The 257,317-nt window shown below is 42.4% G+C and overlaps 2 protein-coding genes across 6 annotated transcripts; one reads left to right on the forward strand and one right to left on the reverse strand.

Annotated features, from left to right (window-relative positions):
* Nucleotides 1-110,829: 110,829 nt before the first annotated feature.
* Nucleotides 110,830-227,673, reverse strand: MTRR (5-methyltetrahydrofolate-homocysteine methyltransferase reductase). 5 transcript variants are annotated; one of them, XM_074945060.1, is made up of 16 exons: nt 227,544-227,673; nt 225,582-225,695; nt 216,243-216,397; nt 211,969-212,122; nt 210,188-210,305; nt 208,572-208,953; nt 204,744-204,866; nt 196,524-196,677; nt 174,407-174,492; nt 153,107-153,287; nt 149,580-149,622; nt 147,891-148,077; nt 136,877-136,995; nt 112,915-113,007; nt 112,643-112,825; nt 110,830-111,242 (listed from the first exon to the last, which is right to left on the reverse strand). In XM_074945060.1, the coding sequence occupies exons 3-16, from the start codon at nt 216,384-216,386 to the stop codon at nt 111,098-111,100; spliced, it is 2,112 nt and encodes a 703-aa protein (XP_074801161.1). In that variant the 5' UTR covers nt 216,387-216,397; nt 225,582-225,695; nt 227,544-227,673; the 3' UTR covers nt 110,830-111,097. The 5 variants fall into 5 exon arrangements, with proteins under 5 accessions (XP_074801161.1, XP_074801160.1, XP_074801162.1 ...); XM_074945059.1 differs by lacking the exon at nt 225,582-225,695; XM_074945061.1 differs by lacking the exons at nt 225,582-225,695; nt 227,544-227,673 and adding an exon at nt 224,705-225,400.
* A 47-nt stretch (nt 227,674-227,720) lies between these two features.
* FASTKD3 (FAST kinase domains 3) lies at nt 227,721-242,101 on the forward strand. Its single transcript, XM_074945064.1, has 7 exons — nt 227,721-227,856; nt 231,989-233,458; nt 234,153-234,238; nt 236,263-236,437; nt 238,767-238,836; nt 240,222-240,336; nt 241,191-242,101. Exons 2-7 carry the CDS (start codon nt 232,018-232,020, stop codon nt 241,287-241,289), a joined length of 1,986 nt encoding a protein of 661 aa, XP_074801165.1. The 5' UTR covers nt 227,721-227,856; nt 231,989-232,017; the 3' UTR covers nt 241,290-242,101.
* The last annotated feature ends 15,216 nt before the right edge of the window (nt 242,102-257,317 follow it).

The following is a 257,317-nucleotide window of genomic DNA, read 5'->3' on the forward strand; positions in this document are numbered from 1 at the left end:
ATGATAATGCAAGAAGTTCCAGCTACTGTGCAAAGTTAAGCCCTGCTGGGAGCCAGTGCAGTCTCTCCCCTCCACTCTCAGTGTTTGCACAGGAGGGGAAGGAAGAGGAGAGAACAAAGAGTCGAGAAGCCCAGTAGCCCCTGAAGTTGCCCCCCCACCCCACCAGCCTGGGAAAGTGGAGATGAGAAGGGAACCCACTGCAAACCCCCACACCTGAATGGTGGTGAAGAACCCAAGGAGGATCAGAGCTGAGGTGTGGGGTTGGGGCTGTGGAAGTGGGAACAGATGGAGGGGGCTTAACTAATAATGGGGGTAGGCGGATGCTGCTGGATTCAGGGAAGGAACGATGCCCTGGAGGGTATTGGAGGGAAGAATAATTAAAATAAAAATTAATTATTTTAAAAACTAAAAAAAATTCTCCTTATTGGATAATGTATCTATTTATGTAGTTATCAAAATTATACAAAGAAAGAAGAATGATATACAATTACTTTTGAAATACTTTGAATGTGGCTGAATTATTTAAAAATAACCTTTAGGGATTACAAATATAATTACTGCACTGAAATATGCAAAGCTCTGAAAGATGGTTGATGTTGCCAAGATACTGCTGCACGTAAAGATCATTGCAGCTCAAATAAATCTTTACTGAAAAATAATTGGATAATGTGATACATAGAGAGGGTGCTTTACAATTATATTGTATTATAGTTATATTGAAATGAGTCTCTTGTTACTTAGGACTAGCCCAAATAAAGACTTAACTATTTTGCATCTTCTCCATTCTAATTCTCCTTAAATATGTTTATGAACCTCAACATTCACTGAGTCTCCATTTGACCAGCCAGAGATAGGTATTTGTGTATTAAAGGTTGACTTTTCCACCTGAAATTATCATACACACATTGCTAGAAAAGTAGAAGGTAATTAAAAAGTCAAAAGACAGACTAAAAAACAGGGCTTGATTGTGTTTTTTTAAATCTCATGATTTGTGGAACCAACCTCATTATTTTTTTTTAGGATCCTACTCATTATTTTTGATTTCTTGAGGTTGGCAATATTGCAGTTCACAAACTGACCCCATTTTTTACTTTGAGACTGAAGAGTGTGTTACCAACAGGACTTGCCTAAAGAGGGTTTGTAATACAGGAGATTGGGAAGGTGCTAAAATGTCATAAGAGACTAAGGCTGTGTTAAAGCAACCTGACGGGTTGTTAGGTCAGTTATTATATCTGTTGTAATTTGTTAGATTCATTTAATAGTGTTTTTATCAGTCAGTACATTTAGAGAGGGCCTTTAAAAAAAGGAAGATGTGCTATAGTGTCAGTCCTACAGGAAGTGTAGAAATGCCACACTGCCTGTACATTCTCAATGTAGACTTTGATTTCTTGGGATACACCTCCTGATGAGGACAGAAGCAAGGAAGCCCAGGACAGGGCAGTCGCCTGATGTAGCTTCACAAAGCAGTAGAAAGTTTATTTCCTTGTTGCTGTATATCAGTGGTGGGCCAGTGGCTGGCCGCCGCTCCCAAACAGCTCCCATTGGCCGGGAACTGCAAACTACAGCCACTGGGAGCTGTTGGGGGGGGGCTGTGCCTGCGGATGGTCAACGTCAGCAGAATGTCTCGTGGCCTGCAATCAGATTACCCTGATGGGCTACATGCAACCCGCGGGCCGCAGGTTGCTCACCACTGCTGTACTTAATTCTGTTCATAAATGGCTTATCTTGACGCTTGTCTGTTTGACAAAGGTAATACAATATGTAGCCCATCCAGAAGGTTTTAGGCATCGTTACCAGGTTTTGTGAAGCTCCTTGTGGATACAAGATAAGAAAGAAAGCCCTCTTTTTCTAGGGAGTTTATATAAGAAAAAATTGACATCAAAATTATACTGTCCCAAACCTATTTGCCCCCAAAAGACAGCTCACAGGATCTCAAACCCTCACCCCCAACCCGTTCCCAATGAGAATTCCATTCTCCTATATCTGGTATTCAATCTTCCAGCCTTCTTCCCATATCTATGTGTCATTACCCCAAAACATACCTTCCTCAGTGCTAACTGTTTCGCATGCACATCCTGAAGAAGGTATATATAAGCATGCTGTGCAATCCACTATTAATGTCTAATGGTTTTATTCTCCCTCTTATGACCACTTTTCTCTTTTTGCTCTTCTCTGTATCACATTTAAATAACCATACCTTTGTGAGCTGATATGTCTTCAAATTCAAATATTCACACCTGAAGACATTCAGAGAGATGTCTGATGTGTTATGAACATGCTTGGTATACAATTTTCAAATGGCTATACTTTTTTTAATTTCAAAACCAACTTTATTTAAACAGGCAAAGATGCTGGTTCTCATTCAGGGTCTATGTATGCACCAATTATACAAGAAAAATAAAGTTAGAAAATGTCTTAACTGAAAAACACTTTTTTCTTTATCCCCCTTTTTTATGTGCAGGTAACTCAAAGTGACTAAACACAAATTTATGAAATTATAAAATAATTCACTTCTAAACTGAAACCAAACATAAGAAATTTCAACTGAAAACATAACTGTTTGTGGAAGTTATGAACTGAAAATTTCCAACTGGAAATAGATGTTTAGCATGACAGTCCCAACTCAACCTTACCTGCAGCATTGCTGGCATGATGCTGCAATAAACCTGTGCTGCTGCATATTGCCACTTGGATTAGTGTAAATACTCACGTGCTGGGAAAAGTCTAACCTTCTCTTATAGCCTTTGTATTTTATTTTTTACTGCAGTTGAGCATTATGAATTCTGATGCAGTCTCTTGGCATATGTGCAGCTGTGCTGCAGTCCCACTTCAAAATAAAAATTTAAATAATATTGCCGTTAGACTATTAATTATGGTTTATAATAGTAATAATGCCTTCAAAGTCTATGGAAATTATTGGTTTTGTTGCAGCATTGAACTCCTCTTGGCTTTTTCTCAAGATGGCTAAGTACTGTACCAAACAAACAGTTCCTTGGGGAGCACTGCTTTGTTGAACACACATTAAAGGAACAAAAGCTTCTAAGTTAAGATAGCTCTTTGATGCCAGTTCATTTGAAGGCATAAGCACTCTCACTTTTATGGATATCACACATCACAGTACTGTAGAGGTCATGGATATGTTGGAGATATTTTAGTGATCTGGCAAGGAGTGCAAAAATTAACCCATGTTTTTTTACTGAACTATGGCCATCTGCGTTACAAACGGCCTTGTAAATGCTTTGGTTTTGCATTGGCAAGTTATATAACTGTTTTAAAAGAAAGAAAACAGCCATCATCCAAAAGCTTTTAGTTTCTTTGGGATTAGCTACTATAGAACTCAGTACTTTCGGACCAAAACGGCTAATGGAAGATCATTCCTTCAGCTGACTGAAGCAAAGGAACATTAAAACTACATAGTAATCCACCGGCAGGCTGCGAGACAGTTTGTTTACATTGACCATCCACAGGCATGGCTTCCCGCAGCTCCCAGTGGCTGCGGTTCACCATTTCCAGCCAATGAGAACTGTGGAAAGTGGTGTGGGCCGCAGGGACATGGTAGCTGCCACTTCCTGCAGGTCCCATTGGCCAGGAACGGTGAACCGCAGCCACTGGGAGCTGCGAGCAGCCGTGCCTGTGGATGGTCAGTATAAACAAACTGTCTCGCAGCCTGCCAGCGGATTAACCTGACGGGCTGCATGCAGCCCACGGACCGCAGGTTGCCCACCACTGCTTTAAACCATGACCCGTTTGCTGGGGAGGAGCAGGGGTGCCAGTTTGAGCAAATTGCACCCATCTTTGCTGGACCAGTGACATTGACTGGTGAAGATAGAGCTGGAATTATAGTCCTATCAGCACCACATCACTCCTTGCCTTCTTTCAAGAAGATAGGCCCTGTGCTGTTGTTAACTCTGAGCAGGGTCACCTGTGCTGGGGCACAAGGGGTTGGGGCAAAGGCAGCTGGTCACAGTCTAGCTATAATTTTACGGTTTTTTGCTATTTTATTTCTCAGTTATGGTGGGAAAGAAGAGACCTTGCTGTATTTCTATTAACAAATTACTACCTTTTCAGTTAGATTTATTATTTTAGCTGTTTGCATGAGAAAATGAGCATAAGAAAACAATTCAACAACTCCAAATTCAGCCATGTAAAGTGTCCCAAGTTGTGATGGGTGAACTTGCAACCTAAGGTTTTACAAGCCTCTTGGGCTATTTGTTTCTAAATCTCAAAATCAGTGTAACTTGAGCCCAAAGTCAGGTCCCCCATCATTTTGCTGCAAGCTGCACCTAACTTCTGTGGAAAAATATCCTAGTTTACGCAGCATTCTAGTTCTCCCAGGCAGAAACTGTGCAGCTGGACATACGTTCCAAAATGGAGGGGTTTAATTAACTAAAGTTAAAACTGTATAACACAATCAGCACAACATCCACGGTGTTCTTTATTCTAAAATTAAATTCAATTTGTTTTAAGTTTTCCACAAAGTTTTGTGTCAAATAATTTTGTACTGAAAACACAACTGCATTGTCGAGAAGTTTTGCAGCTTCATGGGATTGTGGTTCCCAAACTGTGGGACCAAGAAGATCAATGAGATGTAAAAGCAGGGCAATTTGAAATTACACACCTTTACTTGTTGTTGAAGTATCTACATGCAACTGCTGATCAAAACCTAAGTGGAAGAGCATTGTGTATCTATGTCGGTCTGTCTTTGTGTGTATAATTTGTTTTATTTTTTTAATTTAAGTATTGATCAAAAATGCCTCAACCAAGTTTGCTTAAACTTGCAAGAAATTTTAAGTCTATATTAATATCAACCATAGAAACTATGAGTGCCAAAACAATTGGGAAAGTCATAGCAAAAAAAAAAAAAGAAGAAAAAAAAAGAGGGTTAGAATAGAAGTTGGATCTTATCCTAAACTATCATATAGCCTGCTGTAAAACATAATCCAGTCTTCATGGCCAACAGTCACAAAGCTCAGCTGTCAACTCTTGGACTCTAGACTCACCAACACTATAAAGACAAGAGCATCATAAATAAAATGAACTAACACCCACTGAAAATTAAACCCCTATAACCTGGCTGTTCAAGACAAGATACTTTAAAAATTATTAGAATTATTATTCAAAATTCCACTGAAAGCATAAAAATTACTATGAAAATCCAGATACAAGGTATATTGTATTGTAATGCTATTGGGTATCCTCTCCTTTCTCAGATTACACCCCAAGATAGCCTGTTGCTATGATTTCTTCAACTCTAAAAATAATCAACTTCTTCAGATAACCAGTCTATCTGATTTATCCCCATTCAAATCATACCAAAGACATAACAGGGTAAAAACAGAGTTAAGACTGAAAAAACGGATCTGTTTCTTAAAGGGACTAAAACTCTTCCTGCTCTCAAATCAAATCTAGTATAGAATATTGATTGTATTACCACTGTTATAATAGAAAGCTGGTTTATGACCCTCTTAAAGCCAACCCATCTATAGCTGTTGAAGTTTTCAAGACCTTGTTTTTTACCAGAATGAACTCCCAAATTAGCAGAGCTATGACAGAATCCAGTGAAGTGGAAATCTTCTTGTTAATAAGGCAGTGAGCCAACAAAGGGGAAAATAAAGTGGCATTATGGAGACAGATCCTGATTTAAAGAGCTGACTGGAAAAATGTCATGCTCTGCATCATCATCCCGTTCCCATTCAAATTGGCTAAATTGTCAAGAATCCAAACAACAACTAAGTGTCCAATTCCGCTCCCACTGAAATCATTGTTGGTAGTACCACTGGAATCAGTAGGAGAAGAATCACTTTCTGGGATATTAAACTCTGCTTCCCGCATTATCCACCATTTGTGGTGCATTTGTGATCTTGACTATAATTTCAGTTATAGCTCAGACTGCCACTTGCACACTTATACCATTCAGCCTTCCAGAGGTAAAGTCCATACTCAACATAAAAATTGGCAAAGTGATGAAAATTGAAGAAGTTTGTGGAGAAAATAAAACTCTTACCCTTTACTCTATGTGGCTTTTAATTTCATAGACTGCTTTCCCATCTGTTCCTAATTGGAGCCCCAAAATACCAATATTATACTGAAGTCTTTAGAACAGAAGTTAATAACTCACATTTATACAGCATCTGTCATCCTATAGTATCCCAAAGTGCTTCACACAGTTTTTATAACAGAGATCACTCCACTCAGCAGTAATCTGCTGTCTCATGTTTGAAGTAGAATATGGCAATTATCCTGTACAAGCAACATAGGAATACATAGGAATAGGAATGTTAAGGAGAAAAACTGAAGACTAATTTGTGAAATTACAAGGGGATTTTAGATCGAACTATCCAGTTTGGAATTTGGTCATCACCACTTGATATTAACTTGCACAATACTGGGACATGAGTTTCAAGCTGACACAGAGGAGCTCCCCCTAGTGAATCACCAGCACCACTTCCTGTAGCACTGAGTTTTCCCTGTTTCTCTCCCATTCACTACTAATCATATTAACCCTTCTTAGCATAGGGAAAGCATTTTGAGTAAATCAGACATTATGCTGTCAGATAACAGTAGTTTTGTAAGTGTCCCAAATAGAAAGAAAAAGACCCCATCATCGGTACATGTTCCAAATTTAAGTTCATCATCGTCATGTTCCTATTATGCCTCTGACTTTTAGGGCAGTGATGAAGCTCCTCCACGCCTGTCTGTTTCTGGCAAGTCTTTCAATGCTTCCTCAGCTATGCCCCAGGTTTTTCAGCTCAGCTTCCACAGCTCTTCACCATCTTGTTTTCGGGCGACCTATGTTTCATAGAGTGAAGATCTGGTCTGTGCATCCACGCCCTTTCCAAAAACCAGCTTGCTCTTTTCTGAGAACGTTATCGACGGCCTCTGATATATGCTGGACTACGATTTTACACAATACTTTGCTTGGCACATATAAAAGTGTGATACTACACCAGTTATTACAATCACTGAGAGTTCCTTTCTATGGTATCTTCACTATAACCCCATTGGTCCACTCATCTGGCACTGTTTCCCTTTCCCAGACTGATGTATTTAGAGGGGCCAGGATAAATGTTGCTAACTTAGGGTTTACCTTGAACAATTTTGCATTCAAGGTATCCTTGCCAGGAGCTTTCCCATTTTTTAAGGATTTGATGGCTTGAATGATCTCTTCGTTAGTTGGGGTATCTGTGTTGATATCAAGATCTTCTTTTGTCCAGCGCATTTCTTGTTCTTTTTCGGTTGTTAGTGGTGTCCTTGTTTGTTCCTGATTAGAGTATTTCTTGGTGTCTGCCGTTTACCACTGATAAGCCACATCATTTTGTAGACAGTTCCTTGTTCACCACAAGCAGCTGCATCCTCTGCTTGTGTTGCCAGATTACCAATATAATGCCGTTTGTCCACTCTCACAAGGCGTTTGAACCTCCCAATGTGCCTTGCTATACTACTCGCAGTATTTGTCCTTCAGCTTCTGGGATTTTGTGTCTAAAACTTTTTTCTTCAGGTTTGTCTGGTTTCTATGGTGTTCCATGTGCTGGGTGTAATCCACTCCTTCCTTCTCTTCTGCCTGTAGCCTAGACAGGCTGCACTGCTCTGTTTGTAAATTGCTGTTACTTTGTCCCACTTCTTATTGATCTCCTCATCTGCATTCCCCTCCTCTTCACCAAGGTCTGCAAGTGCTTGAAACCTGTTCTTTAACTGCAGAATGAAGGCTTTCTGTATTTCAGGGGACTTTAGCTTGTCAATGTCATAATGTCTATGTCTATTGGAGAACACCATGTCAGCTTGTGAATTTCACAATGCTGAAATAGGGTTCCGCCAATGACCAGGTCATTCATATTACAGAAATCAACAAGCCTCTCTCCGTTTTAATTCATGGTGCCACACCCATGTCTTCCCATTGTTTGTGTTGTACTTACTGACCCTGGCATTCATGTCTCCCATGACGATAGTTAGGTCACGGCATGGTACTCTCTCTAACTTCTCCTGTAGTGTAAGGTAGAATTTGTCCTTTACGTCTTCATCACTGTCATTTGTCGGAGCATAGCACTGAATCAGGGTGATATTATGTCTCCCTTTCAGACTGACTCTCATAAGTCTGTTGCTGATGGACGTCCATTCAAGCAGGGAATGCTCCACTCCCTTCTTCAAAAGGATGGCAACACTCTCATGGTGTTGTCTATCATCCCGCCCAGACTACAGCAAAATTTCTCCCGAGGCTGTTGTTAATCTTCCTGATCCCATCCATCTGCTCTCGCTGACACCAGGATGTGTAAGCTGTAGCATCTCATCTCTGCTGTGACCAGAGCTAGCTTCCCTGTTTCGTACATTGTCCATATGTTCCAAAAACCAAGTTTGGTTTTTGTCTTGGTGTTGAGCAAATTTAAGTTGCATTGATCTATTTCATGTTAGGGTGCACATCGTTATGAAAGTTGTCTAAATATATAATTTAATTCCACTTTTCTGATAAAAAGAAGAAAGAGGGTTTTGCAGTATTTGCTGGTGTTATTTTTTAAATTTGTTTATACTATACTTGATTACATTTGAAAAGGGAATGTATAAAGGACATTTAATTAATGTCAATAAAAGTGTTAAAAAAATCTTTAAAATGCCCAACAGAAAACACTTCAGAAGTCAGGCTTCAATTATAGACACACTTATTTTACCACTTTCCAAGCCGACATGCAATTGTTTAATGCTTTGAGACATAAGAACACAGCAGGATTGAGTTTATCCATTGATTTCCCCCAGTTCCTTACATTTTCCTGCAAAGCAGTTCTCGATATGTGACAGACAGGGATGCCTTTAAAAAACTACTTTAAAAAAAGCACATAAGCGTAAAGCATGACATTTGAATCATTTTTTTTAAATCAGACTTTATCTAGTGAGGTTATTAAATATAAAGGTTGATTAATATAAAAGGTTTTATCAAAATGGCGGTCCAGGACAGCTCTAACATTTAGAGTAAATAGGGTTATCTTTGGTGCTGTATGACAGGGATGATTACAATAGGAGACAAAGTCCCCAAGTGATTAACATAACATTTAATTTGGAAAAGCTATTAACCTTTTTTAGGCTTGTTAACTAGGAGGGTTTATTACCTTTTTCTTTCAAATTTGAGCCCAGCACAACTCCCAGCTGATAGATATTAACATGTATCTAACAATATCTCAATACATTCCCATGAACTCTTGGCCACAAGTCACATGTACAGAGCTTGGGTAAAGCTCTCACCTAAGAGTTTAAATCCAATCATTGTTTAAAATGAAATTTTCCTGACATTGGCATTTACTTGAAGAAAATGCATTTGTACTATCACAGTTTAACCTTCTTGATGCAATCGTTCTTACTTTTCTTGGAAAGTAAGAACTACAGTGTGGTAAGATATAAATTAGATAAGAGAAAGAAGGATAAGATTAGTGGTAGTCATAATTTTAAAAAAATCATTTATCAATAGTTACAAGGTAGGTACTGGCTCTCCCATTATTTTACATAATTATTTTAAATAATTTCCTTCTCCATTTTTCCCTCACCAAAAAAAATTAATCAATTCCATTCTCAATCACATTCCTCAAAATCCATTAATTCCATATTATTTCCTCTCAGACCCACCATTCCTTTCCTCCTACTCTGAGCCCAGTACCTCCTGAACCATTGCCATACATTCCCTTCCCAGCACTTCCTGGAAGGTTCCCCTTTTGGTTCCACTACCTGGCAGTGATAACTCACAAAAGCAAATGTGCTGATAGGTGGAAGTTCTGTGGCCTCTACTGATGGCTGTGATAGCAGGGAATTGTCCTGCAGTGGCTGCCTCTGGAGTCAGGAACAGCTCCTCTCCAGTGATGGGCAGGGAGGGTGATTGGGAATAGATTTCCATTGGTTCTTGAGGCAAGGGAATCTACTCTGCCCAATGGTAGTCTCTCCTAGCTGGTGATATGTTGAGCTAGTGGGTTAGTCTCCAGTGGACGATGGGGGCTCCAGGTCCCACCTCTGCTGGTTCTTCAAATTCTAAGGCAGGGCTGGACAGACAGGCACTGGCAACAAGAGGTGACTTGTAGCAGTTGTAACACTGCTGAAGTGGCTGATGAGGGGAAGAAACTGGGACCACATGGTGCATCCTTCACATATTCCTTGCAACACTAGTGGGGGATGCTGCAGTAATGTTCATTCCTCTTTTTAGCAGCTGCTGGGGCTGTGACAGTAGGGGGAAAAACCAATATCTCAGCAGCTGCCTGAATGATCAGCTGCCTCAGAGAAGGGTGACAATATTACCAACAGGAGGAGTAAAAATGCTTGGGTTTTTTGTGCAGGCCTTTGAAACAATTTCACCCCACCCTTCCAAATCAAAACCAGTTCTGTCCACCATGGTTATACCACTGTGCACAGGGCCTAGTGATTTTGGGGAGGTTCACTGAGATGCTTCTTTAGTTAACCCCTTAATACAATAAGTCAATTAATTAGAAGAGTCAGTGGAGAGAGGGAAGAAATGTATTGCTTCCTCCCAGTTCCCTGTCAGCGTCCTGATGCAGAAGCAGAGCCCAGCTTCTTTTTCTTTCCAGCCCTCACAATCAGTTTACATCTTCACAATGAAGAGGGCTAGAGACTTACTATGATTTTAAAATGAAAGCTTTGATTCTCCTTCAGGGGAATAAAAGACTGTTCTGTTAGCAAGGGACATATGTGAGTCCCCATGAGTTCCCTCCAGCTTAAAAGTGCTCTATGGTATATTTACATTACTAAGATCAAGGGCTAGAATCAATGAAAACCCTGGGGGCCCAGTTTTCATGAGGCCGCAGAGACTCTTGCAGAAATTGTGAATGAGGTGGATTTGGTATTGAATGTGAGCGCAAGGGATCATTTCTGAAAAAACTAGAGGAGACTTTCACAAAAGAAAAAAAATCAGTAATATTCATTTATTCATGCACAGCTTTTGGGACCTGCTATTTTGCTTTGTCTAAAGGAACTCAAGGAGACCCTGAAAAAGCCATGGGGAAGGATTATTAAATTACTAGAGAAAATCAAAGTGGGCAAATATATTAAATGAACAGAAAATAAAACTCAGACAGAATTACACCCAGTCCTAGAGATGAGCCCAAACCAAAACCCCACATATGAATATCCCCAACTTTGGAGATAATCTGAATGTTGCGACACCCAAGCTTTGTAACAGTATGGTACCCCTCAGGGTTGTGAGGCACCTCTCCACCACCTGCCCTTAGCATGAGGAAGGCTTGTCTGCACCTGCTGTGGATCAGCTCCCTGAAACCAACAGCCTCTGGCCACACAAGCACTGCTTTCCAGACCTCTGCAGACCTCACTCTCTTTGTACAAGTAGTGACAGGCACACACCGACCTCATAGTCCTTGGAGCATTTCCTGTAGTGTCCAGCCCCTTATCCACTGAACACTCACAGAATTACTATCTTCTGTTCTCAAAGGAACTGCATACACACCAGTTTGTACGATTCAACTCAACACTAACACATGGCTTAATACCACAGCACTTAATATATTTATAGTGAAAACAAGTATAAGTTTATTATCAAAGAGCAGAGATTCAAGTGATAGTGAATGAGAATATTGAAAACAAACAGTTACATATAAAACAAAATCATAACATGCTTTCCAGAGACTAAACTTAACTAACGTTACCCTCTTCTCTAAAGAATCTTATCTCACCCAGCGTTCTCTCCAGTGTTTTCAACCAAACATGGCTGAGACCCCTCTTTCATGAAGCAAAGATGTTGTCCTTTTACTTCATTGGTGAATGATGCCAGGCTATTCTCTTTCTCCTCCAGATATACCAGAACAAATCTTTGGTGTGCACCTCAAAATAGACTTCCCCATTTCTACCACCACCAGTGCTTGCTTTTTTTTCTGTTATTTATCTCTCTCTGAAGTTTTCATAAAATATAATCACAGAAATATAGAACTGGAAGAGACCTCGGAAAGTCATCTAGTTCAGTCCCCTGCATTGAGACAGGACTAAGTATAATCTAGACCCATTCCTGACAGGTATTTGTTTAACCGGTTCTTAAAAACCTCCAATGACAGAGATTCCACAACCTCCCTAGGTAATTTGTTCTAGTGCTTAACTCCCTGTACAATTAGGAAGTTTTTCCTAATGTGTAACCTAGGACTCCCTTGCTGCAATTTAAGTCCATTACTTCTTCTCCTGTGCTTATTGGTTAAAGAGATCAATTTATCACCCTCTGTTTATAATAACCTTTCATATATTTGAAGATTGTTATCATGTTCCCACTCAGTCTTCCCTTCTTTAAACTAAACAAACCCAGTTATTTGAAGCTTTCTTTGTAGATCATGTTTTCCAAGCCTTTAATCATTTCTGTTGCTCTCCTCTGGACTGTCTCCAATTTGTCCACATTTTTCCTGCAGTGTGGTGCCCAAATCTGGGCACAATACTCCAACTGAGGCCTCATCAGTGCTGAGTAGAGCAGAAGAATTACTTCAAATGTCTTGCTTACAACACTCCTGCTAATGCATCCCAGAATGATGTCTGCTTTTTTTGCGACAGTGTTACATTGTTCACAGTCCTTCATTAACATTCAGTTCAGACAGGGAAGAGGAGACTCGTGAACCAGACAATACATAATTTACATGTAAACAGCCAGATAGATAAGCAATTCTTGTCTGACAGAAAGCCTTTTTTTCATCTTTGCTGCTGACCAGTCCCTAAACACAGACCTTAGTAATATAATTTTCATTGTATATACATATCTCCTTACAGAACAACTGTACATATATTTCACAATGATGTTAATGAACAATGTGACACTGGCTTTTATTTCAGACCTCACGTGATATTCTTTGGTGAAATAGAATGTACATACCACATACAAGTGGTTCTTGTTAATCCCCTTAGATCTCCTCTGTACCTCTTGTCTGTTGGCATTACTATGTTCCTGGGTCACAAACAGGCAAAACTAAAGATCCATATCTGAACATCCTGCAACTCAGGTTGTTTCAGACCTGCTGAGTCCCGCCCCCGCCGGCAGATGGTTACCAAGGTGTTATAACTAGATCCAGCCTATGGATCCCATATGCTTTCCAACCAGTTGGGTCTGAGCAGAGTCCAGTCACTGTCTCTAACTCTGGGCCTCTAGGGGATGCTCCTGGGTGCAGACTCCTTCTGCCCCCCTCCTTTGAGATATGGGATCCTGCAATTCAACTGCCCTAGGCCCTCAGACCAGTGCCAAAGCCCTTAAGCCTCCCTAGTAGTTTATGAAAGGTTCCCCCAGAGCTCACCCACGTGGACACTCTGCTGTACAGTTTAAGTCTCTGGGGACACATGGCAATCAAAGCAAGAAACACAAACTTTGCAAAGGAACTTCTTAAATACCTACACACAGGTACTTGGACAGCATATGAAAGTTACAGAGCTATGGAAAAACAAGACACATGAATGCAATTTTCCCTGCCCTGAGAGTTCTCACCACTCTTGAAAGTTTTTGAGTTTTGGTCAGTGTTCTTGGTAGACAGCTAAAGCCACTCCTGCTACCACTCCTCCAACTGTGTCTTCTCTTCTGGAAGTGGAATAACCATTCCTGCTTATAAACACCTTCTTGATTATAAGCTCCCAGTTTGAAACCCCATGTCATGCTGTGTTCCTGTGCACATCACCTTTCTTTCACATGAGGCTGTAAAGCAGAAAAGAGTCATTAGCAAGAGTCATCTGGATGATTTTCTGACGGTACACACCATATTCTTATGGAAATATGCTTGTGATATGGATATGGCATAACTGAGATATACTTTATGCAAGATGGCTCATGTAAGATATGATTTACTTAATGTGATTATCCAATTTATTTTCCTGCATCATTTCTGTATCTGAAGTTAGGAATGCAGTACAAATTTTTAACAGTGAAGGAAATTAACCCTTGGAAGAACTTACAAAAGGTTGTGGTGGATTCTCCATCACTGGCAATTTTAAAAGCAAGATTAGACATTTTTCTAAATGCTATTCTCTAGTTCAAACAGGAATTAATTCAGGGAAATCCTATGACTTGTGTTATATGACAGGTCAGACAAGATGATCAAAATGGTCCTTTCTGACTTTATAACCTATGAATCTGGCCCAATGACTTATCAAAACTATAGCTATTGAGTATAATTCTTCTCTCATTTACACTAGTTGTACATTGAGTTTAATAGATTTATTCCAGATTTACATGTAAGATGTCCCTTAAGCTAAATTCTGCTCTCAGTTCCAGTGGTATAAATTTGGAGTAACTGTAACTGAAGTAGCTCTGGCTTTACACATAGAAAAGCAGAATTTGACCCAACCTTTTTGCACAATCTATCATCCATGGGTGTTTTAAAGTTTTTCAATGGATGATTTAATTTCTGCCTCAGATGCCTCAGTTCTTGCTTCCCTCGTTACTAAGTAAGAGTTCTATAGCATCATAGCATCTATTATCTAGGTAGCCTGCACAACAGACTCCGAAGAAACTTCAGACAGACATACTAATCTTTTCTTCGGTCTTATTTCTGTTGAGTAACCAATCATGGGGAAAGTAAGAGGCTACCAACACTGAAACCTTGTCTTAGAACTCCCCTATCCCACCATCCATACACTAAATCTGTGGCAAGAAACTTCCAATATGCTTTTCCCCCATGATCTTATTGCTTGTGTCTCACTGAGAACATTATTAAAGGAGAGGGGGAAAAGACACAATCCTATTCCCCCTCTCCCCCACACAAACAGCAATGAACAAAACACTGAACTGACTGGTGCTGCATATATTAAAAGGTCATAACCTCAAGAGAAAATTACCAACAGGCACAAAACAAAACTGAGGCAAAAAAAAAAATTCTGCTATAATCTGCAGCAAATAGAGAATAGCCCTCAAAAAGAAGCCAGCAGAGACATTAAGCAGAACAACACTGAAGAAACTGCTACTATAATGCAGCACGTAAAACCAAAAGACACAAAGACCTGATCCTGACCTTACTTAAACTGGGGTGACATCACTTTGACTCCAGCGATTTCAGTGTACATCCATGTTAGTGAGATCAGACTCAAGTTCAAAGTGTCTGCTTCCAGTTTCTCCCCTCTCCTAAAACATTCTCAGAAATATAAACCACAAATATACAAAAGAGAGGAAAGAACAGAAGATTACTTTTACTCAAGAATGCCTCTGCAACTCCCTAGACACAGGGCTTGATTGTGCCCAGCACCACATTGGTACACAACCCAGTGAGAGAATGGAAGGAGCTTTCTTCTTGCACAGGGGCTGACTATACTACGGTGAGGGGAAGTGGCAATGCTCTAGGTTTCTGCTGTTGCCAGTGCTTGCTCCTACAAAGGACACAAAGTTGGTGGCAGTGAGAACATAATTCATCTTTTCAAAGGATGTGAGGATTGTCACTCAAGCAAGGAATCCTTGCTCCTGTTGTGATAGTGTAGCCTATACATTTACCCTAATTGTGAACTCAAGTGTAAAAAGTGAGTGAAAGTTTATCAGATGTCACAATAACCTATAACAAATGTTGATGGGAAAGGTGCAAAAGGGGGACGAGACTGAATTAGTCCAAACAGAAAAGGCCGAACAATATAACTCAAGGTCTTGCATTAAGATCATGCCTGGTAGACAAGAGAAGTGTGGGACCAGAAATCAATGGATCGAAATTGGTGTTTTGTAAATTAGTCCGAATTGATTAATGAAATAATGAGGGGACAGACTATTCCATCCACCAATCTCTTTTGGGGTCTTAGAAAAAAGCCTTTTTGGGGCGGGCGAGATATGTGCTGGAAGCAGATGCTGTCTGACTGAAAGAGGGGGAAGGAGCTAGTTTTATCATCATGGCTGCCACCCTCATGATCTTATAGCACCCCCGGATTTACACAATCAGACCTTCTTTGTCCTGATCCTGAGAGATGTCCTCACAGACCAGGCAAAGAGAGGGACCCCGGTGCTGTACCGCCTCTGGCTAAATCCCAAACACTACCTGGGATGTAATAGTCATTCTCTTTCTCTCTCTCTAACACACACACACACATACACACACCATGCATCCTTTTTCTTCCCCAACTTATTTCTTCTCCTTCCTATTCTTTTCTTTTGCTTTCTGTCTAATCAGTCCCACTTACGCAGCCAAGACTGTATATTTTGCATCACTGCTGTAAGCCTGTGAGCAGAGAGGCAGATAAAAACAATACCCTAACTAGCCCGATCTTGGTACAAGTTTGCCAGGTCTTAGAGTGGCTAATAAGACTGTGTGCCATGCCTGTGATTTTCCAAAAGCAAGGCTGCAAGTAGGAATCAACACCAGAGACAGAAACTATGCTTTCTATCTTTGCTGTCCTTTACTCTCTCCTTTTGTGTGTATGTTTGTTGTTTTGCCTTCTTGAAAATGGGATCAGACTTTAACAACAACAGCAGCTCCAGATCATTTCAATTAACTTCTTCTCTTTTCCTCAAAAGGACAGTTATTAGCATCTTTAATACTATACAAAATACTGTCATATGAGGAATGGAGGGGGCAGGTTGGTTCTAAAATCTCTCTCCAGCTATGGGGAAAGGGAACAAGGGATGATGCTAAAATAAAAGCCTTACTTAATACTTTACATTTAAAATGCTTTAACTGTTTTTCCTTCTTTTCCTGTATCTTTAATAAAGGGCTTAAAAGATTTTTAATGGTGCGTTTTCCATAGTGCTAAGCAGCCTGTGGTCTCTGTGCACCAAACCCCAAACCTTGGTTAACACTACTTAATGTTGCACAGTTTCAGGGTCAGGTTAGCACCTTTAAGTCTTTGGGCCTATATATTACACCTAAACTAATACAACACTGCACTTGCAGGAATTCTGCATGACTCAGCCAAAGATCCTCTTGGGGCTCCTGTTGCAATACCCTTCCTCTAAAGTCCCATGGCTGATAGAACAGGAAGCTGAACCAGGGAGCAGTTTCCATAGCTCTCCTCTCTTCTGGCAGGAGGAGGTGGTTCACAGTGGTTAAGCAGAAGGAGCAACTGCTGAATATGGCCTGTTTAATGTAAACATTTAAGGAAGTTTATTGAGGCTGTTGCTTCATAAACACTATAGCTGTAAAAACCAGTGATGGCTGCTGGAATTTATAGACCTTGGAGACTACAACCTCATTCCAGGTAGTTCACCAATCACAAAGGTGATACAAGAAACTTTGCTAGTTCATCCTGGGACAGGTTGCCTTACAAAGGGCAAGACAGAACTTGGGAGGACATAAGATCTCCCTATAGATAGAAGGGAAAGTTTGTATTTGTTTCTGGCACTAGCTTTCCTGGTGGATAGCACTAGACTGGTAGCGTGAAAGCTATGCAACACAATATTGAATAATGTAGCACAATTCTTTTCACAGATGTTGTTAATAGTGCAAGTTTTTCAACCCACACTGGAAACCTCATTTGCTAAATTGCTCACAATAACCAGCTGGTATAGGTGGTTTCATTGTCTCTCTCATTCAGAGCAATTTGAATAGGCCATTAGCTTTATGGCCTGATATTTGGCAGCATTTTTGACTCACTCCTTATGTCTCTAACAAGGAGTTTAGGAGAATGGAGGTAAGTGTGTTGGAGTTTGAATTTTTGAGGAAAACTTCCCAGCAGCTTGAAAATAAAAACTGTAAATAATTAATAGGTAGATTTTCCATTTGTGAGTATAAAAGGAACAGTCAACGATTTTATCCAGGGGCCAGAACCTGCTCTCAGTTATACTGTTGTAAATCTGGAGTTACTATACTGAAGCAAATGGAATTACTCTGGAATTACATGATGTAATCACAGTGTAATTTGGCCGTAAGCCTTTAATCTTGAAATGGTAATTTAGGCAGTTCCCCATAAGAACGGCCATACTGGGTCAGACCAAAGATCCATCTAGCCCAGTATCCTGTCTTCTGACAGTCAGCAATGCAAGGTGCTCCAGAGGGAATGAACAGAACAGGTAATCATCAAGTGATCCATTCCCTGTCACGCATTCCCAGCTTCTGGCAAACAGAGGCTAAGGACACCATCCCTGCCCATTCTGGCTAATAGTCATTGGTGGACCTATCCTCTGTGAATTTATTTAGTTCTTTTTTGAACCCGGTTATAGTCTTGATCTTCACCACATCCTCTGGCAAATAGTTCCACCGGTTGCCTGGCCATTGTGTGAAGAAATACTTCCTTCCCCACCCCCTTTTTTTGTTTGTTTTAAACCTGCTGCCTGTTCATTTCATCATTTAATTTTATTTGGTGACCCCTAGTTCTTGTGTTATGAGAAGGAGTAAATAATGCTTCCTTATTTACTTTCTCCACACCAGTCGTCTCTCTGAAAAGCCCCAGTCTTATTGATCTCTCCTCATATGGAAGCTGTTCCATGCCCCTAATAATTTTGTTGCCCTTTTCTGTACCTTTTCCAGTTCTAATATATTTTTGTTCAGATGGGGAAACCACATCTGTATGTAGTATTCAAGATGTGAGTGTACCATGGATTTATATAGAGGCAATAAGATATTTTCTGTCTTATTATCTATCCCTTTATTAATGATTCCCAAAATTCTGTTAGCTTTTTTGACTGTCGATGCACATTGAGTGGTTTTTTTCAGAGAACTATCCACAGTGACTCCAAGATTTCTTTCCTGGGTGGTAACAACTAACTTAGACCCCATCATTTTCTATGTATAGTTGGGACTATATTTTCCAATGTGCATTACTTTGCATTTATCAACACTGAATTTCATCTTTTATTTTGTTGTCCAGTCACCCAGTTTTGTAAGATCCCTTTGTAACTCTTCACAGTCTGCTGTGGACTTAACTATCTTGAGTAGTTTTGTATCATCTACAAATTTTGCCACCTCAATGTTTACCCTTTTTTCCAGATCATTTCCAGATCATTTATGAATATGTTGAATGGGACTGGTCCCAGTACAGACCCTTGGGGGACACCACCATTTACTTCTTTCCATTCTGAGAACTGACCCTTTATTCCTACCCTTTGTTTCCTATCTTTTAACCAGCTACTGATCCTGAGAAGACCTTCCCTCTTATGCCATGACAGCCTACTTTGCTTAAGAGTCTTTGGTGAGGGACCTTGTCAAAGGCTTTCTGAACATCTAAATACACTATATCCACTAGATCCCCCTTGTCCACATGCTTGTTGACCCCCTCAAAGAATTCTAGTAGATTGACGAAGCAAGATTCCCTTTACAAAAACCATGTTGACTCTTCCGCAACAAATCATGTTCATCTTGGTGTCTGATAATTCTGTTCTTTACTATAGTTTTACCGGCCTGTAATTGCCAGGATCTCCTCTGGAGCCTTTTTAAAAAATTGGTGTCACATTAGCTATCCTCCAGTCATCTGGTACAGAAATTGATTTAAATGACAGGTTACATATCCTCATTAAATTATAACAGCAAGACTAGGTTCAATATAATAAAGATTGTGCTGGACTTATCTTTAATGCTGACAATTTTCTTGTTTTAGAAACATCACACCCAGTCTCAACTCTGATCCATAATTTATTTTGTGTATGTGTTCAAGCTCACTGTGGGAACGTATGAAACTCTCAAAATTTATTGATCTTATATGCTGTGAGAAATGTTACCAGTTTTATCAGCTATGCTGTTAACATAAAAATTCATGTACCTTTTATCACTGGGGCATATTATTTATTATTGTTCTTTTAGTCCATTGTCTTTTCCTGGTAGCATCAAATTCCAGTGAAGCTTTTATTCAGAATGTCTTTTGTTTCTTCTTGGAGTCGGGTTGCTTGGGAATGCAACCCAAAGCTGGTGGTAAACTCCATCTAAGGCTAAATACTGGCACGAGACCGACAGTCAACAAGTACCATAAGGGAAAGTTTAAAAGAATTTTGTTTCTACTGTAATTATCTTTTCTTTCATCAACTATAAATTGAAAGGATACCCACGACACTAACATTATCATACTACCTAAGTTTCATGGTTGGTAAATCTAAGGCCTGGTATACACTACATTGTTAGGTCGATGTAAAGCAGCGTACATTGAGCTAATTGTCAGTGTATACACTACAGTCTTGCTCCGGCCGCTGTAAGTGCCCTACTACACCAACATCATAACCCCAGCTCCACGAGAGGAGTAGGGCTTATGTCAGTGTAGTTAGGGTGATGCAGTGTCTGTGTAGACATTGTGTTACTTACATCAGCTGTTGTTGGCTGTCTTGTCAATTTCACAGCTCCATGCTAGAGCTGTGAAATTGACAAGAACGCTGGGCAGCTACAGCTCAGCAGTCCCCAGCTCCCCGTCCCTAGCCAGGCTGCTTCCAGCTCAGGGAGGGACGAAGCCTGGGCGGCTGATCCCAATTCCCAGCTGAGAGCATGGAGCCGAGAGCTAGTGGGGAGGGGGGGAAGCTGGGCTTCCAGCAGGGAGCTGAACTGAGGGTAGTAATTTTTGGGCTGATGTCTCCACTATGGGGCTGTAGTGTAGACAGGCCCTAAAATCACTCCCCTTGTCCATGTGGATTATTTGAGATGTATTTGAGGTAGTTGCATCCTTTATCTTCTGTTTGTTGCTTTTATAAGAAAAACAATTTATTATTGTGGTTTCTTGCTGAAAGATTCCCTCCCTGTCTGGAGGATTGAGTTTAAAATCTGTGTGCCTTTATGAAAAATACTGCTTGAATTAAGACATTCAAAAATATCTGATATTGGTATATTAAGTGAAAATATTCCATTGATTTACTTCCTCTTTTATCCCATACTCATTACTGTCTAATAGGGTTGCCAGGTGTCTGGTTTTCATCCCTGGCAGCTCCAGTCAGCACTGCCCAGCTGCACGTGGCTCCCAGAAAGCTGCTGCCATTTCCCTCTGGCTACTAGGCTTAGGGGCGGCCACAGGAGGTCTGCACGCTGCCCTCCCTCCCCCAGCGCCAGCTGCACAGTTCTCATCGGCTGGGAACCCCAGCTAATGGGAGCTGTGTGGGAGGCACCTGCAGGCAGGGGCAGTGCACACAGCTGCCTGGCCATGCCTCTGCCTAGGAGACAGACAGAAATGCCGGCAGCTTCCTGGGAGCCACCTGAGGTAAGCGCTGCCTAGAGCCTGCACCCCGAACTCCCTCCCAAGACCCAACCCTCTGCCTGAGTTCCCTCACTCACCCAAACTCCCTCCTAGAGCTGGCACCCCAACCCCCTGTCCCAGCCCTGAGCCCCCTCCCACACTCTGTACCCCTCAGCCCCAGCACAGAGCCTCCTCCTGCACCCCAAACCCCTCATGCCCGGCTCCACCCCAGAGCCCACACCCCCAGCCAGAGCCCTCACCCCCTTCTACACTCCAAAACCCTTGGCCCCAGCCCAAAGCCCCCTCCTGCACCCCAAATGCCTCATCCATGGTCCCACCCCAGAGCTTGCACCCCCAGCCCAGAGCCCGTACCCTCTCCCACACCCCAATCCCCTGCCCCAGCCAGGTGAAAACGAGAACTGATAGAGGGTGGGGGAGAGCAAGTGATGGAGTGGGGGATGGAGTGAGCAGGGGATGGGGCCTTGGAGAAAGGGTAGGGCAAGGGTGGTCAGTTTTCTGCAACTAGAAAGTTGGCAACCCTACCGTCTAAACAGTTGCTATCACATCTACCTAGTCATCTTATTCCCTATATGGTGTCTGTTATGCATCAGTGACCTTAAATTGAGCCCATACAAGGGAAGTAAACAGTAGCTGAAAATGATTTGCAGCAATGGATCACCCCACATCAGTATGAATATGATGATGGGCACTACACAAACAAATTAGATAGAACTATAGATAAGTAACAGTGTAAGTGCTAATGTAGCCTGCAGAAAACTGTTTTTAATGTTGTTTCAGAAGGCACAATTAAGGATAATGCCTACATCACAAATAATCTGTGGGAAGCGATGTTTGTGAAGTGCTGTAACTGGGCTCAATCCAATGGCCAACAAAGTCCATTGGAGTCCTTCCTCTCATTTCAGTGGGCACTGTATCACGTGCTTAGTGCTAAAACCCTCTGGCAAACAGGAAACCTGTAGCTCCCAAGTCCCCTGGCTTATTAGAACAGATGACTTTTGAAAATCTTTTCTAAAACTGTTGGCAACTAGGCATGGAAAGAACTGGACTGTATGTTTGCAGCAAGACCCAAAGGGTAATCTGAAGATTAATTCAACTCTTTTATATTAAAACAAGTCAGATAAATGGAGGGGTGCCCTAAGGAAACATCTTGAATACCCTCCACAAAACCTTTGGTCTGATCCTCTTCATAGATTACAAGGCCAGAAGGGCCCCACTATGATCATCTAATCTGGCCTCCTGTATAACACAGGCTATACAACTTCCTCAAAATAATTCCTTTTGAACTAAATAATTCCCTTTGAATTATTGGAGTCACAGGGAGTCTCAGAAGAGGGAAATAACTTGCAACCCTAACCTTGCTAAGGGTGGCTCTGTCGGATCCTCCCAACCTTAATAATTTGCTGCTGATACTTCGCTGTTGCAGATGGAGATCTTCAGGTGGACAGTCCAAAGACCTCTGTAATGGACATTATAATATCCACGTCCAGTTAATGCCTTTATAAGATTACCCTGCACTGGCATCCATTAGAGGTTGGAAAATACTTCCTGTCAGGGAAACTTCAGCAACATCTAGTTTAGCAGTTTAAAGAACTTGAGCACCTTAATTACATTTCTCTTTTTTTTGTGACAGATCCACTGCTTTGAAGAGAGAAAGCTCCCCTGACATGCTGGTATGGTGATTTTCTTGTGGGGGAAATTAAAATCACAACCTTTTTCTTAATGTAATTGACCTTAGCTAACTGTTCCCTAGTTAATTTACAATGCCAATTTCTATCAAAAGGCTGATAGGCGTGTGTAGCTTCAGATTCTGCACTCACTCTTCTTTTTAAATTAAAATTACTAATTGCCAACATGATGTCTCAGCTGATATATATGCTAATATGCTGAGCTTCTGCATACGTTGCTTGCAAATGAAATATTTATGCCCATAAGAAAAAAAATAACAGGCTTCAGGTCTCAATGTTTCTCTTCATGATGTATATAGAAAACTGAGAAATTTAATATAATATAGTCCAAGGCAGACTTATGTTACTGTTGCAGTAATGACTAACTTCCATGAAGTGGCACTTACTTAATGTAGTTCTCAGAAGGGATAGGGAGACACCTGAGCAAGTACAAATTAGTGGGGGGAAATCTGAGTACACATTTATATCATTTGCAAAATTGTGATAAAAAACTATATAGTGCCATCTTCTGGAGTATGGCTATGATTTTGACCTAAAAAAACCCACTATTCTTTTTATATTTGATGCTACATATGAACCACATTATAAGGCTGAAATCTTTTTTACTGAACGTTTTGTGTTGTACTACAAAAAGGACAGCCCCTGAGCACTCCAAATTCATGCAGAGCTACTGCAGAAATGTGGCCTTTCAAAAGTCCTTTGAAAAACAATTTGAAGTTACGTCCTTTCTCCTTCATAGTTCTAGGAACCTTCAGTTTCTTGAGAATTCAAAACATTCCAGGAGCCATTGTAAAAAGACTTAGTTTGATTACAGATGATAGCGTCATCTCAAAGCAACCCAGCACGCCTAGGAATCACAGACTCCTCCCACAGCATGTGAAAAGTGGGTTAATATGTAATGTTTCCTTTCACAGCTGCCGGCTTCCACTGAAGAGACACTCAAAGGAAATGATCATTTTAGCACAATAATACTCTTAAAGAGCTCTTTTATGTGTACTAAATTCCCTGGGGCAAAGCCCTAGCATTTTTATTTATATTTATAATTAGAGAGGCTGTGACTGGACATTTTCACTTACTGCTTGTTGCATGTCCCCAGTGACAAAGTATTGCATTTCTAACACATTATCTCAAACATGATAAAAGGCATACATAGGATAAGTTATTAGAAATCCAGATACACTTAAAAAGCATTTACTGCCACACTGATCCAGCAAAAGTATAAGTCAGGCACAATGGTGATACAGTTACATTCTGAGAACTCAAATCCGACATACAACCGACGGGTTTTTATTTTTATACTTGAAGCATAGGAGAATAAAAGCTATATAATCTCACTTACAGTAGTCACCTTTAAAACTAATAGGTTACCTCACTCTTTGCAGTATTCCTTATATGCTTACTATAGGGACTTCTGCAAATATTGAGGCAACACACATCAGTAGCAGAAAATGGAACCTTAAAAAAAAATTACAATTCCTCTTTCTATGCTCTGAACATCAGTTTCTCTTCGCTCAATTTCCTCCTTTCCATTGCACCTCCATCTCTGTCCTCACTTACCTTTTTACTCCTCTCTCTCTCTCCATTATCATATAGGAGACAAATTACTTATCCAGAATTTTTGTTCTCTGGAAGTAGTGATAATAACAGACCCTCACTCACACACGCTCCCCACTCAGAGTTGAAATGATAATATTGCTTGTAAGTTTTCTTTTGACCCATCATGAACAGGTATTTAGATACTTTTCAATAACACCATCTAATTTGCTTACAGTTTCAGGTGCAACAAAATACAGACAGATGACAGAATTTAGACTTCTACGCCCAGATCCTCAAAGCTATTTAGGTGTCTAACATCCATTGGGGGGGAAAAATGGGATTTAGCTATCTAATTACTTAGGACCCAATCATGCACCAGCAGAGAACCACTTCGAAGCTGAATTAATGAAATTAAGAGGGTATTTTGAAAATATAGCCCTGGATGTTCTAATTTCATTAGTTTACTTTTAAGCTTGTGAAACTTCTGCCTGGGATTTGAAACCAGAAGTGTGAACCAACTATATAATTTCCACTCTCTTTTTCTTAGCCGATAGCATTGTATTGCATATAAGTGAAAATTTACAAAAATACTTGCCTACTGTTATGCTTCCAAATTCTCATTTAGACACATAAAGAGAAGACTACATATGAATTTAGGAGCCTAACTTTAAAGCACCAAGGTTTCAAATTTTGGCCTTTAATTAAAATAGAGGGTGCCACAACTTTTCCTTCTTTAAACTAAAATTATGAATTTTATTAATTTTTAATGATGAACAATCAACTTTAGTAATATTAAATAGAATGTAGAGTTGTGCAGGAACCAAAATAGTCCCCATTTGTTTTTGTTCCAAATCAGGAAGGAAACAAAATGTGAAATTTGCCATGAAATAATATTTTCAAAAAAAAAAATCTGGGGTCAATCAGAATATTTTTCTTTGATAAAATCAAAACACTTAATGCTTCTTTTGACTTCATTTTAGATATTACAACCTATAATGTAAACTAAAATAAACTGCTAAATGAAGTCCTTTCAAACTGAAAAATTAAACATTTCACTACGACATAATCAACAATAATTCATTTAGATTTCTTTAAACAAAATTTTGCCAAAACTGACATGTTCTCACAGAAAGTTTAAATTTCACAGAAAGAGTTTTTCTGATGGAAAATTATTTTGTCAGAAAATGTTTGACCAGCTCAAATATAATGAATTGATTATTTTCCTCAGTAGTTATAGACTTCAGAATTACTGTTTTATGTGTCTCTTCAGTTGATTGGTTGTCAAACAAAAGACTTTGTTAGACAGAGATAAGCTTAAAAATACATATGACTTAAAGGAAAAAACCTCATTGGAACACAGCAGTATGAAAAACTAAGCATTTAAAAGGCAATTTGGATTAGCTCTTGAAGCCATATCCTATCTCACTATCCCCCTGTTGTTGTAATACTCTAAGTATTACAACAACTTTAGAAACATTTTATTGTCACAAGTGAGCATGTATTGAAATCTGCATATATACCGATTCCTGCCTCTCCTTCCAAGGAAAGAAGTCTCTGACCTGCTTGGGTGAACTTGGTACTCTGGCATCTACTGCCAACATTTTTAGAGTGGATGGATGCATATTTGGAATGTAGGATCTTATGGCCCTACCCAGAGTTGTGACTGAGATAACTATCGAGTGGATACAGGGTTTGCTAGCTCATTCTAAAGTGTTGGATGGAGAAGACTGTTGGCTTTCATTTTGTATTAGTCCTGGATATAAAGGAGAGGGTAAAATGTGAATATGCTATAAAGCAGGAGGATGGGCTGTGGAAAGGCTGTGTTTCCAGCTTTTGCGTAGAAGGTAGCTGTAAAGTGTTGGTATTTCTGGTCCACGGTATCAGGTGACCCAAAGGAGGATCGGGTTTGTGGCCAGTAACTGGTGATTATACGGTGGTTTGCAAGTCAGTCTGTGCAGAGTGGGAACAGATTGTGCAAATCTATAATCCAGACTGGAAACGTAGGGGGAGATTAGAGAGTTTTCTCCCCTGTGAGAAAAAGGCTCCAAATTTAAGATGCATCAACAACTATTTCTCTCCTAGAAGGGAGCATCTGTACTCAAGAGTACATATATGTTCCTTAAAAAGGAAGTACGTGATTTCTGGAGCTTACAAATTCCACACAGTATGTCTGCAGAGCCTCCAAACTCCTGATCCAAAGCTATTCTTGCTATGTAGTTTACAAATTCAGTCTTCTTCACCAGCAAAGTGAACAGGGAGGCAATGTAGTTGAGTGATTAGAATACTAGACTGGGATTCAAGAGATATGGGTTCTGCTTCTGGCACTACCTCTGACCTGCTGTTTTATTTGAAAGTCACTTCTCTTTCTGTCACTGCTTCTTCTCCCATCCTTTGTCTTGTCCATTGAGATTACAAACTCTTTGGGCAAGGATTGTGTTCCAGTGCCTGGCCTCACTCTAGCGCAGAGCAGCTGGGAGCAGCAATTACAGGAAATGTCCTTCTGAGGCAAGCATAGTCCTATGCTGGAGAATCCTCACTTGCTTTGCGGGGATGGTTCATGTGCAGGCCACATGCTGAAACATGCTCAGTGAGGACAGAATCTTTAGAGATTTTAGTTGCTAAACTCAAAATCTCTAGTGAGCATATGTGAACTGCAATCTTTCAAAGATAATTAGTAATCCCCCCCCAAAAAAGAAATACCATATTGACTAGATCACGACTCTTGAGTCTTTTAGTACTAGTATGAGACATGATCTCATTGGCTCCCAAAGGTTTTTGGCCCTTTGATGCCCCAGTAGATGTGTCTCATGCACAGACCAACCACCAGTGCCTAAGTGCTCTCTGTAATGTTCCTTTGGGTTCCTTTTAGCATGCTCAGCAGAGGAGATTCAAGTCAGAGCTATCCAGTTCTCGGCCTGATCTTCTGGATATGACAACTTGTATGTGGCCTCCCTGTATTATTAATGGTTTTCCCTGTTTGACTCTGCAGAAAAGAACCTGGGGATTACAGTGGACGAGAAGCTGGGTATGAGTTAACAGTGTGCCCTTGTTGCCAAGAAGGCTAACGGCATATTGGCTTGCATTAGTAGGAGCATTGTCAACAGATCAAGGGAAGTGATTATTCCCCTCTATTCGGCACTGGTGAGACCACATCTGGAGTATTGTGTCCAGTTTGGGGCCCCCCACTAAAGAAAGTATGTTGTCAAATTGGAGAGAGTCCAGCAGAGGGCAATGAAAATTATTAGGAGGCTGGGGCATATGACTTATAAGGAGAGGCTGAAGGAACTGGGCTTATTTAGTCTGCAGAAGAGAAGAGTGAGGGGGGATTTGTTAGCAGCCTTCAACTACCTGAAGGGGGGTTCCAAAGAGGATGGAGCTCAGCTGTTCTCGAATAGACTGGGAGTGGCTAAGTCATTATGCAAGGTAACCTATTTCCCCTTGTTTTTTCCTACCCTCCGCTCCCCCCTCAGACGTTCTTGTTAAACCCTGGATTTGTGCTGGAAATGGCCCACCTTGATTATCATACACATTGTAAGGAGAGTGATCACTTTAGATAAGCTTTTTTTTAAGGTCAGGCTTGACAAAGCCCTGGCTGGGATGATTTAATTGGGGATTGGTCCTGCTTTGAGCAGAGGGTTGGACTAGATGACCTCCTGAGGTCCCTTCCAACCCTGATATTCTATGATTCTAAGCTATTACCAACAGGAGAGTGGGTTTGGGGGGGGGGGGGAGAAAACCTGGATTTGTGCTGGAAATGGCCCAACTTGATTATCATACACATTGTAAGGAGAGTCATCACTTTAGATAAGCTATTACCAGCAGGAGAGTGGGGTGGGGGGAGAGAGTAGCACTTTTGTAGTGGTAAACACCCATTTTTTCATGCTTTGTGTGTATAAATGATCTTCTACACTTTCCACAGTATGCATCCAATGAAGTGAGCTGTAGCTCACGAAAGCTTATGCTCAAATAAATTGGTTAGTCTCTAAGGTGCCACAAGTACTCCTTTTCTTTTTGTGCATACAGACTAACATGGCTGTTACTCTGAAAACAGTTTAAAAACCACTGCTCATTACATTGATACGAAAGTCATATAGTAAGTTATCACAAGGGATCTTAAATTTGAATCTAAGGCAATCTTCTGTGGGGTGGCATTTGAAGAAACAGATCTTTGTAGTCAATAAAGCTATGCCAGTCTACACCAGCTAAAGATCTGGTACATTCTGTATAGTATTTGACTTAAATACTTGCTTGTTTCTGGTGTAGGATTTCCCAACTGAATTGTTTTGCTTGATTTATAGTTACCTAGACAGACTAGCTGTCTGCATGGAAGTGATTGTAATTCTGGAGAGAGAAACATGGCAGTGACTAACATGATTATTTATGAATGGTTAATGTAAACTGCTTAAAATGTGTATTCACTAATTCACCCCTTAAACAGATGTTTTAACATTCTGTAAAGTAAAGATTCAATTGAATCTTAGTTCTGCACTAAGTCAAAATTATGTTCAGTTGTATCCAATGTTTGGTTTTATCTGCCTGCTTCTTGTGCTGAAATCAGTGTGGCTATTTTCAGACTTTCTGTTGGATCTCTAGATTCTTTGAAGGCTTCGTGTCCATGTTCTGATACTTGGAAAACCTTCAGGTAGTATGCTTGACTTGCACTAGTGACTTAAATCTAACGACAGGATACATCCCCTACATAAAACAATGAAGATGACAGGCTCTAAGATTGTTACTCAAAATAATTGACTAGAAAATATTAAATAGCTTTTCCTATTATCTCTGGGATAGAACTCTGATAAAACCTTTTAGTTAAATATTTATACAAGAGGGAAGATCATTTTACTAGATTTATTCATATTAAGTTTTATTTACAACTTACTTGTCAGGGACAATGGGTCTTGGACCCTAGTCTACAGGGCTCTTCAGAGCTAGCAGGTGCTAACTTGCCACACAGGGACCTACTAACTGTTGTCAAAGTAGAAACTGGCTTCAAACAGAAGACCCCAGTCCTTGGAGCCGAATGGCAGAATGCTGGGGGCCCTGACTGGTCCACAGCTGCTATTTAAAACCAGCACAGAAATGGGAAGCTGTTCATGCAACAGGGATCCACCTTGCTCTGGACTGTGCCTTATGCTTCCTGCTCCCGCTCCCCTGGCTTGGTCTTCCTGGTCTCCTGACCTGGCCTGACTCAGGTTAACATCCATAGTTCTGCTCTCAAGTTTGCCTCCTGGTAACTGGACCTGCCTGCTTCCTGACACTTGACTTTTGGTATGCCCTCTGGCCTGTCTTGGACTCTGACCTGCTGGTGTCTGACCCAAACTGCCTCGTGCTTTGACCTTTAGGTCAGACTGCCCACATGCTGGTCATGACACTTACTTGAATGAGGATAATTCCCTTCTCATAAAAAAAAATCCATTTTTACTTTTCCTTCTTTTCTTTCCATATAACTCTCACTTAGAACATAATTGTTCTTAATCTTCCAACCCAAACTTTCCTTTTTTTCCCCTTTGGTCTCCTCTGTCCCTGGTGAGACTGTGCCCCTCAGAGAAGGTAATCTCACTCTCCTTTGTGCTTCAGACTCCAATTCTACACCACTCAGTGGGGAAACATTCCTGTCACTAGGAGAATCCTACCTCATCCTGATGCCTGCTTGGCACTTAGTGACACCTGCGGTTCAGCTACTCAGCATAGTAAATCTGGCTGGGCTTTGAGCCCCAGCATGTTTCTTCATACTACTGCTGCCCAATAGACCAATGGGAATGATCCTAAGTTTGAATGGGACCTCACTATCCTGTCCTATGGCTGTTCTGTGTTCATAGATAATTACTGCCTCTTCATTTCTCTTAGGAATTCTAACTAATTAAAGGAACAGCCTCCCCATAATCTGTGCAGATTAGCTGATGCACTATTAGAAGTCCATGGTTATCAACTACCATTTACCCTCAGGCCCGCTCTGCTTCATTTACAACTTTCACTAGCCAAGTGACCATCTAGGGTATATTCAAATCCGCTACCAATTATGTTATGCTGAGCACAGAAAGAAAAGTAATGCTTTCTCCAAAATGAAGTGGTATTTCTCGGAGCCACATTTTCCAGTGGCTCCCCTGCATGTGAAGCTTCATCTAACCAGCACTTCTAAGCCTGTGTAAAATCGTAAACATCTTGTTCCCCCAAGCTGCAGTAAAGCCAACAAAATCTTCACTATCACTGGGGATAAAAACTTCTGAGGCTTGATTGTTGTGCTTGTTTGACAGATGTTAACAGTAATGTTTGACATCACAGTCTGAAGTGAGCATACTCCTTTCTTTTGATCCCTGAAAGTCTATTTGAATTGTACCTCTGCTGGGCCAAAGGAAGTGGGCACTGCTACTAATGGAAATAATTAGTGGTGGTGCTGATGTGTTTGCTGTCTCTCCTGCCTTTTCCACCCTAGAAGCTGAAACAACACTCCTTCCTCCTTGTTTCATCACCTAGTGGGAAAGCATCATAGCAGTCTCATTAATAGTGGGTAGATGTCTTGCTTTTAACCACGGGAGTTGGCACTTTTGGAAGAATGTTAATTAGTAGAAACCCTGCATGTTGCCAAGCACTTGGGAGGGGGAGTGGTTAAAATAAATTCTGTCTCAAAATTTAAAGTAGAAAGGAGGGACCTGGAATATGCAGAGAGTAACTTGGATCTAGGGGAAACACCTAGCCTGATTTCATTTTATTCAAGGTTGTTGAAGTGTTGTTGTTTTTTTTTTAAACTCCCTTCCCTTGTATTCACTTGGTGCTCCTAAGAGGAACCCAGAATTTTAAAAACAAAGTATTGCTGCTAACATCTGCCAGTCTTCTGCATGATTTGTGTATTGTGGCTTTATTGAGCCTAGTGGATGCTGGCAAAGCCTGGCATTCTCTCTGGCTCACTAACTGCTAGACTGTACTATCTAGTGCTGCCACACAGGTTATCCCTAAATCTTGGCCTGGATTTGAAAAGCAGTCATGGAGTGGATTGCTGACTACACCACTGTATCCAGTTCTCCTGTTTTTGTTTTCTGTCATCTCCTCTTTTTCTTCACAACTTTTTGTCTTCACATCTTTTCTCTCTCATTTCTCCCTTCTTTTCCATTATCCTTGCCTATTTGTTCATTCTAATTTCTCTGTTCTCTTCCTGTTGTCTATCATCTTTCCTCTCATTGCTTTCCCTTAACATCTTTTATATTCTGCTCCCTAATTGGTGCACCTCCCCGGACTAAATCATTTTGTCCTGTCTGTTTCCCCATCCTCCCCCTACCATTGACTTTTTTTCTTCATCTATCTCACCCTCTCTTGTGTCTTTATTTTTTCCATTCTTTATGGTGGTTCTTATCCCTCAACCCTGCCCAGATTCTCTTTGCTTCTATGATCTGTTCTGCACGTGCCCTCTCCACAGAAGGAAGGAGCAATGTACCACTTGTCACCTCTTCTTTTCCTTGTAGGAGTAGGGAAACTGCTGGACTCCCTCCAGTGCACCTGCAGCCTTCCCAGAAGCAACAGAGCTGGTAGCTACCTGGCTTCAATCTCTTTGAGCAGCTGCTTCTGGATCCCATAGAAACATAAAGTGATGTTCAGGGAGGGAGAAACCCTCCAACGGAGGCAGCCATTCTTGGGCTCCTCCTGCCATAACCCCTTCGCACATCCTTGATATGCCTGATGGTGTTTAGTTGTCACATCACGGCTGGGGACAGCTATAGCAACCAGAATGCTGCTCCACTTCCTTGTGCTTCTCATTTAACCACTGCTTTAGATCAATGAACAGAGATTAAAGATATGGCATGATGAAGATTTGACTCTCACAACAAATCAACTAAAACCCAGGAGACTTGCTGCAGTAGCAATTAATTTGCAGCACTGATGCAGAATTCCTGTTTTCTGGATAGGCTGAAGGAATGAAATCCTTTTGAAAGGTGATGGTTCTGAAAGAGTATTTCAAAAGCTCTTTGAAAGACCAAGAAATCACTGGATCACGAAAAACAGTACAAACCTGCTTGTCAGCACAAATCCCATCAGTTGCAGCTTGTTTCTCTGCCCCGTCCTCCCCTTTCTGTTAACTTGTTCCAAAGGTGCTCAGAAGCCATATAGGCTTTTGTTTTCCTTAACAATATCCCCTGCAATCTACTGGTGTCCTGAGCTGCATAAAGGGTTTGAATGACATGAGGTAATTATAGCAAGCCTTATCAGCAGATTTCAAGTCTAGTGGGCTGTTGAAGATCAAAAGACTGTCATAGATATGATCAGTTCCATTTATCATATTATCAGCATCTCCATTTTCACCTTGTACTTCTCAGTGTTTTTAAATTCTGGTCTCTAACTCCAGCTGTGGCACTTATTATTGTTATTTCTTACCTTTTGAACCTTTGAGTTTTAAAATCTTACTAACTGCATCACTTTTATCTGCTCAGTAAAGAAATCCTGGTTAACATGTTGTTACAATAGACTGAAGCTTAAAACTGTTCCTGATATCTTGAAAGGCTGATCAGCTGCCTGGGTCTGTTGCTAAATTTAAGTTGGATCTGTACCTTTTGAAAATAAAATCCTTCAGTAATCAGATTTCCTCAGATCCTTACCATATTGCATTTTTCCCTCAAGGATTAAGAAGAAACATTTGTCAGCCCATCAAAAATTTCAAAACTATAACCAAATAAAAATTAGAATTTGCAGTAAAGCACACATTTCTCCCCCTCCAAAGTGTCACCATTGATATATTTAACCCTAGCATTTTGATTGCAGTACTGGGGTACTGCTGAAGTGAAGGATGACTTAAAGGGATTAATGCAAATGAGAGCTTGTTCAGCCATCTATAAAACATACTCTGTGTCGAATAAGTTCTTTGCCTGATGTGAGGCAAATATTAAGTGAATTCTGAGTAACTGGATTTTCCCTTTGCCCTAATTCTGCTTTTTATAGTTACAGACAAGATAATTTCAGGAGGAAATGATCACCTTGAGTGCATACTGCTCTATGCCATCACAGAGTGATCGGGGGACACATCTCATGTCTAAGCACTTTATACAAATAAAATAGGTGTCGGGGGTGTTTTTTTTTTTGATAACAGCATAAAATATTCCTTCATAAATTAACCGTAATAAAGGAAATGCTGGTTGGGTTTTGGATCCACAGGAAACAACTGTTCCATTTCCATACACCCAGCCACTTGGGTTTGGATGAGTTCACAAATCCCCTGCTGTGTACATTACGTCATACACTGCACAGTTGCTGAGCTGCCTCCATGGACAATAAACTCTGCACTGATCCAGGAATGACCCTTGACTTATCTCCACATTTTTGTTAATTTTTGTAAACATAATCAAATAATATGCTGCCAGAGGAAAGCTGTGGATACTGCTAATGCTGCCTTAATACTACTGCACAGGTGAATGGTAAGGATTGATTAGTGAATATCTGTAAATCACTTTGAACATGTAAAGTGCTATCTAAGTGGTAAGCATTATTGTATTTGCAGCAACTGTTTAGTGATGGTCTACATGAGGGCTGTAAACCAGGCACTTGTGTACCCATCAGAGGTGACCTGTGTGTGTGTGTCTGGGGGGGAGGGAGTGGAGGGATATGGGGTCACGTTCCCCACACAGACACAGTTGCTGCTTGGCTGGTACTGAGCATGCTCAGTATCATCTGCTGAAGCCGCTGCCCTCATTCTGCCTCTCCCATTGTTGGCAGGTATAGGTCATCTCTGGTACCCATGATGCAATTAATTATAACTTACTACCTCCATATTTAATGTGAACTGCGGAATCCTCTTTCAGAGTGACTACGTTTGATGCCCTTGAGCTAGTTTGGTCTATTGCCTGTGTGCATGCAAAGCTGCTGTGCAGTACTTTGGGAGCCCTCCAACTGCTACTCCCCACTGCTTAGCAGGCAACCATTCCTGGCCTGTCTGGCTATCTGTGTGCCCTCTGCTGGTCTGTGGTCAATTTGGTGGCAGGTCCCATCCCACATCTGAAAACTGGCTCAGGGCCAGCATTTATCCATTTGTTCTTGGATTCAAATACATCAGCTTTGCTGTGATAGTGCTCTAGAAGCCACCCAGAGCTATCCTGAGACCCTAGATCTCATCTCCCTCTGGGGCGATATGTCAGTGAAGAAACTCTTTTTGTGGACTTTGCCAAACAGAGACCCTGAGGGGCCACAGCTCATGTGCCAACGAGTGTAGGATAAAGAGCTAACAGCTCAGGAGAACTTTACATTCAAGTTAGGAATGGCAGGAAAGGTGGAAATGTGATTAGTCCATTAGTTTGAGGAGTTGTACAGTATTTTGATCAACTACAAAACATCCCAACCAAGGATGGTTGTGGTCCCTGCTGCCTGCTCTGTTAACACTCTCCCTCACCCACCAAAGACAACCAGCAAGGCTCTTCGGAGGGTGAGCATGAGGAGGCCAGGGAAGACCTGTTCACTGAAAGCCAGGATCTCTTTGGGACCCAGGACACTGATGGCTGCCAGGCAGAAGGCAAGCCTAATGTCTCCCATGCAGCAACACAGCCCAGTTTCCAAACAGAAACCCAGGCCAGATCCTAGGAGGCAGATCCTCTTGAGGAACCTTGGCATGTATCTATTATTATTACTGTGCTACATGGCTCTGATAGCTTCTGTTCCAGTTATCCTATGGCCACCATCATTTAAGTGGATGTGAGCTAGGAGCCTTTCTGAGTGTCCAACCCCCACTTCTCTCCTCCCTCAGTCCAAATTATCTATTCACTCTGCCTTCCCCCCACGGTACACATTTTCAGAATGGCGGCTGCTCTGCCTGGGCAATTGCCCTCTGTCTCAGGCTAAAGCCTTGACTACTGACCATTTTCAGGCCCATGCCACGGAATGCATATACCCATCTACCTATTTTCCTTTCCCTGACCACATCTGTCCTGCCTGGTGAACCTTCCCCGCCGCACCCCCCGCATTTGCCAGCTGAAAATGGCTGCTGGCAGCATGGTGCCGCTGCCGCCTGTACCCCACCCCCCTCCCATGTCAGATTTGAATAATGAAAACATTCATTTGTGTGAAATTCAACCGTTTAAAGAGACAATGGTTACAGGAAAAGACGCTTGATTAGTATTTTCAGTTTACATGAGGCAGACATGGACAGTGTATTCCTGAAAAGGTACAAAGAGTGCAACTCCCTGCTGAGATATAAATACTCGGTAATAAGGAGTAATAAGCTTCAGAAAATCATTGCAGAACCGTTTCTGCTGTTCTCTGCACTTTCATCATGTCTGCAGGGTTGATTAAAGACTGAGAAATTTCTTGGTTTTTTTGTCTGGACGTTATAGGGATAGCTGCAGGTCATTTGTTCAGGTATAACTCACAACTCCCTTCCACTCCTGCAGCACTTCTGAGATACACTGAAGTTGTTCACCAAGGAGGTTATCTTACTGGTTCACCCCATTGCCTTTTTGAGTAAGGCCATTCTCTGCCTTCTAGTCACTTGCCTCAGTCAGGATAGCCTAAAGAGGATGTAGAGGGGATTATTATCCAGCTTGTCCCCAGATGCCCCCTGCTAACCCTCCCACATTGTACAAGCAAAAGTGCAAAGCCAAACCAGGAACTTAACCCCCAGCTTAGTCGCCAAGCCACAACAGCAAACCCAAACAGCATATGCTGCACAGACAAAATCCCAGTATTGCCTTCCTCATGCATATACCACTTACTATCTGTGAGCTTCCCTCAAGACTGGGAAGAATCCCTGGGAGGGAAACTCAGCAATACATATCCAAATCATATTCCAGAGAGGCTATGAAAATGTAATCAGTAACTGCATGTGTGTTTTTATTTTATTGTTTTTTCCACTCCTACAGCCAGGGCATCTGCAGCAGCCAGATCCTCAGCCAGCAGCCAGGGGGCCTTTATCAACAGATGAACAGCTGGCTAACCTGAATATGTGTGTGGTACGTGGAGAAAATGGAAAACTCCGGATGAAATGTTCACAGACCTCATTGCAGAGTCCCAGAGACAAATGAAAATAGTGGAAAAATTGAGGCTGTATGTGAGGATGAAGGGGGGAAAAAGAAATGGAGCTCTCCAGAGGGCTCATTGGCGTAGCCAAAGACATTACAGTGGCCAGAGACATGGCCTTTTTGCCATGGCAAAAAAGGGAGGGAGATACAGAAGCAAATAATGGGGGCTATACAGAGCCAGACTGCTGGGCTGCAGTGTACGCTGCTATTTGGGCAGCAGGTGATGCAGTGTTGTAAACCAGGACCCAGCCAGGTTTTACAGCCCCTGGATCAGGGTACTGGGACAACAAGCAACTCCTCCCCACTGCAGCCATGCTCCCAGCTGCCATTCCTTCACAGCCCCAAGGTCAGGACGGTGAGAACAGCCACACCTGGGAGCCCAGCTCCTAATAACTTGGAACCTCACCACGCAATTCCAGAAAGAACAAGAAAAGGCAGAGGCAAGTGTCTACTCAGCTGTGATGTGATGTCCCCATTCCTTTGGTGTGTCCTACACTGCACTGTCACTTTGAATTTTTGTTTCATTATTTTCTAATGAAAGGCTTATTTCTGTTTGCTTTATAATAGATGGTTAACGATAAAAACCATTAAAAATTCACGTATAAAGAGTCAGCAATGCATTTTACACAAAAGATCCATAGATCGTAAATAATTCACAGGGTTTTACAAAAATATCTAGGCACAGAGACTAGGTAAAACCAGAATTACCACAATGTCCCACTTCACTTCCATCCATAAACAACACTGCACTGCTCACACTACATCCCACCCCTCAAAGGTTAACGGCTGGATAGACAGCTGCACATTTGCAGGCCTGAGACTCAAAGGAGGATCAATAGGCATCCCTGACAGCATAGCACTGGCTGTTCCCATTTTCTAGTGGACACCTGGCTGCCTACTCGAACTGCTGAGCAAGTCTCTGTGCCTCAGCCTACCACCCATGGTTAAGGCTTCTCCCTCACTCTCTCAAATACTGTGCAAAATACAACAGGCCACTATAATCTTAGACACACTTTTTTCTGCAGCTTCTAACCTAGCCTGCAAACAGCACAACATTCCTTTCAAGCAGCCAAATGCACACTCTGCCATTCTGCAGCTACTGAGGCGATAGTTAAACAGTTCCTTCCTTTCTTCTGTCCAAGTGGCCTGAGAAGGGCTTGATTAGCAAGGGAAGCAGAAGATATACTGGGTGTCCCAGCATAACTGGAGCAATGTTCACACCAGTCCTGTCCATTGTGATCCTGGGGGCAAACTGTCCTTTATCCTTTAAGGTAAATAGGTTCAGATAGATTGTAGGAGCAGGATTTTATATTTGTACTATAAGAATTAATGTATGTCTTCATTTCATTTTACCAGCCAACCCATTTGAATAGCAGAAAGGAATGACCGCCTGGGACACTGGCAGAAATGCATCTGACAGACTGCCAGTGTGTGTACTGATGTTAAGGCAGGGACAGACCAGAACAATGCTTATGACTGATTATGGTCACCCTTTTGTTTTAGGATGGTTTCCTATATGTATTACAAATTAGGCACTCTAGTTAAATATAGGTTTCAGAGTAGCAGCCGTGTTAGTCTGTATTCGCAAAAAGAAAAGGAGTACTAGTGGCACCTTAGAGACTAACCAATTTATTTGAGCATAAGCTTTCATGAGCTACAGCTTCATGCATCCGATGAAGTGAGCTGTAGCTCACGAAAGCTTATGCTCAAATAAATTGGTTAGTCTCTAAGGTGCCACGAGTACTCCTTTTCTCTTTAGTTAAATATACATTTCTTTGTTTTAAGGTTTAGTATGTCTATGTTAAGGAGATTCAAAATAAACTGACACTGTTTGTATTTTCAAAGGTCTCTGTAAAAGACTGTTTGTGTGAATGAGGAGTGTATGCATCAGCAAAAGATAAGGTGTGAAGGCCATTGTTATAGCCAGATGGCCGAGGAAGGAGTGAGGGAACTTAAGGACATCAAAGAACCATCAATGCACATCCATAATGAAGAAAGAGCAGATTGACAACCCTGAGGTGCAGGCTGGCACCCCTGAAGACAAGACAATTGATTAAATCGAAACCAGGGCAGGATGACCCTCTCAGAGGTGTTTTGAAATGTTAACATCACCAATTAAGAAGTAACCGGTCACAAACTGACACAGCAAAATCCATAGACTTCAACAGAGAAAAAAGACTATAAGAACAGGGTGCTTGGCCATGGGGCTTTGGGTTCATCTTGCCACACTCCAGAAGCATCAAATCGTGACCAACAGAGCCCGGCTCCCCTCTGCGACCAATCTGGCCGGCCACTAGATTGATCCAGACTCTGGACTGGTAACGATAAACATCAACTGGCAGGACTGTGTGCATTGTGTGTGTGTGTGTGTGTGTGTGTGTGAGAGAGATTGAAAAGCATATGCTAACTGTTGTATTCTCAATCAATGCGGGGTGCTGCCTTCTTCCCTATAAAGATCCCGTGTGCTTCTCATAGCATCAGTCACCCTTCCAGATCACCCTGCATTTATATTTGTAAACCTGGTGGTCAACCAGCACTTGGCACACCATGAGTATGGGGTCCCATCAATTGCCCCTGCACAGTTTGGGAACCCCATGCCTACAATGACATTAATAATCACCTGAGCATGAACAAGCTTTATAACCCAGTACAATAGTACCTTTTCCATGGCATTCCACACCTGCATGACAACGGCCCTAACAGTTGATCTCCCCACTCCAAATTGGCTGGCTATGGACTGGTAGCATTCAGAGCATGGTTGCATTCCAGATGGCAAAGATGAGCTGCTTCTCCACAGGTATGGGGTGCCACATGATGGTACTCTGCTGCTGTAGCTCCAGGGTTAGTTCAACACATATCTCAAAAGAGTCACCCTTTGCAGAACGATCCTTTGTCACCAATGTTTCCTGAGCCCAGAAACAGCCCTGCGTGGTGTAAAGCTGCTTCTCCACTATCAGTTAAAGTGTCTATAAAGTGTCCTCTTTATCCTCGTCCTCTTCCTCATCTACTTCCTTCACCACCGCTGGAACTGTTAGTGCTGCTGGAGGATCTGCTATTACTGCCACAATACCTGCTAGGTGGGGCAGTGGGTGAAGTCCAAAATTGAATTAATGTAGCATTGAAATACAGCCTAAGCAGCCTTTGCATATTTGAGGTTGTTGGCATAGTGTCAGGGAGCACCGTTGAGCCCGTGCAGACCGACAGCAATTTGAAGTTGGTGCTAGTCCATCCAAGAAGAGAGGAGGCATGGGGTGAAGAGAGTGGAATCATGGGATTTTTTTTAAAAAAATGGAACCCACCTTGCTTCCACTTTGCATCACACAATGGAGAGTGAGAAAAAATGCCAAATGCCAACTGCTCAGCAGCAGAGCAAAAGAGAATGCCCTGGGAGAATGTCCCACATTTGATATGCACCAAGTCACCATCTTGTGTACACAGTGTTGTGAACTAAAAGAGGCACAGCCATTCTTTGTGCACATTACTAGTGCGACTTGAGTATTGAGAGTTAAATAATGCACAGCAAATCGATCAAGTTTAACACCGCCCTAGGTGGAGACAAGCCTCTAGACTAACTACAGATCCATTGCACAGACTCTGCCATCTAGTGGTGAAAAGAGAGAGATACTCCCACCTGTTCTAGTTCTGTACAGGTATATGATGGGTAAATAACAGACAGTCAAGTCCTGTACTCCTTCTACTAGTCTTCACCTCTCTGGGTAAAACATAAACATTTAACTGATATGCATCTGATTCAAATTAAGATCTACCTGCTTTTCCATTTCCAAAGTGATTTGATGTTTGGAAAAAAACAAGGCCTAGATAGTTCTTGTGTTAAAGGCTAAGCATTCCTTTTGAGTAGAAGCTAGGAAGTGATTTAAAATCCAGAGCACTGGAGGCTAGGTATTTGGGTCCAGGAACATGCACGGATGTGTCAGTGACAGTGTAGACTGGTGAGTTTGTGACATCACCATATGCCACTAACATTTCATTCCATAAGCAAATAGGCCAACAACACCTTGCCTGTCCTCATCTTGTCAACATTTTCACTGTTGAATATACTAGGTTAATTGAGACACAAGAAAAGCATATTTTAATCCTTCCCTATACAAAATAATGAGCTAAGAATAATATTTCCAATATTAAATCATGTGTACTCTGAAAGGAGACGCAAGATAACATCCAGGACACTCTCCGATTTGCATAATCCCAACAAGAGTCAAAATAATAACTCATTTTATTGAAACATAAATCAACAAAAATATCAAATAAGAAAGATCTGTAGTGACATTAAACTCTGATCCATAAAAAGCTGCTCCAGATTTGTAGAGTTAGGAGGATATTTGGAACTATCTGTAAGACTCTCTAAATGATGCCCCTAGCTATTATTTAATTATTCCAATGTGAGGCTATTACTGAGATAGAAGGGATCAGACTCTAATAAAAAAACATATTTTCTTTAATAACATATGGTCATTCTGCTTGCCAAGGCAATATACTAGGGATGCATCAAAATTGCAAGGCCCAGTTTAGTTTTAAACCAGAAAATGTTGAGGTGATTAATTCAACAATTTCCACGAAACAAAAGTTTCTAGCACCCTTCAAAGATCCCCTCAGATGCCCTCTCATCAACCCTGATTCTGACTCAGAATTTAAGAGTGAGCACACTATTTTTCTTCAGGTTCAGCAGCACTTTTGCACTCTTGGGCTATAGCGGAAGCAGGAGCATTCTAGAAAGAACTATTGATTCTGCCTCTGACTTCTGCTGGTGGACTTCTGTTTAGTCAGGCATTGCAAGAATTGGATTAGCCTTTTGCTTTCTGGTTTGTATTGGTTTAAAATAATTCACACATCAAATGTACAAGTTCTTTTTGTTTTGCATTTTGCCAATAACAGGAAAAATTCTAGAATCACACAAAGTCTCCAACTTCTGCTCCCTGCCTGCAGAGCCTCTACTTGGAAAGAAAGACATCAGTGAGCACACTTGTTACTGCCACCTTACTCATAGTGCAGCTGCCTATTTTCAAAGTTTGCTTCCAGAAAATGGTGTACTGCATAGCTAATGAGTAAATATTGTACAGAACTGCCTAGGAGGATTCTTGGAGGGGTGAGGCAAATCAGCATTAAGAATAAGGAGCGCTTGAAGAAACAATGACAGCAGAAAGCCACATGGGTCCTAACTGAAAGAAAGAGGGTTGCATGTGCTGCAAATCAGAGCAAAATTTGGCCCAGCAGATGAGCCTTAAGGATTTCTTAATTTTCAAGTTGGCCATTTCTGAATAGGAAGCAATAATGGGGTCCAAGAGTTTCTAAGTGGGAACAAGGTGTCCATAATAAAGCAGTGGCAAGATTTTTTTCTTTAATTAAAAAAAAAAAGATAATGAGGCAGGATTATATTCTCTGTGGAGCAAAGGAAGCACCAGAAAACAAATGAAAACAGTTTCAGCGAGGCTGAGGGAACTGGAGATATTTAGGCCACAGAAGAGAAGAGTGAGGGGGGATTTGATAGCAGCCTTCAACTACCTGAAGCGGGGTTCCAAAGAGCATGGAGCCCGCCTCTTCTCAGTGGTGGCAGATGACAGAACAAGGAGTAATGGTCTCAAGTTGCAGTGGGGGAGGTCTGGATTGGATATTAGGAAAAACTATTTCACTATGAGGGTGGTTAAGCACTGGAATGGGTTACTTTGGGAGGTGGTGGAATCTCCATCCTCAGAGGTTTTTAAGGCCTGGCTTGACAAAGCCCTGGCTGGGATGATTTAGTTGGGATTGGTCCTGCTTTGAGCAGAGGGTTGGTCTCGATGACCTTTTACAATCAGAATAAAAGGAAGGTTCTGATAGGTTCAGCTGAGAAGCAAATCTTCATTTGAAGTTCTATCTTAGATTGTCCTTAGGCACTGTACAGTAGCATGTGTGTTATGCAAGATCATTCTGTAACCTAAGACAGTTCTTCATGCACACTGGGAATGGGTAAAGGTAAAGGTAGAGAACTGTCCTTAGCTCAAAATAGTCTTGTTTATGAATGCACAGTCAGTCATTCTTTTTTCTCCCTTTAATACCTTCTAATTATTTTTTCTTCTTTAATGATATAAACAGTGTGTCTGATGTATATTTTATTTAAGTATACTTACAATATGGGAAAATAATTCTGAGGCTGTTTCTGCAAGTGTCATCTAAAAACATCTGGGTCAGCCTTCATAATTTTCACTGAAGGTAAGTGATGTTTTTTATAGCCAGATGATATTGTGTGAGTGGGTTTTATTAAAATACTTTTATTTGTATTACCTTTTAACCTGATGAAATCACTCAAGAAGCTTTCCAAGTTTTGAGATACTATGATTTTGGCGAATGTCTGGCCATCTGAAATTGGCAAATGTCCTAGCGTAGTCTTATTAAGCAGAATGGAATTTTTTCAGATTTCTTAACAGACAATAAGTGGAAAAAGGGTTGGGAGATGGGCTTTAAAAAGGAGTAGGTGAGCCAGTGAAGGAATGCTGAGAAAAGATCTAGACAGATATAGCTCCTTTCAGGCAAAAGATATTCAAATTGTGAATAATACAGAACAGAATTTGTTTTTATGTAGTTATTTTCAGTCACAAGTAATGGTGACGTTATTTACTAAGTAATGAGTTACTGGAGATGCTGTACAGGTAGTGAGACAACTAGGAACACATGCCAGCCATTAGGGACTTAGCAGTTCTTCCAGAGGCAGAAACATAAGTGGCTAGGGATCTTCTACTGCAAAAATTAGGTGCCAAGTGAGTTTGGGCACCTACAGATTTGGGGCAGCTTGTGGGTTTTGTGAATCCCAGCAGGACCTGATTGTGAGATTTAGGCCCATAAAGTGGCAGTTAGGTGCTTAAGTCCTGTGAATCTAGCCCCTAGCAGTTAGCCCTTGTAGCTCTTAGCATTGAAATGCCTAAAGTCTCTTTGTGAGTCCCCAGGTCTGATCCCTGCTACTGTTTTTTGACAAGTTCCATGAGAACTTGAAAGGCAGTGTTCTCTTATGGACTGAGGGTAGGACTGGGAACCAGGAACTCTTTGAGTTCATAGATCTTGGCCACGCCTCTAATTTGCTGTGTGTCCCCCTGGGTAAATCATTTATGGACTAACTTTCAAAATGCATATGAACAAATGGAGTTTACAAAAAGTATACATAGTTGTGCAATTAATTTGCATGTGCAATTATCACAGCTACACATGGAGATTAGGTATTTGCATCTGCAAATGACCAGCTAGAACTGACTATTTGCATATACCCAATTTGCATGGCTAACCGCAGATTAGGATCCTGGTCAAAATGACTCCTGTTGACTTCAGTGGATCAGCCTGTAAGTGTGCACACTCCTCCATAGGGGGTCCTTAATTATTCTGTGCCTCAATATGCCCCTCTGTAAAACGGGGATAATGATTCTTCTCTACCTCTCAGGGTTATGTGAGGTTATATTGCTAATTGCTAAAATATTATTAACTTTAATTTCTTCTTGAAAGGCCACTGGAGATGGTCAGAAGAGACCATGGTTTTATATTTCATTGGACGGATTGGAAATTAAAGGTGTTAAAAAGAACACATCGCAATACAGAATATTTTTTCAGCAATAGTGCTCTCAGCAATAGTACTTTGTTGATTTGCTTGGAATATCAGCTATACAGCAACACAATAGCAGGCATCTCTCCTCTTCAGATTATATGTAAATTAGTAATACTTTTCACCAAAGGAATGGTATAATCGGTGCATTTAGGTAAAATTTTAGACATCATTTTCTATTAATTGAGCTTGTCTTTGCAAGTTTTAGCATTTTAGCAAATGTAACAAAAAGTATCTTTGTTGCCTATATGTTTATTGTCTGGAACTCTTTAATATCTTGTAAAATCAAGATAACAGGTTATATATAAGCAATTATTCAGAATCTAAGGGATATTGTATTTGAAAATACATATGGGCCTGACTTTCAACTCCTAAAAGGAGTACAGAATAAGAGAAGATGAAGTCTGGTTTCGCATTCAGAATCCTCAAAATATATATCCTTCCTGAAAACTAAACCATGAACATCTGAGAAATGGACTAAGGATTGTAGCAAGTATTTCACCATTCCCTGTGTGAGCCGTGCATGGGGGAATGTTGGTTTGTTTCTGCCAGCCTCAATCATTGAGTTATGCTAAATTATTGCATGTCATGCATCATCAAACACTAATTAGTATTTTTTCTCCATGCTTAATAATACAGAGAATGGTATAGTACTTGCTTCAACCCATAGGGAAAAATTTATATTCATGTTTTCCTTGTTAAATGAAAACTAATATATTATTGTATATGTCATTAATGCAAACTGTCCAAAAACAAAGAGTGAAATCTTTCTTGACCCCATTAAAGTTAATGAAAACTCCCATTGACTTCAATGGGGCGAGGAATTCACCCACAGTGTGTACAGTATAGCTGTGGCAGTAATTTAATGTCTGGAACTTTCTGAAGGCTTGATTTTTCTACCTGAATGTTGCATTAATGTTAGTTTTCTGAGTTTATACATTTTAAGGTCCTGTGCTGTAATTTTTAGATTAAAAAATGATACTGTCCCTTTCACTGATGCACTGTCTTTTTAATGAAAAAAATAAACCTTTCTGTAGAAATACATGCAGTTTTGTTTATTTAAAGGAAGAGCATTTTCATTTTTAAAGCTGACTTCTTGTTTTCTGATCATTCACAAACACAGATGCACAACACTTAAGATGGGAATTTGCATGGGGAAAGGAATTTCAAAGAGCAATAAAATAAGTTAGCTGTTTGATCTGAGTAATCACGGTGAAAGATGCATAAATGATCCATAAAACTTTTACGAATTGGTCCCATTGGGTATGTCTGCACACCAAAGAAAAACCCGCGGCTGGCCCTTGCCGGTTGACTCGGGCTCACGGAACTTGGGCTGTGGTGCTGTGTAGACTTCTGGGACCCTGTGAGGTGGGAGGACCCTGTGAGGTGGGAGGGTCCCAGAGCTCGGGCTCCAGAACAAGCCTAGAAGTCTGCCTGGCAATGAAAGCCCCGCTGCCTGGGCCAGCTGCGGGTTTTCCTTTGCTGTGTAGCTGTACCCTTTGTGATTAAGCAAGATGATGGCCTGGTGCGCTGTATGTGCAATTACTTATAGCACTGCCAAGCTGATGCTGTTGGCTTCTTTTAGCTATAGTTTGTTCTCAGTTTCTCATTTCTTTCCTATGTCACTTTTTCATTATGAAGCCATGCTTGAATTGACTGTGTACAAAAGTTAGACTTTGCACCTATTGCTAAACTAACATGCATTTTCGATACACTTAGATGCACAGGTGTGTGATTTTTAGACCGACAAATGGGGCAGACTTTTTTTTATTAGCAAGTCATTAGTGTCTGCTGAAAACAGCAACTCCAGACTGAACTGATTGGTATCTCAGAAACATCTGAAGTTCTGTAGCTGCAATGCTGACCAAAAGTGTTCTCAAACAGACAGAAAGCAGTAATTAAAAACAAAAATGAAAGAATCTCTGACTTTACTATCACTGAGTTCAAAGCACTTTTCAAAAATCATTAGTATGTCTCAAGTTCTTAGGAATGTCAGTCTGAGGTGTAGGTTGCAAAAGGCCTCAAATACAAGTTACCAGTAGTTGCAGGGTGCAGATGACAATTTTAAGGGAAAATGCTAAAGGTCTTAGGCATGTCAATGTCCTAGGGTAGGTTTTTTTTAACATGCATTTGCAATTTTATACTTTACACCATGGCCATGTCTTCTTATGTATTTATGTTCAACCTAAGCAAATATTTTTGAGTTTTTGTTTCATTGAGAAAAAACAAAAATTCAGTTTCAGTTTGAAATAAAATCTTTTTTTCAGATTTTTTTGACTGAGCCACAGAACTGAATAACCAATTACTCAGCTCTACTCAGCATTTTCTGAAAATCGGGACACCCCAAAGCAGAGGCACTCTAAATAACTAATCACTTTTGAGAATATAGACCATGCAGGTCAAAGAACAGACACAGACTGAGATTTTGATTTGCCCTTCTAAGAGATACAGCGCTAAATTTTCAACCAATGCAAAAAGAGGCTTTGAACCAGCTATGAACCACCTCCTGCTCCCGCCAAAAGTATGGGCTGCTGAGTGGGCCAGTACAGTATCTGGAGAAACTTGGAGAGCCTTGGAAAATTTCTCCCCTGCTTTAAAAATTATCTAATCTATCTATCTACAGTCTAAAATTAATGTTTGAAAATTAAATGACCTTTTCAATAAACTCCACATTTTACAGATGGAATAACATATGTTGTACAGTTTTAGGGTGCTGGATGCACATAATCTTTAGTTTCATGCTTCAAGCAGGTATGGTGCACCTCATAAAATAGTTACACACTATTATTATTGGTAATATTACCATTATACTTTGAAGTCTGTAAGTAGCTGGTGAACCAGGACAACTTACTGGTGCAAGTGCTGGAGGAACCAACTAGGGGAGTATAGGTGGGTGGCAACCTGAGCAGTAGTGACCATGAGATGGTCGAGTTCAGGATCCTGACAAAAGGAAGAAAGGAGAGCAGCAGAATATGGACGTAAGAAAAGCGGACTTTGACTCCCTCAGGGAACTGATGGGCAGGATCCCCTGGGAGGTTAATATGATGGGGAAAGGAGTCCAGGAGAGCTGGCTGTATTTTAAAGAAGACTTATTGAGATTGCAGGAACAAACCATCCTGATGTGCAGAAAGAATAGCAAATATGGCAGGCAACCAGCTTGGCATAATAGAGAAATCTTCAGTGAGCTTAAACACAAAAAGAAAGCTTACAAGAAGTGGAAACTTGGACAGATGACTAGGGAGGAGTATAAAAATATTGCTAGAGCATGCAGGGGTGTAATCAGGAAGGCCAAAGCACAATTGGCGTTGCATCGAGCAAGCGTTGTGAAGGGTAACAAGAAGGGTGTCTACAGGTACATTAGCAACAAGAAGAAGGTCCGGGAAAGTGTGGGACCCTTACTGAATGGGGGAGGCAACCTATTGACAGATGACATGGAAAAAGCTGAAATACTCAATGCTTTTTTTGCCTTGGTCTTCACAGACAAGGTCAGCTCGCAGACTGCTTCACTGGGCAGCACAGTATGGGGAGGAGGTGAGCAGCCCTCAGTGGTGAAATAACAGGTTAAGGACTATTTAGAAAAACTGGACATGTACAAGTCCATGGGGCCAGATGCAATGCATCCGAGGGTGCTGAGGGAGTTGGCTGATGTGACTGCAGAGCCATTCGCCATTATCTTTGAAAACTTGTGGTGATTGGGGGAGGTCCTGGAAGATTGGAAAAAGGCAAATATAGTGCCCATCTTTAAAAAAAGAGAAGAAGGCAAATCTGGGGAACTACAAACCAGACAGCCTCACCTCAGTTCCCAGAAAAATCATGGAGCAGGTCCTCAAGGAATCCATTTTGAAGCACTTGGAGGAGAGGAAGGTGATCAGGAACAGTCAACATGGATTCACCAAGGACAAGTCCTGCCTGACCAACCTGATTGCCTTCTATCATGAGATAACTGGCTCTGTGGATATGGGGAAAGCGGTGGACATGATATACCTTGACTTTAGCAAAGCTTTTGATACAGTCTCCCACAGTATTCCTACCAGCAAGTTAAAGAAGTATGGATTGAATGAATGGACTATAAGGTGGATAGAAAGCTGGCTAGATTGTCGGGCTCAATGGGTAGTGATCAATGGCTCGATGTCTAGTTGGCAGCCGGTATCAAGCGGAGTTCCCCAGGGGTTGGTACTGGCTCTGGTTTTGTTCAACATCTTCATTAATGATCTGGATGATGGGATGGATTTCACCCTCAGCAAGTTCATGGAGGACACTAAGCTGGGGGGAGAGGTAGATATGCTGGAGGGTAGGGATAAGGTCCAGAGTGACCTAGACAAATTGGAGGATTGGGCCAAAAGAAATCTGATGAGGTTCAACAAGGACAAGTGCAGAGTCCTGCAATTAGGATGGAAGAATCCCATGCACTGCCGCAAGTTGGGGACCGAGTGGCTAAGTGGAAGTTCTGCAGAAAAGGACCTAGGGATTACACTGGATGAGAAGCTGGATATGAGTAAACAGTGTGCCTTTGTTGCCAAGAAGGCTAATGGCATATTGGGCTGCATTAGTAGGAGCATTGCCAGCAGATCGAGCGAAGTGATTATTCCCCTCTATTTGGCACTGGTGAGGCTGCATCTTAAGTATTGTGTCCAGTTCTGGTCCCCTGACTACATAAGAGGTGTGAACAAATTGGCAAGAGTCCAGTGGAGGGCAATGAAAATGATTAGGGGGCCGGGGCACATGACTTAGGAGGAGAGGCTGAGGGAACTGGGCTTGTTTAATCTGCAGAAGAGAAGAGTAAGGTGGGATTTTGATAGCAGCCTTCAACTACCTCAAGGGGGGTTCCAAAGAGGATGGAGCCCGCTTGTTCTCAGTGGTGGCAGATGACAGAACAAGGAGCAATGTTCTCAAGTTGCAGTGGGGGAGGTCTAGATTGGATATTAGGAAAAACTATTTCACGAGGTGGGTGGTGAAGCACTGGAATGGGTTACTTTGGGAGGTGGTGGAATCTCCATCCTTAGAGGTTTTTAAGGCCCAGCTTGACAAAGCCCTGGCTGGGATGATTTAGTTGGGGTTGGTCCTGGTTTGAGCAGGTGGTATCTCTTCCAACCCTAATCTTCTATGATTCTAACTCACAGTCTTAGGCCTACATCCTGAAAATGCATACCCTCTTTGTTTAGCTTTACCCATGTTCCCATTGAACTGAATTCTTATTGAGTTTTGCAGGATTGGGGCCATATTGTGTATTTTTCTGGAATAGAATATACCATGTATAATAAAACTGAAACTTCAACAAAAGTACATAAATATAAAGAAGTTATTGGGAAAAAATGGAATGAGCAATATTTTTAACGTAGCAGTTTTCAGGCCCTGTCCTCTGTTGGTTTGGAATGGGAGCCCAGGCATTCAGCACAACTCAAAAATCACTTTGTAAATGCATGAAAAAAAATGTGTATCAAATCCTTCAGTTTTCACATAGGCAGAACAGTAATTGACTTGAAGTGTGGCTCTACTTTGAAAAATGACTATGTAAACATAAGACCTCATTCAATGGGCCTGCTTCTAGTATGTATTGAAAGTAATATAGGTTTGTTTTAAATATGCAGTTAAAATTTTACTGCTTTTTATTCTTGTTAGTCCCATGAAGTTACGTCTGTGCAAACCCACTGAAAGCAGTGCTCTTCCACGGGAATTAATTGAAGGCAAGTTTGAAGACAATAGGCTCTAATTTGACCTTCATAACTTTTGTTACTCATGATGATAACTTTCAGATTCCAGTGTGAGTGTACAGGGATGATGGATTAAAAAAAACACCCAACCTTTTGCTTGTCAACAGCATTCATTTGATATGGATATCACTGAGAGACAATAAAGCATGAAACTCCAACTGCCATTTTACAGTCATCTGTCAGAGCAGAACCACATTTGAAATGTGAACTTTGCCTGAGTAAGGACAGAGAATCTGGCCCTACCATCCCGAAATGTAAGTTTCATTTAGAGATGAATGGTCCACTCAGGGAAAATGACAACTGTCTCAGACTTTCATCCATTCCCTAAGCTAAATGCAAATGTTTGTTTATGTTTGGATCAGTCTGAATAAGCTCTCCCCAACCCTGTGGCTCGCTTCCCTATTCCCACCAAAGCCCAGTTACTGACTCTGTTGATCTCCTCCCTTTCTTTCATCGCCAAATCCCTTCTCCACTAACCCTCCTTGCTCCCACTGCTTATTCTCCCTCTAACGTTTAAGATGCAGGCAAGCAGATCTAAAAGATTCTCTACTATAGCTCAAGAGCACCAACTACTGTAAATTTACTAACATTCTGGTATTTCCCCTTATTTGCACCCCGAGGTCACAACGTTACTATGAGAAGCCCAGGAATGGTAAATCTTGTATGTTTTGAGGCTTCATCTCAGACACACTGTTCAGTGGGAGCAACTAACAAGGAAGCTCCAGACTGCTGAGATATCTTCAATGAATGATACATTAGGGGAGATCTGGGATGCTCCCAGATCTACCTCTCTTGTTGAATATATTACTCTCCCTTTTAACCTTTATTGGTTTGTTAATTTTTATACCACTTCAAAAGATGAGAAGGGCAGGACATGACACTGGGAGGTGACCATATCTTCTGTTCCAGACTGTACAGTGTAACAAAACTATAGCTGCACAATTAGGGTCATCAGCTGAACACAACACATGTGAAATGGAGAAATAAAACTCAGTGCTTTTATGGTACCAATCACAGGGCTCTGCCACTTGAGCTAAAGAAGCCTTTCCCTTAGTTGTTGGTAGTAGTACAATTTTTCCTTCTATAGATCAGCCCATAGAGACAGTAGTTCATTTATACATTAGCCATGCCATTCCTTAAACCATTGTTGGCCCCCTCATGATTCAGCTAGAGTTGTTGAAGTATCCATAATTCTGCGTGATATATCCACATCACTCTTACTTTGTGTTACGTCTGTTGGTCCACGGAACCTGTTACAAATACTTCCCACCCTCATTATAACACTATCATTTAGGCCTTAAAGTTTATGCTGAAACCCTCTGGAGTGCTAAGAAAGCTGTTTTCACTGTTTTCCCTTAGCTGATAGCTGTTTTATGTCAGCTTAATTCTCAGATCTTCTGGAATGTGTTTCTTGTGCTTGGAGTACATAGAAAAGTAAACTAAAAGGCATGTTGAAGTCATAAACAAAAAATACATAGTTAGCTATATATCTGTAACTATATATTTCTATTTCTTCCAAAGGATTAAAAATATGCCATTAATTAACAGGGACTAAACATGTGAGAAAGATAAGGCTATGCTTCACGGATATCTTTCAAGGATCCTTAATGTCTTGTTCACCCACAATATGTATCTGTTAAAAGAGTCATTCAATTGCTAGGGTGAGGGATACACTGAACAAAATAGTTTCAATCAGTGGGACAGGAAATAATTGCTGTACTATGCAGATTTCTAAGACCCAGAAACATAAAAGTAAAACTTCCAAATATCAAAACATCTAACTCTAAAAGAGAAAGTAAATTTCACTGAAGAGTGATGTAGGGAATTTTCTCTTTTTCCCCTTTGTAAGTTGGAGAGATAATTAGAGTTGGTTAGATGGTTTTTAAAACCTTGACAGAAAGAACAAATAGTTTTCTTTTTTAAACAGCAGAAGGTAAATCCTGTTTCTACAAACACTAACAATGTACATTACACTAACAATGTAGTCATAACAGTGAACCATTTTGGCTGAGGCCTACAGAAGCGTCCCTGAGAAAGCTATTCAGACACAGAAATTCCACAAAGCCTTTCTGCATGCCTCCTGTTGTTTCTGTTATGTAGAAACGTAAAGCATCTTGGAAACCTTGCTGATGTCCACTGAAACTTCACTGCTTCTCTGTGAGTTTGCTCTGAGGCCACACTTCATTGAGGAGGATTTCAATAATTCTGCTAGGACAGCTCTGTAATTGGACAGATGGTCCAGAAGTTTCAAGGCACATACTCACTGTGAGCTGGATTCGGATACCCTTACCCACATTGAGTACTGTTTTGTTCTATAGATAGCCCCCATGTAGCCAATGCATCTTTGTAGAGTAAATTACTGTTCAGAGTCAGTAAGTGTATCAGAATCTGGTCCAAGGTGTCCTGTGCTGACCAAAGGTCAAACTTAATGGCATTTCCAGGAGGTTTTTTTGTATAGAGGGCTCCAACTTTAATAACTTATCATAATGAGTTCAGTATGATAGACCCAAATCATAAATACAGTTGCAGACACTGACAGCAGACCTGAAAAGAAACCCAAAAAAGAAACTAAAAGAGAAACCAAATTTAATCAAATCTAATAATCAATTGTGACACAAGAACAAATGGACAAAGTCTCTGAACCAAAAAGGTTGACTGCTTATTTCCAGTGCTCAAATAAATGTTTTGATTAGATCACATTGGTAGGTGAAGCAATGGTTCACATGTAAATGTTGGGGCAAGCTGCCATTGGTACGTTGTGAAGCCAAGGAGATGACTGAATCATAGAAGATGAGGGTTGGAAGAGTGGCATATATCACATTGGTGGATGTGCAGGTGAACGAGCCTCTGATAGTGTGGCTGATGTTATTAGGCCCTGTGATGGTGTCCCCTGAATAGATATGTGGGCACAGTTGGCAACGGGCTTTGTTGCAAGGATAGGTTCCTGGGTTAGTGGTTCTGTTGTGTGGTATGTTGTTGCTGGTGAGTATTTGCTTCAGGTTGGGGGGCTGTCTGTAGGCAAGGACTGGCCTGTCTCCCAAGATTTGTGAGAGTGTTGGGTCATCTACCCATTTACCATTTGTGTTTCCTGCTGTGTTCCTAAGGTGCATTTTGTTGCAATAAATATTTGACCAATTTATATTGGAAGTCCTGTAAAATACTTTAAGTCTTTTCTCCAAAAGGTGTGAAATTATTGGGAGCCACCAGATGGCACTATTACAGATAATGAATGTATAATCAGCTGTTGAAGAAATGCTTTTTGTCAGTTTTTTTGGTTTTGTTTTGTTTTTTACTAGCTGAGCATATGAACAGTCATTTCTGTTCCTCCTGGAATCTCTGTAAATGAGAGTTACTTCCTTAGACATAGAGGTAGAGAGAGCGCTCTGGCTATCTGGGGGGAAGGGAAGAAAACTATGGGGCAAATGGAGGACTCAGTGAAGGGGCAAGGTATTAAGAGTTTGGATAAAAAATTCTCAACTTTAGGGTGTTCATCTGAACATCAGCAAAGTCTCAACCTTGTGAGGTTCTTTGACCTTGCATACAAAACCATTGTACCCAGGGCCTGTTTGGATGTAATTGACGATGCCTTTTAACTTTGTAAAACAGTTCTCATTTAATCTTTTGCTGTGGGAACTTTGTACCTAGCCAGTGTTAGCATTGCTAGCCTTAGCTGGCAATGTCATCTGGAAGCATTCCGAAATGAACACAAATCCCGATAACTAATTAATGAGGCAAAAATCACTTGCAACTTGACATTAATCCTAATAATGCCTCAGTAAGAACAATCTCACAGTGACACCAAACAGTCCATTCCCATTTTGCTGATGTTATGGTGGAATTGACTAAACTAAGGAAAGAGAAATCTATAACTTCTAAGAGACTATATTAGTCAAACATATTAAGCCAGTCATAGGCAACAAGCTGAAAAAATAGATACTGCAAGCGTGTCTCAAGATGCACAGACTTTAAAACCCCATTTTTAGTCCTTTTTTTGTTTGAAGGCATCAGCACCTATATATATTGTTTGCTCATCCAGTGCCTTCCAGTTAAAAAAAAAATCTGTATATCTTGAGATATGCCTGCAGTATCTGTTGTAAAGCATTCTCAGGTCCTTGCGAATGTTGCCTATTACTGGTTAATATGTTTGACCTTTGTAGACTTAGAAGTTACATATTTCTGGTTCCTTGGTTTAGTCAGTTCCACTATATCATCAGCAAAATGGGAATGGACTGTTTGGTGTCACTGTGGGATTGTTCTTACTGAGGCATTATTAGGATTAATGTCAAGTTGTAAGTGATTTTTCTCATTAATTAGTTATTTGCACTTGTGTTCATTTCAGAATGATTCTGGATTGCCAGCTAAGGCTAACAATGTAGTGTCAACAGAATTGAGGTTATATTCAGTGAAGCTTCCACCTGTTGTTTACATTTTTGCCCTTATGTTTACCTATATATAAAGCCCGTTTCTCTACCCCTAAAAAGAAGCTGATTAAAGTAATGAAGCAGAATGTTATGAATTGGTGGCCTTACATTATACCTAACTTGAGCTTAACGACATTTAATTTACATTGCTGTGCAATATGGAGTCCTGCTGTAATCCTCTGTACCTCAAGTACATATAAAGACCTTAAAGAAAGCATACTTGGAAAAAGCTAGTGTAGTTTCCTATTGCTCATTGGATTAATCATATCCTTTAAATGTTTGAAATATATCTTAAAGCACAATCATATAAAAAAGTTTCCTAATGTTTAGAATCCAATAGCTACTTCTCCAGATTAATATTTTGTCTCAAGTGAACATGTTTTGTTCACTGTCTAGTCTTGATCAGCTACTTGTTATACTGGCTAAGTTTTATTTTATCGTACTTGGTATCAATTTTTGCATGTCTGTTTTGGACCATTTGTTGATCTTAAAAAATACAGGAACACTTTTTAAAAAAAGCAAACAAACATGTACATGTGAGCCTAAAAAGTAACATCTGTTTTGAATGTTTAGGTCTCCCATTGCACCAGTCAAGTAAGTTATAGACACATCACTAGTGCTTGTTAATAGGACAGTATGCACATTCCATGTAAAAAAATCCTGAAAGGAGGGAAGTTTAATCTGAGCCTATGAGTACCAACAAGTGTGCTTTCTTGCACTCACCCTGAGTGACGGTGGTGAGCCTGGTCAACAGAATAAGTCCAACCTTGTTCCCGATCAAGTCAGTGGCAAAACTCGACCTTGCTGCTAGTAGATTTTAGACCAACCAGAGCTGGGTAATTTGCACCTACCTAGGGATTCCCCAGGAAATCCACTGAACATGTATCAGAGTAACAGCCGTGTTAGTCTGTATTCGTAAAAAGAAAAAAGAAAAGGAGTACTTGTGGCACCTTAGAGACTAACCAGTTTATTTGAGCATGAGCTTTCGTGAGCTACAGCTCACTTCATCGGATGCATAGTGAGCTGTAGCTCACGAAAGCTCATGCTCAAATAAACTGGTTAGTCTCTAAGGTGCCACAAGTACTCCTTTTCTTTTCACTTAACATGTATTGTCCCAAAAGTCAATACTTGTCTGGCACATCTTCAATATAGTCTTTTGAACTTGCAGATCTCACATCTCCCTCCTAGGGAGGTTACATGCAATCCTGGCCCACAGTAATATATAAACTTAATACAATAAGGTTTTTCAAGGATACTGCAGGAATTGCCCTGTCAGATCCCCCCCTCCGCCCCCCCCCGACCCCCCCCACACACACACACAAGAAGTGAATGTAACTAGGATACTTGACTGGCATCCTAGGGGAATCCAAAGGTTTATTCCCAGGATAGCATTTAAGCCATTACATTTCATATTTCAACTATGCATAAAATAAACATTCTTCTATCAAGCCAGCATACCTCCTTCAAAAATCCATACAGTCATTTGACAACAATGCCATATAATTTCTTTCTTTAGAATCAGTGTGACGTAGCTCTTACCCATCCCTCCTTGCCCTTGTAGCCCCAAAACCTTTAGGTATACATTTGAGACCTCGTCCTTCCACCTGGTTTTGACCAGGGTCCCTTTCTCCCTGAAGGTGTCAGCTGCCCCAGCAGTGGTTTGCGGTCCCGTCCCCACCCCGATCCCCATCCCTGGAGTATTCCAGGAAGCAACTCTTCAGACAAAAAGGGAGAAATAAGGCAGGGCTGCCTCTTTGTGAAGCGATTCTCAACAGCTTTTAACAGCAGTGTGGTGAGGCAAGGGAGATTCTTCAAATCTCCCTCTTAGCCAAATTCCTTTCTCTATCCCACCACGATGGTCTAAACTCAGCTTCTCTGGGAGGAGGATTGATCCGTCTAGTGGGGGTTCCACTCACCACTATCATGCCTCCTGGCATCTATGTCAGGGAATGTAGCTTTTGCTGTGTTGGGTGCCCTTTGCTGTTCATTGCTCACTCTGCAATAATCTTTCTTCTAGTAACTTACCCCTCTGGCCAGGTCACCATTTAGCCCACCCTTTCCAGGGTTACAAAATCCGACAGGACAGCTCTCCACTTGCCATTGCCAGATGGTGTTCAGCCCCTCCTCAGGCTTTGTGCCACTATCCCAGTAGCTGGCAGGGGAACCTGGGCGCATCTGCTACAGAGGGTTCCAGCCCCCCCCCCCATTGCTGTATCCTCCTTCCTACTCAGTCTGTCTGCCTGTCACTGGCTCTCTCCTGTTTCTGGGTTCACCACTGGAACCAACTCTATTCCCTGTGGCTACTCCACCCCCTCCTGGCCTCTTGCTAGACTTCTTACTCCAGGGCAGGAGTTCAGAGCTTATTCTCTCACTGGACTGCCTCCTTGCTCCGAGAGTGACAACAGCCCCCTTCCCCTGCTGCTTTCAGCATCTTGGCTTTATAGTACTGGCCCAGGCCTCCCCCAGCTTCTCTCTCAATTAACTCTGACCCTCCCTCACACAAGAAATCTAATTGGCCTCTCAAGTGCTTGTTAAGCCTATCAGGACTGGTGTGGGGTGAGCCCCATCACAATCACCCATCAGAGGGTGGTGGTCCTTTGATCCCCACATACTGAGTCAAGGTGAAAACATTACAGAGATAACATATAAAAACAATTTTAAAAACCTACATGCATGCCAAAAAGCTTACCAAAGCTCATCCCGACTCCAACCTCAGGCTCTGGTAGGTCTTAGCCCTTCAAAACACACATGTGGATTTTCCTTGTGGTTACAACTTCATCTGCATCTTAGATCCAGAACCAGAACCCAGGCTGGGGCAAGCAGCCATTTCTTTATACAGCTTGGGCCTTTGATATTGGCCTTCTGTTACAGGTAATCAGCAGATAATGACCCAATCCTCAGGGTGCAGCTTCAAAAAGTTGGGGTTTTGCATAACCAGAGTTGGGTAGTTTGCCTTAATCTCTCCCCAGAGATTCCCCAGGAAATCCATTTAACACTAATTGTCCAAAGATCTATAACTCTCTAGCAGATTTTCAATATAGTCTTTCGAATTTTCAGGTCTCACATCACATCTCATGCCCAGAGAGGTTACATAAAATCCTGGCCCACAATACATAGACTTAATACAATAAGATCTTTCAAGAATATTGCAGGAAATTGCCCTATCTAGGCACTGTCCATAAGAGTAGTAGAGGGTCCCTGCCCTGAAATGCTTACAATCTAAATAGACAGACAGACATGGGGTGAACAACAGATGGCAGCACATATAGTTCTACAATCTTTTATTTTACTTTGGGGGGGGGGGTAGGAGTGGGTTAGCTAAATAGAGAGACAAGGAGAAGTGAGAAAAGGAAGGTATAATGGGTAGGTGTGGAGTGAGACTGGGGTGAGAAGACTGAGGAGATGGCAGAGGATTGGCGCAAACAGCCAATCAGCACAGGGCAGAGAAATTTCAGTCCAAACTGTAGAAAATGTTAACAGCATCCACCAGTCCTGGCTTAATCTGCTTCTGCATCTGCTCTGCTGGCATCAGCCTCAGCTGGCTCTTCCCTGCAGTTTCTTCTGGCTGTGGGAGAGGTGGCATTGCCTAGGCCCTAGTGCCCATCAGAGGTCATAGTGCCCATCTTCCCCGTACAGCTCTGCATCTGGGTGTTACTTGTTAGGAGAGGGGTGGCCCTGGCTGCACCCCATTTTCCCTCCTACCCCAGTGCAGCAGTACCTGCTTCTGTGGTTGTTGTGATGGCTGCAGCCTCCGGCTAGCTCCTTCCTGTGGTTTCTTTCCCAAAGACAGCATGGCTGGGGAGAGGTGGATGCTGTGTAGATCCTAGTCCCTCAGTGAGGGGTTGCTCTCCCTGCTGCTGCTGTCCTGGCTCTTGCTAATGTGTGTATCTGCTTCCACAGCTGACTCTGCCCCCAGGAGCCCCTGTGCTTCCATTCCCATGTCCAGTTACTCCACAGTAGTTCCCCAGGTTCCAGCTGGAGGCAGTCTACTCTCAAAGTCTGGTTCCATCCTCTGGATGTCCCCTATTACAGTCACAAGCAGAAGTTCTGGACCTATTCCTATTCATATTGACAGAGAATTATTTGCCATATATGACATCTGCAGCTCATTTGTTTGCCTTCTGCTTTTTATGTGTTTCTCAGGGACAAAAGATCTCTATAAAATAGATGTCTGGGTGGATCAGGTGATTTTTCTAACCCCTGAGCTCTATCAGTAATCAAGTTTAAGAGTTTTTATGACAACTTTCCTTGTAACTCTCAATTACTTCAACCAGCTCCCTGTGTGTAATGCCATAGATCCTGTACATTCCTTTCCAGATTTATAAATGTTTCAATCTTAGTTTTACCTTGACTTTTTGCAAAAAAAACAAACAAAAGCTTTCCTTCGAGACACCTGCATATTTAAGTCCTGTCTTGTCAGTGGAGTTTGCAATGACTTGTACCAAGTTTGGAAAATTCCTTGAAGCTTTTAAATAGTCTGAGCTGGGCAGCTGATTGTTAGCTCTCTGCATGGGCTGTCAGGGTAGAATATTAAACTAACTTGAACATTTATTTTTGGTCTGCTCTTGTCAGAATTGATTTATGTGCAGAACTTCTCGATTCTCAGCCTGTATATTTTTAATATATTTCCCCAGTAAAGTGCGTTGAACAGTCTATTAAATGAGCAGCTTGTGGATAGGTTTCCACACAGACTTCTTTGGTTTCAGGTAGAGCTGTGTGAAGAAGTTCTCACTGCTCGAGAAACTAACAAAAATCTCATGACCACTAACAATATTTGCATATATGCAAAGTACTGATGCTTCAAGACATCAAATATTAACTGAAATGAATATTTCACCTGCATATGGAATGTGTACATCTGTTGGCAAAATAATACATAATAATTCTTGAAATGTATTAGAGACCTTTTTTTTTTTTTCAGAAGGTGGAGAAAGCTACCAGGGGAGAGGCTGTTCTAGTTTTGATTTTAGCAAATAGGGAGGAAGTGGTTAAGAATTTGAAAGTGGAAGGCAGCTTAGGTGAAAGTGATCATAAAACGATAGAGTTCATAATTCTAAGGAATCATAGGAGAGAAAACAGCACAATAAAGATAACAAATTTCAAGAAGGTGGACTTCAGCAAACTCAGATAATTGGTAGGTAAGATCCCATGGAAAGCAAGTCTAAGGGGAAAAACAGTTCAAGAGAGTTGGCAGTTTTTCAAAGAGACACATTATTAAAGGCACAAGGTCAAAGTATCCCACTGCGTAGGAAAAATAGGAAGTATGGCAAGAGACCAGGATGGTTTAACCAGGTGATCGTCAATTATCTGAAACTCAAAAAAAAGTGTTACAAAAAGTGAAAACTAGGTCAAATTACAAAGGATGAATATAAACAAGTACCACAAGTATGTAAGAACAAAATTAGAAAAGCCAATGCACAAAACAAGATTAAACTAGCTAGTGACAAAAAGGATAACAAGAAAACATTATATAAATGCATTAGAAGCAAGAGGAAGGCCAAGGACAGTGTAGGCCTGTTACTCAGTGAGGGGGGAAAACAATAATGAAGTATTTTACCTGGGATATTGACCCTCTAGTGGCTTGCACAAGAAGGGGGCATCTGTTTGGGGTATACACAGGATACTGTCATTTTCAGGTTCTCTTCTCTGCACTTCACATGGTATCAGGGCTCAACATTTTGTCCACAACATTCCTCCCAAAATTATATCAGTTCCAAATTATATTGCCAGCAGATTGAGAGACGTGATTGTTCCCCTCTATTCGACATTGGTGAGGCCTCATCTGGAGTACTGTGTCCAGTTTGGGGCCCCACACTACAAGAAGGATGTGGAAAAATTGGAAAACGTCCAGCAGAGGGCAACAAAAATGATTAGGGGACTGGAACACATGACTTATGAGGAGAGGCTGAGGGAACTGGGATTGTTTAGTCTGCAGAAGAGAAGAATGAGGGGGGATTTGATAGCTGCTTTCAACTACCTGAAAGGGGGTTCCAAAGAGGATGGATCTAGACTGTTCTCAGTGGTAGCAGATGACAGAACAAGGAGTAATGGTCTCAAGTTGCAGTGGGGGACGTTTAGGTTGGATATTAGGAAAAACTTTTTCACTAGGAGGGTGGTGAAACACTGGAATGTGTTACCTAGGGAGGTGATGGAATCTCCTTTCTTAGAAGTTTTTAAGGTCAGACTTGACAAAGCCTTGGCTGGGATGATTTAATTGGGGATCGGTCCTGCTTTGAGCAGGGGGCTGGACTAGATGACCTCCTGAGGTCCCTTCCAACCCTGATATTCTATGATTCTTCTAGAACTAAAATTATATTACAAAAGGGGGGTCACTACTGAAATATCTCATTCAAGAGATAGTTTGTTAGTACAATCAAAAATACTTCTGGTTAATCAGGTACTTGGAATTGCCTGGTAAGTGGAACAAGTGCGCATTGAAGTATTATGCCCAGGGAAGGTTTGGAGGGCTTGTTAGAATATAGATATTCAGGCCTGCCTATAAAGGCCTGTAAAGGCCTACACTTTAAGAATTTAGGTGTATTTTTTATCACTTAGCTAGTTACAAGGGGTAAAAAAACAAAGAATCAAAATCACAGTCCGTCTGTGTATGGGCCTTCCTTCACTAGGATAGTCTGCAGCCTTGTTCTTAGGCTAAGGCCTTTGGCTAAGCAGCAGAGGCAGCCATAAGCTGGGAAACGAACGGTCACATCCTCACATTCCAAACCAGTCACATTGAAATAAGGTGCTATTGGGCTATTAGGAAGACAATCCTGTCCTGATAGTGCCCATCACCACCAGATAAAGAAACAGATCTTAAGATGGTTAAAGAAAACTTAGTTCAATAGCATCCTGTCTGGCAAGAAATCACTTATCAATGGTTGTGGTTGTGAAACCCTCATTTCTGTATTGTTTTATCTTTATGGCCCCACTTTTCTATTGTTAATCTGTCTGATTCTCTAATTGTTTCTGTCTGCTGTATAATTAATTTTGCGAGGTGTAAGTTTATTAGGGTAGTGGAATATAATTGGTTAGAGAATTATGTTACAATATGTTAGGATTGGTTAGTTAAATTTCAGTAAAATGATTGGTTAAGTATCATGATTGGTTGAGAATATTACTATATAAACTGGGGTCAAACAGGAAGTGGGGGGAAGGGAAATTGGAATCATGTTTGCTAATGGGGGAATGGGAACAGGGAATAGGGAACGGGGAACAGGGACACAGGCAAGGCTCTGCTGCGTCAGACCTGGGAAGGGGAACATGGGGTAAATGTTCTGCAGCATCAGAGCTGGGAAGGGGGACACTGGGGAACAAACTATTGGCATATAGAGCTAAGCCCAACTGGTATGAAGGGCTTCGGAATATGCTTGCTTGGAAACTAACCCCAATAAACATCACATTGTCTGCACTCTAGGCTTCTGGTCGTCTTTTTTCTGCCTACATGACAAGAACCAGCAGAGAGGGTGGAGGGAAAGCCCTCTAACAGGGCTCAGTGGTCCCACAGTCCAGGGACCCTGTCACAGTGGTGAAGCGAGTAGGGTGAAATGGATAGCCTGTTGTTCTGAGTGAGATTTGCACTTCATGCACTGGTGTAGAGATTTTAACTGTGGTTGTTGAGAACAGTCAAAGAGAAGGTTACCAGCTTGTTATTTTCTGTTTGCTTGTTTTGGAAAAGGAAATAGGACCAGAAAGAGCAGAACGATGGATGAGAGTGATGCAGTTGCAAAGAGAAAGAACATCAGAAAATCTTAGAGTTAAAGCAGCTGGAAGTTGAGGCTAACCAGCGAGTCTTGAAGCAGAAAGGGACAAAGAGGAAGCCACACATAAAAGGGCCACGGAATTAAAAGAACTGGAAATAAGGGCCCAGAGGCAAGCTGAGGAGTCAGCACATTAGTGGGCCCTAGAGCTGAAAACCAAGGAGGCTCGGGAAAGAGAGAGACACAGAAATCACCTACTGTATCTGGCAGACAAGCAGAACCCCTCACTCCCACCCCCTCCACACACACACCCACACCACTGATTCCCACCTCTCAAAAAATCCACAAATGGGAACAATTGTGTCCTGCATACAAAGAGACAGATAATGTTGCCGAATATTTCACTACCTTTGAGAGGCTGTGTGTGATTCATGAGATTCCTGAGGACAAGAAAATCCCCACTTTGCTTGCAAAGTTAACTCGTAAAGCTCTGAAAATATTTAATGAAATGCCAATTCAGGATGCTTTAAATTACTCTAAATTCAAAGAAACAGTTTTGAAAGAATTTCAGATTATCCTTGAAACATATAGGATAAAATTTAGGAATCTTAAGCGGGGTGCTGGTCTGAGTAATGGGGAATATGTAAACAGAATGAAAGATCTAATGGGAAGATGGGTGAAGGGAAAAGGGGTTGCAAAATTTGAAGAGATGTTTGACCTTATTACTCAGGAGCATTTCTTAAGCAGATGTCAAGATGATGTGAAACAGTGTCTATGGGACAAACATGTGAAAACTGTGGATGAAATGGCTGCTCTTGCTGATGCCTTTGAACAGACCCAGGCATCTACTGAGAGTAAACCACAAAAAGAAGGTAGAAAGTGGGAAGTGGGGTTCCCATTTTACCCCTGGGGAAAAGGAAGGTGGCTGGGACGCTGGGCATTCACCTCCGCAAAACCATTCCTCTAATCCCCATTCTAAATCTCCTGTGAAAACAGAAGAGCCCAAAAGGAGCTATCACTGTAATTCCACTGATCACCTGAAGAATAAATGTCCTATGCTGGTAGGAAGCAGGCAACAAATAGCATATGTTAATTCTGCTGTCTCACAGTCCAGGCTGCACCCTGGGGACCCTGTCACATACTCCAACCCCTATGCCCTCCACGCATCCTCCTGGAGTGCCAGCCCTTGTTCCACTGGACACTCCCAGAATCCCCAGTTCCATTTTTCCCAAAGGAACAGTACCCCTCAATTTACCAGTTATGCCTCAGGATCACAGCTCTGCTTAACAAAAAGCACTTTGATATATTTGTTGTGAAAACAAGCAAACATCTGTATAACAAAGAGTAGAGATTCAAATAACAGCAAGTAAAAATATTGGAAACAATTGGTTATATGCAAAACAAAATCATAATAAATTTGTTAGTCTCTAAGGTGCCACAAGTACTCCTTTTTCTTTTTACGTTCTAGAGCAGTGGTTCTTAACCTTTACTGCAGCCTGCACCCCTTTGGTTCGCACCCCTTATCAAAAATTGTTGAAGTAGGTCAGTTCTTTAAACCTAGATATATTTTTGGTTTGGTTTTTACAGTAATCGTTAAAAAATGTATAATGTTAATAAATACATAGGTTTGATGAAACAAAGTAGTTGTACTTACGTGCCTGTGCTTAATTTGTTTTCAATGATTTACCTTCTAAAAAAATCTGCCATGTCTCGCACCCCCAGAAAGGGCATCTCGCACCCCCAGGGGGTGTGTGCACCCCAGGTTAAGAACCACTGTTCTAGAGCCTAGACTTAAGAAGCAAGATACTTTCCTGGCTAATGAAGTTTTGCTCACCCAAAGTCTTTGCAGTATTTTTCAGTCAGGCTGGCTGTGACCTACTTTTCATAAGACAGAACACGCTGGCAGTGTGTCTCCTCAGTGAAAGAGACTCTCTGTCTCTTTACAACCCCAGATAAATCATAACAGTCCAGTGATCTTTGTCCATAAACTGGACCCACTCTTGCTGTGTGTTCTTGCCTATACATTTCACAATCTCTTTTCAGTTATGCAACCTTGATTAGCTGGTGGTTCCATGTGCAAATAGACTTACATTGTCAGACACATAATGCATAATACACACCTGGCCAGGCAAAGATAAGTGTCCAAGAACCTGAACCTGTTGAAAGCCAGTCGCCTTCTGGTGACCTGCTTTTAATTTCAAGGCTTTAAGAACATAATTTCCAGTATAGATATTCCAGTATAGATATATGATTCCTTAAAAATTATCCATCCATACATCTCACAATGACAATGATGACCAATGCATTACAGGCTGTTGGTAGAGACTTCACATGCCACCGTTTGGTGAATTATTATGCACATAGCCACAGGGGATTCTGATAACCCACTATGCACTTCTTATGTGATCTGCTAGTTGGCCTCAAGGGGTCCCTGCATCACAAGTGCCTCTACTTGTGCAATAGAATACCAGAGGGGGAATTTCTTGGCCCCAGCTAGTGAGCGGCTCATACCCAAAAGCATGAGGGAGTGAAATGTATTTTATTTTATTGGCTAGGGAAACGTGCGCTGTATTTGTCATTCCTGTCAGCTGCATCAAGCAGTAGGTTTCAGCCTCAGTTATGGCCTGTTGCTAGGGAGCCATGTGGGAGGTGCCCCACCCTCCCTCTTCTTCTGGTTCCGTGATGGTGGTTTCAGCCCAGCATGACTTTCCTTGCCTCTGACATTAGTTTCCCATTAGCAGTGATAACTTCCCCACCAGGCCACCCCACGGTCTCCTGACGTTGGTTCAGAGTAATGCTTCCCTTTTCTTGCAGCGCTAATTTTTTTAATTCCTTTTTAAACTGTTCATTTACTTTAATTAAACTCACCCACGCCTCATAAGCTTGCACACCAAATGGATTATCTTGCAGCTCTAATTTTTAATAGGTTGGCTAGATATGATCAGGACAGCAAAAATGTCACTCTAATAAATCTGAGTTCTAAATCTATGGCTTTAATCACAGCAATATTTTAAGGTAAAGTTTTTCATTTTTACTTCTTACATGTTCTCTCATCTTGTACTTGTTCCTTGCTTATTTTCTATTGCAGTCATATGTTAAGTGAAGGCTTCTATCTATATGGGGTAGATGGGAGTGGGTGGGAAGGATGGTGGGTGGCATTTCTACAGACAGCGTGCTAACAGGTATATAATGCTCTCATTATTAAATCGTTAACTTCACCATTTGATATTTTTTACTGTGGGAGTCCCTGACTTTAAAGCTTCTCTGATTGTTGTTCAGTTACTTTTTCAACAGTTGTGGCTTATCGGAATTATTATCACTGATCGGACAAATAAATCAACTGTAACTTTGCAATCCTCATACACAATATATTCTATAGATTTTTATCTAAACAATATCAAAGATTTCAACTATTTTCCCCTCATAGCTGATGGTAGAATGAAGATACTTATCTTAATACTGTGTTATCCTCACTGGCCAGACTACACTTCGGAAATGATGTTATATCATGTATCTCTACTAATTTGAGCAAATGTAAATGGTGGGTGTGGTGAGTGGTGGACAGATTTTCAGAGGTTTCCACGTGAAGACTGCACCCTTCTTAAAGCCTTTTGTGTACATTTCAAAGTATGCACCGTTTAAAATGTACCTGATCTGCAAGGTTTCTGGGTGGACCCCCCCGAGCTGTATGCTGTTATAGATAGCAACGAGGTGTCACCTCAGGATCCCTCTTGGACTCCACAAAGACAAGCTTGTAAAGAAAATGCACATGGAAACCTAGGGATTGGCATAGCAGATTAGGGGTCCATCTAAACCTGACAGTGGTCAGTAGCAGATACTTCAAAAAGAGGGGAAAGCAAACATTATGCAAAGTTTCTTTCTAATGCTGTCGGTTAAAGGGTGGCTCATGCCCTGAAGCATGAGAATTTATAACTCTATTTTTTAAAACTCTTATCTCATATAAATGTGGGTGTTTGGGAAATACATATGTAAGGACATTTCAGTTAATTTACTTTTAATAACAACACTTCTTTTCATTTTTCATATTATCACACACAAAATACTAAATTAAAAGAACATTAAGGTCTCAAAGTCAAGCACTCAAAAGTTAGGAAATGCCAGAATTAAGGTTAGCTATATAACCTTATTTCTGTTCCGATAATACATTTCCACAGGACCACTACTTCATTCACTGCACAAGGGATGGACCTGCTCTTTGTATTGTGAAGAAGGTTGTAGGACCCCTGCATCACTTGTTGCACAAGTTGGAAGGTGTGTAGTGAAAGGCAGGAGACTGCAAGAAGAGAAAGGAGAGTCTCATAGTTAAGGCAGTCCTGGAATGCTGCTCTGGAGAATTGGATTCTATTCTTGCCTCTGCCACAGAGTTTCTACATGATGCTGGGCAAGTTACTTAAACTAAACTTTCTACAGGTAGTCTCTAATATTGTGTTCTTCATTTTCTAGGTGCCCAGTTTGAGACCATGGCTGATTTGCACAAGTGGTGAACACTCACAGCTGCAATTTTAGTCAATAAGAGCTGTTCTTTGAACATATAAAGTGCTATATACTGCTAAGTATTCTGAAAAATCAGATCTTAGACACCTTAAATTAGGCACCCAAAATTAGTAGAAACATTTGACCTAAATTTCTCTGTGCCTCAGTTCCCCACCTGTAAAATGGGGATAATTTCACAGGTATGTTTGTGAAGACAAATGAATATTTGTAGATCCCTCACATACCATAGTGGTGACCCTCATAGAGAAACCCATGAGGAACTTAATAGTTCTGTCTTCAGAGCAGGGTTTGAATGGGGCCATATATTGAATAATGAAGATAAAACAAAATATCAAATAACTACTCATTAAGTGAGCACCATCCATACTGTGCACTGAGTGAGGCAGGGGTCCTGTGGGGAAAAGTACATCATGTAATTAAAGCACAAGGGGCGGGGGGGCTGAATTAAGGTAGCATAGGCTCTTGTCATCCTTTCTGTGAACTAGCACTAGAGGGGGATGAGACACACGCTTCACAGACATTTAGTGACAGCACAGGGATGTGAGACTTGGGAATTTTGATTTCCATTCTAGGCTCTGGAAGGAAGTGTGCTCTAATGATCACAAACTCCTCTGCTGTTCACTGCCACCCAAGCTTGACCCTTCTGTCCCAATCTTGTCTCTTCCCTGCCCCAGCTCCTTATCTCAGTCCTAGTCTCATCACCCAGTCAAACAGAATTTTCCCCTCCCAGCTCCTCAGCCAATTTGTGTCTCTCCATAAATACCCCACCATGCTCCAGGTATCCCCACCATCACTGGCTCACAGACCCATTCTCCCTCTTCAGATTCCTCTACCAATCTCAGTCTTCCCCCAGCTCCAGCCCCTCCCACTTTTTTGCCCAGTCTGTCCCAGACTGCTCATCTGATCTCAGTCTCCCACGCCAAAGGCTTCCAGGTCCACTTCTTTTTCTCTCCCTGGATCCCACTCTTCTTTCTGCTCTGACTTCCAGTCCCAGTTTCTCTCCCTTCCTCCCTCCCACCAAGTCCTAGTCTCCAGCCACCCGTGGCTCCTTGTCCCAATTTACTTTTCCTGCCATTTGGCTGTTGTTCCTTCTACATTTGACTCAGGCATATTCCTCTTACACACTATAAGGGGTCACTGAGAGCACAATGGTGATGGTCTCTCTGCTTTCAATTCTGGTGCCTCGCCCCACTTGGCCGGCAGCAACAGGGAAGCAAATGTGGGGAAGTCTTGCTGACCTCCTATATTCCTGGCCTGGAACATACCCAGTTGTTTTGTGGGGATGGCACATGCGCAAAAAGGTCTCATGTAGAAGCTGTTAGGGACTGGAGCATGGTCAGTGCAGGTGGAATCTTTGGCAATTTCAGCTGCAAATCTCTAGCAAATCTCTGAGTATGTGCTGACATTTTTCAAAGTCTTTATAACTTGGCTATATGTGAGAGAATTGTCATGAGAAGAGCAAAAGGCACACCCCAAACATGAATGCCTCCCCTCTACCAAATCTGAAATCCCTGCTCCACAGCTTCTGCGAAAAGGGATGCCAGAATTTTTTAACATGGCAAAATGTACTTTTTCCTAGCCTTGCTCTTGAAAACAGCTGAACTGTTTTGGCTGAAACATTCTAAGTGTAAAATAATCCTGAGGCCAGTACCCAGCATGGAAATTTTCAGCCCAAATGGTTAAACTTTGATAAAGTTATAGGCAACTGAAAACGGGGTTTTATAATGAGGAGAAATAAGCAACCATAATAAGTGGTGCTTCCAGCTCTGACTAAAATAATATTATTTTTAATTAGATTAACTAATGAATTGCTATATATTTCCAGCTTCAATCCTAACTGATTGTTCATCTGTGTATAATAAAGTTATTAAACAGGAGAATTACTTTTGGTAATTAGCATTGACATTTCTACACTGTATTCTTCACTACTCATTATTTTCTTAGTGTATGGTCAGAATTAAGGTCGGGGTTAAATAAATGAGAACATCCTAAATACAAATGTAATTTTTTATCTGATCAATTTCATCTAAAAATAAAATTAATAGTTTAAATAAGAACAAAAGAACATAAGAACAGCCATACTGGGTCAGACCAGAGGTCCATCTAGCCCAGTATGCTGTCTTCCAACAGTGGCCAATGCCAGGTGCCGCAGAGGAAATGAACAGAATAGGTAATCATCAAGTGATCCATTCTCTGTCACCCATTCCCAGTTTATGGCAAACAGAGACTATGGACACCATCCCTGCCCATCCTGGCTAATAGCCATTGATGGACCTATCCTCCATTAATTTATCTAGTTCTTTTTGGAACCCTGTTATAATCTTGGCCTCCACAACATCCTCTGGCAAGGGGTTCCATAGGTTGACTATGCGTTGTGTGAAGAAATACTTCCTTTTGTTTGTTTCAAACCTGCTGCCTATTAATTTCATTTGGTGACAGCTAGGTCTTGTGTTATAAGAAAGAGTAACTAACACTTCCTTATTTACCTTCTCCACACCAGTCATGATTTTATAGACCTCAATCATATCCCCCCTTAGTTGTCTCTTTTCCAAGCTGAAAAGTCCCAGTCTTATTAATCTCACCTGATGCCGAAGCCATTCCATACCCCTAATCATTTTTGTTGCCCTTTTCTGACCCTTGTCCATTTCTAATATATCTTTTTTGAGATGGGGCTACTGCATCTGCACACAGTATTCAAGATGTGGGCGTACCGTGGATTTATATAGAGGCAATATGATATTTTCTGTCTTATTATCTGTCCTTTTCTTAATGAGTCCAAACATTCTGTTTGCTTTTTTGACTGCCGCTGCATATTCAGTGGGTGTTTTCAGAGAAGTATCCACAATGACTCCAAGATCTTTCTTGAGTTTGCATTATCTTAACTCTTCATTTCCTGATTTTGAAGGTTTGTGTGTAGTTAAATTAGACATGCTGGAAGGACATGAAGCGCCACTGGGCACCTTAATTCTGCATTAACAGTGCTTTTGGGTAGTTAATACACACAGCTGTAGCAGCGAAGAACTATTTATTTGTTTTTGTTAAGCCTACAATGTGCTAGGTGCTTTCCAAGCATCAAAGAAAGCACTACCAGAACTAATCATGGCTCTAAGAAGTCTGAGTTCTAAAGCTATGACTTTAATCACAGCAGTACTTTAAGGAAAATTTTTTCATTTTTACTTGTTATATGTTTTCCAACCAGTCTGTCTGTCTGCTTCTTTGGGGATGGGAGTGATAGCTCAGTGGTTTGAGCTTTGGCCTGCTAAACCCAGGGTTGTGAGTTCAATCCTTGAGGGGGCCATTTATGGATATGGGGCAAAAATTGGGGATTGGTCCTGCTTTGAGCAGGGGGTTGGACTAGATGACCTCCTGAGGTCCCTTCCAACCCTGATAGTCTATGATTCTATGACCTGGTGCTTATTTTCTACTGTATTCATTTACTGAGTCCAGAGATCTAGTTAGTTAGTTAGTTATCCTGGGTGGTGGTGTGGGAGGTACGGGAGTGATCATCATTTGTTTGCATAGTGTGCTAACAGATACAACATTTTCATTTTTAAATACCTGACTTCACTATCGATTGATTTATCTTTTACTTAAAAGCATCTCTGAATATTGTCTAATTACTTTTCCAGTGTTCGTGACTTACATTAATGAACCATTATAAGTGATAGGACAAAGATATCAGCTTTTGCCTTGCAATCCTCATGTACAATACACTTCATAGATTTTTATCTAAAGAATATCCCAGCTTTCACCAACTGCTCGCTCATAGCTGATGGCAGAATGTAGACATGGTTTTACACTGCACTATCCACACTGGCTGGACTGCACTTGGGAGAGGATATGTTACATCACGTATCTCTGCTAGATTGAGCAATGTAAATGGTGGGTGTGGTGAGTGGTGGACAGAGTTTCAGACGTTTCCACATGAAGACTGCACCCTTCTTAAAGCCTTTTGTGTACATTTCAAAGTATGCACCGTTTAAAATGTACCTGGTCTGCAAGGTTTCTGGGTGGACCCCCCGAGCTGTATGCTGTTAGAGATAGCAACTAGGTGTGACCTCAGGGTCTCTCTTGGGCTCCACTGAGACCAGATGTAAAAGAAGATGCACATAGAAACCCAGGGATTGGAGTAGCAGATCAGAGGTTCATCTACTCTGACAGTGACCAAGAGCAGATGCTTCGAAAGGAGGGGAAAGTGGACAGTTATGGAATGACCTACCCGGAGAGAATGCTATCAGTTTACAGGTTGGCTTATGCCCTGAAGCATGAGGGTTTATAGCCCTATTTTTGAAATCCTCTCTAATGAAAATATGGATGTTCTCACTATTCATACGAATATTCAGCTATTTTGAATGTTTAATGCTCCTGTGTAAAAGAAAGGTTTCAGAGTAACAGCCGTGTTAGTCTGTATTCGTAAAAAGAAAAAGGAAAAGGAGTACTTGTGGCACCTTAGAGACTAACCAGTTTATTTGAGCATGAGCTTTCGTGAGCTACAGCTCACTTCATCGGATGCATAGCATATCGTGGAAACTGCAGAAGACATTATATACACACAGAGACCATGAAACAAAACTTCCTCCCACCCCACTGTCCTGCTGCTAACAGCTTATCTAAAGTGATCATCAAGTGATCATCAAGGAAGGCCATTTCCAGCACAAATCAAGGTTTTCTCACTCTTCCCCCCCACACACACACACACAGACACACATACAAAATCACTCTCCTGCTGGTAATAGCCCATCCCTCTTTGAAACCTCTCTTTATAATGCGCATGATAATCAAGGTGGGTCATTTCCAGCACTAATCCAGGTTTTCTCACCACCCCCCCCCACACACACACACACCCCCTCCAAAAACCACACACACAAACTCACTCTCCTGCTGGCAATAGCTCATCTTACAATGTGCACAGCAATAATCCAAGTTTAACCAGAACGTCTTGGGGGGGGGGGGTTTGTAGGAAAAAAACAAGGGGAGATAGGCTACCTTGCATAATGACTTAGCCACTCCCAGTCTCTACTCAAGCCCAAATTAATAGTATCCAATTTGCAAATGAATTCCAATTCAGCAGTTTCTCGCTGGAGTCTGGATTTGAAGTTTTTTTGCTTTAAGATAGCGACCCTCATGTCTGTGATTGCGTGACCAGAGAGATTGAAGTGTTCTCCGACTGGTTTATGAATGTTATAATTCTTAACATCTGATTTGTGTCCATTTATTCTTTTACGTAGAGACTGTCCAGTTTGACCAATGTACATGGCAGAGGGGCATTGCTGGCACATGATGGCATATATCACATTGGTGGATGTGCAGGTGAACGAGCCTCTGATAGTGTGGCTGATGTTGTTAGGCCCTGTGATGGTGTTCCCTGAATAGATATGTGGGCACAGTTGGCAACGGGCTTTGTTGCAAGGATAGGTTCCTGGGTTAGTGGTTCTGTTGTGTGGTATGTGGTTGTTGGTGAGTATTCGCTTCAGGTTGGGGGGCTGTCCTTGCCTACAGACAAGGACAGACATGTGTGTCTGTGTGTGTGGGGGGGGGGGGAAGAGTGAGAAAACCTTGATTTGTGCTGGAAATGGCCTTCCTTGATGATCACTTGATGATCACTTTAGATAAGCTGTTAGCAGCAGGACAGTGGGGTGGGAGGAAGTTTTGTTTCATGGTCTCTGTGTGTATATAATGTCTTCTGCAGTTTCCACGATATGCTATGCATCCGATGAAGTGAGCTGTAGCTCACGAAAGCTCATGCTCAAATAAACTGGTTAGTCTCTAAGGTGCCACAAGTACTCCTTTTCCTTTTTCTTTTTGTGTAAAAGAAAAAATCAGTTCCTGTATCTGTTTTAAATTTGTTATTTTTCAGTTCCATTGGATCTTGTTCTTGTATTAACAGGGAACAAATAGGAGCACATGATTATCCATCTCTCTGCCCTTCACTATTTTGTGTACCTCTATTTTCTCTCTCTTCATTGCCTATCTCAGCCAAACATTTCTAGTCTTTACAATCTCTTCATGTAAAAGTCTTTCCAATACCTCTAATTATTTTTGTCACCCAACTCTGGAGTCTTCCCTTCCATTTCAGTTATATCTTATCCGCTATGAGGAAACCAGAACTGAATCCATTATTCCAGGTGTGGCCCTATCACTGATTTATACAATGGCACCAGAATATTTTCTGTATTATTTTCCATTCCATTAAGTAACCTGATGCTTTTCATTTGCTTTTTGACTGCAGGTGTGCATTGGGGGAGGGGGCAAGAGTAGGAAAGACTGTGTATGAAATGGTGTTAGAAAGAGGATTACATCTCTGGAAGGAATGGCCCAAAGCCTTGTTCAGTTACAATGCTTATAGCGTTGCTTTGCACTGGCAGTATGGTACAAAGTGACTACCTAGGATAAGGGGCCTAAAGCCTGCATAGTTGATGTAATAAAATGAATCTAAAGTCCTTAGACTAATCTAATCTTTCTCAAGAGTCCTCTTTCCAGTAAAAGAATATTTGTAAATATAAAAAGCTGTTGAATAAAATTAGAGTCATGCGTCATAAGCAAGGATGTCAGAACCTTTGAAGTAGATACCAAACCCAGTATGTCAATCTCTCTTTGAAACCTGAAATCCCGTCCAAAAATGTTTCAAACTGAAACATGTTAGCTCGATATAAATTGTTGATTAAAGCCTTGAAGAACTGATTCAGCATCAGTACAAATTATGTCATTTTTATTAACATCTGAGTTAATGCTTCAGTTCTGGTATAAAAGGTTTATCACATTGACAAAGCACGCAAAGTATATTAGGATTATACAAACTGTACTGGGTTTGTTACAAAAATAAGCAACTTTCTAAGGCTCTCATTCACAGATGTTCATTTCTCTCTAATCCTCTTCTAATTCTACTTCTGTGATGATAACCTGTATTTTCTTAAAGTATCCATGCCTTTTATTCTAAACAAGGGGACAAATCCTGCTCACATCAGCAGACTCACTGCAAGACCCTGAGGATGTTTTCCAACACTTGCACTGTAAGACTGTCCACAGGGCAGATTTTTGTCCTGGATTCTAGATGGTACACTGGGTTTGTAGAGTAGTCGTTCCTTTGTTCTGAGAAGATATTGTCAATTGTGCCAGATTTTGTAGTGGTTTGGTGATGTGCATAAATGACTAGAATGGGGCTACCAAGCTCCTTTGCATTTACTGGGTGGGCCAGAAGTTGAACGATAGGCAAGTGAACCAGTTTGACCATTTTTATAGGTTTTAGACAAACCAAGCTTCTGGACTTGTAGACTCTAAAGTCTTACATTGTTTTCTTTTTGAGAGCAGTTATGTAAGTTGCACTTTCACGCTAAAGAGATTGCACTACAATACATGAATGAGGTGAATTGAAAAATACTATTTCTTTTGTTTATCATTTTACAGTGCACATATTTGTAATAAAAATAATAATATCAAGTGAGCACTGTACACTTTGTATTCTGTGTTGTAATAGAAATCAATATATTTGAAAATGTAGAAAAATATTTAATAAATTTCAATTGGTATTCTATTAACAGTGTAATTAATCACAATAAATTTTTAAAATTGTGATTAATTTTTTTAAGTTAATCGCATGAGTTAAGTGAGATTAATTGACAGGCCTAATCTAATCTAATCTAAATAGATGTATAGACAATTCCAGATTAAAGTACAACTAAGTGATGTCACTAGCAGAGTGGAGGGTATAGAGAAGGGGAATGTGAAAAGCAATAAGCATGTATAATTCCATGTGCACTGAATTTGTAATTGTATATTCATTATGTAGTACTTAGCAGCATACTGCCTATCTGCTGAAAAGTAAATCTTTAGTGTAAATCAGTTAGAATATGAATCTCACATAAACTGTTGTATTTTACAGAAATTAAATAGTTTCTCAGTGTCATACAGTGTATACTTTAATGTACTGATGCAATTCATCATTAGTGTCTAGTTTGGGTATGAATTAAGCCAAGGTAAAAATTACTCCTAGGCCAGTACTGTTTAGAAAGCCAGTAACATACTTCTTGCAAAGAACACTTGAAGGGCTGCTACCCGAAGGGGGCATGGTACCCCACAGATAATAGGGAGGGATAGCAAGACATATAATAATTGCTCCAACCTCCCTATTTGCTGTGGGGAGAAGGAGGGAGAAGATTGTACCTCGAAGGCCAGGTCTACACTAGAGAAGGTTTGGCCATATAACTATACCAGTATATGACAGCAGACATTCCTAGTGTAGATGCTGCTTATACTAAAAGAAAGTGATGCTTTTGCCAGTATAGTTTATAGGATAGACCTGGCTATATTATTTTGTTTTTATTATTTATTTGTATTACCATAGCATCTAGGAGCCCCAGTCTTAGACCAGAACCCCATTGTGGTAGGCACCGTAAGATGGTCCATGTGTATAACAATTTGTGCACTCCCACGTGCACCAGCAAGCTCTGGGAGTCATTCTGCTTGTCTAAACAGAATATCCCCGAGCTTCTTCTGGGCCAGTGAGGTTGACTGCAGTCAATTCAGGGCTGTGCCTGAAATCTAGTTCAATAAATCAGTTTCATTTTTACTAGAATGTTAGAGCATCTTCACTCTGAAAATTAATGGAACCGATTCCGTTTCAGAAATGTCTGAGGCAGAATACTGATCTGCTGCTGGACCACACCGGAGACAGCCTGATTGGATTACAATTCTCTTTTCCCCTCCTCTATCATTACAGTGACTCCAAATAGTCTTATCTTCACAAATCACTTGACATACCGAGGACCTGTGACCAGTGACCTTTCTCAATCTGATTTCTGGACTACAATGTGCTAGATGCTTTTCAAACAGAAAATAAAGCACAATCTAATCAAATTTACTCTAATCTATCTAGTTGTATAGATCAATTGCATGCACAAATAGTTGCTGATCTTCTCACAGAGTGGAGAAAGATTGGCTGTCCATTGGGGTATGCAAATTAACTCCAATGATAGAGTCAAGTTAGTCAAATCTTATGTTGTTAGAAGGTTTGATCAGATCCTTGAAGAGGTCAGGAAGGAATCCCTCTCCCCCACTCTCCCCATTGTACATTACACCATAACAGGTTAGGGACAAATTGGCATTTGACTTCCTCTGAAGTTTTTGGTATTGGCCATTTCTGGAGGCAGGGTACTGGATTGGGTGGACCAAAATTGTGAACCATTATGGCACATCCTGTGTTCCCTCTGATTTTTGCACAACAAAATTATTGTTTGCTAAATTGTTATATACATTTTAACACCTCATTTGTATGGGATGTTCATTTCCTGCCTGTAAACTTTATATAGCAATATAGGAAGATTTTCCAATATGATAGTTTCAACAGCAGCTTGAATCTTGGTATCAAACTGCAATTGTTTTGTTATTGCTTGTGTTCTGGGCCACAGCCAGGCTAATCTCCTAAAAAAAAAAAAAAGCTGTGTTATGATCATGGTAGAAACTTCTGCAATTTGGTACACTTGGGTAAATTCATCCTTGCTGGTGCAGTAGCGCTAAATTAAAAATCAACTGAATGACTTACTGTGAGTTGCACTGTAAATGACTAATACGTACGCACTATAGTAAGACAAAGTATGCACAGTGGGTTATTTCTTGCTGCTCACCCATGTAATAAATTAGGTTTTTGTTTGTAATGTTGAGCTTCAGCAAAGAATGATTAAATTATTTTTCCTTGACTCATGAATGCAAACTCTCCAGTATGGGAGAATATTCAAGTCTGATCTAGTTGGAGACCTGGGCAACCATGAGTGTCCCTTCAAATGATCACTTTCAGCTACATAATTGATGATGTTGTTTATACTCCAGATCACATATAGATTTAAGAATCCACAGCTTCTGGACACTTAACCAAAGGACAAAGTTGCCATAATAATGGAATAAACCACAGACCCAAACCCTTGGATCTTAGAACAATGAAAAAGCATTCAGTTTCCATACAAGAAGACTTTTAATAGAAGTAAAAAAAGAATCACCTCTGTAAAATCAGGATGGTAAATACCTTACAGGGTAATTAGATTCAAAACAGAGAATCCCTCTAGGCAAAACCTTAAGTTACAAAAAAGACACACAAACAGGAATATTCATTCTATTCAGCACAGCTTATTTTCTCAGCTATTTAAAGAAATCATAATCTAACACATACCTAGCTAGATTACTTACTAAGTTCTAAGACTCCATTCTTGTTCTGTCCCCAGCAAAAGCATCACACAGACAGACACAGACCCTTTGTTTTTCTCCCTCCTCCCAGCTTTTGAAAGTATCTTGTCTCCTCATTGGTCATTTTGGTCAGGTGCCAGCGAGGTTACCTTTAGCTTCTTAACCCTTTACAGGTGAGAGGATTTTTCCTCTGGCCAGGAGGGATTTTAAAGGGGTTTACCCTTCCCTTTACATTTATGACAGTATCCCATGGTCCTTTGCTTATCTGCTGAGCTTTGTGCATTCTGGGATTTCTCTCACTGTGCACTGTAGGATGAACATGGAAGCCAGGCAGAAACCTGTGTAACTATGGGACTTGGGGTCAAATTAAAAAAAAAATCCCATGATTCTGCTAGGGTTGCCAACTGTCTAATTACATAAACCCAAACACCCTTGCCCCGCACCCTACCCTGCCCCTGCCCCAAGGCCATGCTCCTGGCCTGCCCCTTCTCCAAGACCCCACCCCCACTCACTCCGTCCCTCCTCCCTCTGTTGCTCACTTTTCCCCACCCTCACTCACTTTCACGAGGCTGGGGCAGGGGTTTGGGGTGCAGGAGGGGGTATGGGCTCTGGGTGGGAGTTTCAGTGCAGGAGGGAGTCCAGGGTGCAGACTCAGGGCTGGGACAAACGGTTAGGCTGCAGTAGGGGGTGGGGAGCTTGGGCTCTGGCTGGGCGGTGCTTATCTTGGGTGGCTCCCAAGAGCAACTGGCACATCCCTATGGCAGCAGCTTCTTGGCCCACCTTAGCCCCACTGGACTTTTAGCGCCTAAAATCTCCCAGTTTGTCTTCAGTAGCCTCTGGGACATAGGTCTTGATTACAGGAGACTCCTGGCAAAACCGGGAAGGTTGGCAACCCTAGATTCTGCTGCCTTCACCCCATGCTGTCTCTCTTTCTGGGTGGGCTAGCTCCATTTTCAGATTGCTGTCAGACAGCATGGGCCCAACAATGCTCTGCATTGCTGTGTTGGCAACTGAAAATATGCCAAGGCTGTGTGGGCTGTATTTCAGCTCTTGAAGCCACGTGGCTTTGGTTTTGGGCTGTGCCTACTGCACTACCAAGCAGATGATGTGGCTGCAGCAGCAGCTCCTCCAGCTGCAACAGCAGTGGCAGAGGAAGGAGGATGAGGAAGACAAGGACCACACAAAGCAAATGCTGCTACATGGACTCTTCCTGGAGCAGCTCCACACACTGTAGCACCTTTTCTGGGCTTGGGAAGCCAGTGTCAATTGGTGGGAAAGGGTCTTCCTGCAGATCTGGGATAACTAGCAGTGGCAAGAGAATTTCAGGATGGCAGAAAGCACCCTTTTTAGCGTTCTGTGCTCAACTAGCCCTGGAACCAGTGCTCATACCTCTCAAGAAGTGGGTCACCATTGCCATTTAAAGCTGGCCACCTTTAATGTTACTGGTCTGTAGCCACTCAATTCAGTGTGGGAAGATCAACTCTTGTGACCATTGTCATGCAGGTGTGTGTTGCCATGTGTATGGTACTGCTGCACCAAGTTACAAAGCTTGGTAATTCTCAGGCAATTATCGATGGCTTTGCAGGCATGGGGTTTTCAAACTGTACTGGGGCAACTGATGGGACTCATGTGCCTATTATTTGCCCCCACACCCTCCATGGATCAGAGTTTATAAACAGAAAGGGATATTTCTCCATGGTGCTCCAAGGGCTGGTTGACCACCATGGCAGGTTTACAGACATAAATGCAGAATGGTCTGGAAGGGTGAGCGATGCCAGGATCTATATGAGCTCTATATTTCACTAGGAGAGTGGTGAAGCACTGGAATGGATTACCTAGGGAGGTGGTAGAATCTCCATCCTTAGAGATTTTAAAGGAGCAGTTTGACAAAGCCCTGGCTGGGATGATTTAGTTGGTGTTGGTCCCGCTTTGAGCAGGGGGTTGGACTAGGTGACCTTCTGAGGTCTCTTCCAACCCTAATCTTCTATGAGTCTATGTTTCCAACCAGCACCTCATTCCAATGCCCCAGTGCCAGCCATCTTCATCCACAGCGCACAGCTGAAAAATGTGGATCAGTTCAAGTCTGTGAGCAGCACCATCTCAAGTGAGGCTTCCGTTGATAAGGAAATTTCCTCTATAATTAGTAAAACCAGCCAGGCCCTTGTCCGACTCCGAACAGAAGTCCTTAACCAACACAACATTTGTCTCTCCACCAAATTGAAGATATATAGTGCAGTGGTTCTAACATCTCACCTGTATGGATCTGAGACGTGGACTCCTTATAGAGTCACATTAAATGGCTTGAGGAATTTCACATGTGCGCCCTCCTCTCAGTAATGAGCATTTGTTGGCAGGACAGAGTGGCTAATATTAAGTCCTTGAAAGAGCAAACACAACCAGTATTGAGGAAATGTTATTGAGAGCACAACTTAGGTGGACCAGACATGTCATCAGAATGGAAGACCACTGTCTCCCAAAACAAATCTTGTATGGGGAGCTGAGTCAGGTCAAAAGAAAGAAGGGTTGTCCCTATAAGTGCTCAGAGATAATCTGAAGAGCAGTCTCCAGTGGGCTGGCATCAATTCCAAATAACTTGAGCAAATGGCTTAGAACAGGACTCACAAGATCAGCATGTAACAGATTTCAGCAGGATTGACAAATTCATCTCCAGGCTGCACGTGAATATCACCACAGAGCTGCATCATTAAACATCATAAGTACAGACTTTCCATATCCTCAGTGCTGCCAACTCTGTGCATCAGGGTTTGGACTTCGGAGTCATACGCGTAGCCATAGATGAGAACTGCGACAATATCAGCAGCAGCAGCAGCGATGGACTACTAACTACCAGTGATGGGGGAGGGATAGCTTGTTATATGTTTTCCAACCAGTCTGTCTGTCTGCTTCTTTGGGGGTGGGAGTGATAGCTCAGTGGTTTGAGCTTTAGCCTACTAAACCCAGGGTTGTGAGTTCAATCCTTGAGGGGGCCATTTGGGGATTGGTCCTGCTTTGAGCAGGGGGTTGGACTAGATGACCTCCTGAGGTCCCTTCCAACCCTGATATTCTATGAACACTCTTTGCATTTAGGCAGCTCCAATTCTGCTAGAGACTGTAGTCTCTGAGGGTTGTTTGTGTTTCCTCGGCTCCTTCTTTTTTGTAAAATGAAAAGGAGTACTTGTGGCACCTTAGAGACTAACAAGTCCTCCTTTTCTTTTTGCGAATACAGACTAACACGGCTGCTACTCTGAAACCTTCTTTTTTGTAGTAATAGTCCAAATGGAGGCTTCTAGGCTGGAGTCCCCTTCATTTTTCCAGGTGTTTTACAGGCAGCCAGAATCTTCTTTGCAATGAAAAGCTGGATGTCCATAGAAGTAACTGAAAGCAAGGAAGAAGTGCCAGTACCATGTGATCTGAGAGCTCCCAACTGCAGAAAAGTAGGATCTGCAAACCTGCTCTGGAGTTGTTGTCCCCTCTTTATCCTGGGCAGGTCTCTGTGTCCATTCTGTTTCTTCTCTGTCTCTGTCTCTCTCTGTCTGGATCTTTTCGGTGAATGCTGGAGAACAGTGGGGAAGATGACATACATTCAGAACTGCGTTTTCCTGTCCCTTTGTTACATTTACTAGCCACTGCTGAGAAATTTGCAGAGTTCCAAGACTTAGGAAATCCCTTTCCCAGGGAGGACCCACAGTAAGGTTTTCTTTATTTCACAGTGGATTTATTACACCCCTCTCCTGTTCATACCAAGGTATTGCTAAAGATTTCACACTTCCCCCTCGGGAGCTACATACTCTCAATTTGTCCCCTGATTGGCCACCACATTTAATCATTCACAATGGAGAAGGACATCAAAAAAATCACTGTTCTTTCCTCCTGCACTTAACGAATTGCAAAAAGTCTGATGTTCTACCAATGAACTTCCCACATGTGTGATACATGGAGGCAGAGAGCTATGATTTCACATATGCCCATTTAATTCCAGTGTCAACAATCTCCTATCTAGGGATAATAAAAGTTAGATACAGATTCACTCACCAAGTGGCAAAAGTGACAGCTGGGGCATCAGCCTTCAGCATTGGATCTGTGCAGGATGACAGAGTAAGCCTCCTTCTCCTCCACTCCCTGCTACCACCTGGAAAATAAATCCATCCCCCGGCGAGCTAGCAAACGAACAAATTCATCATCCATGTAGCATATGCTGCATGCATGGCTGTGTTTATGCCACTGCAGATCTGCCTACAAAACATACCACAAACTAGTTATGTGAATCAAAATCAGAGAATGAAGACTCATGAAACCAAATACACAGACAACACACTGGAGAAACCTCCTGTTTTCAGTTTCCTTGTTTTCAGTCTCTACTTGCAGTTTTGTGACCCTTCACTACACAATCGTGGTGAGCCCGGTGAGGTGGAATTCATGGTCATTTTCAGGCACTCATTCATGAATAATTGCTTGTGTCTTTATGGGCAAACAAACCTGACTTTCCTGAGACATGCAACCCACTTCACCCCTGCTGGCAAATTGCACCCATTCCATGCCAGTGAGAACACCTGTGCTCTAGAGAGCTTTCCAGGGAAGATGTGTGATGAGCAAGCCACTGTCATCTACCAGGGATTGCATTGAAGGAGGGCAGTTTTAATTTGCAGCTGGCGCTCCATAAGAGTCCCTCTAGAGGGCACTGCCAGGGTGGAGGGATGTGTTCTGAATTAGCATGTTCCAGGTGCTCTGGGTATACCATAACCTCAGTCAATGCCACCCGCATTTGGGGCAGTGCTGGCCACTTCTGTGTTCCTGGTGGACCCGGGGCTGTGGATGCTTAAAACTTTTCTTGGTGTATGTTCCACCATCAGACCCCTAGCCCTATGTCATGCAAATAGAGACTAGTGTGAATGTAGTTCATAGACTGGAAGACCAGGAATATCACAACTATATTCACAAACATAAAGAGGTTTTTTTTAGAGTAAATTGAAAATTATTTGTAATTGTAAACGTTGAAGTAAGGACATGACAAAATTCAGTGCAGTATCATAATATAAGTAACAGGTAGGGCATATTCTGAACAATCTTCTTATTGCTTTCAAGCAGCAGCAGACTATGATCAGGCATCAACATGACACACAGACCTATTCTTATTATGCTGTGAATTAGAGATTTGGGGTAGATAGCATTTCCTGTCAATTGCCCACGCCTTTCAGCTAAACAGTAATGACAATATCATGCATTTAAGAAAAGACCGAGACTCCTACAATAGCACAAATAATAAATAACAATAATAAGAGTGAAGCACAAATAAATAAAGGTCAACTTGTCTGTATTTCAGATTACAAAATACAGTATTTACACTGTCACTTCATTATTAATTATTATTTATTTGTATTATCATAGTCCCTAGGAGCCCTAGTCTTTAAAAGTGGTAATCATAACTATGACCCCCCACATCTTCTATTCTTCCTAGTTATTTTCATATCGCACCCATCTAATACCCCTGGTCCTCCCTTATAAGGTAGCTTTACAGTCAGACCTCTCCAGTGCACAGGAGTTTTTAAATCACTACCACCATTACCGTCCATTACACCCAGCCTCTGGCTTCTCCCAGATTTGTTGTAACTGATCAAATCTGGGGAAAGGCAGGCTATAAATATTTTATTGCCTGACTTGTCCTTGGCTTTTTTGTTGTATTTTTCCTCTTCATCTGGATATCCCTGTCCTTGTAGCATGTATACAAGGACAAGCAGAGAGGTTATACACAAGCTGACACTCATGGTGACACCTCTCTTTCCTTTGTACACAAAGCAGCAGAAAGCATTTTGTGAATGTTTCCAGGTTTAAAAAGTCCACTTAAAAAAAAGCAAAAGTAAATCTGTCCTTTGATTTAATTTCAGAACAATTTTCTGGGAGCAGGAAAGTGATTGCAAAGTCTAGAGACTATTTAACAAATTCAACCTCAGGCACTTCTATTTATCATTTTTGGCTGGTAGAATTAACTTAGTTTCAGAAATAGTGACAGATGGATTTCTTGATTTATGATTTATTTCGGCTGAGGCCTGAAAGAGACTCTTAAAACCCCTGTAGCAGAAATCTTATGTATTGACCTATGGGGTGATTGATCTCCAATAGAAGGTAAAACAAATGCATAGTGCAGCTGCGAAGCCACATCTTATAAAAAGGGTTCATCAATCTTAATGCCTTGCTTAACTTTTTTTTTTAAAAGAGATTTTATCTTTTTTTTGTTAGGCTGCAGCTCATAAGGTGTCAAAAACAAACAGACAAAAACAACCCCAAATCAACTAACCTCTGACGAGTTTCAAAGTGTTTTGAAAGCAGCAACTTTGTTTCTAAAATTTTATTAATATTTGACCTTTTTTTTCTTCAAAGACTGGATCATCTTGCTAAATACACTCCTTACTCAGAACATATTAGAGATACTGCAGGAACCAATCAGGGGCTTCTATTTTTCTAATGAGACTAGTTATACCAAGTAAATTCAAAGAACTAAGGAATGTTGCAGTCATCTAATGCCACGGAATAATGGATCTTGGAAACAGTTTAATTAAGAGTCTTGCACTTAGGAAGGAAGACTCCCATGCACTGCTACAGACTAGGGACCGAATGGCTCGGCAGCAGTTCTGCAGAAAAGGACGTAGGGGTTACAGTGGACGAGAAGCTGGATATGAGTCAACAGTGTGTCCTTGTTGACAAGAAGGCCAATGGCATTTTGGGATGTATAAGTAGGGGCATTGCCAGCAGATCGAGGGACGTGATCATTCCCCTCTATTCGACATTGATGATGCCTCATCTGGAGTACTGTGTCCAGTTTTGGGCCCCCCACTACAAGAAGAATGTGGAAAAATTGGAAAGAGTCCAGCGGAGGGCAACAAAAATGATTAGGGGGCTGGAGCACATGACTTATGCGGAGAGGCTGAGGGAACTGGAATTATTTAGTCCGCAGAAGAGAAGAAGAATGAGAATTTGATAGCTGCTTTCAACTACCTAAAAGGGGGTTCCAAAGAGGATGGATCTAGACTGTTCTCAGTGCTAGCAGATAACAGAACAAGGAGTAATGGTCTCAAGTTGCAGTGGGGGAGGTTTAGGTTGGATATCAGGAAAAACTTTTTCACTAGGAGGGTGGTGAAGCACTGGAATGCGTTACCTAGGGAGGTGGTGGAATCTCCTTCCTTAGAGGTTTTTAAGGTCAGGCTTGACAAAGCCCTGGCTGGGATGATTTAGTTGAGAATTGGTCCTGCTTTGAGCAGGGGGTTGGACTAGATGACCTGAGGTCCCTTCCAACCCTGATATTCTATGATTCTATGATTCTAAATAAAAGCTTTAAAATTAGATATATTAAAAAGCCACAGAAAAGGGAGTCTATACAAATCAGAAGATATTTGGGATACTTAAGAACATAAGAACGGCCATACTGGGTCAGGCCAAAGGTTCATCTAGCCCAGTATCCTGTCTTCCGACAGTGGCCAATGGCAGGTGCCTCAGAGGGAATGAACAGAACAGGTAATCATCAAGTGATCCATCGCCTGTCGCCCATTCCCAACTTCTGGCAAAAAAAAAAACTATTAGCCAGGATGGGCAGGGACACCATCCCTTCCCATCCTGTATAACGGCCATTGATGGACCTATCCTCTATGAACTTATCTAGTTCTTTTTGAAGCCTGTTATAGTCTTGGCCTTCACAACATCCTCTGGCAAAGAGTTCCACAGACTGACTGTGCGTTGTTTGAAAAAATACTTCCTTTTGTTTGTTTTAAACCTGCTGCCTATTAATTTCATTTGGTGACCCCCTAGCCTGTGTGTTATGAGAAGGATTAAACAACACTTCCTTATTTACTTTCTCCACACTTGACTAAATCCAGCTGACCACTGTACATGGAAATAAAAACCAACATATATCTTGGGCCAAATTTTACCTTTATTTGCACCTGGTGCAACCCCATTGACCCACAGAATGTCAAGACAGGATAGTTGGTTGTGTGATATTTACTTGGGATAATTCTTAGGGTGAAATTCTCCACCATACGCAAAAAGCCAAAAGAAAATGGTTTTGAGGGGAGAATTCTGAAATTCTGTGGTGGGTTGAAGAGACAGGCATCAGGCACAGGCATCAAGGCAGCTATTTGGGGCAGAGACCGTTTTCTCATTATGTGGGTGTACAGCAATTAGCACAGTGGAGCCCTGATCCTCGATTTGGGACATTAGGTGTTACCACAGTATAAATAATAACAAAAAGAAGAGCTGAATGACAGGCCCTTCAAGCTATCGTGAACTAGATAAGGAGCCACTGCCACTTTGCATACCCACCCTGTTCAGGAGTTAGGACAAGCAGATCCCCATAAGAGTGGATATAGTGGCTGTGTTCCTGGCCTGTCTCCTACAGCCCCTTCCTTGCTACCCTCTTAAAGGTGGCATGGATCCCCTTATCAGCACACACGAGCATTCCAAAGCACCCCCACCTGGTGGCCAGTCCAGCAGCATGCTGCCTGCAGAGTGTCTGCAGAACTTTAGTAATGCAGAGGCCCTTGTAATTTTATCCTTTGCAAAGTTTAAAAAAGAAATGGGCCTGCTTCTGCTTCCATGGCAGTAAGTAATAAAACTCACAATGACTTCAGGCCCCCGCCATGTCTCTGGAAGCACCCACATTCTATACCTGAGAAGGTTTAATCTTCTGGGATGGCACTTGGTTTATTTCTTACTAGCTCATACATTATGCACCATAATGCATCTTTGTTCCTCTCACCAGTTTGCAAAGCATACAATAAAACCAGGCTTCCTTAGCCATAATTTCTGCCAACAAGGAGGCTGGCAACAGTTTCAGTCAAACATTCATTTAAACCAATGGAATGCAAGGATACACCTCATACAACAGTGAGCAGCACTGGGGAACCATATTTCCTAGCATCGGTGAAGATGCTAGGAATGAACAGCAAGATACTAGCCCTGAAAAAGCTACTGGATCCACATTAAGTTGTGAAAAATCCTTTTTAAAAGTGGTAGTTATTAAATTCTTAACAACAGATGATTGTCATTAATCAACATTAATGGTATATACCAGGGGTGGCCAACCTGTGGCTCCGGAGCCACATGCGGCTCTTCAGAAGTTAATATGGGGCTCCTTGTACAGGCACCGACTCCAGGGCTGAAGCTCAGGATAACTCTACAGTTGCTAATTTTTTTTAAATGACTCTTGGCATGTAAATAACTTAAAATCAAATTTCAAACTTAACTTTGCATTTCCTGGTTCTGATTTGCTTTAGTTTTCATTTTTAACAGAGCATTAAAACATGAGCTGTTTTTTCTTTAATGGAATATACAGAGGTTCTTCAAGCAGTTTGTGTTGGCATTGGTCTGGCCAGCATTTTGGTCCAGATACTAAATAATGTGGGTTACTCTGGAACATACACACTGATGGGTTTTTTTAGATCGAATCTAGCTCAGGGTGTATTAGGACAGGGGGTTCCACAAGCTCCTTCAGTTATCTTAAGTGCAAACCAGCTAGTTGTCCAAAAGTTCAGCTATTTAAGTTCTACAGTGACTACCAACCTCTCACTGGACGAAGAACTAAATGTTCACATTGGAAAGGCTACCACCACCTTTAGCAGACTAACTAAAAGAGAACTAAAAGAGCATGTAACAACTCAAAGCTCACCATCAAGACCAAAATGTTAGTGTACCAAGCTTGCATCCTCAGCACTCTCATGTATGGTGGAGAAACATGGACAACTTACGCTCATCAGGAGAAAAGGTTAAACAATTTCCACCTATGTTGTTTATGCCACCTACTTCACACCAAATGGCAAAATAAAGTCACCAATGCAGAGTTTCTTCAAAGGGCAAATTTACCGAGTGTGACAGCCCTGCCCAAGCAAAGATGACTGCGCTGGTTGGGCCATCTGAGTAGGTTGGAAGATGGACACATACCCAAGGACATGCTATATGGGGAGCTATCAGAGGGAACAAGAACAACAGGATGTCCCAAGCTTTGCTATAAAAACACATTCAAATGAGATATGAAGGAATTTGGAATTGATCCTGACCAATGGGAAGTCTTGGAAAGTGATTATAATGTCTCAATCAGGGTATCAAAGTCCATGACACAAGCTGGCGCCTACTGGTTGAAGAGAAAAGAGCTCGTAGGAAGCAAGCAGCTCCCAAGATGCATACATTTGCAATAACTGCCAAAGATCATGCAAATCTTGGATTGGACTATTCAGTCACATGAGACATTGGAAACCATCTACATCACAGGCTTCAATTCCCACCATCTCTCACAGAAGAAAGGATGCCAACAAATTAATAATTGGAACAATTTACCAAGGGTTGTGGTGGATTCTCCATCACTGGAAATCTTTAAATCAAGACTGGATATTTTTGTAAAAAAGAAACACACTAGTTCAAGCAGGAATTCATTCAGTGAAGTTCTATGGCCTGTGTTATACAGGAAGTTGGACTAGATGATCAAAGTGATCCCTTCTGGACTTATTTTGTGGTCCTATGTTAGGAGACCCAGAGGAGAGTAGTAAAATAGAGGAGAGTTGGTTGGTAGTCTAATCTCATTCCTCTCACCCCTTATTTAATATTAGTGTGGAGAAAGTGTTTGATCTGCATTGTGGTTTGTGGGCTTTGAGGAGGTAATGAGTCTTTTGAGGGTGTTTGAATAGGAAGGTAGGGGTTTGGACTGGGTTTGAAAATTGTTCCATGTGTAGTGTCAGCACAGCAGAAATAATGGAGATGAAGGCAATGGATGAACCTAGGTGAATGAAGATTTACCATCATGTGTAGTTGTGACTGGTGGCCAGGGCTGACCCAGTATCAATGAAAGATCTGTAATGTCCTGTGCCAAAGATTTCTATAGTCCTTCACTGTGATATAATTGGTATGTAATATAGCAGCCTAACATTCAGTACTTGGTGAAATTAAATTTCCATCTCTTACTCAGGCTAAGTTTTTATTGACTTCAGTAAAAGTTTAACTTGCAAATTGACTTTGGTCCCTTTATGCACATGGGTTTTGATAGTCTTGGTCAACATCACATAGGATGACTATGGCAGAGCCAGGAACAGAACACAGATTTCCTTGGTCCTAGTTCAATGCCTTAAACAGAAGACAGCATCCTTTCTCTTCTTATAATCCTCTTCTTTATTCATTGTTCATCCTGCTTACTGCAGGCAGGGGTCTTGTAGAATAAGTAGTATAAGATTTGCATGATCTTTGGCAGTTATTGCAAGAGTGTATCAAAATTGAAGAGTGTATCAAAATCAAACTTAACATTCTTTTAGAATAGTTTTTTCTATATCATTTCCTCAGTTTAACAAAAATCCAACCCAAAAACAAACCAAAAACCCCTGAACCAACCTCCCTCCCATCCTTCCCCAGAGATGGGATCATGTGAAACCTTATTGACACTCCTTATGAGTCCTCAAAAAGATTTGAAGCCAGCACCTTTAGATACAGAACACAGACTGTTATCACTTCAACTTAAGTAACCAATACCAACAGTAGGTTGTTAACCTCTATGCGGACCAGTAGAAGGGTACATGACACACAGTTTGCCATTGGCTTATACAACTATTTGCTAGGCAGCAAAGAAATGCTGTGGATTTCAAAGTTTCAAACCCACATAACTGCTATTATATTATTTTACTCAAAAATATATATATTCACCAAATTTAGCTTAAAGCATTTTGGGTTTTTTTGTTTGTTTTTGTTTAGTTTATATATTGTGATACAGCATGGCCAGAGGGCAGCAGGAGAGTGGGGTTTTTTGTTTTTTTTTGAAGCAGAAAAGAGTTTTATTCCCTGTAGAGGGAAGAAAGTTTGCTATAGATTAATTAAAGCACCTGAAGCCAGTCACCTGATAAAACCCCCCTGCTTCAATCAGACAAGGGAAGTGGTTGAAGCAGAGTGGATTGGTGTTGGAGCAGAGAGCAGTCTGGAGGAGTTGAAGCAGAGTAGATTGGCGTTGGAGCAGAGAGCAGTTTGGAGGGAAGCAGACGAGAGTTTGGGGAAGTGCTGTGGTGAGCTAAGAAGACCAAGACCTAGGTAAAGGGACACCTGGTTTGTGCAGAGGGAGGGCAGGAAGCCCCACAGGCTGAAGGGCAGGAGAGGGAAGTAGCCCAGGGGAAGGAACCGCTAGTTCAAGTGGTTTACCGCTATCCCTAGGGCCCTTGGGCTGGGACCCGGAGTAGAGGGTGGGCCTGGGTCCCTCCCTCTCCACTCCCCTCCTTTAGGACACTAGTGGGGCAGTTAATACCCCAGTTCAGGGGCAAGAAATGGTGCCCTGAACCTTCCCCAAGAAGAGAAAGCGTGAGACCCATCAAAGTAGTGCTGGCAATTTGCCGCAATATATATAATAATAATTTTGCCTCAACATGAAAACCTTGCAGCACAGGTCAAGTTTGTCTTCAACGAATACTTACATACAGTGAAAACATAGGTTCATAGGGCAGATAATGACAAGCGCCTTATAATAGTGGTGCCAGAGAGTGCTATTATAATACAAATGGAGGCTATTAGTGTTGCAGGTTGTAAGAATAACTGCTAAAGGTCACATTTACTGAATCATATTGTTACCTTGCTTTACAGTAGCAGAAAACAATAATAGTAATATAATCATCTGTCTTGTCAGGTGCCAACAGCCAAACTATAAAACACTGGAAGGCCTAGCCATCATCTCAATGTCTGCACATTTCAGCTCACATTAGATTAGAGCCTTGTCCTGTCACTTCTACTGAAGGATTTTGTTTCTGTGTATGCTAACAATAGCAGTCCCCAATTTGCCCTTAGCACTGACATGCTTATTTTATTGCCTGCTTGCCCTAGTGCTACTACCAACAGGATACTTGTGAAGGCTGGTAGGTATCCTGAATTTTTGCCAAAATAGAAAACTCCGTTTACGTGACTTAGATGACAATGTGCAGGCACACTCTTTACTCCACAATGTTACTTTATTATGTTATACTGTGGCAGCAAAAGGCCTTTTTTCACATTTTGTTTAGCCAGCCAGATTTGGGCAAATACCTGAAAGCAATTTCTGCAGATATTAAGTTTGGGACTGGCAACACCAGAATACAAAGGACCACGTGGGAAACATTAATAATGCTGAGGTCTCTCTTCTCAGAACTAGACCACCAGGTTGGTCCAGAACAATCAGCTAGCAAAGCTTCCTAATTATAGGTAGGCTCACACTAAAATCTCAGATCTGAACTCTCATGTACTTTGCGGAAGTTCAGATCCACCTTTGGATCTGACCTTTGCAACTTCAGGCCAACTCTACTCTTAATGTATTTTTGCATATAGAGAAAGTTTAATTTTAATTTTATTTCCTTGACAATGAAAGAGAGGAAGTGCACAGAAAATAAGCCTTTGCAGGATACGAAGACAAAAGGTTTTCCTGTGAGTTTCTGCCTGAGGCTTTGTTGCTTTAGTGTTTGACAGTTACGGTGCCTACTGAGCTACTTCAGTTCTTTCATTCTTCCTTGGATTTGAATGTTACTGTACAATGTGGACTAAGTACCACATATGGAAGAAGCTGAACCAGCTTTCTGAATTAAACACTCTGAACAATTATTAGTACAAAAGTATTTATATAGCATATTTTTCTTCCATAATATTTTTTAGAAATGAATTATTGTTCCTTTGAGAGCTTAGTGTATGCAGTGGTGCTACTTTGCATACTCTAGTCTAGGTGGGTTTTAAATGCCTTCTATATGAGGTCCTAAGCACTTATAAAAGACATGACTTTTGACACATACGTCCTAAAGCATATTTACAGCATGGCCCATTAATTTTACATTGTATTGCTTATGAATTACTCCTGGATCAATCTGACCCTTAGCTAGTCTCTGTTGCTTTGAGGAAAAATATTGCATTAGCCAGTAGGTCAGAAATAGCTTTATAAATCTTAAAAAGAAAAGGAGTACCTTCATCGGAAGCATCCGATGAAGTGAGCTGTAGCTCACGAAAGCTTATGCTCAAATAAATTGGTTAGTCTCTAAAGTGCCACAAGTACTCCTTTTCTTTTTGCGCATACAGACTAACACGGCTGTTACTCTGAAACCTGTCTTTATAAATCTTATTTATAAACTTTGGAAGTTAACAGTTTATCCTTCTGAATGTTGAGAGGATGGGGTGGACCCTCCATTTTCTTGTCAAATATTTTGGGATAGCCCCATTTTTCTATGCTTTACATCCACACCATTGTAGTTTCATATCATGGCTACCATCTTTTTGGCCAATGAGGACTTACATGAGCTCCCTTGAGATCCCACCAGTGTCTCTTTATTGGCTGAAGGTTCTATGGTTACAAGGCACTCCACAGACCTACGCTCTACCAAAATCTGTGCTGCCTTAATACCCCAACCTTGTCAGGTGCCAATTCCCTGGTGAGAGCTGTGAACTTATCTTAATTTCCACCACCTTCATCGAACACTGAAGTTGCTCGGCACCTCCCTTGATCAGGCCCTTTGGGTACAAAAGTATAAAAACAGAAGCCACAATTTTGTCTGCCAGAGGGCAGTGTAGAGAATTTAATATGAAGTCACTAACCCAGCAGTTAGTCTCCCTGAAATTTTAAGTTCTCATTTCATTTTCATAATGGATAATATCTACATAGTATCCCAGCAGGTGACCCAAGCCAATGACCCTTTATAAACCTGCAATGCTGCTTCACAATTGAAAAAAATGACATTTTAATAAGACCGTGCCTCTGGGCATAAGCATTCTGAATGGCTACATTTCAGGCACTAAAAACACCATAGGACAAGTTAACTATGTGCATTATTATTTTGGAAGAAGTCATAAAATAACATCTAAAGTCACAGATTAAATGTCTTTTTTATTTACCATTTTGATCTGTGATTGTCATGGCTGGAACTTCTACTGCATTTTGTATAACCTTTGATGTAGTTAATGTTATGTTCTCAGTATATACACAGAGAAGTTAGATAAAAACATAAATACTCCTGCTGGAAGATTGGAATGTAGCACTACCTCATTTCTGAACATTCAGAACAATAACACACAAGAACTCAAACAGAGAGAGAGAAAGCAGGCTGCTCCCTAACACAACTCATCCTACCTTACTATATGCCAGCTGTCTGAAGACTGACTGTTGCTACTAGGCCCAGAGCGCATACTACACTACGGATGAGGACACTCAGCCTTCCTCATGCACGTGTACGTGCACGCACACACACACACACTCTCTGAAAGTGACAGCTTGCAAATGCAATATAGTCATCAAGATACCACAATTATTAATTCATAATACTTGGGGTACACAGCCAAAGTCAATACAAGCTGACTGAGAAATCCAATTCTTTTTCTATAGGTGAAGCCTTTTAGCTGTCTGACCCTGCTGAAGGTTTCATTAGCTACTGCAATGTATAAAGTGAACTTTATGTTCATGAAAAGTGAGAGCTCAACACTGGAGATTAAATCCAATTTTCTCTACACTACAGGTACAATAGTAGCAGTATACACTCCTCCCTCACTGCTTCACCAACATATCTCAATCCTATTTTGGAAAGACTATCTTTAGGAGTGTGAAAATAATTAAATTTCTATGTCCAATCATTTTCTCCTAAGGCTGACTAATTTCTCTGTTTTTATCATAGTATCTGATTGCTTGATGCCAACATGAAGGATATGTTCAGGAGTGTAGATAACATTCCACTAGGAACTGGAATTTCTAGACACATTCATTTTTCATAGAACACCAAATAGCTATCAGGTAGTCCTGCTCATTTCTATTCTGGATTTGAACTGGTATCTTGGAGTTACTGTAAAAGAAAGATGCTGTGAGTCTAGCCAATTGTTTGGGAGTTATAAAGGAGCTTTTTCTCTCATGGGCCAATTGGCACAGGACCAGGGAGGATTTTTTTTCCCTTCTTCACAGCACCTTCAAGCCACAGTGGGTTAAGTAGGAATGTGCTTAGTACTTAACTGAGGTACTTGTGTTGAGCTGTTAATCTGAGGCAATTTGTGACCAGTTTCCAGTGCTGCTAAAAGGATAAAATGAAAAGTTCCCAGAGGCAAAAGACCTGGGATTTGGTGATGGGCTTCGGCTTCCGGGATAGGGTGAGACCTTGTGGCCTTCGTGGGCCAAAGTCAGACCTTGCAGGCTGAGGTCCCCATCCTTCTGCACCCTCTATCCCCCTCGAGGGGGGGAAAGGAGGTGCTAGGGCTCAGAGAGCTGAGTAAGCTGAGGCGAGTTTACCCTGAGTTATGGATTATATGGTAAGGAGTCCTGTAACCCCTGCACTGGAACCAACTAAATGCCTCTTGTAGGAGAGTATGGGAGATGGGTGTGTAGCACCCCTCTCCTGAGCTAAAGTTGAATTAAAGTTGAGACCTGCTGCTTAATTCCATGCATGTGTCTTTTCTTATTTCACCACTGTATCCGCATCAGTGGAAACTTGTCTGGTTTTCTGACAGCTTACCTGCCTAGTTCCTGGCTGCCAGGCCTTCCAGGATCCCACACAGCCTGGGAGCATATTTTGGTTTTGTAACAAAATATTCCTGCTCTGGAACGATTTAAGAACATAAAAACGGCCATCCTGGGACAGACCAAAGGTCCATCTAGCCCAGTATCCTGTCTTCTGACAAAAAGAAAAGGAGTACTTGTGGCACCTTAGAGACTAACAAATTTATTTGAGCGTAAGCTTTCGTGAGCTACAGCTCACTTCATCGGATGCATTCAGTGGAAAATACAGTGGGGAGATTTATATACACAGAGAACATGAAACAATGGGTGTTACTATACTGTAATGAGAGTTATCAGGTAAGGTGAGCTATTACCAGCAGGAGAGTGGGGGGAAAAAACCTTTTGTAGTGATGATCAAGGTGGGCCATTTCCAGCAGCTGACAAGAACGTTCCTGTGGGAGATTTTGACAGGACAACGAATGATGAGGCAAGTACTTTGGTATGATTCAGTAATGCTTACTAAACCTGATTTCTTGCCTGTCTTGCCAATAATTAGGGCATAGGTTCATGACTGAAGATCCCATTATGTATGATTCAACTCCTACAATTTAAGTATTTAGATATCCTTGTGGTGATTTGATTTATGTGAAAAAGATTTTCCGAAAAGTAAAACAATTTCTAAGTAAGCAATAATTTTCTCCATGTATTCTGTAACTCCAGAATTATTTCTCCTTGAGTTGGAATAACTTTAGATGTTTTAAAATTTCTATTGATTATATCTGATTATATTTTCAGAGCATAATTATGCTGCAAAAAATTTCTGTTGTAAATTTGTGAGGCTTTAATTTATTTCAAGTGAGAAAATGCCTTTTATAAAATGGAAAATTTACTATATACTGAAAAATAACTCCTTAACACTTAGTTTTTTAACATATAAAACCTTCTGCAGCAATTCTAAGACCAAAATATGTCTCAAACGACTAAATTCTTTTGGCTGCTTGGTTTGTTTAAAAAATGACAAAGGAGTATAACTGTTTTATATTCCATTGCTTCCACTGTTGACTAACAAACCTTCACACATAATTCACATCTGAATGATAACCTGTAAATTACATTTTACCCCACTACAGTGGCAAAGTTATTAAAGCAACGAAATACAGTTTCATAATAAAAGAAACTAACCTTCCATGTAACAATGCTAGAAAAGACCATTACTAAGTAGACTGTATGACTGCCCGCTAGTGCTGAACACACCCATATTGAAAACATTATATGTGGTACTCATTTGGTGGCCTCAATGCATGATCGCCTATTAGATGAACTCTGGCTTAAATGGGGTGAATATGGGAAAACCTCGGTATAAGTCTCTGCTGCTTAACCATATGAATGTCTGTCTTAGCTCATTGGGCACTTTCCTGAAGACCCACATTCCAGTTCAAAAAAAGACCTCTCCTTATATAGTAGATTTCATTACTAATTGGCATACAGGCCTGATATTTGAAAAGCTGTGTAAGGAAAATGTCACATCAAAGAGGATAACCAGCTGCAGTGGAACATAGAGATGTGGGTTCTTGCATCAGGAGCAAAATTATTAATGCCAGTTTGGTTAGTGAGAAGACTGAAAGGAGTCTTTGATGGCTGCTTGACTTTGTCCTTTTTACTTTACTGTGGGAGTGTGGTGTTGAAACTGGATTGTAAACCTGCTCAATTTTACTTTTTCATCCTCACGCAGGGGAAGCAGAGCAAGGAACTACAAGGTGTCCTTGACTTAAGCTACTAATGACTTTGCCAGGGTAACAGAATGTGGTGTTGTGAAAAAGTACCAATTACGGAATACAAAAACATAAACCTCTGAAGTAAAATATATGAAAAGCTCCACTGAGTTTTTAATTTTAACAGGATCCCATAACAAATGACAAAGGAGTAACCAGAGGCAAAAATAGGGCATACTGTACTTAAAATACTGTGAGAATGCTACATGTTTTGTTTTGTAAATAAACAAAAGGACAAAAAGGTTTTCTTGGATGTCTACTATAAATAATGTGGGACAGTCACACATAGTGGAACAGAATATCCTGAACACTCCTTAGAGTGGCTGTAGACTCTTAAATTCATTCCCCCCTTTGAGCCAACAAAATCTGAGTTTGTTGTCCTTCAGGGCACAATGCCAAGCCCTTCTACTTGCTCTGTCTTTTGCTTTGGGGGTGGCTGAGTGGGATGATTCTTTCTATGACTGGCATAGAGTTCTCTTGAGGGTGATTTTTATACACAATTACTTTGGTTGATGTTTTTATGATTGAACGCCATTATTCCTCATCTGCTCTCTGAAGAAACTACTCTTGAACACTAAAAGGTGAAGTTTTAGTTTTGGGGGGAGGGGTGGTAAACACAGAAAACTGTATTCTCTCTCAATCTAAATTTTCTGAGATTCAGGGAAGATATCAAGACTCTAACCCTAAACATTCCTCAGTTCAAAAGAGAATGTGTAACAAACATACAAGAAAGTTTTTAGTAAATCTGTTGTGCTGTCTGATAGCTATTTTGCCTGCTTCTGTTATGTCCAATCTTTAGAACAGGGGCATACAGATATGATTGCGGGATGCTGGCAATAGATATCCCAACCCATTAGAAAGCCAGTATTTCTCTGTCACAGAGAAACTAGGTAGATGTAGTTTGGTGAAGGGGAAACTTTTACTCTTAGGGCTCCACTCAACTTTTGACTTGACTATTCCATACATCCTTGAACCTCTATGTCTGCAGAAGTGCTTCTTTTCTCACCAGACTTGATGTTCAGAGGTTCTAGTCAGGATAAACGCAGCCAGAGCTACTCACAATCTGGAAAATAATACACAAATAGCACATTCCTTGCAGATTTCTCTGGGCACACGTATTCAGATACTGCCCAATAGCAACTTACTATAGTTGCATCTTCCTTAACCAAACTGTGAGGAAGTAGATCCGAATGGATGGCTAAGCCATCTTTAGAAGTCTAGAAGCTGCGTCAGGGCAAATGGCACAGCCTCAGTGTCCAGCCTTTTCCAGAGATAAAGAAGAGACAAGACAGAGAAATACCTATGGGTCTTCCCAATTGGCAATACATACCATAATTACACTCAGTCTTACAATTCTTGATAGACTTCTTCTTAGTTCTAGGGAAGCTGGGCACAGTGACCACCATGCAATGGGAGCAGAGAGACACTTATTCAATGAAAAATTCACCGGTAGTTGCATATTTGCTGTCATGAAATCATTGCTAAATGTAGGATTTTGGTTGAAACTCCTATTTTAAGGATAGAAAAAGGCAGCAATCAAATTCTGTGACTGTATTTATAAGTACTTTGGGCTAAATCTGAACCAGAAATTAAGAATTTTCTTGTGGGAATTACGTACTTAATTATTGACTTAGGCAAGATGGTGACAGATGGGAGGTCCTTTATCACCATTAAGACATACCATCTACTTTAGCCTTTATTTTCCCTGTTCCCCTGACCCAGCCACCAATCCAAGCTTAAACCTATAACTAAGCACAAGTGGAACTGAATCTGGCTCCAGTAAGGACCCAGCCCATCCTGTCACAGAAACATTACCTCAGAGGAGCTCTTGACCGCTTCATTTGTGAATGGCCACTGAAAGGACAAAGGACATTTAAACTCTGGCTGTAAACTCGGTGGTTCCATATAGTGTCTGAGAAAACATGTTTGAGAGGCGCTGACTACAGATAAATGCAGCCCACTTTATAATCCTTCCAGATGAAGTTTTTTTAAATCAAACTCATTATTAAATCCAAATCAGGCCTATTATCCTATAAAATGAGGAGTCTACACTGCTTTTAGGTGCCACCTATGCCTGAGGCCTCAGCAATGGCAGGAAATGGCTGTGTGAAATGGGCCCAGATGATCCCAGCTGATGAACCCAACTTGATGCTGCAAACAAAGGTGAAAAAGCGCCAAAGCCTTGGCCAATCTGACATGAAGGAAAATTCCTTCCTGACCCCAAATTTTGTGAGACAAGGTGTGGGAGGTAATATCTTTCATTGGACCAACTTCTGTTGGTGAGAGAGACAAGCTTTCGAGCAACACAACTCCCCTTTAGACCAAAGTTGAAAGTTTCTCTCTCTCATCAACAGCAGTTGATCCAATAAAAGATATTACCTCACCCACCTTGTCTCTCTAATATGCTTGGACCAGCACGGCTACAAAAACACTGCATACCCAAATCTGGTGATCAGTTTAACCTTGGGCATGTGAGCAAGTATCATATGATGAAGCACTTAAGACCATAGGATTTGCAGGCTATGATGTAGCTACATAAATATTCACAGCACTTTACCAAGCCCGTGGTTATGACATGTCCCTGCCCCAAAGACCTGACAGACAAAGGGGCCAGATAGTGGATGCTTACTCACCCGGCACAGCACTCTCTCGGTTAGTTTCACTGCAGTCAGTGGGACCATTCATGAGTAACTGCTCCCCAGTGGGAGTGAGAGGTTCACAGCCTAGCTCTAAATGTGCAAATACAAAATTCATTTTCTGCTGGTTTAGCAGGTCTGGGTGCGAGGCAGAGTCTGACCTGCCTCTGGAGTGTCCTGGACTTCTCTGATGGTCTCTGATCTTTGGCTATCACACTTATTCTCTGTCTCTCTGTATGGGTTTCAGTGTTTGTGCACTGTCAGACATGTGGCAAAAATGCCATTATTATAGCTACAATGATAAACTGACCCTGGCTGTGACTGTGCCTATGCCTCTCCCAGCCCCCACCTGAGCTCCACTGACAGAAGAGATTGTAATGGAAAGACGAAATGGAAGATCTCCATTGTGACATCCCAGTGAGGCTGTTACCATAGTGACAGCACCTGTAAACTGCAGCTGAGCAGTGAAGTGGCTGCATTTTGACTGAACTACACTATTTTGGTCCATTCACCCACCCAACCTCCACCCAAATTGAGTCCTTGTTCCTCCTCTCACACCAAGAGGCTGTTGGTTTTCTTTGAAGGAATTAATAGAATCAGACCCAGGGAGTCCTGGAAAGACCACATGGGTCTGTGTTTGAATATTAACACAATCTGTATAAAAAGACTTAGCCAAATTTTCCAAGTGTTAAAGAGGCACAAATTGGTCATGAGGAGAAGATTCAAAAAGCAAAACTAGAAACATGACAAACAAGAAGGAAGGATACAGATTGGAGAGAGAGTTTGTGAAAAGAAGATAAAAACATGAAGACCAATAGGTAAGGAAGAGAAAATCTTTGATAAAGAGGCATGGAAAACAGGGCTTCTTATCTAATGCTGCCTATTGATGATGTCATTTATGCTAAAGCCCTGTCTAACCTTTTCCTAATATCTGCAGTAATGGTTGTCTCCCTTGCTAGTGCATTCCACTAACTTCTTGCTCTTCCTGTCAATGTTTACCTTAATGTCTCAGCTACTTGTTCCTATCCTTGGTTTCACCTCACTTTTTCTCAGTAGTGTTACCTGGTAGATACTTAATTATTCTGATCCTGCCCCATCACCCTTGGGGTCTTGCTATATACCAGCCATCTAAGAGATGAGCCTAGTGATTCATCAGGCTATTTTATGTCAAGTTGTCTCATTTGAGCCTGTGTTGAAATTTAATGGTTATAGATAGGAGGTCTGATCCAAAATCCTAGATCACAAGTCCTCTTTCTCCCAATTCTGGCATTCTAAATTTGAACCAGGATCATTTTCTGAATTTCAGAGTCCTCCCACATCTGTATAATGAGTCATTCCAAAACCCTGGAGTCAAACCAAAACATCTTACAGCTTTGTATGACTCTTAACCACTACAAGACAGTGTTGCAGATTCTTCCCAGAAAACTCCATGTCAGATCCTGCCTCAGTCAACTCAAGCATTTCCAGAGCTGTGGAGGTGCTGAGGGGGCAACTTCTTTACCATCACATGGACCCTACAGCCTTGAATGTTTTGCTCCATGTTTCTGTCAAGTGCTTGTTAGGTATGGGCAGAGTTTGTGCCATATTGGCGAGAGCCAGGGTGCAATCTCCTGCGTCCCAAGGAGCACCCAGGGCACCAATACTGTGCTAGGTCCCACTGGACAAATGTTACTCTCTCTCCAACCTGTGACATAGGCCATCTTGGACTATTCCTCCAGATCATCCTCTAACATCACATCAAAAGGGAGATGATCCTCCAAATCCACTTCTCTTACTCTGAAATGCCTTCCCAGTGTAGCTGAGGCCTGGCCTGACATGAGTAATTAACACACGGAGGAAGGCCTCATTTCTTGGAGGATAGAATTAGAAAGGTAAACAGATCATTAGGCTGAAAACAGAATGTTTGTGCTAATTAAGATAAGTAAATAGGTCAGTAGGCAAAAAAGACAATGTCTGAGCCAGCTAAGATAAGAGGGAGAACACCCATATACTAAGAATGGACAAACTTAGTTAGGAATGTAGAGATGAGGAGTAGGTCGAGATTGGACAATGCATGGACAGAGCATGTTGCTGCACAGGGATTGGTTCCTGCAAAGTGACCAAGCCAGTCCAAAAACATATGATGCAATGTAATGTATAAATGTATATAAAGGAAGCAGTTTTCTGTGTAACTCTGGATGTTTGGTATGCCCTATACTCATGCCCTATGCTTGAGTCTGATCAACTCAGCGTAGCTTTGCTGTATGCCAAGTAAAGGAACCTGAGTAGTGAAATCTGGAATGCAACTGAGTTTTTTGGATCCCAGAGAACTGGATGAAGTGTTCTCCCAGAATTGGACAAGATGTTTTGGACAAGCCAAGTGAAAAAGGTCTCAGAGGGAGTCCCAACACACAGCTCCATAATTATTCACATCAAGGGGCTTGTGCATGTAGGGCCAGGTTTCACCTCATTGGTGGGGCAGCATTTATTTTGGTTGTATAAAATTCCTGGGCACCATGAATTTCAGCACCCATGTCCAAAGTCCTAGCACCTAATTCCCATTAACTCATACCCAAAGAATAAATTTATTCTTTCCCCCCACTCTTTTAATGACCTGGAATGGTGAGGACCAAGGAATAATAAGGGCTATAACCTATGAATGTGCTGCAAGCGTCCTTGTCTGAGACCCTGCCTGCCCAAATCCTTCCTTTTTAACATACATTTTTACTTATCCTGCTAAAACTCGAATTGACACCTCTTCAAATATATATCTGTTTTGAAGCTATTACGATCCTCCACCTTCAATCTAGCTTTCTTTTCATTGCTTTAATGTATTTCATTATTACTTACAACCGTTGTCATATTCTTATTTATCTGCTTCTTGAGGTCTTGGAATTAGTGATTGGCTAGCTCTGTTCAGTCAGTGTTCATCCTCCCTAAACTGTTTTACGAGGGAGGGCTATATCTGGCTAATAAATCACACATGTCTATTTTGCTTTGCCCTATTATCTACACAGTAGATATGTTACTAACCAACTTTTTTTATTTTTTACCACCTTTAAAAGCTGTCAACAAGACACATTCAGAAAGCAGAAAAATTACCTTCCATATTTTTATAACACTATTAAATATAAATCTACTTCTCAAACATTATTTAATACACATTTATCTAACACCATTCGTTATAAGTTTCTTGACAACAACCTGGGTAGACAGACATGCACTAGCTCTGGTCAAGCTGGTGCGCTAAGAATAGCAGTTTGCCCATGGCGGCACAGGCTAGCCACCCTAGTACAATCCCACCTGACCCCATGGATATGTACTGAGGTGGCTAGCCTGAGCTGCTGTGACTACATTGCTATTTTTAGCACTGGGAGGCACTCTCCCAGGGGCCATGTAGACATACCCTTACTAACGATAGCCTTTGTTCTGCTTGCTCGTCTGCAGTGCAAATGTTGGTGGCTAGGAATGTGCAGAAGTGTAACTCATTGGGAATCATCCTCCACAGCTGAGGGAGTGTCTTCAAGCCAGTCTCCTGATTCTGGAGGGAGCAGGGGCTGATGCAATCTTTAAAGAAACTTCGAGTTGTGTGCAGCCAACATGTCCTCTACGAAGAAGGTGGGAAACAGGTAATGTTGTGTCAGCTACACTAGCTTTGTCATCTGAGGATTCCCCTACACCCAGGAACCCAGATGGCTGCTTTGTGCTGCCTTTTATATATATACAGTGGGTGACAAACAGAAAAACCACCAAAAGGAAGTGAGTAGATGAGACTGGCCCACAAAAGTAGAATCTGTTGTAAAATCTTCCTGAGACAGTCTACATTAAATGTACAAAGGAAAATTTCCCACATGCTACATTTTACTTCTGATAGTGATTCAGTGGTTACTAGGGAATTTATCTGTTTTCAAAAAAACATTTTCATACACTGAGAATTTAGCATGTTTTAAAAACACTTTGTCACTTGATTTTACATTCACTTTTCTTCATCCTCTCATCTAAGCTAATCACTTCAATAAACAAATCCTTCAAAATAGTCTACACTTTGAACTAGCACTGAAGATGTTGGGAACACAGATCATCTTTATTTATATTATGGGGTTGATTTGTTGATAGGATTATCTGTTTAAAGCCAGAGTTCTCTCTTTCCAGCTATTATTTCTGTCACCAATTTTTATTTATTTTTTGATTGATGTGTCTTTGCTAACCTATATGAGCTTTCTCTTTAGTATGTAAGAAATCGTTTGAAAGATCATGACTTTCAAATTGTGCACTCCTTCTGCACATGCAAGGCAGGGCTCCCCTGTAATAATGATAAACAAGTGTTAATGAATGAAGAATTCATCTAGGAAAGTAAAGATGGTCTTTTGATTAAACCCCTGATCAATAGCTCAGAAGATCAGTGTTCAGTTCCTAGCTTGGCCACATGCCGTCTTTCTGACTTTGGGTGAATTGTATTGTGTCTCAATTTTCCATCTGGAAAAAGAGAATGATACTTATTTCTCACAGCCTCTGTCTGTCTTGTCTATTTAGACTGTAAACCCTTCAGGGCATGGGCTGTCTCTTACTATGTTTGTTCAAGGCCTAGTACAGTGAGACCCTGAACTCAGCTGCGGCCTCTAGCTGTTAGTATAATATAAATAAATAAATAAAAGTTACAACTCATCCACACTTTTAGTGGTAAGACAAAAGAGGTGTGCTTGCTGTGAACATTCCTGAGAGAGAGAGAGAGAGAGTGTGTGTGTGTTTTGTTTGGTTTTTTTTTGCCTTTGTGGGCCAGTAAAAAAACACCATTAATTTTTGCATCATAAATCATTATAAGTATTGAGCATATAAATTTTGTGCCAAAGTAAATTTTCCTAAAAGTTTGTCAAGTCTGGTGTAAATCATTGCCCAAGCTGAGAGGATTAATGTCTGGTATCACTCCAGAAATGTAGCCCCAGTGTCAAGCCTGTTACATACATACTTTGGAAAAGAGTGCTAGCAGAATTTGGCTTCCTCATTGAAAGAGTCAGCATCTCTAGTCAGAAATTAATATAACAAAGAGTTCAGTTTACTCCTCTATAAAGAAGGCACTATACTGTGTTTATGTGACATTCCCCAGCAGGCAATCTGGACTGCTGTGTTCCCTTAGCTCTTTAGCCTCAGGTGCCTTTTACGCTGCTTTGCTAGTGAACAGCAAACCCTTCCTGGCTTTGCTCACTCAGTCACCAGAATGTAAAGTCACTCAGAGCTGAATAAACGAATGATATGTCTAGACATTCTTGAATTATATATGGGGTGACACCTGCATATTTCCAGTCCCAGCCTTGCTCCCCAAAAATGTGCATCTTATATTGCTCAGTAGCCCCCTGGACAGTATAAGATCATAGTTAATCTGGCATTCCAACAATGGGTAATGTTTATGCACCAGGCTTGTTGACTTAAGTAGAGATTCCCAAGCACTTCAACAAAAAGAGCTTGATTTAGATAAAACAATAAAACAAGTTTAACTAGAGAAAGATAGATTTTAAGTGATTAAAAGTAGAGATGCATATGAATCAGGATTGGTTACAAAAGAAATAAAAGGATAAATACACAAGCTAATTCCTAAACTTTACCAAGGCTAACAGATTTAAAAAGAAAAGAAGTTTTTCTTACCAGCAGGTACAATACATTTCACAGGCTGTGACCATTTCTTTCCCCCCACCCTTTCAGTTCTGTCAGAGTTGTTGATTTCATAAGCAGAGAGATGGGAAGAGAGGGATGATGTGGAGGTCACTTTCCTTCTTTCTTTGAAGATTACCCCCCCCCCCCCCACACACACACACATACACACAAGCAGGGTACAGGCAATCTCCCTTGTATATGCAGTTCAAAGTGTTTTTGGGAGGAAATGTAAATTTGTTTATACCTCTCCCCCACCCCGCTGATTAAGTAGGTAATGGCCTTTTAGCTCTTTGTTAGTGTGCCAGTGTTCTTTGTCTCTGAGAAATTGGTTTGTGGGTGTTACCCAGACTTACAACATATTTCAGTAACAATCATATAGCAAAATCTCTTAATTTTACATGCAGTGTTGCTACACACATTTCAACAAGAAGATAATCAGCAGATTTTGAATTTTCAAATGATACCTCATGCTTTGTACAAATTATATCATAATCATATGAAAATGGTGAACATGGAGTACAGGGTGTCACAGTTTACTTCCATTATTTTCACCTACAATTTCAGGTTAAAACCAATTAAGATAAATTCTAGAAGAGGCTAGAATTGCAACCAGAGAAGCAAAACTTCAATCTACATCTGGGTGAAAGTTCTCAAATCTTTGTTTTGGGATTTTACATATAAAAACTGAGATCCTTCTGGCATTTTGTAAGGTTTTCTAAGAATTTTTCAGCCATTTCTGCTGTTCCTGGCAGTTTTTCAATAGCGTAATGAAAATATTATTGCATTCAAAGTGCTAGTTTTCACCTATAAAATATTTTTCATTTTTATGGGGAAATAATTCAAATTCTGATGAGAAATCACAGAAAGTTTAGTTAGTCGTGCAACTTGGAAAATCTTTTTACAAAATGGATCAAATCACTGGTGCAGCTGATCAGACATCCAGCATCCAGAAACAGCTAGTATATGATGCTCCAGCAAGAACTGAAAACAACTCTGGACATTTGTGGCATAGAATCATAAAATCATAGAATTGTAGGATTGGAAGGGACCTCAGGAGGTCATCCAGTCCTCTGCGCTCATGGCAGGACTAAGTGTTATCTAGACCATTCCTGACAGGTGTTTGTCTAACCTGCTCTTAAGAATCTCCAATGATGGAGATTCCACAACCTCCCTAGGCAATTTATTCCAGTGCTTAACCACCCTGACAGGAAGTTTTTCCTAATGTCCAACACAAGCCGCCCTTGCTGCAACTTAAGCCCATAGCTTTTGTCCTTTTCTCAGAGGTTAAGAGCAATTTTTCTCCCTTCTCCTTGTAACCACCTTTTATGTACTTGAAAACTGCTATCATGTCCTGTCATAAATATAAAGGGAAGGGTAACCACCTTTCTGTATACATTGCTATAAAATCCCTCCTGGCCAAAGGCAAAATCCTTTCCCCTGTAAAGAGTTAAGGAGCTACAGTAACCCCGCTGGCACCTGACCCAAAATAACCAATGAGGGGACAAGATACTTTCAAATCTGGAGCAGGGGGACAAAGTTTTGTCTGTCCGTGTGATACCTTTGCTGGGAACAGATCAAGGATGCAAGCCTTCCAACTCCTGTAAAGTTAGTAAGTAATCTAGCTAGAAAATGCATTAGATTTTCTTTTGTTTTTTGGCTTGTAAAATTCACTGTGCTGGAGGGAATGTGTATTCCTGTTTTTGTGTCTTTTTGTAACTTACGGTTTTGCCTAGAGGGATTCTCTATGTTTTGAATCTGATTACCCTGTAAAGTATTTACCATCCTGATTTTACAGAGGTGATTCTTTTACCTTTTCTTTAAATAAAATTCTTTTAAGAACCTGATGGATTTTTCATTGTTCTTAAGATCCAAGGGTTTGGGTCTGTGGTCACCTATGCAAATTGGTGACGATATTATTATCAAGCCTTCCCCATGAAAAGGGGTGTAGGGCTTGGGGGGGATATTTTGGGGAAAGATGTCTCCAAGTGGGCTCTTCCCTGTTCTTTGTTTAAACCGCTTGGTGGTGGCAGCATATCAGGTTTTTAAACTAAGCTGGTTCCGAAGGCAAGAAAGAAATCTGTGCTTTGGGGAAATTTTAACCTAAGCTGGTAAGAATAAACTTAGGGGGTCTTTCATGCAGGTCCCCACATCTGTACCCTAGAGTTCAGAGTGGGGAAGGAACCTTGACATGTCCCCTCTGTCTTCTCTTCTCCAGACTAAACACCCAATTTTTTCAGTCTTCATAGGTCATATTTTCTAGACCCTTAATTTTTGTTGCTCTTTTCTGTACTTTCTCCAATTTGTCCACATCTTTCCTTAAATGTGGTGTCCAGAACTGGACATAATACTCCAGCTGAGGCCTAATCAGGATAGAGTAGAGTGGAAGAATTACTTCTCGTGTCTTGCCTACAACAATCCTGCTAATACATCTCAGAATGATGTTTGTGTGGTTTTTTTTGTTTTGTTTTTTGCAGTAGTGCTACACTGACTCTCATTTAGCTTGTAATCCCCTATGATCCCCAGATCCCTTTCCACAGTACTCCTTCCTAGGCAGTCATTTCCCATTTTGTATACGTGCAACTGATTGTTCCTTCCTAAGTGGAGTACTTTGTATTTGTCCTAGTTGAATTTTATCCTATTTTCTTCAGACCATTTCTCCAGTTTGTCCAGATCATTTTGAATTTTAATCTTATTCTCCAAAGCACTTGCAACCCCTTCCATCTTGGTATGGTCTCAAAACTTTGTAAGTGTACTCTCTTTGATGAACATATTGAACAGAAATGCACCCAGAACTGATCCTTGCGGTACCCCACTCATTATGCCTTTCCAGCTTGACTGTGAACCACTGATAACTACTCTCTGGGAAGTTTTCCAATCAGTTATGGGACCCACCTTATAGTAGCTCCACGTAGGTTGTATTTCCCTAGTTTATGAGGTCATGCGAGACAGTATCAAAAGCCTTACTAAAGTCAAGATATACCACATATACCGCTTCTCCTCTATGCCCCTTCAACATCCATTTTACCTCTTCCATACATTCATCACCCCCATCGTCTTACAGCAGCCCACAGGGGGGTGGGGGTGGGGAACCCAAATAACTTCAACTCCTAACATGGCTTACAATCAATTCAAGCTGACTAAACACAGATGAGATGGCCAATGTGAACAAGGCCTGAGTTAGGTTCATACATTTCAGCATTACTTTGCAATTTGCTTTCACCCAACATCTGTGGTCCAACACACAAATGAACAAAATAGAAATTAGCTTTTCAGGTATGTTACTTGTATCAGGAGGCAGGGAAAATGTGTAAAAAGCAGAGGTTCTTCTGTTTGTTGTGAAGGCAAGGATGCCTTGGATATGGGTCACAGGGATGTCTGATAAAAGGAACATAGCAAAAAAACAAACAAAAAGAAATCAGGTATATTAAAGCAATGAGTTAGGACAGTTAGTGTTATAACTACATTTTCACATTCTAAAGAGGTTGTGAGATATGTATCCATTCTAAAGTGAAGTCATCTCCAGCGTCTCACATTTAGGACAGCTGAGGACCTGGCCACAATGTTTTGCATATTTCAACCATGCTGATACAATGCAGCCTATATACACATCTTATTCCATATATTAATTTGTAAAAACTTCATTCACAATCCTTGTGTTTCTTCTGTTTTAGAACTTTGGTACTATTTGATTTGTGTTCTGCCTGTTGATTATTTTCAGTTTTGTTCTCCCATGCATGGCTTTCCCTCCCACAACCAGTGTCCCCCACAAAAGACCAAACACATATAACATAGCAGAAAATCAACACCAACACCATCAGAGGGTTGTTGGTTTTGTTCTTTCCTTTTTCTTTTGTAGATGGTTATACACCTTAACTGTGATTTTAAAAATACTGGCACTTGTCTGCTATCAGGAGCTGTAGCAGTAGCTTTAGTAGCTCTATACTATCCAAGGATTCTAACACACTGACAAAATCCTCAGAGGGCTGGATTCACTAGCTTTCCAATTGCTGTAAATCACTGGAGCAGTGCAACACAGGAGCCACAGTCAAGCTGGTTGGAAGGAGACCATATGGCCATTTAAAAAAAACCTTATTAATAAAAGCTCCTAGTAGTGTTACTAGACCAGCTAGCGTTACTTCTGCATATCATATGATATAAAATGAATGGTAAGTGGTCTGAAAAAGGAAATGAAATTGGCAGTTTCTTAAAATCACTATTTCAAACTTTCCTTGGTATTTCCAAGACAACTCATTAATGACACAGAAAATAGTTAACCCTATCTGCTGAATGTGCTTCTTTGGATTTCCAGGTCTCAGTGATGTTTTCAATCAAACACTAATTGATAAAAGATGATTAGCAATACATCTTCTTTGATTATGATAAAGCTAAAACCTTTTTGTCTCAGGTAAATAAAGACAAGTATGTGAAGGTGAATGCCTAGTCTAATATACTGATATTCATGATACACTAGTGATTCCAGCATAATAATAATAAATTATAGGTCTCTTTCTTTATTTTACTTTTGTGTGTGTGTGTGTGTGTTTCATTTTACATGTTGAATCCCAAATTACATTGTATTGATATTTTAATAGTTTTTATTTCATATATCTCCATCATGTCCTCTTTGTGGAGCATTATAACCTTTTTCTATAAAGCTTGGTATGTAAAATTTTAGTTGAGCTTTTCTATTGATCTTTTAAATAATTGCTACCTTGCAATTATGTCAAAGTTTTAATAAAATTTAATTTTAATTAGAGTTAATTGCAGTTTCTTTTTTAAAAAAACTGAGATTTTATTCTGATTATCACATTTTCCCCCAACTGCTCTCTCTGCCTATACTGAGCTCAAATACCACAGTGGCAAACATTATAAAACAAGAATCAGAATACAAAGTGCTGCTTTATGTGTAGGACAGAGTAAAAACGGAATTTTCCCTAACAAGAATACTTGAGCAATGCCACAACTGAGAAATATTTCTTCCCCTTTGTCTCTTCCTCTAAGGGTCTAATCTTGGGGAGAAAGATGGGCAGGAACCAAAAGAAATGGGGACTTAGGAGTCATGAGTTAAAAGGAGAGGGAGCAAAGGGAGTGGTGAGTTGAAGAAAGGTAAAAGTAATGACAATTGAAATGAGGAAGAAAAGAGCTTTTTGTCCTTTGAGCATCCCTGTTAGGCAGAGGATGGATTTTTCTACCTGAATTTGGAAAAATTTATTTTGGTGGTAGTAATCCAGATTTTTCTGAGGAAGCAAAAGATTTAAGGCTGTAAAATGAGTTTCAAATTACCTAATTTCAGAAAATATAGTAATAATTTGGTATTCCTATCTCAAGCTGCAATAATTATATCCAACAAAATTTAGCACAAATGTCAGATTTGTTCAGGAAAGGCCTAGAATTAAGCCAGCAGAGTTTAAAGGAATGAATTAAAGATACTTTGCATGAGTTAGCTGGGAAAACATACTCAATATCAGCCAGTGTTTCCAAGTATCTGCAAAATGTTGTAAGCCCATTACTTCATCACTCAAATATCAATATTCATAGAAAAGCTTGGAGGTGGAGAACATAAGAACGGCCACACTGGGTCAGACCAAAGGTCCATCAAGCCCAGTATCCTGTCCTCTGACAGTGGCCAATGGCAGGTGCCCCAAAGGGAATGAACAGACAGGTTATCATCAAGTGATCCAGGCCCGGTCACCCAATCCCAGCTTCTAGCAAACAGAGGCTAGGGACACTATTCCTGCCCATCCTGGCTAATAGCCATTGATGGACCTATCTTCCATGAATCTATCTAGCTCCCTTTTGAACCCCGTTATAGTATTGGCCTTCTCAACACCCTCTGGCAAGGAGTTCCAGAGGTTGACAGAGTGTTGCATGAAAAAATACTTTCTTGTGTTTGTTTTAAACCTGCTACCTATTAATTTTATTTGGTGGCCACTTGTTCTTGTATTATGAGGAGTAAATAACACTTCCTTATTTACTTTCTCTATACCACTCATGATTTTATAGACCTCTATCACATCCCCCCTTAGTCGCCTCTTTTCCAAGCTGAAAAGTCCCAGTCTTATCAATCTCTCCTCATATGGAAGCTGTTCCATACCCCTAATCATTTTTGTTGCCCTTTTCTGAACCTTTTCCAATTCCAATATATCTTTTTTGAGATGGGGCGACCACATCTGCACACAGTATTCATGGTGTGGGCATACCATGGATTTATATAGAGGCAAAATGATATTTTCTGTCTTATTATCTATCCCTTTCTTGATGATTCCCCAGTCTGTTCGCTCTTTTGACTGCTGGTGCACATGGAATGGATGATTTCAAAGAACTATCCACAATGACTCCAAGATCTCTTTCTTGAGTGATAACAGTTAATTTAGATACCATCATTGTATATGTACAGTTAGGATTATGTTTTCCAATGTGCATTACTTTGCATTTATCAACATTAAATTTCATCTGCCGTTATGTTGCCCAGACACCCAGTTTTGTGAGATCCTTTTGTAGCTCTTCATGGTCTGCCTAGGACTTATCTATCTTTAGTAGTTTTGTAGCATTTGCAAATTTTACCACCTCACTGTTTACCCCTTTTTCCAGATTGTTTATGAATATGTTAAATAGGACTAGGCCCAGTACAGATCCCTGGGGGACACCACTATTTACCTCTCTCTATTCTGAAAACTGACCATTTATTCCTACCCTTTGTTTCCTATTTTTTAACCAGTTACCAATCCATGAGAGAACGTTCCCTCTTATCCCATAACTGCTTATTTTGCTTAAGAACCTTTGGGGAGGGACCTTGTCAAAGGCTTTTTGAAAGTCTATATCCACTGGATCTCCATCTCACGTGCTTGTTGACCCCCTTAAAGACTTCTAGTAGATTGGTGAGGCATGATTTCCCTTTACAAAAACAATGTTGACTTCCCAACAAATTATGTTCATCTATGTGTCTGACAATTTTGTTCTTTACAATAGTTTCAACCAATTAGGAAAAACTTTTTCACTAAGAGGGTGGTGAAACACTGGAATGCGTTACCTAGGGAGGTGGTAGAATCTCCTTCCTTAGAGGTTTTTAAGGTCAGGCTTGACAAAGCTCTGGCTGGGATGATTTAACTGGGAATTGGTCCTGCTTCAAGCAGGGGGTTGGACTAGATGACCTTCTGGGGTCCCTTCCAACCCTGATATTCTATGATTCTATGAATTTGCCTGGTACTAAAGCGAGGCTTACTGGCCTGTAGTTGCCAGGGTCACCTCTGGAGCCCTTTTTAAAAATTGGCATCACATTAGCTATCCTCCAGTCATTTGGTACAGAAGCTGATTTAAATGATAGGTTACAGATGACAGTTAGTAGTCCTGCAATTTCACATTGGAGTTCCTTCAGAACTCTTGGTGAATAACATCTGGTCCTGGTGACTTATTACCGTTTAGTTTATCAATTTGTTCCAAACCCTCCTCTAATGAGGGAGTTATTGTGCCCAGAATTCCTTGACAATATTTTAAATATTTATTGTTTGCAACTTGTGTCATATGTTATAAGGCAAAGAAAAATTCCTTCAAAATACTTCCACGTAATATGTTCAACTAAATCTTGGCAATAAGACGTACGTGATAAACAGTACAACTAAATAAGTAACATTATGTGTGCAGTATACGATAATATTGTATACTATATAAATGCAGAAGTTTATTTTCAAAGTATACCATTATTAAATTGGAGGAATGGAGCTCCATGAGAATCTACTTGGTAATACTGCTACAAATTGAGGACTCATAGGTTCCATTTTGTTGTTGTTGTTGTAAAGGTTTTAAATGCCATTCAAAAGATCAGTAGGAATCATAGAATCATAGAATATCAGGGTTGGAAGGGACCTCAGGAGGTCATCTAGTCCAACCCCCTGCTCAAAGCAGGACCAATCCCCAATCAAATCATCCCAGCCAAGGCTTTGTCAAGCCTGACCTTAAAAACTTCCAAGGAAGGAGATTCTACCACCTCCCTAGGTAACGCATTCCAGTGTTTCACCACCCTCCTAGTGAAAAAGTTTTTCCTAATATCCAACCTAAACCTCCCCCACTGCAACTTGAGACCATTACTCCTTGTCCTGTCCTCTTCTATGATCAAGAATTAAATGACTAGAGAAATTTTTTTTTTTAATTATCAATTGGCTGCTTTTAAGAGAGAATTTACTTAAGTGAAGTTGAAATAACGGTAATCCAAAGAATCAGCGGAGTCTTCGTACAGTATATACGGTGAAAATTATCTAACAGTCTTTGTTTTGCAAAGGCACAGAGGTCACACATTTAGGCCCAGACATCCTGTAGATAGCGTTTTTCTTGTCGTAATGTAGCCAGGGTTTTCATTGCTTCCAATTTGTCAACACCAGCATCAGAGCTTAAAATGTCCACTAAAGTATCATTCACATCTTTAGCCATGTGCTTCGCATCTCTAGAAAAGACAGAGACAAAAAAAATAGTACTTATTAGCAGATTTCTCCTTTCACCGGCAGCCACAGATACAGGATGTTTTTGGAAACAAGCAATACTTTTTAAAATAAAGAAATGCAGAATTTATGTTGGCTTATACCATAGACATTAATTGCTCATGTACTTGGGAATGGTGGCAACAGTAATACCTAAAACAGCTAAGACATGAAGCTTTCAATACATTCAAATGTATATGGAGCAGAAACTCAGATCCACATTTAAACTGGAAGAAAATAATTGCCTTCTGCTGGATGGAATTAGACTTGCTCAAGTGTTTGTGGTTATACTACCCTCTAGTTGCTCAGATACAGAAACAATAAAAGCCCTAATACTACTGACCACTTAGTAGTAGCATAAGAAGCAGACATCTGGTTTTGAAAGAGAAGCTACTAAGTTCTGGGCCCAATGCCACGTGTTCAATTAACTGTTTGTAAGTAATCAGGGATGCATTACAAACAGAGAGATGCTCCCAAAATTCCTGCACCTGCAAGTGTGTTAGATCTCCGTACATAAAAACCTCACACCATAAGGATGTTACCGTTACAGAAAACATTCCCTAAAGTCCCACAAGGGCAGGAAAAGAAGGCTAATGGAATTCTCCAAGGGAAGATACCCCGGGTAGCAGTCTGCTGCTCTGTACCTCCAAACCTACAGAGTGCCAGCTGAAGGGCTGTTATCACATACCTCCATAATTCATTACATGCATATATGTGTATATCTTCCACTTTTACAAGAGTTACACCATTTGCTTGTAGCCTGTCCTATTTTAACTGGAAAACACTACATGAACAAGAAACATTTCTGAAACATTATGGTGAGAACAATCAATAGAGTAGTGGAATACTTGGCCATAACCTAAGAAAAAGATTAAGCTGTAGAGGTGGATGATTAACATTATACCATAAAGTTAACACTCTAAAAAACAGGAATATTTCAGTACAGTAGAACCTCAGAGTTACAAACACTAGAGTTATGAACTGACCAGTCAACCACAGACTTCATTTGGAATTGGAAGTACACAATCAGGCAGCAGCAGAGACAAGACAAAAAAAAAAGTCTAAAAAAAGTACAATACTGTGTTAAACTGCTAAAAGAAAGTAAGGGAAAGCAGCATTTTTCTTCTTCATAGTAAAGTTTCAAAGCTGTATTAAGGCAATGTTCAGTTATAAACTTTTGAAAGAACCACCATGAAGTTTTGTTCAGAGTTACGAACTTCCATTCCCGAGCTGTTCGTATTTCTGAGGTTCTACTGTATTGTAAATGCCAGTTATTTACTTGATGCTACTGCAAGTCTTTCAAACGTCTTCAACAATTTCTATTAAATGCTCCCTCTGTTAGGCATTCAAACTCTAGTCTACTCACCCACATACATAGAAACAACCTCTCTCCTTCAGCAGGACTCTGGCAACCTCTTTAGCACAAAGTCGAATGTTGTCCTGCACATATTTAGTTGGGTTTTTTTCTGCTGCAGCTGGAGGGTCTCTTGAGAAACAAACCTTAAGATGAGTTAATGTGCCATTTTCAACAAAACTTCTGAGCTCATCTCTGAAAGACAATGCAAAAACATTAGAAATCAGTATCCAAAGCATAAATACAAGGTGCAGCAGAGTTCCAATACTACCTACAGAACCTGCCTGAATAAGTAGTCTCTGTCCTGATGTCGGCAGCCAAAAAACAGCCATGTCTCTCCAAATTTCCAGTCCATATGCTCTTCTTGGAGTTTCTGTCTAAATGCACAAGGGAAAAAAGACACATGTACACATAACGTGGAAACCCAGTCTTTTATTCAGTCAGTACTGCAACTATTACACTCACAGATCATCTAAACTCCGAGGACCCGATTCTCATTTGCACTTTATGGCGGCAAAACAGCATAAAGGGGATTTCACTCTAAAGCACTCAGCACTGACTTAACTCTGCTATCACGGAAATCAATGGGAGCTTTGCCATTGACTTCAAAGGGAGAGGAGTGAGGCCAACAATGAGCCCTTTTGAAAATCCCTCCCTACAATCCTGAATAATGAAAGTGAAGGCTATCATCCTTAGTATCTTTCACTAAAAGCATTACACAAATATTTGGGGAGAAAAATCTGCTCAAGCCATTTTCAGCATACTGCATAGCTATCATTTCCAACTTTATAGGAGTAATCTTGGCAATACTAAATCACGGTGAGTTAGTTTTACTGCTAAAAATAATGCCAAAAATAAAAAACTCTGTACTTGGTTTTTATCTGTGACTTTCTGTTTAACTTTTGTTTTAGAAATATTTCATATAATCACTGCACAATTTGGTGTTGAAATTCTATTAACCTTTTAAAGTGAGATATGGAGAGTATTTCAAGATCTAAAGAAACGCTATAGGGATGAGAAATAAACACTAGGTTTGTACAAATGGATTCAGTTAATAACATAAGCACAGATCCAAAGTTTTACTCATCCCTTTAACATAACCTATTTTAAAATATGGCTACCAGAACGCCCTCTCCCTCATCATCTGACTTCCCCTGGTGAAGGGAAGGAAGCAGGGAGGTCCCAAGACAGTCCATACTTGTTCCTACCATATCTAAAACCCTTCATTCGTTATACTCCCACCCAATGACCACTTTTCTCTCCCCTTTACACTTTTCCAATGGCATTGTGGGACCCACCACATCTGGTAGCATCTCTCAAGAGTCCCAATTCCACTTTAGCCAAAGTCAAACCTGCTCTGGGGTAAGGCTTTACCATACCTGCCAAGTTCCAATTAATTCTTCAAGAGACATTTGCCATGGAACAAAAGACATGAGCTAGTTTCTGCCAGGAGACCTGCACAGTAGGATGCTTACCTGTGGGAAAAATCATAGTTTTGCTTCTTTCCCTGAACTTAGCTCTCCCAAATTGTTCTCCCCTTTGGCTAATTCTGTTCCCCTCCTAATTCATTCCCTCCCCACGCTCTCTCTGATGGAAGGAGGCAAAGCAGTTAGCTGCCATTGTTTCACAATAGCCAATGATGGCTAAGAATGGTCACTGCAGGGAAAATCTTGCTGCTGCTGCTCATTATTATTGATTGTGCGTAAGCCAACTGGTAGATGATGTTCCAATGAGGCTGTGAGAAGGCACCAGGGAGCAGAGCAAATGCATGACTCTGGGTAGCCCTGTTTACCAGAAAGATCACAAGTGGACATGTGTCCTGTCGCTGCTAGAAGGGCTTCCTGAATTGGTGTGGGGGAATTGCCTTGCAAAATTCTGATGCTGCTTGAGCTGGGAAGAGGGCCTTGGTTTCCCCCAACAAAAGCTGAAATGCTGCCTAGGGTTGGCAGAAGAGGTGCCCTGGTCTGAAATATCAGATATGAGAAGACAGGGGCAATGAGGGGGACCTGGGATCAGTCAGAGGAAGGGAGACGTCACTGCAGACAAAGTCTTCAAAACGTTTGGATATTTTGGATCAGCTTTTCTAAACATCTGAATTTTCAGGTGTTTAAGAGAACCAAACATTTTAGCTTCACATCTGTTTACCAGCAATACTGTAATGTTTTGGGTGAAGTCACATTAAAATTAAAGCTTTGGAATATCAAACTTTTACCCCAAATCAACAGTCTGCCAGCACATTCTTATGGGTTGGTTTAATTAAAATATGATACACATTTTACCATACACAACTAACAAATCACAAAAAGTACATGTGTATGCAATGCACTATTATTCATCAAACATTTTAAGCTTTCCTTGTTAAGACTTTTCACTGTGATAAAAAGGCTATCACATCATTTGGGACTAATCTCAATTATATAAGCAGTTACCCGCATCCCATAAGAAATACTAATGAGAGAAGTTCTTGGTCCAACACAAACCTACATAAATCACAATTTCACTGACTTTCAGAAGCGGCTGCCAATGCAATCTATGGGCATCTCCATCTGACTAATGTAGACTATGTACAAAAAGAAAACCCAGAATGAAAGCTAGCTTTTTTTTCCTAACACAAAACTCTTCAGAAGAAAGGAACTAAACTTTCAACTCACAAACTACTGTGTTTAGAAGATCAGTCAATAGTTTTAAAATTAAAAAAACCCCCATGGTTACTAACCTTTTGTAACTGTTGTTTTTTGAGATGTGTTGCGCATGTCCATTCCACGTTAGGTGAATCACAAGCAGTACCTCAGGAGGTGGGCTTGGAGTTCACGGACATGCTGACTGCAACACTGCTCTTCTGAACCTAGCATCGTCTTGAACCTGTTGAGTGATGGCATAGTGGGATGCAAAGGGATGCATCAACAGCCAAGTTGCGACCCTGTAGATTGGAACCTGTGCGAGGAATGCTGCTGAAGAGGCCTGAGCACTCATGGAGCGTGCAGTTATGATGACAGGAAGTGGGACCTTCGCTTGTTCATAACATGCCCCAGTGCAGGAGATTACCCAGGATGAGATCCTCTGGGCTGACACTGGAAGTCCTTTCACCCTTTCTGCTAACTGCCTCAAAGATTTGTGTGGATTTGCAAAAGGATTTAGTCCTCTCAATACAGAAGATGAGGGCATGCTTAACATCTAAGTGAATCTGGTGTTCTTCTGAGTTCTTGGGAGGCTTCGAGAAGAAGACTGACAAGAAAATGGCCTGGTTGCTATCAAACTGCAAAACCACCTCTGGCAGAAGGCTGGGTGCAGGCGTACTTGGACTTTGTCCTTGAAGAACACCACAAAAGAAACAACAAAAAAGACAAGAATGTGCAAAGCACCATATTGGTGTTTCTATTCTGTTTAGATCCAGTAAAAAAATAGACACAACTGCACATTATTTTTATTATTGAGTCTGCAAAAAAAACTCTACATAAATAAATTACGATATTTGGACATGTATATTTTGTGTGTTTTTCCTAAAGTTAATTGTTTTAGGAAAAAAACTGTCAGAGCGGCCACCAACAAAAGCTGGTGGCTGCACTCTGAGGCTACCAAAAAAATTGTTGTGAGAACCCCTGCCGTAGTGGATGGCTTCCTACTACCTAGCAAGACCTGGTGAATTTGTTCGAAACAGGCCTGCTCCTCCGGGTTCAGCCATGTAACATCCATGCAGCTAGGGGAAGGGAGTCGAGGTTTGGGTGGAGTAACTGGCTGTGGTCTTGTGAGATCAGGTCTGGACGGAGCGGAGGCGGGGTTGCTATTGATGGATCTAGTAGCGTGCCAAACCACTGTTGGTGTGGCCACACCGGGGCTGTAAGAATAACACTTGCCTTGTCCCATTTGATTTTCAGGAGGACCTTGTGAACCAGAGGGACGGGGGGAAATGCGTAGAACAGGAGTTCTGTCCATGGAAGCAGGAAGACTTCACAGAGGGAGCCTGGGCTGTGCCCCCACAGTGAGCAAAACTAATGGCATTTCCTGTTCTGCTTGGTCACGAACAGATCTATCTGGGGAGAGCCCCACCTTTGGAACATGAACCTGGTGACCTCCGGGTGAAGGGACCACTTGTGGTGAGAGGAAAAGAATCTCCTGAGGTCATTCTCAAGTGTATTCCAGGCTCCCAGAAGATGTGAAGGCTTGAGGTGGATGGAGTGCTTCATGCAGAAGTTTCATAGATGGATGGCCACCTGACACAGGGTGGAGGATCGAGCTCCTCCCTGCTTGTGGATACAGAACATGGCCACGATGTTGTCCGTCAAAGCTTGCACCACCTACCTGAGATCTGAGCAAGGAAGACTTGGCAGCTTAAGCAAACCGCCCTGAGTTCCCTGACGTTTATGTGCAGGGAAAGTTCTTCCTGGGACCACAGGCCCTGAGTTGTCAGGCTGTCCAGGTGGGCTCCCCAACCTAGGACTGATGCATCCGACTCTAGGGACCCTGACAGCTTTGGGGACCACAAAGGGGACGCCCATCATTACTGAACTTGGGTGAGGCATGGACCAGGGATGGAACAGTGACCACCAAGTCCAAATGGTGTCTGTTCGGGAAGTAAACTGAAGCTAGCCACATCTGCAGGGGCCTGAGGCCAAACTTGCATGCTGGACCATGTAAGTGCATGTGGCCATGTGCCCCAGTAGCTTAAGGCAAACTCGACTATTGTAAATGGGTGGACCATGACCTTGGATATCAGGTCCGACAGTCTGGAAACAGGCCTCCAAGAGGAAGGCTCTGGCTTGGATCAAGTTGAGCACTGCCCTGATAAATTCTGTTCTCTAAACGGGAATAAGAGTCCACCTTTGCTGGTTTATCAACAGGCCCAGCGCTCAGAAGGTGGCTTGGACCATGCTGATGTTGTTCTTTACTTGAGCCTTTGAATGACCCTTGATCAGCCAGTTGTCGAGGTATGGGCAGACCTGAATTCCTCACAGTCTGAGGAAGGCAGCTACCACTACCATGCACTTCATGAAGACCCAGGGGGCTGCAGATCTGAAGGGAAGGGCTGTGAATTGGTAGTGAGTTTGGTTTACAATAAACATGAGAACTCTCCTGTGGCCATGAAAGATAAAAATGTGAAAGTAAGTGTTCTTAAACTCGAGAGTGGGGTACCAGTCCCCTGGAACCAGGAAGGGAATAATGGAGGCCATGTGAAACCTCAGTTTCTTGAGATATTTGTTGAGATGACATAGGTCCAGAATGAGTTGAAGGCCCTCCCTTAAATTTTGGGATTAGGAAATATTGTGAATAAAACCCCTTCCCTCATGTCTTGAGGAACCTCCTCCCTGCCCCCCCCCCCCCCCCCCGTAGAATGGTCTGCACCTCCTAGATGAGGACCTGCTCGTGAGAAGGGTCCCTGAAGAGGGACAGCGTTGGGGTGTAGGAAGGAGGGGTGGATGAAAACTGGAGGGCATAGCCAGCCATCCCTGTATTTAGCACCCAGCAGTCCGATGTTATGCAAGACCACACCAGGCGGAAGCAGGATAGTCAGTCCAAAAATCAGGGGGAGGCAGGATCTGAGACGAGAACTGGTATGGCACCCTTGGGCGCATCTTCAAAAGGCCTGTGTGGGCCCATTGGAGTACCCATACAACCCAGCTGGGAAGTTGAGGTGGATGGAAGTGGTTGACGTTGCTGGTAACCTCTCCCTTTATTTAAAAGGGTTCTGTCTCAGAGGTGAAGACGAGAAGTGTGGTGGCTGTTGGGGCCTGAAATGCTTCCTTGAAGTAGATGAAGCATAGAGGCCCAGGGACTCAAGGGCAGGGTGGCCCTTGAGTCCTTCAGGCCATACAGTCTCATGTCCATCTGTCTCAAAAATAATGAGGAGCCTTCAAAAGGGAGATCCTGGCTTGATTGCTGGACCTCGTGAGGGAGATCTGAGGATTGAAGCCAAGAGTATAGCCTTATGGTGACAGTGGAGGCCAATGTCCTACCTGCTGGGTCAGCTGCAACCAGTGATACCTGGAGTGAGGTCCTGGCAACATTCTGACTCTCCTTTAAGACAGCAGAGAATTCCTGCCTTGAGTCATGAGGCAGAGAGTCTCTGAACGCGGACAAGGAGTCCCACAGATTATAGTCATATCTCCTCAGTAGGGATTGCTAGTTTATAGCTGCATATCTCAAACCACCTGTTGAATAAACTTTCCTTCCAAACAGGTCCAGCTTTCTTGCATCGTTTTGTTTGGGGGTAGCACTTGTCTGGCCCTCTTGTTGGCCACTGACACAATGAGGGACCCTAGAGCAGGGTGGGAGTATGGGTACTCGTACCTGTTGGCTGGCACATAAAATTTCTTTTCAGCACTCTTTGAGGTGTGGGGCAGAGAAGGAAGAGTTTGCCACAGGGCCTTGACTGGCCTCATTAATGGGCAAGTTAGGAGTTGCTTCAGCCAGGTCGATAAGGCTGTGGGATGATTCCTTAAACTCCTCAATCTCTACCCCCAGATTAGCTGCTATCAGCTTCAGAAGGTCCTAATAGACCCTGAAGTCGTCCTGCGGAAGTGAGCTCCTCGGCTCAGAGATTGACTTGTCTGGGGAGGAGGCGGCAAAAGCGGCTTGTACCGGAGGAGGGGCTTTTTCCTTTTCCTCAGCCCCAAGAACGTCGAAGGAAGCCACATCCTGAACATCGGTACCGGGGTCGGTACAGGAGTTGGGTCCAGTACTGAGCAGGAAGGAGCGGTAGCCAGCCGCTTGGAAGCCACCAAGTAAGATCAATGGGAGGGGTGACCCAATACCGGGGAAACCCCCAAGGGTTCCAGTAAGGCCACTGCACAGACCACTGTTCACTTGGCCAGGCACTGGGGGGCTGACCAGTACTGACCGATGTCCGGAGATGCACAGAAGGGGTACCGGTGGTGGCCCTTTTGCTGGACATAGCGTTCCACCTCAGATTCAGAGTCCCCACAAGGCAACCACGGTGGAGTGGTACCCCCCTCTCTGTCTCCATTCGGTGCCAAGGATCTGGAGACCAGTGGCACAACGGAGATGGTCACAAAGAGGGTATCAGGCATGGCTTGTGCCCCATGCTTCCTCCTGCTCACAGTCAGTGGAGATGGCAGCTGTCCCATCAGAGTTGGTGGAACCGGGAGTGCCAATAAGTCCCTGTGCTGCAAAGGCCTCAGAGGTTGACAGTACTGTCAATCTGCTGGTGCCATGGTGGCTTCTGGCTGTCAGGAGAGGGTCCCGCACTGGACTTGAAACTCTGGGCAGAGGTGACGGTGGTGCTGTGGGACCATGGATGGAGAAGTGGCCTGGACCAGGTTGCACTCCATTGCCTTTGCCACGTTTGTCCTTCTTCTCCACTGGTGAACGCTCTTTGTCGGTGCATTGCTTTTTGTGCTTCCTCCTCAGCACCGGAGATGGGGAATGGTACGGAGCAGCATGCAGTGCCAGAGGAGTTCGTACCGAGGCTGAAATGCTCAGTGCAGAATTGGAATGGCTTGATGGCTTACATTAGGATAGCCTTCAGTCTTACCTCTCTTTTCCATTTTTGTAAGGGGTCTAAAGTCTTGACAAATCTGGCACTGTTCTCTCATGGGAATTTTCCCCAAACATTCCAGACAACTGGAGCGTGGGTCACTCACAGGCATAGGTTTGCCACAGGAGGCACAAGGTTTGAAGCCCAGAGACTGGGGTGTGCCCAGCCCCAGGGGCAAAAGCAGGGTGGATTTGATTTAAATCAAATTGATTTAAATCACGTCAGGAAGACTTGATTTAATCATGGATATCTACATAAAAGTGCATTCTTGGTGGCTGTTATAATCTTAATACATATTCTTCACAACTCAGAGATAGATGTAGGTTTCATTTTTGGAAGGTACACATTATATATTTTTTAAATTATTTATTTTGAAAACTTTTCAGATTAGTTTTACAGCTATATCAGAAAATGAATGATTGTTTGGTTATTTCATTTACCAAAAGGTAACTGAAGCAGATATTTATGAAGTCATTGGGAGGTGAACTATCTCCAATTCAACAGGTTAATCATTAATATTTGGAGGATTTTCTTGCCACGCTGTATTAGGAGGAGAACATCACCAGACAGAGACATTTAAATTGTTTTATTTAAACTAAAACAACAACGTTATGTATTCTGGATTTTTTTTTCTTTAAACAGCAAACAGATAATATTTTAACAAAACAAGCATATGAATTTTTGAATTTAAAAACATTTAAGTTTTTTAAAATCAGGTTTGCTTTTGTTAAAATTGCTTTTAACTAAAATAGTTAAATGAAATATTTAAAAAACAAAACAAAAATTAAATCGACTATGTCAGCCAGGTCAACATGAGAAACTTAAAATATTGGCTTCTGCAGCTAACTCAGTCATCTTCACCTTCATTTTCTTGTTTGTTCATAATCTGGAAAAGAAAAACAAGCTTTCCTGCTTTTTCAGGTCCCAAATGATTTCTCAATTTGGAATGAATTAGTCCAAAGGAAGAAAATATTCTTTCTACACCACCAGAAGAAGCTACTGCTGTTAAAAGTGATATTATCACTTCAACAGTCTCTGAATCCAAGTGCTTAAGTGAATTCCACCAGTTCACTGGTGTGACTTTTTTTAAATCATCAGCAAACATATATTTCTTGAATGGTTCACCCTTAGCTCTGAAGTTCATTATAGGTGGCATTATGGAGGGATGACTGCTGGATGTCCATGTCATAGCCAACTCCTCTTCTTCAGCAGTTAAGGTTTGACCCTGGTACCAAGTATTGAGAATATTTCCAAGAAAATGAGCTGGAGATAGTGCTTGTCCCATTCTTTTTTTTAATGCTTGTAATTTAACTCTGTCATTGCATATTTCTCTTTAAGATCTCACTCAGTTCCTTCCAAATTTCAACAGCGTCAGCAATAAAACAGCTATTTCCCTGCATTTTGTTCTTGGATACATTTGCAGCATTGTCTGCGTACTAGACGTTTGAATTTTTTTCCCACAATTTGTTATAGCTTTTACTGCTACTTCTTGTAAGTATTCAGCTGTGTGTGCATTTCCTGATGTATCAATTGTTTCTGTAAGGAAGACATTCCCGTCTTCTGTTGTCACACAAGCACATACAACAGGATCATTGCAGACATTGCTCCACCCATCAAGACTCAGGTTAATAATTTTACCCTCTAGACCTTTTGCACATTGCTCAATTTCTCTTTCATACACTTTATCCAGCCTGTGACATCTGCTCTGTTGGGAGAACTGTATCCTGGTCTTAATGACTGAACCATGTTAATAAAGTGTGCGTTCTCAATCATACAGAAAAGAGAGTTTGTTGCATAAACAAACCAGGCAATTTTTTCATCAATTACTACTTTCTGTATTTTTTTTTTAATCACAAACTTATCTATGGTTGTTTCTGGATGATGGCGATATAACTCAAACTATAGAAAATGATGGTGATCTTGAAGGTGGATAGTCTTCAGAATCCTGTATGTTGAGGATGGATTCTTCTAAACAAAATAAGTCAATGCAGTTATTTAATTATTATTACTATACTGCTCATTTAGTATTACTCATTGCATTCACTGATACTCAGTACTACTTTAAAGGTGAAATTGCCTATTTCAGCTATTTTTTTTATCACAACTGTATCTAAAATGATAGTAACATAGAGTAACAACTATATTTTTTGCTCAAACATGAGAAATCAATAATAGTCCAGAACGAAGAGAGGCAGTCCTTAAGAAAGAGGTATGAAATAAAAAAAGTTTACCAACCTGAAGATCCTGCATGTTCAGATGTGTTCCTTTCATCATCTTCAGCGAAGTTTCCTCCTGAGAAGGAACACTTCTCATGATGTTGTTTCATTCGTACAACCAGGCCTTGCATTTCTTTGTTGCACTGTTTTCATTTTGAACGCATGCCTGTCTTACCCACAGGTAGAGGAACTTCATTAAAATATTCCCAAACTGGGTCTCTTTTACGGCCTGCTGCCATTATAGGTTTTCCATTCTAGTGAGAGAATGGTATGGTAGATCTCAAATGAATTAAGGCTACACTCAGAAAGGCCTCAAGACTTCTGGAATATGTTGCTCAAACAGTTTCACTTTTGTTTCTACTGCCTGTCCCTCCCTTCTCACATTTATCTCCAGACTTCTTCTCCCTGTCCAGATCTCTTCCGCCCCCAACAATCTTCTATTCATTGAACTTTCTGAAACTTTTCACTTTTAGAGAGAGGTAAGGGATTGACTCTGTGCACACACATTTGCAGAGGGACAACAGGGTTGAGGTCTGTTAATTCTCACCTCTATATTATTTATTTATTCATTCAAAAACATTTTTGCTGTTAACGAGCATATTATCTCTAGAGACACAAATCCACAGTTTCAGAACTGCAAAACTAAGCATCCCTGATGGTATCTTTTAGACTGAGCACTGAGTCCCATTGGGTAGATAGAAAGATTAACTTAAATAATCTATACAGAAGCCCTTGGAACCCCATAAGATTGGGTCTCTAATCCATGAACTATTGGAACTCATTTACAAAACTTTTCTTAAACATTATATGAATATATTGTCTCATACTACAGAATTAGAATTTATAATCCCTATTCCATGATGAGATATCTTTGAGCTATAATGTGTCTTAATTAAATCTATCTTTAGATAGGTTTTTTCCTCAAAAAGCATTTTATCAAAAAAATCTGATTTAAATAAAAAAATAACAGATTAAAAAAACCCCAAAACATTGATTTTTATCCACCATGGGCAAGAGAGCCCCTCAACAATAGGAGAGAGGGTGTTCTAACTATTTACACTAATACTACTTATACTATATATTTACTAACTATACTTAAAACTAAAACTATAAAACAGAGTACAAAACCACCGAGAAGAAGCCTTGCTGAAGCAAGAGGAGTTGTTCCAGCAACTGTCATGGGCACTAAGAAGGAACAGAGGGTGTGTGGCCCCTAGCATCACTCCTTAATCTGGTGCATGGCACCAGAGGGCGCTAGAGACTGCCTGACAGATACCACTGAGGGAAAATTTTCCAGCAATAGTGCAATGCAGCTCACACATGCCTAATGTGGAATGCACATCAGCAAGCCCTTGAAGAATTTATTAAGCAAAATTTGTGGACTGTCAAAAATAAGATTAAAAACAGAACTGATCAATCAGGTGCAAACAATGTTGGACGGAAGTTTGTGAAATTCAAATAATATTTTTGAGCAAGATCTAGGATTTTTTTATGTGGTTTCAAGATGCTCTTGTTTGGACACTGGGTGTTTATGCATTCCTCAAAACACTGCAGATTTACAGAACTGTGGTATATTTTAAAGTTAGGATCTTAGCAGATGATTAAGCACAAATTCAAAGCACTAATTTTTGTCTGTTTTTAGTATATACTTTAAGCAGTTTGGTTGGAAACACTGACTGGAACTTGAAAAAAGCATGGAGTACACACATTAGTCCCATGATCTTAGCACCAAACTCTCAAGTATAGTCTCAGATCTGACAATAATTGCCTCTGTGCCTTGGGTCAGTCACTTTCCCTCTTTTTCCTTCTGAGTTTTCCCCCATCTTTAAAAAATGCAGATAGTTCTACCTACCTACTTACTGGAAGTATTGTGAGGATCATTTAGTGTGAGTACAGCACTTTGAAGACTAAAAGCAATATATAAGAACTTTTATTATTTATTATTATTAATAGGAATGTGTTCTTCACTATGTTCTACCATAGGTTCCAAAATGTTTAGGGCAATCAAAACATACACAGTCAACACCCAGAGAACCTTCCATACTCACTAAGGGCCTGATTCTGCTCACAATCACAGAAACTTCATGCCCCTCAGGTCTCCTCAGCAACAGAGGCTACTCTGTGTCCTGAGAGAGAATTCCCCTAGCCCCGCCTCCAAAGGGCAGTCATACATAACTTAGGCCGCTGCCTACCTCTTTTCCATTCCCAGAATCTGTCCAGTCCAATTGCAATAAAATGCATTCAAGCTTTGAAAAATGATGCTGGGGAGGCTTACAGCTTGCTTAATGCCATCTGAACATCCCAGTGTGGGGAAATAGATGGGAGGAAAGGGTTAGACTGTGTCCCACATGAAGGATTGATTTAAAGGGGATGTGGAGCCTGAAGACATCATCTTGGCTTTCCGTTCAGAAACGGAGCTAGCTAGAAGACTCTGGGGGTGAGAGGGACCCTTTATCCCTGCCCCGAAGTGGTAATGAGGAGGGGAGGGGAAGAAGCAGAGAGAGCACCATCTCACTCTACAAAGTACATTGCAGCATTGTTGGTTGTTTTGGTTTCTTCCTCACCTATTGATAGAGCTGTGCAAGGAGGGTATTACACTTCATTTATATCTTCTTTGCAGCTTCATGCTGTGGAGTACATCCATTTCCTTTTTCCTTCCTCAGTCTTTTACACACCAACCCAACCTCTCCCAATGCACAGTCACTTCAGATGACCTACGTGCCCCAAAAGATGATGCAAGCCATGGTTAGGATTGGGTGCTAAATATGAAAATTAACACTTAAACTTATATTATTTATCATGTAAAAAAGATGTATGATAAAACTGTCAGTGTCCTAACAGACATTTAAAATGCCTTTCTGCCAACTTTGAAGGCAACATTAACAATACAGAAAAATTTAAATAATTACAGTATTGTGGTACAATTCTGTTATGGTCAGCTCCTCACAGTATTTGGAAGGAAACCTGTCAGCGTGCCACATTTTATAAAGAGTCACAGGAGAGCATAAGGGCACTTGCCAAAGAAAATCTACCAATTCAAATACAGCTTAAAAGGTGAGTGTGAGATTCCTTGGAAATACATATGATGTGTGAAGTCATGTGTGGATGTAGCAGCTTTCACAGTTATGTATCCAGGACTACATCCTCAAATGGCATATATTAGCCTTGCTCCATTGATTTAATGAAGCTCTGCCAATTTATACCAGTTGAGCACCAGAGTCTGAGTCCTCCAGGAAGTTCAGGGAACTCAGACAAAATACAGAAGGCCAAATTCTGCCTTTTATATGCTCATGCACCTTGAAAGAGTACACCTGCTGTCTATACAAGCCACATATAACACTTTGCTCTTACAGAACATTTTTAATCTAAGGATCTCCTGGTATTTTACAAAATAATTAAATCTCACTATTTGTGGGAGCTATAGGTAACGTGAAGTACAGATTGGTTAAGAGACTTGTCCAAGGTCACACAATACATAACAGAACTAGGAATAAAGGCCAGGAGTTCAGGCTCCCAGTCTTTTGTTCTAACCACTGCACACATCCTTCCTCTAATAAAGAATTTATCACTATGTATCAAATGTTATTCCTACAAAGAAGGCATGTGCTATGTTTGAAAGGAAATAGTATTTAAATTCAGCTCAGACGGAATGGGAACACATAAAGCAGTATGATGCCCTTTCACTTTCCCTCAATCACTGTGTACTTTGTGTCCTCTGAAATGTGTGTGTGTCAGACACATTGTAATAATCAGTTTCATTTTGGAAATTTTGTTGACATTTTTGTTAAAAGACTAAATCTGATAAATTTGCTACTCACTAACACTCCAATTCAATAAAGCACTTAAGCCCATGCAAGTGTGTTGCTGAGTAAGGGCCCCAATGCTCATCTACCTTTGCAATATGCTTTGAAATCTACTAGTGAAAAGTGCTTTATAACAGCAAAAGTATTACTACCACCACCATGGGGAATAAATTTAATAAGATCTTTCCAAATGAATCAATCAATAAATGGAAATTAAGGTGGAACTGTTTGAGCATATTGTGTGTGCGTGTGCATCTTAGGTTCTGATAGCATTTTTTTTCCTTTTTGCTGTGATTTTTTTGCTGCTAGGAATGCTCTTTCAAATGATTTTTCTCCTGATCAGAGATCATTCTAGATAAGCTTCTGCTGCAGCATCTAAAGAAAACTGAAGAGAAATTTAATGGAACCTATCTTGCTTCTCCTCCCTGGTTCAAGAGTGGATTGAAGGATAATTGAGATGACATGTTTAAGAGCTACTGACAATGACCACTAGCCCTGACTCATGCAACCACAGCTGTAAACTTATTTAAATCTTTAGATTGAATATACGGACGTTGCAACGTTTAAACCAGCTTTACATTCACAAAACATTTCAGCAGGTCATTATACCCTCTGGGGCTATGGACTAGCATTAAAAACTTAAAATGCCTTGGCTTGTAACTACATAAAAATTTGATTAAACCGAAAAATTCCTGGCTGTCCCAAACAGCCCCTTAACAACAACAGGCTATTGGCATCATTATAATATGTAGAAAATTAGTCACAGCAGCAAATATATTGGCTTGTTAAACAGTACACATTATGATTTTCTTTAGTAGTAATAACGAGAGTAAACAGACAACAAATCCTCTTAAACACCTCTACATCAGCAAATGCAGTTTCTGCCTGTCCCAATTAATATTTTGCTAAGAATTTATTACCCAACAGAAAATCATTTGACATTGCAACAATTCAATTTCATGCTTCACATACAAATACTTACCTAGGCTTTTTTTCCCCATTACTAACACATCACTTACTCTTCCAAATCTCACAGTGTAAATTAAAATCAAAAGCTCTGCATTCATGTTTTAAACCTATAATGTTAAGTCAGAAGCAGGCTGGAAAACTGATCTGCAGAAGTTTGAGTCCAAAACTCTAGTCTTTTCCACCACACACACAAAAGGTCTACAAATCTACTACTTTCCTACAATAACGGAAGAATTGTCTTTATGCACGTTTGAAACTCTTCAGAAATGAATGGGAATTAGTAAGTCAGAATTAGTCTATTGCACATCAGTGCAAAAGAAAAGGGTCCAAGAATATTTTATTGCAGTATTTATAGTATATGAAACAAACCTGCTCCAAAAATAATCAAGCTTTGAGTTGATGGCAATGCACATAAATAACACATGTAAAATAACACTGATCTCCCATGGAAATGTTTACCGTTAAATATTTACTTGTGTCCTCTATTTCTGAAGGTAATAACAAACTTTGTTCAGCAGTCTCCTCTGTGTAATCATACATATCTAAGTAGTGGAGTGTTAACTGTAGATAGGATTATTTATTCTTTATAATGGCTCATATAGTAACTATTCCCACACAATATAACCAGGTGAACAATAAACCACCGCAGAAACAGATGCTGTCTTGCTTCTGTTTTAGCTTAGATAAAGTCTTTAAATGGTGTTTAAATTAAAACAAACTAAAACAAAACAAAAAACAAGTTGATATGACATGTGAAGAAGGGAAAGAAATGAGTTACAAATATGTTATTGAAAGCACTTCTAAAATGGACTCCAGGAAATATTTCCTGGCTCCTTTTCTTACAGAAGGAGAAAAATATATTGGTGACTAATTGATTATAGAATACATATTAATTAGAAAATGGATTGGTTTGAGATAAAGTATTGTGGTGCTCAAGTAAAGGAGCCTGAGTAGTTGAAATGCCAACAAACTAGAATGAGCAAATCTTGAATTATTGGTAACAAAAGGAATGCTGAAAAGACAAAGCACAAACAGAAAGTAAAAGCCGTTTTGGTGTGGGATTTCTTTTGTTAATTATGGTCCTCCTCCTGCAAACACTACTGTTTGAAGGACCAGGGCATCTGTGCATAGCGTATATAATATTTAAAATTTCATTTTACCTTTTGAGCTTCAGAGAACATGCTATTTGATTTCAGTAAGTGAAAAGCTTAAAAAAAACCTGAAGCCAAAATTTAATTACACCATTTAAAAAAAGACAATCAGTACATTTCCACGCACCTCCAGGGCATTCACAGAACCAACTAACTTCAGCCACTGAGCAACATGCGATAAAATCTACCTTTGCTCGCCTTATAAATGGAAGTTGTAAGAAGAACAGAAGGGGAAAGGTCTCCTCTGTACTTGACTGTGTGTTATGGGTACAGGTATAAGTGTACCACTGGTAGATAACCAGAAAGATATGTTGGTGTCCCCTGTCCTAAAGTCATTTAATCACTAACTACTGTATATTTTACAGTAAGGAAGGTTTGCTTTGCCAAAAAAACTGTATATTATACCAATACACAAGTTTATACTGAGTTCCTTATTTTTTGATGGGAGGAGGAAGGAAAGAGAGAAGACAGCCAGCGTAATAAAACAAATTCCCATCTGAACTTATGGAACTATTGCACTTTTAGTGTTTTTAAAAAAGTATGCGGTCTTTGTCTCCTTATAATAAAAAAACTCCAAAAATATGGTCTATAAAATCCATCAGTACACAGAAGCTGCTTATTTCCTCATAAACATGGAGGCTAGTGAAATTACTACTTCTTGACTAACACCACCACACAATTTTTTTTTCCAGATATTAAATCCTATCTTTCGTTAATGTCACAATGTGAAGAAAATGATTTATTACTGATATTTATTTTTGCTGTTTCTGGTATAAGCGAATATCAGCTAAGTATAATTTTTACTGCATATTAAGGTGGATAAAATGCCTCTTTTGTTTCTATTAATATGGTAGAGTGTATGAGTATGATTATAAACTAATATCAGAATAATAAAACAAACTAGGATTATACATCAGATTATTTTACTAGTCAGATAAATTAGACATCATGTACATCATCTCTTTAATAGTATGAACTTCTGTAGTTTGTGCATTTGATGCACTTTTCAACTGTCAGGATTGTAATTGTTCTGTACTTTGCTAAACACATTTTTTTTCAATAGTACATTTAATAAAAGGTGCTGGACTGACTGCTTTGGAGAGTGAATCTGATACTGGAGAAATTCTCCAGTCCATCTTGCATTCCTGACCTCCATTTTGACCAAGCAAGAGTCACTATTGGAAGCTGCAGGTCACATGATATTTCTGAGAATGTGCAATACAAATGTAGATGGAAAGGTCAAAAGTAAGGGAAAGGTCAGATGAGGTAATCATAACTCTGGGGTAAACAATGGCAGTAAGCATGGGTGGAATGTTGGCATGTGTTCAAGAATGTGAGGTAATGTTTGGTACTGAGCATGTGCAGGAAAGATCTGATGATGTCATGCATCTAGAAAGTTCTGACAGGACACTATAAAAGGCAGTGTGTCAGCGGGCAGCCAGGCAGTTAGGAGTGGAGCAGCCGAAGGAGTAGGAACTGAAGAGAACAAAGCAGAGAACAGCAGCAGACCTGAAGAAGCAGCAGTGGCAGCAGCAGCAGAAGTCAGCAGAGTAAGCTTGCCAGTTATAATTATAGTACAGTATAGAAAAGCATAGTATAGTGTTAGTGTGCATGTGTGGGTTAATAAAGATATATGTATGAGTGTTGATAGTGAAAGAAATGTATAAGATTTAAAGCGTATAGAAATTGCTGTCAGCAGCCTGTGACAGATTGGCCATCTGTGATAGGGTGCAACCACTAAGAACCATTTCAACTGTATGTTATCGCGGCTGGGGTGCTCTTTAACTTGTTGAAGGGATTTGTGGTTTTAGATTACTACTGTATTACCCCTGGTCTACACTAGGAGTTGAGGTCGAATTTCGCGGCATTAAATCGATTGAACCCTGCACCTGTCCACACGACGAAGCCCTTTTTTCCGACTTAAAGGGCTCTTAAAATCAATTTCCTTACTCCACCCCCGACAAGGGGATTAGCGCTGAAACAGGTCTTGCCGGGTCGAATTTGGGGTACTGTGGATGCAATCAGACGGTATTGGTCTCCGGGAGCTATCCCAGAATGCTACATTGTGACCGCTCTGGACAGCGCTCTCAACTCAGATGCACTGGCCAGGTAGACAGGAAAAGGCCCGCAAACTTTTGAATTTCAATTTCCTGTTTGGCCAGCGTGGCAAGCTGCAGGTGAGCGTAGAGCTTATCAGCAGAGGTGACCATGCAGAGCTCATCAGCAGAGGTGACTATGATGGAGTCCCAGAATTGCAAAAGAGCTCCAGCATGAACCGAACGGAAGGTACGGGATATGATCGCTGTATGGGCAGAGGAATCCGTGCTTATCAGAACTACGTTCCAGTTTTCGAAAGGCCAAAACATTTGTCAAAATCTCCCAGGGCATGAAGGACAGAGGCCATAACAAGGACCTGAGAGGCAAGCCTACCAGAAAACCGGAGAGGCAAATGGCCGCTCCAGGTCAGAGCCCCAAACATGCCGCCTCTATGATGAGCTGCATTCCATTTTAGGGGGTTCAGCCACCACTACCCCAGCCGTGTTGTTTGACTCCTTCAATGGAGATGGAGGCAACACGGAAGCAGGTTTTGGGGATGAGGAAGATGATGATGATGAGGAGGAGGTTGTAGATAGCTCACAGCAAGCAAGAGGAGAAACCAGTTTTCCCCGACAGGCAGGAACTCTTTCTCACCCTGGAGCCGGAGCCAGTACCACCCGAACCCACCCAAGGCTGCCTCCCGGACCCGCCAGGCGGAAAAGGGACCTCTGATGAGTGTACCTTTTAAAATAGTATTCATGGTTTAAAAGCAAGCATGTTTAATGATTAATTTGCTCTGGCATTTGCGGCTCTCCTGGATGTACTCCCAAAGCCTTTGCAAAAGGTTTCTGGGGAGGGCAGCCTTATTCCATCCACCATGGTAGGACACTTTACCACTCCAGGCCAGTAGCACATACTCGGGAATCATTGCAGAACAAGGCACTGCAATGTATGTTTGCTGGCGTTCAAACAACATCCGTTCTTTATCTCTCTGTGTTATCCTCAGGAGAGTGATATCATTCATGGTCACCTGGTTGAGATAGGGTGCTTTTCTTAAGGGGACATTCAGAGATACCCCTTCCTGCTAGGCTGTTTGCCTGTGGCTGAACAGAAATGTTCCCCGCTGTTAGCCACGGGGAGGGAGGAGGGGTTAGCCACACGGTGAGGGTGGGCAAAATGTGACCTTGTAACGAAAGCACGTGTGCTATGTATGTAATGTTAACAGCAAGGTTTACCCTGAAAGAGTGTACCCACTGTTTTATAAAATGTGTCTTTTTAAATACCACTGTCCCTTTTTTTTTCCTCCACCAGCTGCATGTGTTTCAAGGATCACAGGATCTTCTCCTTCCCAGAGGCTAGTGAAGATTAGAAGGCAAAAAAACGCACTCGCGATGAAATGTTCTCTGAGCTCATGCTGTCCTCCCACACTGACAGAGCACAGACAAACGCATGGAGGCAAACAATATCAGAATGCAGGAAAGCACAAAATGACCGGGAGGAGAGGTGGCGGGCTGAGGAGAATAAGTGGCGGGCTGAAGAGAGGGCTGAAGCTGAAAGGTGGCAGCAGCGTGATGAGACGAGGCAGGATTCAATGCTGAGGCTGCTGGAGGATGAAACTAATATGCTCCAGCATATGGTTGAGCTGCAGGAAAGGCAGCTGGAGCACAGACCGCTGCTACAGCCCCTGTGTAACCAACCGCCCTCCCCCCCAAGTTCCATAGCCTCCTCACCCAGACGCCCAAGAACGCGGTGGGGGGGCCTCCGGCCATCCAGCCACTCCACCCCAGAAGATTGCCCAAGCAACAGAAGGCTGGCATTCAATAAGTTTTAAAGTTTTAAAGTTTTAAAGAGCTGTGTGGCCTTGTCCTTCCCTCCTCCACCACCCCTCCCGGTGCTTCTCTCCTTCACTACCCCTCCCGGGCTACCTTGGCAGTTATCCCCCTATTTGTGTGATGAATGAATAAAGAATGCATGAATGTGAAGCAACAATGACTTTATTGCCTTTGCAAGTGGTGATCGAAGGGAGGAGGGGAGGGTAGTTAGCTTACAGGGAAGTAGAGTGAACCAAGGGGTGGGGGGTTTCATCAAGGAGAAACAAAGAACTTTCACACCGTAGCCTGGCCAGTCATGAAACTGGTCTTCAAAGCTTCTCTGATGCGCACTGCACCCTCCTGTGCTCTTCTAACTGCCCTGGTGTCTGGCTGCGCATAACCAGCAGCCAGGCGATTTGCCTCAACCTCCCACCCCGCCATAAACATCTCCCCCTTACTCTCACAGAGATTGTGGAGCGCACAGCAAGCAGTAATAACAGTGGGAATATTGGGTTCGCTGAGGTTTAACCGAGTCAGTAAACTGCGCCAGCGTGCTTTTAAACGTCCAAATGCACATTCTACCACCATTCTGCACTTGCTCAGCCTGTAGTTGAACAGCTCCTGACTACTGTCCAAGCTGCCTGTGTATGGCTTCATGAGCCACGGCATTAAGGGGTAGGCTGGATCCCCAAGGATAACTATAGGCATTTCAACATCCCCAACGGTTATTTTCTGGTCTGGGAAGAAAGTCCCTTCCTGCAGCTTTTGAAACAGACCAGAGTTCCTGAAGATGTGAGCGTCATGTACCTTTCCCGGCCATCCCACGCTGATGTTGGTGAAACGTCCCTTGTGATCCACCAATGCTTGCAGCACTATTGAAAAGTACCCCGTGTGGTTTATGTACTCGCCGGCTTGGTGCTCCGGTGCCAAGATAGGGATATGGGTTCCGTCTATGGCCCCACCACAGTTAGGGAATCCCATTGCAGCAAAGCCATCCACTATGACCTGCACATTTCCCAGGGTCACTACCTTGATATCAGCAGATCTTTGATTGCGTTGCCTACTTGCATCACAGCAGCCCCCACAGTAGATTTGCCCACTCCAAATTGATTCCCGACTGACCGGTAGCTGTCTGGCGTTGCAAGCTTCCACAGGGCTATTGCCACTCGCTTCTCAACTGTGAGGACTGCTCTCATCTTGGTATTCATGCGCTTCAAGGCAGGGGAAAGCAAGTCAAAGTTCCATGAAAGTGCCCTTACGCATGCGAAAGTTTCACAGCCACTGGGAATCGTCCCAGACCTGCAATACTATGTGGTCCCACCAGTCTGTGCTTGTTTCTCAGGCCCAGAATCGGCGTTCCACCGCATGAACCTGCCCCATTAGCACCATAATGCCCACATTGCCAGGGCCCGTGCTTTGAGAGAAGTCTGTGTCCATGTCCTCATCACTCTCGTCACTGCACTGACGTCGCCTACTCATCCGGTTTCTCTTTGCCAGGTTCTGGCGCTGCATATACTGCTGGATAACGCGGGTGGTGTTTAATGTGCTCCTAATTGCCAAAGTGATCTGAGCGGGCTCCATGTTTGCCGTGGTATGGCGTCTGCACAGAAAAAAGGCGTGGAACGATTGTCTGCTGTTGCTCTGATGGAGGGAGGGGCAACTAACGACATGGCTTACAGGGAATTAAAATCAACAAAGGGGGTGGCTTTACATCAAGGAGAAACAAAAACAACTGTCACACAGAATGGGCACCTCAAGGATTGAACTCAAACCCCTGGGTTTAGCAGGCCAATGCTCAACCCACTAAGCTATCCCTCCCTCTGCTATTTCAGGCAGGACTGAATCTCCATTAAAGTTTTCAAGGTGCCCCTGACATACCTCACCAGAACGATTGTCGGCCGTTGATTTCACGGAGGGAGGGAGGGACGGGGGAGCAAATGAATACAAAACAAATGTGGTCTATTTCTTGTTTTGATCCACTCCATCTATCTTTTACATCTTTGGCAGGCAGCAGACGGTGCAGTAGGACTGCTAGCCATCCTCATCTCCCGCCTGCTCACCGTAAGATGGTACAATAGGACTGCCTGCAGGACTAAAGAGAATGACCTGGTCGAGTCACTCCTAATTTAGTCCCTGCACCCATGTCTGCCCAGGCGCTCCTGACCAACCTTACCAAGGCGGCCAGGAGCACCTCGGACACAATGACGATGGTTTTCAGGCCTATTGCACCGTCTGCTGCCACAAGGCAATGGGTTGCTGCTGCTGTGTAGCAATGCAGTACTGCGTCTGCCAGCACCCAGGAGACATACGGTGACAGTGAGCTGAGCGGGCTCCATGCTTGCCGTGGTATGGCGTCTGCACAGGTAACTCAGGAAAAAAGGCGCGAAACAATTGTCTGCCTTTGCTTTCACGGAGGGAGGGCCTGACGACACGTACCCAGAACCACCTGAGACAATGTTTTTTGCCCCATCAGGCATTGGGATCTCAACCCAGAATTCCAATGGGCGGTGGAGACTACGGGAACTGTGGGGCTACTCACAGTGCAACACTCAAGAAGCCGACGTTAGCCTCGGTACTGTGGAAGCAGTCCACCGAGTTAATGCACTTAGAGCATTTTGTGTGAGGACACACAATCGACTATATAAAAACGATTTCTAAAAAACCGACTTCTATAAATTCAACCTAATTTCGTAGTGTAGACATACCCTTAGAGATTATTGCTTATACTAATCCAAAAATGCCTTGTTTTGGAAAAAAATACTGTTTCTGTCAATCATTTATTGGAAGGCTGTATCCATGTCCACCAGGTATTTCCTTAGCTATCCTGGAGACCCATACTTTAGGAAAACAGATTGGTTAATAAGTGGGTTGTTTTTAGGAAACCCTTAGTAAACACAGGAGAGGGCAATAGGTGAGCTATTCTGGGGATACCCTACATCTGTTTTCGGGGTACAATGCCCTTATTCATCCGCAGAACAGGAACTGCAGGAGCATTGGTATATATCCCCAAAATTTTTGCTCACGTGCTTCAGCCATCACCTGGTGGGGCCTCTTGGGGTTTGTCTACACAGCTAAAAAACACCCACAGCAATGAGTCTCAAAGGCCAGGTTTACAGACTGGGCCTCATGCTACGGTCCTAAAAATAGCTGTTTAGATATTTGGGTTTGGGCTGGAGCTTGAGTTCTAAAACCACTCTCTTGGACTTCACAGCCTGCGCCCGAATGCTTACACAGCTATTTTTAGCGCTTCAACACAAGCCCAAGTCTGTGGACCTAAGCTCTGAGACTTGCTGCCTTAGGTATTTGTTTTGCCATTTAAACATACCCCTAGAGTCAGCAGGGATTCCAATTTCCATGCCCATTCAATACATGGCCTCTTAAATATGACTGCCAGAAAGGCTGTCAAAAATTCCATTTGCCGTTTTAAGTTTTGTGATGTGGACTCTTGTTCTGAAGGACATGAACTGAGACTACTAATTCATTTCTCTTAGATCAAACAACAGCACAGTAACAACTTTCAATAACTATTGACCTCTTCTGGACTCCTACTAGAGACTCAGAAATGAAAGATTTTGTTTCTTCTTATCAGTCCCTTGAACCATCCACCTCCCCCTATATCCAGCACATTTATGTGAAAACAGAATGTGTTCCATGAATTTAGACACTATGAAAATTAAAATAAAATTGTTTCCAACAAAAGCCCTAGTGATGATGTAGTACAGAGGCGGGCAAACTTTTTGGCCTGAGGGTTGCATCGGGTTGCATCGGGTTTCTGAAATTGTATGGAGAGCTGGTTAGGGGAGGCTGTGTCTCGCCAAACAGCAAGGCATGGCCCGACCCCCGCCCCCTATCCAAACCCCCCGCTTCTCGCCCCCTGACGGCCCCCCCCGAGACTCCTGCCCCATCCAACCCCCACTGTTCCCTGACGGTCCCCCAGGGACCCCTGCCCCATCCACCCCCCCTCCGCTCTCGGTCCCCTGACCACCCCTGGACCCCCCCACCCCTAACTGCCCCCCGCCACCCCATCCAATCCCCTCCCTCCTTCCTGATTGCCCCCCTGGGACCCCTGCCCCATCCAACCCGCCCTTCTCTCTGACTGCCCCTGGACCCCTCACCCCTAACTGCCTCCCACCGCCCCATTCAACCCCCCCCCTCCTTCCTGAGTGCCCCCCCGGGACCCCTGCCCCATCCACACCCCCTGCTCCCTGTCCCCTGACCGCCCTCCGCCACCCCATCAAACCCCTCCTCTCCTTCCTGACTGCCCCCCTCCGGGACCCCTGCCCCCATTCAACTCCTATTCCTCGCCCTCTGACCGCCCCGACCCCTATCCACACCCCTGATCACCCCCTGAACTCCCCTGCCCTCTATCTAACTCCCCCTTGCTCCCATACCACGCTGCCTGGAGCGCCAAAGGCTGGCAGCGTGTCAGCACCAGGACAGGCAGCCGCGCCACGCCACGCAGCAGAGAATCGGGTCAGGCTGGGCTCTGCAGCCCTGCTGCCCAGAATATAGCTCTGCGCGGCAGCGTGGCTACGGGGGAGAGGCCAGGGGCGAGCCTCTTGGGCCAGGAGCTCAGGGGCCGGGCAGGACGGTCCCGCGGGTCGTAGTTTGCCCACCTCTGATGTGGTAAGTGGCATGAGAATATGTCCAACTAGAAACAACTGAAGAAAGTTACCCATTACATGTCAACCTGACACCAGATATTATGAAACATTTTCCTTTACATAACAAAACTGGTAGCTTTTCATGTAATAATGCAGAACATACCTATGTTTCAGGAAACCAATAAAAGGTGAAACTCCCGTTCCTGGACCCACCATCATAAAAGGGACAGATGGATCTGAAGGTAAGTGGAAAGCGTTGATTGGTCGAGCAAAAATAGAGACCTAGAATGAAATTAAATACTATTACATGTGTGGGAACATATATGTGTGTGTGTGTGTTCATTCCCACACACATGCACACGCGTACACAGAACAAATTAATGAATTATATTTGAATGACTGTAGTCTGCTTAAACTTCCCAGCTTACTGAAGTCATGTAAATATTTGAGGCAAATTTCAAATAGGTCTCTGAGAATATAGATGCCAAATTTGCAGTCTATCTGCACGTCCAAAAGTGGGTAAATGCACACAGAAACATGGGTTTCTGAATATGAAAACTGATACAATCTCAAATTTAGGAGAGGCATTTTTAGAGGTTCTTGAAATTTTGATCTGTAGTACTCTGAGAAAACAAGGCTTTCTTGATGCTAATCTTAAACTGTTTCTTTCCTTCCACTTGTGACCCCTGCTCCCATCATCTCTTATTATTATGGAAAAAAGAGTCAAATGTGAGTTTCTCTGGAACTGCAAGACTGACTCCCTGTGAGAGTGATTGAGAGACAGATTTTCTCTCAACAAAAATTGAACCATCTGTTGAACATTAAATATTCTCTATATTGGTCTGTTTGTGCCATCTTAATTGAAAATAATAATTACCCAGCTAGAAACAAGGTTAACAGGTTTCCCCTGTCCAGAGGTTTAACACATTATAAAATTTCCCTACCCCCAATTTAAGAGAACATTTTCAAAGGGACGGTTGGAAGAAGAGATTCACAGATCTAAGGCCAGAAGGGATTGCTGTGGTTATCTAATCTGATCTCCTGTATACCACAGCCCATAGAGCTTCCCTGAAAAAATTCCTAGAGCACAGCTTTTAGAAAAACATCCAATGTTGACTGAAAAATTGTCAGTGATAGAGAATCTACCACAAGAAGCCAGATTTGAAATGGGACCGTTAGATCTTCACTCCAATGCTCGCCCAATTGAACTAGTTCAGCAAAAAAATAAAATATAAAATAAGACATCTGCCCTAGAAGAGGCTCTTTTCTCCATCACTGTGGACAGCACCACCATCCTTCTTGCAACCCAGGAAATAGTCTGGGCATTATCTTTGACTCAGCCTTCTCTGTAGACCTACACATCCAGGCCATGTCTAAATCTTGCTGCTTCTTCTTTCAAAACACCTCCAAGATCCAGACTTCCCTCTGCCCACACAGATAAAACTTATCCAGACCCTCCAACATCTCACATGTTGCAACACCTTCCTCTCTGATTTTGACAAATGCTTGCCCCCTTAAATCTACTGAAAATGCCACAAGTATCTTCTTGGATTATCATTCTAACCACATAACCCTCCCCTGCATCCCTCTGTTAGTTCCACCTGTTTAGCTGCATCAAACACAAGCTTCTTGTCTTTTTCTTTTCAGGCCAATCATGTCAACCCCCACCTCTGCTCTGCCAGTGATGTCAACAGTCATTGTCCATCGGTGCAGTTTTTCCTCAGGCACCTCTGTGATTTCTTAAATGCCACCCCTTTTGCATAGGACAAGCTACAATGTGATGGTTTGCTTTTGTGGGGAACACTGCCTGGTCAGGGCTTAGACCCTTCAACATGCGGGGTGGAGGGCAGGTTGGTAGGGGAGCCAGGGACCTCCCACTCCACTGGGTTCTGGCCTAGGGCCCCGTGAGGGCTATCAAAGGCCTAATACCCAGGCCTAGACGGCCTTCCCTGGACCACTTCCTACCACTCCGCTAATGTCCAAAGTTCCCAGTCTGTGGCAAGGAGGTGTAAAGGGAGGGGGTCCGGTGTAAAGTTGGCAAGGGGGTCAGGTTACCACTAAATGCCTCCTTGTGGCCATGCTTGGTGTGGCAGCTCTCTCTCTCTCTCTCAGGGCAGCAGCTGCCTCCTCCTGTGACTTGACCCTCTGGCCAGGTCAATTTCCAATCTCTCCCCTGTCCCCTGTCTCTCCCCTAGTCCACAAACAACCCAAGGGGAATTAACACAAACAAACAATTCATATGAGAGAGAGAGAAGGAAATTCTTCCCTCTCAAGATGTATCTGAAGCAGATTCTCCCTTCCCTCAGGGAGGAACCTTCCGGCAGTTGTTGCTGGAAGAGATCCTGCCTTCCCTCAGCCCTTTCCTCAGGAGCTGCAAGTTGCAGGTCTGCTCCCTTCCCTGGTTTGCCCACAAATGAGCTGTTCTTCTCCCTTTTAACACCATCTCTAGTGTGTGCATCTTTTGCAGGTATGGCAGGGTGGGACTGGCTGAGCTCAGAACATCTCCTTAACCCTTGTTGCCCAGTATGGGGTTTGAATATCCCATCACATGTACATAAAAATCATCACAAAGCCACTACATTATCCTTCTTCAAATCACTCCTTCAACTTCACCTAACTGTGATGTCCACAAAACACGTGACAACGTGCTAGGCAGCTGGTGAACTGCGACTGCTGTTTGTTATACTGCAAATAATCATCTTTGTTTCGATTTTCACTAAGAAGGTTCGTGGCGACTGGACATCTAACATAGTGAATACCAGTGAAAATGAGGTAGGATCAGAGTCTAAAATAGGGAAAAAACAAGTCAAAAATTACTTGGACAAGTTAGATGTCTTCAAATCACCAGGGCCTGATGAAACGCATCCTAAAATACTCAAGGAGCTGACTGAGGAGATACCTGAGCCATTAGCAATTATCTTTGAAAAGTCATGGAAGACGGGAGACATTCCAGAAGACCGGAAAAGGGCAAATATAGTTGTCCATCTATAAAAAGGGAAATAAGGACAACCCGGGAAATTACAGACCAATCAGCTTAATTTCTGTACCCGGAAAGATAAGGGAACAAATAATTAAGCAATCAATTTGCAAACACCTAGAACAGTAGTCCCCAACCTTTCTGTGGGAATAGCATATTGCTATTCCCAGAAGACTGTGGCGGGTGTCGGACATCCTGTTGCCGAAATGCTGCTGAGAAGCGGCAGCGGCAAGAAGTGTCGCTGCTGAAATGCAACTGATAAATCCAACGCTTCTCGGCAGCATTTTAGCGGGCAGTTCTCTGGCGGCCATGCTCAATGGAGGCATTTCGGCGGCGGGGTGTCCTATGGGCCCACAAAAATGCCCCAGCGGGCGCCATGGCCTAGAAGATAATAAGGTGATAAATAACAGTCAGCATGGATTTGTCAAGAACAAATAGTGTCAAACCAACCTGATAGCTTTCTTTGACAGGATAACAAGCCTTGTAGATAGGGAGGAAGCGGTAGATGTGGTATATCTTGACTTTAGTAAGGCTTTTGATACTGTCTCACATGTACTTCTCAAAAACAAACTAGCGAAATATAACCTAGATGGAGCTACTATAAGGTGGGTGCACAGTTGGTTGGAAAATCATTCCCAGAGAGTAGTTATCCGTGGTTTAAAGTCATGCTGGAAGGGCATAACAAGTGGAGTCCCGCGGGGACTGGTTCTGGGTCCGGTTCTGTTCAATATCTTCATCAGTGATTTAGATAATGGCATAGAGAGTATACTTATAAAGTTTGCGGACGATACCAAGCTGGGAGGGGTTGCAAATGCTTTGGAGGATAGGATTAAAATTCAAAATGATCTGGACAAATTGGGGAAATGATCTGAAGTAAACAGGATGAAATTCAATAGGGACAAATGCAAAGCACTCCACTTAGGAAGGAACAATCAGTTGCACACGTATGAAATGGGAAATGACCGCCTAAGAAGGAGTATTGCGGAAAGGGATCTGGGGATCATAGTGGATCACAAGCTAAACATGAGTCAACAGTGTAACGCTGTTGCAAAAAAAGCAAACATCATTCTGGGATGTATTAGCAGGAGTATAGTAAGCAAGACAACAAGTAATTCTTCCACACTACTCCGCGCTGATTAGGCCTCAACTGGAGTATTGTGTCCAGTTCTGGGCGCCACTTTTCAGGAAAGATGTGGACAAATTGGAGAAAGTCCAGTGAAGAGCAACAAAAATGATTAAAGGTCTAGAAAACATGACCTATGAGGAAAGAGTTACAAAGTTGGGTTTGTTTAGTCTGGAGAAGAGAAGACAGAGGGGACATAACAGTTTTTAAGTACATAAAAGGTTGTTACAAGGAGGAGGGAGAAAAATTATTCTTCTTAAACTCTGAGGATAGGACAAGAAGCAAGGGGTTTAAATTGCAGCAAGGGCGATTTAGGTTGGACATTAGGAAAAACTTCCTAATTGTCAGAGTGGTTAAGCATTGGAATAAATTGCCTAGGGAGGTTGTGGAATCTCCATCATTGGGGATTTTTAAGAGCAAGTTGGACAAACACTATCAGGGATGGTCTAGATAATACTTAGTCCTGCCTTGAGTGCAGGGGACTGGATTAGATGACCTCTCAAGGTCCCTCCCAGCTCTCTGATTCTATGATCTTACTGCTATGTTGTGCTCCCCCAATCCTGTTGTTGCATCCATTTGTTGCTTCCTGTCTTATACTTCATATTGTGAATTCTTCTGGACAGTGGTCATCTTTTTGCTGTGCGTGTATGATGACTAGTGGAGTGCAGCCCTAATCCCAAATCGGGGCCTTTAGCCCTTACCATAATACATATAAATAATAATAATGGGGACTCAACCTACTCCACTGAAGTCAATGACAAATGACAAACTTATTTTTGTGAATTAATTCAGTGGAGCAAGATTAGGTCCTTCGTTAAGGTAGACCACAATTTTATTTATTTATAAAGTTTAAGGGGAGAAATGTTAGAATAAAATTTAAGAAATTCTGCTCTACTACGTAAAACAAGTTTTTTTTAAAAAAACAACAACTCAGTTCTTGTTCTTTAATCCTCTGTGTGAAGCTCCCTTTTATCATTTCTCTAAAAATATTACAGCCCTATGTTTCTTTTTGCTATTTAACAATAAGAAATTAGTGCAATTCCTGCAGGGGAAGCTGAAGTTTGTATTTATATAACCATAGTGCATTCCACCATATTTGAGTTAGTGGGTTACTTTTGCCATTATGTATTCCAATACTGTGTGTGGTTCTGATTTTTTTTAATATTGCTTCTGCAAATGGTACATGTATATCTATTTTTAAAAGAGTTTGTAATTAATCTAGTATATTTCTGCTCAACATCAGCCTCATTCATTTTGTACTGGTATTCTACATATTTTGCAATCAATGTGTACAGCTGCTGAATTTTAGCTTACACAGCAGATAAAAACACCTTAGAATTTTGTTCAGCCCACTGTAGTAATTAACCTTTCATTCTTCTCCCCCACACCCACCATATGTTTAGGCCCCTTTCCCATGTCCCAGTAGTAACTTAAAATGTGATAATATATATTAAATCAAAGATGTTTGTGAAAGCTGGGATAAACTACATCATATGCACACTGAGTCAATTTCCCTTGAAAATAATTTTTAAAAAATTAAAATAATTTTTAAGACAGATCTTCCTTTAGTAAATTTGACAAATTACCTCTGACTATGGATATCTTGCAACTGGACTCCCTCTTTTAATCAAATAGATGGTGATCTAAACTTTTTGGTGTCAGTTGTTCTTCCTTTTTGGCATGCTGCTTATACAGTATCCTGCCAGATTTCTGATATTTCACTTATTTCTAATGAGCCTGAGAGCATGATGAATATACATGATGGCAAGCAATTCTCTGACAAAAAATACCCTATAAATCCCTTCTCATGAGGCAATAAATAATATACACATAAGGTGTTGTAAAAAGGTGTCATCTTCCAACAGTTCCCTGACCTTAGGTATACACCAGAAATCTCTCAATCTTCTATGGTTGTTCCAGAAACTTTTCCAATATAGTAACTTTCAGTAACATGGCCTGTTACAAAACCTCACAAGAGATGGGAAAATCATGAGGTTCACCACAGAGAGAGAAAAAGAGCACCCCCTTGGCAACACTTACAGCCCCCAACAGCACTCTAACACGGGTTACAACATACTACGCGACTAAGGCCCTATGTAAACCATGATTTCATAGACTGCAAAGAAATCGTGAAGTTAGCTCAACACCACATTTTTTTTTTCAATATTCTTAAACAAAATGAAAATGTGTACAAATAATTTCATACAAAGATCACTGTAGCGAACTGCACAGCTGAGATGTTACATCTCCATGTGTACTATTTTCCCGCATGCACAGAACAGTGTGCTGCAAAGTAATCACATCATCAATGTGACTGAATATAATCTAGCTGGGAAACACTGTACACTACAAATAAGAAAATGGATGCCTCAAAAAAAAAAAAAAAAAAAAAAAGGTGTCTGCAACAGATCACATAATGCAGTATCCACCATGAGTTTTACCCAGTGATGGAGATAAGCTCTTCTGTACCTCCTGAAATATTACTGTACATCACTACCAAAAAAGTTCAAAACAGTGAACTGGCTTTAGGTGCTTATCAAAAGAGAAAGGTGGAAACTGACAGCAGTATAGCAACTCTTTTACTTGTGAAGAAATAAAAGCCAGTGACTTCCTTATTTCAAAATTCCACTGAAAACTGTAAGGCACGCAATTCCCTAAATATTGACAAGACAGACACATTTGTTTGCACAAATATCTCCCTTCATAAAACTGGACAACCAAAGGCTATGGGAATTTTTCAGAAAGAATGTAGTAAAGGGTGGAGTGATTCCTTCATCAACCCAGCTGAGATATGAATATTTACCTAAAGTTGACAAGTGTCAGAAGAAGGACATTATGGAATTTGTAAAGAAGTCTGGGTGGCTGTCCGTGGTCACTGACAAACTAACTGATGCCCAAGATGAGTATCTGTTACATATTTTGTTTTGCAAGTCCTAAATTGTGAAGACAATCTAACTTGGAACGGAAAGTTGTCCTTGCTGATACCATTTACCTATATGTGGTTATTTACAACACCATTGCACACACTACTGTAAAGTGCTGAATACCTTTGGAGTGGATTTTGATTATATTAGTTCATCTATCTCTGACAACACACCCTACATCAAAAGCTTACAATCAAATGCTTTGGCATTATTGCTTAACTCAGTTCAACATACCTGTAGTGCTCACATAGTAGCCCTTGATAATGAGATCTGAAGGACCAATTTCCCAAAGGTTGACAAGCTAACAGAAAGAGTCAAAAAAGTTTGTAAATATCATCCGAGCAGAAAATTGCATTTTAAAGAAAATCTGCAAAGGGCAGTCTAGGCTGTGGGTTTGAATCTTCCTGTGAAACTGCCCCCTAAGGCAGTTAAGACAAGATAGGAAGCTTGTATGCTGCTACTGATTACCATACACAGTACATTACTTTTTACTTGAGTTTGGTGGAAGAGGAGATGAAAGTTACAAACACAAAGTGTTAAGGAGCTGAAACATCTGTTGCACGGTTCAGAAATTTTACAGCTACAACTCAATTTCATCTACACATAAGCGGGGGAATTGGTCCTGCTATTGTGGGGAACTTTCCCAGCTTATACACTACCTCGGTGAAGTGGGCTAGCAAAAGGATCTGAGTCCTCGCTCCCACTTCCTTTACCCATAGGCCTGCCTGACCTCAAGGGCTCCCCTTCCACTCTCATGCGTGGCAGAGTCCTCGTAACCCAAACAAAGCTGGGCCCAGGATTCCTTGGGGGCTCGATCCCCAACATTGTTTTGGTCACTTAGGGAAGGGGCTAGGGTGTCCCCACTCCAGGATTTGCTCTCTGCACTGGATGCTTCCCTGACCCACTGATCATTACATACAGTTCAAAGCAAATACAATTGATTAAACAGCAATCAATTTAAAAAAATAAGGAAAAAATGGGAAAGGTTAAAGGAAAACACATAACCCCGCTCTGTGGCACGGGGACATCACAACCAGCATCTCTGGAATGTAAGAGAAGTTCAGTCTGTTCCTCACAAGCCCCAGGCCTCCTTCTCAGGCTCTTGCTGTGCTGCAGGGATGCTGTGGTTCAGACACTTGCTCTGGCAGTGGCCACACGCTCTTAAGTTCTAGGTGGCAGGACCCTTCTTCCCAGAATTGCCTCCGCCCCATTGGGGTTATAATCCCCATCCAAGTCTAGCTGGCCAGGCATCTTGGCTGGGCCCGCTGCCCAGGGTTCCCCTTGCTCTCCCCGGCTGCACACGGCACTGGACTGCCCCAACTCCAGCTCCACTCTACCTCAGCTCTGTTACTGCTGCTCTGCCTCCAGCTCACTGGGCTGCTTCTCTGGCCCCTCTGGCTCTGGTTGCTGCAGCTCTCCTCCTAGCACAGGTCTGCTCTGTGGGCTGCTTCTGTAACTCTCCTCCCAGCACAGGTCTGCTCTGTGGGCTGCTTTTCTGGTCCCTCTGGATCTGGCCCAGCTCTGCTCCCCAGCTCAGCTTGGGCCCCAGCTTTCTCCTTAGCTCAGCCCAACTCTATCTGACCCAGGCAATTCCAGCTCATACGGTGGACAGAATCCCCCTGGCCTCCTGATTCCCTGATTGGCCTGCCTGCCCTGTCAATCAGGCTGACCTGGAGCATTGGCCTCTCCCCATTGTTCTTGGGGACAGTCAGTCTCACAGTCCTGATTTCCCATTGGCCCTTCCCCTTACTTTTGGTACTGGGAGCTAGCCAATCAAAAAAAAAAAAAAACAAACAGACAACCAACACCACCAAAACCAACCAACCAAACCACTGAGTTTTCGTAAGAGGACAACAGTCCCCTTACATTAAGGTATGGCAAAGAGCTTGCTGATTTGATCAAATGGTTTGAAAGCTGTGAGATGTGCATGAATCAAGTATACAATAAAGCTGTTGACTTAATTAACTTACTGAGCACTTAAAAGTGAGCAAGACAGTGGTGATGCAGGGATTCAAAGCCAATATATTAAAACTTTTACTGAAGTTGCAGATAAGATTACAAACTACAACCTCCCGAAGTGCATGGAAAGAAAACCCCATTTCACCCAGCCAGCATGCCAGTTCCTTAAAGCTTTGATCTTTGATACCTTGCAAGTACATACTTTAAAAATAGATGCCATCCCACTCGATTTCTTAAATCATTTCAACAGGAGCTGCAAAACTGAATTAAAAGGCTACTGGTTTTATGCAAAGGAATGCAGCAATGACTACCTTTTGGAGGTCTACAGAACCATGTCTTTCCATGTCTTTCAAAATTTGCCAAGCAATATTTATTTGCAGTCCCTAGCTCTGTGGATGCCAACCAAAGTGTTTCAGCATATGGGCGATTCCTACTGAGCAGAGGCAATCCATCAAAAAGGAACCACTCAACAAACTGATACTTAACTTTAATTAAAAAAAGAAATAGAAATAATTGAATATTTAGTTGACTGTATATGTGTTTGCTTACTGCTAATTTTAGTTGTAAAATTAATTCCATGCATACTCCATGAAATTCAATATTTTGCCCTTTACATTATGATGAATTTTTTAAACAAAACAAAACAAAATTTTCACAGGGCACTCTATATGACCTTCTTAGAAGTGCGTTGGGGCCAGATTGGGAGTCCAGTCTTTTAAAGAGATGGAACCTTACCGAATCAGCCATTCCACTGGCTGACACACAAACCCACCTTTCCACTATTTCAACACTACACAAACATCCTTTCTACAGCATTTTTCAACAGTGTGGGAGCACTGCTCACACTTTCCCCTCCCAGCACACACATTGCAGCTCTGCTTCTCTGCCTCTGATCAAAAATCTTGGCTCTGGCTGAAGCACACAGACAGAGCAGGGAGCTGAGTACTCTCTCCCTAATGCATAGGGGCAGAATAAAGTGCCATAACCCAAGAGAGAGCTGGACAGAAAATCAGGCAAAAGAGAAAAAAGACGTTCCTTTCTATGAAGTAGTGTCATAAATCTACCTTTTCAGTGGCTGTTCAAGGATATGAATCTTTCTCTAAAGGAAGTCATTTCAAGGAGAAAATGGCAAGAGTGAAATTTTTTTAGAAAAGCAAAATAGGTTACCTGAACTCTATAATTAGTTTTTCACTTTGTTACATTACTGCTATATGTATACACTCATAGTCATACTTTGTGTGGTGGGATCGAACCATATGCAATCATTGAAAAGGGGGAGGGAATAGCAAGGATACTGTCAATACTGCAGTGTTACAATCTTTACCCATTGGCTGATCAAATATACATCTACCTGTGCAGGAAGACTCAGAAAGGGAGAGAAATAGTTTTACCAGAAATGCTGCAACTGCCCTCTGATTGGCTAACCGTAAGCCAGCTGATCCTTTTACAAAGTTATAAAAGACCGAGGCAGCTGTGGAGGAGGTTGTCACAGAAAAAAAAGCTCATGGACCAAGGTCCTGATCCTGATACCAGACTCCACTTTTCAGTGTCAAAAGTAGATAGGAAGCTGGCCAAAAGAAGCCTGGGCTAACATTACTCATACACTAAATTCTTTGCTGACAAAAGTCAATGGAACTGAACCTATTTAAACCAGTAGAGAATTTCAGTAAATGAGCCCTCATAGTGGGTTAATTTCCTTTTTAATATGCACATGTAACTCCCACGAAGATTACTGCAAGTTACATGTGCATTTCAAGGTGAGGATTAGATATGAGGAACAAGCTGCAAATGAACATCTGCTTCCAAACTCCTCCCGAGTTTGGAGGAGCATTTCAACCCGGGTTTTGGATTCTGGCCCATCATTATTAATTTTAAATCCCTCCATGAATTCACTCCAACACAATGGTTATATATACTTTGCCAGGATATGCTATTCATGGATAAAATTAACAGAGATTTTAAACAGAAAAAAAAATCTGATTGGAGATATACCACACTGCAGATAAAAAAGAGATCACAAAGGGAAGGAGAAAGTTGTGACTAGGGGTGTAACTGCACAAATGGAGAAACATATTGCCAGTATCAGATCATCTGAGCCTCAGATCAAAGAAATAAGGAAAATTGTTTTTTCCAGGAATACACATTCTAATTGTATCACCCTAAAACCACAAGAATTTAGACCTTGTTTTGGTACCTTTACAGCTGACAATTTTTCTTCCTTTGTGCGTAGAGAATTTTTATGTGGCTGAAGCATTGGTGCAACTAACTCAGCGAGCCAACCTGTACACACTCCTTTTCGTGAAACCAGTCGAGATGGGGAGGATGGAAACTCCACAACATTAAAAACAAACTGCAGTTTTCCTGGTTGAAATAAATTGGAGCTGCAATGACACAAATGATTGAACAATCAAAATACTATCTGAGAAGGAATCAGTACAGTAGCTTCATTTTGAGCCTAATCTAAATCTCATTTAAGTCAGAGTCTATCCCTTGACTTCATGGGGTGGGGTTGTACAGGGCTGGATTGGCAGGTGCCAGGACAATATCATATGAATGACTCACAGAATTCGAACAGAACTCTTCTGAATTTATCAAATTCATATGCATGAGAGTTTTATTTTGTGAGAGCACTGGTAAAATGTTACCAGCCACTCAAAGAATATTGCTTTATTTATATGCAACACAACAGTTGTGTGTGTTTTTAATTAGAACATTTTTATAACACTTTTTATTAAGCTAAAAAATGAACTTAGATTCTTTTCTACCCAGGTTTTATTTTTCCTTTCTTCCACCCTATTTCTTCTCCTCCATCTATTGTCTCCATCTTTTTCTATTTCCCCTCATTCTCGATTTTATTTAATGTTTAATATTGTTTCCTTTCTTTTCCTCTCTCTCTCCATTCCTTTCCTATCTTCCCACTCATCCTTTTTTAATCTATTTCCAGCTCTCCGTTCTTTTTTTAACCAATTTCATCGCTTTCCTTCAATTACTTCCTCCTTCTCATCGTCAGTCTCCCCCTCCTCCATTCCCACTCAATAACTCTTCCCCTTGCAATCTTCTCACCCATAAATCAGCTTCCTGATGTCTTTCTCAGACAACTCAACCTGGCCTGCTGGGGAAGGCTGCTAGGCAGGTCTTTTCCAGAGACTGCCATGCCTTCAATACTTGTCCCTGTTAAAGGGCTATTGGGGGTCTCTTCCTTCTCCTCTTTCTGCCTCACAGGATTTGGGGATGGAGAGCCAGGCTGCAGTGATCTTCTGTATCTCTTCCCAAAGGCAAAGGCTGGGAGCTACCTGGCTGAGTTAGTTCAGCAGCACTAGTAAATGGGAGCAGTTAGTCACTCCACTCAGTCTGCCTGATCTCAGAGTAAAGCAGTTCCAGGACTGGCAGCTGAGCAGCGAGACAGCCCTGCTGCTCATGGAAGACATCAATCCACTAGGCAAATGCCTCATGGCCCAGTCTAGTCCTGAGATTATTTACTTGCCTGCTGTGTGTAACTAAAGCCATACTGCACACTTGTGCTGGAAGTATTCCAAATAAATCAAGGACATTTTCATGTGTTTAGTCTTGCCTCAAGATTTCTAAAAATAAAATAAAAAAAAATAAAATAAAATAAAAAAAATAGTTCCACTGTGAGGGACTTCTGTAGAAGTAGTTACCTATGTGCTGGGGATTTTAGCCACTGGGGACTGCATGTGTATATACAAACTCAAACAGGTAAAGCTGATTTCCACACTGACCACAGGATCAAAGTTCTCTTAAACAAAACTAAATTGCAATATAACCCAGAGTTTGCTCTCTGTAATGCCTTAACAAGGTATCCTTTTGTGAGGAAAAACCATGCCTAAATTACAAACAAGATATAATCTAAATATATCAGTACCTGGAAGCTGAATAGGACCTGGCTTGCAGTTTCGGAAGATGTTCTGAAACGAATAATAAAAAACCCATTGGTTATCATTGTTACATCAAAAATCATAAGCAAAATTTCCTTATGCCTTACTAATAACACTGTGGAAGAATTTTAAATATATTATTTTTTTCCATTCGTATTGATTGTTTACTTTTTGCATTCCACAGAATTTGACAGGGAAAACCAACAAGTGAATCTTGACTCACTAGTCTCCTAGTCAGACTATTATAGCTTCCTCCCCCCCAAAAACTGCATGAGATTAGCAGATGTGCACAATGAAACATGATTTCTGACTGGTGCTGTTTGTGAGTACACATTAACACAAACACAAGAAAATATAAATCTAAATAAGGTAGGTTTTGATTACTCTTTCAGTATAGCAAAGAGATTTACACATTTATTTCAAAGGTAGGGTGGCTCAATGGATGAGCCTTACGTCTGCCATATTAGATATCTGGGTTTCATTACAGCTCTATTTAAAGAATGGGTCTCAAACTCAATTTACCTTAGGGCCAGTCCCAGTCCTCAAATCCTCCCAGTGGGCCAATAATGTCAGTGAAGACGATGCTCAGAAAATAAAACGTTTATATTGTATTTTTTATTTCAAATTTATTAGAAATAATAAAACTGTCATATAACTTTATACAATTCTTCGCCTGCCAGAGAGTTGTTAGTGTTTGCCAGACTCCTGGCAACGCTTCTGTTCTGTCACTTTGTTGATGTTTGGCCTCAGTGACTGAGCAATTGAAACCTTCAGGATTGCAACAATGTGTGCATCAGATAGTTGTGTTCGGTATTTAGACTTGTTTATAGTCATTGTGGAAAAAAGGGACGCTGCCTCGATGGCTGACTCTGCCCGGCAACTAATGATGCTGCCTCCATGGCTGACTCTGCCCAGAAACTAGTGATAGTAATTCTGTCCCTCTCCTCCAGCCAATGGGAGCTGCAGGGGGCGGTGCCTGCAGGAGACATTGCCGGCAGCGTGTCTGCATGCGTCTCTCCTCCGCGGGCCGCAATGGGGAGGTTCTCGGGCCTCAGATGGCCTGCGGGCCGGGACTTTGAGACCCCTGATTTAAAGAGACCTTGTGTGACATCAGTTATCTTATCCATAAAATTGGGGAAATGATAGTTTCCTGCCATAGGTTATGGAGCCTTGATTAATAGTAATGGCTGTGACGTGCACAGAAATATTAACAGCAGTTGGCTGAAGAGGTGAAATTTGAGTTCCTGGTTCCCCAGGTCAGTCCCTCTTAGACTACACAGTTTACTGTGTGGAAGTTTCTGTCTCTTTTTCTTCCTCTCCCCTCCTAGAATCCGAGCTCAGTGCTGGCATTTTAGGCAAATTCTGGCATACTACTTGATAGGACTATTAATAAAGTTGAATAATTTTTATTCATGAGGTTATTCAGCTTGTTCTTGGCACAAGACATTAACAACAGGGACAGTCCAGTCAAATACATTATGCATGCACACCGCCCCATAGATTTTCCCCTAATTCTTTGCCAAAAAGTTATAAGAAACTTGTTATAAGAAACATGAAATTTAAAAACAGGTGTTTTGGAAGGAGGCTGTACTTTGGGAACCCCTCAATGAAATATTACCAAATTTGTACCCTGGATCCTAAACCGCCATCCCACTTTTTCAAACCAATCTTACTATGCAGATACTATACAGGCCTGAAAACACAAATTTAAACGAACACTTTTACAGCCTTAACTAGTGCTCACTCCATAATCAGACAGATGTGTATTTGCACATTTTTTCCTTAGAAAGATGCAAAAACTTAAAAGGTTCTATTCAGCAGTAACTCAGCCTTCAGAGTAATAACTTACACCAGTATAACAGTAGTAGAAATCCTTGAGGGTACAAAGTGTGGCTTGGGAGCACGTGCACTGTGGTAAAGTAGCTGTAAATCCACTTGAGCAGCGAGGTGGGGAATGGAAATAAAGGGTACGCACAGCAGAATTATGGATAAGCTAGAGACAAAAGGGGCACGCACATTTCTTTGGCACTCATGTACATCAGCATAAAGATGGAAGACTCATGGCATAATTTAAGTCTGCCCTTCCTCATCAACCTGGAACAGGACAGAGTCAGACATGTGACCTACCACCCACACTAGTGAATCTCCTTTCCAGGACAGCAAATTCAGCTGGTATCTTGCATACTACAGGTGTACACTTTAAACCTCTCTGAGCCACCTTTTGCTGGATTCATATACCATAATATGGACTACAGTATTTTGACATAGTGGACCACAGTATTTTATCTGAATACAAAAATGCAAAGATTTCTGGGGTCACTGAAATATTAAGTGCTTTTGTTTTCAAAATGACATTCCTTCTCTACTCAGAGAAATTTGGAGATAGCTACAGCTAGGGTCTATCCTTTTAACATTATATTTAAGTACAATCCTGCAATCCACTCACCCACTAAATTCCTCAGGTCTTCTTGAATGACTAACAGTTGCAGGATGGGTTATCTTTATCATAATGACATAGATTTACAGTACTCATGAACAGTGTTTAGACATGAGACAAATACTATATATTGTTAATTTGAAAAATATTGAATATTGAGTACCAGATAGTAATACCACATGGGCTCCATTTAAGGAGGCCAACAACAACCAGTGCCACAGAGTCCTCTCATGAAAGGGAGGGGAGGAAGAGAAATACAACCACTGAGCTCCCCCCAAAGGGAGGGCAGAAATATCACTGCAGAGGGATCATGGTGGCATGTACAGAACCGCTGCTATGTCCCAGAAAACTCCCATGCACTCTGTAGCTTTCATTTTCATTAATTCCTTACAACACACAATATTTCAGATACTCAGATGCTCCAGGGCCCTCCAATAAATGAAAGCCCCAGAGTGCAGGAAATTCAGGGCTGTGTGAGGAGAACGCAAACTAGTTGTATCTTTTATGATTCATTCAAATATAAATATCTGCAAATAGCAAATATACAAAGCAAACTTTAGTAGAGTATTTGAACCAGAGAATTTAAGGAAATCTACTGTATTATTTCTTGTGAAAATTATTTTTATAAAAAGGTACTTTTGGTTTGTTTTTAACAGTTATATGGGATACAGGGAAAAATAGAGTACCAAAAGAAGAACAAGAGAAGGCAAAAACCCCAAGTGTTGGAAAATGGGCCCTTGAAAATGTTAGCCTTTTTTTTAAAGCAGCTTTACAAATAAAGGCCCTGATCCTGGAAACACTTATGCCAGTGCTTATCAATATGCACAGGAGCAGCGTAAAGTCAACAGGACTACTCACCTGCATGAAGTTCAGCATGTGCATAAGCACTGGCAGAATCAAGGCCAAACACTACAAAGCGAAGAGCAAGTCTTTACTTCCAGATTATAATTTCAGTTTGATAACCATGGCTAGTGATATTCCCAAAGAAGCAATAACTGAATAGTGTTTTGTTCTTAAACGTATACTCTGTTGCATTTTCAGAAATTAAACACAACTGAACTTAAATCAGCTACTTACCTATCAGCAGGTTAAGTGGAGGTCTGCATGTTGGAAAAGCATGGAGTAAATCCAACAAGCAGATACTTGGGTCTCTAATGAAACTACTGTAATCAGAGGCTCCTTGTTTGCTGCACAGCTCCTGAAGCCTTCGCTTTTCTCTGGCATCACTGGTGTATTCTACAAGAGCTCGCAAAAATGCCTAGGGGAAGAGAAAGCAGGTTTTAATTGGGATGAATTTTACTGTTTGTATTTTCATGATATTTTGTTCATTACGTCAGTGGAGATTTTCCCAACTAGCTGGGAACAATTTGGATTGCCTGCAGGGACATCCTGTAGGTTAACAAATAATGCAATTTGCTATGTGCTACATATTTTTACCTCCCATGAGAATTTTTCCATTTCTCAGACACCTCCTTCAGTGCCTGGGGCAGCGTAGCAGGTCACAAAATCTGATCTAGTCAGGTGGAGGATGGTGTGTACTGCTGGATAAATGTGCAATATTAAGTACAGTATATACTGAGCAGCGTAAATGCAATTATAGTATTCTACTCTGTTCTCCTATGTTCACATACAGCAATATGAGCTTTTCCTACGGAAAAATAAGTTGTGTATTGTAAGACAGTGAAAATCATGTTTAAAATATTTGCAGGGTTATACTTTCAACATGACATTAAAATATACACAGTACATAAAAAGAAACACGTGAATCAAAATACTGTGTAAATCAGAACTTGTATTCTTCAAAAAAAAGACCGAGTTTGCTCAAATTACATTCTAGCACCAGACCTCTACAGAAAGTAACAGTTTTGACTACAAAGTTATATAAAGCATGTTGTGCACTGAACAGACTATAAAACAGATGGGTTATGAAAACTGTCTTGGGTGGTATTCCCTAACCACTACTCTACTTACTCTCATTGCTGACACAAATTTTGCAAAACTGTTTAATGCAGTTTTGAAAGGTTAGGCCAATTAAAAGGCTTTTTTATATGGAATGTTGTATAATACTGACATCCAGTGGATCCTGCTGTAAAAACTACTCCAACTGAACGAGTATGGCACGTTCAAAAATGCATTTCATTGAATTTTTCCCTAAATGTATCTCCAAGTGTGTTTTAACAGAACCGTATACTAGTGTTGCATTTTTTAAAACTTTCTGCTATTTCCAGGCATTAACGGTAAAGGAAGTAGTTTTCATTGGTTGTGAAATCAAATTCCACAACTGTACTGGCTCAGCTGCAAAATCTGTGGAGTATTTTGCGAAGTTATTGCAGAATTAAAGCACATGGGAGTTATGATTAAAATAAAAAACATTTTGGATTGTTTGGATGTAGCAGCCCACCCATTTCTAGTAATAATACTGGAGATTTAGTTGGGGATTGGTCCTGCTTTGAGCAGGGGATTGGACTAGATGACCTCCTAAGGTCCTTCCAACCCTGATATTCTATGAGTCTATGAGATGTAACATGTACAGGATATCTTTGGTTAGTGAGCACAGCTTCGATTATACACTTACAGCCAAATTCTGCCATCCTCATGTTGAAGTAGCACCATATTCCATGAGAAGTACCTTTTATTTCAATGGGACCACTCACTGAGCAAGGTCCTACTGAATATGAGTAAGGTTATCAGAACCTGGTCCTTAATTATATGCCTCATGAGGCTTGCCTGGTAAAGGTGAAGCGTCTAAAAGGGGAAACCTTTTTTAAAAGGTTATTTATTTAAAAAAATACAAAATAAACGTGTGCCTGTTTATTGATAATGGCTTGTACTTGAAGAAATATGGCAGTGTAAGAAGACGGACAAGAACAGATTTACTACAGACAGCACAATTAGGCAGTTTTGCAACACAACAAACAATTGTTTTATTGTTAGATGTCAGATCAACTGCAGTTAGTTCATTTTAAGCTTAACGGATCTACTCAGGTCAATGCCCTAGAAACTAATGGTATGTCTACATGGCACACTCACTGCAGCAGCGTGTAGAGTACATAAACTGCACCTCCTGCAGCATACGTATAAACAGCAGTGTAGACAGCGAGACATGGCTTAGGCATATAAAGACACATTTGAACCTTGTGGGTATGTAACCTACACAGCTCTCTACCTGCCAAAGCAGTGCCTTCTTCAGCTACACTGCTATTTTTAGCAGTTTTTTGTCCCACTCCCAAACCTTTCCCTGCCACAGAGAGCTGCTGGAGCTTTTCCTCCCCACTGCCAAAGCCTTTCACTACCACACGTGGCTACATACTACAGCGTGGATGCAGCCTGCTTTTCACAGGAGCGTGTAGCTATGCATATGCTACATGCCATCACCAGTGGTGTACAGTGTAGACATACTTTAGGTTTCTGCCCCTGATAGCACAACTGGTCCCCATATATCATTTACCCTCTTGGTCCCTTAATAAGGACTCATGCTTTTTTTTTTTTTTGGTAGATCAAACACCCTGAATTTGTTTATATAAAGCACATGTGACTGTTAAGAAAATCATCTGTATACACAAAAAGAAGAGTAGAGCTTCAACAGTTAATATCCGCATGTAGTGGGTAGTCTTTGAAAAAGTCTATAGCAGTTATTCTCAAGGAGGGAATGAAAATCAGCCTTCATTTAAAATTATGTTGTTGTTATTTCATACTATGGCCTGCAGAAATAGTACTACAGCTGGTACAAACATGATTTTTCGGTTCTCCATTTTCAACAAAAGTAGGACAAGTAATGGACTTAATCTGCAGCAGGGGAGAGGTACATTTGATACTAGGAAAAACTCTCACTATAAGGACAGTTAACCACTGGAATAGGTTACCAGAAGAGACTGTGGAGTCCCTGTCACTGACAGTTTTTAAAAACAGGTTAGATAAATGCCTGTCAGAGATACTTACTCATGCCTCATTGCCGAGGGCTGAACTAGGTGACCTCTCGAGGTCTCTTCCACATTTTCTATGATTCTATTAAATGTTTCATTTTGACTAAATAAAACGTAGCTTTTGACCACTGTTAAATCTTTATAATTTTTTTTTTTTTAGAGAAAATATAAGGAATCTTTTAAAACAAAGTCATTTCAAACTGAAAAATTGAAATGTTTCATTTAGAAAATGTGTCAAAACATTTCATTATCTGTTTTTCACCAAAAAATGGTAATTCAAGAAGTTTCACCAAGCTCTGCATACCACCTTTGTTCTGTGTCAGATATCAGAAGCAAAGAAAGCCAGGAGGTGCCTTAGTGCTTGGACAGAAGACCTCCACAGAGAATCCCAGGATTCTGCAGGAAGCAGTGTGAACAATTCAGCATATAGCATTCTTCTCTCCAAGTCAGAGCAGTGGCCCATCTAATCGAGGATCCAGTCTCTGACAGCAACCAGTACCAGATTCTTTAATGGTGTAGAGAAACCCAGTTGTGAACAGCCAACCCTTTGGGAAAGTTTCTTCCTATCCCTATATACCCATTGTTTTTTTTAATATTTAACCTATGTAATTAGAGCTGGTTAAAAAAAAAAAAAGGGAAAAAAGTATTATTTTTCAATTTTTTAATTTTTTTAAGTGAAATTTTGAAATTTCAAAATTTAAAAAAATTTCATCCAGTTCTAATCTAGTGTAACTGTGAATGTTCAAATGTCCAGTCCCTTTTTGAATATTAAATTGTTTTTAAAATTTCTCTTCATATTTAAGACTCTCCATTCCTCCAGTTGTGTTTGCCTCTGGACAGCTTCTGTTTTTCTGTATCTTTATTGATGCAGCAAATTATTACTAATAGTAATCAAGCAAAACCCAGCATAGTGATAGGAGGCTGCTGTATTTTGGATGAGATGAAATAATCACTTTTAATCCCATTATATTTATGTCAAAATAACAGCGTTACATGGTGTTTGTCTTGGGCAACTGCATTCTACTGTCCTGAATCCCTTCTGTTATGTCAGTTAGCTGTGCAAATCCTCACTGGCCTGCGCTAACGTTCGATTTAATAAAAGTGGCAAAGAGTCCTGTGGCACCTTATAGACTAACAGATGTACTGGAGCATAAGCTTTCGTGGGTGAATACCCACTTCGTCGGATGCAAGATGCATCCGACGAAGTGGGTATTCACCCACGAAAGCTTATGCTCCAGTACATCTGTTAGTCTATAAGGTGCCACAGGACTCTTTGCCACTTTTAAGATCCAGACTAACACGGCTACCCCTCTGATATTTGATTTAATGTTGCTGATACATCTTCAATTGAGCGTGTGAATAAACACTTGTAGTTTAGCTTGTTATGGCTGTAACTCATTCTGGAATCATTTGAAATGAAAGGTTATTTTTATAACTGGTTTACTTCCTTGTGTATCACAAGGCCTTGATGTAGCCAAGATCCTTCAGGGAGACATAGGCAAGAAGTGGTCTTAATGCTTTATTATTATTATTTATTAAGCACCAATGTTCTTGGTGCTGTTCAAAGCCAGAAGACCCTGGCTGAGATTCAAAGGTTTTTTGGCACCTCACTTCCACTGAAAGGGGAGCTGGACACCTAGATACCTTTATGAATCCCATCCACTGTCCCTACCCAAATAACTTTAAACTATAAGGCGGTGGTTCTCAACCAGGGGTACATGTACCTCTGGGATTACGCAGAAGTCTTCCAGGGATATGCCAATTCATCTAGATAGTTGCCTAATTTTACAAGAGGTTACATGAAAAGCACTAGCGAAGTCAGTAAAAACCAAAATTTCATACAGACAAGGATTTTTTTATACTGCTCAATACGCTGAAATGCAAGTACAATACTTATAGTCTAATCGACTGTAGGTGAACAGAGCAGTGCCCCACAGTGGAAGGGAGGGTCTTCGGCGTTGCAGTCGTGGCGGATGATAAAACCATAAGTCCCAGTAGAGCATCTGATGAGAATGCTGCTCTATGGCATGGTGCTGTGTGAACATATGGGCTGATGCCCAGGCTGCTGCTTTGCAGATGTCCATAATAGGCATATTGTTGAGGAAGGCTGTCAATGTAGAGTGCTCTGGTGGAGTGTGTGGGGTTCCCCGGCGGGGGTTGTAACTGTTAATGGTGATAACAAAAGTCAATGTAGCTGGAGATCTATTTTGACAGCCTTTGTTTGGATATGGCGTCTCCCTTAGATCATTCCATGATGGAAAGAAATAACTTTGGTGACTTTCTGAAAGACATCCAGGGTACGAAGACTTGCTTCTCGTTTGTTCCCATGAGATTTTGGGACAAACGATGGGAGACGGATGGGTTGGTTCAAATGGAATGATGAACCTATTTTAGGAAAGAGATTGGGATGTGGTCATAGGTGTGACATTCCACTCCACATGCTTTATGGAAATATGTTAATGAGCGTGAATATAATGTAACTGGAATATGCTTCATGCAAAAGGTCTCTTGTAAGGTATCATTACAAAGCTTTTAATCTTCTGAGTGTAGTCATCCTATTTGTATGTTTGTATCATTCTTGTATCTAAAACTAGAAATATGAAGTCTAACTCTGAAGTCCTATTGTAATTATGCAAAGTGTGGGTCATTAATGATGGTTTAGAAGCTTGATGGCTCCCATTGACTATAAAAATTGGTTGTAAATGGCTCTGTTTACTTGTAAGCCTTCCTGTGTTCATGTCAGTCAGGCCGGGAAGAATGGAGGCTTGGGGTCTCACAGGACATGTGACCATGTCTCCTGGTACTGGAATCCATCTTAAACCTGGTGCTTTTCCATTCAGGAGGGGTGGGGACCCAGAGAGACAAAAGAGTCCCGCCTTGTGCCAAAGCTATAAAAGGGGGTGGAACAGAACAAAGGGGGCTGCCAGTCATGAGAAATCCCCTACTTACCACCTGAGCTGGAACTAACAAGGATTGTACCAGGGGAAAGATTTGGGCCCAGACTAGGAAGGAGTCTAGTCTGTGAAAGAAGATTAAAACATTTCTGAGGGTGAGATTTACCTGTATTCAGTTTCTTAATGTATTAGGCTTAGACTTGTGTGTTTTGTTTTATTTTGCTTGCTAACTTACTTTGTTCTGGCTGTTATTACTTGGAAACACTTAAATCCTACTTTTTAAACTTAATAAAATCACCTTTGTTTATTAATAACTCAGAGCAAGTGATTAACACCTGGCTCCAAACAGTGTGCATCTCTCTCTATCAGTGTTACAGAGGGCGAACAATGTATAAGTTTACCCTGTTTAAGCTTTATACAGGAAGCTTTATACAGCTTATGCAGGAAGACCAACTTCACTGAAAGGTGGAGAAGTGAACATGTTGCTAATGGGTCAAAAGGGGCCACCATAAGGCATCGCAGGACCAGATCGAGGTCCCATTACGGAGTAGGGGCAGATATTTCAGGGTAAAGGTTATGAAGACCCTTGAGGAAGCGTATAGCGGGAGGGTGGAGGAAAAAAAAATCAAGAAGAGGCGGTTACTCACCTTGTGCAGTAACTGACGTTCTTTGAGATGAGTCACTCTGTGGGTGCTCCACTTCAGGTCAAGGTGCGTCCCAGCACCTTTGATCGGAGATTTCTACAGCAGTACCCCTACGGGCCGCACATGTGCTGTGCCTACCTCACGAGCTGTCAGTGTTTGAATAGCGCATGCACTGCCCAGGCTCCTCAGTTCCTTCTCTACAATGGAGTGCGTTCCAGATTCTGAAGTAGAGGGGAGGAGGGCGGGTAGTGGAGCACCCACAGGGGCACTCATCTTGAAGAACGTCAGTTACTGCACAGGGTGAGTATCCTCCTCTTCGAGAGAGAGATGTCCTGTGGGTGCTCCACTTCAGGTGACTGAAAAGCAGTATCCCTTAGGATGGCTGGGACTTCGGATCAGGTAAGAAGGCTGTTGACAAGACAGCTCTACCCATCCTGGTGTCGGATGCTGCCATGTGCATGAGAGCGTAATGATTGGCGAAAGTAAGGTTCGATGCCCAGGTAGCTCCCTTGCATATGTCAGAAAGCAGGGCATTATGGAGAAAGGCAGTGGAAGTGGAGACAGCTCTAGTAGAGTGTGTCCTAATTGATGTAGGGGTTTGTAAGTGCTTCAGTTGCTAGCAGAGACGTATGCAGTCTGCAATCTATTTGGAGAGTCTCTGCGTAGAGATAGCTTTTCCCTGTGATTGCCGAGTGGTAGAGATGAAAAGTTTGGGGGTTTTCCTAAACGGTTTTGTTCTATCCAGGTAAAAGGATAGTGCTCTGCGCACAACAAAGGTGTGCATTGCTGTTTCAAAAGCATTAGTGTGGGGTTTGGGGAAAAATGTTGGTAGGTATATTGGCTCATTGAGGTGAAAGGAAGAGTGCATTTTAGGCAGGAACTTCGGGTGCGTGCAGAGCACGACCTTATCATGGAAGAATGTGGTATACGGAGGTTCCACCATGAGTGCTCCAATTTCTCCTACTCGTCTGGCAGACGTGATTATCATCAAGAAGGTGGTCTTCATGAATACATGGAGAAGGGAGCAGGTAGCCATTTGCTCAAAGGGTTTATCCATCAGGGCTCTGAGAACTAGGTGGAGATCCCAGGGCAGAGCAGGTGGTTTTATGTCTGGATATAATGTTTGGATGCCATTCAGGAACCTTTTGGTTACTGGATGGGCAAAGACTGTAGTGTTGTCGATCTTATGGTGAAATGTGGTGACTGACGCAAGGTGGACCTTGAGGGAACTCGTGGAGAGACCTGATGTTTTAAGGTCTAGCAGGTAATCCAGTATCAGTGGGAGTGGGGCGGAAACTGGAGAGGTCTGTTTGGCCGTCCACCATGATGTGAACCTCTTCCATTTATGTAGATAAGTACTGTGCGTGCTGTGCGTCCTGCTGTGTAGTAGGACTGTCCACACTTGTTCAAAACATGCTAATTCCTCATTAGAGAACCATTGATTATCCAGGTCCTCAGGTGGAGTCACTGTATGTTAGGGTGAAATAGCTGGCCCCTGGGTTGTGATAGAAGGTTGCTGATGGGGGGAAGGGGAATCGGTGGCTTGACCGACATCCGCATAAGGAAGGGATACCGTGGTTGTCTGGGCCACATTGGGGCTATTAGAATGATGTTGGATCTGTTTGTTCTTATCTTCTGTATTACTCTGTTACTATTACAGAGGTATTAGTGGAAACGCATACATGAGAGTGTCGGTTCATGGGAACATGAAGGAGTCTCCTCGAGAGCATTTCCCCCGGCTGGCTCTGGGGCAGAATGTCGGGCATTTTTTGTTTATAGCCGTAGCAAATAGATCTAGTTGGGGATAACCCTAGGTCTGGAAAATGGTGGATAGAATGGTGTTGTTGAGTTCCCACTCGTGCTGTATGGGGAAAGATCGACTGAGCTCATCTGCAGTGGTGTTCTGAGAACCGGGCAGGTATGAGGCATAGATATGGATATTGTGCTGAAGGCACCAATTCCATAGTTTTACCGCCTCTGTGCAGAGGGAGTGGGACCAGGCTCCCCCCTGTCTGTTCACACAGAACATGCATGCAATGTTGTCCGTCATGATCCGAATTTTGCAGTTTTGGATAATGGGAAGGAAATGGAAACAGGCACTGCGTACGGCTCAGAGCTCTAGTAGATTTATATGAAGCTTAGTTTCCATAGAGGACCAGAGGCCCTGAGTGGTGAGGTGACCCATGTGCATTCCCTATCCTGTGAGGGATGCATCTGTAGTGATGGTCAGTGAAGGGGGTTATTGTCAGAAGGGAATCCCGGCACAGAGGTTGATAGGACAGGTCCACCAGAGGAGCGAGTCCTTGACTTTCGGAGGCATAGTTAGCAGTTTGTTTACTCTGTGGATATTTGGTTTGTATACCGTGGCTAGTTACCCCTGAAGGCATCCCATGTACATGCTGGCATCTGGGACCACGAATGTGGAAGCGGCGATGTGCCCTAACAGCTGCAGGGAATCTTGGACTGTAACCCGCGGGCTGGCACGTATCTGGGTAATTAGGGTACCCGTTGTGTGGAATCTGCCCTGGGGAAGAGAGGCAAGACCCGTGGTGGAGTCGAGGTGTGCCCCGATGAAGTTTATTTGTTGGGTAGGTCGTAAGGTAGATTTGTTTCTGTTTATTTGCAGACCCAAGGTGTGGAAGCAGTGCACAGTTGCAGAAGTCGCTCGGATCGCCTCCAAGTGAGTGGGGGACTTGAAGAGACAATCGTCCAGGTAAGGAAAAATGAGGTCCCCTTTCTTTCTGAGATGTGCTATTACGACTGCTAGCACTTTTTAGAAGACACGTAGGGCAGTGGAAAGGCCAAAGCAGGACCCCGTATTGGTAGTGTTCCATTCCCACAGCAAATCTGAGAAAACGTCAATGGGCAGGGTGGATAGTGACATGGAAATATGCGTCTTGGAGGTCAAGGGTTGAAAACCAATCTCCCTGCTCCACCGTTGGAATTATTGTTGGTAGAGTAACCATCCAGAATTTCTGTTTCTTGACAAACTTGTTTAGATGTCGAAGGTCAAGGATAGGGCGCCATCCGTTTTTCTTTTCTGTCAAGAAGTAATGTGAGTAAAACCCTTTCCCTCTGTTGAGCTGATACCCGCTCTACCGCTCCTCGTTGTATGAGGTGGTATACCTCTTGACGGAGCAACTGTTCGTGAGAGGGGTCCCTTAAGAGGGACAGGGTGGGAGAGTATGGAGAGGAAGGGGATGGCATAACCCGATCTGATAATTTCCAGGACCCATCTGTCCATAGTGATAGCTTCCCAATTAGCAAGGAATGGGCGCAGACGGTGTCCAAAGAAATGGATGGTTGAAATCGATGCTGAAGACTTCAAATTTGTTTGTTAGAGGCAGGAGGGTGAGTCGCCGTCGTTTGTGGAGGGTGACGTCATTGGGTTCTGGGTCTATGGCGTTGTTGCTGCATAACATATTGTCTGAAATGTTGATTTTGAGCAAAAGCATGGCTGATATCTGTACTGCCTCTTTTTTTGTGACAGGTGGCTGAATGCCTAAAGATCTGAGTGTAGCTCATGATTCTTTCATGGAAGGAGGACCTCATTGGTTGTAGAGGCGAAGAGCTTGTCCCCATCGAAGAGAAGATCTTCAACAGTGCTCTGTATCTCCTTGGGAAAGGAGGGAGTAGTAAACCATGAGGCACACCGTCTGATGATGGCTGTGGCCGTGGATCTGGCGGCTGTACCGCACCATCGAGGGCGGCCTGAAAAGCTGTGCGGGAGATCAATTGGCCCTTGGACACCACCGCTTTGAATTGTTGTCGTTTGTCTTCCAACACATCATCAATAAATTGCATTACTTTAGCATAATTTTTGTGGTCATATTTTGCTAAGAGCACCATGTAATTCGCTACTCAAAATTGCAAAGTGGAACATGAATACACTTTGCGCCAAAAAGAGTCCAGTCTCTTGTTCTCCTTGTCAGACGGGGTAAATTGGAAAGCTGGTGCTTATTTTTCTGGTTGGCCATCTCGACCACTAGCAAATTGCGTGATGGGTGAGTAAATAGAAACTCCGAACCCTTCGACAAGACAAAATATTTGGAGTCCAGTCTCTTGCTAGTGTGGGTTATTGTGGCCGGGGTCTGCCAGATAATTTTAGCTGGTTCCATGATGACCCCATTAATTGGTAGGGCTACTCTGGATGATGTGGTAGCTTGTAATATGTCGGTAAGTTTGTGGTGGGTTTCTGGTACCTCCTCTAGGGTAATCTGGAGTTCATTGGCTACCCTTTTAAATAATTCCTGAAAGTGAATGAGATCATCAGTAGTGGGAGGCGGTGGGGGCACTGTTGCCTCCTGTGGTGCTACTGCTGTAGGATGGAAAGCCATGTCCTGTGCAGGTGGAGTGGCTATTTCACGTCTTATCTGCATATCCGTGTAAAAGCATCAGGAAGCGTATGACAGCTTTTCTACGGGCGGCATGGTGAACACTCAATTGTGCCATGGTGTAGTTCCATGGACCCCAGTGTGGCCATTGCCTAGGAAAGGGGGTAGGTGATCCCATGCAGGGGTTGCCATACCAGTGTGGGGAGCCACTAGGATAGGAGGGATGCATCTCCCACTTGTGCGTCTCCCACTTATAGGTAAGCGAACCTGGGAGGAAAATTGTGAGGAAAACATATCGTCGTCATCGTCTTTCTCCTCTTCTCCACTTGAGAGGCTTGGAGCGGTAGGGGAGTACTGCAGATAGGGTGCTGAAGGTCCTGGTGATAGATCGGTGCCGAGTAGCGGAGATTGAGGGGTATGTGACACTCTTAAGTCCCCTGGATGTAAAACTGAGGTGGTGCAGCGACTCCAGGTGCCGAATAATAAGGCAGGAGAGGAGTAAGGGTTAACTGAAGTGGAGCTGATGCCGCTGCCGTTGGTGCAGGCAGAGTCTGCGGAGGCATCTGCTGCACTGAAGGTTGCACTGGGGGGTGCATATTGTGCCACAAGAGAAGATGCCCGAGACCTGTTGGGCAGGCAGGCAACATGAGGAGGCTCTGTGCCGGGAGAGTCAGGTGAGAAAGCGGCGCCGCAAGATTAAATGGCGGTGCCGCAATCTCTACTTATGCTCTCAGCACTGTGCTGTCAAAGGTTGCTGAGGGAGAGCTGTAGGAGGCGGGCAGCTAAACGCCCTGAGCCTCAGCACCAGGAAGCTGAGCAGCCGACTCACAGTCGGTGCCTGAGGTGCCTGCAGAGTTAAAAGTGCTGAGCCGTGGAGCGGTGAGCACTTGTGAGGTGGAAGTCATTTGAGACTTCTTTGCTGAGGAGTAGCCCCTGAGGGGGGGAGGAAGCTGGCCGTTTCTTTGTTTTACCTTTCTCCCTTGAGGGTTTTAAAGAGCTTTGCTGGCCAGGGTCAGAGGTGGGTCTGAGGGCGTTTTCTAAGAGGAGCAGTTTCAGTCTTAGCTCCCTGTCCTTGAGGGTTCATGCTTTAAGCTTATTACAGTGGACGCATTTTGGGGGTACATGAGACTCCCCCAAACAGCATACACACTGTGAATGACCGAGATAGGGACGGTCTTGTTGCAGGAGGCACATCTCTTGAAGCCGGGGGAGCCGGGCATGTCCGTAGCCGAGGTTTTGTTTTTTTTTTAAAATAACTACAAAAACTAAACTATTTTTCTTAAATAGTAACTATGACTAAACTATCTAAATTAAACTGAGAAACAGAACCATCTATGAGTAAATCTGAGAGGACTGCTGAACTCCGTCTCTAGCCAGGGATGGTCGAGAAGGAACGGAGGAGCCCAGGCCGTGCACGCGCTATTCAAACACTGACAGCTTGTGAAGCAGGCACAGCGCGTGCACGGCCCGTAGGGGTACTGTTGTAGAAATCTCCAATCAAAGGCACTGGGACGCACCTTGACCTGAAGTGGAGCACCCACAGGGACATCTCTCGAAGAGGAACTCATCTACCTAGTGGGGCAACACTGATTGCCACAAGATGTACTCTGACCGAGCTCATTCAGAGACCAGATTTCTTGAGTTCCAGTGTGTAACCCATTACTATTGATAAAGGAGAGGTAGTTACTACTGTTTGCCTATTCTGGCACCAGGTATGGAATCTCTCTTATTTGCACAGGTAGGTATTCTGTGTAGAAGATTTTCTGCTGTTTAAAAGAATGTCCCTTACCTCCTCTGAAGAGGTCATTTAATCATCTCAGAACCATGGAGTCGCCATGCCTTCAGGTGGAGTCTTGCCAAGTTTGGGTAGTAGATCTGGCCTGCATCCTGAGACAGGAGATGAGGAAGTGTGTGTGGTGGGAACACAGAAGTCTTCAAGAGGTAAGGAAAACCACATTTGTCTGGGCCACATGGGTGGATATCAAGGTGACTCTAGAGTTGTCGATCCTTATCTTGTGTATGACCCTGGCTACAAGGGGCGGCGGCACGGGGGGGAAAATCATACAGTAGATGTGCATCCCATTTGAGGAGAAAAGCATCGCCTAGAGAATGGGATCCCAGTCCCGCTCTGGAGAAGAAGCATGGGCACTTGGCATTCTGGGTTGTCGCAAAGAGGTTTATAGTTGGGAACCCCCTGTGTCTGAATATGTTCTGTAGTACCCTGGTGTTCATTTCCCACCCATGGTTCTGGAAAAATTTTCTGCTCAGTGCAACTGCAGTAGTGTTTTGGCATCCTGATAGAAGGCTGAGATGTTGATGTGGCAGATTCACCAGTTCCATAGTAGCATGGCTTCCGTGCATAGGGAGCGGGAGCGTGCCCCTCCTTGGCGGAATAAGTGTCCGTAAGCACCTTTATGGCCTTGTCCCTGATCACGGTTAGGAAGTTTGAGCATGCATTCCGGACTGCCGGCAGCTTCAGTAGGTTTATGTGTAATGTTGATTCTGACGGGCACCAGCAGCCTTAGCTTGTGTGGTTGTGCCTCCCAATTTACCAGAGAAACATCTGTTATGACTATCATTGATGAAGGGGTCTGCAAAAAGGGAACTATCATGCAAACGTTGTGTGGTTGAGTCCAGAGAATTTTTTTTACTTTGGTTGGCATCGTAAGATTTTTGTTTGTACTGTGTCTGTGTAGAAGATATGTCCTGAGCTTGCTTTGCAGGCGTTGCATGTGCTTTGCAGGCGCTTTGCAGGCATTGCATTTGATGACAAATATCATTGCTGACATATGGCCTAAGAGTTGGAGGCAAGTCCTGGCTGATGTCTGTGGGCTGGCTTGCATTATAGAGATTAGGTGGACTAGAGTGGAAAAATCCGTGCGGGGGCAGAGAGGCTGTAGCATCTAGAGAGTCGAGGTAGGCCCCAATGAACTCCAGTCTCTGCACAGGTGTGAATATTGATTGTTGTTAGTTCATTTGTAGCCCTAGCTGTGTGAAGAGAGCTACTAACTTTTGGGTAGCTTCTACTGCCTCTTCCCAAGTCGAGGCTTTGAGTAAGCAATCGTACAGATGGGGAATATTATGACCCCTTGTCGATGGAGGTGAGCTGCTACCACTGCAAGGATTTTTAAGACTATCTGTGGAGCTGCAGATGAGCTGAAAGGGAGTATTTGGTACTTGAAATTATCTGTTCCCAGAACAAATCTGAGAAATCTCCTGTGTGAGGGATGTATCCTTATATGGAAATATGCATCGGGGAGGTCGAGGGCTGAGAACCAGTCCCCTTGTTCTAGTGGTGGAATTATTATTGCTAGAGGGACCATCCTAAATTGCTGGGTCTTCATGAATTTGTTGGGTCTTCCTAAGTCAAGAACAGGCCTCCATCTCCCGTTTTTTTTTCTGGGTTAGAAAATAATGGGAGTAAAAACCCTTCCCTCTGTTCTGCTGGTACTGGTTTTACTGTGCGTAGACGTATGAGATGGTTTACCTCCTGTCACAGTAGGTGTTTGTGAAAAGGGTCCCTGAAGAGGGATGGGGACAGAGGGTTGTTTGGAGGGGGATGAGGTAAATTGGATGCAATAGCCAGTTTTGATCATTTCTAATGCCCATTTGTCTGATGTGATTTTTCACCACACTGGGTGGTATGGAATCAGATGCTCTCCGAATGGATGGATGGTATCAGATGGGTCCACAATAGAAAAAGAAGGAGGTGTCTCTGGTCCTCAATCAAATCTTCAAAACTGTTGTTTAGAGGGAGTTGTTGGGATGTCGAGGACTGAGAAGGGAGTGGTCTCCATCTTACAGGTCTCTTCCACAGACTTTGAGGGTCATATTGCCTCTGAGCTTGCATGTAGGACAGGGGTGGGCAAACTATGGCCCGCGGACCGGATCCAGCCCCTCAGCAAGCAGGATTGCCACCCTCATGGCACCATGGGCCCCGCTCCGCTCCGGAAAACGATTGGCACCATGTCCCTGCGGACCCTGGGGGAGGTGGGCAGAGAGCTCTGCGCGCTCCTCTTCCCTGTGGGTACCGCCCCCGAAGCTCCCATTGGCCGGGAACGGGGAACTGCAGCCAATGGGAGCTGGGGGGGGCGCGGAAGCACTCACAGGCAAGAGCAGCACGCTCAGCCTTCTGCCGCTTCCCCCGCACACACACACCCAGGGGCCGCAGGGACGTGGCCGGGGCCGCAGGGACGTGGCCAGGGCCAGCAGGAAGCCTACCCTGGCCCTGGTGTGAGCCACTGCAGGTAAGCTGCAGCAGCGGCGCTGGGCCGGAGCCCACACCCCAAACTCCTCCTGCACCCTGCACCCCAAACTCCCTGCCCTGAGCCCCCTGCCTGCACACCAACCCCTGCTGCACCGCACATTCATAGAATCATAGAATATCAGGGTTGGAAGGGACCCCAGAAGGTCATCTAGTCCAACCCCCTGCTCGAAGCAGGACCAATTCCCAGTTAAATCATTCCTCCTGCACTCCAACCCACTGCCCTGAGCCCCCTCTTACACCCCTCCCTGCACCAATGCTCTGAGCCCCCTCCCACACTGTGTACCCCCTCCTCCACCCCAACCCCCTTTCCTGAGCTCCCTCGTACACCCCGCACCCCTCCTCTGCCCCAAACCCTTGCCCTGAGCTGCACACTGCACCTACTCCCACACCCCAACCCCCTCCCCAGCCCTACATTCATGGCCCTGCATGCAATTTCCCCACCCAGATGTGGTCCTCGGGCCAAAAAGTTTCCCCACCCCCGGTGTAGCATGTGGATCTAGATCTTTGCATCGAGTTCCCATTTGTTCTTTTGTGTAGGCATGCATATGCCCAAGGATCTCAGAGTCGCCCTGGAGTCCTTCAATGTGTGAAGGGACTCATCCTTTTTGGTTGCAAATAGCTTGGGTCCTTTGAATGGGTGATCCTTGACAGCTGATTGTACCTCTTTTGGAAAACCCGAGAAGTGGAGCCAGGAAGCTGGTCACATTACTATGGCTGTGGCAATGCACAATGCCCCCATGTCTGCAGATTCCAATGAAGCTTGTAAAGCTTTGCAAGTTAGGATCTGACCCTCGGATATAAGGAGATATTGGCTAGTGTCATTCAGTTGCACAATGCAAAGAGCAGTTTACATGTCAGAGGCTGTGTATGAACAGCTCAGGAGTGGGGATTCTCACAGCAGAGCAGGGTAAGGCTGGCTCCCAGAGTCATAGATTGGAGTGACCTAGCAGATTACCGGTCCAGAAATGACCAAAGGGGAACGTCACAGTGGTGTCAGAGACTGTAGCAATGCTAAGCAGCTTGGTGTTGCATGTTTGAGTGGCTCCGGCAGTACCAAGGCAAGGATGGCAGGTTTCCCTTTTTTGCCTTTTTCTGAGCCAGACACTTAGGTCTTTGGCTCACACAGCACCGGATTGTCCCACTTCCTGCGGTAGACAGTCTCAGTGCAGTCGGTACCGATGAGGTCTGAAGTGTTGAGGAATGTCTCTTTTTCATGGGTTTCTGAGAAGGGGAGGTCGGACCCCGTTTCTCTGTCACCTTTTTGGAGGAGTGCTCCTTCCTCTTAGAGGGTGATGGGGAACCTCTGTCAGATGCTGCCATCTCAAATCGAGGGCAGTAGAGAAGGAACTGAGGGAGAGTTGGTTGCACAGCACTATGTAACCGCCTGAGGCGGTGCAGGACAGGGACAGCACATGTGCAACCCAACCAGGCACTACTAAAAATCTTCGATTACAAGTGAAGGGGCACAGATTCACCTAAAGTGGAGCAACCACAGGGACACTCCTCAAAGAAGACTCCTCTTTATATAGGCATCTGCTCTCTTTCATGCCTGGATGTGAAGAGGAGCATCATGGAAATAGAAAGGGACATGAAAATGTGGCATCCTGGCAGTTTCCACAGGTTTTGTGGATCTAGAGCCAAGAGAATTATTAAAGAATTAGAAAACATACCGTACAGTGACAGACTCAAGGAGCTCAATCTATTTAGCTTAACAAAGAGAAGGTTAAAGGGTAACTTGATTGATTTAACTCTGCACCTGTCCACACAACGAAGCCATTTTTTTTTATTTTATTTTATTTTTTTTTACTTAAAAGGCTCTTAAAATCGATTTCTGTACTCCTCCCCGTCGAGGGGATTAGTGCTGAAATCGACATCGCCGGGTCGAATTTGGAGTAGTGTGGACACAATTCGACGGTATTGGCCTCCAGGAGCTATCCCAGAGTGCTCCACTGTGACTGCTCTGGACAGCGCTCTCAACTCGGATGCACTGGCCAGGTACACAGGAAAAGCACTGAGAACTTTTGAATTACATTTCCTGTTTGGCCAGCATGGTGAGCTCATCAGCAGAGGTGACCATGCAGTCCCAGAATCACAAAAGAGCTCCAGCATGGACTGAACGGGAGACACTGGATCTGATCGCTGTATGGGGAGACGAATCCGTGCTATCAGAACTCTGTTCCAAAAACCAAAATGCCAAAATATTTGAAAAAAATCTCCAAGGGCATGATGGATAGAGGCTATAACAGAGACCCGCAGCAGTGCCGCATGAAAATTAAGGAGTTCAAGCAAGTCTACCAAAAAACCAAAAAGAGGCAAATGGCCACTCCGGGTCAGAGCCCCAGACATGCCGCTTCTATGATAAGCTTCACGCAATTCTAGGGGGTGCCCCTACCACTACCCCACCCCTGTACATGAACTCCTGCAAGGGGGAAGTCTCACACAACAGAGATGAGGATTTTGGGGACGAGGAAGATGATGAGAAGGCGGAGGATGAAACCATTCTCCCCGATAGCCAGGAACTGTTTATCACCCTGGAGCCAATACCCTCCCAACCCAGGCTCCCAGACCATGAAGCCAGAGAAGGCACCTCTGGTGAGAGTACCTTTTTAGATAGAATACTTGGTTTAAAAGCAAGCGTGTTTAATGATTAATTTGTCCTGAAGACTTGGGATGCATTCACAACCAGTACTTCTACTAGAAAAGTCTGTTAATGTGTCTGGGGATGGAGCGGAAATCCTCCAGGGACATCTCCATGAAGCTCTCCTGGAGGTACTCCCAAAGCCTTTGCAAAAGGTTTCTGGGGAGGGCAGCCTTATTCAGTCCTCCATGGTAGGACACTTTACCACGCCAGGCCAGTAGCACGGAGTCTGCGATCACTGCATAACAAAGCATGGCAGCATATGGTCCCGGTGTTTGCTGGCATTCAAGCAACATCCGTTCTTTATCTCTCTGTGCTATCCTCAGAAGAGTGATATCATTCATGGTCACCTGGTCGAAATAGAGGAATTTTATTAAGGGGATATCTAGAGGTGGCCGTTCCTGCTGGGCTGTTTGCCTGTGGCTGAAAAGAAATCATCCCCACTGTTAGCCACGCGGTGGGGGGAGGAGTGAAGCGATCATCCCAGAGAATTGGCGGGGGGGGGAGGGATTAGTTGGGTTTGTGCTGCACGTTAACCTGAAAACCGCAGCCCCTCCTTTTAAATGGCCAACCCATTTTAAATGGCCAACCCAACGGGTGCTTGGTATGGGAAATGAGGGCGCTGCTGTTTGAAACCATTCCCACATGTTATGAAGGTTGAAGAAGCCAAAAGACTGTGGCTTACTATGGCTGCCTGCAAGCTGAATTCTGTTGCCCGGCCCTGCGTGTGTGATTTCACACCAAACCAGCAGGCCCTCAATATGAGAGGCAAAATGTGACCTTGTACCAAAAGCACGTGCTATGTAATGTTAACAGCTTGGTTCACCGTGAAAGAATCTACCCACTGTTTTCTAAAATGTGTCTTTTTAAATACTACTCTCCCTTTTTTTCCTCCCGCAGCTGCAAATGTTTCAACACTCCCCCTATCATCTCCGTCCCAGAGGCTAGCGCAGATAAGAAGGCGAAAAAAAAGCAGTCACAATGAAATGTTCTCGGAGCTCATGCAGTCCTCCCACACTGAAGGAACTCAGCAGAAAGCGTGGAGGCAAACAACGGCAGAGTCCAGGAAAGCAGAAAATGAACAAGAGCACAGAAGGGATGAGCAAGAGGAGTGGTGGCGTCAGCATGATGAGAGGAGGCAGGATGAAATGCTGAGGCTACTGGAGGATCAAACTGATATGCTCCGGCATATGGCTGTATTGCAGAAAAGGCAGCAGGAGCACAGACTGCCGCTGCAGCCCCCGTGTAACCGCCTGCCCTCCTCCCCAGGTTCCATAGCCTCCTCACCCAGATGCCCAAGAACGCTGGGGGGGGCAGCGGGGGGCCTTCCGGGCACCCAACCACTCCACCCCAGAGGACTGCCCAAGCAACAGAAGGCTGGCATTCAATAAGTTTTGAAGTGCAGTGTGGCCTTGTCCTTCCCTCCTCCTCTACCCCTCCCGGGCTACCTTGGCAGTTATCCCCCTATTTGTGTCATGAATTAATAAAGAATGCATGAATTTGAAACAATAATGAATTTATTGCCTCTGCAAGCGGTGATCCAAGGGAGGAGGTCGGTTGGCTTACAGGGGAGTAGAGTGAACCAAGGGGGCGGGTTTTCATCAAGGAGAAACAAACAAATGTCACACCGTAGCCTAGCCAGTCATTAAACTGGTTTTCAAAGCTTCTCCGATGTGCAGCACTCCCTGCTGTGCTCTTCTAACCGTCCTGGTGTCTGGCTGTGCATAATCAGCGGCCACGCAATTTGCCTCAAACTCCCACCCTGCCATAAAAGTCTCCCCCTTATTCTCACAGATATTGAGGAGCACACAGCAAGCAGCAATAACAATGGGAATATTGGTTTCGTTGAGGTCTGAGTCAGTAAACTACACCAGCGCGCTTTTAAACGTCCAAATGCACATTCTACCACCATTCTGCACTTGCTCAGCCTATAGTTGAACAGCTCCTGACTACTGCCCAGGGTACCTGTGTATGGCTTCATGAGCCATGGCATTAAGGGGTAGGCTGGGTCCCCAAGGATAACTATAGGCATTTCAACATCCCCAACAGTTATTTTCTGGTCCGGGAAGTCCCTTCCTGCAGCTGTTCAAACAGACCAGAGTTCCTGAAGATGTGAGCGTCATGTACCTTTCCCGGCAATCCCATGTTGATGTTGGTGAAACGTCCATTGTGATCCACCAGTGCTTGCAGCACCACTGAAAAAGGTCCCCTTGCAGTTTATGTACTGGTTGCCAAGATGGTCTGGTCCCAAGATAGGGATATGTATTCCGTCTATCGCTCCACCAGAGTTAGGGAACCCCATTGCAGCAAAGCCATCCATTATGACCTGCACATTTCCCAGAGTCACTACCCTTGATAGTAGCAGCTCAGTGATTGCGTTGCCTACTTGGATCACAGCAGCCCCCACGGTAGATTTGCGCACTCCAAATTGATTCCCGACTGACCAGTAGCTGTCTGGCGTTGCAAGCTTCCAGAGGGTTATCGCCTCTCGCTTGTGAACTGTGAGGGCAGCTCTCATCTCGATATTCTTGCGCTTCAGGGCAGGGGAAAGCAAGTCACGAAGTTCCATGGAAGTGCCCTTACGCATGCAAAAGTTTTGCAGCCACTGGGAATCGTCCCAGACCTGCAACACTATGTGGTCCCACCAGTCTGTGCTTGTTTCCTGGGCCCAGAATCAGCGTTCCACGGCTTGAGCCTGCCCCATTGCCACCAGGATGTCCAAATTGCCAGGGCCCATACTTTGAGAGAAGTCTGGGTCCATGTCCTCATCATTCTCATCACCGTGCTGCCATCGCCTCCTCGCCTGCTTTTGCAGGTTCTGGTTCTGCACATAGTGCAGGATAATGCACAAGGTGTTTACAATGCTCATAACTGCCATGGTGATCTGAGCGGGCTCCAGGCTTGCCGTGGTATGGCATCTGCAGGAGAGCAGAGTTGCAGCGGAAGGGGTGGATGACTATGGTTTGCAGTCTTACTGCACTGTCTGCTGAAAGCAGTGTGGCGCCCACATGGAAAAAAGGCGCGAAAAGATTGTCTGCCATTGCTTTCATGGAGGGAGGGGCGACTGACATGTACCTAAAACCACCCGCGACAACGTTTTTGCCCCATCAGACATTGGGAGCTTAACCCAGAATTCCAATGGGCGGCAGAGACTGCGGGAACTGTGGGATAGCTACCCACAGTGCAATGCTCCGAAAGTCGACGCTAGCCATGTTACTGTGGACGCACTCTGCTGACTTAATGCGCTTAGTAGGGACACACACAATCGACTGTATAAAATCGTTTCTATAAAAATCGACTTCTATAAATTCGACCTAATTTTGTAGTGTAGACATACCCGTTTGATAATGGGCTCTTCAGTCTAGCAAAGAAAGGTATAACATGATCAAATGGCTGGAATTTGGAGGTAGACAAATTTAGACTGGAAATAAGGTCAATTTTTAACAGGTAATGGTAATTAACCACCGGAAAAATTTATCAAGGTTCATGGTGGATTCTCCATCACCAAAAATTTTTAAATCAAGACTGGATGTTCTTCTAAGAGATATGCTCTAAGAATTATTTTGGGATAGTTCTATAACCTGTGTTATGGTCAGACTGGATTATCACAATGGTCCCTTCTGGGCTTGAAATCTATAAGATCTTTTCTTAAAAACAGCAAAGCAAGATATAAAAACCTTTTTGGGAACTGCTCTTATTTCCAGACACCAGGTAAGAATAAATTCCACAGTACTTCCTTTAGGTATATACTCTGGAGCTGCTCCTGTGGAGTGGAGAAATGGAAATTAAATTAGTTAAAGCCAGCAATAATTTCACAATGCATTTGTTCTTTAAAGAAATATCACAGTTAAACGGAACTTCATATTCTGAATTATTGGCATTTTTTATTAAATAGCTAGACAATATTCTCTAGTGAAGAACCTACCACAGAACTCAAGCTTACTGAAAAGGTGTGAAATAAAATAATAGGGTTTGTTAAACACACATTACTATATGCTTTATTGCTGAATTTTCAAGGCCTTATTGCCACCTCCAATGTGTTGGAAAAATCTCCATGGAGAGAGGCTCTCCAAAGTTTTCTCCTATGCTCTCCATTATGATGGGAGGGTTTGGGAGGTCTATGGATTGTGGAAGCTGCAACTTTGCCACACCCCACTGACGTCTAAGGCTATGTCTTTACTGCAATTAGCTCAAGTTAACGCCTCTCAAGTTAACCTAGTTACAGTGAGAGCAGCCACACTGCAAAACACTAAAGCTGCATAGAATGACTGCTCATCAGCTGCTAATACAGTGTGAAGTCTTACCCTCAACTCAATAAGAAAAGGAGTACTTGTGGCACCTTAGAGGCTAACCAATTTATTTGGGCATAAGCTTTCGTGAGCTACAGCTCACTACACGGCTGTTACTCTGAAACCTCAACTCAATGGGATTTCTCTTGAGGGGAAGGCAGGATTAGGGAGGAGAAATAGGGCAGACACACAGACCCCCTTCTCAGCCTAGTTCGCTTCCTGAAGCAACATCTGCTGCAAATGTCTCAGGAGGAGGAGCAGAGCTGAGGAGACAATCTCCTCCTTTGGACCTGGCTGGCAATTAGACAGACACATTACCGAGCCCATTAGTCTAAACATCTGAAATAAAGTTTGGCATTTCCCTCGGAAAAGACCTGTAGCTGCAAGGTCTGGCTGAGCCACTGGTCAGTTGTAGGCAGAACAATCTTGAGGAAACTTTAGAGGGTGGGGCAAACTTCTGCTGCCAGTGACTGATGGGTCTGGTACTGCCCCCAAGATGCAAACAGCGTAAAGTATCAACTGTAACGGATTTGTGGCCTTTAGCACACAGAATGGAAAATTTCTTAAACAGTAATTTCTGCTAGCAGCATATTCCACAATTCTGGACACCTGGGCTGCTCCCTGCAGCTCAAGGAGGCGGATCAGTGTTTTGGCACCATATGCTCTGGCCACACCTCCTCTGCTCCCACTATTTCCCAGCTATAAAATTTATATAACACCAACAACAGATATTCCAGAGATAATGAAATAACTATGTACATTAGACCAAGGAAGACAGTCATATGGTAATGATTCTATTTAGTATCTGACTTAAGTCATGAGCCATCCAGGGTGGGTAGAACTGTGGAAGATGCTGCAAGCAGAATGAACATTATCAGTAAGAAATCTTCTGTTCTACAGCACAGCGTCTCCCACAATTCTGAATGTCTGGGAAGTAGCGAGCAGTGAAAAGATGTAGGGAGGATTATGAAACAAAAGTCTGGTAGGAAAGAAGTATCCCCCTTTTTGTGAGCTCTCTCAAAAGTCTATTTCTGGGCCACTGCCTGCAGCATCTACCTGCCAAAGGAGGTCTCTGCAGAAGATAAAAGGTCCACGTTATAGTGTTTAATGAAGGTGTTACAATTGTAGACCAAGTGACACTCTGTACATCAAAGTAGCACCCTGGAACCCCCATATTCACCACTGTGATTTGATTATATGTTTTATACAAAGTATGCCTTGCGAGGTACCATTTTGTAAGTTTTGATCTGTTGAACAATAGTAATCTGTTGGATAGTATGTACTATCACTGTATGTGAAGTTATGAAGTATTACTATTTGTGTTACTAAAATATATTGAGAGGTTGGAAACACCCACAACCAGCCTTTCAGTTACAACAAAGGAGTAGTCATCGATAGCCAGACAGTTGTTATTGGCTCATCAACACACAATCCACTATCCCAGAGGCTTCTCGAGAAGGCACATGCACAATACTGCTTGACCAATGGGAACTGCCTGACCTCCACATAACTGCAAGGATCTTTCTAGTAGCTGGAAGAAGGGATAAAAAAAAAGAGACGGTGACATAATCACTGGGCCTCTCCCCCGCCCCACAATCTCAATAGCTGGAAGAAGGTCTGAAAGACAAAGAATTTGAACTAGGGAAGTTTGGTCCCAGGTTGGAAGGTATTCCCAGCCTTTGTGTTGAGGAACTATAGCCTGTTTGTACCATCTGTCCAGGTGAGAAAAGGTGTTTGATTCAACTCTTGCTTAGACTAAAAGTTTAGGATTTAGAATGCATCTTTACTTTCTATTTTCTTGAGGTAACTCTCTCTGACCTTTATACCTACCACTTATAATCATTTAATTTTTTTTGTAGTTAATAAACTTACTTTAATGTTTTATGCTTACCAGTGAGTTTGTCTAAAGTGCTTGGGAAACCTGAGCTCAGGTTACAAAGGCTGGTGCACATCCACTTTCCTTTGAGAAAATGGCAAACTAGGTAATAAACTTACACTGGCCAGACTTCTGACCAGTGTGCAAGACGGTACAGTTCTGGGGTGCAAGACTGGGGAGAATTGGCTGAAGCCTCCCTATTGATAGTTCATGAGTGGCTGGGAAATCATTCATGAAACTCAGTTGGGTGTGTCCCTGAATGTGTGAGTGCAGTGCCTATCAGAGGCTTGGAGCTTGACATCAGCATCACAGTGTGAGAGGCCACCCAGGTTGGTTGGTTGGGAGGGCTCAGTGGTCCCACAGTCCAGGCTGCACACCGGGAACCCCGTCAGAGCTGCTCCTCAAATTTCTGAAGTGGACACATTTGGTCATTCTGCCATGAGGTTGCTAAGGAACTCATGAAGTGAGCCTTGATCCCTTCTGGGACAGGAATCTCTGAAGATCTGTAGGCTTCCAGAATACATATTCTAATCCACCTAGCAATGGAGAACTTGAAAGCTCTGAATCCCTGGCATTTCAGGTGGAAGGACACAAATAGGGAGCCCAATATTCTTGTGGAGTCTGTTCGCCTGAGATAGGTTTTCAACAATCCTCTGATCTCTAAGGTGTGCCACACCTGTTCAGTTGGATATTGTGTTTTGGACAGAATAAAAGAACCACAACTTGTTGGAAAGTATGGAAGGAGGAATTTGCTTCAGGAAGACAGAATTCTGGTGCCCTTAGCTCCACCTGATCCTCATGTAACACAAAGTAAAGCTCCTGTATAGATAAGGCTGCCAGTTTCAACACTCGCCTGGCAGACGTGACAGCTACTAAGAAACAAGTGTTAATAGATAAATAAAAGGCCAACACTGACGTCAGAGTCTCAAAATGAGTGGAAGGTGCCATTTTGGGAATAGCTGCCTGACTGCCGGTGTGGCTTATTGGACTGCTCAAAGCAATGTGGCTATTTGTGGACTGTGTGCCAGGGAGTCTGAGGATTTTGCAAATAGCCTGCTACTAAGAGCAGACATTTGATATGCAATGGTACTGGACTGACGGCCTCTGTCCATGCCGTCTTGGAACAAGTCCAGAATGGTTGAAATCTGTGTTCCCTGTAAGCTATGTGGTTGGGCAGCCGCCCAGGAGAGATTCAAGTGCCACCCAGTTGATTAGCAGAGTGCGCATATCCAGCAGTGTGTGTTCAGGTGTCCCTCCCCCACGCTGCTTTGCAGCCACATTGCTGTCTTGCAGCTGCTCCCAGGACCCTCCTGCTGGCTGTACAGAGCAAGGGGGGGGGGGACGCTGACGTCAGGGTGTCCCTCTCCCTTGCCCCTGTCCCCCATCTCCGCAGAGCAGGGGAGAAGGGACAGCCTGGGTAAGGATGACTCAGAGCTGCTGCAGTCTGAAGGGTGAGTGATTGAGTGCCTTTCTTAAACAGACAGCGCCCGGTTTCTGAGACTTCCCCAGCAGCCAGCTCAGACAGTCTTTGTCTCTCACTCATACTCTCTCTCTCCCTCTCCCTCATGCACCCCATCTCTGCAGAGCGGGGGATGGGAGACAACAAGGCTCAGGACAGAGCAGGAGGTGCCTTTCACTGAGTGCCTTAAAGAGACAGCACATGACATTTCTCAGAAACTTCCCCAGCAGCCAGCACGCGCACTGTCTCCAAGTCGCGCACACAGTCTTTTTCACACTCATCTCCCAAAACATACTTGTATTATTATTGTTGTTACTTCTTGGTACTTCTTGCAATACAGATATATTCTCTGTAATTTTATTCTTTCAAAGTGTGTTATTTTAGTGTTTTGACTGGTCTATGAATTTCATTATTTTCATTTATCTTACACTTAAATTTAATTCTTTGAGTAGTGAGTTCTAAAATGCGTAGCCTGTCCCGACTGAAGTAATTATCCCTATGGTAACTTTTTAAAAATATATATTATATCTAGGTTTGTTTCTATTGGTGGCGCACATACGCACATACTTCTGTGCGCATAAAATTTATTCCGCACATGGATGGAGAAAATTAGAGGGAACACTGGTTGGAATTCCTGGAATTTCCATTGTGCTTTTGGCAATAGTCATTGAATCTGGACAAGATACTTTTAATGTTGATACTCTCCTAGCTGTAATCAACATCTTAATGACTCCTGAGGACAGACCAAGACCTTCTAGTGCTTCCCTCGCAATAACCAGACTGTTTGTTGTAGCCGTTTTGGGTCCAGATAAGGAAGAGGACTTTGCAAGAGGATGCCTGGTATCCATGGAAACTGGAGTACAGACTCCAGTGTCAGCCCCATTAGGTCTAAGAATCAAGGTCTTCTCAGCTAATGAGGAGTTATCAGTATCACCTGTTGTCTGTTCTCATTTTATTTTTCAGTAGTGAAAAGGGTGGAAACTTGTAAGGTATGCCCTGCAGCCACCTGTGCAATAAGGCATCTGTCCCCATAGATCTGGAGTCTACCTCCCTTATGAGGAATTTTGGCCTATTTACATTTGTACAATTCATGGACAGGTCAGTCAAAGAGAGGTGAAACATCTGAATGATGAGATTGAGGAGACTGAAAACCTCCTGATTCTGACCCCACTAGGGCTTGTTGACCCTGGGCCTGCTGAGCCAGTCTGCCCTTTGGTTCAGGTCTCCTTTGATGTGGTTTGCTCTGAGGAAAAGGAAGAACTGTTCCGCCCACCTCATTATTTTCATTGTAGTGCCGAACTTGTTGGTCCCCCTGGTTATTTAAATATACTATCATAGTCATATTGCCTGAATGAACCAGGACACGGTTGCCCTTTAGGATGGGCTGGAACCTTTGCAGAGCTAGCTTAACCGCTCTCAACTCTCCAAGGTTTATGTTGTGAGCCTTTTCCTTTTAGCTCCAGAAGCCCTGAGCTATCTGGGTCTCCAAATGAGCTCCCCAGCCCTCCAGGCTGGTATCAGTTGCCAGGACTAAAGGATCTGGAAGGCAGATGGATATATATCTTTGCAGACAATGTTGTGGGCTAGCCACCAATGTAAGGAGTTGAATACCTGTTTTGGAGCCCGTATTTGATCTTTCATGTGTTCTAGGAAGAGGTGCTAAACCTTTAGCCAACCTTGGTGCCAACCTTGAAGACTTCTGATGTGTGATTGTGCTGGTGGAGTGATCCCTATGCACAAACGCTAGGCGACCTAGCAGTTGGAGACATAATGCTATGGTAGGTCTCCTACAGCTCCAGGGCAAGAAAATAAATTTCTGGATGGAACCAGAGAATTTTTCTTGGTACTAATGATGAAGCTGTACTTCTGGAGGAAAATCAACATCCGAGACGTGGCCCTGTATGCTGCTGAATGCGATGGAGCTTTGATCAGGATGTCATCCAGGAAGGGGGACAATGAGTTCCCTGACACCTGAGTCTGGCTACTATCAACCCCAATATCTTTGTAAAAACCCTGGAGGCCAAAGACACAGTGAAAAGGAGTGTTCAGTATTGACTATGTTTCCTGCCATAGGTGAACCCCAGAAGTATGCAAAGGCAGAGTCTGATGGGGATATGGAGATATGTTTCTGCTAAATCTACTGAATCTTATGGACTTTATACGCTCATCAGGAAAAGAGGCTTAACAGCTTTCATGTGTGTTACCTTCATCGAATCTTTGGAATCTCCTGGAGGGACAGAGTCACCAACACTGAGGTGCTCAAATGGCCCAGCATACAAAGCATGCAAACACTCCTCAAACAGAGACACCTCCTCTGGCTTGAGCATATGTGCCAAATGAATGATGGGTGCGTCCCAAAGAACCTCCTCTATGGCGAATTGGCATCTGGAAAAAGAACCAAATGACGCCCAAAATGGTGTTTCAAGGATGCATGCAAGCGAGACCTCAAAGAAATGGACATAGATGTGAACAAATGGGAAGATCACACTCAAGACCACAGCCTTTGGAAACAAGAGCTTAACAAAGGTCTCCGGAGTTAGAAGAGGAAGCAGTCCAGCTTAGCAGAGGAGAAAAGAGCTCATAGAAGGCAGAGCCCAAAGGGTCAAAACATCACCTTTAAATGTGACCGATGCAGCAGAGATTGTCTCTCTTGAGTGGGCCTCTTCAGCTGCCATAAAATCAACTGAGTATACCTCTGAAGGGTGCACACCCATGGTCTCTCTACACTGCAAGATGCCTACTACTAGATCTACTGAAGTCAAGAAGTCCCCATAGGGCAGGGATGACATTGTAGAGCCCAGAGTCTGCACTCAAAACTAAATTTTCTTCATCCACTTGAGCCTTTTGAGGTCAGGAATGGCTTTGATATCTCCCATTCACTTCTGTACAATGAAGAGGATGGAGTAAAACCCAGAGAATCTTTCTTCTGAGGGAACACAGTCTATTAGATGAGGTAGTTCATCCTGGATCAGATTGTTTATGGGGTGTTGAAGCTGGGTGACTGAATAAAGAATGGATGTAGTTGAGCCCACAGCTGAGGGAGTATCCCTGGCTCATTATTTCCCTGACCTACTTGTCTGTGGTCAATGAAAACCATTCCTCTAGGAAATGAGAAATCCTGCCCCCTAGCTTCAGCTCTGGGCCGAGGCCTATGCAATCTTTGTCAGATTTTGGGGGGAGCCCTGGACCTTGATCCCACTTTGTTCCCTTGGGGAATCTGTTGTCCCTTCACTGGTAGCTCTGTGCTGACAAGGAGTGAAAGGAGACCCTCTCTGAAGGCTGGTCTAGATTCTCTCCTGAGACCACCTGGTTGCAAAGGGAGAGACTGTGGATTTTGCCATAGCCACCATCTTATCCAGCTTTTCTCCAAACAGGAGGGAGCCTGTAAACTTGACTGAGCATTTTGACGGAGTTCCCACCTTCTAGGGTCGGTGCCGGAGGTGGCAATTGGCTACTGAGCTGGAAGCCATGGCTCAGCCTGAGAACCATGCTGCATCCAAGGAGGCGTCAGCTACAAATGCTGTTGCTAGGGAGACTTTCTTTAAAGTGGAGCCATGTTCTGGGAGATCTCAGTCCTTAAGGCCTTTGAGATTTTCCAGCCAGGAATGAGATACTCTTTCAAAGCAGGTAGCTGCCAGGGGTGTTCAGAAGTGGCAGAGGCGGCTTCAAAGCCCTTTTGGAGAGTGGCCTCAAGGGGTCATCTTTCCATTCATGGGGTCCCTAAGTAGAACTCCCCTTCTGAGGAAATAACCATACCCCTGGCAAGGGACGCTGGCATCAACTTACAGTGTCTCGCACCATTGGTCGTTTGGTTCTTGAATGTTATAGTGCCTGAGGTCACTCTTATTAATACGCTTGCCTTACCAGGCTTGTTCCATTCATCCCTAATCACTTCCTCAGAGGACTGAAAGGGTCTTGCAGCCTTGGGGAGGATTTTACTCCGAGGCTAAATCACAGGAGCCTGCTCAGGTTTCAGAGCTGGACAGCTCACCCTCCTCATTGGAGGAGAAGGAAGAAAAGGAGAATTCATATATCCTGGATTGTTTGTGCTTTTTCTTCCCCTTTTTAGATTTTTTTTTTTTTTAACCTTTTTTGCACACTTTGGGAATACAGACGCTCTGCTGCAGCTTTGGTGAGGCCTTTTGCTGCTTGCCTCCCTTAAGGTCTGGAGCCGGTCTGGAGCCCTCTTGAAAGGTTTGCCTCAGTATCCTTCCCCAGTGGGTCCCATTCCCCCTGCTTGGGGGGGGGGGGGGGGTTGTAAGATCCTCCTGGTCGACTTGGGAAGGAGAGGACTAATTGAAAGCCCTGCTACTTTCCCCAGGGTGCTTGGGATGCACTTTAAAACTTGGGGGAAGGGGTGGGAGGGGAAACCTATGGCCTCACAAGCCTCCATTCTTTGTTCTGGGACTTACCCTCTGAGTCAATTGGTCAGGGTCCTCCTCACTTTTGGAACCTCTCCCTGCTCTGCCCTAGGGTTCCTGGTCCATTTTTCTCAGTCGGGGTTGTGACTGCCTCAGTGGGTAGGGGACTATACCTGCCTGTCTGACTTGCAGCTGCAGGATCTAACGGAGTTAGGACTGGAAGGCTGGATGCACTACTTACCATCTGCTGAACCTAGGAAGGCTGCCTCACCTATAGAACAGTGCTTCGATTTGACCCAGTGCTTTCTTGGCTGCTCTGCTATTCCTGTAAGGGTCTGAGAAGACAGCAGGGAGATGCTGAAATGGAGTCTCAGGGAGGGCTAAACCCCTGATCCAGGGAGGAGATGTAATGCTGAGGAGGGAGAACATTGCTCCCCACTGCCCAAAAAAACTGGGCAGAAAAGTTAAAATAGAAGTAGTAAGAGCAGGCGCAAAAGAGACTGCCTCTGTCTGCTGCTGTGGAAGCAGACAATCTAGCTGCAAGTGGGAGCAGAGGGAGTGGCCAGACTGCAGCACCAAAACACCAATCCATTTCCGCAAGGTACAGAGAGATGAGAACAGCTCAGACAGCCAGAACTGTGGGAGACACTGGGTTGCAGAAGGAGAAGTTTTTGAAAAGTTGATAACTGACTTCAACCATAGCAGCAGTCTCTATAGTTCATACACACATACCATATATACAAGAAATAAAAACAACCAAGTAAGAAACTTGCTCACTGAAGTGTTTTAAACAGCAATAGATCACAAAAGCATAATCTTCCCTTTTCATTATTATTTATACTGAGCAATTTACAAGTACAGCATTTCACAGACAAACAACACACAAACATGGGAACTGAACTACATTTCAGTTTCATTTTTTTTTCTGGGTAGTGCCAAATTTAGGGCTTGTCAAAGGTGCTACATTAACAACCCTAGAGATTGAATTTCTCCAGCTACTTATCACAGCCTGGACAGGCTGAGCAGCTGCCGTTCAAGCCTCCCCTCACCATCCTACTGATGTGCCTTGAATCTGACTTGAAGGGACTACACACCTCTTGGGGTGTGTAAATAGTGGATAGAATATGGAAACTGAACTACATTTTGAGTCCTCAATCCTTGGGTTTAGCTGAGCTGTGTCACTCCAGCTGGGGATTTCCACACCACAGCTGAATCCCAGTAGGCCCATTAAGGCAGCTTTACAGCTTGCTTGCACCACCAGTGCAGCAAAAAGGGAGCTGGAGGCCATACAAAGGAAGGATGTGGGAGGGCATATCTGGCCCTACATGTTCAGGGGTCATGAAGGATCTGGCCCTACATTGTTCTTTGGCAAACCTACTATCAACTAATAATTAACAAAAAATATAAACGAGATGTTTCTATTGTCATTTAGTCAAGACACTGCAAAGGCTGGGCAAATTAATCTTTAGTCAATGTGCTATATTTGCCGATTGTAATAAATTAAGGTTACTTACTTGTAACTGAGGTTTTTCAAGATGGACTCTGCATATTCACACCTTTGGGATATGTGCCAGCTCATGCTATTGAGCTGGGCAGCCTTCGATTAGTAGTGCCCATTAGAACATTCACCCACCCCAACCCCATCCTCCCCCTTACCGTTCGAGCACATTCCGACAGTGGGACTATAAGGGGGGGTGTGCACGCAGCAGCAGTGGCGCCTCAGTTCTGTCCACTGCTAATCACAGCATCATAGAACTGGAAGGTACCTCGAGAGGTCTTCTAGTCCAGTCCCCTGCAGTCAAGGTAGGACTGAGTATTATCTAGACCATCCCTGACAGGTGATGGTCTAACCTCCTCTTAAAAACCTCCAATGATGGAGATTACACAACCTCCCTAGGCAATTTATTTCAGCGTTTAACTACCCTGACAGTTAGGAAGTTTTTCCTAAAGTCCAACCTAAACCATTGTGCTGCAATTTAAGCCCACTGCTTCTTGTTCTATCCTCAGAGGTTAAGAATAATTTTTCTCCCTCCTCCTCGCAACAATCTTTATCTACTTGAAAACTGTTATGTTCCCCCTCGGTCTTCTCTCCTCCAGACTAAACTAACCCAATTTTTTCAATCTTTCCTCAAAGGTCATATTTTCTCGACCTTTAATCATTTTTGTTGCTCTCCTTTGGACTTTCCCCAATTTATCCACATCTTTCCTGAAATGTGGTGCCCAGAACTGAACAAAATACTGAGTAACAATGTAGAGTTGTGAGTAGTTACAACTCTGCAGAAAAAAAAAAAAGGAAGGCAGAGAGTGTGAATATGCATAATTCATCTCAAATAACTTTGGTTACAAATAACCTTCATTTCTTGAGTGTATTCTGCATGTCCCCACTCTTGGGACAGTTTAGTCAGCAGTATATATCGAAAGAGGGACAGTGGGTAAAGAGTCCTAATTAAACAAGGACTACAGAACCAATCTACCAAACTGGTCACCTGATGCCAACACACACTGCTTAGTAAACATATGTATTGAAATCCACATGGCTGCTTTTACACATTTCAATTAGTGGGGAGTGCCTTATACATGCTACAGAAGCAGCAATTCCTCTAGCAGAGTGTGCTCTCAGCAGAGCAGGAGGAGATTGTGAGGCATTTTTATAAAACTTTCCAATATATATTATCTGACCCACCTAAGATCCCACTTATGCACAGATGTTATTTCCTTCATAGTTACCCACATATGAAACAGTTTGCATAAAAATCTAAAATCCATGGTCCTAAGTATCTTTTAGCATCCAAACAGAGTAATTCTGACTTGCCATTACTTGAATGTGGTCTGGGGAAAAACACTGGTAGACTAATGGATTGATTGACATGGAAATGAAAAATTACTTTTGGTAAATTCTGTGCGGGGACAAAACTACTTTATGAAAAACTGTAAATGGAGGACCACTAAGGCATGATGTTCACTAACTTTCCTGTTTGATGTTATTGCTATAATAAACGCAGTCTTAATCGAAAGATGAAATAGAGAATAAAATGATAAAAGTTCAAAGGGTGAAGACAATCTGTGATAACATTAAGTTTGAATTTCATGATGGGGTATGCTTTCTCACGGGGGATAGAGATTTAATAACTCTTTCAGAAACCTCTTAATATTACGCAAGAGTATCGATCTATTGTTATACAAAATGCTGCAATTGTGGCTAAATATACCCCAAGTGATTTAATAGATAAACCTTTATTCTTTGAAAAGAGCAAATAAATCTAACATGGATTGAATAGGAGCTGACATAGGATCAATACCCTTATCTGATACCTACAGTGGAAATCTTTTTCATTTTAAATCATAACATTTTCTGTTTGTTGTCTTGTAGCATTAAGTAAAACATGTACATCTACATCTCTAATTCTGTCAGAATCTTATTGCTCACATTATCAGACCCAATGAAAGTAGACCTGGATGATGCACTTTCCATTGCTGCTGTGATAGAAGATCCAGTGACAAACATAAGCATCTGTTTCAGAGTAACAGCCGCATTAGTCTGTATTTGCAAGAAGTCTCTAAGGTGCTGCAAGTACTCCTTTTCTAACAAATTTATTTGAGCATAAGCTTTTGTGAGCTACAGCTCACTTCATCGGATGCATGCATGCATGCTGTAGCTCACAAAAGTTTATGCTCAAATAAATTTGTTAGTCTCTAAGTACTCCTTTTCTATAAGCATCTGTAGTTCCCTTTGAAAGAAGGAACCACTACTGTCTCGGCCACGCAGGGGTGACAAGTATCATCTTGGCTGATCTTTACAACCATCAACATTGAAGAGAATGGTGGGAGAGCATATACATTAGATCTGTACCCCAAATGAGAAGGAATGCATCTGTTAGAGAGTAAGTGTTCACTCCTGCTCTTGAACAAAAACAATACATTTGATAAATCTTGTGGCACGTCTATATTTGGAGTGCCCAAAATAACAAAAATGTCCCAGATCACAGAGTCTTTCAATGACCATTTATACATCTGGAAGAGTCTCTGCTTAGTTGATCAACAAACTGGTGGAGACTTCCTGTCACATGCAGAGGCACTGCATAAATCTCATGAAGTATACACCAATCCCAAAGTTTCATTGCTTCCTTGCAAAGTTATCATGAGCAGGGTCACCCCTGTTTGTTTACATGATATATTGCTGTCATATTATCTGTGGCCACTTGAACCACAGATCCTTGCATTTGAGGGAAGAATGAGCTGAGTATCAAATGAATTGCTCTTAACTCCAGAGCAATGAGATGAAGGTGACGCTACTCCTTATTCCAGAGACGACTTGTTACAAAATTGTTGAGGTGTGCACACCCAGCCTGTTTTTGAGATGTCTGTTTTAATTATCATGGAAAAAAAGAGAGGGCTGAGCAACACTCAGCTCCATACATTTTCTTGGTCCATCCACCACAAGAAAGTTTTCTGGATTTTCTCTGGAACGTTATTAGATTCACATTTGTATTTGCAGGTCTGCTAACCAGTGTTGAAAAGGTCTCATCTTTAGTATTGCATAAGCTGTGACTGATGTCACTGATGCCATAAGAACCGGTGGGAAAAGGAAGAACTTTACTTTCTAAGATGGACTCTGAAGTAGAGAATGATTGGTAGATTTCATCTTCAGGAATTTCTCCTCCAGAAGGTGAGCTTTTGCCATTTTGGAGTCAAGAAGTGCTCCTAAGAAAAGGATACTGTGTGAAAATGTCATTAGAGAATTCTTTGTTTTTATCAAAAATGCCAATCTTTGGAACAGAGAGCATATGAATTGAGCAATTCCTTCAGTTAGTCTTTAGAAGCAACTTTTCAGAGCCAATAATCTAAATATGGAAAAACAAAAGCCTGCTGTCTTCTCAGAAAAGCTGCCACTACGGATAGTCAGGTTGTAAAGACTTAGGGTACACTGTAAAAAGACCAAAAGGGAGGACCCTGCATTGGAAAAGGTCCTGCATTACGGAAAAACAAAGACCCTTTCTGTGTGATGGTCTTATCAACATACGAAAGTCAGCTTCTTTGAGATTGAGAACAGCAAAGCAATCTAGATAGGAGAGGGAGGGGATAATGGATTCTAGAGTTGTACATCTAAAGGTTTTGCTTCAGAATGTTCTGTTTAGCCTCCTCGGATCCAGGATTGGCTGAAGACCTCTTTCTTTGGAATTACGAAACAGTGTTAGCAGAAAGTGAAGGTTACTTACTGTAACTGGAGTTCTTTGAGATGTATGATCCCTATTTGTATTCCACACATGGGGTATGCATGCAGGCCATGCACGCAAGTCCAGAACTACTTCAAAGCAGCTTCCATTGGCCCACATATGCACAGTAGCTCTCCTAGTCTTCCCAACCAAGAATATAACAGGCAGTGTGGGTCAATACCCCTCCAGTTCTTCTTCTTACCACAAATCCAACAGGATCTGAAGCAGAGCATATGGAGGTGAAGGAGTGGAATACAAATAGGGACCACACATCAAGAACCTCCAGTTACAGTAAGGAGCCTCCATTTCTTAAGTGATGGTCCCTATGTGTATTTCACGTATGGGTGATTGGCAAGCAGTGTTCAGACTGGAGGCTGGTGAGGAAGCTGGCAGCAAAGATGCTTGCAATACTGATGATTCCACTGCTTCAGCAGCCATGGCATGAACTAGAGTATAGTGCATCGCAACCGTGTCGATCAAACTCGAGGTGGCCGCTCTACAGATGTCCTGCCGCAGAACGTCTGAAAGGGATGCCATGGACGCAGCTTGCGCTCACGTGGAATGAGGTGTGACACCCCCAAGGGGATGAATATTTGCTATCTTGTAGCACTCTTAAGATTCACCTTGAGACCCATTTAGAAATCCCTAGAAGGATATGGCTTGCCCCCACAATCTCTTTGCTATGGTGATAAAGAGTCTCAATGATTTCTTAATAGGCTTATTCTTTGCAGGTAGAATGCCAGGACACACTGGATATCAAGAGCGCAAAGTCTCTTGTCTTCAGAGGAAGCATGGGGTTTTGCGGAAAATACAGGTAAGTAACATTTAATTGATGTGGAGCTCAGAAACAGTCTAGCGGAGAAACTTGGGATGTAGTCAGAAAGAAACCTTTTCTTTGTGAAACACTTTATAAGGAAGGTCCACCACATGGCTCTGAGCTTGCTAACCCTCCTAGCTGAGATGATAACTACTAAGAATGCCACCTTCATGGACAGATGGGCCATGGTACAAGTCTCCATGGGTCTGAAAGAGGACTAGTGATCTTGGACAGGACAAGGTTAAGGTCCCACTCAGGGGTAGGTTTAAACATTTGTGAGAAGGTCCTGATCAGGCCTTTCATGAATTGTACCGTACTAAGGTGAGTAAAGCTCGAGCATCCTTCCACGGGAGTGAGAAAGGCACTAAATCGCTGCTAGCGGTACTCTTAGTGAACTGAGAAAGAGACCTGACATTTTCAGGGACAGGAAATAGTCTAAAACAATCAGGATGCTTACAGTATATGGAGAACATTGATGTAATTGTGCCCAGGCTGAAAAGCATCTCTACTTGGCCCGATTGCAGGTTGTAGTAGACTCCTTTCTATTCTGGTTAAGGACAACCTGAATAGGAGCCAAACACGAGCATTCTATTTCTGATGCCCACTCAAAAACTAGGCCATGAGGTGGAGAGAGCCCACTTTGGGATGCTTGGTCTTCCTCCCATCCTGGGTTAGTAGATAGGGGAACAGGCAGATTCCAATTGGTGGGATGGCACACACTGTTAGAAGTTCTATGAGCAGAATGTTTGGGCCAGTGGGGTGTTGGGGAATGATGTCGGTTTTGTTGCAGCATATCTTCCCTACGACCCGTGGAAGCGGCGGAATGGGAGGAAAGGCATATCTGAGGCTCTTCGTCCAGGACATCAGCAGAGCATCACCTTGGGAGTCGCAACCCATAGCTCCCCTGGAGCAACATAGGAGCAGCTGCCTTTTAGTTTGGGATACAAAGAGGTTCCATAGCAGAGTACCCTACTGTGTAAATATCTCGTTTAGGACCATGTTGTGAATCTCCCATTCATGGTCTATCAAGAAGCTTCAGCTTAATTTGTCTGCCAGGGAGTTGTGAATACCGGGAAGACACACTGACTATACAGTTTCAGAGTAGCAGCCGTGTTAGTCTGTATTTGCAAAAAGAAATGGAGTACTAGTGCCACAGGTGCCACTAGTACGCCTTTTCTTTTTGACTATATAGTGATGCAGTTCCTGACCCACCAGTTCCAAAGTCTGAGGGCTTCCTGGCAGAGGGGACAAGATCTTGCTCATCCCTGTCTGTTTATATAGACTACCTTAATGATTCTGTCCAACATTACCTGTATATGGAGTGAACATAAAAGTGGAAGGAAGGCCTTGCATGCGAAGTGGACCACTCTCAGTTCTGCTGGTCTCTCGTGGGGTCCAGGTACCCTAAGCAGTGTGATTGTCCAGGTGAGAACCTCACCCTCGAAGGGAGAACTGTCACAATGGTGGCCGTAAGTGTGGGAGTTCAGAAGGGAACTCCCACCATGACCTTTTCTGGGTTGAACCACCACATTAAGGAGGTGATAATGGGTGGGAATGACTATCCTGGAGTTGATGTGGTCATTATTTGGTTGATAGATCCAGTGGAGCTAAGCTTGCAAGCATTACAAAGTGGAGTCTGGCAAAAGGAGTCATGCAGCCATACGGCCTAACAGAGAGCAGCACTTATGCACTGTGATTTGTGGTCTGTGGGTGATGTGTGAAATCAGGTTGTTCATAGTATGAAGCCCTTTTGAGGGGAAGAATGCTCTTGCAGAAAGAGTGTCAACCTTCCCCCTATAAAGTTTATTGACCTTGTGGGTAACAAAACAGACTTTTCTTTGTTTATGCAAAGGCCTAGGGCTGCTAAAAGTTGTATGAGAAACCCTGTTGCCAACCTGACCTCCTGACGAGATCGGTCTTTCAGGAGCCAGTCGTCCAGATATGGGAATACCCTGGCATTTCATCTGAATGGCTACCCCAGAGAAAACCTTTGTAAATACTCTGGGCTCCATAGCCAGCCCAAAGGGGAGGATTTGAATCTGGAAGTGTTCCTGGCTTACCATAAAACGCAGGAACTTCCTGTGTGATGGGTGAATGTCCACATGGAAATGTGTCCTTCATATCAAAAACTGCGAATCACATCTTTTCATGAAGGGAGGGGATTTTAGATGCCACCATAATCATCTGAAACTCCGGCTTTGGAATAAAAATGTTGAGTTGCCAAAGGTCCAGGATGGGTGTCCACACTCCCTACTTTTTTTTTTTTTTTTGGCGCGGGGGGGGGGGGGGGGGGAGAATTAGGAAACAACAGGGAGAACCACCCTCTCCCATAGTAATGAGACAAAACACATTCTATTGCCCCTCGGTGTAAAAGAGATTATCCTTCCACTGAACAATTATCTCGTGTAGGCCTTGCTGGAGCACTAGGCATAACTAAAAGCGTGAACCAAAGGCTTTGAACCAGAGTAGGCCTGGCCTTGGCAAAACACCACCACACAGGTACTAGCTAACACCAAGTAAGCACATTCCTGACTGGAGAGGATGGTTTTGTTTGAACTAGCTGGGTAAAGATAAGGGTGATAACTAACAGTGTCTGGAGTGTAATACTTGTTTGTATCAACATAACAAAAGGAGAAGTCATAGGAGCAGCTTTGTCCTAGCCTAAGGGACAAGATCCTAGTGTCCTGACTGAGCTGGTACCATTGTCATGGGCATACATGTTAGTGTACCTGTAGATCTTATGGGACGCTAATACCGTGCTTTGTCAACAATAATCCTGGCTGAGCACCTTTGCCATTGAACCAAGCCTATGGCCTTTCTGATGAATTACATCGAAGTCTGCTGAATTAACATGGTGTGAGCTGCACTAGTAGACAGTGCATCAGAGCTCCAAGAACAGCAACACCAGCAGCACTAACAATGCTGCAGCACAAATAACACGCCACAGCACCAAGTGGGGGGACCAGCAAGGGGGTTTGTGAGGAGGGAAGGACAGAAACTCTATGGAGTATCCCTGGTGGATAATGTCCAGAACCCATAGTGATCTTGTTCCAGTTGTGGGCAAAGGGTGTAAGATGGCCCCCATAGGTGATAGGGGCAGGGTGCTTGGCATCAGTGAGGTACGCAAGTCTCTACCAATATGTCTAAAGTGGCTCTTATCTGGTGGCTGAGAGTGAGTAGAGGCTGTGGCAGTAGAGGGGGCCAAGAAGCGAGGCTTCTGAATCTTTTAGCATAGGCGCAGAGACTCAGCTGTGCACTGGTAATGAGGTGCATAAGGAGGGAGTGACCTCAGGCTATAGGATTGCCTTGGGTGTTTCCTCCTGGGGGCTGGAGTATAAATCCCCAGGGAATGCAGAGTCAATCTAAAATCTTTTAGTGAGTGCAGGGACTCATCCATTTTCTCTTTGAAGAGATTCAGCTAACCAAAAGGGAGGCCCTGGGTGGTGTTTTGGACCTCCCTCTGAAACCCTAACAATTGCAGCCAGGAATCCTTCCTCATGACTAGATTAGCAGCCAAACTTCTGGAAGCTGTGTCCACTGCATTCACTGAAGCCTGGAGGGCTACTTGTGCCACTAGCTTCCCCTCATCTAAAATAGACAGAAATTGAGCCCTGCCTTCTGTGAGAAGCTTGTCTCTGAAGTTTGCAAGCCTGGAATAAGTATTAAAATTGTATTTCGCTAACGCCACTTGGAAGTTAGTGACATGAAATTGCAGGCCTCTGGAGAAGACCTTCCCCCACAAGAGGTCCAGTCTTTAGAGCCTTTATCTGCCATTTTGGAGTGTGACTGAGCCCTTTCAAACAGCTACGTGAACCACCAGCAAGCTGGGGGGCAGAATGAGAGAATAAGAATTCAGCCCCTTTCGCAGGAACAAAATACTGTTTCTCAGCCCTTTTCAGTGTAGAGGCCCAGGATGCTGGAGCATGGCATACTACTCTAGCCAGTTATAGTATGGCTTCATTGAAAGGCATGGCCAACTTACGTGGTCCCTGCAGCTGCAAGATGTCCAGGAGCTGGTGTTAAGGGTCCTGGACCTCCTCTAATGGGATCTGTATGTCACTGGCAACTCTTTCTAACAGCTCTTGGTACCAGCAGTGGTTATCCAGTGGAGAAGGCAAAAAAGTGACTGCCTCATCCAAGGAAGACGAAGACACAACCGTCGGAACTGTTGGTACTTGTGCATCCGGTTCCTCCATCTCCTTCTTGTACACTGATAGAACTAGCTGGCAAGAGGGAGAGGAGTGGTATAATTCTTGAGAGTGGCCCGGATGCCTGCCATAATGATCCCATGGACCTCAATAAGGCAAGAAAGAGGGATTGATCAGTTGTGGGGGACCCCAAGCAAATTGGTACCAATGACGCGGGGCAGGAAGACCAGGGGGTCATACACAACAGAATGGCAAGCGTAACCCCTCCTTGACTGTCTATCAGGGCTCATCTGGCTCTGTGGATATACTGTTGTGGACATCTCCTTTCATTTATCAGAGTCCAAGAACTGCTCCATCAATAGCAGGGGTGCTGTTGTACCAAGCCACTCCTGCCAGATGGTTGGAGGTGAGACAGCTCCTGGGACAACAATAGACTCCTCCTCTGGAGTAAGGACAACCCTCAGGAGGTCTAGGCCAAAAAGAAGTGGACTCTGTGGGTCAGGGAGGAATTTATACAAGTCTTGGTACACCCAGGTGTCCAGGGGGTTCCCGCAGTTAAGTCTGAAACGTGGTGCATCTGTAGTGACTAGATTGTCTTGAGATAGACAAGGCAGTACTGACAATGGGTCCAGACCAGCAATTGTAGACTGAACTGGAGAATATCTGCCTATCCTTTCGCTCAGTACCGAGACGACCAAAGGAACTGGCAGTTCTCTTTTTTTCTCTTCACTCATGCAGAGCCCTGAAAGAAGAGTCTCTGGGCTTCAATGTTGAGGGCTCCACTCCAAGGCATGTGCTTAGAAGGGCCCTGCTGGTCAGTTGAGGCTGATGTAGCATCAGTGGAACAGCCTACCAAGGAGAGCAGTGCAGGAAAAAAAACCTAACTGTTTTCAAGACTGAGCTTGATAAATTTATGGAGGGGATGGTATGATGAGACTGCCTACAACAGCATGTAGCTGATCCACAACTGCTAGTAGTAAATATCCCCAATAGCTGGTGATGGCACATTAAATTGGGAAGGCTCTGAGTTACTAGAGAGAATTCTTTCCCAAGTGTCTGTTGGGTCTTGCCAAAATGCTAAGGGTCCAAATGACCGCTATATTTGGGGTCAGGAAGGAATTTCCCCCGGGTCAGATTGGGAGAGACTCTGGTGGGTTTTCACCTTCCTCTGCAGCATGGGGTATGAGTCACTTGCACATTTAAACTAGAGTAAATGGTGGAGTGTCTGTAACTTGGAAGTCTTTAAATCATAATTTGAGGATTTCAGTAACTCAGCCAAAGGTGGTGGTTCTATTACAGGAGTGGGTGGGTGAAGTTCTGTGGCCTGCAATATGCAGGAGAGCAGACTAGATGATCATGATGGTCCCTTCTGGCCTTGAAATGTATGAGTCTTTGAGAATGAGAAGTGATCAGACAGCAGAGTAGAGTGCAGGACGTTGTTGTTGAGAGCAGGCACAGTAAAATGCGATGGGCCGGTCATATAGCGAGGCTTACTGACAATCGATGGACTGCACCTGTTGCTGAGTGGTACCCACAGGAACTGAAACGACCACTCAGCCAACCTCCAAAGAGATGGGAAGATTTAATCATGAAAAGACATGGCCGCACACGGAAAAGGAAGGCCAGGATATGAGAAGAATGGAAGACGTGTTGTGATCGGTGCAATCGAAACGAGGGCTGAAGGACCAATTAATCATAGAATGTCAGGGTTGGAAGGGACCTCAGGAGGTCATCTAGACCAACCCCCTGCTCAAAGCAGGACCAATCCCCAACTAAATCAAGGTGATTTCAAAATACCTGTCACCAAGTATGTCTGTAATAGTACAGACAACAAAAAAAAGATTCCTCCAGGAGCAGAGATTTAAAGAAATCCTGACAACCCAGTTCCTGTTTCTCTGTTATGCTTTTATAAACACACCTCAGTCTGGGTGTCTCACATGCTGGGCACATCTTGGAGGGAACTCTGCTCCTCCAGTCTTTAGTCAATTCTTTGTTTTTTTTCCCCTTCGTCCCCCGCCTCCCAGGGTTACCATATTTTAAGGTTCCCAAATAGAGGACACTGTTGAGGGGAAAGAAGAGAGGGAACTGCAAGGTGAGTCGAATTTGTGGGGATATTTGGGGGGGGGCGTGTACGTACATACTAGGAAGGGGCATTTGGAGGGTTCTGGAGGGATGTGTGTGTACTGGAAAGGGGTATTTGAAGGGTGCTGGAAGGAGTTACGTGGAACCCCCCTGACCCAAACACCCGCACACCAGCTTCCCGCCCCCCCGCCACCCGGGAGCCTAGCCAAGGGACCACACACCCACACCCCTCCCCTCAGAGCCCAGCCACAGGCTCCAACCCGTCCAGCTTCATTACTGTCGCACAGAGACGACCCATACCTGCTGATAGTGATGGGGCACAATTTAAAGGTTTAGCCGCCCCCAGAACAACTCGAGTTGTGTCTCTCCTTAGTTACTCTCAGTCTCACCTCCCAGAAAGCAGCAGGCCCTCCACGGAGCTTCCCATGGGGTGCAGCTCGCTGGCTCTGGCAGCTGCCACACAGGGAAGGGGCCTGGCTGCACCACGTGACCGAGGAAGGCTGGCAAACCTGGGAACCGCAACCTGCCCACATCTCCAGTGCAGGCGCACTGCGAGATGGGGAGTTGGGCTCTCCCATGTTCATTGACTCCCAGTGCTGGCCAGCAGCTCTGCAGTGCCAATTATAGGGCGCGGGAGGGGGAGGGAGAAATGAAATTCTGTGCAGAATTCCCCGATGAGTAGGATCTGAGCCTGGAGCCGGCCTCTTATTTTCATGTTCCTTAGAAATGTCAGAACTGGAGATTTTAACTCATAAGACTTCTAGCAGAAGGAGGGCCTGGAGCCTGTTCTGCCTCTTCCTTCTAGTTCATGGTGTGAAAGACCAACAGATAGTACAAGGAATAGGAGAATGCCCTTTTCCTAAGCATTTTAGGCACGGAGCATGGGCATCTGATGCCAGAAAAACTGTGTGATAAGATGCACATCTTTTAAATCCATATTTCTTGATCTTTGGATCCACCAAAGCTAAGTAACAGTAATACTAATACTAACTAACTATTTACAAATGTCTAACTATTTAAAAAGTAAGGCATGTATCTTACTAAGGATCTTGAATCCAAAGAATGCTCACATCTGGTCATGTGGCTGGAAGGAACTGAGGGAGCAACCATTGCCATGCCACCTTGTACAGCCCCATTCTCAGAATGTGCTAGAACGCTGAGGGAAGGGGTAAGGAGGAGTGCTCTAACAGGCAATACTAGTAGAAGGCTGCACTGGTCAAAGGCACTAGTAAGCACATATCCAATATGCAAAGGACACTCGAAGAAGAGCACACAGATTTAAAAATTACAAACGTAATCTTAGTAAAATAGTTTGTTTCACCAGGACAGGCTCCTTATTGTTAGAGAGATACCTAGTAAAATCATGGCCAGTGTTTTGCAAACCCATCCCCGCACTTTTTTTTTTTTTTTTAAGTGCCCATAAGATTAAATGGCCAAATGTCCTAACCGTTGAAAAATTCAAGCCAAAATGTTCATACCTATGATCTTCCATTATATTTAAATAGGCAAACAAGCATTATTTGTTGCTTAATAGTGCATTATACATTACCTTTCTTTTTAGTGGCTTGTTTAATCTTTAAGCAAACAACGCACTCTTTCCTTTCTGAAAGTCCCAAGATATGAAGAAGTTCTTGCACCTCCTTGGGATTGTTGGGGCATATGACACAGAAGGCATCTCCAGGTTGGTAGCAAAATGTTGTTTTCTAAGATAAAGATTTATTTTTTTTAAAATAAAGCTGTGTAATAAACCATGGCCCATATTCTCCACACTCATAAAACAAAATCCTGCTGTTAAAGACTACACCATCATTTTATATTTTTATTATATTTGGCCCTGGTACATCAGAAATCTAAGCATGTAACCTTTTCTTTTTAAATTTAAGCTTTCTACTTAGGAAACCTATTCTCTTACTGGTCAAAGAGTTTTTCAAATATATAAAATAAGCCCAGTTAAACAGTTTATGCAGAAAAAAGTGTGGTTACAAGGAGATTTGTACATACAAGAGGCCCCAATTCATCATTAGTTGTGTATATTGTTTTTCTATGTCTGGAGAACTAAATAATATGGCTACCACTAACAAGGCGACCACTCTGAAAACTAAATAAATACAGAATCTTCGTGGTGAACAATTTACATAAATTTGTTACCCTAACAGAAAATTAGCAGGTTAAAATACTTTGGTGAATGGTGATTATAATTATATACAATTATTTCCTTTTCCTGAGAAAATTAGCACAAGTAAGAGAGAAATTCAAAGAAAATTAAACATAAAACTAGATCTCTGAATATAAATAAGAGGTCGTAGTCTCTTTATTTGGCTGAGGTTCATGATGTCAACTGATGACTTAATCCTAAGCGAAGGTACATGATGCTAATGAATGCTTAAGTCTTAAGTGGAGCAGAGCATCTGATTCAAGAGGTGAATATAGCTGAACCGATTGTTAACAGCAACCATAGTATAATTCAATTTAATATCCTTGTGGGGCCCAAAGAAGCCCACCACAGTAGCACAAAACTACACAAAACCAAGGAAGCGAGTTAAAAGGTACAGACACAAAAACTGAAATGTCTGTAAGATTCATAGAAACCTTTTAAAAACCTTATAATAGAGGATCAAATTAAATATATACTCCAAATTAAAAAATATAGTAAGAGGACCAAAATGTACCATCATGACTAAACAAAGTAAAGTAAGTGTTTAGAGGCAAAACGGCATCCTTTAAAAAAGGAAAGTTAAATCCTACTTAGGAAAATATAAAGGAGCACAAACTCTAGCAAGTCAAAAGGTAAAGCATAATTAGGCATGCCAAAAAAAATAATTTGAAAAACAACTGACCAAAGACAAAAAAATGTGTTAGTTTTTCATTTAAGTACATCAGAAGCAGGAAGCCTGTCAAACAATTACTGGGGCCACTGAACGACCAAGGTGCTAAAGGAGCATGCAAGGAAGATATGATAATTGTGGAGAAGCTAAACAAATTTTTTGCATCAGTTTTCACTGCAGAGGATGAGAGAAAGATTCCCACACCCGAACCACTCTTTTTTTGGTGACAAATCTGAGGAAGTATCCCAGAGTGAAGCATCAATAGAGGAGGTTTTGGAACAAATCAAGAAATTAAAACAGTAATAAGTCACCAGGACAACATGGCATTAACCCAAGAGTTCTGAAGGAACTCAAATATAAAATTGCACAAGACCTACCTGTGGTATGTAACCTATCATTTAAATCTGCTTCTGTACCTGATAACCAGAGGATAACTAATATTACACGAATTTTTTAAAATTGCCCCAAAGGCGATCCTGGTAATTACAGGCTGGTAAGCTTACATTAAATACCAGGCAAACTGGATGAAACTATAGTAAAGAACAGAATTATTAGACACACAGATGAACACTATTTGTTGGGGAAGAGACAACAAGGCTTTTCTAAAGGGAAATCAGGCCTCACCAATGTATTAGAATTCTCTAAGGGGGTTAAACATGAAGACAAGGGTGATCCAGTGGATATAGCACACTTGAACTTTCAGAAAACCTTTGACAAGGTTCTTCACTAAAGACTCTTAAGCAAAGTAAGCAGTAATGGGATAAGAAGGAATGTCCTCTCATGGCTCAGGAACTGGTTAAAAGACAGGAAACAAAGGGTAGGAATAAATGGTCAATCTTCAGAATGGAGAGTGGTAAATAGCAGTGTCCCTCAGGGATCTGTACCAGAACCAGTGCTGTTCAACATATTCATAAATGAGCTTGAAAAAGGGATAAACAGTGAGGTGGCAAAATTTGCAGATGATATAAAATTGCTCAAGATAGTTAAGTCCAAAGCAGACTCTGAAGAGTTATAAAGGGATCTCAAAAACAGGGTGACTGGGCAATAAGATGGCACATGACACACAAGTCTCTTCGACTACCATTCCAGAGGACATGCTTCCATGCTGCTGATGCTCATTTAAAAAAAAAAAAAGGGGGGGGGGTAATTAAATTTGTGACTGAACTCCCTGGGGGAGAACTGCATGGCTCCTGCTCTGTTTTACCCGCATTCTGCCATAAATTTCATGTTATAGCAGTCTTGAATGACGACGCAGTATGTTGTTCATTTTAAGAACATTTTCACTGCAGAGTTGACAAAAAAAAACACCACACACACACAAAGAAGGTACCAATGTGAGATTTCTAAAAATAGCTACAGCATTGGACCCACGGTTTAAGAATCTGAAGTGCCTTCCAAAATCTGAACATGCTTTCAGAAGAGTTAAAAGAGCACCACTCCAGTGTGGAAACTACAGAACCCCAAACACCAAAAAAGAAAATCAACCTTCTGCTGGTGGCATCTGTCTCAGATAATGAAAATAAATGTGCCTCAGTCCACACTGCTTTGGATTGTTATCAAGCAGAACCCATCATCAGCATGGACGCATGCCCTCTGGAATGGTGGTTGAAGCATGAAGAGACATATGAATCTTTCGTGCATCTGGCACACAAATAACCTGCAACGCCGGCTACAACAATGCCATGTGAATGTCTGTTCTCACTTTCATGAGACATTGTAAACAAGAAGCAGGCAGCATTATCTCCTGCAAACGTAAACAAACTTGTTTGAGCGATTAGCTGAACAAGAAGTAGGACTGAGTGGACTTGTAGGCACTAAAGTTTTACATTGTTTTATTTTTAAGTGCAGTTATTTTTTGTATATTCTACATTTGTAAGTTCAACTTTTATGATAAAGAGATTGCACTACAATACTTGTATTAGGTGAACTGAAAAATATTATTTCTTTTGTTTTTAAAAGTGCAAATATTTGTAATAAAAATAATATAAAGTGAGCACTGTATACTTTGTATTCTGTGTTGTAACTGAAATCCACATATTTGAGAGTGTAGAAAATATCCAAAGCTATTAAAATAAATGGTATTCTACTCTTGTTTAACCGTGCGATTAATCACGATTCATTTTTTTAATCACACTATTAATTGTGATTACTTTTGTTAATCACTTGACAGCCCTAATGCAAAGTAGTGCACTTGGGAAAACAATCTCAACTATACACACAAAATTATAGGATCTAAATTAGCTGTTACCACTCAAGAAAGATCTTGGAGTCATTGTGGATACTTCTCTGAAAACATCCACTCAATGTGCAGTGCCAATCAAAAAAGGTAACAATGTTATGAACAATTGGGAAAGGGATAAATAATCAGACAGAAAATATCATACCACCACTATATAAATCCATGGTACGCCCACATCTTGAATACTGCATGCACTTTTGGTCACCTGATCTCAAAAAAGATATATTAGAATTGGAAAAGGTACAGAGAAAGGACAAGAAAAATGAGTCAGGGGTATGGAACAGCTTTCCGTATGAGAATAGATTAGAAAGACTGGAATTTTGGAAAAGAGATGACTAAGAGGGGATATGATAGAGGTCTATACAATTGTGACTGGTGTGGAGAAAGTGAAGAAGAAAGTGTTATTTACTCCTTCACATAACACAAAGACCAGGGATCACCCAATGAAATCAATGAACAGCATGATTAAAACAAATAGAAGGAAGTACTTTACATAACACACAGTCAACCTGTGGAACTCATTGCCAGGAGATGTTGTGAAGGACAAAAGTATAACATTGTTCAAAAAAGAATTAGATAAAGTTCATGGAGGATGGGTCCATCAAGGGCTATTAGAGAAGATGGTCATCGATGCAACCCCATGAGGTGGGTGTCCCTAGCCTCTGATTGCTAGAAGCTGGGAGTGGATGACAGAGGATGGATCACTCAATGATTGCGTGTTCTGTTCATTTCCTCTGAAGCACATGGCATTGGCCACTGTCAAAAGACAGTATACTGAGCTAGAGTGACCATTAGTCTGACCCACTATGGACTTTCTTATGTTGTTCTTATGAAACTCCAGCATGCATTGTACAAAGTATGTAGACAGTGTGTAGGCAACAACAACAAAAACATTTATTCATAAGGTGCACCAGGCAAAAAGGACTCTGTGATCCTAACAATAGGAGTCCAAATTTTCAAATAAGTGCATGCACTTTTGAGCCTGACTCAGGAGCGCAAATCTTCTGGATGTGCATGTGAATTGGGGTTACACGCACAAACACACACAAAAGAGTGCATACTCCCTTAGGTACTGACCTGTTTGAAAACTTGGGGCAGAATAATTTAAAAACAAACCCTAATTGTAACCAAGCAAGCACTTCTGAAAAAGTCCTATTGAAATGAAAAATAATTAAACCAATAGGATTAAAGAACCTACAGAAGGTACTTTAAGGACCTACAGAATTGAACAGACTGTGGTATCACTGCAGTAGAATTCTATACGTTGGCTGTATGGAGTACATTGATAAAAATGCTATCTTTATTTAAACAATATCCATACAATACCACCTAGCTTGTGTATGGTGCTTTTTCTCTAGTTTTCCCTGAGTAAAGCAAAGTCATTCTATTTTTACAACTAGGAACATAGAGGTAGAGAGTAAGTGCTATGGAGACACAAAGAAAGTCAGTGTCAGAACCAGAATTAGACTCAGGAATTCCTAGCCTCCTGTCTTGTACCCATATCACTTGACTGGGCCTCATTCCTGCTACACAATGCTAGTAAGATCAATGCTTGCATGTATTAAGTATCACGGAATACCAGTTTTACCTTATTACCCAGTGTTTCAAAACATCTTCAAAGTCGTGTATTCATAGAGTCTTTTTGTTATTTTTACTGGCATCAACTTTTCCCCTCATTTTCCTCATTTCTGGTTACTTTAACCCCTTTCTTTCACTGACAGCATCTTTCACAAAACCAGTCTCATTCAATCCAAAATTAATGGAAGTCACTGTGATGTTAATGTGGCTTTAAGAGAATGAACAGAATCTCCAGGATGTGGGAGCTGACAGCTGGAGGAGGCCGATGGTTTGAGGTTAAACTGAGAGACGGACCTGAGTTCAGATGCTCTGTATATATGTTAACTATGTATTTAATAAAGACAGTTAATTTACGAGCAATGAATTATTATTAATTATTATTAAAGACTAGAGAGACAAAGTGGGTGAGGTAATATCTTTTATTGGACCAACTTCTGTTGGTAAGAAGTTGTGATGGAAGCCTATGAGGGAGTTTAGTCCATCTGTCCATGCAGAATGTCCATGGGGTGGGTTTGTGGGAGATGAGTTTGTAGAGTTTCTCTTGGAGTTGTTTGGGGAAGGATTTGATGATATCCTTAAGTTCCTCGGTAAACTGTGGTGTAAGGTCTTCTTTGAATTCTTTCTAGTGGATGGTGTCAGAGAGTTGCCTTTTGGCCTCGTTAATGTAGTCATCACGGTTGAGGACTATGATGGCACCCCCTTCATCTGCTGGTTTCATAACTACCTGGTAGTTACATCTCAGGGTCTGAATGGCCGTCCTTTTGGTGGTAGAGAGATTATGATAGATACGTTTGTGATGTTTCACAAAGCAATCCTCTATGTCTGACCTATCAGTCCTCATCCTCAAAGTCCACAACACTTTCAGAAGACAAGCCTGGGAACTTAAATTCGTAATTCTGCTAGGCACTAAAAATCATGGACTAAACATAGACACTGCATTTATGGCTTATTACAACAATCAGTAACCACTAACCCCCTCTTTTTGTTCTCTGACTACAGAGGTGTCATCGGGACTGTCATAAATATAAAGGGAAGGGTAAACACCATTCTGTATACAGTGCTATAAAATCCCTCCTGGCCAGAGGCAAAATCCTTTCACCTGTAAAGGGTTAAAGGTAACCTCGCTGGCACCTGACCCAAAATGACCAATGAGGGGACAAGATACTTTCAAATCGGGGGGGGGAGGGCGCTTTTGTCTGTCTGTGTGATACCTTTGCCGGGAAGAGATCAAGGATGCAAGCCCTCCAACTCCTGTAAAGTTAGTAAGTAAACTAGCTAGAAAACGCATTAGGGTTTCTTTGTTTTGGCTTGTAATGTAAATTCCGTGTGCTAGAGGAAATGTGTATTCCTGTTTTTGTGTCTTTTTGTAACTCAAGGTTGTGCCTAGAGGGTTTCTCTATGTTTTGAATCTGACTGCCTGTAAGATTATCTTCCGTTCTGATCTTACGGAGTTGTTCTCTTTTTTTTTTTTTTTTGTTCTTCTAATAAAGTTCTGTCTTTTAAGAATCTGACTGGGTTTTTTGCGTCTTAAAAATCCAAGGCTGGTTTGTGCTCATCTTGTTTATTCTCAAGCCTCCCCAGGAAAGGAGGTGTAAGGGCTTGGGGGGATATTTTGGGGAAAATAGGAACTCCAAGTGGTCCTTTCCCTGACTGTTTGTTAAATCACTTGGTGGTGGCAGCGTTTTACCTAATCCAAGGGCAAAGACTTTGTGCCTTGGGGACGTGTTAACCTAAGCTGGTAGAAATAAGCTTAGGGGGTCTTTCATGTGGGTCCCCACATCTGTACCCTAGAGTTCAGAGTGGGGAAGGAACCTTGACAGGGACACTCTACTTTGAATGATCCCTTAGAATATGTGCTACGTGCTTATGCTAAACAATCCGTTCTCTCTTGCATTTACCTGTGACGCCTGGAATTCTTTTCCGAGAACTGAAGAGCTCTGAGTGGCTCAAAAGCTTGTCTCTCTCACCAACAGAAGTTGGTCCAATAAAAGATATTACCTCACCCAATATCTCATTTCTCTAATACCATTGAACCAACATGGTTACAACAATGCTACATATATTAAAGACTAGTTGATTACCTGACTATAAAAGAACACATGGTACCAAGAGCAAAGGAAGCTATAAAAAGAACTGAAAGAAGTTTAAAAAAAAAATAGCTAAAAGTTACTCAGAAGTGAAAAACAAATTTGAATGAAATAAAGAAAGAAGTAAATATAAATATCAGTCAAGTTTGTATCAAAATAATTATTATGATAAAGGATCGCATGAACTACCTTATTTGAAACCAAATGATAAAGTACATATCTAAATGGTAGAAATTGGGTTCAGAAAGCCACTTCAACAAAAGACGTACCACCTCAATCTTGTGTCATGATTAATGATGGTCAAGTGTATAGACAAAATTGGAGACATTTGCAATTGTTATTGCAATTTTCAAACTCAGCTGAAAAAAGAAATGATGATATCATACCGCATCAAGAGCGGCAAGAAAATGAAAATGACATCATCCCTCTAAGTCATAAGAGCAACTTCAATATAGAAAATATGGAAGTTAGACGGTCACTGTATCAAAGGAGACTTGTTAAAACACTTATAGTAAGCAGTTAATTCTGATTTTGTAGATAGACAGATACACACAAATAAAGTTGTGCTAAAAATATTGAAAGAAAGTAGATGTGGTGTTACTGTGGCTTTAAGAAATGAATGGAATCTCTAGGGTGTGGGAGCTGACAGTGGGAGGAGTGAGTTGATGTGATGCTGGACTGATAGATTGACCCAAGTTAAGATGCTCTGCATATATGTTAATTATGTATCTAAATAAAGATTCTTGTTAAATTACTAGAAATGAATTATTATTAAGACTAGTAAACTATACTTGAATATAAAACATATAAAATATGTAACAACTATAAAATGTTAGCTTATGTGGGGCCATACCCTCTACCCCCTTTGCATTACAAACAAGATCAACCTCAGTTGACCCACACTTCAACACACTATAGAAAGATATTTTAATAATATAACCCAGAACATTAGCATATAACATCACTCTTAACAGCTTTGTTCTCCAATTAATATTTTTTTTACCCTTTCTTCCACCAGCTGAGGAGGTTTATCAACTTACTGAAATATCAAGTTCTAACAGCAAAGCTGTTTTTACTGCATCTTCCCTAGTGAGCTGAACTGCTTTGGTCACTGGAACATGGAAGACTATACCATCTGAAATCAATGAGGACACACTGAGTTCCTGAAAACAAGGACATAAAAGTTTAATCTGATTAAATATGACCAACTGTATGGCAACCTACTATATAACATGCACAAAAACTCACAAGTAATTAGTGGGACCATTTTCTTTTTCATATTAACATCATAAAAAGAGAATTCCAAACCACACTGTAAACATGCACTCTATATACACATATAGTATCTTCCCCATACCTTTTTAAAAAATTCATGCCCGAGTACAAACAGGGACACTTTTCAATTCTAAAGTGTAATAAGCCCAAATTGTGGGGAAAAAAAAAAACACACAGTTTGACAAGTCACTGCTAAAGTGGATACCAAATACAGGTTCAGTAGTTTTCTTTTTGAAGAGTTACCTTAAAAGATCCAATTTAAAAGTGGCAATTAAATCAGATACTGTATGAGGAAAAGATGACAGAGTGGCTAACATCATAACTAATGAATGTTGGAAGTAAGACTATAAACCATTTAAAAATTAGAAATATAGGATACAGCTAGGGTTAGACCAGTAAGCAGCTTTTGGGAGAGAGCTTTAAATACAGTTGTATTTTTAAGCCTCAGCACTCTATAGACAGTACAACAAAAGAGAACCAAAATTCAGGTTCTGTGCACACCAGGAGAGGCAACATGCTCAGTGCCCAGAAGGAGGAGCATGCTACACTGTAGCAACCCTTTCTAATTCAATGAAGGGGAAACGCTAACAATTCCAGCCCACCTCTGCCAGAGGGTGTCCTCAATTAAAGGCAAGGCTCTAGCCCTCATTTCACTCCCACCCGTATCAGTGAGCATCATCCACTACCATTAGAGAAGAGTTAAGAAAACTGAAAATGGGATATACATTATACTGTTTTCTCAGATGGATTCGAATTGTTTTATCAATCAAAACAAGGGCAACTATTGACATCAATATCCTTAAACAGAGCTGGGCAAATAACTAATTTTTCAGTTTGCTGGCAGTTCCAAAAAAATTATTTCAAGTCAAACTGAAACAAACATTGCAAAAAATTTCAGTGAAATGAAAAAAAAAATCCATTTTGGTTCGACCCCAAATGGATTTTCCACACATTTGTTAAGGGCTAGATTCACAAAAACAGCCGGAGGAAGAAAAGGGGATGTGGTGGTGCCATCCTCCTTATAACTTTTAGCCCAGTCATTAGGGCATTCACCTGAGATGTGGGAGACCGAGGAGCCATTTTCTCCTAAGCTTCACATGAAATGATTTGAACTTGGGTCTCACTCACTACAGGAAAGTGCCTTAACTACTGGACTATAGTATATTCTGGTGTTGGGGGTCTCTCAATCCTTCCTGTTCAAATTGAACCACTTTGCATAAATAATTTTAAAAAATCACTGGAGCAGGAACATGACTATATAACCTGGTGGACAGGACACTTACAGATCCCAGGTAAGTGTCCTGTCCACCAGGTTATATAGTCATGTTCACACTTTTCTTGGCACAATGACTATACATTGTCATTATGAATAGGCACCATCACCACCACCTCCTCCTCTGTGAATGACATGTCAGTCCCTCCCCAATTTTTTTTTTTGCCAAAACTATTTATTGAATTGACATCAACTTCACAAATAATTTCAGGTGTACTGAACCGGTTTTCTTTTTCCAAACAATTAGTCTGATAAAATTCACCCAGCTCTAATCCTAAAGACTCCTTATAATTAAAGCAGAAGAATGATTAATATTCATTTTGAACTGTTATCCCTTAAAGAACATTTTAAATTGCTCTCAGAATGGTTTAGTTCCAGTCACTCAGACTCAGAGTCCAAATAAATCACTAAAGAGGCCACGCATCCAGCCCCGCACTTGAGAGTGGATGAGAGGGAATCCTTTTATGGTGACGCTAAAATCTGAGTTGATGGGCTTCAGTAGGAATTGCCTTTAGTTTTGCTTAGAAGGAAGGGGACGGTTGCTGCAATGTGAGATCTTGAAAAATACGTAGGCAGCAGGGTAACAATAGGGGAACAAAGAGCACGTCAGAATTCCAAATGTCATCTGAAAGAAACTTAGAAATGTAACCAAATGCTCATGGTCTGGCAAACAAAGTACCGTTTTTGAGCTGCATTTTCTAGACCATTCTGGGCTTCATAACTATAGAGTGCAAAAGATCACAAGCTGAGGCTGTGGAGCCTTTCTTTGTTTTGTTTTGCATAGCATATCATACCATGGTTTAAAATGGCTTCTTTGTAAAAGCATATTGAGCTTAAAGCACCAATATCAACCATTTGCTAGCTTTTAACCTGCAATTTATTGTTCACTTGACAACAGTAAAACTAGTATGAAGTTATTATGGTGGCAAGTTTGTCACAGCTATTGACTGTATTTTGAGCTGGTTTTGCATGATCATTTCTGACTTTTGTAAAGTACTGCGTTTTGAATGAAAATTGGACTAGACTGATATTAATGGAAGGAGTTTTTCATTACTACAAAATAAACTTTTGATGATTCCAGCAATTAAAGTTGTTCACTTCCTGGCATTTTGGTGTAATTTTCTTAGAGAGGGCTTATCATCTTGTCTGTTATGTAACTGGTTATATTTATCAGGTCACTGTCCGCTAAACTGACAAACATTCAGATTCTACCCAAGATATAAGCAGACATTTGTTACTTATAAAGTAATATGAAAATCTGCTTCCTTCAGAAACATATATGCCTTAGAAATTTGTTCAAAGGTCCCATTTAACTACAGAGACACAAGGTGGGGGAGGTAATGTCTTTTATTGGACCAATTTCTCCTGGCAAGAGAAACGAGCTTTTGAGCCACACAGAACTCTTCTTCAGCTCGAAAACTTGTCTCTCTCACCAACAGAAGTTGGTCCACTAAAAAAAATATTACATTACCCACCTTGTCTCTCTCTAATTTCTCAGACACAGTGTAAGAGAGTGGGACTCACCCCTGCGGCGCCTCCTGCTGGTTGTCGGGAATTAGCTCACCAGCCTCTGGAGCACCCTCTGCAGGCCGGTGATCTGCCTTACCATTGGCCCCACATCCATCCCAGACCCAATGCCCCATGTCTCTTGGATGGCTGCCCCCTGGCAGTACACCTATTGTCTCTCAGGGTCCCCATCCCGCCCCACCCAAGGGAACTCCCACTCCCTATCCCCACCTTGCCTCAGTGTAAGGCTACTGCCAGTCACCAACTAGCCCCTTGTATCGGTGGAGACTGCAGTGTAAAAGCCACTCATTGCTGGCAAGGAGAAGTTTGGACCTGCTGCCTCGGCCTACCCCCTTTGCAACCCCAATACCTGCCCGGCCTTGCTCTGCCTCCCGGTACCTCTATGTGCCTTGGACCAGGCCCTACAGCCTGAGGAGTTGCCAGCCTAGAGCGCCCACGCTCATCCTGCTCCTTCCCCAGCATTGCACCACCCTTAGTACCCTGTCAGGCAGGCATCCGGGCCCTGCTCTCTCCCAGCCTGGAGAGAGACTCTCTGGGCCTCTGGCTCACAGCTTTTTTATACAGGCCAGCTGGGGCCTGATTGGGGCATGGCCCAGCTGCAGCTGCTTCCCCAATCAGCCATCCCTAGCCACAGCCCTCTCCAGGGCTGCTTTTAACCCCTTCTATTTTAGGAGCAGGATAAACACCCCGCTACACACAGCTACACTCCATTTAACTATAGGAACATGTGTGCAAACATCCATTGATCAGAATTTTCTCTATCTTTTATCATCTAAAACTCTGAAGTCCTTACCTGGCCAGTGCTGTCCTGAAACTGTACATCTATATATTCTGATGGCAGAGCAGGAATATTAAGAGCAGACTGTGAAAGAGGAGGGACTGATCGATCAAGTGAAGCTTCAGTATCTTGAACAGACACTATAGAATGAACATTAGCTGGTTTTTGGGATAAAGCATCAGTAGCCTTCACTTCTAAATCTTCTAGCTTCAAATGCTGTATTTCTGAGTCTAAGCTGCATATTCCTGACATGCTTGGGACTACAGTCATTGCAGAGACACCATTAGACACAGCCCTGAGATTGTTGCTCATGTCTTCTTTTATGTTCCATGACGTAAACTCTCTTCTGAGGGCAAGCCAAAGCCCATCAATCCATGGCTCAACCACTATTTCCAAACTGAAACAAACAAGGCAAAGTGGAGGTAAAGAATGACTTACTTCACTTTTAATTCTTACAGATAACCAAAAGAACAAAAAAGGCTTGATGACACTTCTCATTTTCTATTACCTGTACACAAACAGCTGCCATTATAAAAGGACTTCCTTTACTAAAAATTCATGTTTGCATTTGACATGACATTTTTTCCCCCCAGATTTAGGGATAAAAAGCACTCTTTCTGCCAACTATACAACCTTTATCCTCTTATGATGAAGCTCATTATAAGGAGTTAAAAAAGGAGTAACTGGAAAACACACGACTGTCAGCTGTTTATTGTAAGCTACAGACATAACTAATAAAGTTCCATTTTTTAAAAACACAAAAATAAGTCTTATGGTTGTGGCAATGTTTGTATGTTTTATTCTGTCCAGCGTCTTCATACGCCTAACCAATATAAATAGCATTTCAAAATAGCTTTAAGCCAAGGCTCTGGTCTTCAGTTGATGGAAAGTGAAACCAGGAAAACAAGAACAAAACTATTTTCTCACAGTAAAAATCTGTATCTCTAAAGAAAAGGAGACACTGAGATTAGTGGGCCATTTTACAGAGGAGAAACAAAAATAATTTCAGGGAGTACCCAAACTAATCCTGCTACTATTGGCGGGAGGGGGAGGAGGAGGGAGAGAGACAAAAACAAACTGCACAGAAGACTCCACCTGTTAAGAGACAAAAACTGGTATGCTCAGATGGGTAAATCTCCTTTGTATGAAGCTGAGGTCACAGTTTTGTTTGAATCCAGTCTCCATATACTACCTAGAGGTCACACTACCCACCGTTTCAACTACAGAGATATTGTAGAACTGTGGTTGTTTTGTATTTATAAGACTGAATTTTCTTTGGTTAAACCTAAAAACTAGTAATAAAACCTTGTACCCATAATATAGGTAGAAAACGGCCAAGCATGTCACTGTTTATGAAAAGGTCTTCTGATGCAGTTTTCAGAAGTGCTGAGCCCTCACAGCTTCCACTGGAGTTATGGATACTCAGCACTTCCCAGTAAACAGGCCCATTCAAATCCACTGAAGATTTAAGTATGATTCTTCTAGCTCATACTGGGTTCAATCCAGTCAGGTGCTTAGCATCGTCAAATACTACTGGCTTCACTGAGTACTCAGCAACTGGCAGGATTCATCTTTAAATCCCGTGTTTACTGGGAGAAAATAAAAAGCAATTAAATTAATTCTGCTCATACCCTATGCAATCATCCGCCAGTCCAGTCTCATAGAAATGCTGTGCACCAAGTTCCTGGAGTCGTTTGTCTACTACCTTCCCACCATTGCAGAAGAACATGTATTCAGAATCTCCCAGACCTGAAAAATCCACGTAAAGAGGGTTTATATCTACCAAACAAATAAATATAAAATTTACAGTGAAAAATCAAGATATTGTCTCACAAACAGGAAAGTTGGTATGTATATGAAAAGTAGATATATTTAAGTCCTAAATTATCCTATCCTCAGAGGTTAAAGAGAACAGTTTTTCTCCCTCCTCCTTGTAACAACCTTTTATGTACTTGAAAACTTATGTCCCCTCCCAGTAGGTATACTGTTAAAGATGGCATTACACACAGAGCTAGCAAACATGAAATCAGTTACAAAAATCAATGCTCTGTTTCACATTCTCAATCATCCATCTGCAATTAGTAATAAATACAGTATCTTCTCCAGAATTAATAGGACCATGGCTGCATACTTCTTATACTCCTCAGAAAACTCAACTAAAAATAAACTTCAGAATACACATGACCAAGTTTTTTAGCCTGATAGGCTAAACGCAGGTTGAACAGTCAGCAGCACTCTGGTAGTGGAATTAAAGCTTTTCAAATGAACTTTTGCATTTCCAGAACTGTCTGGGTTTTGGTTTTATACCTCAATATTCTTTGATTTTTCCCCATTAAGTTACTGACAAGTGTTAATTTTAACTGTAGCTTAATTAACAAACGCCATTTGATGTTTCTCACTATTGTTGAAATACGTCATGGCACAAGCATTAAGAATTTTCAGAAAAAAAAAACACTAACATTTTTACACTTTCACATCTCCAAACTTACATAGTCAATTTATTATAAATTTGGTAATACAAATATTTTCCAAACCCACACCTCGTATCTCAATTTGTAGTCTCAAATTACTTCTCACCCCCAAAAAGAAAAGGAGTACTTGTGGCACCTTGAGACTAACAAATTTATTTGAAAGCTTATGCGCAAATAAATTTGTTAGTCTCTAAGGTGCCACAAGTACTCCTTTTCTTTTTGCGGATACAGACTAACACAGCTGCTACTCTGAAACTTCTCACCCCCAGGATGCCCAATGGATATTAAATTGATGAATCACATTTTAATTTTGAATCACATTCATGACAAATCCCTCATATACTGCTCCACAATTATTACACATAAAATCAGCTAACAATATAGGAATAAAAGCTGTATTATAAGAGATTTGGTCCGGTCTCATAGCACTCTCTTTTGGATGGACCCTGGCTTGCTCTTGTTGAGCCACCACTCTCCCTGGGGGAATTCTGCCTGGAATCGTCTCACCAAGTCTAGGAAAGTTAGTTTTCAGCAGGGTCAGTCGTTATGGTTCCTTTTCTTTTAGTTCAAGCCTACTTGACAAACAAGATCAAAACTTCTCAGTCTCCCTTCTGTCCATTTCTGTTTCAGGGAACAGTTCTGCCCAGCAGTAGCTCCAGTCTCTGTCAGGTATTGTAGCTCCTCCTCTCCATTTCCTGCTCTTCCTTTTATGAGAATCAGCCAATTAAGCTGCAGATCTTTTACCAGGCACAGCCAGCAGTGCTAGTCAGCCACCCTCTGGCTTCTGACCTCAATCAAATGGTATCCCTTATACCTTCAAAAGTATGAATAGGCTTATTTACCATTTTAAAATGACTTAAAAGATACCACACTACAGTGGGGACAATACAGTGACAAATTAATTTCTGATAGAAAAGGTGACACAGGAAATACTGTATTACCTAACAATCCATAACGTAGATGTGCAAAATGATCAGGTACCAGGGTCTTGTTTTTAATTTCCTTAACAAACTTGCAAGCTGTGTCTGGAGGGTCTCCAGTACCAGTAGTGGAAATAACAATAACAAGAGGGTCCTTTTCTGTTGCCAGATTATACTACAAAAAGAGTGGAAAAAAAGCAAATTAAAAAGTATAACCCAATACACATTTATAGTCAAGTCAAAGAGTTGATCCTGGCAGTGTTGTCTTTTACAATTGAATGGTCTCTTACTTTCCACCCTATCCCACATTTTTATGTTCTCTCTTCTCTTTTCTTCCTTATTTGCATGAGACCATAGTAAGCCTTCTAAATAATGACAAGTTTATTTGGTGGATGCAACATTCTCTCACTTTGTATTACTTTTTTTGCTTGTAACCTCTTGTTTATTAACCTATTCTAACATGTGAAACAGTCTGTATAGAAGAAGAAGAAAAAAAAAAAGACTATCAGATCGCATGAACTCATGTCAGAAGTCTGAACTGCTTGGTCACCTCTTAACTCTATGATGTATGTATAATTAACCTAAAGAATTCCAGTGGTGTTACACAACAGACCAGTGTTCATTTCTTTTTGTACAAGACGTAAACAGCACTGTCCTGCAGCATGGTTTAAAAAAAAAAACTGCACTCAGTAACATTACCCTTCTCATCCTCTTTCATAAGATTTTTGTAAAGCGTGAAAGCAATACACGGGTATCCATACTAATCCTGTGAAATAATGGCATCTGCACATTTAGGGTCAAATTTTCAACAAGGCTTTAATCTCACACCTTATCATTTGTATGACCAATCAATTAAGGGCAAAATTCTGAGCACATAATTGCTTGCATATCCAGACTTACACGTGGTGTTCTGAGAATGTGGCCCTTTACAGTATCTGCCACCTATCATTTGGAAAACGCATCTTTTGCATATCTCCTTTTTAAGTGATTGTTAAGTGTTATATGTTGCTTTCACAAGAACTATTCAATCAACTCTTTCATTTATTTACATGCATTTGAAATTCTCGTGTGAAAACAATTCCGCTCGTTTGATGAGTCAAGTTGTCCATAGCAAGAAAAAAAGTGGTTGCAGCTGCACTGTGAGCTTAGTGGCAAAAGCATATCAACTGTCAGTTTGATTAATCAGACATCTACACCCTCTAAAGTATCCCTGCAGGGTAAGTTTGGAATCACATGAACAGACAGCAATTCACGTGAAAAAGACGTTTTTAATTTAAACACGTTCCAAGTGCTTTTATTTAAACAAAATGCTTACATTTAAATATTAAGGTTATGACAAGTTATAAATAACAGGTATGACACAGATGTACAGTATCTAGCTTAGGCTACTAGTTTAAGCATCTATAGTACAGACAATAGGAGGTCTTATCATAAAGGCAGTATTAGGTCTTAATTTAGAACTTAAGATTTTGTGGGACTTTTTTCATACCCATAATGATGTAAATTGCTAGGTCTTCCACCTCTTTCTCAAGGCACACAAAAACATCACTTGCACAGACCCACTACCATTATAATTCTAAAAATTTCTGAGTTACGAATGAAGGCAAGAAAACAAGATCTATCAGGACATTTATTTTATTTTATTTTGCAACTTTTCAAATAACTTGTTTTAGCTGTTTCCAATATAAATTGTAAAACTAAAAAGTGAAATGTATTTCTGTACAGATGCTGTTTTACACCCGAACTCAACCCCTCAGACAAAGCCAGCTATAATGTTTATAATATAGCTGTGCAGGAATAAACCCACAATTAGGACAATGCATCTTCTTTTTCTTTGTATATATCAGAATCAAAATAATGATGCTTAAAAAGAGTCTTCCATCAATCCACAGGCAAGGCTGGCAATGCCGACATTCAGTCACATACAGCTCTACAGAACCACAAACCCTTGGGACATGCTCTGAGTAAGAGGGCTGGCATACCATACAGAAGAGTCAAGACCCTTCCATACATGTATGTGCATGAGACTTCAGCAATCATGGCATAAATCCCTCCCCTTTATTGCTTTCGGAACCATCCCTGTAGCAGGCCCATTCGAGTAACTAAGAGTATGTCTATACCGCAAAAAAGCACTGCAGCAGCAAGTCTCAGAACCTGGGTCTACGGACTCGGACTCACGCTACAGCACTACAAATAGCCATGTAGATGTATTGGCTCAGGCTAGAGCCCAGGCTCCAAACCCCGAACCCCACCCTCCTAGCAAAGGCTTCATAGCCCGAGCTCCAGCCTGAGTTGGAATGTCTATGCAGCTATTTTATTGCCGTAGTGTGATCCCCACAAGCCTGAACATGTAGATCTTGGCACTGAGCGTTGTTTTTTTTTCCAGTGCAGACATACCATAAAAGCATCAGAGATGCCCTGGCAGCTTAGCTGTTGTTGATAGGTCATAGGCCACCCTCCCGCTGAGGTCACTCCTGAGTGCCCAGTGCTAGGTCAAGACCTTCTCTCCCTGCACTCTCAGATGCTGGCTTCTGTGCTACCCTCTAAGTGCAAAGTCAGGAGGTAAAAAAGAAAAGAGGTGGCATGGGGCTTGCTCCATCCTTGTCTTAATGTGTGAGCATGTGCATGCACAGCTGCATGGAAGTGCTCATAGGAGACATTGGAAAATTGTTATGCCCCTTTCCCTATTGGCAAAATTAGTCTAACTCAGCCAGCAGTTAGTCCCTGACCTGACACAAGCACAACCACACAAGATGTGCAGATTGTAGAATTTTTCCCCTCAGGCCTCCCATGTCAGACTTCACACAAGGCCCCACAAAACCTAGGCGTAGCCCTGGTATATTTTTCCCTGATTTGTCCCAGCCAAATAGAAGGCCTCTCCATTCAGGTACAGCTGCTCCCTGGACAAGGAGTGAGGGAATTTGTAATTGAAGAGATCTGCAAAGCTATACAAATTGTCTTCTTCTCTTACCAAAATAAATAATAAACTTTAATCAAAAAATTCTCACATCTGCGCAACATTTCATCTCAGCAGTAAATCACAGCTCAGTGCCAACTTTCCATGTCTGACAAAATAGACTTGTTCCAGTAGCAGGCCACCTCCAGCCAAACAGGCCTGGAGATGCCTCCACAGCAGTCTGTAGAGTATGTGGAAGGAAGAGACAACTGCTCTGAAGTAGACTGGAGGCTCCCTCACCTTTTGGGCTTGCTTTATGTTCTCTCCATAAGAATTGTTAATGTGTATAAAATACACAAGATGTGGTACTGTAAGTAACATTACACAATAAGTGCTCTTTCAGAAGTATAAGCTCTGCTGACAAACAAGTAGTACTTCCCATAAAGATGGCCTGAGAACAGTAAATAGTTTACCTTTTTGTTCTCTGTTGCTCCTTTGATTACATGAAAATATCACCCATCCCTGATCTCCAGAATAGGTTTTGTTTTCTGCTTACTTATTTCCACAGGAATATCAGGAATGTCAAATTTTATCTTTTCTGTTCTTGTTGGAGGACCCAGATGTGTGGATTTGGTCCTTTCACAACCTTTAACAGAGGGTGTGGGATTCCTGAATTCTTAAAAACACATTGGTTTAGAACTCCCTTTACTAGATAGGCATAACAAAACAAACCCCCCAAAGAATTTTAATCATTCTGAATCAAAATCACAACCCCTCTATCAGGTCTTTACTTCCTGGATCACGTGGATATCATGTGTCATCCTTAGCAACTGTAAATTCGCTTATGTCAACAAAGCTAGACTGGATAACTTCAGAGGAGATTCTACATATCACAGAGATAAACCTGCATGGATCTGACTGCTGTATTGGGATCTATGTATATATAGAACCCAGCCTGTTCTTTGGGCATTGTCGTAATACAAACAATAAATAAAACTAAAAAAAAGTCGTGATTTTTTTTTTAAATGATATGGCCTCCCATCCACTAAGTACTGAATTAATTCCAGCAACTCATTTCTGCATGTCCAAGAATCATTTCAACAGGCCACTTTAATGTTAGTGTAGACACACACAGAAGAATATTCATATACTCATTTACTACTCTAAGCAAACCATTAACCATAAAAAGGATACATTTGCTACAAGGCTGGTGGAAGCCTCAGTTAGTACTGATCCGAACCACTGACATGGATGTTATGAAAATATAAATGTACGTGATATACTCTCTTCTCTATGCGTGCACATAGCTTCCATTACTGTTAATGGCTACTATAGGAGCACACAGAGGGAAATACATTTATTAAAAGTCTATTTTCCAAACCAGCATAGAGTATCTCACCTTGTCAGACTCACTGATACAGTGAATATCAGCTTCAAATCCATGTGCGTCTGCCTGCGTGCATATTTCCTCAGCTATGGCTTTTGCCTGTCCCTTCTGTGTTGCATAAAGCAGCAAAAACCTCCTCTTTATTTCACAGCACATTTTTAACTACACTGCAGAAAGGAAAAGGAAAGGCAGGTTTACTTCATACAAAGAAATCGAAGCCTGATAATTTATAGAAAAATAGATATCTGGTTTCTACATTAAAAATGCAGGCCAAGGGGCCTAGACTAGAGGGAGTCCCATGCAGGTTGACCCCTATATGCCTACAGAAAGATCCTTGCAGGATTGAGGCTTGAAGGACCAGTTGGTGACAGCAACACACCATATTAATGTGGGTTTTCATTGACTTTACTTGGAAACAAAGCAACAGAGCAATGATTCTCAAGAAACGGAATGCTGCTATTTGTCACATGATCCCTTATTTCCCACAGAAAACTGGTGTATATTCTGACATATTTTTGTAGTTTGCATAAGAGAAATGGGTGGACACTTGGTGAAGCCAACAGCGTAAACATACAAACAAGTGCATTTTGTTACTTATTTTTAAAAAAATTAAGCTTTCCCAATGCAAGTAATTTCTGCTCTAGCCAGTGTAGGCCAAATCCTAAAGCCCTTATACACAGATCAAAGATCTACTGAAGTCAACAGGTGTTTTCCAGGAATAATGACTCCATCATTTGGCTCTGTACTTATTATTATTCTTTACTCCATGATTCAAAAACTAAGTATTTCTAATCTAATAACAGCACAAATATCAGTATGTTTTTCCTTAGAATGAGACTATATATTAAAGCGATCAAGGCAATCCCTCATATGAAATGTGATTCCCTCCCCAAATATACATTAGGTTTTGTGTTGTGTTTTTTTTTACAACCCACAGCATATATTTATGTTTTCTCCTTTAATAGCAAAAAAAAAAAAAAAAAAAAGCTATTTTACATGAACTACTCTCTCAAGATTTTCTTTTATGGGCATGTCAAAATTTTAAAACACCTTTAGACAAGAGAAGGAAGATTACTGGAACTGGCAAGAAAAAATGACAACTGGCTTGTACCTTCTATATATATTGTAAATTAATCCTTTGTACATTAATCTTCTGTGTCACCATTTTGTTGCTGCTGTGAAACTCCAGTATAAAAAAATCTCGTGACTATAGTTACTGTGCTAACTGAACATGTATTAAAGTAAATGTTGTCTTTGAAAGAGTTTTTTCATGTGCTCAAATCTGATTTCTCATCATTCTTGCATCTTCCCCCTGCACACCCACATGATCAATTACAGCAGACTCTCAATTTATGATTCACATGCTTCGATATAGTGGAGCCTGTGACAAAATGACAACTGCATTTTCCTCTCTTCCCCCTGGGAAACAGAATCTACACCAAGCACAGTCTGAGTACAAAGGAAAAGCACTGCATGTCTGGTGCTCTACTGATAAGACAGGACATTGCTCTCCGCAGCTTTATTGCAGGTAATGCATGAGAGTAATCCTTTACTGCTTTAAGTAGTCCTATAAATTAGAGTGGCTGAACTAAGACATATCTGTTAGTGGTACACTGCCAGTACCATGCCTCAATTCCCATAAATGATGGGAAAAGTAACTACGGAGAAGAAATAAATCTTTCATTGCATTTTGGTGTATTAAAATACTCCATTTTTACATAAAATTTAATATTAATAATTATGAAGACCTCTTCAAAAAAATCTGTCTGAATTTGCAACCTGTGAGAAATAAGTTTTACACACAAAACCAAAAGGTACAAATTTACCTTTTTTCCTATTCAACAGGAACTACATAGGGTATATCATGTATGTTAAAGATTGGATTCAGACTCCAAATCCAAATCCTGTACGTTAATCCTGATTGGCTTCTCCTCCCTCTGAATGAGGTGAAATTGCATTTCAAGAGGCTAAGTGTCTGTTCCTTCTAAACTTTTACTTTTCACATCCTCAAAGAGAGAGACAGCCAACTCCTTTGCCTGATGCCACAATGTAACCACATTTATGCTGAAATATAGATATTCTTCTACATTAGCTCATCTACTGGAACCAAAGGGTAAACTAGCTAACAAGCTTTTTGAATCATTCTGAATGGAAAACACACCAATACTTAAGCTTTAGCAAGGTGGAAAGCATATTTGTATTCTAGGACCTCAGAATACAATATAAACATGGATCATCATCAGCATTTCTCTCCATAGCTCCACAAATATAGAAACCTTCTATGGGGCAAGACTTTCGCTTATCAGAGACTCCTCTGATCTCAAATGATCTCACTAGACCAGTGGCTCTCAACCTGCGGGCCGTATGCGGCCCAGTTAGCACACAGCTGCGGCCTAGCTGCATGCTAAAGGCAGCAGGGGCCGCGCAGCAGGATCCGGGTTGCCGGGCTGTCCTGCCCTTGCACTGGGGCTGCCCTCACCTGCAGCGGGGTCTGCTCCTGGCCCCACTCTGTGGAGGGGTCTCTGCGTGGGGGCTGGGGCGCTAGGCATAGGCATGGGGGGTTGGGAGGGGCACTGGGGTTCTCAACCTGCGGCCCACGTAACACGTTTTAGGCCGCATATGAAGCCCACAATGATAAATAGATTGAGAGCCACTGCATTAGATCTATCTGGTGAGAAGTGAATAGTTTAAAATATCAGATTAAATCCAGAAAAAAGCCTCTGAAATAAAAATCCATATAAACAAAATACCAGCTGTACATAGTCCTCAACAAGTGGACGTTTGTGTCAACCTGATTTGTTTTTCAACTGATGGCAATGGACAGGGCTTGAACCACTTACTGGCAATAGGACTAAACCTATTACTGGAAACAGATGCAAAAGTTTGAGAGAGGGAGAGCCAGTGAAGTCTATGGGAGATGTCTTGGTGAGAATCCCACCTCCCCAGGTACCAGGATTTCTACCAGAATGCTTTCCCTGGCCCTGCTCATAGGATCTGTCAGGGTTCCTTCCCACTCTGAACTCTAGGGTACAGATGTGGGGACCCTCATGAAAGACTCCCTAAGCTTATTTCTACCAGCTTAGGTTAAAAACTTCCCCAAGGCAAAAAGTCTTTGTCCTTGGATTAGGTAGAATGCTGCCACCACCAAGTGATTTAACAAACAATCAGGGAAAGGACCACTTGGAGTTCCTATTTTCCCCAAAATATCCCCCCAAACCCTTACACCACCTTTCCTGGGGAGGCTTGAAAATAAACAAGATGAGCACAAACCAGCCTTGGATTTTTAAGACGCAAAAAACCCAATCAAATTCTGAAAAAACAGAACTTTATTAGAAGAACAAAAAATAAATAAATAAATAAATAAATAAATAAAAGAACTCCTCTGTAAGATCAGAACGGAAGATAATCTTACAGGCAGTCAGATTCAAAACACAGAAAAACCCTCTAGGCAAAACCTTAAGTTACAAAAAAAAACCCACAAAAATAGGAACACACATTTCCTCCAGCACAGGGAATTTACATTACAAGACAAAACAAAGAAACCCTAATGCATTTTCTAGCTAGCTTACTTACTAACTTTACAGGAGTTGGAGGGCTTGCATCCTTGATCTGTATGACAGAAACAGACAAAAGCCTTTTCCCCCTCTCCAGATCTGAAAGTATCTTGTCCCCTCATTGGTCATTTTGGGTCAGATGCCAGCCAGGTTACCCGAGCTTCTTAACCCTTTACAGGTAAAAGGACTTTGCCTCTGGCCAGGAGGGCTTTTATAGCACTGTATACAGAAAGGTGGTTACCCTTCCCTTTATATTTATGACATCCATCTTTCTTCTCTGCCTAAAGCTAGTAAGTGGCTAAGTACAGTAGAGTTAAGAACACCAAAGTTACGAACCGACCGATCAACCACACACATCATTTGGAACCAGAATTACACAATCAGACAGCAGCAGAGGCAAAAAAAAGCAAACAGTTCAACTACTAAAATAGTAAAGGGAAAGTTTAAAAAAATATTTGACATGGTAAGGAAACTATCCTTGCTTCATTTAAATTAAGATGGTTAAAACAACATTTTTATTCCAAATAGTAAAGTTTAAAACTATATTAAGCCAACATTCAGTTGTAAACTTTTGAAAGAAGAACCATAACATTTTGTTCAGAGTTAAAAACATTTCAGAGTTATGACCAACCTCCATTCCCAAGGTGTTCGTAACTCTGAAGTTCTACAGTATGAAGCTTCCCCACCTCTGGCTTTGAGAATGGAAGAAGAGCTTTCTCCCTCCACATCAAAGTCTGACTACTGTGGGAGCAGAGCTCTATTCTACCCCTCCTCCAACCTATGATGTTTGGGCCACCATCCGCTTCCTTCTCCGTGAAGAGCTCCAGTGAGCAGCAGCAGCGCAAACACAACATTCCTAAGCAGCACAAGAGCAAAACTGATAGATGACTGGTGCCTCCCCAAAATTTTCCCAAGCTGCACCGGCTCCCCCGGCTGCTCCCTAGTAGCCAGGCCCTGGAGGCACTCCTAGATGCTGCCCAGTGCAGCACAGCAGCTGCCTTGGAGAGTGCCTGGCTGTGGCTGGGCTTGGCTTTCAGGACAGAGGCTGAGCAAGTCGGAGACCCGCCCCGCTCGCCCCCTCGGCGCTCTTAGAGTCGGCTCTTGTCCCTGGAACCTGAGCCTGGGCAGGGAGCAGCGGCAGGAGCAGCCTGCTCCCTGCCTAGGCTTGACTTCTGAGGACAGGAGCCAACTCTGAGCATGCTGGAGGGGCGGGGGTGCTCCGGTTTGCTCAGCCACTGTCCCCAGAAGCTCAGCACGGGCGGGGGGCAGCCTGCTGCTGCCACTGCCAGGCGCTCTCCCAGTCAGCAACTGAACTGCACCAGCCAGTGTGGCTGGGAGAGGCTCTGGTCCCGCCTCTTACATTCTGGCCCCACCCCTTCCTCTCCCCATCTGGGCAAGCTGCCGGAGGGGCACTTGGCCTTTTGTGCACCTCTCACAAGTCTCTTCTGAACAGGTCAAGATACCTGTGTTAGTCTCGTAAAACTACATGCTATCTGAACAGGCTTACTTCAGTTATTTATCTTTGAATACCGCCAACTTTTTTTTTATTATTATTTAAAAACTACAAAAGGAGATTTTATCTGTCCTGAATTAGAAACACACTGTTGGTCAGAAATATCCGAAGACCCTGCCACACAAAGAAGCTAACTGAAGCCTACATGATTCACATAAAACAACAGTGACTCACACACTGGTGAATACCGTGTACAGTGCAGGATATGTACCTGAACTGATACTATTTTCTGTACTCTTCTTCCTTTCCTGTACATACTCAAAAGGCAGTAGGTCAGTTCACTGAGGCTACAGGTTCCAAATGAAAGATAATAAAATTGAATAATACTGAAGTGTCATATTTTGACAAGAGTGCCACATCAATGCCTTTTAACCTGACCACATTCACATCTGTTGAGACTTACATGCCCCAAAACAACAAAGTGTTCTAAACAGTGAAAACAGCAAGACAGGGATTTGTTTGCCCTCCTTGCTGCCTGTGACCCAAAGAGCCCCTCAATGCCCACTGGCATAGGGCCCACTCTACTGTAACTGATATCTGGCCTGACATTCACTGCCTCCAACATCACACTGTTGTAATATGTATCCAAAAGGTATCTTGGAAGGTATCATATGTAAATCAATGAAAGGCTGGTCATGAACATCATTGTGTGATGTATGTATCTGTTGTGGGTAAACTCTGCAGCTGAACGCCACTTCCTGGGTCCTAGTGCCAGTTGTGCTCCTCTTCTGCGTGCTGGGAACCTTCCTGTTTTCTGTGCAACAGCGAATGCCTGCAGTGGGGCAGGGTGAGGGAGGGTGGGGGAAAATGAGGGAAGGGGGGGGATGAGGGCGGAAGAGGCAGTAGGGAAGGAAGTGGGTGGAATACGGCAGGGGGAGGGGAATGTGGGAGTGAGGCATAGGTGCTGGAACTAGGGATGTGGGGGTGCTGCCATACCCCCGGCTTGAAGTGGTTTCCATTATATACAGGGTGTCATAAATAGAAAGGGAAGGGTAAACCCCTTTAAAATCCCTCCTGGCCAGAGGAAATCTCCTCTCACCTGTAAAGGGTTAAGAAGCTAAAGGTAACCTCGCTGGCACCTGACCAAAATGACCAATGAGGAGACAAGATACTTTCAAAAGCTGGTAGGAGGGAGAGAAACAAAGGGTTTGTGTGTCTGTCTACATTTTGTCTTTGCCGGGGATAGACCAGGAATGAAGCCTTAGAACTTTTAGTAAGTAATCTAGCTAGGTATGTGTTAGATTATGATTTCTTTAAATGGCTGAGAAAAGAATTGTGCTGAATAGAATAACTATTTCTGTCTGTGTATCTTTTTTGTAACTTAAGGTTTTTGCCTAGAGGGGTTCTCTATGTTTTGAATCTAATTACCCTGTAAGGTATTTACCATCCTGATTTTACAGGGGGGATTTCTTAATTCTAATTCTATTTTTATTAAAAGTCTTCTTGTAAGAAAACTGAATGCTTTTTCATTGTTCTCAGATCCAGGGGTTTGGGTCTGTGGTCACCTATGCAAATTGGTGAGGCTTTTTATCCAACATTTCCCAGGAAAGGGAGGGTGCAAGTGTTGGGAGGATTGTTCATTGTTCTTAAGATCCAAGGGTCTGGGTCTGTAGTCACCTAGGCAAATTGGTGAGGCTTTTTACCAAACCTTGTCCAGGAAGTAGGGTGCAAGGTTTTTGGGAAGTATTTTGGGGGGAAAGACGTGTCCAAACAGCTCTTCCCCAGTAACCAGTATTTGTTTGGTGGTGGTAGCGGCCAATCCAAGGACAAAAGGGTGGAATATTTTGTACCTTGGGGAAGTTTTGACCTAAGCTGGTAAAGATAAGCTTAGGAGGTTTTTCATGCAGGTCCCCACATCTGTACCCTAGAGTTCAGAGTGGGGGAGGAACCTTGACACAGGGTTTCAGTTTGGTTCAATGGCTCTCAGCACCCCCACTATATAACTTGTTTCAGCACCCCTGGAGTGAGAAAGGGGGCTGGGGTATCCCAGGGGGAAGCAGGAGCCCAACATGCAGCAGCTGTGTCCCCTCGGCAGCAGCTGTGGCTCCGCTGTTAACCAGGCCCATCAAACCCTCACCCAGACAAGCCCTACCCCCCTACACCTGGACCCCCGACAAGCCCCCCATCCTCACCCCCACCCCACTGAGCCCCAACCAGCTGCACCTGGACTCCCACCCCATAAAGCCCCACTCCCCCAACCCCTGCACCAAGCCCCCAACACCCACCCCCCATCTCGCCACACCCAGACCCCCCTACGGAGCCCCAACCACCTTCACTTGGATCCCCTGCAGAGTCTTATTGCCCCTGCACCCGGAACCCCCCAGCGAGCCCCTGTGCATCCAGATCTCCCACTGAGCCACCCGCACCCAGACTGCCCCACACAGAAACCTCTCACCCCACACCTGGATCCCCCACACTAAGCCATTCCGCACTTGGATCCTGCTGGGCTGAGTCTGCCCACCTACACCTGGTATGCCTGGCACAGAGGGGCAGGGCCCTGGGGTGTTTCTGGGGCAGGTCCGTCCCTTGCACTGTGTCAGGGTTGGGTGCAGCGTCACTGCCGAGTCCCTGTAGTGGAGAAGGTGGGGGCTGCAGAGTGATCTCCCACCTCATTGGAGCCAGTGGCCTATGCTCCCCACTGACATGCCGGAGCCATTTATTTATTGAACAATAAAATCTGCAGAATTGTAGAACATTGTGTGCATAATTTTTATTGGCACAGATTTTTAAATATTTTGGCACAGAATTCCCTCAGGAGTAAGCAAAGTCCTCACTTGCTGAGGCAGAGGAGTGTGGCTTACAGTTGTGGGTGTCCTGAACAGAACATCACACTGCCAACCAAAGACAAGTTGTATTGCAAATGACAAACTCACCGAGATGCTTTGGGGAAGTGTACAATTCACATAGTCAAACTACATAGTACAGACATACAGTGTGGACACAGGCCACAGAAGTCAACACCAGCAGGGGACAGGCTCAAACAAAAAAAACAACAACAAAAGACAAAAAAAATCAAGGTGACAGAGTTCAAAGCACAATTATTATATTTTCCCAGACAATGGAAAACTGGTTAAAAAAAGGAGAGCCTTTTCATATCGGGAGGAAGAGTAGAAGGAAGAAGGTTTTATACACATTGATTCCAAATCAAGACTCAATATCAAAAATAAGAGTGAGGGTAATGTTGAGCCTCAGTCAACCATTCCAATTGAAAGGGCTCCCCTGCCACATTGACGGACCTCTTTGGACCCAGCGAGAGGCAGGTGCCTAACCGTAAAAGCATTAATGAAAGCACGATGCCATGATTAGGAAGCTCATACAGGTGAGTCGCATCATAGTGCATTTAACTTACGCGAATTCAACTATACGCGCTCGGCAAAAAAAAAAAAAAAAGAAAAAGAACAAGATACCTGTAAATAGTGCGGGTGATTCTACCCACCATTCCACTCAATGAGTGTATGCCCCAGAGTGAGCGTGAGATGGGAGACATGAATCTGCTGTTCCCTCAGTCGGTCTCAGTTCCTGCGTGCCTCTCATAGTGTGAGCATCTCGCTGCACTGAGTGTGATTCTACCGTTTAACTATACATATTTTTCGTACAACATGGTCCCTAAATGCAAGCCAACTACTTCATCTGATGCTCAACTGAAGAAACTGCCATCTGTTCCAACCGTGGAGGAAATACTGGCTGTGTTGGACTTATTGAGAGACGGTATATCAGTCTCCAACGTGGCCCGTAAATATGGCCGCAACGAATCTAGCATCCGTGCCATCAAGATTCGAGAAAGAAATTCGTCAAGCCGTGGCATCAAGTGCTCCAATAACTGCTATGACGACGAGCCAGGTGAGTGATAAGACTTTAGTGAAGGCATTAAAAAAGGCATTAAACTTATGGCTGGAAGACATGAACCGTAAACGTGTGCCTATCGTTGGCAACACATTGCGAGAAAAGGCTCTTAGCCTCTACGCACTGTTCAAACCTCCCACCAAAGAGGGACAGCCTTCTGATGAGAAGGAATTCAAAGTTAGCCAAGATTGGCTTAACAGTTTTAGGAACTGTTTCAACCTCAAAAAGGTGCAGACTACTGGTGAAGCTGCATCTGCCAATAAAGAATTATTTAATTTCTGAATACAATCCCTCTATGGAACGAAGCCTCAAAATCACACGTAGTATTACGGACGATTTGAGACCGTATCAAGAAATGTTTGAGCAACTCAAGAGACAACAGCAACAGTTGCCGATCACCATGTTTTTCAAGGAAAAACAAGCAGCAGCACATAATCTTACGCAATCAACTTCTCGAGTTGAACCAGAGCCAACCACTTCGTCTAAGACTCGCTCTCAGTCACCTCCATCTCCTGGATCGACATCAAGCCCTGACGACGCCCTGTAATTACCCCCCTGTAATTAAAAATACAGTACTGTAAAATTATAGTTTGCATAGGTACTCTTTATTATAGTGTACATTACTGTATACGTTATACATCTGTACATATTACTGTACAGGGTTCAGAGTAACAGCCGTGTTAGTCTGTATTCGCAAGAAGAAAAGGAGTACCTGTGACACCTTAGAGACTAACCAATTTATTTGAGCATAAGCTTTCGTGAGCTACAGCTCACTTCATCGGATGCATACTGTGGAAAGTGTAGAAGATCTTTTTATATACACACAAAACATGAGCAGGAGAGTGGGGTGGGAGGAGGTATTTTTTCATGCTGTGTGTGTATATAAAAAGATCTTCTACACTTTCCACAGTATGCATCCGATGAAGTGAGCTGTAGCTCACAAAAGCTTATGCTTAAATAAATTGGTTAGTCTCTAAGGTGCCACAAGTACTCCTTTTCTTTGTACAGGGTTGTATACACAAAACCATGTACAGTATACTGAACTTTATGGGCAATTTAAGGGATTTTCAAGGGTAATTTTGACTATATGTGATTTTAGCCTTACGTGTTAGAACCTAATCCCCGCGTAAGATGCGACTCCACTGTACGTAAGACTCAATCCAGAAATAAACTGAGAACACAGTCCCAGAGTCTTAAAATTTCACCTGGTCTCAATAGGGCTTCTTGTCCTGAAGGATACATTCTATTGAATAACGCTGAGTGCCCGGGGGGAAGGGGGAGGGAGTCCCCTTCTGCAGGAGGGGAAGAATTTTAAAGATTTAAGAGTCAAGGAAAGAACTATGTGAGAGCCACATGTTATTACAAATGGAGCAGCTCAAATACACTGTTTGCCGCATAACCCTCATCACGGAAGAAAATGAATGACTGAACTATTTTCCAAGTGAGACCTAGGAATAATATGAAGAACTAAGATTGTGTCTGGAGTTACAGAACACGTCTTTGCAATAACTCAGCTGTCCAAGAACCAGATGTGTGAAAAAGACCTAAACTGAAGTGAAAAAAAAACAAAAAACAATCCACTTTGAAACCAATTCCCTAGAGAACAGATGTTCCCTATCACAACCCCCAGAGAGGAGTGGCCAACCTGAGGCTGAGAAGGAGCCAGAATTTACCAATGTACATTGCCAAAAAGCCACAGTAATAGGTCAGCAGCTCCCACACCCCAGCTCCCAGCGCCTCCCACCAAGGGGCAGCCCGCCCACTCCCTCCCTGCACCACCCGATCAGCTGTTTCGTGGCCTGGAGGATGCGGGGGGGGGGGGGGGAAGGGGCACGGCAGGCCCAGGGGAGGGGGCGGGAAGGGGTGGAGTGGGGGCAGGGCCTGTGGCAGAGCCCAGGGTTGAGCACTGAGCGCCCCCTGGCACGCTGGAAAGTTGGCGCCTGTCGCTCCAGCCCCGGAGTCGGTGCCTGCACAAGGAGCCGGGTATTAACTTCTGTAGAGCGGCACCCGGCTCAGGAGCCGCAGGTTGGCCACCCCTCCCCGAGGTTAACGGACGCTACCCGGCGCCCCTGCTGGCCAGTCTCGGGAGACCGGCGGCCTGAGGGGAAGGGAGGCGGAGGCTGCGCCCCGTTTCACCTGTAGGGCCGGTCTCGTCCCGGCGCCGGCGGGCAGGAAACGGGATTTAATTCTTTAACCAGATCCAGGTTTCCCGTGATCTCGCGTCCCGGGTTTATCGCGCCGAGGCCCGGCGGCGGAGACCCCCGCCCGCCCGCCCGCCCGCAGTGTTCAGTCCCCCGCCAAGCAGCTACGGGCCGCCCAGCCAGCCCAGCCCGGGCGGCCGCCCACCAACGGTCACCCCGCTCCGAACACGCTCGCGCCGCAGGACGCGGCCTGGCCCCTCACCTGCTCCGCGCGGCCCAGTCTCCCAGAGGCCGTCACGCCGCCCTCGCAACCACCGCGCGGAAGAGCCCTCCGCGAACCAACTGGAGCGTTGCCCGGAGTTGAGCCAGGAGCGGCCCCGCCCCCTTCCAGCGGAGACGTGACTGGGCGGGCGGGGCGGGCACTCCGGGTTAATCTCTGGTTGGCCCAAGTGAGGGCGCTGAACGCCAGGCGGAAGGGGGCGGGGTCTTATCGAAGAGGAGGTCGCGCTCACGCGCGTTGCGGGAACTGCGCGTGGGGTCGCCGCTCGGAGCCTGGCCTGGGCTGCGTCACCCAGGTACAAAGCCAGGCGGGGCAGCAGCAGGGCAGCTCCGCCGTGTTTTTCAAGCCAGCCACGGGGAGTGGGAGGGAGCTGGATGCAGGGGTGGCGGGATCGGGGCCAGAAGGCTCCTAGAGGTGAGGGGAGGCTGCGCTTCCCAGGTGTGTGATCCTTTCCCCGTCGGAGCGCTCGGGAATGCAGCCGGCTCCAGGGAAACGTGGGAAATTGGCAAAGGACGTTGTGCTGAAGCCCTGCTCTGGTGGAAACTGTCACTGGCTCTTTAAAGAGCGATCGAGTGGTTAAAACAATATTTCAGAAAGAATAATTCGTGTCTAACAACGCTTTGGGCTCTAAAACCTAAAAATAACACAATCTGGTAGCCTTCTTACTGTTTTCCTTAATTAGCAATGAAGACTGGTCCTCTGTGGCTCACAGCCAAGGGTCTCACGTGGTAAACACCAGTTAGCAAATATCTGCTGTCTTGCAAACGCTGCCAGACCTAGCACTTCCTTCTGGGAGTCGTTCTGTAGAATTCCCTGGGAGTCGTTCTGGTAGCAATCCCGATTAACTGTTGACCTCTTTTTGTAGTCATTTATCCCTGTCCAAAGTGAATGTAAAATGCTGCCAAAAAAGGAGAGCATTTTGCACCCCCATTGCACAAGTGTAAACAAATATAGGAACGGGTATAGTTGTGCATCAGGGGTTTTTGTGTCCTTCATTAGATTATCATGTACCACTGGAGTGTTAACTCTAGGTGCAGGGAAGTGTACCTTTACACATAGCTGTAACATGTCCTTTATGGGAGAGGTATCTGTACCTTGGGACTGAGAGGGCCAGATTCTTTGCTGTTGTAAATCAGTACACCTTTGCTGAGGCCTCCTTACTCTTTTTTTTTTCCATTATGAACAATTAGATTGTCTTTCAAAGGTGTTAAGACTAATATTATAAAATAGGAGGAAGGGGGACTGATTCAAAGGCCTGCTTGAAGTTTCACACAGAGTAAATATTTGTATTACTATTTGTTGTGTTTTTATAGTAGTACCTGCTATAGGGCGTGGTGCTTTCCAAACAGAAAAAAGGGAATGGTCCCTTTTCCAAGGAATTCAGTCTAAGGACAGAGTGACAGGCAGACAAATAAGCAGAAGTTTGGGGAAATGTGAATGACATACTGTTCTTTCTTTTTAGTTAATGTGCATGCCAAGTAGATTCCCTACTAACTTTGCAGGGGGGCAATAAAAATACTTCTCCGAAACTTCCTTCTGATTACATGCTAGTTTAACTCAAAGCAGAGTCAATGTAGCTATACAACTTAATTTGGTTGAATATGGATGGTAGTAAGAGGCAAGAAGGCATCCTTTAAAAAGTGGAATTTAAATACTAGTGAGAAAAATAGAAAGGAGCATAAACTCTGGGAAATGAAGTGTAAAAATATAATTAGGAAGACCAAAAAAGAATTTGAAGAACAGCTAGCCAAAGACTCCAAAAGTAATAGCAAAAAAAAAAAAAAAAAAGGTAAGTACATCAGAAGCAGGAAACCTGCTAAACAACCAGTGTGGCCACTGTACAATCGATGTACTAAAGGAGCACTAAGGGATGATAAAGCCATTGCGGAGAAACTAAATGAATTTTTTGCATTGGTCTTCATAGCTGGGGTGTGAGGGAGATTCCCAACCATGAGCTTTTCTTTTTAAGTGACAAATCTGAGGAAGCTGTCCCAGATTGAGGTGTCATTAGAGAAGGTTTTGGAACAAATTGATAAACTAAACAGTAATACCTCTCCAGGACCAGATGGTATTCACCCAAGAGTTCTGAAGGAATTCAAATGTGAAATTGCAGAACTACTAACTGTAGTCTGTAACCTATCATTTAAATCAGCTTCTGTACCAAATGACTGGAGGATAGCTAATGTGATGCCAATTTTTAAAAAGGGCTCCAGAGGTGATCCCAGCAATTACAGGCCGGTAAGCCTGACTTCAGTACCGGGCAGACTGGTTGAAACTATAGTAAAGAACAAAATTGTCAGACACGTAGATGAACATAGTTTTTTGGGGAGGGGTCAGTATGGTTTTTGTAAAAGGAAATCATGCCTCACCAAATCTACTAAAATTCTTTGAGGGGGTCAACAAACACGTGCACAAGGGGGATATAGTGTACTTAGATTTTCAGAAATCCTTTGACAAGGTCCCTCACCAAAGGCTCTTAAGCAAAGTAAGCTGTCATGGGATAAGAGGGAAGGTCCTCTCATGGATCAGGAACTGGTTAAAAGACTGGAAACAAAGGGAGGAATAATGGTTAGTTTTCAGAATGGAGAGAGGTAAATACAAGACCCTCAGAGATCTGAACGGTACCAGTCCTATTCAAGATATTCATAAATGGTTTGGAAAAAGGGGTAAACAGTGAAGTGACAAAGTTTGCAGATGATGCAAAACTACTCAAGATAGGCAAATCCCAGGCACACTGCAAAGAGCTACAAAAGGATCTCTCAGAACTGGGTGACTGAGCAACAAAATGGCAGATGAAATTCAGTGTTGATAAATGCAAAGTAATGCACATTGGAAAACATAATCCCAACTATACATATAAAATGATGGGGTCTAAATTAGCTGCTACCACTCAAGAAAGAGATCTTGGAGTCATTGTGGATAGTCCTCTGAAAACATCCACTCAAGGTGTGGCAGCAGTCAAAAAAGCTAACACAATGTTGGGAATCATTAAGAAAGGGATAGATAATAAGACAGAAAATATCATATTGCCTCTGTTTATATCCATGGTAGATCCACATCTTGAATACTGCGTGCAGATGTGGTTACCCAATCTCAAAAAAGATCTATTGGAATTGGAAAAGGTTCAGAAAAGGACAACAAAAATTATTAGGGGTATGGAACAGCTTCCATCTGAGAAGAGAGAAGACTGGGAATTTTCAGCTTGGAAAAGAGATGACTAATGGGGGATATGATTGAGGTCTATAAAATCATGACTGGCGTAGAGAAAGTAAATAAGGAAGTGCTATTTACTCTGTCTCATAACACACAACCTAGGGGTCAACAAATGAAGTTAATACTCAGCAGGTTTAAAACAAACAAAAGGAAGTATTTTTTCACACAACGCACAGTTCAGTCTGTGGAATTCCTTGCCAGAGGATGTTGTGAACGCCAAGACTATAACACGGTTCTAAAAAAAGAACTAGAGAGGTTCATGGAGGATAGATCCATCAATGGCTATTAGCCAGAATGTGCAGGGATGGTGTCCCTAGCCTGTTTGCCAGAAGCTGGGAATGGGCAACAGGGGATGGATCGCTTGATGATTACCTGTTCTGTTCAGTCTCTCTGGGGCAACTGGCATTGGCCACTGTCGGAAGACAGGATACTAGGCTAGATGGATCTTTGGTCTGACCCAGTATGGCTACTCTTATGTTAAATACATAATTTATCAATGTGCAGTTCAAAAAATGTACTTGTCAATAATAGGACTCTTGCATAGTTTGAGAATTACTGTTTTAAATTAACAGCGTGAACTTGAAATCAAGTCAACTTTAATAAGTGTTAAAGGTAGTTTCAGGTACGGCACTACACTTACTCCTGAGTTTCCATGCCAATTCTTAGGGCCTCTAATTGAGAAGCCATGATCCTGCAGATGTTTTCACACATGTTCCTCTATTAGCATTGAAGTCAATCTAATAACTCATATACTTAAAGTGAAGTAAATGTGAAGTAGATATGTAAGTGTCTGCAGGAATGGGATGAGGTTGTCTTTTTTTATTTTATTTTATTTTATTCTGTTGCTGTATGCGCAGGTAACTAAGGCCCTGATCCTGTAACTGCTTGAGCAGGTCTACCCATAGGCTTGGGATCTAACTGACTATACACATGTTCTGCAGTCAAATGTGCAAAGTAATCAAGTTGGGGAAAAAAACACACCAAAATAATTTTTCTCTGATGGGAGGAGGGGTGTCTTTGGGAAACAGACCATTAAGGGAGCAAGGAAGAAATCCTATAGACAGGTTGTTCAATGTCCTCTGTAGGGTTTCTTCCACCTCCCTCTGAAGCATCTGGACTAGATGGGCCACTGGCCTAATATGGTAAAGTAATTTCTATATTCCTGTTACACTGTCATTTCTCTATAATGTCCCTTTCTTTTTTTCCTCCTGTAGGCAACTTCCAGGGGAACACTTGACCTGATATGGCTTTGATTAACTTACAGAGTTTCCAGTTTTATTCTTCTACTGTACGCACATGCAGATCCCTGGGAACACTAAGAAAAACCTTGAACCACCTTAGTGATCAAGGCAGACAGCTAAGGTCATGGTGCTGTGGTTCCTCGGTCTTTGGCACGGTACTTTCAAGGGTTAGGTTTCGGTGGGTGTTTTATAGAAACTACCATGCAGAACTCTGGAACCAGCCTAACTCCATTACGGGAACTGTGCATCTTCACAGAGATGCTGGGAACAGTTCTAAATCTGATGGCAAATGGATGGATGAACAAAAATTTTTCATGGAGCTGAACAGCTTCAATTCATCCAATGATATTTTTAAATTTCTGAGTTCTTTAGAAGTTATATCCGACACCATGGCGGCAGCAGCTTTACAGAGGATCTGTGAATTTGAAGTGGATGACAGTGGATTGAAGAATCCCGAAGACATATTGGAGAATGAAGTCTTCAGGGCATTATGCTTTCAGTTTGAACACGAATCACAAAAGCTGTCAGACACTGGTCTCGTGACTGCATTGCAGGCTTTGATAAAGTTGCGTGTAGATCCCTGGAGTACTTTGATTGTGCGTTTGGTATCAGAGAGCCAGGAACGGCTTGATAAGGGACAATTAACCATTAGAAACCTGTGTATTCTTGGAGAAAGCTTGCTTGATTTGGAAGGCCCAGGTTGTACAATGCTGGAACAAATTGTGAACCAAGTACAAGGAAAAAAGCTTGAAGAATGGACCACTGAGGAAATAGCAATGGTTTACGGAATGCTGCAGATGAGTATTACAGAAGAAGGACAATACCAAGACTTGTTAAACCACATGAACAACATCACTTTAACGTTAGCTCCCCAACTAAGCCCTAAATTGATAAGCAGAATACTGAATGCACTGGTTATTCTCGACCAAACTCAGGCAATTCCTTTAGTAATAAGACTATGTAAGTATTCAGTGAGGCATGTCCCTCAATTCACAAATGATGAACTAGCAAATGTGCTGGGAGCTTTCATACACTTTGGACATGCTGACCAGTTCTTCACAGAAGCACTGGAAAGACTTGTTCCCAAATCCTCCTTCACCATGCACCCGGAAGCAGTCAGCAAAGTCATGCAATACTGCTGCAGAAAGCTGATCCGTTCTAAGCCCATCTTTGATGCAGTGGCAGAAAGTTTTGTTTATAATGCCGACAAATGCACCACCAGACAGATTGCTGAGTATATTGTTCCATTTGGGACACTCAATTACCTACCACCAAGTGCTCCCTCTGTCTTCAGAAAACTTGAAAGAATACTAAATGCTCGCTTTACTCAGTTTCAGCCTCACACCCTGCTGAATCTGCTCCACTCATGCACCCTTATTGAGCGTTACCCAGTAAACTTTCTGGCAAAAATATTTAACCCCTATTTTCTTCAACAGCTGCAGGGTAAGGGAACTAAGTTCATCTGTGTCTCTGGTACTCTGTATATTAGCTTCTCTCATACCACCTCCTTGCCAACCTGTGTATCTCAAACTCCACAATCGGCTGTTGAAGCTAACTGAAGAAGAGGGGATCAGGAAGTTGAAGGTGCCTGTACGAAGTTTAGAGACAGAAATTTCGAAAGGAGAGCAGAAAGATAGGCTCCTTCCCTGCTTTAACTGTTTCTGATTAAATAATAATGCTTAGCACCTTCGTATTTTAAAAGTGTTCCATAAACTTTAACCAGCTGATCCTCAGAAATTAGTAAATATTATCCTCGGCTTACAGATCGGGAAACTAAATCACACATTGAGGGGATGGGTGGAAGAGGCTTCCTTTCCCATGCTTAATCCACTGGAACTCAGTGCCTCTCTGATGTCATGATATCTTGCAAGATAACATGAAGAACCCAGATCTTGCCAGATATTTATTTTTCTTCAAAATTTAAAAATACAGCTATAAGTAAGTGAGAGAGATGATTTTCAAATATTTGATTTTTATATGTAATTTTTAAGTTTATGTGCATGTTCTCTTAATGATTCAGGATAAAGCAGCTTTTATGAATGTTTCTTTAAAAACAACTCCCCTTTGTACAATGACTTGCATGGGAATTCTTGTTGAACACATATCTGTACTGAATGTCTGAATCTTTTTGTTTCAGCTCAAACACCAGGTTTGGACAGATTTGTCCTCTCCCAGCTGACCCAGCTCTTTTTAACAGTTACCTTGGAGTGTCCCTTCTATGAGGTAGTAGATATAAGTTGAAATATTGTTTGGGATTTTTTTAGTCCACATAGTAATTATTGCATAATTGTTCCTTCTGAAGCAACATAATATAGACCAGTGGTCCCTAAGCTTTTCAGGGTAATGCCCCCCCCTTGTCCCTGTCTGCCCCTCCCTCACCCCCTGGGCCAGGAGTGGGACCGTGGCTCTGGAGGAGGGGGGAACGGAGCTGCGGCCCAGGGCCAAGGCTGGGGCCAGTACAGGGGCAGAGGCACGGTCAGGGGCCAGGAGCTGCGGGCAAGGCTGAAGTAGAACTGGGAGTGGGGCTGGGTGGCACTTCCTCCCTGCCCGCTGTGGGGGCAGGCCCAGGCCCTGTTGCACCCTCCATGAACCATTCCTCTGCCCCCCACAGTTTCGAGACCTCTGATATAGATATATAGGTCTCTTTTCATGATTAAAATTGTGAGACAATGAGCTTGTCCTACTTTATTTTTCTGTTCTCTGCACAACCAGTTACGTACAATGCAGCATATGCAGCCATTTAAAAAAAAATCCCAGTGTGAAGGCATATACTGGAATCTGTCTGGTTGCAGAGGGAAGGGTTATTGGCAAGGATTTCAAAAATGTGTAAAAGAAACTTAACCTATTCTGGCTGGCAATTTGTCTGACAAAACATTCATTGGCAGGAAAATGCTAATTCATCAAAACAAACTTTTTGGAGGAAAGGCTTGGTCTACCCTTTTAATGGCCTGATGGTGCGAGATGCTGAGTGATATCCACACCCCTGGGGGTTGAGGGTATACAGCATCTCACAGGGTCAGGTCCTTATGGTTTCTCTCACAACCACTACATAATAAAGAGCTGTCCTGCTTCTCACACTTTAACCCATAGAAATTCAATATAATATACAAAGGCTGGTGAGAAAGGCGGCACTGTGATGAGGAGACTGCTTCCCTTAGCCTGAGATATGTTATAAAACCTGTACTTGTAGGTGTTGGGGATGAGGAAGTGACAAACTCTTTGGACCATAAATGAAATCCTGCTTTAGGTATGGAGGACCTTAAGAACTAGGTCTTTATGAAGAACTTTATGATGAGAAAGATGGAATCTTTATTTTTCCTATCCCATAGGAAAGCCCAGTGGAGGAGCTAGCATTTTTTGTCTAGTGGGAGGAACATCTGAGTCATGGGATGCCCTCTTCTCTTCTCTTCTCCTCTCAATTTCTGGCTATGTAAAATGCTGGCAAATCACTCTTGCCTAATTTCTTTACTTTCCACAGGAAAGTAAAGTGTTGTCTGGCCCAGCTGTAAGAGTCTAACAGCAGTGTTGTCTTTTTCTCCTTGTTTCCTGTGCCTGGGTCTGGAGGGACAGGGCAGAGCTGATGTTAGTGTTGGAGCTACAGCATTCTGGGACTCACCTGTAACTGACAGGAGGACTGGAAACCAAGCACATCTGGCAGGTGTAGTTACCATGACTCAGACAGCAGGGATCTCAAACGACATCCATTGGGAGTGAACTCACCCATTGCACTGAGCTGTGCATAGAAGACATTTCCCTTTGTTTTTTTCTTTGGTATGAGAGGATATAGAAGGTAACACAAGCTCCTGTGATTCACCAAGCAGCTCCACTGGGAAATTGAACCCTTCAGGCTTGTCTCCTTGCAGCCTGTAGTGTGGACTAGCCTAGGCTATCCTTGAGGCTGATGGTGGATGAATATATATTTGGACATATAATAAGAGTCTTGCTTGGAGTGTTTCTGTTGTTTTAGTTTGGTGTAGTATTTGCATCCTGTTTGTTAGGGTCCTGATCCAACAAGATTCTAAAGCACATTATGTACACTCTTTTACAATAATACACTTGCTAGCTATTAAAAAATAGCTTACCCGCCCCATTATTTTTTAGTTTCTTAATTACCTGCATATGTAGGAAATGTTTCTATGTGCTACTGAGGTAACTGTAAGAGCAGAGCAGATAGAGGCTTAGATTTTATCTTTTTTCTTGCTAAGTGAAATTTTATGAGTATTTCCTTTTCTTTGCTCTTTTGATAGGGTCCTAAACTCCTTCCAAAGTATCGAGTAAAGTCCTTTCTCATACCAGGCCGTTCACTGGAGTCCTCTGTGGACGTTCACCTCTACAACAGGGTGAAGACTGGACTAGTTGATCTGCTAGGAACAAGAATGTATTTTGCTTCTCATGTGTTGACACCATATTGCTATACATTAGGTGAGTGGTGATGTCATTTTTTAAGGTAGAGGTGACTGGACCTATTGAGGTCCCTTCCAGACCTACACTTCTCTGATTCTATGATTATTGTCACACTGTCTGGAGTGGCTCAAGACTGAGTGCGCCAATTTCAGGGCAGACTGTCAAAAAGCAGGGCAGACACCCCAAACTGGTGGTGTGATCTGTAATTAGATGTCACCAACCCAATAACAAATGTGAATTCCCAAAGTACAACCATAGTTTGCTAATGGAGTCACAGACAGTCCCCTTAGACATTCCAGTCTATCTTGCCACCCAGGCAAGCTGGACTATGTGACAAATGGTCACTTACAACAAAAATCACAAAATACTCAGGTTGCTTCCAGTCCCAAGAGACCAGTCACTTATCCCAGATCAGTTTGTTCCTTAGGTCTCACACTAAAAACAACGTTGGTAACTAACTAAAAGTTTATTAACTAGGAAAAAGAAATCAGAGTTATTTACAGGTTAAAGCAAGAAAGCATATACAAAAGTGAGTTTCAGTCTCTGATTCAAAAGGTGATAGAGTTATAGTAATCGGTCAATTCAAAGCATCTTTTGGGGCTAACCCCTACCAAGTAGCATGGGGATCTCTTTGCTTATGTTTAGGAATATCTGCCCCTCGGTCTAAACAGCATGAAAGAGAGATTCAGTTTCTCCTTGTCAGGGATTTTTATCCCCTCCACTCCAGAGTTCAAACTGATGGGATGAGGACTCTCCTTCCTGGAGGAAATTAGGAATGCAGTCAGTAATCCTTCGATGCTACACAATGCTTAATTTGCCTTCAATGGCCATGGACAAGCACTTTGTTACTCAGTGCTGTGTGTCCTATTTGGCGAGTTGCAAAATTATAGAGGTTTACAATGCATACGCTCAGTATAACTTTATACCATGGGCTATAAAGGTTATAAGTGAGATCAGTATATGCAACATATTACAAGCATTTTATAAAGTCTAAGCACATTCTTATCAATTTACCATCTAATATCTATTGTGATAATGCTAACACACAGGAAAGCAAGATTGGTTTCTAGCTATGCATTTTTAAGTGTTCAGTGGGGCCTGGGGCCTTGGCGTGAGCTGGCGCTTGGCCTACCAGTGTCACAAGTAATATTATAGTAGCGGAACTTTGCATCTTGTTGTCACAGTTTAGAGCAACTGCACCTGTATTCCCTCTCCATGGTCCACCAGAGGTACCCATTTTAGTCTCACAGCTCCTCAGCCATCACCTCTTTGGAGTAGAGACCCATGTCTCCTTCCCTCCTGTCTAGGATTTTTCCACGCTGCACATTTTTCTGCCTACACTGATATTCACAGCAAGCCAGACTGCCGAAACAGGCCAGCAGCTGCGCTTTGCTTTCTCTTTGAAGGCTGTGAACAGGTGTGATGGCCAGCAGTTACAGTTACCTCCCAGCTCTTTCTATGCAAAACAGAAAATGTGCAGTTTAATATATTCTTATTTGTTAAATGTATATGGTGATCTCTCGACCAAAAAAAAAATCAGACAAAATTAACGCTATAAACCTTTTTAAAAAGCAGTGTTTATCAAAATGTCATAGTTTGAAATTCAGAGTTCTTAACTGACTCATGGCACAGTGCAGAAAAAGAAAACACGGAAAAATAAAGATTTTTTGTTTTGTTTTAAAAAAAAAAAAAATTTTTGTTTTAAACCATCTCCAAAATGTCTTGTCAGGCAGGGAAAGGTAAGCTCAGATTTGCATGTGCACACATAAATTTTATTTAGCAGGAGTCCACTCATTTTAAACTTTCGGGTGGAAAGGATATTTTACTAAGAAGTTGGTGGGGTGGTTAAAATGAGATCTAGAAAGGAAGTTACCAGGTGCATGCAGTGTTATACACTCACATTGTAGGCAATACAGCTATGGAAAAATGAAGATATGCCACTATCTTGTCTTGAATGTCAGAAAATTCTCCACTTCAAGTGTGCATGAAGCCAAAGAATCATTCCTTGATTAAAATCTTGGCAAACTGAAGGTCTAGGTTGTCCGTGGTAATTGCTGGCTGCCCAGATTATACATACCCAGCAGTTGCATAATTTACTTATCTTTTTTAGAAATATTTTCCATATGTTTGTCTGCCTTGTTTATTCTTTAATCATTAACCGCCTCTTTCTTCTTAACTGCTTTTTAGACGGGCACATGGATAGATGTAATTTGCAATAGAAAGCTACGTTCGTTCTTGGGGAGTTTGTCCGTCCGTCAGGGAAAAATATTAATAAAATTACAATAAGCAGTGTATATTGTATGAAAGCATTTGTTTTTCTTTCCCACTCGTCCCTCCCCCAACCCAGATGTTGAGATTAAATTAGATGAAGAAGGCTTTGTATTACCTGCCACCCGATATGAGGAGGTGCACAGGAGGTAAGAGAACTACAAACACTAGAGGCAAAGACCATCAGACTGTGAGATTACATTAAATTGACAAAAATGGCAATGTTCAGGGTGAAATTCTGGCCCGATTGAAGTCAATGGAGGTTTGCCATTGATTGCAGTGAAGCCAGATTTATACCCTGGGTATCTTAAAACCTTGACTTGCAATGTATCACATATAGAGCCAGATTGTGAGTGGTGTTGAGGGACAGACGAGAAATTCACTCTTCACTATGTAGGAGCCAGAATGGATAACACTAATTTTCTAATAAATAAATAAAAATTAAATCTGATTATTTTACTTTCTTTATTAGTTGTTTGTTTTCTTACCATTTTATACTTTTAAGTTGCTAAAGTGGATGTTTGGTACTTGTTTCTTTAGTTTCCTAATTGTAAAATTTCAGATTTTACATAAAGATTTTTTTCTACTAATTAATTTCACCTTTAAAATGTCATCTGTGCTGAAAAAAGTTAAGTCCAGGGCCTTATTAACATACTTCGTATGAGACCAGCACAACCTCAGTGACTAAATTGATGAGCAAGGAATTTATACTATATTTGCAATTGGACTTTCATAAGTCAAGTAAGCTGAATGCTTTGGCCAGGCTGTACTCCTCCATCACAATTTTCAGTCCCCCCTGATATGCGTGGGACTTGTGCTCCTAAGTCATATAGGTAGTTTTGAAAATCCCACCTATAGTTGTCTAAATGTGGGGTTAGGAGCTTAAACATAGCCTCTTGCTTTCAAAAAGTTTGGCCTATGTTCACAATAACTTTTAATTTATTGAAAACTGCACATTGTGAAAGATGAGGCAAATTTTGCTTTGGAATGACAAAGGTTTTATGCCATTGAGAGACATTTTTAATCAAAATACAGTTTTTGGCCTTGATGCTGCAAACCTTATACACATGCTTAACTTTAAGTAACATTCATATAAGTAAAGCTACCTGCATAAGTGTTCGCAGGATCAGACTCTTGTTTTCAGTATTTTGTTTTTACCTGTATCAGTTTTGTAAGATTCAAATAAGATACCCCACCAATAGTGGCATTACAAATAAACAATTTATGTAATTTGATTCATTATATATTTTAATGTAAAATTGCTATATAAAATTTTTTCAAATTAATTTCAGAACGTTTAAATACATGATTTAACAAAAAATCAAATTGTTTAAATTGCCTTGATTTAAATCACTCTGCCCTGGGAGGGGCCAATCATAGTAGCAGCCCCTCTGCTCTGACCCCATGAGGGACTATGTGCTCTAAAAGGGTGTGGGGAAGAGGCAGTATCCCTTGCCCCCTTCCCTGCGGCCCACAAAGTAGGTCTAATAATTGATAACGTTGTTTTTAAATGCACTTTTGTGTTTGATTTTAGAATAGCCCTGTGTATTGATGGTCAAAAGAGGTTTTGCAGCAACAACCACAGTCTTCTAGGCAAAGAAGCTATTAAACAAAGACATTTGCAATTACTTGGTTATGAAGTTGTGCAGGTAAGGGCTGAAGCTATCAGCTAGTGCTTCTCTAGCTAGGAAAAGATTCAAGGCTAATTTATAATAAAGGTTAAAGGTACTGCTGCAAACACTTCCCATGCTGGTTGTGGACTTGCTCCGGTTATGTGACCTCTTCCCTTTCTTGGTCTCTTCTTCTGGTCTTCCTTTTCTTTATTATTAATTCATTCTTTCTGCTTGCCAGTTGCAAATTTCAAGAGCGCTCAGCTCCTATGACTGTTTTAAGATTCAAATCCTGGTTCCATTGACTTCAGTGGAAGTTTTGTCACTTGAGTTCAGTGAGACTAGGATTTGTACCTAAATGTCTCACCTTTTTTTTTTATTTTCAAAAGACCTTAACTGGGATTTTTTTAAAGGTGAAGGGTTTCTTGGTGTGTGTTTTTTTTTTTTTCCTAAGAATACATATAAAGCCTCTTTTCTGTTCATAGAATCCCCACAACTAGGTCATTTTCTTTATTTTGCTTGTTGTTCATATTTACTTAATTTTTGCTGAAAGACTTTTTTCCTGTGTGGATTGAAGTAAAATCCTTTTTTAAATTTTGCAAATGGAGAATTTGTTATAATCAGCTAGTGCAATGCACCCAACTTTAGTAATTGACTCTGATTCTGCAATGAACTCCACACTCAGGCAGTCCCTATAGGGTCCACTTGCATGGAGTCAGTTGCAAGATTGGAAGCTTAATTTGCATTTTTAAAAGCTTAACATAATTTATGACATGAAATTATTCATTCACGAAAATTTCATTTTATGAAAGTTAATCTTAAAGAATATTGACTATAATGCAGTTGTTCATTTAAAGCAATTTCTCACAACCATTTCTCTCTTTAACTTCCAGATTCCATTTTTTGAGTTTGAGACTTTAGATAACAACAGAGAGATAGTAGAATATCTGCACAAGAAAATTTTTCCTCGTACCTACAGGCTCAACTGGTGATACAATATAACAATAATAGAATACAGACTGGTCTACAGCACCTCTAGGTACTGTGAAGTGTAAATATTTTGCATGGGAGAACCACTCTACTTTCAAAGTAACTCCTCATGGGATGATTTTAGCTTCCGAATGTGAGTCTCTCCAGTTCCTGGATGGATTGATGTACAAAGAATTAGAAAGGGAACAGAATATATTTTGTTTTGTGTGAACATTTACTGCAGCTGAATAATAATGGAAAATGCTTGCAAAACCGTTCATGCTGAGTTTCCTGGGTATTGCACTTTTCCTTTTAGAGTTGACAGAGATATGCTTATAAATGGGTAAATACATGATTGTATGTGGGGTTACTAAAAGTTGCTAGACAGTCAAGTTGTTACTGATCAGGGCTTTTCTCAGTGGTACAATAAATTCAGTTGCACAGTGTCAAATTGTGCACTGTCTTACGCTGTGCAACACTGGAATTATTGGAGTTTCCAAAATATGTAAAGCAGGGTAGAATTTTGCCACTCATGTGACTCAAAAGGCTTAGTACTTATGAAACAAATTTAAATACCCTAAAGCAAAGTATGGTTTATTATCATAATTGCATATATATTTAAACTACTGTTAATTTCTTTAATAATGTGATTTAAGTATGCAAGTTTTCTATTTACCAGGATTTTTAAATGTAAAAGAAAATCAATGCACTTCATTCATATTTGCTCATGTTCTTATTTATATTTCTCACCATTTTAGATTTCTCAGCTGTATTCCATAGAACCTAAAATATTACTGGTTTTAATGTTCAGTGACTCCAATAAAGAGCACTATTGCCCACTGATCACAGAGTAAAATAATTTATTTGAAAGTCTGAAGAATTCATTGCATTGTCATCAGTCCAGTACTGTTTGTTGTACTGCTCTTTTTCCAGTTAAAATGAAGAATTATTCTTAAAGATGGAAACTTGAATCCCCATCTACCTTGCACTGTCAAATCAACCTTATTTTCTCTGATAAAGACCACTCATTACAAGCTAATGGAGTTACACTGGTGGCACTGAGAGACTCGTTTGTTCGGCAGAATGTGTGTTGTTGGAGACGATGTGTGAGATAGAGGTAGCTCAGCTTTACTTTGAGAACACAGGATGAGTTCAGTGAGGAACAATCTTTCATGCAGGCTAGATTGTTTCCTTTATGTCCAGTGATGTGTAGGTACTTGCGCAAATAGTAAAGCCAACCTACAAAGTTAGGTCACCTGCCATCTGTAGTAATTACGGTCAGTCTTGCTTAAGTCAGAGGGAAAATTCGTGTAGTTTTAAAACCAAACAAAAATACACCTCTTCTTATTTCATTAAAACATCCACCTCTTCTAGCATGGGTTCTGGTTTTTTGTTTTGTTTTTTTTCTGAAGGTACATCTACACAATGATAAAAACCTGCAGCTGGCCCAGGCTCACAGGATTTGGGCTCTGGTCTGAAAAATTGCCATGTAGATATTCGGGCTTGGGCTGGAGTCCATGCTCTGGAACTCTGCAAAAGGGAAGGGTCCAGTCCAAGCCTGAATGTCTGCGTAGCAATTTTTCAGCTTGGAGCGCAAGCCTGAGTCAGCTGATGTGGGCCAACTGCAAAGTTTTTATCCCTGTGTAGATGTACCTTCAGAAAAGATCCTTGTTGATTGCTTTTGAAATGCAGACATCTGTCAGAGCTGCCAAACAGTACCCAGAGGTTTGAGGTGATGCCAAAAGCTGGAAGGACATCTAGATTTTATTTACCCTGATGTGCTTTCTCCTCACTTTGTCCTCTCCCAATCCTTACCTCACCCCTCCCTGCTCTTACTGGTGTGGGAGCATGGCACTCTGGCAAATTGCCAGTCTGACCTCTTTTCTGGGTCAGTTCAACCATCCAAACTCCCCACTCTGCTGGCTCACATAGCTAGGGAATGGAGCTGAGCACCAGTCGGAAGACAGCTTGTGTTATAAAGAGCAAGCAGTACTCCCCGATCAGCACGTCAGAAAATAGTCTCCACAGGTGAAGTAAGGGGGAGCAAAGGAAAAGCCTTATTAATTATTTGTATTATCATAGCTTTTAGGGGCTCTAGTCATAGACCAGTGGTTCTCAAACTTTTGTTCTGGTAACCCCTTTCACATAGCAAGCCTCTATGTGCGACCCCCCCTTTTAAATTAAAAACACTTTTTTACATATTTAACACCATTATAAATGCTGGAGGCAAAATGGCGTTTGGGGTGGAGGCTGACAGCTCGCGACCCCCCCTTGTAATAACCTCGTGACCCCCTGAGGGGGCCCGACCCCCTGACCCCGAACCCCTGCCATAGACCATTGTGCTAAGCACTGTACAAACTCAGAACAAAAATACAATCCTTGTCCCAAAGAGCTTGCAATCTGAGTGTAAGACAAGAGGCAACAGATGGAGACAGACAGGAGTCTACAAGAAAACAATGAGACAATACAGGCTAGCATGGTATGGTTGTGGCATCAGTGCACCAGCAGCTTAGGGGTAAGGGAAAGTTTGAAGGAGGATAATGTGCTAGTTTCAGATGTTTGCAGGGAGCTGCTCCCCAGCAGGACGAGCGAGGAGGAGGAGTCCTGCAGTAGAGGGATGCAAAGAGAGAGGGGTGATGTGATTAAAGTTATGGGCTAGGAGAATAATCTTTGTCTGATTGAAGCTGGAGCAGGCCTGTCTTATCAGTACTTCCCATGTTATGAATATGAGGTAGTGCTGCTTGTTCCTCTGACTACCCAGCAGGTGGTGCTGTTGTCAAATGGCTTGATGTTTTGTAGTTTTCAAGCAAAAATCATGTGTAAATGAAGTCAGCAGACTAGATGTGAGGACTAAATCTTGATCTAATGTATTTCACCAAAAATAACCTGTATGGAACATGGCTGTATGCTCCCTGGCTGTTAGGGTGTGGCTGTGTGTGAGGCAGGGGGTTGGCGATAGCTCTTGTGAAAGGTGCTACTGCACAGTCAGGACATGTTACCCTTATTAGGCTTTGTTCTTGGTAGCAAAATATAAATTATGAGTGGAAAAAAAAATCTGAAGGTGCTACCATTTCTTCTCTGCTCCCTCCACCACGCCACCCCTTGTTATGCTTGTTACTTGATTTTCTGCTTATGAAAGCCATGAGCAAGAAGTTATTTATAAAAACAGCAGAAGAGTTCAGCTGTGACCACAAAAGGCTTAGAGCCTGTTTCTCAGAAGTGCAGACTAGTCACCACTGAAAATGAATTCAGTAGGAGCAGTGGGTGTTCAACCCCTTTGACGATCAGGCCCCTCTTAATTGGAATAATCTTTACTGACTAGGCTGACTTCGATGGGGTTTTATCGGTTTTGAACATCAGTGATTGATAGTTCTTGTGGACATTTTTTTTTTCATTTTTAAACAACAGCAACAATTTTGAGAATCAAGTGGATGCATTGATGTCTGTTACAAGTCCTGATTAGAGAGACAAGGTGGGTGAGGCAATATCTTTTATTGGACCAGCTTCTGTTGGTGAGAGACAAGCTTTCAAGCCAGAAAGCTCTTCTTCAGGTCTAGGAAAGGTACTCCGAGCATCACAGCTAAATGCAAGATGGAACAGATTGTTTAGCATAAGTAGATAACACATATTGTAAGGTACCATTCAAGGTAACTCTGCTAGACACTAAAAATCATGGACTGAACAGAAACACTGTATTTTTGGTTTATTATAACAATCTGTAACCCACTAACCCAATCTTTTTGTCCTGTGACTGCAGAGGTATTAACAGGCCACTGTACCTTGAATGGTCCCTTAGAATATGTGCTACCCACTTATGCTAAACAATCTGTTCCATCTTCTTTAGTTGTGATGCTCTGAGTATCTTTCCCAGACCTCAAGAAGAGCTCTGTCTGGCTCGAAAGTGTGTCTCTCTCACCAACAGAAGTTGGTCCAATAAAATATATTATCTCGCCCACCTTGTCTCTCTAATATTATTGGACTGACATGGCTACAACTACACTACATACAACAACTCGTGATTGTCATTTGAAACTGGTAATGAAAATATTGTGTATTCTGAGTTCAATTGAAACATAATAGGCAACAGGTTTAAAACAAACAAAAGGAAGTATTTCTTCACACAATGCACAGTCAGCCTGTGGAACTCCTTGCCAGAGGATGTTGTGAACGCCAAGACGATAACAGGTTCAAAAAAAGAACTAGATAAATTCATGAAGGATACGTCCATCAATGGCTATTAGCCAGGATGGGCAGGGATGGTGTCCTTAGCTTCTGTTTGCCAGAAGCTGGGAATGGATGACAGGAGATGGATCACTTGATGATTATCTGTTCTATTCTTTCCCTCTGGAGCACCTGGCATTGGCCACTGTTGGAAGACAGGCAGCTGGGCTAGATGGACATTTGGGCTGACCCAGTATAGCCACTCTTATGTTCCTATAAAATTTATACAACCATTTAAGCAGACATTTCAGTCCTTCACTCTGAAAAGGAGAGATTTTTACTATCAATTAAATGTGCTTTTAGAGTGAGAGAACTTTTTCAGATGAATACTGTCCAAACCCACGTGTGTCCAAAGGAGACATGCCTGCCCTTTCTAACACACTACAGTATTTAGTGATAATTAGAGGCCTCTTCATGCTATAATTTTCTGCTGCTTTGGGTACTGAACCAAACAGGATTTTTCTTGTGAGAACGCCAGGTATTTATCTTTACATTTAAGAGCAGCACAGCACCATTTTTCTCCAGTGAGCTTTGAATATTTGAGTCAGTTTAATTAATCAGTTGTTTGTTTAAAAGCGGGATAACTTCAATAGGGGAGACCCATATTAGAGTATCCCACAGCTTAGCGTACTCATCTGATAGATGCCAGAGCCCTGTTGTAATCCCTTCTCCCTTTGGTGGGACTTGAACCAAAAAGCTCCTACATCCTGGGTTAGTACTCTATCCACTAGGCTAAGGGTTATAAGGGAGGGCCTCTTCCCCCTACCACTTCACAAGCTGTTTTGTGTGAACTTTTCTGAGGGTTCTGATCCAATAGGCAAGCTCATTGGCCCCCAGCAGGGGACTTAGGCAGCTGAATGCTTATTTTCCCCTGCTTTGTGAGCTATTCTCGGGCTCAGGCAGAAGATAAGGGCCTGGGCACATAGAGTGAGGCTGCAATAGGCATGTCCAGAGGTAAAAACTTACACACCAAGTGAGGTTAGGCACCTACAAGGTTAGGCAGCAGCCAAGAGAGTTTTGTGGATTGCAGTGGCACCTAAGCACTTTCATGGAGGTGCAATTTCACATTAAGATGTTGCAAAATAGGTACCTAAAGTTAGAAACCTAAACTCCTATTTAGGCTCCTATATGAGTGTCCCAATTTTTAAAAGTGTTGAGCACCTAGCAGCTCCCATTCACTTCAAGTGGAAGTTGATTTGAAGTCAGTGGGAGCTGCTGGGTGCTCAGCACTTGTAAAAGTCAGGGCATTGCTTTAGCTGTCTGGATATTAGAACTGAGAAGCATTTTTTGACCTTTTGTGGCTGGTCCCTTTAAGGGGAGTCAGGACCCAGTCCACTTGTGAAGGGCTTTTTTAAGGAGAACAAGCCCATCTCTGCTGTCCGGTAAGCAATTAACTGCCAGCCAGCCAGTCCACCCATGCAGCTAATTGACTAACAAGCACCTAGGTCTGGTAAAAGGCTACTAGAGTTCAGTTGGAGGGAGGTGATCCTAGAGAGGAGTTTTGTGAGACTGTAGCAGTGTAGAGTTAAACTCTTCTGGTTTACTAGTGGAAAAAGTGAGTAAAAAGGACAAAGGGGAAAAGCTGACTGAAGGCTACAGCTGGGAGAAGAGCTGGGAAATTCTGACCTCAGGAGAGGATGCTTGCTGGGATTAGCCCCAGAGCTAGAAGAAGGGTTCGATTTGAAGGCCCTACGTGGAGGGGTTTTGTACTCTGTAAAGAAAATTAATAAATGAGACTTCACAAAGGGAGTCTCTTGTTCTCAGTTCCTGGGTCTGGAAATCCTTACATGACTAAAAGAGTAGTAGGCCTGCAAGGACTTGCCCATTCAGAGGGTCGATGGAAACATTTTATGAGGTGTTCTGGTCCAAAAAAACCGAAATCAGAGAGACAAGGTGAGTGAGATAATATATTTTATTGGATCAGCTTCTGTTGGTGAGAGAGACAAGCTTTTGAGCTACACAGAGCTCTTCTTCAACTCTGGGAAAGGTACTCCAAGTCAAAACATGTCGGTTTAGTGTCTTTGATTTGAAATAACTTTTCATTTAAAAACTATTAGGGGGCTTATTTCTTCACCCACTTACTCCCTGGTCCTTCTCGCATGAACAGAGAGCAACAATACCTGAAGTCCAAAGGTGCAAACAATTCAATGTTTATTGGGGTGAACTTCCAGCAAGCATGATTCCAGTTTCATTCCTTACAGAAGAATTACCTCTAGGCTGTCCTTATTTTGTTCTATAGTCAGGCTAGTGAATTACCCCACTCACTGGTCATTTATGAAATTCATGAGGTGGTGTAACTCAGTTTCCCCTCTTGTACAACAGACCAAGTTTGCAATAGTTTCTCTGCTGTACCAAGCATTAAGTTTATTCTCAGGTAATAGCTGAGACACAGCTTCAGATTTTAGCACTGTACACATACCCCTTAAGATTAACCTGTCCCCCTTATTTTCAGGCTTGACTTGTTTTTTCACCTCCCTTTCCTGGAGGGCCATAATCTGAGGCTTCTAGTAGCTTGTTTGCTGACCAGATGTATTCATTATTTGCAGCTCCTTTATGCCCATCAGCTAGGTAATTTGCATTTACACAGAGGTTTACTAGCTTGCTTCTGGATCCAAAGCTATTAGCAGCTCAGAGACTATCTTAAAAGGGAAACATGCCACTTCCACTAGAGTTCTGATTACTTTCCACTTTCATCTCCTGCTCCAAAACACACAGATCTGAAAAAGAAAGCACAGCCTATTGTGGCCCCTTTTGGAGCCCTAATAGGATTTTAATTAAGTACCGTGTTTTATTTGCATTTTTTTTTACCCGTTCTCCAATATACACTGCACACATCCTGGGAAAATGCACATTCCTTCCATAGTTTAACCTCCATACCATATTAATTTTACACAGAGTGTAACTGCCTCCCATGCCCACAGAGTTTTCATGCACACCCATCAAAGCAACAATCTGATCCCCCAGAGCCACCCCAAGGCTCAGTGTTCCCCTCATTCCTCCCCTTTTCCTTTTCTTTTACCTGTGCGCACACACAAAATTCTCTTTTGCCTAACATCCCTTGCACTGTGATTACTCTACACAACTGTACCCCGATTACACTTCCAACTTGTACAACTAGACACAACGAGGGGCAGCCAAGTTAAGTTTCAATAGAAACCACTTACATCCTTCAGTGATTTTGATTAGGTTACCCAATAGTCAAATAATATTGATCTGATTTTCTCTCTCCACCTGCTGCCTGTAGCAGTCCCTTATAGACCATTTCTGTGGGAAAAGGGCCCATTTTCCCTCAGAATAGCTGTAAAGGCTTCTGGGGACAGAAGCCTAGTGGTGCCACTCTATCTGACTCCCTTGGATAATTTAATTACCAAGCTTCCATCAAGTGTGACTGCACAGAGTTGCACATACAGTTACATTTATATAACTGGGTTTTATCATTATACAGAAACTTCCATCTTGTAACACCACAACTGTTACTCTTTTAACATCTTCACAACAGTTACTTTTTACCATCTCCAAAACGTTTACTTTCCTCCAAACCCTGTATTATCAATTTTTGCAAAAGCTATTTGTAACTTTTCACTCACTTGCTCCTACATTCAGTTCTTTAAGGTAGTGCAATTTGTCTGTAACAACTTAGCCACCAAGTACAATTATTGCCACACAGCTGCCTTAACCTGTGCTGTCTTTATCGTGAGACTGTTCAAAGAGGCAGTAAAACATTTGTCTCCATGGATCTTTTACTCCAAAAATTCCAGTGGAATACAGCAGACCTCCCTCATACTTCGTCCAAAAAAAAACCAAAAACATTTCACATAAGTATCCAAAGTACCCTCCATTAAAACTTCAGAAAAACAGAAGTGTGGAAAGGCAGGGGGAAGAGGTGGAAAGAAACCAATAAAGCCTGTCAGGTCAATTTAAAGCATAGGCTACCAGCAGCAAATTAAGTAAACCGAGAAAAAGAAGAAAAGGATATAGTTGGCTCTGAGCCAAGAGTAGGCTCCCTGGGTTGAAACAGTAGGGAGCCCTTATCCCCAGGTTCTCATTCTGGCTCTGGGAGAAGAGTGAGGGTTGTTTCCTGCAAACCTGCCATTTTGCACTTTGAAACTTCCTCCCTCCCCCCTTCTTTCTCTCCACTCTCCCAGGACCAAGTCCCAGCCCCAGTCTCTAAAGGTAGTCTGTTAACTCTGCTTTTGACTTTAAACCGTGTTGTGCCAAATCATCTTTAACTACCCCTAACTAATTTACAACCCTTCAGCAGCCCTTGCTGAAGCAGCACAAAACTTGAAAGATTACTGTCAGCTTCCCAAAATGCTGCCCTTACTTCAAACCTCTCACAAGCAGATTGAAGTGCCTCCTTTCCCTGGAAGGCATTCAGTCCCCATGGGCAGGGACCTTCCTCCACTACCCATATACCAAGGAGTGGGGGGGGGGGGGGAAATGGGAACAGGGACCATCCCCCATCCCTCTGGATCACCTAACACTTCCTCCATTTCCTTTTTAATCTCATCCCAGGTTGACCCTTGCACCTGGTATGGGCCCTGGTTCTTCCTTATCCATTTATCCAAAAAATCCTTTACCCTGGCTTGCCAGAACCCACAACTACCATCACGAGAGTTCGCTATACCCCCTCCAAGCAGCTACGTGGACTGTTCAGGAGGGGGAATTACAGGCTGCCACTCACCTATTAGATGCAAAGTATCCAAGTCACCAGCACCATGATGTTAGGGGGCTTATTCCTTCACCCACTTACTTCCCTGGTCCTTCTCGCATGAACAGAGAGCAACAATACCCGAAGTCCAAAGGTGCAAACAATTCGATGTTTATTGGGGTGAATTTCCAGCAAGCATGATTCCAGGTTCCTTCCTTAGTGTCCCCCTTCCCAGCTCTGACACCACAGAGCCTTACACCTGTGTCCCTCTTCCCATTCCTGCCCTTAGCAGGACATGACTCCAATTTCCCCATTCCCTGTTCCCACTCCCCCACACACACTCTTCCTGATTGACTGCAGACTATATAGTAAAACTTGAGTTCTGCTTAGCTATACCTTAACCAATCATTTTCCTGAAATTTAACTAACCAATCCTAACATATTGTAACATGATTATTTAACCAATTATATCCCACCACCTTAATTACTTTACACCCAGCAAAATTAATTATACTGCGGACAGAAACAATCACAGAACCAGACAGAGATTATACAGACAAACAATAGGGAAATGGGGACTACAGTGATAGAACAAACACAGAAATGAGAATTTCACATCCCAGTATTGATAAGTGAGTTCTTGCCAGACAGGATGCTATCAAACTAAGTTTCCTTTTACATCTTCTAGGCACTTCCCTTTCTCTGGAGGCGATAGGCATTATCAGGACAGGATTGTATTCCTAACAGCCCAATAGCACCTTCTTTCAATGTGACTAGTTTGGAATAGCTGCCTCTGCTGCTTAGCCAAAGATCTTAGCCTAAGCACAGGGCCTCAGACTGTCACAATAAGGGTATGTCTACACTATGAAATTAGGTCGAATTTATAGAAGTCGGTTTTTTAGAGATCGGTTTTATATATTCGAGTGTGTGTGTCCCCACAGAAAATGCTCTAAGTGCATTAAGTGCATTAACTTAATGTGGAAAAAGGCTAATGTAGTGCCAATCTTTAAAAAAGGGAAGAAGGAGGATCCTGGGAACTACAGGCCAGTCAGCCTCACCTCAGTCCCTGGAAAAATCATGGAGCAGGTCCTCAAAGAATCAATCCTGAAGCACTTACATGAGAGGAAAGTGATCAGGAACAGTCAGCATGGATTCACCAAGGGAAGGTCATGCCTGACTAATCTAATCGCCTTTTATGATGAGATTACTGGTTCTGTGGATGAAGGGAAAGCAGTGGATGTATTGTTTCTTGACTTTAGCAAAGCTTTTGACACGGTCTCCCACAGTATTCTTGTCAGCAAGTTAAGGAAGTATGGGCTGGATGAATGCACTATAAGGTGGGTAGAAAGCTGGCTAGATTGTTGGGCTCAACGGGTAGTGATCAATGGCTCCATGTCTAGTTGGCAGCCGGTGTCAAGTGGAGTGCCCCAGGGGTCAGTCCTGGGGCCGGTTTTGTTCAATATCTTCATAAATGATCTGGAGGATGGTGTGGATTGCACTCTCAGCAAATTTGCGGATGATACTAAACTGGGAGGAGTGGTAGATACGCTGGAGGGGAGGGATAGGATACAGAAGGACCTAGACAAATTGGAGGATTGGGCCAAAAGAAATCTGATGAGGTTCAATAAGGATAAGTGCAGGGTCCTACACTTAGGATGGAAGAATCCAATGCACCGCTACAGACTAGGGACCGAATGGCTAGGCAGCAGTTCTGCGGAAAAGGACCTAGGGGTGACAGTGGACGAGAAGCTGGATATGAGTCAGCAGTGTGCCCTTGTTGCTAAGAAGGCCAATGGCATTTTGGGATGTATAAGTAGGGGCATAGCGAGCAGATCGAGGGACGTGATCGTTCCCCTCTATTCGACACTGGTGAGGCCTCATCTGGAGTACTGTGTCCAATTTTGGGCCCCACACTACAAGAAGGATGTGGATAAATTGGAGAGAGTCCAGCGAAGGGCAACAAAAATGATTAGGGGTCTAGAGCACATGACTTATGAGGAGAGGCTGAGGGAGCTGGGATTGTTTAGTCTGCAGAAGAGAAGAATGAGGGGGGATTTGATAGCTGCTTTCAACTACCTGAAAGGGGGTTCCAAAGAGGATGGCTCTAGACTGTTCTCAATGGTAGCAGATGACAGAACGAGGAGTAATGGTCTCAAGTTGCAATGGGGGAGGTTTAGATTGGATATTAGGAAAAACTTTTTCACTAAGAGGGTGGTGAAACACTGGAATGCGTTACCTAGGGAGGTGGTAAAATCTCCTTCCTTAGAGGTTTTTAAGGTCAGGCTTGACAAAGCCCTGGCTGGGATGATTTAACTGGGAATTGGTCCTGCTTCGAGCAGGGGGTAGGACTAGATGACCTTCTGGGGTCCCTTCCAACCCTGATATTCTATGATTCTATGAACTCGGCGGAGTGCTTCCACAGTACTGAGGCTAGAGTCAACTTCCGGAGCGTTGCACTGTGGGTAGCTATCCCACAGTTCCCGCAGTCTCCGCTGCCCATTGGAATTCTGGGTTGAGATCCCAATGCCTGATGGGGCTAAAACATTGTCGCAGGTGGTTCTGGGTACATATTGTCAGGCCCCCGTTCCCTCCCTCCCTCCGTGAAAGCAAGGGCAGACAATCGTTTCGCGCCTTTTTTCCTGAGTTACCTGTGCAGACGCCATACCACGGCAAGCATGGAGCCCGCTCAGGTAACCGTCACCGTATGTCTCCTGGGTGCTGGCACATGTGGTACTGTATTGCTACACAGCAGCATCAACCCAATGCCTTGTGGCAGCAGACGGTACAGTACAACTGGTAGCCGTCATCGTCATGTCCGAGGTGCTCCTGGCCACGTCGGCCGGGAGCGCCTGGGCAGACATGGGCGCAGGGACTAAATTTGGAGTGACTTGACCAGGTCATTCTCTTTAGTCCTGCAGTCAGTCCCATTGAACCATCTTATGGTGAGCAGGCAGGCGATATGGATTGCTAGCAGTCCTACTGTACCATCTTCTGCCAGGCAGGCAAGAGATGAGGATGGTTTGCAGTCCTACTTCTGCTGAGCAGCCATGAGATGTGGATGGCTTGCAGTCCTTCTGCACCGTCTGCTGCCAGCCAAAGATGTAAAAGATAGATGGAGTGGATCAAAACGAGAAATAGACCAGATTTGTTTTGTACTCATTTGCTTCCTCCCCTCCCCGTCTAGGGGACTCATTCCTCTAGGTCACACTGCAGTCACTCACAGAGAAGGTACAGCGAGGTAAATCTAGCCATGTATCAATCAGAGGCCAGACCAACCTGCTTGTTCCAATAAGAACAATTACTTAGGTGCACCATTTCTAATTGGAACCCTCCGTGAAGTCCTGCCTGAAATACTCATTGATGTAAAGCCACCCCCTTTGTTGATTTTAATTCCCTGTAAGCCAACCCTGTGAGCCATGTCGTCAGTCGCCCCTCCCTCCGTCAGAGCAACGGCAGACAATCGTTCCGCGCCTTTTTTCTGTGCGGACGCCATACCAAGGCAAGCATGGAGGCCGCTCAGCTCACTTTGACAATGAGGAGCACATTAAACACCACACGCATTATCCAGCAGTATATGCAGCACCAGAACCTGGCAGAGCGATACCGAGCGAGGAGGTGACGTCAGCGCGGTCACGTGAGTGATCAGGACATGGACATAGATTTCTCTGAAAGCATGGGCCCTGCCAATGCATGCATCATGGTGCTAATGGGGCAGGTTCATGCTGTGGAACGCCGATTCTGGGCTCAGGAAACAAGCACAGACTGGTGGGACCGCATAGTATTGCAGGTCTGGGACGATTCCCAGTGGCTGCGAAACTTTCGCATGCGTAAGGGCACTTTCATGGAACTTTGTGACTTGCTTTCCCCTGCCCTGAAGCGCATGAATGCCAAGATGAGAGCAGCCCTCACAGTTGAGAAGCGAGTGGCGATAGCCCTGTGGAAGCTTGCAACGCCAGACAGCTACCGGTCAGTTGGGAATCAATTTGGAGTGGGCAAATCTACTGTGGGGGCTGCTGTGATGCAAGTAGCCCACGCAATCAAAGATCTGCTGATATCAAGGGTAGTGACCCTGGGAAATGTGCAGGTCATAGTGGATGGCTTTGCTGCAATGGGATTCCCTAACTGTGGTGGGGCCATAGACGGAACCCATATCCCTATCTTGGCACCGGAGCACCAAGCCAGCGAGTACATAAACCGCAAGGGGTACTTTTCAGTAGTGCTGCAAGCTCTGGTGGATCACAAGAGACGTTTCACCAACATCAACATGGGATGGCTGGGAAAGGTACATGACGCTCGCATCTTCAGGAACTCTGGTCTGTTTCAAAAGCTGCAGGAAGGGACTTTATTCCGAGACCAGAAAATAACTGTTGGGGATGTTGAAATGCCTATAGTTATCCTTGGGGACCCAGCCTACCCCTTAATGCCATGGCTCATAAAGCCATACACAGGCAGCCTGGACAGTAGTCAGGAGCTGTTCAACTACAGGCTGAGCAAGTGCAGAATGGTGGTAGAATGTGCATTTGGAGGTTTAAAGGCGCGCTGGCGCAGTTTACTGACTCGCTTAGACCTCAGCAAAACCAATATTCCCACAGTTATTACTGCTTGCTGTGTGCTCCACAATATCTGTGAGAGTAAGGGGGAGACGTTTATGGCGGGGTGGGAGGTTGAGACAAATCGCCTGGCTGCTAGTTACACGCAGCCAGACACCAGGGCGGTTAGAAGAGCACAGGAGGGCGCGGTACGCATCAGAGAAGCTTTGAAAACCAGTTTCGTGACTGGCCAGGCTACAGTGTGAAAGTTCTCTTTGTTTCTCCTTGATGAAACCCCCCACCCCTTGGTTCACTCTACTTCCCTGTAAGCTAACCGCCCTCCCCTCCTCCCTTCGATCACCGCTTGCAGAGGCAATAAAGTCATTGTTGCTTCACATTCATGCATTCTTTATTCATTCATCACACAAATAGGGGGATGACTACCAAGGTAGCCCAGGAGGGGTGGTGGAGGAGGGAAGGAAAATGCCACACAGCACTTTAAAAGTTTACAACTTTAAAATTTATTGAATGCCAGCCTTCTGTTTTTCGGGCAATCCTCTGTGGTGGAGTGGCTGGTTGGCCGGAGGCCCCCCCACCGCGTTCTTAGGCGTCTGGGTGTGGAGGCTATGGAACTTGGGGAGGAGGGCGGTTGGTTACACAGGGGCTGTAGTGGCAGTCTGTGCTCCAGCTGCCTTTGCTGCAGCTCAACCATACACTGGAGCATACTGGTTTGATCCTCCAGCAGCCTCAGCATTGAATCCTGCCTCCTCTCATCACGCTGCCGCCACATTTGAGCTTCAGCCCTCTTTTCAGCCCATCACTTACTCTCTTCAGCCCGCCACCTCTCCTCCCGGTCATTTTGTGCTTTCCTGCACTCTGACATTATTTGCCTCCACGCATTCGTCTGTGCTCTGTCAGTGTGGGAGGACAGCATGAGCTCAGAGAACATTTCATCACAAGTGCGTTTTTTTTTCTTTCTAATCTTCACTAGCCTCTGGGAAGGAGAAGATCCTGTGATCATTGAAACACGTGCAGCTGGTGGAGAAAAAAAAAGGGACAGCGGTATTTAAAAAGACACATTTTATAAAACAGTGGCTACAGTCTTTTTCAGGGTAAACCTTGCTGTTAACATTACATACATAGCACATGTGCTTTCATTACAAGGTCGCATTTTGCCTCCCCCAACACGTGGCTACCCCCTCAACCCTCCCCCCTCCCCGTGGCTAACAGCGGGGAACACTTCTGTTCAGCCACAGGCAAACAGCGCAGCAGGAACGGGCACCTCTGAGTGTCCCCTGAAGAAAAGCACCCTATTTCAACCAGGTGACCATGAATGATATCTCACTCTCCTGAGGATAACACAGAGAGATAAAGAACGGATGTTGTTTGAACGCCAGCAAACATACACTGCAATGCTTTGTTGTACAATGATTCCCGAGTACGTGTTACTGGCCTGGAGTGGTAAAGTGTCCTACCATGGAGGACGCAATAAGGCTGCCCTCCCCAGAAACCTTTTGCAAACGCTTTGGGAGTACATCCAGGAGAGCCGCGAATGCCAGGGCAAATTAATCCTTTCACATGCTTGCTTTTAAACCATGTATAGTACTTTAAAAGGTACACTCACCGGACGTCCCTTCTCCGCCTGCTGGGTCCAGGAGGCAGCCTTGGGTGGGTTCAGGGGGTACTGGCTCCAGGTCCAGGGTGAGAAACAGTTCCTGGCTGTCGGGAAAACCGGTTTCTCCACTTGCTTGCTGTGAGCTATCTATAACCTCATCATCATCATCTTCTTCTTCGTCCCCAAAACCTGCTCCCGTGTTGCCTCCATCTCCATTGAAGGAGTCAAACAACACGGCTGGGGTAGTGGTGGCTGAACCCCCTAAAATGGCATGCAGCTCATCATAGAAGCGGCATGTGTGGGGCTCTGACCCGGAGCGGCCATTCGCCTCTCTGGTTTTCTGGTAGGCTTGCCTCAGCTCCTCAAGTTTCATGCGGCACTGCTTCGGGTCCCAGTTATGGCCTCTGTCCTTCATGCCCTGGGAGATTTTGACAAAGGTTTTGGCATTTCAAAAACTGGAACAGAGTTCTGATAGCACGGATTCCTCTCCCCATACAGCGATCAGATCCCGTACCTCCCGTTCAGTCCATGCTGGAGCTCTTTTGCGATTCTGGGACTCCATCATGGTGAGCTCTGCATGGTCACCTCTGCTGATGAGTTCTGCATGGTCACCTGCAGCTTGCCACATTGGTCAAACAGGAAATGAGATTCAAAAGTTCGCGGTTCTTTTCCTGTTTACCTGGCCAGTGCATCTGAGTTGAGAGTGCTGTCCAGAGCGGTCACAATGGAGCACTCTGGGATAGCTCCCGGAGGCCAATACCATTGAATTGTGTCCACAGTACCCCAAATTCGACCCGGCAAGGCCGATTTAAGCGCTAATCCACTTGTCAGCGGTGGAGTAAGGAAATCGATTTTAAGAGCCCTTTAAGTCGAAATAAAGGGCTTCATCGTGTGGACGGGTGCAGGTTTACATCGATTTAACGCTACTAAATTCGACCTAAAGTCCTAGTGTAGACCAGGCTAATCGGGGAATCATTGTACAACAAAGCATTGAAGTGTATGTTTGCTGGCTTTCAAACAACATCCGTTCTTTAT

The sequence above is a fragment of the Natator depressus genome, chromosome 2 (genome assembly GCF_965152275.1).
Source record: "Natator depressus isolate rNatDep1 chromosome 2, rNatDep2.hap1, whole genome shotgun sequence".
NCBI lineage: Eukaryota > Metazoa > Chordata > Testudines > Cheloniidae > Natator > Natator depressus.

Bases quoted from the DNA above. Each gene is read 5' to 3' on its own strand.
- MTRR (XM_074945059.1), bottom strand. From the start codon at position 216,386: ATGTGCTGTGAAATAAAGAGGAGGTTTTTGCTGCTTTATGCAACACAG. The intron at 149,623-153,106 runs GTAAGTAGCTGA...TATTCGTTTCAG, and splicing joins TCCACTTAACCTGCTGATAG to AACATCTTCCGAAACTGCAA. The intron at 148,078-149,579 runs GTACTGATATAT...GTGTCATTGCAG, and splicing joins AGGTCCTATTCAGCTTCCAG to CTCCAATTTATTTCAACCAG.
- FASTKD3 (XM_074945064.1), top strand. From the start codon at position 232,018: ATGGCTTTGATTAACTTACAGAGTTTCCAGTTTTATTCTTCTACTGTA. The intron at 236,438-238,766 runs GTGAGTGGTGAT...CCCCCAACCCAG, and splicing joins ACCATATTGCTATACATTAG to ATGTTGAGATTAAATTAGAT. The intron at 240,337-241,190 runs GTAAGGGCTGAA...TTTAACTTCCAG, and splicing joins TTGGTTATGAAGTTGTGCAG to ATTCCATTTTTTGAGTTTGA.